Below are 259,968 nucleotides of genomic sequence, written 5' to 3' on the forward strand. Positions count from 1 at the left end.
AGCCTCAACAGCTGAGGTACCCTGGTCCAAGTTCATGGCTCTGCAGAGCTGACCACATAAAGCTGACCACAGAAAGGCAAAAAGCAGAAGCAAAGAAGAACGAAGGACTTTTCCAGTTCAGTATTCACAAGCATTTAGACCAAAGATGACATTTACATATTTTTAATTCAGAAAATATATTCTCTTCCCAAAGGAAAGAAATAGGGGGGTGCCTAGAGAAAAGAGGAGATGCCCTTTCACATTCTCTTTACAGAATTAGAATCTGAGCGCAGCGCAAGCAAATACAACCTCAAATAAGCCCCCTCGAAGTCCTTCCCAGGTGCAACAAGTTTGGAGAGCAAGCTGTCCAAAACCATCATCTTACACTTGCCTTAGAGTTGAAAATGTGGTCATTGAACTCCAATACCAAGTTAGGTGAAATATTTACACATCTGCAGTTTTTAACAACCATCCTGGCTTCAAATGTTCTGTGTAGTTGCTTCCACAAACAAATATTTACTCAGGTTGTAAATATGAATTTGGAAAATGCAGCCTGGTAAACATGGGTCCACTGTGTCTGCGGTGGAAGGGGGCCATCAGTCCTGGCTTGAACAGCTGGGCTTGAGAATGACTCTTGTGGAGACTCATAGTATGTCCTTCAGGTGCTAACAGGATGTGGGCATGAGCCAGTCACCTTTGAGGATGTTGCTTTCTTTGCGGACTCAAAGTTTAAGACTTTTTAAAAAAATACACACTTGGTTTATGGAGACACTGGCAGTTATTGGGTTCCTGTAAAAATTTTCCAGCAAAGGAATAAGCTTCTTGAAGCATTAGGGGGCAGTTTTCCTCTTGGTTTCGATTTTTTTTTTTTTTTTTTTTTTTTTTTTTTTTGAGACGGAGTCTCGCTCTATCGCCCAGGCTGGAGTGCAGTGGCCAGATCTCAGCTCACTGCAAGCTCCGCCTCCCGGGTTCACGCCATTCTCCTGCCTCAGCCTCCCGAGTAGCTGGGACTACAGGCGCCCGCCACCTCACCCGGCTAGTTTTTGTATTTTTTAGTAGAGACGGGGTTTCACTGTGTTAGCCAGGATGGTCTCGATCTCCTGACCTCGTGATCCGCCCGTCTCGGCCTCCCAAAGTGCTGGGATTACAGGCTTGAGCCACCGCGCCCGGCCTTTTTCCTCTTCTTGTTTTTTCAATTTCAACATGCAGCTTGCTGTGTCCTGTCATTGAGAATAAGGCCAGGGCGGTGAGGGTGTTTAGGAGCAAGTAGCAGCATGGAAACCCCTCCGCATGGCAAAATCAAAGTTTGAATGTTCAGATCCCAGCAGGGCTGACAGCCGTTCAGCCCCCACAGCATGGATAAGAGGAACTTGGACAAGGATATGCTGTTTGGGCATCTACTGACTAAAGATGCTCTTTTGCATGATTCCGTTATCTTCATGGACAACATTGTTACCCATTTCTTTAAGAAAATGTTCCTTTAGCAAAACTTCACATACAAGTGCAAATTAGTTTACCCAATTACCCTTCATCAAGAACTATTTACTTAAGTCTTCTGTTTGCACCTTCTGCATATATTATTTAGCTTTCGTTTGAAATACAATTTAGAATTTAAGTATTTGATGAGGATGGCGTCTTAAGGCATGTTTACCAGGAATAATTACAGAAGCAAAATAAAGTGAATGACAATCCTTTAAGTGGAGGCTAGAGCTTTGAATCCCCGGGCCAAGCGCTTTCACTTGTGAGGCACTTTAACCCTGCTGGCCAGCATGTGGTTGCTTAGTAACTGTCCTGATCAATGGTTCAGGTTTTCTTCTGATTGCCTTGTAAGAAGACAGCACCTTTGGTACCTCCTATCCCTTCCCTTAGAGATGTAATAAGAAATGATTTTGTAAAAGGTCACCCTCAAGAAATATACTTTCTAGCTGGGCGTGGTGGTGTGCACCTGTAGTCCCAACTACTAAGGAGGCTGAGGAGGTAAGATCACTTGAGCCCAGGAGTTCGAGGCTACAGTGAGATATGATCATCCCACAGCACTCCTGCCTGGGCAATAGAGCTAGACCCTGTCACTAAAAAATATATATACTTTCATGTATAAGCACAACATCTAACTAGCAAGCCAACAAAGTTAAAGCATTTATAATAATTAGTGTTGTATTTAGAACAGTGATTCTCAAACAATGGTATGCATCAGAATCTCCTGGAGAATTCATAAAATACAAAGGCGCAGGTCCTATCCCATTTCAAAGCTCCTGAGCACTATATTCTTTCCAACACGCCCATGTTGGAGAACCACTACTAGAGCCCACAAGCATTTGCTACAGAATATCCAGACCCCAGTAGCTCCAACATGTTCACCTGCTGAGACCAATCAAAATCAGATCCATGCCTGACCATTCATGAGTAGTCCTAAGGAGACGGCTGCAGTGCTCCATTGCAACTATGGACCCAGCCACCAAGAGGCTCCCAGAGAGGCTGAGTCAGCTCACTTATCTGTGTGTGTACACAGATGGGCTCTGGCAGTGATGTTTGGGTTGTCACTCCCAGAAGATAATTCTACGAGAAGATGAACATTAGAGAGAGCAACCCAGGCCCTGCAAAAGGGAAAACAGTCTGAAGATGTCCTTCCTCTCAAGCTAGGATTTCAGTTAGCTAATAAAACTGACTGCATTCACCGGGCTGTGAGACGCTGAAGTTCATTTCCATAAAAACTGTGGTGCCATTTTCTTCTCTGGAGGTCTTAGGAGTTCAGAAAGCCCTGTTTATGGAGTAAAGGGTGGGTCTGGCTGCACATGTGTGACTTGAATTCTGTAATGGAATGATTTAGAACTTTCCTCCACCCTGTCACACTGGGTCAAACAGGGACAATACCATTGAGATGCAATTTCTCTGGATACACACACAAAGAAATGGAAAACGTGGAGAAAGACAGCAGAGGCAGAAAATACTCTGCATCTTGACAGAATTTCTGCTCCCACATTCTTCTGCTCTCTGACATGAAAAGCAAGTTGACAAATATTTTGCTTTATTGCTTTTTTTTTTTTCTAAAAGAGTTTTACTAAACTATGAGCTTAAATAAAGTGCTTAGAAGATACAGCGTATTCTTCCTTCTGTTGGAAAGACTCATGGAGCAGACACTTGCCCCAAAGCTCACTGTCTCAGGTAGAAGCATCTCTCAGCCTCCTTGACATCTTCACAAACCACAGGAAACTGAGTTCTGCAGAATAGATGACAAAGAATGCTGGAGTTCCCATCAATTGTTTTCAGAGATCTACTCTAGACTTCATTTGCACACATTCAGAAGCTTCCTTGGCCACAGACTCACACTGAAATCAGAGCAAGAATCAGAACTCTGGAGGTTTAACTTTTGCACAACAAAAAAATAAAGCTTTACAACAAAGTCTAAATGTGGCCATCTTGTGCAAGTAAATGATAAACATTATCATTTGCTGTTTCACACCAGAACAGAAGGGAAGACTGACAAACAGGAGGATGCCCATCAATATGTAGAAGGAATGGACTTTGGTTTATACAGAGCTGAGTTTGAGATCTGGTTCCACCATTTGCCAGCCATGTGGCCTCAGGAAAAGTTGCTTAGCCTGTCCAGACCTTAGTTTCCTCATCTGTAAAATGAGAAGAGTAAACCTATCTCCTTTATCAGGTTACTGGGAGGATTAAATTTAATGAAGTGTTTCTTGTAGCACAGCACCGAACAAAGAAAGTACTCAGTCAGGCCAGTCATCATTTTCGATCTATCTAGAAACAAGAGCAATTTACATTTTAAGTCATTGGAAATTTGGTGACTATAATGAGGAAAATGGTGGTGTGGGTGGTAGTGAAGGTATCCTACCTGTTATCTTTTTTTAAAAATTGCATGGAGAACTGAATCAATTATTTATTGAGCATCTGAACTACATGCCCAGGACTGTCCTTGGCATGACCGGGGATATCAATATGGCCCCTGTCCTAGAAGAAACTGCAATCTAATTGTACAGACAAAGTATACAATTGTCTGACTATATAGACAAAGAAACATCAAGTATAAAACCAAATAATATATTCAGGGAAGAAAGCATGAGATAAGTGAGATCAGTACAAGCTTGAAAAAAGTTTTTTGAAAGAGGTGGGGCCAGGGACGGCCTTGAGTGATGGCAATTAAGATGCCTTGCATCTCTGCTTACATCAGTCGCTGTGGAAACCCAAGCTCCCAGCCCAGGCCAACCCCATCCTCCTTCCAGCTCTGTCTACCCTTATGCTGACCCAATCTCACCCTCCTCCTAATCTACCAAGCCCTTCCCCTGTGCCTCTGATCTCATGGTCTGAAACTGAAACCTAAACTCTGCTCTGTGAGTCCTAGTCACCTTCTCACTGTAGCTACACCTAGCTCGGCCCTAGGCGCCCTAGGATGGATTCTCCTCAGTCCTCTGAAGCAGTAGCCCTTTCTCCCACACATCTCCTAGTTGCCCCAGGGCCGGCCTCCTCCTTGTCTCCTCCAGTCTCCCTGCATAAACCTCCAGTGATTCTAACATGCATAGTGTCAGTCCAGAACTCCCCGTTGCAGTCTGGTGCATACATGTTGCCATGCCATAAGTCCTTGAAGATTTTAGCACTGAGATGATTGTTACACTCTTCAACATTACTTATGTGATAGACAGAAAAATGGCTCTCCAAAATGCCCACATCCTAATCTCTGGAATCTGTGAATATGTTATATGCTGCTATCGGCTGAATTGTGTCCCCCAAAACTTCATATGTTGGGGTCCTAAACCCCCAGTACCTCAAAACGGGAATGTATTTGGAGATAGGGCCCTTAAAGAGGTGATTACATTAAAATGGAGCTATGAATCCAATCTCACTGGAGTCTTTATGAGAAGAGGAAATTTGCACACAAGAGACACCAGGAATATGCACGTCCAGAGAAAGGCCTTGTGAAGACACAGCGAGAAGGTGACCATCTGCAAGCCAAGGAGAGAGGCCTCAGAAGAAATGAAAACCTGACAACACCTTGATCTTGAACTTCCACCCTCCAGAACAGTGGAAAATGAATTTCTGTGGTTTAAGTTAACCAGTCTGTGGCATTTTGTGATGACAGTCCTAGAAAACTCATACACATGGAAAGGAAAACGAAAGTTGTAGATGGAATTAATGTTGCTAAAGTCCTGGCTTGAAATAGGGAAAGGATCCTGGCTTATGCCAGTGAGCCTGATGTCATCACAAAGGTCCTCCAAAGTTGGGGGGAGAGGCAGAAAGTTCAGAGTGATACAAAGAGAGGGCTGAGAGGTGACACTGGCCTTGGAGAGGAAGGAAGGCACCACCAGCCAAGGGATGCAGGTGGCCTCTAACAGCTGGAAAAGGCAAGGAAACAGACTCTCCCCTAGAGTCTCCTAGGGCTTCCAGAAAGGAGCCCAACCCTGCCAATACCTAGATTTAACCCAGTGAGACCTGCGTTGGTCCTCTGTCCTACAGAAGAGAAAGATCATGTATTTGCATCGTTTAACCTGCTAAGTTTGTGATAATTTGTTAAAGCAGTCATAGGAAATGAATACCACTTTGTTCATAAACCCTGGAAATTTTAACATCCATGTAGAATTAACAATCCATCTAATATTTTCAATTCTTTCAGGTCCCTGAGTTTCTCTCCTCCCAGGCCCTGCCACACTTACCTCAGACCCCACTCCCAGGATCTAGTCACTGCCCCTAATTGTAACTTATCCATGGTCTCACTTGTGAGATCACACTCTCCAATCTCCACTTCTCTGATCTTTCCACCCACTCTCTTCACTCCAATATCCGGACTCCAAAAGTCCTTCAGCTATACCTTCCTCTTGTGTACCCTCTCCTCACTTGAGCTGTCACTGGTTAGAAATACAATTATCTCTTACATGTGTTCTCCTCAGCTTTGCTCCTCTCTCCTCCTCGCACTCACATGGAAAAACCAAATGCTGGAAAAGCCCACTTCCCCACCTACTCTGTACTCTGTACCTACACCCAAGCATCTGGCATGACTGGAGGAAAACACTCTGTCAGGCTCATCTGTCTCCATTTAAATTCACCAGTCAATCCTACCACATTCCCCTTCATTCATGCACTTCTTCTCCTGGATGAGTATTTCCCACTTGAACACTGAACCTGAGACATCACCTCTTACAGGAAACTTTCCTTGACCCCTTCCCTGATCACACCAAGGCTGGATGAAATGACTCCTCAGGGCTCTTAAAATATTCTGTGCATATTTTGCACTCACCATCTTGGATTGTAATTATCCACAGGCCTTATTACCATAAGATGGTAAGAGCTCAAAGAGACCAGGCGTCTGTCCATGTTTTGCAGTCAACTCGGTGCCCAGCACAGAGTAGGTACTCGGTAACTGCTTAATGAATGAATGAAGAAATGAGTGAATGAACCAACAAAGAAAGTGGAAGGAAAACACATCTAATAATCCAGATGACTTGTAACTTTATACAGTGGTTTTATTTTTTAACCTCTGATCCACTTTTTCCCAAAAGAAGAAACCAGGGTGGCTGACTATCTACCCCAGACCATGTAGTATCCTGGGGTAAACATCCTGAGACAGATAGATATATCCAATCTGAAAAACAAAAACAAACAAACCAACAAAAAACAGATTCCAGTGTAGATTTCCTTTGGAGATATCCTCAAATGTGGAATCACGAAATCTTAGAATCAGATGGGTCCTACAGAGTCATTTAATTTCACGCTCTGAGCTTGTCCAGCCCAACCTGAGGACTAACCGGGGCTTCAGAGCAATATTGTATGATATTTTGGTTGATTTGTCATTATAATTAGTTATTATAATTATTTTGAACCCAAATTGTTTAGAACATCAAAAAGACACAGGGAAAAAAAATATTCACCTTAAAAGAAGCCAATGAAAATATTCACTTTTTTGATTTAAAAAGCTAAGACAGAACCAGAGGGCATGTAGAAAGGTATGAACCGAAGTCAGGACACCAAGGCCTGCTGGGCTCCTGGGTGTGCTTGTGCAGAGAACTGACCCTTACTGAGTTTTTATCCCAGACAGTGGAGGTTATTATACCTCCCTTCCCCACTCCCAGCCCTGACTGCATTAGGTAATAACTGTAACTACACTGAGTTCCCCGGGGAGTGGGTATGAGTGGAAATTGTACTATTACAAATATTCCAACAACAGTGGGAAACCAACGATTTTCTGTAGTTTTTAAAAAAATCCTTAAACCACATGATTTGACTTGGCCAAGTTGAGACAAATGCCTCTCATGATTTGACCTGGTCAAGTTGTGAAAAATACAGCTGATCAACCTAATGCTTACGGGATAACAAAGGGAAACCTCCAAATTTTGACTGCTTCTTACTAGAACAAGAGTAAAATACAAAAATACAGAACACACAGCTTCTCTGAGCCATGTATTTGTGCTTTCCATGGTGAATGTTTGTTGGTTTAATAAACATTTACACCACACCTACTAAGTGCCAGGCACAGTGCAGTACTGGGCCAAGATAGATCAAGATAACAAGTGGTAGTATCTGCTCTAGAGACCCTCACAGTTTGATGAGGGTGGGGAGACAGACATATAAACAAATCACCGTAGCAAGCACAGCAAGCACTGCTAAAGAGGCACTATAGTAACATGAGTGCCATCTACCCATATACCCATATGCCAGTCCCTCTTCCAGACTGAGACAAGTCACCTTGGTCAATAAACATTACAGAAAATTATGGAGGCAGGAGCATTTAATTGCCAGTGTGAGATGCCACAGAGTCTTCATGTGATATCCTGGTGATTGTGGAAATATGAGTTAAAACTAAGGTGCAACACTGAGCCAACATGAGGATCAGCTGCTCTGGAGGGACCCTCAAACCCACAGCAAATTTTGCATCAACGACGAATACATACTTGTTGTTCTAAAACTGTAAGACTTAAGGCATGTTTGTTACCTAGCTACCCTGACTAATACAAGTATACGGGAAGAGCTTTGAGAATAAAGAGGAGGGAACTTGATGAAGTCAAATAAACATTCACAGTGGAGGTGATATTTGAGCTGAATGAAAGAGTGTGATGATGAGCAGTCTGGTGTGGCTGGAATGCATCTGTATACAATGTGAGTTTTAATATTTAAAAACATTGAGGCTGAAGAGCAATGGAGGCCATGCTAAAAAGTGTGGGCTGGTTCCTATGAACCAGAGTGGCTGAGGACCAGTGTGCATGTTAGGGGACTTTCGGTAGTTCTCCAATAGAGCAAACTAATGTCTAGTCATTTAGTGAAGAAAACATTATTTTCTTAAAATTTTTCTTTTAAAACTTGTAATTTCATCAAGAAGGAAGTTTCAGTGTGATGCTCTGTGATGGTTAATTTTTTCCGTCAACTTGACTGGGTTAAGGGATGCCCAGATAGCCAGTAAAACATTATTTATGGGTGTGTCTGTGAAGGTGTTTCTGGCAGAGATTAGCATCTGAATAAGAAGATTTTGCCCTATTAATGTGGGTCAGCCTCGTCCACTCTGTCAAAAGCCCAGAGAGAACAAAAAGCAGGAGGAAGGGCAATTTGCTCTCTCTTCCTAAGCTGGGACATCCACCTTCTCCATCCTTGGACATTGGTGCTCCTGGTTGCTGGGCCTTCAGACTCCAGGACTGACACCAGCAGTCCCCCGGCTCCCCAGTTCTCAGGACTTCCAACTTGACTGAGAATGACACCGTCTCCCCTGGTTCTCAGGCGTTCAGACTCAGACTGAATTACACGACTGGCTTTTCTGGTTTGCCAGCTTGCAAACAGAAGATTGTGAGACTTCTTGGTTTCCATAACCATGAGTACCAATTCTTATTTTTATATATATCCTATTTGTTCTGTTTCTCTGCAGAGCCCTAATACATACTCCTCAACTCACTTGGAATAACAACCCAAGTCCTTTCAATGATCTACAAAGCCTTGCAACAACTTGACTTCCAATGACATCTCTGAGCTCATTTTGTCTCCTTCCCTCATGCATTCTGCTAGAGCCATATTAGCCTCCTTCCTGGTCTTTGAACCCAACAAGCACATTCTTACCTAGGACCTTTGCACTTTCCATTCTCTCTGCCTGGAACGCCCTTCCCAGGACACCTGTGGTTCACACCTCTATTTTCTTCAAGTCTTGGTTCACATGTCATCTTCCCAGGGATGCCCTCCCTGACACCAGTTACATAAAATTGAACCCCCTTCATAACCCCATCCTTGACTTATTTTTTCAATAGCATTTATCATCAGTTAGTATACTAGATAATTTTCAATTTTATTTTGTTTAGTATCTGTCTACCCCTACCAGAATGTACGCTCATTAAGGACAGGAATTTTTAACATTTGTTCACACCTGAATAATTCCCAGCTATTAAAGTGAACAATGTTCAGCACACAGCAGATATTCAAAAGATATTTGCTGAATGAGTAAGTACCACGAAAAATGTGCTCATCTCCATTTTTAACAGACGGAGATTGACCTCAGGCTTAGAATTGTTGGAAAGCATCAGTATCTAGCTAGAGTTGAAAATTGTGTTTGTCAAAGGATAGATTTTAAAAGATACAATCATGAAATCATGACTTTCATACAAATATAAAATGAACATGTGTTAATGATTTTAACTTATTAATTAATGAGTGAACCAATAAGATGTTACAACCAGTTCAAAGGAGAATTCAAGTAACACATAAAAAGACAGATAAGGAATGCTGAGATGAATTTACCAACAAAGGCAAAACTGGTCAATATCAACAGGGCAGTAAGCAATTCCATTCCATGAGCTAAAACTCATTGGCTCTCCTATTGGTAAGATGTGTATTGTGTAAGTCTATTTATACACGAGTTTTCTATAACTTACAGTCTTATAAATTGCTCAAGGACAATTAAAAGAACAAATAACCCAGAAGGGTGTAATAAACGAGATACCCAGTAACCTTATTTTTTGCCCATTTTAATGTCTTTCATAATTTTTCCTGGCACGTTGTTTTATTTTTATTGTATTTACTTTTACAGATAATATGCTATTTATAGAAAATGGCACTGGCTTTCCATTTATATTAGTGATATAGTTGTCTTTAAAGATAGATTTGTTTGCATTTTTAGAAGAATGCCAATTAAAACATATATATATCTAGAAAGTGTAAGACAGTGTCCTTCAACCTTTAATATGCATACACATCATGTGGGTATCTTGTTCAAATGCAGATTCTGATAGTGGAGGTCAGGGGTGGAGCCTGAGACTCTGCATTTGTAGTAAGCTCCCAGGTGCTGCCCATGCAGGTGGTCCAAAGAGCACACTTTAAGTAGCAAGGGTATAAATGGCAATGGGATAAGGCAAAAAAAAAAAAATTTTTGACTAAAGTTTGAGGAAATTGCAATAGATTATTGAATAGGATTGTCTGAAAGGTTTAAGCAGAGGAGTGACAGCATCAAATTTGTTCTTCGGGATCATTTTTTTGCCCTCAGAGGGAGGGCTGCAAAGAAAGGTGGTTGAGGGACACCTCTTTTATCCTCTAGAACAGAAACTACGGGGCCAGAACCCAGACAGAAGTACCACCTCAGCAACTGGTGATGTCTTATTACTGCTACTGTTGTTATTGTTGTTCAAGAACCTACTAGTTTCTTCATAATCTTCCCAGAGCATGGACATTGAATTTTCTGTTGGATTCGTTTCTTCTGTAACAGTTGGTGGGAAACAGGTCTTCACACCCTGAATCAGAGTGCAAAGAACAGCCTTCTCTACTGTGTTAATAGATCCTATAAATGCAAAAGGCAATGACTCATTTCTTGGCAAATGTGAACCTAATAGCACTCTTTTCCATTAAAAAATATGAAAATTGAAGGGTTTAGTTGCTTACTTGAGCGATTTCTCCTCCAATTATCCAAATGTGTCTCTTAAGAAATCATCTTTTGTAGAACTCTGTGATATCTATATACGTCCTTTTCCTTCTGTAGTTCAGAACATTCCTAAGGGAAGCAACTGGAAGGCAACAACAAATAGACAAACACACTTGCAAATGTGTTCCTACATGACTACTAATCCAAAACGTCGTAAGTGCCTGACATGCCAAATATTGGAGGAAAAGCTATACCAGGCAGAATAAGATGGCTAGTTAAATGCAATACATTTTATAAGTGCTTTATTGAAGTGTAATTTAGATACCATAAAATTCACCTATTTCAGGTGTGAAGTTTGATTAATTTTAGTAAACTAAGCCATCTGTACAAGCATCACCCCTATCCAGGTTGAGCACATTTTCAACACCCCAGAAAATTTCCTCATACCTGTTTGCAGTTAATCCCCACACTCAACCTCAAGTTACAGGTTTGCCTTTTTTTTTTTTTTTTTTTTTTTTTTTCCTGAGACAGAGTCTCACTCTGTCACCCAGGCTACAGTGCATTGGTGCAATCTCAGCTCGTTGCAACCTCTGCCTCCCAGGTTCAAGCAATTCTCTTGCCTCAGCCTCCCAAGTAGCTGGGATTACAGGCACATGCCACCACACCTGGCTAATTTTTGCATTTTTAGTAGAGACAGAGTTTCACCATCTTGGCCAGGCTGGTCTTGAACTCCTAACCCCGTAATAAACCCACCAACTCCCAAAGTGCTGGGATTACAGGCATGAGCCACCACACCCAGCCAACAGGTTTGTCTTTTCTAGAAACTTCATGTAAATTGAATCATACAATGTGTAGTCATTTGTATCTGACTTATTTCACTTTGTAAAATGTTTTTGAGTTTTATCTATGTTTTTGCATGTTTTAATAGTTCATGCCTTTTCCTTGCTGAGTAGTATTCCACAGTATGAATAGACCACATTTTGTTTGTCATCAGTTGATACTTTGGGGTTATTATTGAATAAAGCTGCTATGAGCATTTATATACAAGTCTTTGTGCGGCTATGTATTTTCATGCCTTTTTACTAGATTCCTAAAAGTAGGATTGCCAGGTTGCACAGTAAATTTAAGTTTTTTAAAACTACAAAACTGCTTTCCAAAGAAACTACCATTTTTATATTCTTACCAACAATGTATGAGAGCTCCAGTGTCTCCATATTCTCTCCAACACTTGGCATTGTCCATCTTTTTGATTATAGATATTCTAGTGGATATGTACTGGTATCTCATTGTGGCTTTGTATGTATTTCCCTAATGATTAATGATAAGCATCTATTTGTGTGTTTTTGTTTTTCCATTCATGTATCTTCTTTGGTGAAATGTTTAAATTGTTTACACATTTTGCCCATTATTGACTTGTCATATTATTGAGTCATAAGCATGCTTTATGTATTCTAGATACAAGTCCTTTATCAAAGATAAATGATTTGCAAATCTTTTCTCCCAGTCTGTGGCCTGTCTTTCCATTCTCCTAACAATGTCATTCAAAAAGCAGAAGTTCATAATTTTGATAAAGGTTAACATCTATTTTTTCTTCCATGCAACTCACATCTTAGAAACTTTTGCCTAACTTAAGCTCACAAAGATTTTTCTACTGATTTTGTTTGGTAGTTTCATAGCTTTTGTTCTTACATGCAGATCTATGGTGTATTTTGAGTTATATTTTACATACAGTGTGAGGTAAAAATCTAAACTCTTTATTATTGTTGCTGTTGTTTGTTTGTGTATATAGACATCCAGTTGTTCCAGCACCATTTTTGAAAAGTCTCTTCTTTCCCCCATCATTGAAAAGGCTACCCTTTTGTTCTTTGCACCCTTTTCAAAATTCAATTAACGACAAATGCAAGAATTTATTTCTGGACTCTAGTCTCTACCATTGACCTATATGTCTACCCTTTTGCAAATACCACATGTGTCTGATTACCGTGGCGTTAAAACAACTTTTGAAATCAGATGGTGTAAGTCCTCCAACTTTGTTCTTTATCCAAAATTATTTGGCAATTTTAGGTACTTTGCATTTCCATATAAATTTTAGAGAGAACTTGTCCTCCTTCTTGTTTGAGCATTATAGTTTTATCTTATGAAAACAATTTTGTATTTCTTCCATTTTTGCTTTTCTGAGAGATCAGAATTTAATCGAATTTGAGGAAAGGTTGCAATAGTTTAAAGGGGCATAATAGGCACTAAAGAAATATTAGCTCTCCCCTCCTTCCACACCCCAGCCTACATTTTTACTAGAAGTTGGAAGTCGGAACACCATAGGTTTAAATTCTTCCTCTGTCACTTACCAATTGGGTGATCTTATGCAAATTGTGTAACCTCACTGAGCTTCATTTCTACGTCTGTAAAATAGAGATAATAATATTGACTCCATGGGGTTATAAAAACTAGTAGGTGTAATACAAATGTGTCAAGTACATAGAAAGGCTTAATAAATATTTTATGAATGAGTGAATAAATAAATAAAGAGTTAACAACTATTCCAGCTATATGGCAGAATGAACCAATGACACTCCATGGCTTGATGATTAAACAAGTATTTGGGAAAGAATAACCCATTTCCTAGTTTCCCATAGACATTCCTGATAAGAAACTAGCCTCCCAGACTCTACCTACTTCTGGTGATGGGTAGAAAGAAAATTCAACATTCCTCTCACAAGAGTCTTGGTGAGGATTTCCAGAAATCAGGGACCTGCCTTTCTGTTTTTTGTGTGCTAAATAATACACACAAAAGTGCATTATTTCTACCTCTCACCAGAAGTAGGTACAGTAGGTCAGGCATGGTGGCTCACACCTGTAATCCCAGCACTTTGGGAGGACAAGGTTGGCAGATCACCTGAGGTCAGGAGTTTGAGAGTGGAGGTTGCAGTGAACTGAGATCATGCCATTGCACTCCAGCCTGGGCAACAGAGTGAGACTATGTTTAAAAAAAAAAAAAAAAAAAAAAAAAAAGTAGGTAGATAGAGCCTGGAAGATTAGTTTCTTACCAGGAATGTAGGAATGTCTGTAGGAAAGTAGGAAACGGGCTCTTCTCTCCCAACTATTTCTTTAATCATCAAGCCACGATTAGTACTGTATTTGTTTTTGCTTTTTTCAGAAAGGGTGGTCTCCTTATGTCACCCAGGCTAGCTTCAAACTCCTGGGCTCAAGCGATGGTCTCACCCCAGCCTCCTGAGTAGCTGGGACTATTAGTGCTTTCTCTAGGTCTGGGCAAAAGAGAGTGTGCTTGTTGCTCCTAAGTTTGCCAGATTTAGCAAATAAACCACAGTTAATAATGCCCAGTGAATTCTTAATTTCAGGTAATGAACAATTTTTTAGTATAAGTATGTCCCACACATTATTTGGGATATACTTATATTTAAAAAGTTTCATTTATCTGAAATTCAAATTTAACTGCATATCCTGTACTTTATTTGTTCCATGCTTTAGAGGGTCTTACATAATATAAATGCACTTAAGACAAGAAAATAATAAATGTAGTAAAAAAAAAATACAGGGCACTCTGGTGTTTGTCATGCACATCTGGTGTTCATCAGTGGCACAACATAACTTGTAACCCTAAACATTCTCTTTTATAACTAAAACATTCTCATAGCTAACACTGTTCAGGCTCCACAGAATCACCTGTCCACCCCTCTTGCACTTTTGTCCTTGAAATAAAAGAGAACTTCTTCCAAATGTCATGACGGCTTATGGGTTGGGCCACTGCCAAGGTCCAAGGCAGATATTGCTTCAAAGTACTGGGAATTTTTCAGTGATCTTCATTTCAGATAGCATGGATGACATAGACTCTTACAAAGTTAAATACAGGTTCACAGTAGTGCTGAGTGACATATTTGTGCTCAAGTGCATGGTTCTGGAGGTAGAGTCAGTACCCAAGGATCCCACATTCATGAATTCAACTGACCATGGATAGAAAGTAGGAAAAAAAATAAAAATAACAACACAACAGTGCAAAATAATACCAATAGATAACAACTGTTTACATAGCATTTATATTGTATTAGGTATTACAAATAATCTAGAGATGATTGAAAGTACACGGGAGGAAGTACCTAGGTTAGAGGCAAATACTATATCATTTTATATCAAGAATTTGAGCATTCACTAATTTTAGTATCTATCATGGTACTGGGACCAATCGCCTGCAATTACTGAGGAATGAATGTACTTGTAAATTAGTGGAGCATTCGTGACATGATAACCGGAAAACATTTTGCAATATTAAACAAATTTGTATATTTATAAATGTATGTATGACTGCATAAAACATGACAGCGATTCTTTATGTTGGCAAGTAGATAGATGTTTAATGCTAGAAATACAGAGAGATTTATTTTTATGAAATATTTAATAGGATTTAAATATTTGCAAAACTAAATCATTTTAAATCATCAGCTGTATTTAGATAATTTTGATCTAAAAGTTTGGTATTCATTAACTATTGTCGGTAACTTGCCTTTTAACTTTAAAAGGTGATTTTGACTATTTTAGGAGAAAAATAAGTGGCTTAAAATGTATATAAAGTAATTCTAATTTTTCACATTTAAATTAATTCGCCTTTTAAATATATTTTAAATAAAAATGTATTTGTAAGTATTTTTAATCTTTTATATCCCTATTATGAAGTGAGCATAAATGATATGAAAATATTGATTAGAATAAAATAGTGACTGAGCTAAAATAAGTAAGAAAAATAAAATATATGTAGTAATTATATAAGAATCATTATTTAAGCCTGTATTTATTATTTATGCAAATATTGCCAGCTCATCAAAAGATGACCTAGACATGTACAATGATATTTAAATTCAGTAGTCTGTAATATTTTACCAATTATTAGTCAAGTAAAAACAACAGCTTAACACGTATTTTTAAATTGTGTTGCTATTTTGCACGCTAGGCAGACAGTACATTTTATTCACCAGTTTCTTAGTTCCATTAATAAGTTTTCCATGCTTAGACAAGAGAGCTATGCTGCTTCTCTGGACCTCTTGCTCTGGAGCAGTCTAGATTGCGCAGGTGAGGAAGGGAGCCGGCCCAATACTTTATCTTCCCTGAAGGGAGGAAAAAAAAGACATACCAGCAGGCTCTTGTACCTTGTCGTTGGGGAAGTCCAACTCTTGCTTCCTTATAAGACCAAAGACCCCTCTAGACTCTGTTGAAGAGGCAAGGTCAAGGTGGCGAGCGTGGGATTGGAAGGAAACACAGAAGGGCAGGGAGAGAGCCAGCTGAGTCGTGGGATGCTCAGAGAGGCAGCGCTTTCTTCACAGCGGCCTGGAATCTCTCCAAGGAATAGAGTTAGAGGGACATGTGTCTGGAGCACGCTGCAAATGAGGCTGATGAGGCCCCACACGGCCGAAATCCTGACTGAGGATGAGCCCCAGGCCGGGTGAGGAAATGTGATTGGAATAGCAAGTGGAAGACTGTGAGACATCACCTACACTTTGTCTAGGATGGCATTAAAAAGCACTTTGCAGTGAAAAGGTTCCAAATATCCCTTCCTTGGGTGGCGGCCTTTCACTTCTAGCAGCAGGCCCAAGTGCTTCACCCCACAGCCCTGCCCTGGACACCAGCCTCCCAGCTTCTCTGCCTGGGGTCCACTGAACCCTGCAACTACATTGAGTAGTGGGCAGGGGGTGCTGCCAGGGGTTCCCCACGCTGTTTCACAAGCACAGGCTCTTCCTTCTGCCCACACCCACTCCTTGACATCCACTTTCTGCTTCTGGTGGCCCTCCATGCACCTTCAAGACCTAGCACAGTGCCACCTCTCACCCACTGCCATCCCAGAGCAGGATGATGGCCTTCCCTGGGCTCCCCTGGGCTCACACAGAACGGATTCTACCCCAGTGGTCATCCTTTAATATGGAACACATCACACATTAAAGGTTCTGTCTCCAGGAAACTGCAAGTGTTTGAGGCTCAAGGACCCTTTCATTCCTTGTTCCCAGTATCTGTCATATATCCCTGGCATGTAATCGACAATAAATGTCTATTGCCTGCATTGATCATAATCTTCCTTGATCCTCATTATACCAAGTAGAAATTGGCATATTATAACATCATCTCATTTGTGTAGGTGAAAACGAAGAAGTTAAGTTCACTGACCAAGGATCTCAGTGTCTTCTGGCTTCTAAGGCCACACACAGGACTTTCTACTAAATTGTGGGTATTAAATTGTGCTTTTTTTTTTTTTTTTAAATTTAAGGAGACTCTGTTAGCTGTGAATTCTGTTTGAAGAACAAAGGGAACAAGTGGTTCTCACCTTTGAAGCTATGGAGCAATAGACATACACTTTAAAGCATTCCTTCACCAGTGAGAATTGGTTTTGAGCCTTCCTTTTGCCTAAGGTTGAGTTGGTATCATTAGTTGGGAAATAATTACACAGTCCGAAACATTCATCCCATGAGAGTCTTTGTTTTGTTTTTTTAATCAACCTTTTACAGGAAGTTGATTTTCACCCAGGTAACTGCTGCAAAATATTTATCCAGGTAAGAGAAACATTCCTCAGCCAATCAGAGACATTTCTTCTGTGTGACTTCACCCACCTCATTACCATTTACTACACAGGCCTTGTAATTACCTTCAGAAGGGAACACATCCTGTTTCTGCTTGCTCAAACTCTCTGACTGACATTTTCTCTGACTTTCCAGAACTGTGCTGAGAAGTCTCGGTCAGACAGGTAATGAGGAGGCCTGGCTCTTTCGGTCAAAACGCTGCCTCAAAACGTGGGGATAGAGGCAAATGTAAAGCCATCCCTGAAGAGTCAGATGTACCCCTCAGTTGGGAATGACCCTCAGTCCTTAGGGGAATAAACACAGGGATGGGCAAGGAGATGACCACCCGGGGAGGAGAGGCTCCAACCGGACATGGTAAATAATGCCCTGAGGGTTCACACATGTGCACCCTTCTCTCCTCAGCAGCAGACTTGAAAATCGGCCATGCTGCTGCAACATTTACATGGAGCCTCAGCTGGGATGGCCATTCAAATCTCTGATAAGCTGATTTCTATCTATTGGTACAATGTAAAAACTGAAAAATCGTTAGGAGTTCTAAAAGGCTAGCCTCTAATACCAGCTCTGCATCTTTGTAGCAGTGACCTTGGGCAAGTTACTCAACTCACCAAACATGTTTCACCGTCTGTAACATGGGAATGGCAGTATTTGTCTCATAGCTAGAGACAAATAACACAGGGTATGAAATGTGCAGAGCACAACTGTCTAGCCCTGGAGCTGGCTGCCACCAAATATTAGCGTTCTTTCCTCTTTTGACCTCTGTCCCTGGAGGAGGACATTATAGGGACTTACCTGCTCAGGGAATGCTATTAATAGTTAATTATCATGGAGGAACCGTGAGGACCAGCAGTCACAAAAAGCAGGAGCTGCAAATTTAGCTTCCTATGAGGGCCAGGAAGGGGGCCCAGGGTGTGTGCAGGAGGCTATGACAAGTAGGAGAGAACATGCTCTTTAAAGAGGCTTCTCAGGATTATGTTAAATCCATAGACATCTGGCCTGATGTTAGCTGAGCTTCGATTTTTTAACAGAAGCAAAACTTCAAGACATGTACTTGTGAGTTCCCAGTTTTTAAAAGTTGAATCAAATTAACATGAAAATGAATGTTTTGTACGCCAAATAAAACACATTCCCACAGGCTACCTGTTTGCAAGCTCTACACAAGGTAACAACGCAAATGGTACAATACATTACATAGGGGACTGAACTTGAAAACCAGTGCAAATCTTGTCATACTTGCATCATTTACTGTGATCTGCAATACCATACACAAATCAGATATGTGTTACATAGACAGCTGACATCTAATGAGCTCTTCCTGTGTATCCACATTACCTTATTTAATCCTAGCAGTCCTATAGGGTAGCTGTTGTTATGCTCACCATTTTACAGATGTGGTTTAGCGATAACTCTCCCAAGATCATCTATTTGTTAAGAGGTGGAGCTGAGATCAGCTATCTTGTATACTCCAAATCCCAGGTTCCTCAACACCACCCAATGCCTAATGCTTACATGACCTTGAAGAGTAAGGGAGCAAGGCCCAGGGAGAATCTCGGTCAACCAGTTATTACCACCATGCCTCCTTGGCATAAAATTTTAAAGTGAGATGTTGCTGCTATCTTGGAGCAGAACATTTTCTGCCAAGGGCTGTTGCCTGGAGGTGTTTTCTATACTGCATGCTCACCCAGAAGACTGGTTTTAAATATGCCCAACCAACAAACAGAGAGAAGCCTACACTTAAGAAAATGGGAGTCAATATTTGTTATGGTCCTGCAGTCCTGCAGACTAACAGGATGTGGGCACAGAAGCAGTCATCGGTCATGGAGTATGACAGAGCTCCCACACACACTGCCAGCACCCTGGCCCACCCACCACCCCTGTCTGCTTCAGACACTTCAAGTGAGGATACAGAGTGGATGCAACTCCTAAGAGGCTGAGACCTGTGGTGTGTGGGCACAGTCCACATTCCCACAAGCTTTAACACATGTCAAGAATAAAATATCACCAGTCAATGAAAACAACAGAGCTCCCATTTCCCACCCATCCAATTGACAAAATTTGAGAATACCAATTCTTGGTATTGTCAAACATGTGGAGGAAATGAGAATTCTTGCACATGGCTGATAGTATAAATTAGTTCAGAAAACATTTGGTATGTTGAAAATGCATGTGGCCTATCACCCAGCTATACCATTTCCAGCTACATATTTCTGGAGGAAATGTCCCATATGTGCACAAGGAGATGTGTGTAAGAAGGTTCACTGTAACATTCTATGTGATGTCCAAAGATAGAGAGATTATAGATTTTGTGGCCTATTCACACTGGGGAACACCATGCAGAAGTTGAAATGAATGAATTAGATTATTATAAATCCACACGGTTACATCCTGGGAACATAATGTTAACTGAAAAAAAGAAAGTCACAGGATGATAAATATAGCATTTCACCATCTCTGTGCGTGTTTTTAAAATACACTACTATGATATGTTATATGAGGAAAGAAAAAAGACATAAATTGAAAGATGCTCAATAAATTTGTGATACCAGTGACCTCTGGGGAAGGAAGAAATGGAATGGTACTGGGAAGGAGAACAAAGGGGACTTGGACTTTCTCTAAAGCAAATACAATGAAACATGCACATCTGCTCCTTCTGGCGAGGGGAATTTGTTACATTCTCTATTGTTTCTGTGCTTACATACTTGTCCAAAATAAAAAGGAGAATGGTATCTTGAAAAATCGCTGCTGTGGAAAGCAGTTTGCGCACCACCTTGGCTGCGCCATCTTAGCTCCTCCTAACTCTGGTGTAACATCGCCTGTCTTCTGGTAACGACCTGAGCAAGTATTGGGTCCAGTCCAATTCTGGGGTCAGTTACTCTGTGAAAGTCAAATGTAACTTAAGGTTTTAAAAGGAGGAAAGTCTAGCTAAGATGTAGAACATTGCCAGTTGTATTTTCTTTTTCTTTTTCTTTTTTTTCTTTTCTTTTTTTTTTTTTTGGAGACGGAGTCTCGCTCTGTCGCCCAGGCTGGAGTGCAGTGGCCGGATCTCAGCTCACTGCAAGCTCCGCCTCCCGGGTTCACGCCATTCTCCTGCCTCAGCCTCCCGAGTAGCTGGGACTACAGGCGCCCGCCACCTCGCCCGGCTAGTTTTTTGTATTTTTAGTAGAGACGGGGTTTCACCGTGTTAGCCAGGATGGTCTCGATCTCCTGACCTCGTGATCCGCCCGTCTCGGCCTCCCAAAGTGCTGGGATTACAGGCTTGAACCACCGCGCCCAGCCGCCAGTTGTATTTTAAATAAGTTTTCTAATCTTAAAATACAGTCAGAGAAAGAGTAAAACTTCCTGATAAGTCAATAGATAATAAATCCCAACACGGTGTGCTAAGGTTAGGAATCAGACAGACCTGAACTTAAATTCCAGGATCATTATTTCCTAGTTTTGAACCATTTGGCAGAGAAACATATTTGCATCTCAGGCTCCTTCACCATAAACTATGGAAAGGAATCTCTTCCTCATGGCTCTGTTGTGAGAACTTCACGAATGAATAAGGTCTGTCCTTATTCATTCCTCAGGCAAAATAGACACCTATAATCCTGACCATATTTCACTACTTCTAAGTCACACAGTTGCTTCCATTTAAGAATCTCTGAAACCAGGGCCTACTTATAATCTATAGTATCTTAAAATTATAATTGGTGGAATTTTTTCTTATTTCTTACCATGAACGACACAAAAATATGTCTTATAATTAGTGCGGTTTCAATTCTATTAAATATAGTAGTTTCTGACTTTCCTCTTTCATATAGTAGGTATGTGTAAATCTAGATTAATCAGTAATGTTATTAGGCTGTTGTCTAATCTGTATCGCCAACCCTGGGAAAAGCACTCATAAGAACTTACCTCATTTTAATCAGTCATACCAGCTTTCCTAGAGAAAAAAAATAAATGCGGTTCCCTCCACAGTGGAAGCTTTGGCCCTAGACAGGATGTATCCCTAAAATCAATCATCGTACCTTCAACATGTTTTATGGTTCTCCTGAAAGACTGAAGGTAGGCAAGATAGGCATATCTGAAGAAAGCATTAAGTACACAATAAAGCTGTAAACAAGCCCCAAGCTCATCTTCAGATCTAGTTTCTTAAAAAGCAAGAGAAGTATTAGCTAAGCCTTTTTGAGAAATGAGGAACAATTTGGATACCTTTTGAAACATAAAAAAATGTAACAGGAAAATAAGGTATAAGCCCCAGGAAATGTATACAATAAGAACACATTGTGCTTTATATTTTTTGAAGATTTTTCATCTATTTTATTTGATAGATTATCACAAAAATTCCATGACTTAAAAGAATAAATATTATTCTCCTTTTACACATCAGACAAATTAGGCATGGAAATAAATGGTTTGTTAAGATCACATAACTAATATAAATAGGAGTAGAACCCAGATGCTCAAATTCTCATTCTTTTTTGTTTGCTTGTTTGTTTAGTTTTGTTTTGTTTTGCTCTAACAGCAACCAAGGAAAAAAAAACACACACACAAAGATTTTATTTGTATCCTCTTATGGGCTTGCACGCCAAATATTTTATTTATCTTGCTTTTCTGATCACTCTTTCAACCTATCTCATAAGCAACAGCCCTGAATTTCTCTTTTTCTTTCCTTCCAATGTATGGACCCATAAAATCATTCCTTTCAAAAAATCTGACAATCTGCTGTGACAGTAAAAGCCAATGTATTCACTTTTGTCATATCTCAGCCTGGCAATTTGCCTGTGTCTTCTGGCATATTCTAATGAAATTACTGCTCAACTTACAGTGTACTTTCTTACAGCCCTGAGTGAATTCCCCTGCCCCATTAATCTGTATTTTCATCTATCCAAGATGCCAACTTGATATCTTATTTTCCATTCTGCCTAACGCGCTAGTAACACAATCTGTGAAAAAACACATCCAGTGGAAATTGCTCTGAGAAAATGTGGTCATAAACATGTGTCAGGTTTATCATGTGCTAAGGGTTTCTTTTAATACAGTTCAGATAGGATTAGGATATATGTAATCAAAAAACACATCTGTGTTTTTATTTTCAAGCCAAGAGAGATTCCCAGAACTCTTTAAAGTAGTGGTTTTTATCTTCAGCCAACTTGTTGTGGCCCATGGCTGGTCATTCATCCATTATTTTCTTGTGCAGAAATGACATGAGAGGATTAATTTGTATCCTGTGGAACCTCCAGCCAAAACAGTTGGCCAATAATAATTGCTACTTTTCACCGAATGCCTACTATGCACCAAGTGTTATGCATTACTTGAGGAGATTAAGTATTACTAAACTGGTTTTACAAGTGATGAAGTTGAGATTTAGAGAAGTCAAGTAAGTGTCAAAAGTCACCTAGCTAATAAGTATAAAGTCAGGATTTGAACTCAAAGCCTATGCCCTTAACTACTCCGATATGAGTTTAATTTGATCTGAACTTCTATCTTTAAAAAAGGGATTGAAGGCCGGGTGTGGTGGCTCACGCCTGTAATCCCAGCACTTTGGGAGGCTGAGGTGGCTGGATCACGAGGTCAGGAGATCGAGACCATCCTGGCTAGCACAGTGAAACCCTGTCTCTACTAAAAATAAAAAAATTAGACTGCACTCCAGCTTGGGCGATAGAGCAAGACTCCATCTCAAAAAATATAAAATAAAATAAAATAAAAAGGGATTGAAAATTTAGAAATCTGGAATTCTGACTGAATGTTGAGTAGCTCTTTAATCCTATTAATATTAGTGTGTTTTGGTTTTTACATATTCAGTCAACTGATACCATTTTTCTTTATTCTGCTTGGTCCTGGGGATAACATGGTGAGTAAAAGCAGATATGGTGTCCATCCTTATGGCGTTTACAGCCCAGAGGAGACACCAACACTAATCAAATCACACAGAAAAAGGTAAAATTACACTTTGGCCGGGAGCAGTGGCTCGCACCTATAATCCCAGCACTTTGGGGAGCTGAGGTGGGTGGATCACTTGAACCCAGGGGTTCAAGACCACCCTGGGCAACATAGTGAGACCCTATCTACAAAAAAATACAAAAATCAGTCAGTCATGGTGGTGTGGGCCAGTAGTCCCAGCTACTCAGGAGGCTGAGGTGAGAAGACCCCTTGATCCTGGGAGGTGGAGGTTGGAGTGCACTGAGATCATGCCACTGCACTCCAGCCTGTGTGACAGAGTAAGAACCTGTCAAAAAAAAAAAAAAAAAAAAAAAAAACATTTTAACATCCTATACTAAGTTTAATCCTATGAAGGAGACATCTGGTACCTGTTCAGGGACCCTGACTGAGACCTGGAGGTCAAGGCAAAGCTTTCAGAGTAGGAAATGTTGTGATCCACAATCCATGGAGCAAAGCCTTGGTTGCTGTTTCTAAAGCTGAGTAAACAACAAGAATAAGGATCTCCATCTGAGTCTGTGGTCAGTGCTTTTGAACTGAATCCAAAGTGTCCCCCACTGACTTGGTCTCATAGTAATTTTCTTATCCAAAAAGACACTGTCTCCATCCCTTTTGACTGAGCGTAAGTATGTTTGCAATAGCACACACCCCATTGATGGCTTGGACATGAAGGATGTCAGGGAGAATAGAGTCAAGGATAACTGTGATAATATAAACATGGGCAACTAAGAACTGAGGACCATCCCTCACTAGCAGTAGTAGAGCTGAGCAGCAGAAAAGGTTTGGGGGAAACTTGGATTGCAATAATATGATCCATTTTAGACACAGAGATTTAAATGATGGTAAAATACTAGTAGAAACACTTTGCAAGTGTGGGCAACACAGGGAGACCCTGTCTCTACACAAAGTAAAAAACAATTAGCTGGGCGTGGTAGCACATGCCTACAGTCTCAGCTACTACTAAGGAGGCAGAAGCAGGAGGATCACTTGAGCCCAGGAGTTCAAGGCTGTAATGAGCTGTGATTGCAGCAGTGCACCCCAGCCTGGGTAACAGAGCAAGACCCTAGAAAGAAAGAGGAGGGGAGGGGAGGGGAGGGGAGGGGAGGGAAGGGGAGGGGAAGGGAAGGGAAGGGGGAAGGGGAAGGGAGGGGAGGGAAGGGAAGGGAAGGGGAAGGGAGGGGAGGGGAGGGGAGGGGAGGGAAGGGAAGGGAAGGGAAGGGAAGGGAAGGGAAGGGAAGGGAAGGGAAGGGAAGGGAAGGGAAGGGAAGGGAAGGGAAGGGAAGGGAAGGGAAGAGGAGAAGGAAGGGGAAGAGAAGAAGAAAAGAAGAAAAGGACCTTGCAGATTGAGGGGAAAAAAATGATAGCAAAATATAAAAATGGGCATACAACTGGAATTTATCTACAGCCTGTAACAATAACCCTTTATAATTACATCATCATCATCATCATTTCACATGGTGCTTACTATAAGTCTACACACCTGTTAACTGTTGAAATCTCAGAACAAGCCTGAGAGGTGAGTATTGTTAACATCCCCATTGAATGGATCAGGAATCTGAGACCCAGAGTGTCTGTGGCACAGCCACAGCAATAATGCTGAGTCAGATCCAAACCCAGGCAAGCTGGTGCCCAAGGTCACATCCCTAACCACCCTAGTGCCTCCCTACATATCATGACAGAGTACAACTCACTTGGACATCTTATTCCACACTTCATCCTCACAGCAGCACCATGCAGGGAAAACTGTTAACTCATCTCTATAGATAGAACAAAAAGGCCTTCCTGAGTCACAGAGTTCCAGATCCCAAACCCATGATTTCCAGTTCCAAATTCGGCATTTTTTTCTCCTCTACTTCAGCTGCCCCTAAAAGCTGAAGAGGTCCTGCTTTAGATAACATGGAGGGAAAAGAAGCAATTTGCACAAGTGTTGAGGGAAAAGAGGTGACGGTTAAGAATGAAAAGTCAGAAGAAAAAAAAATCCCAGAGAGCTTAAAACAGATATTTTCCTTGCTAGTAACAATCTGGTCAAATGATAACTGACCACCTGCTGTGGGCAGAACTAACTTTGGTGTTTGATGTTTGCTGAAGGGCAGGTGCAAAGACAATGCTGATTAGACCTGATTCTTGCTCTAGATGAATTGATAATCTTATTGAGGCATAAGTTAGACCTTAAACAAAGATAAGCATTTTACAGGGCAATGCGTGGTCTCAGCCGGAGAACTCAAAGCGAGCAGCAGGATATCAGCAGAGGCAGAAGTCCCAGCTGAACTGTCAGAAGAGCCTTCGGGAGGGCAGGTGTGGCCTGAGTATTCTATTAAGAGAAGCATTTTGTGCTCTGGCTCTTCTGTTTATTTATACATAATATTTATAAGGCTCCTGAAGCCTTTTCTGACAATTCAGTCTGGGACTTCTGCCTCTGCACATTTAGCTTAATCCTTTCTAGACCAAGATGGGAGAAAACTAATTCAAATCCTTCCCTCCCTCCTACTTTTCACTCTCCAAAATATGAAAGATAATGACAAGGCCACGTGCTCACGCCTGTGATCCCAACACTTTGGGAGGCCGAGGCGGGAGGATCTCGTGAGCCCAGGAATTTGAGACCAGCCTGGGCAACACAGGGAGACCCTGTTTCTACAGAAAATTTAAAAATTAGCCAGGCGTGGTGGCGCACACCTGTAGTCCCAGCTACTCCAGAGGCTAAGGCGGGAGGATAGCTTGGGCCCAGGAAGTCAAGGCTTCAGTGAGCTATGATTCACTGAGATATGCACTTCAGCCTGGGTGACAGAACTAGAATGTCTCAAAAAAATAAAAAAGAGAGATAACAACAAATTATCTAACCACAACACTGAGACAGTTACTTGAGTGGCCTACCCCAGAGTTAGAAAGTCCTTTGAATGAGTCCAGGGGCCCACACTCCAACTGTTAAACAAAGTCACACAGTCCCTCAAGGAAATAACCTCCCTTTTAGGACTCAGCACGCCTTGGCTGCCGTTAAAGGAACATTAGCCCATCCATGTGATTCCTGGTTCCCAAGAAGAAACTAACCCAACACGGACGTTTGTTAAAGTGGTTTCCTTATCATGTTACAGGAATCACCAAAAGTTCATCTATAATCAGGAACCTTGGGTTTTATTTATTTTTATTTTTAAATTTTTGTCGTTGTGGTTTTTATTTTTTAGAGATGGTGTGGCTCTGTTACCCAGACCGGAGTGCAATGACTCAGTCATACTCACTGCAACCTTGACCACCTGGGCTCAAGTCATCCTCCCACCTCAGCCTCCCAGGTAGCTGGGATTACAGGTGCATACCACTGCACCCAGCTAATTTTTTATTTTTATTTGGTAAAGACAGGGTCTCACTATGTTCACCAGGCTGGTCTTGAACTCCTGGACTCAAGTGATCCTCCAACCTTGATCTTCCAAAGTTCTGGGATTACAGGCGAGAGTCATCATGCCCAGCCTGAACCTTGGGGTTTTAAAATCCTGCCTATAAGTTCAGCTGTGTCAAAATATATGCCTGAAGTAAAGGCCATAAGTTTTACCAGTTCTTTTCCCCTTGATGTGGAATCCTATTTCTGCTATTGAATGGGATTTGTATACATTGAGTTCATTAAAGGCAATGATGTAAGGGACCTAGGATAGGCAAATTCATAGAGACAGCAAGTAGAATAGCGGTTGCCAGGGATGGGAGCAGGGGAATATCGGGAGTTAGTGCTCATTGAGTATGGAGGTTCAATTTGGGATGATGGGAAAGTTCTGGAGATGAATGTTGGTGATGGTTGTATAACAATGTGAATGTACTTAATGCCACAGAGCTGTGTGCCTAAAACTGGTTAAAATAGTAAACTTTACATTGTACATATTCACACAATTTCTTTTAAAGAGTGGAATGAAGAGAATTTGTTTCTAAACCAGTTACTAAAATCATCTCCTAAGGTCCATAACAAGACACCTTTTTATGACAGACAAATTTTTAGTAAACTTTTAGAAAATTCCCATAAGGAAGGGAAGGAAGAAATGATGGCTTTGTGCATAACTTGAAAAAAGTCAAACTGTTTGCTAGGAGCCATAGTGGTGAATCATGGCTGTTTCCTGGATTACTTAGGGAAAAACTCAGTCCCCAGAATGGTCACTCAGCAGTCTAATAGAAGTGCCTTGAGGCTTCCAGCCAATTGCTATGAGTTTAAGAAACCCAAGTCTTCAAAACTATTAGGTTGGTGCAAACGTAATCACGGTTTTCGCCATTCCTTTTTTTTTTTTTTTTTTTTTTTTGAGACAGAGTTTCACTCTTGTTACCCAGACTGGAGTGCAATGGCCTGATCTCACTCACTGTCACTCACTGCAGCCTCGTCTCCCAGGTTCAAGCGATTCTCCTGCCTCAGTCTCTCAAGCAGCTGAGATTACAGGTGCTCGCCTTCACACCCAGCTAACCTTTTGTATTTTCAGTAGAGACGGGATTTCGCCATGTTGGCCAGGCTGGTCTCGAATTCCTGGCCTCAGGTGATCCACCGGCCTCCCAAAGTACTGGGATTACAGGTGTGAACCACCACGCCCAGCCTTTGCCATTACTTTTAATGGCAAAAACTGTGATTACTTTTGTATCAACCGAATACATTTCGTTATCTAGTACAGGCAACTTCATAGGGAAAGAAGTGGAATAGAGGTTACCAAGGGATGGGGGGATATTGTTTAATGGGTACAGAGTTTCCCTTTGGGATAATGAGAAAGTTCTGGAAATAGTGGTGATGGTTGCATAGTATTGTGAATGTACTTGATGTCACTGAATTGTACACTTTAAAATGGTTACATTTTATGTTACGTATATTTTACCACACCTTTTAAAAGAAGGTAGACCACTTCAGCTATTTGCAACAATAAAATAAAGATCCCTTCTGGAAAAAAGAAAAAGTGAAGCCTAAGGAAAAAGACCAATAAAGAATTGGCAGACGGCCAGGTGCTGTGGCTCAAGCCTGTAATCCCAGCACTTTGGGAGGCCGAGGCAGGTGGATCACGAGGTCAGGAATTCAAGACCAGCCTGACCAACATGGTGAAACCCCGTCTCTACTAAAAATACAAAAATTAGCCAGGTATGGTGGTGTATGCTTGTAATCCCAGCTACTCAGGAGGCTGAGGCAGGAGAATCACTTGAACCTGGGAGGTGGAGGTTGCAATGAGCCAAGATGGCACCATTGCACTCCAGCCTGGGTGACAGAGCGAGACACCGTCTCAAAAAAAAAAAAAAAAAAAGACTTGACAGACATTGGTGGGGCAGGGGAGGGAGGGTGTTATATTTCACAAAACAGGTTGTTATGGACAAGAGGCAGCATTTAGTCAGTCAGCTCTGCAGACATGTGTCCCAGGCAACCGACTGGCAAGGCCCTTGTCAGACAGAAGTTTTCCGAGTGGCCCAATCCCTCTCTCATTGCCCTCCTGTGCCCTTCCTTTTCCTCCTTCTGAACTCTTTAGAGTCCTAACTGATCATTTTCTGCCTTTTATATTGTCAACCACCCACGTTGAATAAACAAAACACACAGGATGGAGGGGGATGGTGAGGAGGAGGCACATTTCAGAGTTAAGAAAACAAATAGCCAGCGGAGCACAGAAGACCACAACTTGATTTAGACAGGTTTAGCTATGGAAATAAGTGTCAGGCGAGTTGATTGTTTCCAGACCTCAACAGGCCAGAGATGGAAAGAGCAAACCATACCATTTATCACAGCAAGTTCACACGGGGTGGAGTCGAGGTTAAGGAAATGGATGGGAAGAAACAAGAAGGGGAGTTAAGGTCCCTTTTCATTAAGTTGTCACTGAGAAAGCCAAGTGTGTAATAAAGCTCTGTTGGGTACTGATTAGACTCTGTGGGTTTGGGCAGGGAAGGAAAAGGGAAAACCCAGAGAGCCCAGAGAACAGGAGGAACTGCGAAAGGATGACGAAATACCAATCATGACATGATTCTCGATGGAGCAGAGCAGACAGGGTTGACCCAAACCAAACCCAGAGGCCACAGAGCCACACAGCCACTCACGGAGATGTTCCCATAGGCTGCCCAGATGGGAGCATCTCCGGAGGGATGAAGAGGCAAGAGAAAATGTGGACCTTGGGGAAGGTCAACAGGCTCTTCCTCTTTGGCCCTCTTGGCCATCAAGAGATAAAGAAAGACCCAGACGGACCTTTGCTTTCCATGAGCTCTTTACAGTGACATGAGCACAAAGACAACCAGAGCCTTAAAAAAAAAAAAAAAAAGCTGTGGCTGGCTGTATGTAGATGGAATTGATGAAGGCCTTGTTTTCCAAGTCGAATTATTATAACAGAGCTGCAGAATGAGCTACATGCATTGTAAGTCAAGTCTTCCCTTTTGAGGGCTATCCATACAAACATTAAGCTCTTTCTCATTGCAGCGGGTCAAAATGCTACATATGCATTCAGACAACACCACTGTTAATCTAGCACAACTCTGCCGATCAAAAGGCCACATGCCTGAGCATCCTGGCCTTTGAAGGGTCTGCTAAACACTGTGAAAGGTGCTGTAGGGGCCATGGCCAGAGAAAGAGAGGGCAGACCAAGCAAATACAAACCAAGCGAACATACTCATGGAGTGCCAATTAGGACAAAGGAATACAGCCCAAAAGGAACCCCAAATTGCTAAAGCAAAACAAAGTTTAAAGGGAATCAAAAATGGGAGCTTCCTGGAGAACCAGGTTTACAAGTAAAATTGTGAACGTTTGTTATTAAACCAGCAACACTAACATCATTAACCACCATCACGCTGAAAGAAACCTATTTTTGCCACTTCAGAGCAAAGGAACAAAATACCTTCAGCCGAACCAGTCATAGTTTTTTTCCCTCTAGACTTTGTTCCTTTAACTGCCAAATTCTGTACGATTTTTACTGGAGGATTATAATTAACTGTGTTAAAATGAAGACATTTTATTTTAACTTTTTGTGTCCTACATATTATCAAAATGATCGGGAAAGCAGCAGAAAATGAGTCCCCCTTCCTTACATATACACACACACGCACACACGCTCACACTTCTCAAGTTCATTGAGTACAGTTCTTGCATATGGAAATCATCACTCTCAGTTACCAAGCAACTGCCATGATTCGTTTTTCTATCTTCTGATGATTCCTTTGTGTGGCCTTTAATGGAGAATTGGACTGGTTAGTGTCCAAGGTCCTTTACAACTCTGAGGTGCCGTGAGTCTATGAAGGAGGTGGGGTCATACACTGCCAAATGGGGAGTTCTAACAAAGAGCAGAGGGGCCAGGCAACTCTCACCCTCACCCAATGCTAACACTGGTACGGCCCACAGGCAATCATGGTGCCAATACTGCAGTGACAGGAAGGGACCGGGCATAGTTGAGGTTTTCTTAATTTTATTTTTTTAAAAAAATGCTCTGCAAGCACAACTTCAAGACATACTCCAGCCACTGTCCACACTGCCCCACTTCTTAGCAGATTGCTGTCCCTAAGGTCCTCCTATATAGATACTCTGTAGCAGTCACGATCTGTGTGCTAGTTTCTCAGCAGTAAACTTGGAATAATAGTAACACCAACCTCTCTTTCCCAGTAGCAGTGGTGTGGGGATTGACTAATTAATCCCTGTGAAATGCCTTGAAAAGTAGACAATAGGACTATCTGCCTGTCAGAAAGAATTCACACTATTCCCCCAATGCCTGACCCGAGGGTGGCGGCTGTAGTTCATGTCACCCTTTGCCGATATTTTGTCACACTTGGACAAAGGGCTCTGGAGTCAAAGGGCAGCTTAAACCACACACCCCATATCATGCTTAGAAGAATTCCTGGGAACTGGTTTGGTGTTGACAATTGCCCGCTGCTCTGAATCACTTCCTTTCTTCCTGTAGATTGGCTCTTTTCCTGATTTTTACTCCCAGATGAACTGGGTGTGCATGTCTGTTGTGGGAGAGGGACCATCGCTCTGACCCCAGGCTTGTATTTCCAGATGACATGAGACCTTCAATGCTTCTTTTTACTGTGCACCAGGTAGAGATCCCTTCAGAGCTTCCTATTCCTGCCGCTCTCACCTATTTCCTAATCTCGGCTCTGGTTTTCATTGTGATATTGATCAACCTTAGGGAAATCCTTGACTAGCAAGCAGTTCCACCAAGATGAAGCTGGAGAAACCAGAGTGGCTCAGTGCTCACCACCTACATAATTACTCAGGAATGTTGTGTGAGTAATAAGTTGCTGTGGTCTTGGTGCAAACAGGTCCCTGAAAACATCTGGGCTTCCTGCAGATGGTTTACTAATCCACATACATCACTGACAATAAGCTCTTTACAAAACCGTCTTAAAGCATATTGGATGTGACAGGTTTCCAGAATTTTTAGAAGCAGGGATCCTAGGTTTAATGTGCTGATGTTCAGAAAGGCTGGTGGCACTCCGAGCATCTGCATAGCTTCTTCTGAGTAACCTGGTGATGAAGTTATTGCAAAGGAGTGGACTTTTCTTTAAATTTGATGTGACAGAGATTTAAAAAAAAACTATGATGAGGAATAAGTTAATGGAGTATATTAAACATGTATGTTCGTGTATTTAAAATGGTAATCTAACTTTTCATTTAGACCAAAGGAAAATAACATAGCCAATTAAATGAGGGCTTAAATTACCTATTTTAGATGGCTGTGTCACAGCTGGGAGTATGAACCTGCCTTGTGTATCTAACACAAGTTGACATGTTCTCTAAATGAATGAAACGCAAATTATATAAACCACTGAATAGATGTTTAGTGTAATCAATACCTGAATCCCCCTAATCCTTTCAGTCTTTACGTCATAATGCTAGCCTCTGGGGATACCATGATGAATACACATGGTGTAGGAAGAAGCTACCAGTGCAATGCCTATCTGTCCATTTTCTCTTCTGATTCCTATTGTGACTTACAGACTGTGGAAAGAAGTGACCTTGATAAGGATACGGCAAACGAATTGACTACTTAGTACACAAATTCATGACCTTGGCCTCATAAACGTAGCACTCAATCAAACTAGTAAAGTCCATAAATAGAAAGAAGTAATGCTACTTACTCAGAATTGCTTGTCCAATGTCACATAACTACATATATATATATATATATATATATATATATATATATAAAACTAGCCTGAACATACTCATAAACATTATGGAGGGAATATAAAGTGATAAACCTCTCAATTGGAGAAAGTGAGGACAATTTGGCAATGTCCGTCACTTCTATGCACATAACTTTTGACCCAGTGAATTACACTTCTAAGAAGTCCTCCAATAGACATACACATGTGTGTTTGCAAAAACACATATACAAGGCTATCTGTCGGTTTATAGCAGTGAAAAACTACAACAACCTAAATACTCATCCATAGGGAATTGGTTGAATCAATTACAGTATCACCACACAATGCAACACCATGCGGTCATTTTTAAAGAATGAAATAGATCTAAATGTAATGATATGGATCAATCTTTTTTGTTTTTTCTGAGACAGAGTCTTGCTCTGTCACCCAGGCTGGAGTGCAGTGGCGCGATCTCAGCTCACTGCAACCTCCACCTCCCAGGTTCAAGCAATTCTCCTGCCTCAGCCTCCCGGGTAGCTGGGACTACAGGTGCTCTCCACCATGCCCAGCTAATTTTTGCATTTTTAGTAGAGATGGGGTTTCACCACGTTGGACAGGCTGGTCTCGAACTCTTGACCTCGTGATCTGTCTGCCTTGGCCTCTCAGCATGAGCCATCGTGCCTGCCCTGGATCAATCTTTATGAAGTATTATTAACTGAAAAAAAAAAAAGGCAAAAATATGGTGCAGGTTGTAATGATACCATTGAGATTTTTAAAGGGATTAAAATAATTTTTTAAAAAATACACAAATGAGCTTTTAAAAAAATAAAAAGTTTTTAAAAATATATGATACACAAATAAACACATAATATATGCACATGTATCACAAATATATTATGCATGTGTGCTTGAATATACATAGACGCTTGCAGAAGTAGTAACAGAGGTTGCTTTGAATTTAGTGTCAGGGATAACGGGAATCTACTTTTCTCTATATCCCTTTGGTATGGTAATGCTTGAATTTCCTCCCTACCCCCCCAGAATTTTAGAATAATTAACAAGATAAAAATGACCTGAAAAGCTTTGTCCCCATGTCCTGTCTCCCACTTCAGTGGCTCCTGGTGCTCATCTGTGCCTACAGCACCCAGTATGTTTGAGTGCCTCAAATAGACTCCAAACAACTTGAGGGCAGGACTATGGCTCATTTGTTTGGACCTTCCTTGGGCAAGCTCTGTAACTTCTGTCAATCTGTTTTCTCATTGGTAAAATGGAAACGAGCCTAATAGTGGTCGCTGATATTTATTAAGTAACTAGCATGGGTCCAGGCTGTGTGCTTAGTGCTTTTAATGTGGATTATTTTATCCAGTCTCAAAACGACCCTGATTAGTTTTGCTATCATCCCCATTTTATAGATGAGAAAAGAGATTTTTTATTTTTATTTTTGGAGACAAAGTCTTGCTGTATTACCCAGGCTGGAGTGCCATGGTGCAATCATAGCTCGCTGTCGCTTGAAACTCCTAGATTCAAGTAATCCTCCCACCTCAGCCTCCCTCCCACCTCCCTCTTCCCAAGTAGCTGGGACTAGAGGCATATATCACCATGCCTGGCTAATTTTTTTAAATTTTGTATACAGACAGGGTCTCATTATGTTGTACAGGCTGTTCTCGAACTCTGGCCTCAAAGATCCTCCTGCTTCAGCCTCCCAAATCACTGGAGTTACAAGTGAGCCACCACACCTGGACAGGAAGAAAACTTTTATCATCAGACTAACAAGTGGAAGAGTCAGGAAGATGTGCCTGTTTCCAGGATGCATGTACATTTATAGGGCTGTGGTAAGAAGTGAGAAAGTACAGGAGAAGTGTCTGGCCCTCAGTAGGTGTTTAGGAAATGCTAGATATGATTACTGGTGTTATTCCTGCCCTACCAAGAAACTCTTCCAGTCATTAAAAACATGCACCTGATTGAACAGAAACAAAGTGGCTTTATCCTGAAATAACATGAAATGTTAGCAGGCACATGGCCACAGCTTGGGCTCAAACATGTGGAAGCATCTCTCTTCTCTTCAGTTGTGAGTGAATCGCCACGGGAGGTCATTAGGGAAAGTACTGTAGCAGGGTGTGTTTTTTTCCCTTCGGGATATAATGGTTTTACTGCTATTAATAACAGATGTGGCCAGGCAATTACAGACTTAAGATGGGTGATCACATCTTGCATTTTAAAACTTAATCTGATCACCTCCAGGGTCAAGGAATTACATAGCTATCATAATGCATAAAGTCTGTCTTGTGCCACCACTTGTGGACCAAAATTCAAGCCTTTGAGATCTGAAACATAGTTTATCTTTGTTCTGCAGTGTGTGTGTTTGGGGGTGGGGGGTGCGGGTGCAGGGGGTATGGGGTGAGGGAGAAAGAGAGAGAGAGAGAGAGAGAGAGAGAGAGACAGAGAGAGGAGATTTATTTTCTGTGCATGTGTAAGCTGAGAGAGAGAGAGAGAGAGATTTATTTCCTGTGCTTGTATAAGCTGCTCCAAAGCTCAGCCATGAGGGTGCCCTGTTACCCTGGCTCCCATTCAAGTTTAGCTAGTAAAGCTTCTTTTGGGAAAAATGAGAAGTCAGGAGGCCACAATTCTGCTTTTAGGTCTGCTACAATTCCCTTTGCAATTCTGAGGCTTTTACTCATTTGTGAAATTTGGACAATCTCACAACATTTACTTGTCCTGTCCACAAAACTTAGAGCTCTCTAAAGCAGAAACTCTTCTAGCGACCATTGAATTCTCAGCGTCTAAAATAGTGTCTGGTATATAGCAGACACTCAATAAACACTAAACAAATGAATAAATGACTCTCTGGGTTTCCTTCCAGTTACAACATAACGATTCCATAAAATCATAATCTAGTGCACTGAGTTGACTCCAATGCATGTGGCAGATAACATTTGCTGTCAGCTTTCTTGTTTTTCTCTGCCCACTATTGAGACATCTTCATGAACCTTTCCACCAGAATGTAAATAACATGTACAAAAGGAGATGATTTGAGATTTGCCAAATTTTCCTCTTCTCTAGTAGTACTGAAAATGGTTTGGAAAAAGAAGAAAGCATTCATTTGAAGCGTCGGTGATCTGCTGGTTTTATTTACACAGGGTGTGCCTGTCAACCACTCCCATCCATAATTGAGACCAGCCACCCACAGCACCTGTCACCAAGGCCTCTATACTCAGTTCCCCTTAGTGAGATAAGGTGAAGAGAGGCCACTAGCTAACAATGTGTGAAAGCTTCAAGTGACGTGACAGTCACTCCAGATCTGGAAGGGGAAATGACAAAGGAAGACATTCTGGTTTTTTGTTTGTTTTCATGTACATGAGTCAGAGTTCTTGGCTGTAAATAAGACAAACTCACTCTGGCTGATTGAAGTGGAAGAATTTATTGTAAGGATTTCAGGTACCATGGAATAAGAAGGATACCATCACTGGTTCCACCGTGACTGCTAGGTACTACCAGTCTCTAGAAACCCGACCACGAAGATGAAGTTTAACGTGTCTCTGTCTTTGCACCATTTGATCAAGATTCACAGTTCCCAAAAGGAGAATCTCATTGGCCAGATCACAAGCCACCCTAGCTGTGAGGGGTTGGGAGACCAAGTATCTGGCCCCCTTATGCTTCATGGTGGGAAAGAAGGTCCTAAGACTCTCACAGTGATGGAGTGCCCTAAACATAAAGAATGTTTGCATGCTGGTCAGCCACAGAAAAATGAGAGATGTCCAGTGCATCGCAGTTTAATAGTGTAGCATCATTTATAAAGATGGGTAAAACTCAGTCTGTACAGCCACACATCCAGTGACCTGAGTGGGGCACATTCATGATTAATGGGCATAGGCTTGTTAGGAATTCTTGCTCTAGAGGCTGAAAATTGGCTGGGCATGGTGGCTCACACTTGTAATCCCTGCATTTTGGGAGGCTTAGGTGGGCAGATCACTTGAGGACAGGAGTTTGAGACCACCCTGGCCAATATGGTGAACCCCCGTCTCTGCTAAAAATATAAAAATTAGCTGGGCATGGTGGTGCACGCCTGTAGTCCCAGTTACTCAGCAGGCTGAGGCAGGAGGATTGCTTGAACCCGGGAGGCAGAGGTTACAGTGAGCCAAGATTATACCACTGCACTCCAGCCTGGGCGACAAAGTGAGACTCTGTCTAAAACAAAAATAAAAAAATAAAGGCTGAAAATTTTACCAGCCAAAATTAAATTTTAACCAGTTAGCAGTTTCCTGGTACTTTGCCCATAACAATTTGAAAAGTTGTGGTTGAGCACTGCATGCTAGTGGCATGTCACAAAACTCCGTGCTGCCACCATAGATGAACTCAGAGGAACTTCTCCTTAACCAAGTTGCCATTTTCTCCTCCTGAGTCCTCGAAAGAGCAAGACGACTCCATGCTTTGCTCCTTCCTAGTCTAGTAGTGACTCAGGAACACAGCTTATAGACTTTAGCCCCAGCTCCCCACAGAAGGGTTTGGAGGCTGAGTATAGGAAGGGCCAGGATCCACGCTGGGAAACTGCTTGGTCCATGATGGTGACCCTCAAGGCAATAAACAGGACTGAGTCCTGCAGAGGAGCTGGCCTGACTGCAGAGGACAAAAGCAGGGGTGTGAGTAGGTAAAGTGGAGGTCACAGCACAAGGCTTCTTCATCCAACCAAGGACATAAAAAGTTGCAGCAATTTCACATCCAGGAATCTAATTCCAGTATCGCGATATAGGAGAAACCAAAGTGTTGTCTCCCACTCTCACACAGCCAGCACACTTTTAACACCAGATGTGTGGGGGATGTTTCCCCATACACCAAGCAATTCTGCAACGGATGCCAGTTGGGTGTCCTGTAATTCAATTCAGTTCTGGCACTATGTACCTGGAAATAGCAGGGGCTCAGGGTTTGATCCTATGAGACCGCCCCCCGTTTCAGATGCCCATCCCAGGTAGTAGGTTGTCTCCTGTACCTCTGACTGCCCAGCTATAAACTGGAATTCCCCCGACCCACTCCTTGTTTGGATTAATTTGCTAGAGTGGATCACAGACTCAGTGAAACACTTTACTTCTGTTTGCCCATTTATGGCCAAGGATATTACAAAGCATGTAGATGAACAGTGAGATGGAAGAGATGCACAGGGCAAGAAATGTGGGAAGGGCTGTGGTGCTTCCATATCCTCTCTGGGCACGCCACCCTCTAGGAACCTGATGTTCTGCTCTCCAGAACTCAACAAACCCTGTCCTCTGGGCTTTTATACAGGCTTCATGGCATATGTCTGATTGATTACATCACTGGTCATTGGTGTTCAACTTAACCTTCAGTTCCTCTCCTCTCTGTGGAGGTTTGGGGGGAGGTGGTGGGACTAAAAGTCCCAACCTTCTAATCCTGCCTTGATCTTTCTGGTGAGCAGCCCCCATCCTGAAGCTATTTAGGGGCTCCAAGTCACCAACCATCTTATTAGCATACAAAAGGTATTTTCATCACTCTGGAAATTCCAAGGAATTTAAGAGCTTTAGGTCAGGAAACAGGGACTACAATCAAATATATATTTCACAATAGCACACACAGATGTACCTGCACAAGTACATACTGATCTATGTACAGGAATATTCACTGAAGCATTGTTGGCAACCACACAAAAAAAACTGGAAATAATCATCCATGGTTATATCAGTTCAATATATTACTGTATAATCATACTATGAGATGTAACGCAACTACAAGAAAGATCATATATAAGTGATATGATAATGTTGATACATTAAATTAGAAGAGTATGTGGCAGAACAATTTGCATACTACTATTCCATTTTTTTTATAAGGGAATGTACAAATAGTCTTGTATGTGTATAGAAAGCACTGGAAGGGCAACCTAGGAACCGTGGGAACTTTTGGGGGAGGGTGGCAAGGAAAGAGAGACCTTTACTTTTCATTCTCTATCCGATTTCTGTTTGACTATTTGCTGTGTGTATGCAGTCTATTCATAATTAAAACAAACTAATTTAAAATGACGGAAAAGTGAACCATAGCAGGAAAAAGTAGTCAAGGGTAAAGAAAATTTTTCCCCAAAAGCTCAGTTAAGAACACTTCTTAACTGTACTCAGTGAATGTGAAGACCCAAAGAGAAAACAGTCTCTGTATCTTTTCCTTAATGTCGCTCAGAGCTAGGTCTCTACTTACCTGATGAGGACCCAGGTCGGTCTCCTGCCCTGGCATTTGGACGTGATCTGAGAGGAGTAAGTCAGGTAAAGGAACCTTCTGGACCACAGACAACAGCCAGGCTCAGCAGGGATCACTGAGGTAGGAATCCCCCCACCCAACCCACTAAAAAAGAGCCAGCAGTTATTAAAATCATGGGACTAGAGCGGGGCAGACTGGGTTTATGGGCCTGTTACTACGGTGGTGATGCTAACGGTTAAAAGGCCATGGAAGCTTGTTTCAAATTAATTGGCCTGCAGAGTAGGAAAAAAAAAATGACCCTACTAATGATGCTAGGTAATTCTGTCTTCTAGGTTACAGCAAGCAGCCCCCAGAACGACCTTTATTGAAGCCTGAGTGACAAGAAGCCTGTAGCGGGGTGAGGGGGACCTGCTTGGAGAAAGGCCCCAAAAGAGAGGAGCTCTCCCTAACTCTCCAATGACATGGGAAAATTTTACTCATACAAAATTCCCTGGAAATCCAGCCACCCACCTCTAGAGAAGGCCTAGAGATGCAGCGGCCAGAGCCAGCCTCAGGCCACAGCTCTTCTTCCCCATGCTGGGGGTGCTGCCGCTTGCCTTCACCCCGACCCTGTATCCCCACTTTCCACTGCCCCGGATCGCCCAGGCTGAATGTCTCCTCTTCTCCTCCACTATTCTGAGCTTCGAAGAGCTAACTCCAATGTGTTCAGCATATGGAAAAGTGAGGAACTGAACCCCTTCCACCCCTGCCTCCCTAGGCAACCTGAAGAGCTCTTGGGCCCTAATACCAGTGTCTGGGAGGCGCGTAAACGCTTCCATTTTTATCCTTCCACTGCAGAAAATGCCCGGTTTATTCTGGGAGACACTCAGACCCCTCGGGACAAGGGTAGCTAGAGAGAAGTCCAAGCTGCCCTGGGTGGGTGGGGAGTCAAGGCAGGCCAAAGCTTCAGATTTAGACAGTAACCACCAAATCCGACCTGGACTGCAGGTCCAAGGCCTTTTCCTCTTTCCTGCATGCTCCGCTCTGCCGCTGGCCCATCTTCCAATGTAACCCCTACAACCACCAAAGCAAAAAGACCTGTCCCAACTCCATCCTCACGGCGCCATCTCCAACCCTCTGAGGATCCCGCTTCATGTCTCCTCTATTTTACAAAGCAGCCCTCCTTGCAGCCCTCACGAAAAGTTCTGCAGTGAGGTCCCCCAGAGCGGGGCCCTTCCCCAGACCCTTAAAGAGAAAGTTCGTTTGGTGGGCCATACCCGGGCAGCGCGGGCCCTGCCCTGGCCTGGTTCTACTTGTGTCCTGAAGTCCCTGACCACCGCCTTGAGTCCAGCCCTCGTCCAGGGGGCGGCGGTGCAGGGGAGACCGCGCGGCCTGGCCTGAAGTGCGGCCGCTCCCATCCCTTCCCCGGGCCTGGGGTGGGTCCCCCGCCGACAAACTCAGGACGGGCTGCGCCCCTGTCCCCTACGCGCTCACAAACGCCTTGGTCGCCCGAACCTTCGGCCCCGCAGCGTTCGGCTGCAGGACCGCGATACTGCAGGGCCCCAGCTCTGCGCGCTGCGCTCCGGCCCGTCGGCGCGGGAGGACGCGCGGCCGCGCCTGCCTCGGTGGCCGCGCGGGGTAGGTAGTTGCGGGGACCGGAAGGATGGCGAGGAAGTCGGAGAGGGTTTCCTGAGATGAGAGATTACTTCCGTCCGGGCTGCGGCCTCTCTCTGGAGCCGGCTTGCCGGGACTCGGGGAGCGGGGTGCGCGTGGCTCCGGGCCGCGCCTTGCCACCTGCAGCGCCCGGGTGGGCCGCGGGGGCCTCGGCGGGACGCGCTCGGCCCTGTCGCAGGAGCTAACGTGGGGGATCCTTGTAGGTGGGAGCATTTCAGAGCGCCCAAGCCATGGTGGCCAAACAGCGGATCCGGATGGCTAACGAGAAGCACAGCAAAAACATCACCCAGAGGGGGAACGTAGCCAAAACCCTGGTAAGGCGGGGTCGGCGCCCGCCGGGCCGAGCCGGGCAGCCGGGCGGGGTGGGGGCGGGGCCGGGCGGGTAGCGGCGCAGGGTCCGGCCTCTCTGCTCCTGGCCCGCCCCTTCTGCGGGGTCCTGCAGAGTGTGGGCTGAGAGCTGGGATCAGGGCGGCGCGGTCCGCTTGGCGTCCTCGTGGGCGGAGAGGGCCCTGGTTGGTCGTGGCCCCTCTGGGAGTGGCCGCCTGGCTACCAGGGAGGTGCAGAGGAGCCCTCCTCCCCGCCAGGAGACAGCTGAGCCTTGTCCCAGGGAAAGATGGAAAGCTTCATCCTTAGGGGCCAGTTAAGTCAACTGCGTGACACAGAGCCTGGAACCTAGTATGTTCTCGACCGTTTGTTGAATGACTGAATGAATGAATCAATGGTTAAATGGAGGCCACTTTTCATCTCCTCCTCCCAGACTCCACTCCTGCTTTCCCTCCCCAACAGACTTGCACCAGGATCAGGTTTCTTTCCAGACCCTTTGTTAGGGTTTCCATGGAGATATTGAAAGGGCTCAAAATGGGGAGTGAGATTTGGACCCATATTCTCTCCAGCCTCCTTTTTCTCTTTTACCTCTCTTCCAGTGAAACCTCCCTCAGCCCCTAGGCTAAAGTCTAAGGGCAGCATTACTATTCCTTCCACTCGGTGAATTCAGACTCATTCTGATGGTATAACTTTAGAGACCAGTTTATTGTCAGGCGTTCGGTGTCCCTAGAACTGTAAATTGAAGGTTTGTAACTGGACTTTTAAGTAAAACCTGTGCGTTACACTCAGGAGTTTCTTTTAGCAAAGCAGATTATCTTCAACAGAAAATGCAAGGCCTGTGACTTTGGACATTCAGAGGCATGAGTCGCATGGGTAGTTTGGCGAAGTTGGTCTCCAGGTATATGAGCAAAGGCGCCTGGGATCTGTTACCCCATACAGTTAAGTGGAAATCCAGCTGAAGCTTGGAGTTTGGCTGGGAAAGCTTGCAGATTTGATGAATCAATTCCTTTTAGCCGACGAAACTATACTGGTTTGATTAACTAAGCAAAAAGCTAGATCTGTAATCACCACGCCAGAATTCTTGCAAAACCAAGCAGTATTATGGTAGAGAAACTCTAGGATCAAACTCAACTCTACTTAGAGCTTTATACACAACTCTAGACCTAAGTAATCCTTAAAATTCTCTCATTTAGGAATTAGATCACTTAGTTGTGATTAGGGCAGCAAATGTCAAGATGCCATCAAATTGGAACCATTTTGTTACATTGATTTATGTTTCCCCTATTTTTACTGAGGAAAAAAAATGGCTGCCCAGGTTGACATTGAGAAGCAACTTATAATTGATGTTAAGGCATGCAGGGTTTTATATCCCTAAAAGATCAATTCTTCCTTCTCAAGGGATCAGACCTGCTAACTGACACGGTGAAAAATAACTAGTCATGTGGCTCTTTTTCATGAACTAAAAAAAACAGAGTTCTGTTGTCAGATCTCAGTTGACAGCTTATCTGATTATAAAAATAAGAAGAAAACAAGAACTAATTTCTAAGGCTGTTTTATCCATTAGGTTCTATAGACTCAGTGTCTGCCACCTCAAGTTCTTCCAAAAGACTAGAAAACGTTTGGGACCCAAACAAAAATTATTGGCTCCAAAATAAAAGAAGAAAATGGAAAAATTGGGAAAACACTGTTTAAATACCTGGAAAAGGTACCAGTCACCTGCCATTCAACTCAATGTTCAGAGCTACATTTAAATTATATTTAATGTTCAGTGTGAGTTCATTTTAATATGCTCTAATATGTCATGGCATGGCTGCCAAGAAACTCTCATAGTGCCTTGCACCTATAAGAGTTTTTAAATGACCTGGCTAAATTTGTAATGAAAGGTTTCCAGACCAAGTCGCATCAATGTTTGCTTTGCATTGGTTGGGGGGATTTTGGTTAACTTTATTGTAAATAGATTATTATCCAATAGAAAAATGAAATTTTCTTTCAAAGAGAAACTTGACAAATCCTAAATCTCATTTTCTTAATTACAAGTCAAATATGATTATACTTTGTTAAAAGTAACTTGCAAAAGATCACTATTCAGGATGAAATTCATTAAACGGGAACATATGTATAGATTCCAACTGAAAATTCAGACTAATTATTCAGAAATAAACTTCTTTAATTGTATGCAGATGCTTCAGTATTTTATTATTAGCTAATAGCTTACGGATAAATTAATATTATTCTACCAGATAGCAGACTAATCCAAGAAACAAGGCCGGGCACGATGGCTCATGCTTGTAATCCCAGCACTTTGGGAGGCCGAGGCGGACAGATCACCTGAGGTCAGGAGTTTGAAACCAGCCTGGCCGACATGGTGCAACCCCATCCCTACTAAAAATACAAAAATTAGCCAGGCATGGTAGCAGGTGCCTGTAATCCCAGCTACTCGGGAGACTGAGGCATGAGAATCGCTTGAACCCGGGAGGCAGAGGTTGCAGTTAGCCGAGATCGTGCCACTGTACTCCAGCCTGGGTGACAGGGCAAGACTCCGTCAAAAAAAAAAAAAGAAAGAAAGAAAGAAAGAAACAGAGAATTGGAATAATCATTTTGTGATTATACAGTAGTAACTTCTCCAGAATGAATGGAGAATTTAAATTTCAGAGTTCTGAGTTACCCTACTGGTATCTTAATCACAGGGAAAGCCATTCCCTGACATTTTTGGAGCCTCAAGAAGTAGCAAACTCATGTTTAGAATAAACCATGTCATTTGCAGAACTGCTACTAGTTTTCCATACCTTTTCCAGCCATAGAGTCAGGTTTATGTGAATTGTCCCAATGGGATTGTGCTGGGTACCCCTTCTAAAAAGCGGTCACCCAAAGCCGTCAAAAAAAGATATATAGGTACTCTGATCAGCCAAAGTCCCCAAATAATGTTGATTCCCTGGAGAATGTCATCCAAAAGGTTTTTGTGTTATATGCTCCAAGCTATACATGCTAATCATCTGTTTTTTCTGCATATGAAAAATAAAGGACTCTGTTTGGTATCTGTCCCGGGCAAATAATTCATTACAGGCTCCTGAATTCACTTATTAGCTTTGCTGGAAATAGAGATAAAATGAATCTTTTTATATAGCATTAGTGGCACAACAGCAACAGAACAGGTTTCTGGACAACTGTGACAAGTTCCTAGGTAGGTGGTGGAAGAGGGTGGGAAGGGCGAATGTCACACTTTGTTCAGGTAGCTTTATGAATGTTGTTTACCGGATCTGATCTTGGCCTGGCCTTAAGGGCCAAAAAATGGCACAGTTACCTTACGCAATTATTTAAGACTGATTTTGTCCTCATCTGATTAAGAGCAGCCACCGATTCCTTTGCAGTGTGACTTGCCGGCATGTAAGTGGTGGTAGATACAGGCTTAGTCAAGAACAGAGAAGTGAATGTCTTAATCCTTAGTCACAGTCTACCTGCAGTTGACACTTTAATCCGTATTTCTTGTGTAGGAGAGATACAGGGATAATCCTACACCAATTAGGAAGTATTACTAAAAAGACAATATCCTTCCTAGAACCTGTGTTTACTCTGCCTAACCTAAGAAATCTTATTTAATGAAACTTGTATGTTTATTTGTTCTTCAATGAATGTTTATTATCTCCTATGTTTAACTTCTGTGCCAGGCATTTCTGTACATTACTACATGAACAAGACATAGTCCCTGCCCTTGTGGGGTCTACAGTCTCATAGAGAGACAGATATTAAACACACTATCACAGGAATAAATATAGACCTACAAACTGTGGCACATGTTATCAAGAAAAAGTATATGGCCATACAAGGGACAAGTAGACCCAAGTGAGGTAAAATAGAAGGGCTCTTTGGTAAGCTGAAAACTAAAGAACTGTTGCCTTTATCTATGATAAAATAAATTCCTTTTTTAGATGAGAAGCCAGTTTATATTTACATTAGCCTAGAACTTAATTTTATATCTAAATACAACACATCATAGATTTTGCAGTTTTAATATATGATAAATTTTCTAGGAAAGCAACTGCAATGAAAATCAGAGAAAGATTATCCTTTTTTAAAGAAGTTTTTGTTAGAAACATTACTAAAACTTGTTCAACATTTCAAAAACTTACATCCTTGATGATAGCACCACTCATTTTTTTTTTTTGAAACACTATTACATACCTTCAGTCTGAATGTCAAGCTGTCATATTTGTATGGATATGAACATACTTTTTAGCCCATATTTTACAATGTTGAATATAATGTTTAAATGTCAACAACATTTAATTGAAATCTGGAATTGGGTTTTATGATATCAACCACAAATCAATACTTGTGAACATTCCACTCTACCAACATGTTTTTCTTTGTGTGTTTTGCATGTGAATTCTTTAATGTGTATTGAATGCAGCCTATTTTTCAAGCTAATCAGAAAATAATTAGTGAGTTATTTGGGTTTTTTTTTTTTTTTTTCAGTCTCCTATTTGAGAAGTTTACTTCTTTTCTGATGCATCTGTCAGAAAATATTTGTTGTTCTGATTGATTTGGGTTTAAGGACCAAGCCCCACCTGCACATAGACCTGGAGGTGTTTTGTCTGTGCTTTTGGTTTGAAAAAAGCAGGAGGTCTGTAGGGCTTCATTCATGCAGTTTTGACAGTCACCTTCTGCTTCCCAGAGAATTCAGAGACCTATCCCAATTGCAAGCTTTATTAAGGCTTAGGAGTTTTATTACAAAATACTGCTTCACTCATAACCATTCACAATTGCTGTGGTGCTTCTATTGTTCCAAGGATTTCCACTGTACTGACTTCCTAATTTGGGGGTGTGTAAAAGGTTTTGAGAAAATGTCTGTGATCTCTGATCCTGCTTGGAATTCACAGATGCAGAAACTAAATATCGAATCTATTCATGGAAAACACCCAGGCTTTGTAATGAGGCAGACCTAAATTTGAATCCCAGCTCTCGCTCAAGTTAACAAACTTTGAACCTCAGTTTCTCAACTCCAGAATGGAAATAATAATACTTGCCAGAAATAATGAATGCAGACTGCCTGGTATAGTGCCTGGCACAGAGCATACCTTCAGCAGATGCAAAGTTATTATTAATATCATTTTGGTTCCTAAATCACCATATTGGTTTATATGTTCATACCATATCTGTCCCCAGTTACAGTTCACTGAGTTACAGGGAAATTAATAAGGTTATTGATGAATTTTTGCAAACCTATCTCCATCCTTTTAATGGACTTCATCCATCTATATCTGTCCACTGAGGGATTGAAATCAAGTCTGTCTCATTCACAGTAGAATCCCTAGCACCTAGCACAATGCCTAGTGATACTCAGATAAATGTTTCTTGAGTCAATGAACCTAATCTTACTTTTTCCCATTCCCTTTTAGAGGCCGCAAGAGGAGAAATATCCTGTGGGACCATGGCTGTTGGCACTGTTTGTGTTTGTTGTCTGTGGCTCAGGTATGGGAGTTTCACTGAACTTATATCCCATGTTCTCCGCTGGACTTTGAAAAACGTGTTTTCTTCACAAAGCAAATAGATGAAAAACATGTTGGTCTGGGATTCAAGTCTACCACTGCCTTAAACCTTAATCTTAATGGGTTTTGATTTAGTTTCCATTCCAAATACAGGTAGAGACAGAATTGATACACTATCAAATCCTAATCATAAAATGATTACACTGAGTAAAGTGGCTGTATACACTGTAGAGTTCAGTAAAGTCTTTTTGTGCAGACATAGCCTTAAAAGGGCATTGGAACAGAAGGTGAAACACCTGTCTGCCTGTGATAAATCCACATTCCAGAGAAAGGGAGAGGCCTTATGCCTTATGAGAAAGTTCTCCAGAACTCCTAGATACAACTGAGCCTTTGACCCAAGACTTCAGGTGTGGGTCACCTGATACTGTAAGGTGGCAAATTGAGAGCTTTACTTACACACATGCAGATACACACACACACACACACAAATGCAGGGAAGATGAGCAGAAGCATTGCACCATTGTTTCTAGTTACATGCTGAACTAGCCTTGACATGGTTCCTGATCCCCATATGTTGGGTCTCAGAAATCCTTGTGAGTGGAGGTCACTTCTTCTAACCACACAGCATATGCCTTTAGGGATTCCCACCCTCCATCAGCTCACTGTTACTGAGGGCAGGAAGGCAGGAGGTCCATATCTTCCTGCTCAGGCTTAGGCCTCCCAGCAAGACAGCCTCTGCCCCAGTGACAGGAGAAGCCCATGACTAAAGATGAATGATGCATTCAAACTTAAAATCATGAAAATTAAAAAAAAAATTTAAGATGGATCAGTTCCTTTTATCTTCAAGAGACCACTCTTCCAAAGAAGGAGAAACTCTTAGGAGGAAGGAAGGATCCAAAGTACTTAGCATTATTGTTGCTTGTGGCTCAAATATTTTAAAGATGATTTGTCATTCCAAGATGAGAAAATCTTCCAAATAAACACAGGTCTACTCTATTCCCAAAGAAGTATCCTTAAGGACGTCTTTTAAACAGCTGTTTATCCAATACCTGTTTGAATACTTCTGAGGATGGGGTGCCCACTTCTTCAAAAGCTCATTCCATTTCTGCACAGCTGGAATTCTATTAGAAGTGTCTCTCCTGTTTTAAATTATGCTATGCTGCTTCTCAGTTGTTCAGATTTGAATTCCTAGGATAACACAGAATACACTCGTTCTTCTCTAAGCACCTTGAATCATCAGATATGTTAAAGATGACTGCCTGGTGGCTCCTTCTGCAAACTAAGCTTCCCTAATTCTCTCAACCTTGCCTCATAAGATGTGGTTTCTAGACTCCTCTTCTGGATCTGCTCAATGACTTTCTTAAAGTATAGCATTTGGCAGCACATGCCTGTAATCCCAGCTACTCGGGAGGCAGAGTTGCCATGAGCCAGGGATCGCGCCACAGGCGCGGTGGCTCACACCTGTAATCCCAGCACTTTGGGAGGCCGAGGCGGGGAGAATCACAAGGTCTGGAGTTCGAGACCATCCTGGCCAACATGGTGAAACCCTGTCTCTATAAAAATACAAAAAAATGAGCTGAGCGTGGTGGCACGCACCTATAGTCGCAGCTACTCAGGAGGCTGAAGCAGGAGAATCGCTTGAACCACTGAGGCGGAGCTTGCAGTGAGCCGAGATGGCACCACTGCACTCCTTCCTGGGCGATTGAGCGAGACTTTGTCTCAATTAAAGAAAAAAAAAGTATAGCATGTACAGCTGCAGAAGGTGGTCTAGAAGCAGTGCGACCACCACAGAGGCAGTAGGATTGTCACTGCTCTTGATTTTGCTCACCACTCTGCCTCTATTAATGTGACCCAGCCTTGCAGTTACTTTTTAACAGTTGCAGCACATCCTTGACTCACTTCTAGCTGACGGCCAGCCAAGTGCCACCCAGCTCTTCCTTACATAAACTTCCTGCAACCCTGGAGACACGTCTACATACCCCTTTATCCCAAAGTCTCTTCTGTCTCCATTACGTATTATTTTATTTTACTTATGGCCCTCATTGGCAGTTGCAGTTATTTAGTTTACTTGCTTAGGTTCATTTCCCTCCAGTAGGATATAAGCTCAGGGGAGGCAGTGTTTATTTTTCATTTAATTTGTAGGTCCTAGTTTAGTATTTAGCATATAGCGCTCAGGATGGATGGATAGATGGATGGATAAAGCCAGATATTCCTCATACTGTAGATATCTAGTTGACCTTTTTTGAGACCTAATATAAAACTTTATTACTTTTTTTATTCTCAAAGAAGAACGATTACTTCTATTAAAATTTCATTGTTGGTTATCATTTATCTTTTAATGCCATGTCCATAAAGTTCAGAAACATAGATGAACATGTATAATAAATGAATTATTACATTATAATATATAATATGGTCAGTGACATTACATGAGATATTCATGTATTGTCCTTCATTAGTAATGCATAAGGCCAAGCACCGTGCAAAATTGCAGTGACTATGGTACATTAATGCAGTATTTTCATCAATACCTACATATTCATCTGTGATGCATTGCCTCAGATGATCTGTCTCTGGTATTCAACTAAGAACAAAATAAAAACAAAGCTATGCCTTTATCATACCACAGAAAAATCAAGATAATAAACCTGTACAAAAAAGTTAGCTATGTTTTCAGGCTGTATGACCAGTCTGTAGATTATCAGACCTTGAACTTTGAGCCTCTCATCTACTTACCCTTTTCTCCCAACGTTATGGTCTCTGAAAGTATATTATTCTTCCAAGTCACTGATAAAAGTCTAGACTTGGAGAAACACACAGAACACAATTAGAGATAACCTCTTTCAGGTTGACTTTGAGCCTCTAAGCAAAACTCATGCAAGCAATCATCATGGCTTGAGGGTCCCCTCTGTGCCTGGCACTGTGCTGGGCTTTGGAAATACAATCCCGTTTGGGTGCTTGCAGGCATTGGGAGAGGCAGATAAGGAAACTGTCAGTTGCAGCCCAGGGAAAGCACACTGCGATAGTGACAGCCGAGTTTACAGGGTGCTTGGCCAGCGTGGATAAGGAACTTCCAAATCGTACTCAGCAGAAGAGGAAGTTTCCAAGGGGAGGTGCTGTTTGAGCGGAGTCTTGAAGAACAGACAGCCAGACAAAGGGTGTAAGGAAGGTGACTCTGCATGGGAACACTATGTGGCGGTGGCATGGTGGCTTCAGAGAATGTGCTGGGCTCAAGACTATAAGGGGCTCAGAATGGCCGAAGCCTACTCTCAGGCATCCCTGAGCCCAGTGACCATGCCACCTGTGTTGTCAAGGGTCTAAGTAGATAAAGATGTATGTAGGCTTCAAGATACACTGTGGCCTTCCCCAGTCTGCCCCCTTAGGCAGCCTATAAGCGAGAAAGCCAGTCAAGTCATTGGCCTGGCTTATTCCTCTCAAACCCATGCCAGCTCTCAAAACCCATCTCTTCCTTTTTGAAGGGCTTAAAAAACTATTGTATGGCCTAAACTTTTGCCTGGCTTAGCAGCCCATACAGGAGGACCTGTATCTTTCCCTCTTGGGTAAATTGGGACATTTGCTAACAAGCATCTTTTGGAACTCTCCTGGTCTCCAGTGGTTTCCCAGGGATTAAGTATGTTAGCTCTGCCTCTCTGGAGGTATGTGCAGGGCCATGGGATGTGAGCCTGCAGGGCCTGGAGATTTGGATGAAAGAGCCCGAGAGGACCCACTCTTATTGCCATACCACAGCCCCTGCCCTTAGTGCCTAGGGCTCTTTTTGTTTTGTTTTGTTTTGTTTTGTTTGTTTTTTTGAGACAGAGTCTCGCTCTCACCAGGCTGGAGTGCAGTGGCGCAATCTTGGCCCACTGCCACCTCCACCTCCCAGGTTCAAGCGGTTCTCCTGCCTCAGCCTCCTGAGTAGCTGGAACTACAGGCGCCTGCCACCATGCCCAGCTAATTTTTTTTTTTTTTTTTTTTCAGTAGGGACGGGGTTTTACCATGTTGGCCAGGATGGTCTTGATCTCTTGAGCTCACGATCCGCCCGCCTAGGCCTCCCAGAGTGCTAGGATTACAGGCATGAGCCACTGCGCCCAGCCGCCCAGGGCTCTTTTAATGATGCTGATTTCAAGCTTTCTGGTTATAAAGCCATTTTGCTTTTATGGAGAGGTTAGACATGAAACGAGACTTGAGCCATCTTACTTTCTCTGTCTTCTGTTAACATGCTATCATGATCCCTAAGCAATGGGCCTCATGCCTTTTTTAATCATAACTAAAAATAATTACCACCACCGTTTTTTTTTTTTTTTTTCTTGCCAACTTTAGCAATTTTTTTGTAAGCCTCAGCTCAAGTCGGGCACAGTTCTCACAGAAATGTGTCACTCTTCTCAGCTTGTCCTTGGTACCATGCCCTTCCTTCTATCTTTGTACACGTCCTTTTCTAAACAGAACATGTCATGAGAAACACAATAGCTCCTTTAGATCCGTCCCTGTTGCCACTTCTCTGGGATTAGTCACGATTCATTTCGTCCTGCAGAGCCAACTATTCCCTCTTGAGTTTCTCCCATTTTAGGGTCACAGGCCGTAAGTGCCTACCCATCTTTTCTCTACATTTAAAAGAATGTGCGGTCCTCAAGTCCAGCCCATTTGTCAGCTGCTTTGTTTTAGGTAATGAGCTTTCTGGTAGGTGCTAGGATAGTTGAAGCCCTCATCAGTGGTCTGTCTCACCTCTGTTCCAGCTTTGTAATCTGAAATAGGAAAATTCCCTGCATCTCACATCTGCCTAGCTGTTTGCAGTATGCACACCTGCACCCGCACACCTGCCCTGGCCTGCAACAGTCAGGCCAAATGCATTGGAGTGTCTTGTAGGATCTCCACATCACTGCAGACAGATAGGCCCTTTTCCTATTCCTTTCTATTAGCTCTCCTTTGAACAAGATACACCCCTATGCCAGGCTCAAGTTCCATTTCACCAAGTTCCAGTGGGACCTTGGAGGTCATATGACCTTTCTTTGAGTTCATGTGGTTGGTTACTCTTATTTTGTGTGTTTTTATACAGATGCTAAGGAAAAAGGCGAAATCTTCTAATATTAATAAAGGCGTTGATCATTGATGTGAGTCTCTTGAAAGTCTCACTTGCTTTCATTACCTTACTCTATTAACCCACTTTTCTCATTGATGATTGGTTGGGCGAAGTGCTCTTTTTAGAAATAGTGCCAGTGTACCTAGGGTAAATAAATATTCAGGTCAGGCAGACAGTAACGAATGCACATTTTATCTGCTTTTCTGGCTGTCTTCTGGGAAAGAGTTAGGACTGGTAAGAAGCTGGCATTTAAGTATGTGCTCACTTATTGGTCAGCCTTTCTCTGTTTTATGTGGAAAAACAGCTTAACAAGCCTGTAAAAAGTCTACAGGACCCCTTTCTCATAGAGAGTCAGGGGTCACTGCGATCACTTGCCTCCTGCTTCTCAGCTTCTCTCCTGTGGCTTCCTCCTGCATGTGCTTTTCACGCCTGCCATGCTAGTAAGAGCAAGATAATGAAAAGGAAGGAACGAGGACTGGGAGAGTAGTGAGGGGACACAGTCCAGGCACCCAGAGACCCCTGGCATAAACACGCACTCAGGGAATGCCACCCCTCATTGCAAAGCCAGATGGGAGCAACAGACCTCCTGGGGCTGCCCCACGCCCCCACCCAGATCCGAGCACAGCACAGCCCTGTTCTGTCTTAGGCACTTGGTGGAAACCTCTAGTACATTGCCCTGGTGAGAGGGAGTTTGGGGAGGTTATCTAAATACACCCTCTTCAGAATAAGCAGATTTCTACTTTCCATGATTGCAAAAGTTCTCTTAGGCAAGGGACTGCTTTGAAAATTGACCAGTTGGCACTCATCGAATAGGCAGCCTCTGAAGGGAGGATAGTTTCAGGATCTGCCAGATGTCAGTTCCGAGCCTAGATTCACTTTTGTCAGCTGAATGACCTTGGACAAGGTATTTACTCTTGGTATTGATTCTCTTATCAAGAAAATGGGGATAATGAGCAGCCCTCCCAAGGTGTCCTGGCGTTGAGTGGCTCTGGGAATCTAAGTGCAGGCCCATAGCAAGCTCAAAGCCTGCAGCTACAGTCACCACCACCTCTGTCCTCGTAGCCCTCATGGGAAACAGTGGTACCACGGGACTATCGGTTGTGCTGTGGGGTGCTTCAACTCGCACACACCTGTCATCCTTCCAGGCTGTACATTCAGTTGCGGACTCGACCTCTCACATGGGTCTCAGTCTCTCAGCAAGCCATGGGCCCTGCCTCTTCACCCCACAGATGAGTGGGAGCAATGTGAGTGATAGCACTTTGGGTGCATGAGACTGTTTTCCCACATGATAAAGCGTCAAGTCTTCCCCACAGAGGGGGAAGGGACACCAACATGCAGATCACAATCAGTGAAAAGCAGTTTGTCCTTTAACTTGAATATCAGGAAAAAAAAAGTGAGTTTCATTTCCTTAAAGCAACCCCAATCCACCACTCTTTTGCTGTAAAAGTTATCTTTATGAGATACAAAAGCTTTGGGAATAGCATATTCTTCTGAGACATGGTATTATCCAATTAGAACATCTCAGGGCTATATCTCGTTTCATTTTGTTTAATTTGATAACCAGTTTTTTTTTTTTTTCTTTTTTGAGACAGTCTCACTGTTGCCCAGGTGGAGTGCATTGGCACCATCTTAGCTCACTGCAACCTCTGCCTCCTGGGTTCAAGTGATTCTCCTGTCTCAGTCTCCCAAGTAGCTGGGATTACAGGCATGCGCCACCATGCCCAGCTAATTTTTGTGTTTTTAGTAGAGACGGGGTTTCACCCTGTTGTTGAGGCTGGTCTCAAACTCCTGGCCTCAAGTGATCCACCCTCCTCGGCCTCCCAAAGTGCTGGGATTACAGGTGTGAGCCACCGTACCCAGACAGTTTTATTAATATATAGATTATGTAAGAAATCAAAAACCCATTTCTTAATCAATACCTGTTATGAGTCTGCTGAGATTATTAACCCAAACAGGTCATAAACTTCTTGTCAAACCTTAGCCTGGGATTTTGTTTTGCTTGAGTCTGTTTAACTGGCTGGATTTGTCTCTACTTGATCTACTAGGACCTGGATCAACATCGAAGGCCAAGGGATTTCAGTGCCCTCATAAGAGACTTTGCGCTTTTTTTCTCTCCCCCTTTACTAAAAGTATTATCTTCCATTTCTGCAGGCAGTGGGGCCTCTTTCCAGGTAAGCAGCTCATCCTGGCTCTGCCAGTCCCGGGTTTTGAAACCTGCCTCTTTGCAGAGCTGTTTGAGAGCTTCTGAAGAATGCTTGCTTTTATCTCAAGACTCAGAGGCAAGCATTAGCTGGAACATCTGTCTGAGACTGTTCCCCACAAAGATACTGTCACACAGATAGGTCAACTGCTATCTTCTCAAGGCACTTGCAGACTTGACACGCTTCCCCAGCCCATTCATGGACCTAGTCACTGCTGTTTGTGCTCAGAGCCCTCTCCTCTGGGTGTTTCCTTTCCCTTTTGTCCCCAGCTCTTGCATGAGCCTTACTGAGAAGGACTCTCAGGCTGTACCAATGCTTAGTGGGAAAGTGGGCTGCAGTTAATTGCTAATGTCTGTCCTGAACACGGTATGGCTGACAGCGCCACGTTCTCATCTTTGCTATCCTTAGCCTAAATTTTTTATAAGGTTATTGCCACAGTATTCACAAGATGACTGTCTTCGACATTTCCAACTTTCCTCTTGACCAGAATGCCTCCTGGACTTGGTGAAATGAGGTCTTTTCCTTAATATGCTACCTGTTTGGATAATTTTATTTAGAGTCAGCCTATACATGTTTCTTGTGGTCTTACAGTATTATTTACCCTTTCTGAGTTCTTGGGTGTGATACCCTATGTTGACAGGATGCAGTAATCTGAGATGGCACTCTCTGCAATGCGGTTGTAATTCTCTCTGTCCTGATGCCTCAGTGATAGTTTCAGGCAGCATCAATGGAGTCACCATCTAATTCCCATCATCCTTTGACTCTCAGAGAGAAACTCTTAAATACCAACCATGCCCCAGTTCCCTCCCTCAGACTGTTTCTTCCTCATGTATTCCTAATTTCAATTTTATTTCTCTTTCTCTGGCCAGCCCTGATATTCATTTCCTAATTAGAGATTATGAGAATTTTAATGGTGACTAAAGCCTGGCTATTCTTGAAACTGACAAATGTTTATTTCCCATCAAAGGGAAGCCTCTGGGGTAACAGGATTAACTAGTGACTGTTATTTTCTTCACTGTTTCCTATAGTTTCCAAATTTGTCAGTCAGCATATATTACATTTATAAGCAGAAAAAAAATGTGTTTAAAAAAATATCTAGACTAGTGGTTTTTGGTCTTTTTTTTTTTTTAAGCTGCAGAACTTTGTTCAAATCTCAGAGAGAAATAAATGAAAGAGCAGCTGTTCTGGTTGAAGTGAAGCCTGTGTATGTTTCTGTTTGCATTTGTGTGTGTGTTTGTATATGTGGGTTTTTTGTGTGTGTTTGTTTCCGTGTGTGTATTCGTGAATGTGTATGTGTTAGTGTGTTCATGAATGTGTTCATATGTATATGCATGCATATGCTTGCTTGCATGTGTGTGTGTGTGTATAGTATACCTCCCTATGTTGCTGGATATTATGACTTTCTCATCCCCAGAAGGGAGCACACATCTGGACTCTCTTTGCCCATCAAATAGGAAATTGTGCCTGGCTCCAGGGCTGGCCTCTGTTATTGCAGTTAATGCCTTTCAACAAAGAGCTTGCGAGGTTTATCAGGCACCATCCGTTGGGAGTCGCTCCGCCGTTTCTGGGCAGGGACATTCCTTTCATCTGTCAGTTAACAGGCGGCACTTTCCCCCTGTATTCTCCAGGGCCTCTGCCTGCTGTGTGGCGGGGGAGGGGAGAGAGAGCATGTCACAGACAGGTCCTTTTTCAGGACAGCCTTTTCAGAACAGATGTGAAGACGTGATTCTCTGAGATGTCCTTGGCAGGGCCTGAATCCTCCCGTTCTCCCATCCTTGTGTTTTGGATGGTCCAGGTCTCTCCCTGTATGAATGTGCTGGAGGCCTCTCCATTTCTGGAAGGACCACACCCGAACTTTCCCCAGGACTGGCTGTTCTGTTAAGGATGGTGTGGAAGAAGAAAAGTACAAGTCACAAACATGCCAGGGACCTATGAGAGGCCAGAGACATCTTTTCAGTGCTCTCTCTTCCCACTCCCTGTGTGGCCACCAGTTTTGTGGCAAACTGTCTTTGAGCCCAAAGGTTGAGGAGCCAGAATGGAGCCTTTGGCAACAACTAAGAAACATTTCTCTGTGAACTGTTAGCTGCTCTCTGAAATCTTTTGGGGACACAAAATTTGAGGAAGGTCTGTACTTTGTGGTGTACTGGGTGAAAGTCACCACCTTAGCATGTGCACATGCCATAGCGGGGAAGTTAACATGGTTGCTAAGAGCTACAGCTTCAGGGCCAGACTTTGTGGATTTGAAACTACCTACTAGCTATGTAGCCTTGTCTAAGATACTTACACCAAATCTAAGCCTCAGTTCTTCTCTTCTTAAAAGAGAATGGTCCTGGTTCCTAACTCCTGGGACCCTCAGGACTATTAATCCTGAGGATTAACTGAGGCAATGCATGTGGAATGTTTAGTGGAGTGAGAGTGTTGGCTTTATAAGTGTTTGCTGTTCTTGTAATTATGTTTATGGTCTGGCTCACACTGCCTTCCCACCTCTCCATCTCCCTGGGAAGGTCCTCACCAAAGCTCTGAATGCTTAAGAGGGAAGAAATAAAATTTTGCCTATTTTGATAGCTTTGCTTTTTGATGGTGAGAAAATTTGTAGTGGGTGAACATAGCACTGAGATATTGAGGAACCTCCATGAGCCAAGACCAGCGGCCCCCCTGGATAGGTAAAAGATAGGGTTTGTAAACCAGAGAGTCAGTGGTGTCACCTCTGCAGGGATAGCTAGAACTTCTCTAAGTCTAGAAAGAGTTATTTATAAACTAGCCCATGAGGGTGAGCAAGATCTGTTTGTATAACTGTTTTGGCTACCATTTATTGAGGACTGACTTCTTGTAATGCCAGGCCCTACACATACATCTTCTCCTCTGGTCACACAGTCCCTGCAAAGATGCCATTACACTCATTTTTCCAGATCATGAAACCGAGGCTCATAGAAGAAATTGGCCAATGTCCCATAGCTAAAAAGTGAGAGAGCTAGTCCCCAAATCTAGTTCTTTCAGACTCTAAAACCCATCTGTTTTCCATTACCCTGCATTCCCTCTCTCTTACGGTTTCCCTGAAAGTTCTATGAAGCAAAAGTTTTCCACCAATTTAGGCCTTTAGCATATGACTGTGTATTGAAAAAAGCTCCTGCTAAAACATCCCCTATTTTTCCTGCCAGAAAAAGTGTGTTTTCCAGAGGTTCCTGATGTGCAGCCATCCTGGTTCTTGCTCCCAGATGGAGAAAGACCTGACCCAGCCACAGGCTACCTCTTGGTTGGGCCACCGGTGTCCCCACTCACCCCCCGGACACTTGCTCCAGGACAGACTTGAATTCGCCATATTTGCAGGTCAACCACATAAATTGGCCTTTCCTGGAGACTGCCAGAACTTTCTCAAAACTGTAACATCCAGAGGAAGTCACCTCCACCCAGGACCGGCAAGTGGGATGTGAACGGGCCGGCCCTGGACAAAAGACTGAGGCCATTCATCTGCTCTGGAGTTCATCCTCGGGATCTGAGAGGCACAGCCTGGTGAAGACATCTCATCAGCCATCGGCTCCCTTAAGGTGACCTGCGGCCTCCTTTGTGCCCTGGGGGCATTTGGGCTTGTGTAGAGGCTCTCTCTCAGAAGCTCTTTCTGCTATTTTAATGCGGATAGAAAGCTTTACATTCTTTGCTAATAACATCTGGGTTTTAACAGTGTCTTGTTGCCCTCGCCTGTCTCTGGCATCTCTCTTTTTTCCCTCTTCTCCATCTCTAGAGAAGCCACCAGAAAATGGCGTCTTGCTTTTGACTTTCTTTGCGCTGATTATTTTAGAGAACTTAGTGATCTACTCTGCAATGTCTTGTCTCCTAACATTTCAGCTTGTTTCTTAGAGAGCCCATACTTTGCTTTCTACCAGCTCTTTCATCATTTTCATTTTCTTAAATGAAAAATAAGCAAAATGGTATGATTTCTACATTGTCTTGTTCTCCTAAAGGATATTCTTCTTCCGGCCTCTCTCAATCTTTTTTCTCAGCAACTCCCTTGATCTCCTTTATCATCAATTTATTGTCAATAAAAGTGGCTTTAGGAAGCCTCCTGTTATCTGGCAGGGTTCCAGCTTTCTGACACTTTCCTATGGGACCCACTTGTTATGTCATCCCTGTGTCCTTCTGGCACTCCCTCTTAGCTGGGGAGGGTCAGTCCCCAGGGTGAGAGTGGGTTGGGATGGCCCATTCTCAGACCTTTAGGGGTTTATGGTCTTGTACTTCCCCTTCGAAGACTGAGCTTTAGAGACATTTGGATCTAAAGGCAGCCATTTGATGCTGACTCTTTGGGTTTGCAGAGTAGTCATTTGAGGTTTTTAAAATGTATTTTCCTCTGTGCTTTTTGCAATCATCCACTTTTCAGTAATTCAATAATATTTACAGAGGACCTACTTTGTGCCATCCCTGGTCCCTGTTATCCTGGAGCTTGTAGTCTAATGGCAAAGAAAGATGAGTTAATCAAGTAATCACACCAAAACACTTTCAATTCAGCCATGAAACTGTGTAAAGGAGAGGCACATGGGGCTATGAAATCATATAATGCAAAGGACTGGTGTACTCTCAGGTAAGTGGTTCTCAAAGTGTGGTCCCTGGACCGGCATCTCAACGTCTGCTGTGAACTTGTTAGAAACACAGATTCTCAGTCCCTTAATTCCAGGGCTTGGGGAGAAGGTGTCCAGCATTTGCATTTTAACCTGCCCCCTAGAGACTGTGATGTGTGCTCAAGTCTGAGAACCTCTGCTCCAGGTGATCAAAGAAGGCTTCTCTGAAGACATTAACTTTGGGTTGATGAAGGAAAGTAGGGAATAGGGTAGGGTAGAAGTATTTCAGACAGAGAGAATGGCATGTGTAAAAGCCCTGTGGTCTCACTCCTGTAATCCCAGCACTTTGGGAGGCCGAGGCGGATGGATCACGAGATCAAGAGATCAACACCATCCTGGCCAACACAGTGAAACCCTGTCTCTACTAAAAATACAAAAAAATTAGCTAGATATGCTGGTGCACGCCTGTAGTCCCAGCTACTCAGGAGGCTGAGGCTGGAGAATCACTTGAACCCGGAAGGCAGAAGTTGCAGTGAGCCGAGATCGTGCTACTGCACTCTAGGCTGGTGACACAGCAAGACTCCATCTCAAAAAAAAAAACAAAACAAAACAAAAAAAAGCCCTGTGGTGAGAACAGGGAGCTTTTGAAAACATGAGGGAGTGCCCCAAGCAAGGAGAAGAGTGATACAAGGTGAGTCTGACAGGTCTGGACAGGGGCCAGGATGTGCAGGTCACAGAGGCCTCATCAGGGACTGGGCAGCGGGAAGCTTTTGATGTGCAGTAAACACGGTAGTGACAATATATTATTTGCTTTTATTGAAAGGATAATTCTAGCTACAGTATGGAGAAAGGATGGAAGAAGAACAAGAGTCGAGCACTGAGAGGGCCTCACTAGGGTCTTGGGGAGAATGATGGTAACTTGGACTAGGGTGGCTTCTGAGGAATGGAAAGAAGGGTGCATAATCACAAGATTCCCAGGTAAAATCCACAGGTCTTGGTTATCAATTGGAGGTGTCAGGAAGGACTGTGGTGTTTTGAGTCTACATGCAAGATGGAAGATAATGATGCCAGTTTTAGCAGTGGGAAGAGATCATGAGAAGGTCCTGTTGAGTCCGAGGTACCTCTGAGCCACCCAGGTGCAAATATCAACTAGATAGTGGAAGGTGTGCTGGAGCTCAGAGAAGTCAGGGCTGGAGATACACTAGGTGGCAATTCAAACTGTGGGCTGGGAGGCATTGCCTAAGGAGGAAGAATGTAATGAGAAGAAGGCTAGTAACATTCATTGCAGAATGTCAGCGCCCATGTTTGATGGTCAAGTGGATTGTTTCCTCTAAAATAAGCTTAGAGGAAAGAGCCAAGAGAAGGAGGAAAACTAGAACATAGAAGACCATGGTTTCACAGAGGCCGAGGGAAGAGAGTTTCCAACAGGAAGTGCCCAGCAGGGGTGAATAAGGCAAGAGAAGGTGGAAGAACGCCTGTTACACTCAGCGACCCAAAAGTCATTTGTGACTTTAGCAAAAGATGTTCAATGGAGGGAAGAGAGCAGAAGCTAAAATGAGGTGGATTGACACGAGAATAGCAGGTAAGAGACTGCAGAAAGTGAGCATAGACAGCTCTTTAGAAATGGTTGTGAAGAGGAAGAGAGGGCCCTGTGGATGGGGATGTGGAGTCAGGCACATAGCTCTGGTGTGTCTGATTTTGCAGTGGGAGTGCTCCTAGCATGTTAAAGCCTAAAGACTTCGTTGAAAGGGGGAGGTTGAAGAAAGAGAAATGGGATCATCTAAGGTTACCAAGGGCCAGGATCCTTGACACAGGTAGGAGGATGCAGAGGCTTCGTGGGTCTCGTAGCTCCTGCTCTCGCCTGGACTTTTCTGAACCTCTGGGACCTGCCCACGCCCTGATCGCCTGCCCTGGAATGCCTGCTGTCCCTCCCTTTCTTGGCATCTCTCCTCCCCGCTGTCTCGCCTGCCCACAGTTCCTCTCCTGCAGCCTGCTCTGCTGTTTTCTCAGCTTTGTTCACCCACTGTTAAGTTATTAACTTGTCAGGGTCTAGACTCCCCGCTTCCTTTCCCTCTTTTGAACTCACTGCTGGCTCCCTTCCCATTTGCCGCCTCAGAAAGTCAGCATTTGGAAGGCAGAGGTTACTCTGCAGGTCAGTATTGGCAGGTACACAGGATTACAGTTAATATAATTAGTATAAGATGTGTAAGTTTTCTTAAAGACCATGATACAACTGAAAAATAAACACAACTGTTATCTTGTGGAGGTAAATGGTGAACTTAAAAATAGACTTTATTCAAAGTCGTGTCTCCAAGAAGGTTCATCTGTGAACGTGTTAAGGATCGCTGGACTCTTACACGTTAATTCATGGATTCAATTATGATCAGGAATGATCCTCAGTTTTTAAAGCAAACTCAAAGAACTAGATAAGTTATTTTAATATCAGTATCGCTGTTCTGAGACATACAAACTTTATCTTAGTTTTTTTTTATTATTTTTATTTTATTTTTATTTTATTTATTTTTTTTGAGATAGTCGTGCTCTGTCGCCCAGGCTGGAGTGCAATGGCGCAATCTTGGCTCACTGCAACCTCCACCTCCCGGGTTCAAGCGATTCTCCTGCCTCCCACGTAGCTGGCACCACCACACCCAGCTAATTTTGTACTTTTAGTAGAGACGGGGTTTTACCGTGTTGGCCAGGATGGTCTCCATCTCTTGACCTCGTGATCTGCCCGCCTTGGCCTCCCAAAGTGCTGGAATTACAGGCATGAGCCACCGCACCTGCCCTGTCTTAGATTCTTTAGAGAGATTTGTAACAGTTCCTTAAAAAAGAATTGCACGGTTTCTTATTATTACCTAGAACTTTTGAAGTTATGAATTAACTTAATATGGGGGCTATATGGACTGAGACACCGATGGTTTCCTGTTTGTTGACTTACATCCTGCTGATAATTTTTTGTCTAAGGGCAAGAGTAAGTAAGAAGTAATATTTTTGAGCATCTAACTATGTCATCCTATTTATTCCTTGCCATCCTTTGAGGTACTTATTATCCACAGTTTTACAGGTAGAGAAAGCAGGCTCAGAACTGTGTAGTAATTTCCGAAAGTTCACAACTTTGCAGGGTGGCAGATGTGCTAAGCGCTGGTCTGCATACTGGGACACGGAGAAGCAGCAGTTGTTGAAGTCATGGTAACAGTGATGATAGCAGTAGCTACCAGGCACTGAGTCCTCCATGTGTGAGGACCCTTCCTATATGTCATGTGGTTTAATCCCTATGATAGCCCTGCAGGGGCCATGATCCTCATTTTACAGAACAGGAAGCAGCCTCGAAGAGGTTAATTATTTGTCCAGTCACACAGCTTTTCAGCAAAGAGCTGATATTCAACCCAACTCCATCTGATCCTAACTTTCTGCTCTAAAGTCAACTTGTTTGTCAGGATTAGCAATAGTTCCCTGATCACAAGAACAAAGTCTGAGGCATGGTAGATGTAATTTTTTTTTCTAATGTTGAATATACAGCTGCCTCCTGGCATTCCCATTGAGCCAAAATACAGAATGTTTATTTAATTTTTATTCCTTGTGAGCCTTGGTGGGGAGGAAAGGAACATCAGATATTTCTGCAAGCTTATAAATTGTTATAGGGTACTTTCTCTTCCATCTACCAACTGCCCTTGTTAAGACCCGCCCAAGAACCCAAACTTAGCTAAGAAAACATCTGAGCACATCCAGAATTAAGTATCACAAGTTGTTGAACCAACACCTTCACCATATCTACAGATGAATCCCTGACACTCACATGGAGCTGATTTACTCTGATTTGACTCATAATTCTAACGGTTTCTGTTTTCAGCTTAGTCTATACCAACAAAATAATAGTAGAGGGCCCACTGCAGATGGGTATAGTAATACCAGAGATGAGAAGAAAGAGACCCAAAAAATGATCAGAAGCAGAAATGAGAGCCCGGAAGTGCAGCTGACCAGAAGCATTTCAGTGTCAGATCAAATGCTGCCTCCTCTGTAGCCAGATCACAGCACATCTCATCAGTTACTGGTTTTCATCATGGTGACACTGAACATTCATGGAAAGTTGGCATTGAAATATGTTGGTATCTATAATTCAGGAAGGTAGTGATGATGGGTGCAGTGGTTTTAGGGGAAAAAAGCCAAAAAATGCATTCGTGTTTGTCTACCCTTAAAACCCAGCTGTCCAAGAACAATTCCCCAAGGTTCCGTGCATCGTTTCTCTTTGTATCCTCGAAGTGCAGTGTCTGATACATAGAATGTGCTCACTGATGCCGGATGATGAAACGTTGAATGACTTGTTTCCTAGGGTTCTGGATAACTCTGTTTTACCGTGGATCCTGGATGTATTCCAGGATGACTTTATGAAGGCGAGAAGGGGTAAGACCCCTGAGAGCTCAGTGTTTATTCTGTTTTTACACATAGTTAGATGCGATAATACCCACCCTCCTTAAAAAAAAAAAAAAAAAAAAAAAATTCAATTTTTTGTTTTGCCAACTTTCCATGAATGTTCAGTGTCACCATGATGAAAACCATGGTAGTTACTCTTATCATTACCGTCATCTTTGTCAGCACTGACCAAGGTTGCTCACTGGGGAAGATGTGAAAAAGAAGTTGGGATCTTCCTCTCCTGGGACACATTTGAAACCCAGTAGCTGGAAGCAGGCCGAAGCTGTGTAACCAGCTCTCATCCACATGGGCAAGGGTCCCAGGAGTTCTCTGTGGGCTTACGGGCTACCCAGCCCCTTGACAACCCCAGTTATTAAAGATTGAGCCCTGAATAAATCAGTGCGGCTCTCCATGAGAGACAGCTGCCTTTCAGAGAGTTCCGTGTAGCCGGAAGATAAGCACGCATGGAGCGTTCTGGGCAGCCAGAGGCTGGCCCGTGGGCTGCTCAGAGCACCTGGTCTGCCTTCCCAGCACAGGGCTGATTGTTTTACAGGTCACAGCCATTTTGAAAAGGCAGACTCACTGACCTGTTTAATGAGTGCAGTTTCTGCACGAAAGCCCATATCCCTCTCCCAGGCAGCCCCAGAACTTTGCTGGGGAAGGGGGCCAAATCTCCTCTCAATGCCTGAGGGATTTCTGGCCTTAACTGCTGGTGGAATTAGCGGGAGTTATCTATAAATCCCTGAGGCATCCATCAGCCGACTGAGCAAGGCTGCCTTTTTAAAGAAGTTCACTGACCTCTTGTTAACTTAACTCCTTGTTAGGAAATATCTAATCAGCTGTGAACTAACACGTCAGGGCCCAGGGGTCTGCAGAAGCCGGCTCACTGTGGGCCGGGTTTCCAGCTGTGTGCAGTCTGGTGTCTGAGCTGTTGTGTTTTCCTCTTTCAGCTATCTTTCAGATCATTCAGAGCATAAGGATGGGCATGTGAGAAGGCCAGGGATCTGACACCACCTCCCTCCCACTGGAGAGCGGAGGACCACGGAAGCGGTCAGCCAGTTTCTGCGGGAAGCAAGCAGGCCACACGGAATAGAAAAAATCGCTCCCCCACTTGTTCCCTGATCACTTCATCGTGGATGTCAGACCAAATTGCCTTCTCACAGGACATCTTGGTGCATCCGTGTTCTCAAGCGGAAAGGACATTTTGCTTTTCTGTTGGCAGGATTAGTGGCCACGCGGGTCGTCCGCAGCAGTGCTGTCTTTTTGGCTTTTCCCTTGGTTTCACTAATGCGTGCATGTGGCCCTCTGAACGATCACTGGTTTACTTTCTATGGATACAATCTCTCCCCCATTGAGAATTGGTTTTACAAATAAATGCCTTCGTTCAACCTTATACCATGTGTGGGTTATAGTGAGAAAACGAAAGTGCAGGAAATAGCGGAATAGCTCAAGGAAGGTTGGGAGGTGAAGGGACTTGGTTATGCAGTTGGAGGAGGGGCAGGGAATCTGTGGGAGGGGAACCAGCGCTAGATTTACTCAGCAGGTCCCTGGCCAGACCCTCAAGATCTTTGCCTGAATGAAGCCCTGGGCAGTTCTAATGACCTTGCATTTTCTACACATTTGATTCTTCTTTTTTTTTTTTTTCCCCAATATTTTTGTCTTATCTTGTTTGTTCTTCTCTTTTTCAGTTCAGAAAAGGCATGTGCAATGTATACGAAGGTCCGATTAGTCTTTATCTCCTCTGTAGTCTGCCTCAGAGCTTAGCACAGAGCAGACATCCCAGGCCTCTTGGTGAGAACCATCTAACCCCAGGGCCCAGCCTCAGCCACTCCAGAGCTCTGGGTAAATCAGGAGCCTTGCAGCCCTCTGGGGATCAGCTGGCAGAATAGGTGGGTGAGGCCCTCTCCCTGGCCAGCCTCCCCCACAGCTTCTCAAAGCATGGTGTTGCCAAAGGAAGTTACAGGGACAGCCACAGGATCACTGGTAGGATTAGAGGTGGTCACCCTGCAATATGAAGCATGCTTTTGTTTTTATAAATTTCCATCTTTGCATTAGCAATTTTTTTCATTCATTAACTTCATGAGAGCTTTAAAAAGGAAAGTGACAGACATGACCAGCGTCTCTCTAGACCACTTTACAGGTTTTGGTGTTAGTGGCACTGTTTGAATTAGGGGGCTTTTTGTTCATTGGAGTCTTTCACTTCAGACCCTTTAGTGATGTTCTTGAAGGCTTTCTTTTATCCCACCCTTTGAGCTCCCCTCCAAAAGCATCCCTTCCCCCTTCTTCCTTCTTTCTTTCCCACTAAGAAGAGAGAGTAGTCAGACTGCTCCAAAATCAGCAGCCCTGGGAACAGTCTACCACCCCGTGTTCCCTTGCCACTCCCACTCCCCAGCCCCCAACCCCTCGCAAAGTGGCAGAAGACATTTCCAGCCACTCAAGGGTGGCACACAATAGATGCCCTCCAAGCTTGTCCCCTCATCCTGTTGGCTCCGACTATCCTCTTCTAAGTCACCGAGTCAGACCAGTGTGTGGTAAGAGATCAGCCCTAAGGGATCCTGCTTGGGGCCCAGGAGCCCACACTGCTTGCAAGAGGAGGAAAAAGAAAGGCTCCTTGCCTTCAGGTGACTGGGTCTGTGCTCCCACATGTCTCTTTCCAACTCCCAGATTGCCTAGACTTGATTTGAGTGCAGACTTTCTCTTTCTCCCTTAATGCCCATAAAAGCACACCTCCCAAACCACCAATAGAGGCCATTACTGACCTGAGCTTTGTGGTTCATCCTTTATTGGACAGAATTTTTTCCCCTAATTTGGCCTTTCCCATAACAGCAATAGTCAAGAGGTGATTATCCCCATTTCAGGGAAAGGGAAACCGAATCCTGGCCAGAGTCCATTCCAGATAGATCCTGCTTGTCCCCAGGTGACAGGTGCAATGGGCTGGGTGTGGTGGGCTGTTGGCTGCCATCCATAAGACTGTCCAAGATTGATTTCTCTCCCCGGGCTCTGCAATCATCCACAAACTGGTTTTCTGTTAGTTTCCAGGTAGCCTCGCTGAAGTACTTGTATATGGCAGTCTACCCTCCCTGGTGACTTTTTCCGTCTGTCCTCTGCAAGCAGAGATGAGAGCTGTCTTAAGGAAGTTAGGGCCATTGTTGATTTATATTGTACTGCAGAGAGGACAGCAGTTTCCCTGTGAAACATAGTAAGAAATACACAGCAGCCCAATGCATAACGTACCCTTCAAAACAAGTTTTACAGAAAGAATTCCACTTATCCCTACCATACGTGATGCATTCTGATTTTTTTCTAGTCTATTTTTTGAATTAAAAATTAAAAATTTCTAGTCTATTTAATTTCTTGAATTAAAAATTCATTCAAAATGGTTGCATCCTCAACAATTGATTTTAGAACCCATGAACAGATTTCAACCACAGTTGAAAAAACACTGCTCTTCAGAAGGAAATCAAGCCCTTGGCTGAGGACAGATCAGCAGGGTTCAGAAGGCAGTGAAGTCGGAACCCCACTTTTTATCCTGGTGAGAACTTAAAGTCCCATCTCAGTCACAGCCAATCAAGAGCTCCAGCAGCACAGGATAAGCGACTTCTTGCGGGATTTAAGGCACAATGGCAGACTCTGCAGGGAAAGCTGGGGGGCCAGGTGAGCCTGTGGATCCAGCACCACCTTGAATCCATAGAAAGACTGTGAAATTAATGTTCATTTATTTCATAAATAAATGTCCATGCTGGCAGGTTCAATTTGTCAGCATTCACTTACTGGGAGTCACAATCACTTCGGACGGGCGTGGGGAGTTCTTAAAAGTCGGAATTCACCCCAAGGCTGCTGAAAATCCAACTCTCACAGGAAGACATGCATAAGTTTTACGTAAGTGTTTTTTAAAAGATGTAGACAATTCTGATGCCGCCCATCCACCAATGAACATTTGGGAACCAATTCACCACCAGACTTAGTTTAATTAAACCAAAGCAGGGACCCAGAGACAATGTCACACACCTAACCCGCGGCGTTCAACCTGATCTCTGAGAGCGTCTTTCTCCTTTGATGTTCAGAAGCATCTGGGGGCTCCTGGGGGCTCAGTGGTGATGATACACTATGTTTGGTTTTGCTTCAGTTCTTGTGTGTGTCTGTGGCCCCAGACTGGAGCACAGGGTGCTTACTACTTGACTTGACTTTTGAGGTTCTCTAGAGGAGAAGAATCGTGCCTTATGGGAAGGCTAAGGTCTTTTTCTAGGTCCGCTGCCCCCGGGACATCATCACAGGTCAAACACTGTTTCTGGGAAGACCAGTGCCCCTTGAAGGTGCTCCCTGCTTCGGAAGTGCCTAAACACAAGAAACATGCCCTTGGCCGGGCGCGGTGGCTCAAGCCTGTAATCCCAGCACTTTGGGAGGCCGAGACGGGCGGATCACGAGGTCAGGAGATCGAGACCATCCTGGCTAACATGGTGAAACCCCGTCTCTACTAAAAACAGAAAAAATTAGCCGGGCGCAGTGGCGGGCGCCTGTAGTCCCAGCTACTCGGGAGGCTGAGGCAGGAGAATGGCGTGATCCCGGGAGGCGGAGCTTGCAGTGAGCCGAGATTGCGCCACTGCACTCCAGCCTGGGTGACAGAGCAAGACTCCATCTCAAAAAAAAAAAAAAAAAAAAGAAACATGCCCTCAGACGTGGGGGCTGCACTTTGTGATAAGATAGTTCTCATCCTATCCAGACACAAGAATGTTCTAACAGAATATCCCTGCAGTTCTTCCACAATTGTTCCCCAGAGCTTTGGAGGCAAAATGTCATCTGGGTGATGTCCTTTATCCTACAGCCATCATCAGGCTTCAGCTGCAAGCTGTGAACATATATTAATCGCTCTTAGCAGCAGGTCCCTTTCTTTGAGAAATCTTCAGGTCCTGAGGCTTCCATCTGCCAGCCATGGGCCATGACTTTCTCCCCAGGGGTCAGCAAACTTTATCTGTAAAGGTCCAGTAAATATTTTAGGCTTTGCAGGCCATATGGTCTTGAGACTGTTCAATTCTGCTGTTGTAGCTTGAAAGCAGCCATTGACAATATGTAAATGAAGGAGCATGGCTGTTACCCAGTAAAACTCGATTTAAAATACAGGTGAGGCCAGGTGTGGTGGCTCAGGCCTGTAATCCCAGCACTTGGGGAGGCTGAGGCAGGTGGATCACCTGAGGTCAGGAGTTCGGGACTAGCCTGGCCAACATGGAGAAACACTATCTCTACTAAAAATACGAAAATTAAGCTGGGCACAGCTGTGGGCACCTGTAATCCCAGTACTTTAGAAGGCTGAGGTGGGTGGATCACCTGAGGTCAGGAGTGCGAGACCAGCCTGGCCAACATGGTGAGACCCCATCTCTAATAAAAATACAAAATTAGCTGGGCGTGGTGGCACATGCCAGTAATCCTAGCTACTCAGGAGGCAAGGCTGGAGAATCACTTGAACCCAGGAGGCAGAGGTTGCAGTGAGCTGAGATTGTACCATTGCACCCCAGCCTGGGCAACAAGAGTGAAACTCCATCTCAAAAAAAAACAAACAAAAAAATTAGCTGGGCTTGGTGGCACATGCCTGAAATCCCAGCTACTGGGGAGGCTGAAGTGGGAGGATCGCTTAAACCGGGGAGTTTGAGGTTGCAGTGAGCTATGGTAGTGCCACTGCACTCCAGCCTGGGTAACAGAGCAAGACTCTGTCTAAAAAAATAAAAATAAAAAATTAAAAAATTAAAAATAAATTTAAAAAAATCCCCAGGTATAATCCAGATCTAGTAAATCAGAAACTCTGGGGGTGGGGCCAATAGTGTGGGTTTTAGAAGCCTTCCAGGTGATTCTTCTGCAAGCTCAAATTGGAGAACCCTGCTCTCAGTCTGGTGCCAAACCTGTCTGCCCCAGAGTTTTTGGTGGTAAGCCATACCTCTGGACAGTCCTCTTCCCCTTCTTCCCTCACAAATTTCACTACAGCCTTAGTACTTAATTAACTCTTACGTATCTAGAGATCTGCTCTCTGCTTGCTTCATGTTTCTATATTTGTCTCCCAGTTAGATTGAAACCCCTTGAAGGTAGAGTCTGTGTGTGACTCCTTCCATCTCTACCCGGCTACTGATCCATTTTAAGCATTTAATAAAGGCAAGGAAGGCCTTCACCTTTATTAACTTTTTTGAAAAATCTGTGCTTAACTATTTTCAGAATTTTAAGCCCACAATTCACTTTCAAAAATATACATTAGGTGCCTACTCTGTGCCAGGCCCTGTTTTACGGCACAAGTCCTGGCCTTCATGGAACTTACATTCCAGTCAGGGAAACATAATAAGCACATAAATTATCAGTAAATACTATGAACAAAAATAAAGCAAGGTAATACAATGGTGACTGGCAGGGTGACAGATTTTAAACAGCCTGGTCAGAGCAAGGCCAAGAAAAGAGCACTGCATTTGCAGGACCTGACAGAGAATATGCAGGCCTTTTATGTTCTCCTCTTTATAGATCAAGCCTAGCAGTACTCGTTTCAGTATTAGGCAGGATGGAATGCCCTGTGCTGCAGGAACAACAACAAAAGCTCAGTGGTTTTGCACATAAACGTTCACTTCTGGCCAGGCGCGGTGGTTCAACCCTGTAATCCCAGCACTTTGGGAGGCCGAGATGGGCGGATCACAAGCTCAGGAGATTGAGACCATCCTGGCTAACACAGTGAAACCCCGTCTCTACAAAAAAAAAAAATACAAAAAAAATTAGCCGGGCAAGGTGGCGGGCGCCTGTAGTCCCAGCTACTCGGGAGGCTGAGGCAGGAGAATGGCATGAACCCGGGAGGCGGAGCTTGCAGTGAGCTGAGATCCAGCCACTGCACTCCAGCCTGGGCAACAGAGCGAGACTCTGTCTCAAAAAAAAAAAAAAAAAAAAAAAAACCTTCACTTCTCTTTCATACAAGTCGTGAGGGCTTCCCTCCTTGTGTTGGCTCAGTTGTCCAGGTTCTGCTGCCATCCCAACACTAGGTCGCCTGTGCACAGAGAAATGCCCGGGGATGACAGCTCCTCCTTTTAGTGATTCACTTTTTCATTCACAAGAAATCTGCAGGTGTGTTTTGCCTCAGCCAGTCCCAGGGTCCGGCAGGTGACACCTCCGACCCTCTCAGAAGCATACCCAGGGCAGAGGGAATGATGTTGGGAGAATAATAGAAATTTCTTCAGTCCCCAAATCTGTATTGCTTCCTTGTGGGAAAGCACTTATTTTTCCTTGTTTTCCATCTGGCTATTACCATTTTGATAGCCTATCTTCAGGCTAGATAAGCTGGGGGTGTCAGGGACAGATGAGAGAAGAAAAAAGGTACATTTCTGGTGACAAGGCACAAATAGGCTTGTCAGGGAGCGAGACGCACACACAGGATAAGGGCTGCCCGTGACGTGGAAGGAGCCTGTCTTTGGAGCTCAGTAAGGCAGAAAGCCAGATGGGCAGGAACTCCACCCTTTCCTGAGCTCCTAGGCTGAGGCTCCTAAGGCTTCAGGGGCACAGCGGCACCTTGTCGACCCGCACCACCCTGCCTGCTTGGCCCGGTCCCTTCATGCTGCCGCTTAGAGCACAATTGAATTTTCCTCCTGAGGAAGTTGGTGGCTGCTGGAACACACAACAATGTTCAATGTGATGATGAACAAAAAGTATCTGCAATTAGACATACCTCCGCAGCACTGGTGTTTGCTGTCTCTTAAAGGAGGTTATTTGGGAAAAAAAATGAAGAGGAGCTGATGACATTGTTCCAAGCTCTACATATGGGAACACCTGGACTTTTTACACAGTAGGAAAACATTTCATTTGTCCCCTGCATATACGGCCCAAGCTCCTGTCTGGGTGTTTCTTTCTATTTTTCAGCAAGTGCTGCAAATAGGCTAAGGATGGCAAAGGAACAGCAACCCTCCCCTGTGAATCGGGGCCATTCACGGTCAGAGTCACCAAACCTGTATTTCAGGGGACATCTTTCCAGCTCCCAATCTCCCAGCTTGGCCGGCTGCCCTGAAAAGGGACCGGGACTTGGCTCTTGGAAAGACGTGGATCCCTTTGAGGCCGAGTGAAACCCCTAAGAGTCTCCCCCGTTTTCTAATATCAGGGCTTGCTGCCTGAGCTCATTGTTTGTTAGTGTTGGAAAAGGTTCCTGCTGCTTTCCGACCTGGCCCATCTACCCCCGGGCTGAGAAGGGGAAAAGTCGCTGATGTCATAACCCAGCATGGTTTTGCTGCCAGTGGCAAGGGGGTGGGAGGAAGCCAGCGAGCAGCCTTCCCTGGGGCAGCTATGACGGCGGCGGGAGGCCAAGGCCGGCCAGCCGTGCAAAATAGGCTGCAAATCTTCATAACAAAAAAGCCACCCTTGACAGCATATCCCTAGGGTGCGGGGGGCGGGGGGGGGCCTCTTTACGCCTTTGTCTATCTGTACGTCTCTCTCTCTGTCTCTCCATTTCTCTGTGTATTTTTCTGCCTCCGTCTCTGTCTCTGTGTGTCTGTTCCTCTCTGTCTCTGTCTCTTGCTAAGGAACAGCTCCTGCCACTTTATAGCTAACACGACTACTTATTCTCTGTTTTGAAATGCAGAATATGTCAGGGATAGGGGTATCTAGCACCATCACCTCTTCAGACTCCATGCACTGCGCCCACAGGGTCCCTCCGCAGGCCTGTGCTGGGCTGGACGAGCCTTCCCTCTGTCCCTCCCCAGGAGTAGGCAGCCAGCGTGCCCTCCCTGCAGAAGCGGCCTCCCTTCCCCTCTCCCTGCACGCTCCCTACTGACCTCTTCCCGCAGCTGGGGAGCATCTGGGGCAAATGCAAACAGCTCTTTGGTCTGCTTATTTGCTTTTCTTAGTGCAAAGGTGGAGGAAGAGTGTGGTTAGTGCAGCCACCATGGCTGCAAGGGACAACGTCGGTTTTGGGGATGGGGAGCGCCAGATCCTGCCAGCCCAGCAGCCAGCCCTGCCAGAGGGCTCCCCAGCCAGGCTCCTGTCAGTCTCCATCTAGAAACCAGACAGAAAGCACTTTTGTAAATGTTAACCAAAAAGGTCCTCCTGTGATGTCTGTGCTGTAAATCAAAGTAGACAATGTGGGGTGAGGGCGGGGCACACAGCTTGTTTCTTTGGAGTCATCACAAAGCAGGGAGGGGGTGCTCCTTCAACTCTCAGGTGGGTGCTGGAGCTCCCCACTAGTCCACACTGGGGAAAGGTTTTTAGGGCCTGGAGTCACCCAGGACCCATCTCTGTCCAGGGGGTAAGATTCACCATTAATCCTACACATATGGGAAGCAGTGTTCCTGCTAAAGATAAGATAAAGCCCGAATGATTTGTGCTGGGGGCTGGCTTGGGGGCTAGGGGAGGCCAGGCCTGGAAGGCTGGGCATAGGAGCACCCTAACCAGCAAGCGGGGGACGCAGCCTCCGCCGCAGACTCCCACAGTCCGTCCGCGTTGCCAGGCAGATTCCCTAAGCATAGTGCACTGAGGTACAGCAGGGAATCCAGAAAATTATTTTGCTTTACACAATGGAGGCTGTGTTATTTAAGTTTAAAATACCATGGGGGAGGAAGGTAAGCATAATCAGCTTTATAAGAGAACAAGCAGGCAGGGGAGCTCTTCCCAGATTCCACCCGTTTGTTAAATCTCTGAGGTTTCCAGAATGTAGTTCTTCCTCCCTCCTGCAGCCTCCCACCTCCCTTCCTCACTCTCCCCTCTCCCTCTCTGCCTTTCTTTGTGTCTGTGCCTCTATAACAATAAAAACCATCAACATAGCCATTGCTGTGAGCAAGGTACTGTTCCAAGTGCTTTTCAGATCATGTCACCCCCAAAACTCTAGGAGGAAGGTTCTGCCTGCTTCTCTGCATTGCACTCTCTTTCTCTCCTGCTGCCTCTGCCTCTCTCATACACACACCCACCCCTCCCCCTGACACACACACACACCCTTTAGGCCTCTCTGTATCACCTCCACACACTCACATTCACACTCACACACATACCCACAGTCTTGTCCACACCAGTAAGAAGCAGTTCACCTCCACCAGGAGGGACAGCCTCAGAGCCTGAAGAACACCAGCCTTTGCACTCCTGGGCTTGGGAGTTCTCCTGAGCTACCTGGGGCTGCAGTGGCTCTGAAGGCCTCAGTACTCAGACCTCCCTGAACTTGGTTGAAGATTGTGAACAGCGAAGCAAGCTCTACCCCCGCCGACTCTACCTGCCAGGCTGCCCAGCCTAGCAGGGCCTAGGCTGGGTCTACTCTCTCTTCTGTCCTTGGCACCGCTCTGACATTTGAGGGGAGGGAGAGGCAGCCAGAGGAGAGAGGGAAAACAAAAGAAGACTCTTTTCCAGCAGCAGCACTGACTAGAGAACAGGGAAGCAGGGATTCTGGTCCCGGCCACGCCCCTCACTGCACCTGGACAGCGGGCAGGACATTTAGTCTCCGTGAGTTTTCATTTCTCTCACAGGAAAATGGATTATCCCCATTTTTAGTTTAGGGACAGAGTCTCCTTTCCAACAAAATCAGAGAAGCCCAATGTAAAAATACAAAGGAGGGGCAGGCTCTGTGCAGCCCAGCCTTCACCCTCCTCCTGGAGCAACCCTTTCCAGACACGCTCACTGAATAAATCCTACTGGGACACAGACTGTGCGCTATCCATGGCATCGGGGGTGCAGTGCCAAGCACCACTCCCTGTTCCCCAGGAACTTACAGTCAAGAGGAGGGAAACAGGTGACCCGATCAACACGGTCCCCCTAACAGTGACATAACTAACAGGGGCAGCGTGCAAAGCACAGTGGATCAACTCAAGGAAAAGGGAGCTAAAACTATCTACTTCTAGAAATGGCCCCAAAAGAACTGAAAGAGGGACTTGAAGAGATTCTTGTACAGCCATGCTCACAGCGGCATTATCCACTCTAGCCAAGGGGCAGAAGCAACCCGGGTGTCCACTGACCGTAGAGAATGAATGGGGAAACCAAACGAGGCCCATCCACACCATGGACTACTATTCATCATTGACAAGGAAGGACATTCTCACACGTGCCCCACATGGATGAACCTGGAGAACATTACACTTAAACGAAATAAGCCACTCACAAAAAGATAGATACTGTGTGATTCCACTTGTGTGAGGTACCGGAGTGGTCCTGACAGAGACAGAAAGGAAACAGTGGCTGCCAGCAGCTCAGGGGAGGAAGGAATGGGGAGTTGCTGTTTCATGGGTACAGAGTTCTGGTTTGGGATTATAAGAACATTCTGGAAATGGGTGATGATGACGGTTGCACAATAATAAATATATTTAATGCCGCCAAATTGTACATTTACACATGACTAAGATGTTAAATTGATGTGTATTTCACCACAATTAAAAATAATAATTTTAAAAATTGTTGAGTATGGGCCGGGCGCGGTGGCTCAAGCCTGTAATCCCAGCACTTTGGGAGGCCGAGACGGGCGGATCACGAGGTCAGGAGACTGAGACCATCCTGGCCAACCCGGTGAAACCCCATCTCTACTAAAAAGTACAAAAAACTAGCCGGGCGAGGTGGCGGACGCCTGTAGTCTCAGCTACTTGGGAGGCTGAGGCAGGAGAATGGCGTAAACCCGGGAGGCGGAGCTTGCAGTGAGCTGAGATCCGGCCACTGCACTCCAGCCTGGGCGACAGAGCGAGACTCTGTCTCAAAATAAATAAATAAATAAAAATTTAAAAATAAAAAAATAAAAAATTGTTGAGTATGTGTCCAAAGTGGCCAGGGTTTGGCATGGGTTGAGGGGGAGAAGGACAAAGGACGCTGCCCAGACCACTATGATAAGGCCCGAGGCCTGCCTCCACCCCCCAGCATGAGGCCAAAGGGCCTTTGCCCATGCTCTTCCTTTCACCTAATGCTTTTCCCCTCACTATTTCCATGACTCAAATTCACTCAGCTCTTTCTTCAAATGTCACTCCTCAAAAAGCCCTCACTGACACCACTAACTATAATAAAGCACATACGTGCATGTGCGTGCGCGCGCACACACACACACGCACATTCTGCCCACCACGTGCCGTAGCAGATTTCTGCACAGCACTAACCACCATCTCCTATGCCGGTATATGTATCTTTATTTATTTCTTTCTGTTTCCCCAACTAGAATATAAGCTTCAGGAGGACAGGGGCTCTGTTTTGTTCACTGTTCTCTCCCCATGCTTGAAAGATTGTAGGTGCTCGTATGAATTTGAAGGATGATGAGGAAACAAGGAAATGGGGGTGTCTGCCCAGCTTGCCAGGGCTCCCCTTCGAAATTTGAGCCCAATGCCCCCAGCTGGCCACAAGCCCACCTACTGAGGCTTACCTTTTTTGCATTTTTCTCTCTCAAGAACCTTGCAGGGAGGTGATGACAGGGTTTGGGAATTTGACTCAGAATCACAGCTACATAATATCTATGATCATCTTCTACCCTTTTAACTTGGCCTTACGGTTTAGATACCAGGAGAATGACAGGGAGTGAATTAAGAGGGGAGATTCCATTTTAGAGAACATATGTAACTCAGTTTTTAAAATAGAATCATACGATTTTTGAGGTGGGCAAGATCACAGACTTCGACTGAGTTTGAAGCACTGAGAGAACATCCAACTGCAAGTGGATTGCAGAGCCCTGGCGATGTGGACAGGCCTGTGTTGTGCATTCGGTCTAGCCCTGCCCATAACTAGGGCACTAAGAAATGTGTTTGCTAAAGAGAAGCTGCTGGTGCCAGCAAGGACACAGGGAAGCACTCCAGAAGCCTGAGGCAAGCTCACCTGATTAGCCTCCACTTCAGGCTCACCCTGAACCCTCACGGGCGTGTCTGTCTCTCAGGGCCTGTGGTTCCTAGATACTAATGCTTATGAACCTGATGCTTAAAATTGCTCATGGACATCGGCATGCATTACGAACTCCAGGGCCAGGTGTGGTGACTCATACCTGTAATCCCAGCACTTTGGGAAGTCGAGGCACGTGGATTACTTGAGACCAGGAGTTCGAGACCAGCCTGGTCAACATGGTGAAACTCAGTCTTTACTAAAAATGCAAAAATTAGCTGGGCATGGTGGCAGACATGTAATCCCAGCTACTAGGGAGACTGAGGCAGGAGAATCGCTTGAACCTGGGAGGTGGGGGTTGCAGTGAGCTGAGATCTTACCACTGCACTCCAGCCTGGGCGACAAAGCGAGATCCTGTCTAAAAAAAAGAACTCCAACCTCCCCACCTCCCCGCTCCCAAATTAGGTTTACCTAAAACAAAGCCAGCTTTGAGTAAGAGTTCTATGAAAAACTGAAGATAGAAGGGTGAGTTCCTTTCCTTTTTTTTTTTTTTTTTTTTTTAATGGAGTCTTGCTCTGTTGCCCAGGCTGGAGTGCAGTGGCACAATTTTGGTTCACTGCAACCTCCGCCTCCCAAGTTCAGGTGATTTCCTGCCTCAGCCTCCTGAATGGCTGGGACTACAGGCGCGTGCCACCACACTTGGCTAATTTTTTGTATTTTTGGCAATGATGGGGTTTTCCCATGTTGGCCAGGCTGGTCTTGAACTCCTGACCTCAAGTGATCCGCCCGTCTCGGCCTCTCAAAGTGCTGACACTACAGGCACGAGCCTGGCCTCCTTTGCTTTTTCAAGGCAATAAAGTCAACTCCCACTAAATGCATCGTCACTGCAACATGACTGCATCCTCATTCATTGCGCCTTCGAATTCTACTTCAGGAATCACAGATTCTCCAACCCAGAGGGAAAGCTAAACATCAGTAGTCTCATGCTTCCTAACCTAGGGGTTCCTATCGTTTCGCGGGCCATGAAATCAATGCAGTGGACCATAAGGAGAATTTCATTTGAAAATTAAAACAGAGCAGAATGAAATAGAAAAGATCACAGAGCATTGCACATACAAAGGTAAGCATTGCTTCATGAAATTTCTTGTTCAGTTATATATAATTGTGATGGGTTTACTGCGTTGCATTATGAAATGTTTCTTACTATAAGACCTGGTCAAAAAAATGTTGAAGGCTACTCCTCTGATCCATTTTCTATAGAGGTCTCAATACTCTCCTGTGTTTAATCATTCCATAATCCATGAGCTTATTCAGTGCCTGTGGTGTGGAAGGCACAGAGCTGGATCCTGGGGCAATGAAGATGAACAGGACACTGTGTGTCATAGTCCAGGCAGGAACCAGGGCGGTGGAGGGCACACCCCGATTGGGTCGTAGGAGGAGAGTTTAATAAAGGAGCTATTTATTCAGTGTGGGCAGAGTATAGGGAACCCTAAAGAGATAGTGCAGACTTCCAGGGCCATGAACAGCAGAACAAGGCGGGCAGGGCTGAGGGAAGGAAGCTGCTTCCAGAACCTGAAGCTATGTGGGGGAGACTTCCTGAGAGAGAGGCTGTCACCTTTAGTCAGGAGGCCACCAGCTCACAGGAACCCTGTAGGGAAGTTGCCAGAGAGACCGAGAGCAGCTCTCATCTCCCACTGATGATGAGCCGCATTGGCCAAATGCCCCCAGAAGCCAGAGGGCACAGGACCCCAGGCTGCCATCCACATGCGAGAGCAGTGGGTAGAGGGTGGAGGGTGGATATGGAGGGCAGACAGACAAAATCACTGCCTACTGGGAACTTGTATTGGATGGATGAGAAGGCACATCATCAGAAAAACCACAGTGGTGCCATAACTCATCCTGGAAGAGAGGTATTAATGAGGACTTCTGGAAGCACCCAGGAGGAAGCGCTTGACTCCTGGGGAAGGCCAGGGGAGGTTAGGGAAGGCTTGCAAGAAAGAAGTCCAGTGTTCTGTCTCCAAGCATCCTTTCGTTTGAAGAGCCGCCTTCCCTGCTTCCCTCCCTCCACATGGTCCTAGCAGGATCTCAGAACAGTGCCGTCCTTCGCTGGTACAGGGTAGCAAATCAGAGTATGCGCCTATTCCCTGGCCACAGGTTCTCAGAGTCTTCCCTGGGGATCTTCCACTAGTGACAAAAACTGTCTCTTGCCTCTGAATTCAGGAGACTGAAGGGCTGTACAGTTAGAACTGTCCTGCCATCTCCTCCCTATCCCAGTAAGCATACATATTCAACTTAGGAAAAATTGCATTGGGACAGAAATTTTACTGGGCCACGTTTTTCACTGAAGGTTACCTTCTATTAGGCGTATACTACTGTATGCTTGTTGATCATTTCTCTTTTTGAGTGTGAGTTTCTCTCCTTGCAGTCTTGAAGCTGAATTTCTGTCCTAGCACGCCCTGCAGGTGCAGAAGCATGGAAAGGAGAAGGCACTTAGCCTGGTGAGGAACCTGCTGGGCATATGACCTGACCAGAACCCAGGGTGCCTGTGACTGGGGACCTAGGAGGAGGCTGTCACTGTAAGTGTGGGTCAGATCATGAAAGGCTTGGATCAGATGGGGAATGCATGAGTATTTATTAAGGATTTTAACAGAGGGGACACACACAGAGGTGCATCTTAGAAAGCTCCCTCTGAGAGCTGTGTGGAAGATGGGTGGAGGTGAGCCAGCCCGGAGGAAGCTGCGGGAGACACAGCAGGCACCAGAACTCAGCTGAGAACACTGGGGAATGGAGAGTGGTGCCTGGATCCCGGAGGAACTGAGTAAAGTACAAGAGTCTACAATTAGTAGCAAGGTTCTGGTTTGGGTGGGAAGGTGGATGGTGGCATAAATGGAATCTTGCTTCCGTTTTTTCCCACATCTCATAACTTTGAGGGTCTTCTCCTTCCTGATCGCCTTCCCTGAAAGCATTCTGAGTTTATCCATGTCCTATAGAAGACACGGCCCACAACAGAACAATACTCCAATGGAGGAAGGCACCATCACACACTTTTATGAGCACAGTCCATGGGGCCTGAGGATCTTCCTCGAAGTCATCTCACTGTGATGGCTCGCATGGAAAACAGTCTTGTCTTAAAGCCCTAAGGTTTTTTTTTTTTCACATAGGCTCTGGATCATTTTTTTAATTGGCAAGCAAACATTTTTACAAGTGGTAATTTTTGTGTGAGTGGGTAATTTTTTGTTTTGTTTGTTTGTTTGTTTGTTTGGAGATGGAGTCTCACTCTGTTGCCCAGGCTGGAGTGTAGTGGCATGATCACGGATCACTGCAACCTCTGCCTCCAGGGTTCAAGCAATTCTCCTGCCTCTGCTTTCAGAGTAGCTGGGATTACAGGCAAACGCCACCACGCCCAACTAATTTTTTGTATTTTTAGGAGAGACAGGGCTTCACCATGTTGGCCAGGCTGGTCTCAAACTCCTGGCCTCAAGTGATCCACCCTCCTCAGCCTCCCAAAGTGCTGGGATTACAGGTGTGAGCCACTGCGCCTGGCCAATAATTCTTTTTAAACTACCTGAAATGATGACCTGTATCATTAAATAGCATGTCTTCCCTACACGTGAAAACTACACATCTCCAATCCTTTGAATCCAATTTAATTCAGCAAGTGAGTATGGTATGAAAATTCTGGAATCGTTACTATAGAAGATGCCTGAAAAGGACATGCTCTACTGTTTTGAAGCAGCTCTCTCCAATGTGGCAGAGTAATAGTGAGAGAGAGAGAGACAGAGACACAGAGAGAGAGAGAGAGAGAGAGGAGATGAAGATCTTTGGAGCACTGTCTAGTTGTGAAATGCCGTGTGGAGTGGTTGCTATGACTTTTCAAGGCTCTGGTGATATTTTACCTTGAGGTTTACCGTATATACCATTTTCCCAGCTCAACATGTCTGAAAAGTTTTTACCATGTGAACTTCTGATTTCCTGTTATCTGTCTACACTGTGGATAATTCATGACTAGTCACTGGCCCTTCACCTTTGTGATCTTTGTCTTAAAATGTGTCCCCTCACTCTACGGGTTTGTACTGCCCTCAGCTTTCTCTTTGCTTGGGCTGACCTTTTGTTTACTTCCAAAAACCTCATTAACTTTTACAGATGTACCTTACAGGCAGTGGTCATAGACAGCAGGCTTCCTAATACGCCCTTTGCACGTTTTGTGTAAACTACCTTAAAACTCACTGTTTCCCCCTTCTCCTTTCCCTCCCTGCTTTCAGTAAACTTCCACTTCAGGGCTCATCATTTCAAATTGTTTCTCCACCAGCCTCCTTCGTTCCTCTTAGATCACCATTTTTGCAATCCGAGCAGACAGGCCCTGGGCCAGGTGGTGTGTCCACCACGTCACGTGGCTCCGTCTTTCTGAAGATCCGGGGGGATCCTGACATGCAGATCTCAGGATGGGGAAAACTGTGTACTTTCAGCAGATCCACTCATTCTACCGACATTTCCCAAACACCTACTCTGTGTCAAGTACCCTGGGAGGGACACAGTCGTGACTATAGAGAAGACAGGCCCACATTTACAGGCAGGCAAAGGGAGCACACGAGGAAGCCTCCGGAGTGGAGCCGGCGACTGACCCAGGGCGGAGAAGAGTCACAGAGGAAAGGGTTGGTGAGCAGAGCTGGGAATGAAGAATGAGACAGCACGCACACAGCTGGCCCCAGAAATGGAGAAATTTGGTTTCTCCATGTTGTGGAACCGAAGAACTGGCAACAGGAGAGGAGCGTGTGAGACAGAATAAGGGGCTGGGATTTTATCTAAGAGCCACAGGAAGCCGTTGAAACATTCTAAGCCAGAAGCGATAGCATCAGCCTGATCATCTTTCCTTCTTTCTTTCATAGCTTGGAAACAGGAGCTGAATTTGCAGCCCACTGCTTGCAACTCTTGGGGGCCATCATTGTGCAGTTTGAAGATGCATTCACCCTGCCTTCATCTTCTGATAACCACTCTGTCCTCATTTATTAACTCTGCTGGTACTGCATGTATCTCCACAAGTCCCGTCAAATACTAATAAATAAACTATATTAGCACATTTACTCTCATAACAGCCCTTGAGTTAAACATTTATATCCCATCTTACACGGAAGGAAATTGAAGCCCAGAGAAATTCAGTGACTCGCCCATGGCCTTAGAATTTTTTCATTCATTTCTGGGACTTGTTCACTATCTCGCTTCCTCAACTGACTGGAAACACAAGGGTAGCGACTGTGTTTGCAGTGGTCATGGGAGTGTGCGCGCCTCCAGCACAGGAGCCCTCACGCTGGGTCCCAGGTTGGGCTGCTGACTGAGCGACCCACCGACCCTCCCTTCTGGTAACGCTGGGAACCAGCCAGGGTCAGAGTCAGTGTTGCCCTAGACTCCTAGACTTGAGCGCCCCCGACTCCACTGTCCCCTCCCGCCTGGCCTCTATATCCATGCTTTTAAAGAAGACCTGGCATTTAACTTCCAAGTATATCGGGTAACTAAAACCAGGTTCACATTTGGTTGCCCTTAAAGCTAGATCCTGCCAGGAGCGGTGGCTCACGCCTGTTATCCCAGCACTTTGGGAAGCCGAGGCACACTGATCGCCTGAGGTCAGGAGTTCGAGACCAGCCTGGCCAACATAGTCATATCTTGTCTCTACTAAAAAATACAAAAATTAGGCCGGCGTGGTGGCAGGCATCTGTAATCCCAGCTACTCTGGAGGCTGAGACAAGAGAATCGCTTGAGTCTGGGAGGTGGAGGTTGCAGTGAGCCGAGACCGTGCCATTGCATTCCAGCCTGGGCAACAGAGCAGGACTCCATCTCGAAGAAGAAGAAAAAATAGCTAGACCCAGAGCTGAAAGGAACCCAAGCAATGATTCTAATCCAACCGACTCATTTTACAGTGAATAAACTCAGACTCAGAGCGCACAGTGACTCCCCAATGTCACGCAGCTCCTTACCAGTGAGGCGTGGTCTCAGCAGGGTCCCCGGGTGCTTCCAAGTGTCCTGAACAGTGTTTACTGTATCGCTTTATTTATTCAGAAACATCATGAGTAAATGTTTAATTCAGATTGCTTGTAAAACTCAGTTTTTTATATGCTTAGCTATAGGTCTGGTGAGAATTTATTTTAAAGAGATTTTAAACCACGGCCCCTCTGCATCATACTCAAAATCAGAGTGAGAAAATATTCTTCCCCGCCGAGGCTCGTCGCTGTCCTGGGGCCTCTCCCCACTCACTCACAATTCTCTTCCTGGGCTGTCGAATCCACCTAAGGTTTCAGCCACCACTTACAACCTGTAGAGTCCCAAACGGTCATAACAATAGCTAACACGCACTGAGCATGGCTCATTCAATCCTCACCAACCACATGCATTCCACACTACAGAGGAGGACGCCAGGGCACAGAGAGAGGAAAGGAACTGCCCACAGTTATAGGCAGTTATAGGCAGTATCCCATCCACTGGGATGCGGCAGCACCCCTTCCCCAGGACAGTGTTATCCATGAAGCTCAGCAGCAGCCCAGGCTCCTCCCTATCCCCAGCTCTAAATCCCAACGACCAACTGCTGGTTTCCCCACAGGGCTGTCCCATAACCACCTCAAAACTGAACTCAGCTTCGTGACCCGGAACACGCAGGTTGCCCGCACAGTACCAGTCATTTTTGGCCCTCCCTTCCTTTCCCAACCCATCATATTCCATCCACCCTTTCATTCCTAAATATTTCTCAGACCCGCTCCCTCCTGCCAGTGCACACGGCTACAGCTGTCCAAGTGGCCTCTGTGCTGCAGTATCAGCTGTGGCCCCTGCCCAGGCCCTGGCCCCTAACCCACACTGCCTCACGAACATCAACATAGGATTCCTAAAGGGGAGTCTGGGCGCAGGCTCGCCTGCCTGCCTCAGCTCTCTTGGTGGCCCCGGAGCCTGCCGCCTGCCATGTTGCCAGCCTCTTCTACGGTGAGCAGCCTCGGCTTTGGCTGCAAGACCCAGTTCCCTGACAGGCTGTCCTGATTCACGTGGCTCTGCTTTTACCTCTTCCTTCCCTCCCCTTGGTATCCCCTCCCTCCCTTCATCTCCAGCAGAGCTAGTCACTTCCTCTTTAGCTCCAGCGGGCTGCCCCTTAAACTCACACTCACCCAGGACTTTCTCTGGATGATCATTGTTTACTTGCCTTTCTCTGCTCCCAGGCAGTGGGAACTATGTTATGGCATCCAGAGCTATACAGTATACAGAGTAGTTTCACAGAGATCTCATCACATACAGATGCATGGGTGGAGTGAAGGAAAGAACGAGAGGCGTTGTGATCCTTAATTTGACGCGTTAACTTGACTGGGCTAAGGGATGTCCAGATGGATGGTAAAGCATGATTTCCGGGAGTGTCTGTGAGGGTTTCTGGAAACGATCAGCATTTGAATTGGTGAGTTGAGTAAAGCAGGTGGCCCTCCCCAGTGTCAGTGGGCCTCACCCAGTCCACTGAGGGCCGGAGTAGAACAAAGACAGAGGAAGGAAGAGTTCGCTCTCTCTGCTTGAGCTGATGTATCCATCTTCTCCTGACTTTGGATGTCAGAGCGCCGGGTTTTCAAGCCTTCAGACTCGTGCTGAATTACACCACCAGCTTCTGGGGTCCTCCAGCTTGCAGACAGCAGATCGTGGGATTTCTCAGGCTCTATAATCACATAAGCCACACTCCTGTAATATGTCCCCTCTTATTTTCCCCTCTTACATATGTGTATGTGTATGTGTATGTGTATGTGTATGTGTATGTGTATGTGTATATATCCCATTGGTTCTGTTTCTCTGGAGAACCCTGACTAGCACAGGCATAAAACCCTACCCATCAGCGCCGCATACAATCGGGCCGGCTCGTTTCTGCAGGGCTCTCCGCCTGCCCTGCATGGGCTACTCATTGCTGCACCTGTGACAACCACTCCTGACCAACTCCTCCCTCATCAAAGCCCAGCTCCCTTCTGCCTCCAGCATCACCCGAGCGGGGCCTCCGCGGAGCCCAGGATCAGTCCCTCCTTCATCCTCCCCTGAAGGGCCTCCCTCGGCCACACTGGGAAGAATGGTTGGAATCTGCCTGTTGATGGTGAGGCAGAGGGGCCCAGTGGTCCTGGAGGGAGCCACAAATGATTTGCTCTGTCTGATGAAAATGACAGCTGGAGATTTGTGTAGTGAAGGCACAAAGGTACCCTAAATATTATTTACAACTGAGATGTGATCAGCCTCTGAAAGGAAAGGTTTGTAAGGCTGAAGCAGAGCATCAGGAATTTCAAACATGTAAAGTTAGCGAATTCCAGAAGGCTACAGTTTTAGCGAGATGAGCCTGTGTTCCCTGCCGGAGTCACCTGGGTCCTCCTGCTGCCACGCCTGCCTCCTCTAGGTGAGAAGGAGGAAGTGAGAGCTCTGGAGTGTGGAGGGGTCCAATGAGCCCAGTAGTCCTTAAGCCCCAGGAGACACTCACCACTCTCATGTCCACGTCTCAGTGCAGATGGCAGCCCAGAAGCCTTGCTTGCTTATAACAACAGTAAATGGGAGAGCTGGGCAGGACCTGCTTCACATCTTGCTGCCCTTATTTAGTGGCAGGAGGAGCCTCAAGAGGGGAGCCACCAGGTCAACTCCCGTCCAGACCTTTCCAAGTTATCTCATTGAGGATCAAGGATCCTGCCACTGCACTCTAGCCCGGGTGACAGAGGGAGAGTCTGTCTCAAAAGCAAACAACCCCACCACCCCCCGCCAAAACCAGGTTGTCTTATTGACTTCACACTGTTAGGAGACAGATGATAGATTTGAATTGAGCTCTAATTTTGTGAAGAAATGATTTTTTGGAGCAAATGCACTGGTCCTTCTTTCAGACACGAACTTAGCATTCATATTCTCAAAAATAAACACATTTAGCTGAGCTACATAATACATGCGCACTGCAAGAACTTTAGAAAACCTAGAAGAGCACATGGAGGAAATAATACTCATCAGGAGTCCCACCAGGCAAAGATGACCACTGTTAACATTTCGTGTAAGTGCTTCTAGCATTTTTGATGTATATTTGTTTTAGCTTTCCAAATTGCTGTTGTACTGTAATACTCTTTTGAATCTTGGCAGCATTTGGTTTTGCACTTTTTGTAATATGTTGCAAATGGTTTCTTCTTTTTTTCTTCTTTTGCTTGGATTGTTTGCGTTTTAATTATTCTATTTTTTTATTATTTAAAATACCAATAAAAATTTTGTATACATATCTTTATGAAAAATAATTGTTTTCTTAAGAAAACATTGTAGCAGCCGGATTACTAGACCGAAGTGTATGCACAGATTTAAGGTTTGGGGTATATGTTGCCAAACCGCCGTGAGGAACTGTGAAGCCAAATGAGGAAATGCTGTGTGTTTCCACACACTCTCAATCAACTCGAGGTTTTATTGGTCTTTTCTCCTCATCTCTAATTTGATACACAGCCCAGAAGACAAATAGGCAAACAAACAAAATGCTTCAACTGACTGCTGGTAACGCAAGGTATTTATCCAAGGGTTTCACTGAGCTCTTGTCTGCCAAGGAGAAAGGAGAAAATCCAGAGTTGAGGCCTGATAAAAGCCACCAAGCCAGGAGCCTATTCAACCCATTAGAGCTTCTGAGCCCAGTCATTTTTTTCTGGAGACAAATCCTGCATGGTCTTAAGCAAAGCAAACGACTTGTCTCTACCATTTCCTTCTGCAACCAAAGAACCAAAATTATTCTCAACTCCAGTAACTTGGTTTCCCCACCTGACCTTCCTGCAGTGGTTTCACTCACAGGCTCCGGAGGACCTGGTCTCAGGTACGCCTCTTCCTCAGCGACCATGGCCTTTGCAAGAATAGCAGGTAAGGGTGCTGAGGAAGTTCATAACCAGGGATGGAATTCAGTGGCTTCATAAATTTGGATGGGGGGAAAAAAAGGCATCTTTGTTGCACTAATCCTTAGTTGTCACTTAGATGATAAATGGAGCAGGCAACAGGCCATACTAGTGTTAGCAGTTTTGTGACTTTGTCAACAGAAGAAAATCATAGATATTTTTAGATCTATTACAGTTGTTGCAGAGATTTTTAAATGTCATTAAGCTCATCATGGCTTTGAAATTACAGTAATTAATGAGACCTGACAGATCTTGTTATTTAATGTGTTAATGAACAAGTATATCTATGCATTTCTTAAAATGTTCAGATAACTGTATTTTAATAGAAATGTTTTCTTTGTGATCCCATACATTCATCTTTTAACATTTAAAACTTCATTCTAAGGGGTTCTATAGGTTTTACCAGACACCAAAGGGGTTTGTGACACACAAAAAAATTAAGAACCTCAGAGAAAGAAGCTAAATGTTGGACCCTGTGGGTAAACCAAATCTTCTGTTTTATAATCTCAAAGTTACAAAAGATTTCCCTAATAGTGGAAGGATAGAGATATTTTTGCATATCTCTTGTCCATTAATTAATTCATTCATTCAACAGACACTTATTTAGCGTCAACCAAGTGCTAGGGCTGGGCAAAGTGGCTCATGTCTGTAATTTCAACACTTAAGCAGGAGGATCGCTTGAGCTCAGGAGTTCGGGACCACCCTGGGCAACATGGAGAGATCCTTGTCTCTACAAAAAAAAAAAAAAAAATTCAAAAAATTAGCCATACTTGGTGGTTCATGCCTGTATGCCCAGCTACTAAGCACTGATTGAGCCAGAAAGTCAAGGTTGCAGTGAGCCAAGATCGCACCACTGCACTCCAGCCTGGGCGACAGGGTGAGACTCTGCCTCGGGAAAAAAAAATTTTAAGTGCCAAACAAAGAGAAAAAACAATACCCACACGCCCTTCTGAGAGAATCACTGACTCTGGTAGGTTAGAGAATGAGGGCTGGGCCCACCAGCGGAGCCACAGCTCAAGGAAATGTAGATTTCGGCTGTTCATTGCTTTGAAACCCATGGACGCTCCCTCCCTAAGGAAGAAATTCCATCAGAATAATTAATAGTGTCCCCAGTAGAGAGCTCTTGCCACTCTGTGACTCCCAATCCTCTCTGTCCGTCAAAGGCCCCCGCGGCCCTCAAGACCCCACCTAGGATGCCCCTTCCCAGCTGGAGTGAATCATTCCTCCCTCAGCACGCTCCCTCCTAGATGTAAGCGCTGTCGCTTCTCATTTGCGTTATTTATGAGCCTGACTTGTCTGAGATCCAGAGCCCTCAGTGCTGTTGTGTGGTGGCGTGGGCCGCCCTGGTCCTGAAGCCCAGCAGGCCTGTTCCAAGCTCTGCCTCCCCCACTTCCAGGCTGAGTGACTTGGGTAGCTCACTCCCCTCTCCACTGGCCGATGGGCATCTGCCAGGTCCACCAGGGACAAAACCGTGCCACCTGCTGCACCCGGAGTTGTCTCCTACATTCCCCACCCAATCCAAACATGACGTCCAAGAAGCATTCATCTGCTCACCTGCTTAATGGAGGGCCACTTTCCTTCTCAAACTGCTCAGACACAATCCCCCTAGCCCACCCACCAGGCCTGGCATCCCCACTCTCTCTACTGAGATGGCCTCTTCCACTCAGTCCCCTGCATCTTTCCACACTCAGTTCAGGTGGCTTGTTTTTGTTTTTGAGACAGGGTCTCACTTTGTCGCCCAGGCTGGAGTGCAGTGGCACTATCTTGGCTCACAGCAACCTCCGTCTCCCAGGTTCAAGCAATCCTCACACCTCAGCCTCCCTAGTGGTTGGGACTGTAGGCATGCACCACCACACTCGGTTAATTTTTATAGTTTTAGTAGAGACGGGGTTTCACCATGTTTGCCAGGCTTGTCTCAAACCTCTGACCTTAAGTGATCCACCCACCTCGGCCTCCCAAAGTGCTGGGATTACAGGCGTGAGCCACGGTGCCTGGCCCAAGTGGCTTCTTTTTGGAAGCTTTTCCTGGTACTCATCTTCCAGCACCTCAGGCAGAAATGACCATTTCCTCCTTCACATCCCACACTGTGTGCTGCACACGTGACGTCCCCTCCCTGGCTAGAAGTTCCTTCAAGGCAGAAACCAAGTCATATTTATATTCATGTTTGCGGCCCCAGTGGCTAAAAGGCTGTCCTTACTTGCTGAATGAAGAAGTGGAGGAATGAATGGATGGATGAATGAATGAATGCCCCTCCTCTCTTCTTCCCCCTCTCATGGACTCTTTTCTCTTTCTCCTACAATCACTTGTGGTTCCAATGCTGGCTTGGTCATTAACTCTGTGGTATGGATAAGTGACTTTATGTCCCTGGGGTTCAGTGTCCCTGTAACAGAAGAGAGTGGGTAGAACTAGAGGCGGTTTAGAGACTGCTCTTTTGCTCCTATGTAATGTGATTCTGTTGTGTAATGGTGTGGGTGTCAGCATCTGCTGGGATGGAAGAGTCTCCCAAGGCCACACTTTCTGTCCCAGGTACCCACCCAAGACCAAGGTCCTAACACTCACATCTAGCTGGCCACTTAGTCTTACTAATAGCTTTCATGGTTTTAAGTTCCACCCCTGCCTGTCTTTAGACTATGGCTGGAATTCAGGCCCCCGTTCTCTCTCTGCAAACTACCTTGATCAGCAACTGCGTGATCTCTCATCTCATCCAAGTTCATCCTGCCTTCTGCACAGCCTAGACTGCCAGCCCTAGACCCTGGTCTCCAGGTTACTTTATCTGGGCGCAAAAGAGACTGCAAGGATTCTTCAAGGTCTGAATTTCCTGTTGGAATGAAAATTCCTTGACTTCAACACTGCTTTCCCCAAATCTTGGGTGTGATTCTAGCTTGATTGCTTTTCTCAAACTCCCTTGCAGCCCTTGCCATATGAACTTTCTGGGCAGATCCCCACTTCCCTGTTCACAGAGGACAGATTTGGTTGGGAGGAGGGATGTTAAGTTTCCCAACACCTGCACACTGACTTATCTTTGCACCGACCTTTGTTCTCTTGCCCTTTCTCTGAGAAGACCATGATTCTCCTCCTGTGTGTGACTCCAATTTCCTCTTGCCTCCTCGGGGACGGTCAGCCTTTAGCTCTGTGATTGATAGGCTTGTGTCAATGTCTCCTATCTTCCTATGTTTCTCCTTGATCCTCCATCTAGTTGTTTCTCAATTTCTTTGTCTTGTAGCTGAGTTCCTTCAAATGCCAATTTCCACTGACTCCCCCTCACCTCCTACCCATTGCTCAGGCCTCTAAAACTAGGTTCTGCTCCAGCCCATGGAAGCTCCTCACAACCCGCTACTCACTGACCTGCACGGACACTTTCCTGTTTCGAGTCTGCCTGGCATTTCTCCAGCGCGTGATGACGTGCACCTCCGCTTCCTCCTGGACCTCCCAGGCTTTCACGGCCCTCCTCCCTCGCCTCTGGCTAGTCTTCCCAGTTACTTCTGCTGGCTCAGCCTTCAGCGAGCCCTGCCTGGGCTTCCATCCTGGGCCCTCTGCTCCTGGGCTACACTTGTCCTGAGCAGCTCCACCACCCCTTGTGTGGAAACCGCTCTCCGTCACCCTCTGCAGCTGGGTCAGTCTAGGCCGGTGGACCACGGTCACCAGCCCTGAGTTTCTGTGGCTCAGCACATGTCAACTTTGTTTTTCACTCACTTCGGTGTTCATTATGAGTTGGAGGGAGTAAGGGGAGGAGGTGGCTCCCTCCAGAGTCACTAAGAGAGCCGGCTCCTTCAGTCCTGTGGCACTGTCCTCCCCCACATCCTCCAAGTGCTCCCAGGCAGCTGGTGGATGCAGAGAGTACGTGGGAAGTTTCCCCAGGGCCACGTCTGCAAGTAGCGCAGATCTGTTCTGCTCACATCCCGTGGGCAGACGTGGCTGTACAGAGCTGCCAGGGAGGTTGGAGACTGTAGTGTAACTGTGCTCTGGACGAAGAGAAAGACACAGAAGGGACGCTGGTCAGTGTCAGAGCCTCTGCCAACCTAACCCAGATCTCTCCTCTAGCCCAGGAGCCTTAGGAGACATCTCCACTTACGTATCTTACAGGCTCCTCACTCTACATAAGTCAGACTTATTGCTCCTTTATCTTCCTGTCCTGGCAGTGGTACTATCACCCACCCAATTACCTGAGCCAGAAGCCAGAGAAGGGCCCCATGCTCCTCCCCGGCCCCACCCTGACAAGCCTCTCTGTCCTAGTGAGTCTCTGGTTCACCCCTTCCTTGCCCTTGCCCTTACCCCACCGCTGGATTCAGGCCCTCGGTTAGCTGGCCTCTGATCTATTTCAATAGCTCAATGGCAGATTGCTCTGCAGACCGTCTCATCCTCTTCATTCTTCCTAAAACAGAGTCTGCTGTGGTCCCCCTACAACCTGGTGGCATGGTTGCAGGGCCGGCCAGCCCTAAGCCCTCCCTCTCCCCGCTCCTACCTCGCTGGCCCTCTCTTTCCAGCCTGTGGGCCCCAGCCACAGGAAACCAGCTGCATTTTCACTCCTTTCTGCATGTTCACAAGAAGCTAGATGTCTCCGACACTCCTCTCCTCTTCCTGTTGGCGGTCTGCATTTTATCATAGAAGGAGCCACTTAATTATCACTTGCTCAGGGATCCTTCTAGATTTCCCCTGATAGAGTTGACCACTACCTCCATGTAGATTCCTGTCAGTCATTCACAGAATGGTCTCAACCATGAGGACCAGGTAAATATGTCAGAGAACGTGTCCCTCATCTGTGGTATCAGAGGAATGATAATGAATTCAACCGGACACTCTGGAGGGCAGCTCTAGTTCTTTCTTCATCTCAGAACTGGATAATTATACGTATAATTTCTGTAAAACTATGGGAATTCAAAGTAGTATGCAACAATAATTATTCCTTCTAAAATCCAAAGCATGCAACCATAATGATTTCTGTGTAAAAAATAAACGGAATCCCAATTTGTTGACAAGTAAACAGAGAAAGGACCTGTATTCATTAGGGATCCTCTAGTTTGCAAGCCACAACAAACCTAACTTAAACCAGTTCAGAGAAAATAGCGGTGTGCCTGTAGACCCACAGCTCAGCCCAGCTTTCCTTCAGCTGCCTCTGTCTTCTGGATCATATAATGGCTCTTGCAGGGTCCTCAAGCTTTCTGCTCACAATTGCATCTGTTCCTTCCTTCCTTCTCCCTCCCTCTCTCCCTCCCTTCTTTCCTTCTTTCTCCCTCCCTCCCTCCCTTCCTTCCTCCTTCCCTCCCTCTCTTCCTTCCTTCTCCCTCCCTTCCTTCCTCTTTCCCTCCCTTCCTTCCTTCCTTCGTTCTCGCTCCCTCCCTTCCTTCCTTCTCCCTCCCTCCCTCCTTCCTTCCCTTCCTTCCTTCCTTCTCCCTCCCTTCCTTCCTTCCTTCTCCCTCCCTCCCTTCCTTCCTCCTTCCCTCCCTCCCTCCCTTCCTTCCTTCCTTCCTTCCTTCCTTCCTTCCTTCCTTCCTTCCTTCCTTCCTTCCTTCCTTCCTTCCTTCCTTCCTTCTCCCTCCCTCCCTTTCTTCCTCCTTCCCTCCCACCCTTTCTTCCTTCCTTCCTTTTTCTTTCTGATGGGGTCTCACTCTGTCACCCAGGCTGGAGTGTAGTGGCATGATGACAGCTCACTGCAGCCTCAACCTCTTGGGCTCAAGTGATTCTCCTGCCTCAGCCTCCCAAGTAGCTGGACTACAGGCATGTGCCAACACACTCAGCTCGTTTTTGTATTTTTTTGTAGAGATGGTGTTTCATCATGTTGCCCAGGCTGGTCTCTATCTCCTGGGCTCAAATTGTCTGCTGCCTCAGCCTCCCAAAGTACTGCGATTACAGGCATGAGACACCATACTCGACACTTTCAAGTGTTTGATTTTCAAATTGCCGATCCCGAGAAACAGAGAGAGAGAGAGAGAGAAACTGGGACAAGATTCGGAATAACACACGTAAAGTTCACTCTGACTGGACCGGTTCACTCTGACAGGGCTGTGACCAGGTGAGTGACATATGCCAGTCAGGGCCATCTCTGTAGCCACAAGGGGTTTCCCAAAGGAAGGAAGGAGAATTCATGCTGGGCAGCCAACAGCAGATGGTATTATAATACTCTTCCCAAAACAAGTTAGTAATGAGGCCAAAACTTCCTCTCTGAAGCTGTGTCTTTTCTTCCCTCAGTTACCCACTTCCCAGACAATTCAATCTTCCCCCTCTTTGTTCCCAGGATACTTCAATGTATAATGATATTGAGGGAGTGTCATGTAGTCTTATAATAATTCTTAATATATCTTTCTTGGCCTCTAGACTGAGGTATCTCAAAAGCAGAAGTAAAGTGTTTTCGTTTTGTACCCACAGCACCTAGGGGACTCCCTAAGCTTGGCACATTGTGGGTGCTTAATAACTATGGAGGGTTTTATGGATGAATAAATAGTAGCATTGTCTATAGAAACATTTAGTCCTCCAGCACTGGCTTTTCTGGGTCAAGTGGCCGTGCTATCAGCGTGGGAAACGTAGTTGTCTTATCTATGCTGTGGATCTGTCTGCAGCTGTGCTGGGCAGGGAGAGTGTTGTCAGCATGATTTGCCTTTGTGTGTGTATTCCCCTGGAGACTTCTGACTCCATCTGTACCTACTCTGCCCTTTGTAGTCTCTGGAAAGACACAGAATTCCATCGGATCCCACTGGCCAAGCAACTTGATAGACTGGAAGGATTTGGCAGGATCCAGTCTGCTGCTGTTTTCTGAGGGAGATGGGATTCACATCCCTCTTTGGGGCACACACTAAGGGGATGGGCTGAATGCTAGCTCTGGGGAAGCCACAGAGGCCAGACAGGCTCCACATGTCAGAAAGGAGCTGCCTGTCTTTGGGAAGCAGCTAAAATAGTGCTAAGAGCATGGACCTTGATGTTGGGCAAACCTGGTTTGCATCACACTTACCAGCTCTTTCAACTTGACTTGGCAAGTTACTTATTCTCTTTTCTGTCATATGGGTTAATAATATCTTCTTCACAGGGCTGGTGTGAAGAATAAATGAGACACTGTCTTCAAAGTTCATAACACACAGTAAATCCTCGATAACATGTGATGGTAGCAAATGGATTCCATTTTCCTTTCTCCAGAAGGGGATCACAGGTCTTCATGCATCTAGGAAGGATAACGCAGAACTGCTCATTTCCAACTGCTTGCGTCTATGAAGCAAAATAAAATCCAACAGATACTAGAACAAGATCTAGTTGTTGTCTTCTTTAAGAAATCATTTGAATTTTAAGAGTGGGATTAAAATGAATTAAGCTACAACATTTTTAAAACCAGATATTGTAGTCTGGCTTTGAAACACAACCTCAAATGCCTACCTGAGCCAAGTATGTAGCCAGATGAGTGGGGCATGTCAGCCACTGACAGCATGGGGCCACCATAGGTGTGGTGGGGCCACGGCAGCCGGAAGACCAAGCCGATTCTAAAGTGAGCAGCTTCTGTGACTCAGCACAGCTGATGACTCTCACACAGGAATATAGACTCAAAGCTGCTAGAACTGGGAACAATATCCCAGTTTCAGAAGAGGTATCACTAATTCACATTGTTTTTTAAAACACTGCATTAAAATCATGTCTGAGCAGCAGCTCTGGTTAGTGGGCCTTATGTGGTCTGAGACCCCAGATTGTGACCTCCAACCTCAGTTGACTCCTTGCCAGTGGTGTTTCTCAAAGTGAGTTACAAATTACAGGTTCAGCAGGCCAATGCTCACTGCATAGAAGAATGTTTCTAAACTCTTATATTCCTACCACATGGGAAGGTAATTGCTTTTTATAATTATGCCAAAAATTATTCTTCCCATGTGTTATTTTACAGCGCCTTCAAAGTCAGCCTCAACATTTACCTTTTTGACATATATTCTACTCATCTACTTACTGCCCCTTGGCTCTGACATGCTCAACTTGCATTATGTTAATCGGCAGTTGTATTTCTTTGTAATATTGTTTCAGGTTTTAGGCACGTATGTATACCAATGAAGGTAGTAAACTCAAAAATTATGTCTAAAACATAATAGGAATTTGTTCCTTTCTTTCTTATAACAGTCTTGAGCAGTTCCAGGTTGAGGGCATGGCTGAGAACTCTGGTCCACTCAGTCACTCAGGGGCCCAGGCTGATGAGGCTCTGCCATCTGCCAACACGTGGTTTTCAAAGTGGTTGTAGTCGTCTCCAATCAGTTGGCTGGAGGGGAAAGAGCATGGAGGATTGCCCATGGGAAGTTTTTATGAATCAGGCCTGGAAATGACAAAATGACATTTATGACCACATTTATTTTACTAGAACTTAATCACATGGGTTCACCTAGCTGCAAGAGAACCTGGGAAATGTGGTCTGTGTAACCAGGAAGACAGGGGGCTTTTTGGAAAACACCTACCAGTCTTTGCCAATAGATTCTAATGTATGTTTCACCTTCCTGCCCTCACAGAACACACTCACCCTCTCCAGGGGCAATAACCCGAAGTCCCATCGAGCTACTATATCCAGCTCAAAACTCCAAGATCTCTAGATGAGCGCAGGTCTGAATGTGGCTCCTTAAGGTCTGGTGATCTGTAACCTAAGACAAATTGTCTTCCCCTCCACTGACAATGCACAATGGTGGAATGCAGCATAATAATTGCAATAAACCTCCCATTGGAAGCATAGGAAACACACAGTAGGCTCCAGCCCTCAGCTATTAGGAAATCCTGCTGCGCGGGCATTGAGAGGATGCCTTTGCTCTGGCAATTCGGGAAGCTCTCCGATTAGACCCTGATTCTACTCTCTGGGAAGAAACCCTTGGTCCATTGTTCTCTAAAACTGTAGGCCTCTTATCTCTGGGAGGCTTTTCTTATCCAGTATCCCCCAGGGCCATGTATGAAATGGACATTGGACAGAATGCTCTTCCTGGGAGCTAGACAGCCAGTGTGGGGGAGGCCTGAGGGTTGTTTGAAAGTTTCAACAAAGTTTTCTTGCTGTTATTAAGTCTGGGTTGGCTTGTGTTTCACTTGGTAGCAAATGTTCCTCAAAAACTTAGTAGGCTTCTTCCTTCTCTGTTTCCAGTCATTTTAATGTATCAGTAGCAAGACCTAAAATATTTTTCTGCACCTGCCTGTACTTCTGCTCCCCTACCTCTATCCACTGGACAGTGACCATGCAGAAGTCATCTGAAACAAAAGGCATATGTGGGGAATTAATACCCTTTGTCCAAACTTTGCTGAAGGGATAAAGCACCTTAAATGAAAAGGCTTAATGGGCCCTACTGATTTGCAGCTCCTTGGGGTGTAGAAACAATAGGCTTTTCCAGTATTGAATAGCCCCAAATTTCTGCATTTCTTTTTCCCCTTCCTTTGCACTTACAAACTAATTATTTTGTGAGCTCATCTTTTCCTTGAAAAGCATACGAGGGTTAACACCGTGAAGAGTGACAGGTCCTAACATTCTAGTACCAGCTACTTGCTCACCAGGCACATGGCCAGCCTCCCAAGTTATTGCCAGCCACAGTTTTAGAAAACATTTTGTCACTTCACAATACGGGTCTTGATCTCTCTAGCCTCCAGTAGTTTCATCGCCATCCACCAGCCAACCATAGTCAATTCCCCATATTTAATGTTTTTTGACAACATCACTCCACTTCAGGTACTGATAACCATATTAGCAAAGGTTAGCCACTGAAGCAAATTTTAAAATGCCTAATGGCGGCAACACTCTTGCTCATTCAACTATGCTGCCTAGTTCCTGGGGCAGGGCGCTATACTTCGGTCATTCAGGGATCCATCTGACAAGGGCTCTGTCACTCCCAAGGTTGCTGGGTCTTCTCCATCCCATCAGTGGAAGGGGTAAGAGCCTGGCAGATCACTCAGAACGGTTTTCTCATGGGCCAAGTCTGGGAGGCTTCAGTCACCTCATCATCACTCATCCATTGACTAAACCCAAATCCCACGGTCACTCCAAACTCCAAGGGGGCGGGGAGATGTAATTCAGGCATGTGCCCAGGTGGAATAGAAAATGGCATGTCAAGCAACGAGTTTGTTGTTGTTTGCCTGGGACTTTCATAGACTTGGCACTGAAAGTCCCACTAACCAGAACACCCTTAGTCCTGGGAAAACCAGTCCAGTTCGTCAGCCTACAAGTCTCCATTGCATTCTCATTCTTTAAGTAGAGACACTAAGTCTTCTGTTTTCTTGGTCTCTGAGTCTACAGTGACGACAAAGCACTCATCATGGCATGAATTGGATGTACTTATGAGACAATAGGGCAGATTATTTTAACTGAAATATATGTTGTCCCTGGAAATTTGGGTCATGTGTTATATAACCTTGGTGATACACATCACCAAGTGATATGCACCGACCTTGGTGATAAACATGGTCTTTGTTCTTAAGTGAATCAGCTATAAAATGTAGTGGTAGGGGATATACCATATTGAAAAAATACTACTCATTTAACAAGAGTTCCTAGAATTCCCAGAAATATTTCTGCCAAAGGGTTCATTGGAGAAGGAACAACAAATGAATAATTTAGATTTTATATTGCATAAGGCAAATTTTGCCAGAAAACAAACTACCTCATTTATCTTAAAGGCAGCTTCTGTGAGCTGTCCTTGGGACAGGGACTGTGGCTCGTTTACTGTACTATCTCTGGCTTGAGGCAGGTACTCAGTGCATGTTCTCTGAGTAAGTTAACACATGGTTTTCAACACAAACTACCAGTTTACTGTGCACCATAGTCGCAGAAATAGCCTGTGCCCCCTTTCTCTCATCAAAAAGAAGAGATGTTCCTGATTTATTCTGAGCTGAAGGGTGAGCTGCCATTTAGGGCAGATTCTAGTTCTTGAGACGGGTAGAAGACAGAAGGCAGAGGGGGACACATGCGGCCTGTGGACCACACCAGCTTAGTAGGTGTGCTCTCTTATTTGGTCTGTGCAGTGTCCAAAAGTCAGGCATTTCCAGACGGAACCCTGGATTTGTGGAACTTGGAAGAAATCAGAAGATCGAGCAACACAGTGCTTGAATTTCCATATGGCAACTGGATGGAGCTACATAGCACTGTCCCTGTTAGCTGAGCACACTCCCCAAATGCCACAGTCACTACCACGTCCTACTGCTTACCTCACTCACTCAGGAAGCTTCTCCACCATATCCCACAGACACTGGGGTCCTGAACACCTGGTCTAAAGCACGGACCTCTGTTGTAATACTGCACATTTTTAAACGGCTACTGAACCTTCCAAGTAGCTGTTACCAGAACCTGATCCCCAAGCCGAGCGACTTCAGGCCTGTCTAGCATTCCACAGCACTGGTTTACATAGAACCTTTTTCTGTAATGAATTAATAATTTAAGATCTATCTACTCCACCTGTAATCGTTTACTTCCACTAATATTATTTTTGTAATATTGAAAATACTGGACACTGAAACGTGGACAATTCCCAACGAATCCCTTCTCTAATTCACAGAAAAGAAACGGCAGCCTTTTGCTATCATTTCTTTGATACAGAAAAAATGGTGTGTTTCTATCTGTATTCTAAAGGATATTATTCCCATGTGTGTTTTCACAGTAAAGTTTAAACAGTCACTACGATTACCAAATACTAAATCAAAAGCTACTAGAAAATAAAGCTGCCACACCTTTATCCCTATGAAAAATACAAAATTAAATACATAAACAAACATAAACAAGCAGATGAATGACTCAGAAATAATAGTAATGGTTAACATTCCTTGAACCCGCCTCACTCTGAACCCGTCTCTGTGCTGACAGCTTCCCAGCATTAGCCTCACAAAACCCCTATGGAGACAGCATGTCCCCACTGTAAGCATGAGGAAACAGAGAACGAGGAACTTGCCTGAGGTCACTTAGCTAGTAACTAGCAGAGGAGCTAGGATGAAAACCAAATTAATTTTAGTCATTAAGTTAAATGAACAAACAAAAACAGTGCGCGCGCGCGCACACACACACACACACACACACACACCCCCTCCCACCAAAAGTTAGAATAATAAAATAAAGTCATTATCAAATGCAGAGGACTGCAGCATCTGTGGCTAGACATGATCTTCGTGACCTGATCCAATCCTTATTTCACAGACCAGAACTCAGGTCTGAAGGATTGCTGTCCCTGGTCCAAAGGTCAAACAGCTGATGACTGCAGGGCCAGGCCTGGCAGCCAGAGGCCTGCCTCTCAGCTCAGGGTCCTCCCACACAGCAGTGCAGGAACCTAATGCACTGTCTGCTTCCAAGTTCTATCGGTGGGCACAGATCTCCACTTTCAGGCAATTTTAACTAAGAGGGAGAGGAAACTTGATTTTCTCTGCCTCCGTTTCTAATCGTAATGCCACAATTGCTGCCTGAATGGATTTGAGGTTGACATCTAAAAGCAGTCGTCAGGCCCTGGTAGTTTCAACTACTTATTTCATACAAAGCAAGAGCAGAGTAGTGTCTATATAGATTAATTTTCATTCCTAATTTTAGTTATAATTAACTTTTACACATTTCTTGTATAAATTTAAAGCTGTTCTGGCATTGCATATTTATCCCATGATGAAAAATAAATTTTCTCTTTTAAAGTATGCAAAAAATGCACACAATTACTGAAATATGAACACTGTTCATTTGAAACAGAAAGCAGACGTTCATTAAAATCCATGTAAAATTCCTTCTATTTCTCCTTCACTCAACGGCAGTTTCTCCTGCTGCAACTGATGTCATGAACATTCAGTGCTGGTACAGCACGCCATTCCCCTTAAAAATCTTTCCTTCTCCACAGAACATAAGTGCAACATAAGCAGTTATATAATAACCCACAGGCCAGTAAGACCCATACTCAGGTCTACAAGCAAGTAGCAAAATGCCTTTTTAAATTACCTTAAATACCTTAAATACGTAAATAAGTCAGTAACTTCAAGTATGTTTAGTAATCACTAAAATGAGGAACATGTATGGAAAGACATCTTTTAATAATTCATATTTCACAAACAACATTCAGCTACCACAATTTCATGAGTCTCACATTTTTAATAAAAAGGCCCAAAGTTCCATTAAATAATGGAGGAAAAAGTTCTCCACCATCTTAATAATACACTGACATAAGATTTTTCAAATTTTCCACGATTACCACCTATGGTATTTTAAGGATCTTCATTAAAAACATAAAAAATGAAATGGCTAGGGATTTCTATTCACTATGGTTTTTTCAAGGAAATGTAATTACTACGTAAGTATTCCTTTATTAAAGTTGAAGTTATATAACCAACAAGCCAATATGACAAAGATTTTTTTTCAAGTCCACTCCCAATTCCCCCAAAATATCTTTATGACAACTGCTATCAGCCTATGGCAGTGAGCCATCCATCATTTCAATAGGAGGCCCGTGTCACCACTTTATAATGCATGCACATTATCGAACAATTCTTTTCAGGGAGCTCGGATGTCTCAATCTCCCACCAGCTCTAGATTAGAGAAATGAAGGATTCAGAAAGTTGTCCTTGTCCTACAAGGACTTAGACAAGCCTTAGAGCTTGGGATTGGCACACTTCCCACTGGGCAGGGGGCCACTGCTGAGGTCCCAGGTTGATAGATTGCAGAGCTGGTAAACCCACCCATTCACTTGCTCGCTCACATTACTCCTACTGCAGAGGAGGATCCCTCAGGCTCGCTCCTCAGGTGCCAATCTGCTTCAGGATTCCTTTGTGGTTTTAATTGTGGTCTATTTTATAGTCATGCGGAATCAACTGCAAGGACATCCTTACTCATGCCGTCCTACCCCAAATCATCTTTTGCTTAGACAAAACCAATGATTATCCCAGGAGCTAGAAACTCATCCTACACTAGGAGAAACCTCCCAACCCAGGGTGATAGGGTTCTTGAAGTGGAAATCAGCTTCTCCAACTTCAGTCTTTTGATCCTAGGTCTGCTTATGGCAATTATACAAATAAGGCTCCTTCTTCCTCTGTCAGTTCAACAAAAAGTGGAAGATTAAGATTTTCATGGACTCCTAGAATTTTAAAGCCAAAGGGGAATGTAAGAGATTGTCTCTTTCAAACCCCCACATCCGTCCAGGAGTGAAGCAACCTGTCCAAGTCACACAGTAATTAGAATTGAGCCGGACTCCTCCACTGTCTCTTCCCTTACCAGCTGAACAATGCAGTGTCAATTTCCTTTTACTTGATGTAGTCAAATCATGCCCCGACTTTTCCAACCATTCCACTCCCCTTCAGGATTTTACTAGTCAAATTGTTAAACTTTACCTGGAAACAGTTGTGGAAATGACTGCCATTATATTAACAGGGTCAGATGAAAACACTTGTTTATCAACATTTTATATGCTTTATTGAAAGTTGACAAGTGCAACAGTTAAATACAGTGACACCTTACAACTGTGTAGAGAACATGCACAGAAACATATGCATATAACTACTATACAGGTGATATGCAGAAACCCCTACTGGGAAATCCATTTCATTAGCTAGAATTGAGCATTTTTCAAAGTATTCAACCAGCTCAATTGAAAGACTTCAGTGAACAGGGATTTACTTCAGGGTATTCAGCAGCTAGATTTCAGATTACACAAAGTGAGTAACTGTGCCAAATTCTTCAAATTTCTTTAGGTGTGGTTTTTGTCATGTAGCAGTTTTTATGTAGATCTATATATAAAAGTCCACACCTCCTCAGACAGCCAATGAAACATCTAAATTTCAATCTGTACAACCTAAGTAGTAGTTACAGTCCTCTATTGTACAAAATAGTTACACTACATACACAAATATACAATAAGCAAAACCACCTTCATGGCAAGATAGCCTAGGTCCCAGCTACCTGTCACCATTTTGTCACTCTCATAGTTTTGTGTCATCCACTGTTTGAGAAGAGGCACAGTACTATTGTTTTTTATGGATTTTGGTGACAGTCGTCAAATTTGTACAGTGAACTCTGTTCCCCCTCATTTTAGTCTTTTTACCCTCCTTTCAAGCTCCTCCTGGGGGGAGGAGAGAGGCGAGTCCAGTGAGGAGCTCCATCGCTTCACAACCCCATGTAGGACACTAAGCGCAAGCAGGACAGAGAACCCTTGGAAGTGAGGGGTAGGGAGCCGGAAGGGATGGAAAGGCACACAGCTCCTGAGCATGAATTAAACCATTTCTCAGATATCTGCCAAGCTGCATGAGGTCCCAGTACATCCATGCTAATTCTCGGATTAACCTTTAATTCACCCAACTAAGAAATTTCTCCAAGCCATAAGCATATGAGTGTTTAATACTGGAAAAGAGAGAATGGCATATGTCAGTCTCACGTCTCTTTCGCAGCGAGCAATGAAATGGGTGACTGTGGAGGCAGATTCTCCCTAGCACATCTTCTCCGTCTGTTCAGTTCACACGCAGCAGCCAGTTCTGCGGGGGCATAGGCAGCTATGCGGTTGGTCCTGAGCCCTGCGATGCTGGCTGGGCGGGGGGCTGTGTGGTGCCCTGTGGCTGGGTGGTGGCAGGTGGGGAGCCAGTCTGCAGCTGTGCCTGAAACTGGGCAAGCTGCTCAGGACTGGCCAGTGTCTTCAGCAGATTGTTCTCCTGCTCCAGCTGGGAATTTTTCTCTATTAGTTCTTTGATTTGCTCTTTGAGGACCTCCACTTCTTCTCTGACCGCATACATCAAATGGCTTTTCACTAGATCCTGCAAAGAAGAGAGAAAAGGTTTAACTCACTATTTGCTATTTTCTGGACTCTGAGTTTCTAAGACATTATTTTATATGGCTCTCCCTATTTACATATTCCGCCTTTAAAGTTCGTTCAATGACACTTGGGGAAATCTGAATACAGCCATGACTGTACAATACTTGAGTTTAACGTATAAATGATCAAGCTTTGTAAAAGTCTGTGCTTCTCTACAGACGTTGGCCAGAAACGCCCAAGTCCGGCTTCCTATCTGAGACTGGGCCAGAGCCGGGCGCTGGGTCCCCGACTGAGACCAGCAGCGGGGATGTTCAGGCCACAGCGCGCCCACCGCGTCCCCGCCCCCAGGCCCCGCCCCACGCTCGCCCGGAGCCGCCTCCTTCAGCACCGGCTGCAGCCAGTTCCTACCGAACATGTTGCCGCATTTTCTTCCCTCCACCCCGCCCCCCCTCGCTTTTCGTGATTAAGCTGACATCACAGAAACCTGGGTAGACGTCGCAGCCAATGGGAGCCCGAGTTATTTATAGCTCCGAATTAAAGGTTCAGAGTTTGCCTAGCAACAGTGGGCAGAGAATCCCGTGAGAAGAGCCACAGGCGCTGCTCCAATAACAAAGAACGGCCAAGGCGGAAATAAAAAATAGGAGAAATCCAGGCGCAGGCTAAGAAAACAAAACTTTTCTCCGATTCTTCTTCATTGTGCAGGAGCCCGCGCCACCGGGGACCCGTTTGTGCACCGTCTAGAAGGCCCTTACCCAGGATCCCGACTTCTGGGGCCCTCCCCACCTCCCGGCTCCCTAGTAAAATGTTAGGATTCCTAGTAAAGCCACATCGCTAAAGGTGTGCTCACGACCAGCCGAAGGAGACACTGGGCCAGCGCTTGCTTCCCTAATAAATCCCCAGCAAAAAGGGTCACCGTGAGAAAATCCCCTTGTGTGAAACCAGTCCCGGGAAGGAGACTATTTACTACCCGCAGGGCCCCTTTCTCCCTCCACGGCTGCCGTGTTAGGTGGCTCCACGCTGGCCGAATGGAGACAGCGCCGGCATTTCTACGCGCATCAAGAGCGATCAACATCATCTGAACTTAGGGATGCACTGGTTCCACAAAACATCTTATTTTTGTGCTGTGCCCACATTTACTATAAATGATTTTTCATCAGTACATACCATAGCTTGCTCGATTTTGTTGTCAATAGCTACCACACTTGCACCAGAGGAGCTGAAAAAGAGGGAAAAAGGTCATCGATAAATGGTATCTTAAGCGTCCAAGATAAAAAGGATTTTGCAATTTTGTGATATTGCTAGCATCATATTTTGAATATTCTTTAACACTATGTAATGTATCACCCTCCAGAAAATGCCAGCCCCTTTCTTACTAACGAATATCCAGGCATCTCCCTATTTTAGTAAGCCACAAAGGACTAAATTACATAATGTGGGGAAAGCCTGTTCTCTGGCCAGATTTGAAAAAATAAGGTTATTCTAAACATTTCGAAAAGCAACATCCATGTCACCATAATCTCTCAGCAATGGACAAAGGAATTCTCCTATCTTTCACCTGTATTATTGTAAGTATCCCACGAATAAATTTAAAGAAACTATCCTAGCCGACATTTACCTATTATCAAGTCTCACAGAAGCGTTTTCAGTCCCCAGCAAGGATGACAAGAAAGAAATTGAAAAATGTCTCAGTTGGTAAACTCCTAGATCCATCGCCACTGGTCTACACCATTGGGATTTCATGCAATTGCAGCCAAAAACACCCTCGTGGAAAAAAAGAGGGAACACCAGCAGCCTTGTATAAGCTAGATAAAAATCTTCTGGCTTTCCGCAGCCCAGGGAGAAACAGAAAACGGCAGCCCTAATTTAAAGAAACCCAGCTTCTTGGGCTTCGTGATCCCAGGAAGATGCAGATCCCAGTGCCGTGCAGAGCCGCTTCCCAGATCCGCAGCCGGGCTCCACTCAGCTCTAGACCAGGACTCCCGGTCTTAGTGCAAAATATATGCAGGAAAGAGCTGCACCGATTGGCCGGCACGCCACTGGGACCGCCCCTTTCTCCCTTCCCCTTCTCCCTTCCTGGTCCTCCCGCTTCCCTGCTTCCCCGCCTCCCCCCACCCCCACCTCCGCCCCCATTCTCCGGATCCCGCTCGTAGGGTGGGCTGGCCTGGCGAGGGCCGTGCTCAGAGGGAGTGGGGTGCTGGGCCCAGAGGTTTCCAGGGCGGCCTCAGAACACTGGGCCACTGCTTCGGCAGAAAATGTGAAGGGTCCCTGAAAAATACTATAGGGGCCCCCGCACGTGCTTACGTTTAAGGGAGTCAGACCCCGACCCCGGAGCTGTGTCCCGCGGCTGCTGAACGGCGAAAGCTTCCTATTTGCAACCAGAACCGTCTGAGCTACTGGGCATGCCCAGTCCCACCACTGTAAGACTTGCAAGAGCTCGAGTGTCTTGATTTCAATTATCTAGTTCTTACCCGCAGCGGTACTGGGAGGATTTTATAGACGGTTTTATTTTTAAGGATAATAATCATCCTGCGATCATACTACTTTTTTTAATTTTAGAGGGAAAAAAAATCACATTTACTCTTTGAGAGATACTACCTTTTGTTTTATAGAAACAAAACAAAAAACATTATATATTCTTTGCTAGGCATGAGAGAAAGACTCCAGATAAAATCCAGGATCTTCCCAAAAAGCCCCCAGAGCCACAAACGTTAAAATCATATCTCCCTATTAGCACCTTCTCCCCAGTAATTAAATATGCCTTCTTCTATTTAGACCTAGAAAAGTCAATCCACAGGTTGAATTCCACATAGATCTATTTTTAGTAAGTCCCGAAGGCACGTTTTTGGAAGCTGAGTAACAATTCCTCTAAGACTCAGTCCCTCAATCCTATGCGCCTTCTTACATCAGAGGGATTGAAATATGGTCAAGTATGTATTCAAAGCACACAAATCCTTGAAGTTAGTCTCTTTGCCCATTTGCGTATTCAGAACCAGAAAAAAGAGGATATAATCGTGGTTAAAAATAGTTAAGCAGCCAATAGATGCTGTAGGCTCACCTCTGTTTCACCCTCTTGGCCACACTGACCAAATAATTCTCTTCTCCAAACCAAAATCAAGAGATGTGGGAATAAAATAGCTTAACCCTTTCAAAATTTCCTATATTAATTTAAAATACTTTCAGGGATGCATCAATTAAGGCTACAACTTAATATACTAGAAATCTAAGCCCTGAAGTTTACTTAATTATAACATAAACAGTTTGCAAGTCAATACATGCGAGAAAGAAGACTTAACCTCTACAATACTGCCCTCTAATGGCATGATAATATAAAATCCAAAAACTCTACAAAGTACTTGGGGAGACCTCTAATCTGTAGATAAAATTGTCTCATCACAAGTAATTCCAACATAAAATCTGACCGTAGAACATATATATGTAACACACGCACATGCACAAACACACAGTCTTCTCTCCCAAATAAGCATCTTTCCTCAAGCAGCATCCTTTCCTAAAATTGCCATCAGAGCCATTTAGACAATTTTTAAGTTAACTCAATGCTGATAGTGGGGGTAGGTGGATTTGGTTTTCAGAAACTGTCCAAAGTAATTAGGAACCAGACCAGATCTGGTGAGCGCAGTAGATGATGAAGACCACAATTCTCTTTTGGGTTAAAAACCAAAGTGGGACTAACTATAAAGCGATGAGATTCCCTTTTTACTGAAAGGTTCATATTCTCCAAATTTTAAGGTTTGGCTTTTAAATAACAGTAATTGTTAGCATATTTATAATTTATAAAAATTAAACATATTAACTCATATGATGCTTATTTTTTTAAAAAAAGATATCCATTTCCAACAAAAAGAGACTAAGTATAAGCTTAGAAATCATAATTATTTGGGAAGCAGGCATGTGGCCCCTAAGTCTATGAATGCTAACCAGAATATTATTTACTGCATGATAGTTTCTATATTTTGAAAGTTAAAGCTATACCTAAAACTATTTGTATGCTAAATTCCATGTACATATTTTAACTGAATGCCAACTTCACGAAAAAACGGTATTAAAGCACCATTTAAGCTATAAAAAGAGCTTTAAAAAACAAAACTCTAAGGTCATATAAAAAATTTTTAAATTCCCTCTCGAGTTTTAAAAAATTACTAAATTAACTGAATTTATTCATGCTGTTCTTCAACATAAACAGAAAGCTGTTTTTATTTCAATCATTTTAACTGATCATCCATTGTATCAAGCAAGAGAAGCAAATATAAGCAACCATAGTCTAACCCATTTCCCTATTGAAGTACATTACAGTTATTGTTACTACTTGGATATTTTAAATAAAATTGCAAGAAACATCCTTCTACATACATCCTTGAACATGTATGTGTGTGCGCACACTTCTGGAGAATTTGTTGAGCCAAAGGATTTGCAACTAATAAAATGATTAGCAATCTAATCTTTTCATATATTTCACATAAATATGCTAGATTCCTTTAAAACTAGACTTTTGTATGAAAACTGAAAAGATAATTTGAAAAAGAAGGCAAAGGAAATGGAAAGCTACATGGAGGGAAAACCCTTGGATCAGAAATGTCTGTGGCACAAATGGCTAGAATTACGTTCAAAGGCTCTTCTAATTGCAAGACAAACGATCCATATGTCTGGTGCCTCGTCAGAGCTAAGACTTGCTGACAGGGCAGAGAAAAACACTACAAGGCTTCCAGGAGAGATCCTTAAAGTCCTGGACCATGTAAGTCCATTTCAGGCACTGAGCAAAGATCAGGAGGTACCACCCCAGTGGGAACTCATACACATTAAACAGCCTGGACAACTGAGATTGAGGTATTTTCTGTTGTTGTCTGCCTAAGAGCCTTTTTACATAGACTCCAATTCAACCGCCACTGCATGTTGGTAGCAAGCATGACAGGATAGGAAAAGAGGAACAGGCCTGAGTGTTTCTGGTTCCTATAACATGTGCTTTTCTTCCAAACTTGATCTGACTTGGCCAACACAGGTACAGTCAGAGATTCAGCACTCAAGTAGAGTAACCTCTTTCTCCCCCTGTCCAAACTTCTTGCAAATCTAAAACAACTGCCAGGAAAGAAGCGAAGGCACATTACCCTGTACCTGACCAAATCACTCCTGTCTAAGGACTCCCACGTCACCTCCATTTTTCTAGTTTACTCTCACTAGGCATGGGAATATACTTACCAGGTTTAACAAATGAAACTACAGGACTATCAGTTAAATGTGAATGGTAGATAAACCACAAATAATGCTTTAGTGTTGGGTCCCACCCACTGTCAAAACAAGAAGAAATGCCAAAGAAATGGCTGTTAAATTCAACCACATTTTACATTTCTTTATCTCCACAGAAAGGCTGGTTGGAAAAAGCTTCCAAAAAGAACAGTGGCCAGGCGCGAGCGCGGTGGCTCATGCCTGTAATCCCAGCACTTTGAGAGGGTGAGGTGTGCAGATCACTTGAGGTCAGGAGTTCAAGACCAGCCTTGCCAACATGGTAAACCCCTGTCTATACTTAAAAAAAAAAAAAAAAAAAAAAAAAAAAAACAAATAAATTAGCTGACGTGGTGGCACACGTCTATAATCCCAGCTACTGGGGAGGCTGACGAAGAATTGCTTGAACCCGGGAGGCAGAGGTTGCAGTGACCTGAGATTGCATCATTGCACTCCAGCCTGAGCAACAGGGCAAGGCTCTGTCTCAAAAACAAACAAACAAAGAATCGGAAGAGAAACTTAAGGGATAAATCTAGGAGGTCCAACATCAAAATAGGATGCATTTCTATTTTGGAGAGAGAACAGAAGGAAGAGAATTATCAAATAATTTAAGAATTGTTCCAGAACTGAAGGACACAAGTCTCCAGTTAAATGACATGACCAAATGCCCACCACAAGAAATGAAAAAGCCCTCCACCGAAGCACACCACCCTGAAACTTTAATCACTAGGCAGACAGAGAAAATCCTAAAAGCTTCCAAATGGAAGAAACAAGTTACAAACACAGGGAATAGCAACAGAACCACTTTGCTGGCAGCCAGAAAAAGATGAAGGAAATGTCTTTAAAATTCTGAGAGCAAAGAGTTTTTTATCCAGAATTCTTTATTTGGCCAAATAATCATTTGAGTGTAAAGGTAGAATTAAAACATTTTTAGATACTGCAGACGCCAAAATGGAGGAGCAAATCAAGAAAAAAGGCAGGCATGGGAAATAGGAACCAGGAACTCAGATACTGGAGGAAAGGAAGGGAATCATCAGGCTGAAGTCCAGGGAGATCTCAGGGGGACTGCTGCTGGACAAGCCCAGGCTGCAGCTGGTCTGTACCTGGTCTGCAATGGTAAGGGAAGGTGGAGAACTCCAGAAGGGAGAGCTTCCGTGCTAATGAACACACAGATTATCTAACACATCTAAGCATTTGCAGGGCACAGGGGAGCTACTGATAGGTATATGATAGATCTAATGGAACAATTAGATAAGCTCAAAGCAGTTTGAAAACAGAGCAAGGAAGAAAACATGGAATACTCATAAATAAAATCTACATGACCCATATTATTTTTTCTTTTTTTTATGGATTTACCTTTAAAAAGTTAACTTTATCGAGAAGGTAACAGGAAGAAAAATTGCATGGCAGGAATGGTTTAGAAGTGCTAAATCCTAATCTACTATGACTTGATTACCTAAAATCTAAAATGGAAAAAGCAAGAAATAGTGTAAGTATAAATATATTACATAGAAATGTGGAGGTAAAGACGAGAAAAAACAACTAAAATTTAAAAGTGGCTGCGTCTAAGGCACCGACTGGATGAGTGAAAAAAGGGAACTGCTATTTTTTTTCCTATTCATTCTATTTGCTCTTTGGGTATGTACATATATTTTGATTAAGACACACACACACATACACACACACACACACACACACTTTAAAAGGTTTATAGAGATCTGCAGCACTTTTCCTGCTTCCAGGCTTCAGCAGAGTCCTTACCACACCTGCATGTAGGAAACTACCAGAGGCTTGGGAGAAAACCACCAAAAAGAAGCAGGCAGAACAATTTTCAGAAATCACATAGGGCAGGCACAGTTGGTATTACCACCCACCAGCCTAAATGAAAAAACTCTGTAAACAGGGACATCAGATATTCAGAAGGATACTGCCTAAGTCTCTATTCAGAAGGAGACTAATTCCCTTCAGTCTAGGACTCATTTAAGGGAAAAATGAGTCCTAGACTGAAGGGTGTTTTGGTCCTACATAAAGCAGTTTAAAAGGAAGCCCTGAAAGGTCAAACTGTTTCCAAGTAACTTAATTTTCTCTCAAAACAAAGCTCAAGAATATTTAATAAAGTCTCTAGCATCCAATAATTCACAATGTCTGGCATCCAATAAAAAGTACCAGGCATATAAACAAGCAGGGAAATATGACTCATGAGGAGAAAAATTAATCAAAATGACCCAGATATGACAAAGATGATTTACAGACAGGAACATTAAAAACAGTTATAACTATATTTCATATGTTCAAGAAAGTAGACGAAAACATTAGCATATTAAGGACAGGTGTGAGAAATGTAAGAAAACCTAAATTACATTATCAAGGTGAAAAATACAATATTTGAGAAGAAAAATACACTAGATGAGATTAACAGTAGATTCGATAGGGCAGAAGAAGTATTAGTGATATATGAGCAATAGAAATTATCCAAAATAGAACACAGAAGAAACATTGAATCAAAAGAACAAATCGGCCAGGTGTGGTGGCTCACGCCTGTAATCCCAGCACTTTGGGAGGCCAAGGCAGGTGGATCTCTTTAGGTCAGGAGTTCGAGACAAGCCCGGCCAATATGGTGAAACCCCGTCTCTACTAAAAATATAAAATAGTCAGGTGTGGTGGCATGCACCTGTAATCCCAGCTACTCGGGAGGCTGAGGCTGGAGAATTGCTTGAACCCAGGAGGCGGAGGTTGGAGTGAGCTGAGATTGCACCACTGCACTCCAGCCTGGGCCACAGGGCTAGACTCAAAAAACAAACAAACAAAAGAAAAACAAATCAAAAAAAGAACAAAGTGTCAATAAGCTGTGGGACAGTTTCAAGCAACCAAATATATCTGTAGCGAAGTCCCTAAAAAAAAAAAAGAAAAAAGAAAATAGAAAGGAGAGAAAACATTTTAAGAAATAATGGTAATTTTCCTCGCATTTTATTAAAACAATAACCTACAGATCCAAGAAGCTAAACCCCAAATAAGAACTGTGAAGAAGTCTACAAGGTGTATCATAATCAAATTGCTTACTATCAGTGATAAAATCTCAGAAGCAGCCAGAGGAAAAAAACTAGGTTATGTACAGAGCAACAAAGATAAGAATGATAGCTGACTTCTGGTTGGAAACAATGCTAGACAGAAGACAGTGCAGCAACATCTTTAACTGAAAGAAAAAAAAAAAAAAAAAAAACCCTGTCAATCTGTAATTCTATGCCCAGTGAAAACATCTTTCAGAAATTTAAGGTGAAATTAAGACTTTTCAGACACACAAAGCTGGAAGGATTCATCACTGTAACTCCTTCAGACAGAAGGAAAATGATACCAGATTGAAAAACTAGATCTATGCAAGAGAATGAAGAGCACCAGAAATGATAACTAATGGTTAAATACAAAACCTTCTCCCCCTTACTATTTAAATCTAAGATAACTGACTGTTGCCAGGTGTAGTGCCACATACCTGTAGTCCCAGCTTCTCAAGAGGCTGAGGTGGGAGAACCACTTGAGCTTAGCTAGGAGTTTGAGGCCATCCTGGGCAACATACTGAGGCTATCTATAATAATCACTGACTGTTTAAAACCAAAAATAACAATGTATGGGAGTGTACTACAATATGTAGATGTAAATGTATGACAAAGATAGAACAAGGGCTAAGAAGGGGGAGGGAAGTATACTGCTGAGTACATTATGGTAAGTTAAAGATGTATGCTATAAACTGTAAATCTAATAAGCTAACACAGGAGGATAAAATGGAATCATAAAAAATGTATAATCTAAAAGAAAGCAGAATAAGAGGAAAAGGGGAATCAATAATAGAATAAAAAATGAATACCACGATAGCAGATTTAAACCAACTGTATCAATAATCACATTAGGCTGGGCGTGGTGGCTCACACCTGTAATCCCAGCACTTTGGGAAGCCCAGGTGGGTGGGTCACTTAAGTTCAAGACCAGCCTGGCCAACATGGTAAAAACCCATCTCTACTAAAAATACAAAAATTAGCCGTGCATGGTGGCGCATGCCTGTAATCCCAGCTACTTGGGAGGGCTGAGGTAGGAGAATTGCTTGAACCTGGGAGGCAGAGGTTGCAGTGAGTCGAGATTGCACCACTGCACTCCAGCTTGGGGAATAGAGCAAGACTTTGTCTCAAAAAAAAAAAAAAAAAAAAAAAAAAAAAAAAAAAAAAAGAAGAAGAAGAAAAAGAAAAAGAAAAGAAAACAATAATCACATTAAATATAAATGGTCTCAATTAAGCACCTCAATTAAAAGGCAGATATTGCCAGTTTGGATGAAAAACCAAGACACAACTATATGCTGCCTATAAGAAATATACTTTAAATATCAAAACACAAATAGGTACAATAAGAATATAGAAGAAGATATGCCATGTTAACAATAAAAGAAAGCTGAGGTGGCTATATAACTCGAAGTAGACTGCAGTGCAAATAATATTATAAAGAATAAAGGTCATTACATAATGATAAAAGGTCGATTTTATCATTATGTTCTCTGACTACAATATAATTAAATTAGAAATAACATGAGCTTATCTGAAAAATTTCCAAATACTTGGGGAAAAAATACACACATCTAAGTAACCCATCGGTCAAATAAGCAATCAAAAGGAAAATTAGGAAGTATTTTGAACTGAATGAAAATAAAAACAAGGCATATCGAAATTTATTTCAATAAATTTAACAATTTAAACAAAAATGGACAAATTCTTATAAAGACACAAACTACCAAAACTCACATGAGAAGAAACAGATAACTTGAATAGTCCTGTATGTATTTACAAAATTGAATTTATAGTTTTAACTCTTTCTATAAAGAGAACCTCAAGCTCAAATGGTTTCACTGGTAAATTCCACTAAATATTTAAAGAAAGAAAGAACACCAATTCTATACAACCTCTTCCACAAGACTAAAGAGAGAGAAAAATTTAAAAAACCACTTTACAACTCATTCTATGAGGCCAGCACTCCCTTAACACTAAAGCCAGATAAAGACATTATAAAAAAGAAAAACTACAGACTAATAGCTCTGATAAACATAGATGCAAAAGTTCTTAACAAAATTTTAGCAAATCAAATCCAACTATATTTAAAAGAGTAATATATTATTAACAAATGGCATTTATCCTGGGAATGCAAAGTAAACATTCAAAAATCATGTAATTCACCCTATCAACAGACTAAAAAGAAAAAAGTATAATCTCATTATATGTAAAAAAAAAAAAAGCATTTGACAAAATCACCATCCATTCATGATTTTTAAAAAAGGAAAAAAGAAAAACTTTAAGCAAAATAGGAATCAAAGGAAACTTCCTCAACCTGATAAGGGGCATCTACAAAAAACATTCAGCAGACATCATACGTAACAGTAAAAGAATGAATGCTTTCCCCCTAAGACTGGAAACAAGGCAAGAGTCTACTCTCAGCATTCCTATTCAACATCATACTGAAGGTAACAGCCAGGCAATAAGGCAAGAAAAAGAATAAAAGTCATCCAGACTAGAAAGAAAAAAAAAAAAAAATCTATTGACAGATAACATGACTATCTATGTGGACACTCCCCCAAAAATCTGCAAATAAATTATTAGAACTAACAAGATACAAGTTTCTCGAGGTCATGAGCTAGAATTTCAATGTACAAATATCAAATATATTTCTATATACCAGCAATGAACACAAAGTGAAATTTTAAAACAAAAATACATGAAATAGGTATAAATCTAAGAAAATATGTAGAAGAGCTCTATGCTGAAAACTATAAAACATTGCTGAAAGAAATCAAAGAGCACCTGACAAATGACAAGATACTCCATCTGTGGATTAGAAGATAATATCATTAAGCTATCAATTCCACACTTCCGAGCTACCGTATAGATTCAGTATAATCCCTATCAAAATTCTAAGACATTTTATTGAAAATGACAAAGTGATTCTAAAATTTATGTATAAAAGCTAAGAAACTAGAATAATTGAAACAATTTTTGAAAAAGAACAAAGCTGAAGAACTCCCATTACCAGATCTCAAGATTTTCTGTAAAGCTGCTTGCATCACCATAGTGTGGTGCTAGTAAAAGGACAGACACAGAGTAATGGAACAAAACAGATTAGTCAAAGATAAAGATACACACACACACACACACACACACACACACACACACACACACGCAGCAAATCGATTTTCCACAAATATGTAAAGCAATTCAGAAAAATCTTCAGCAAATGGTACTGGAACAACTGCAAAAAACAAATACAACTGATCCATTCTTTACACCATATGAAATATTAACTTAAAATGATCATAGACTTAACTGTAAAATCCCAACCTATAAAACTTCTATAAGAAAACAAAAGAGAAATCTTTTGAACCTGAACCAGTAAAGATTTCTTAGGTAAGACACCAAAAGCACAATCCATGGAAGAAAAAAAATGGATAAAATGGACTTTTACCATAATGAAAAACTTGTTTTTTGAAAGATAATGTTACAAGAATGAAAAAACAAACTATAGACCAGAATTAAGTACTGCAAGTCACATATCTGATAAAGGACTTATATCCAGAATATATAAAGAACTCAAAACTCAATAGCAAGAAAGCAAACAACCCAATAAAAGAAAAGGGCAAAAGACATGAACAGTCACTTCATCAAAGATATATGGATGGTAAATAAGTACCTGGAAAAAATGCTGAACACCATTAATTGTTAGAGAAATGCAAATTAAAACCATGATATGCCACTACACACCTATCAGAATAGCTAAAATATAGTTTAAAATTTTAAACCTGAAAATACAAAATGCTGAAAAGAAGGCAGAAAAATTGGAACACATATTGATGATGGGAATGCAAAATGGTACAACCACTTTGCAGAAGAGTTTTACACTTATTTATAAAGTTAGACACAGAGTTTCCATAAAAACCAGTAATCACAATTCAAGTTATTTATCCAAGAGAAATGAAAACATGTTACCACAAAAATTTGGACATGAATGCTTAGAGTGACTTTATTTTTAATCATCCCAAACTAGAAACAAACCAAATGTCACTCAACTGGAGAATGGATAACAAACTATGGTACATCTAGACAAAGGAATAATACTCAGCAATACAAAGAAACAAACTACTGATACACATAACAACCTGAATGAATCTCAAATATAGTATGGTAAGAGAAAGAAACCGCAAAGATTGCAAATCATATGATTCCATTTATGAGACATTCTGGAGAAGGTAAAACTATAGAGAGAAAAACCAGATCAGAAGTTCCCAGAAACTTGGGGTAGGGGACGGGGATTGTTGTGAGTGATGGAACTGTCTCATATCTAAATTGTAGTGGTGATATGCCCACTGTTTTTCCAAACATGTAGAACTCAAAGATGGGAACAGTAAACACTGGAGACTCCAGAAGTGGGGAGGGAGGGGAGCCAGGGCTGAAAGGCTACCTATCAGGTACCATGTTCACCACTTGGGTAACGGGATTATTAGAACCTCAAAACTCAGCATCACATAACATACCCATATTACAAACCTGTGCGTGTATGCCCTGAATCAAAACAAACAACACTATTGCTGTATACTAAAAAGGGAAACTTTACTATATGTAATTTACATCTTAAAAAATGAAAAGATGACTGCCCCTAAGTAGCAGACTGGGATGAAAAAAAAAGAAGAAGAAACTGATAATTTTTTAAATTCTATCTAATCTTTATATTTTCATGTATCATTTTTTATTGTAGTAAAAAACACATAACAAAATTTACCACATTAACCATTTAAAAATGTATAGCTCAGTAGTGTTAAGCATATTGTTACTACTGTGAAATAGATCTTCAGAACTTTTTCATCTGCAGATCTGAAACTATCTATTAAATAACTTCCCATTTCCCCTTTCTCCTGCCCCTGGTAACTGCCACTCTAATTTCTATTTCTATGAATTTGGCTGCTTTAGATACCTATCCTTTCTTTTTTTTTTTTTTTTTTTTTTAATAGAGATGGTGTCTCACTATGTTGCCCAGGCTGATCTTGAACTCCTGGGCTCAGGCAGTCCTCCCACCTTGGCCTTCCAAAGTGTTGAGATTATAGGCGTGAGCCATCATGCCCAGCCTACATGTAGTATTTTGATTTAAAACATTTTAAACTAAAAGAAAAAAAAGGGAACAAAAGCTATTTTAAAAAATATAATACAAGGACTTCAATATAGTCATCGAAGAGACCTAAAAATGCCTATTTTATAACTAATTGTTCTATCATTATATAAAATGCATTACTAGGCTTGAATTTTTTTAACTATAATTTTGCTTTGTTCTTAGAACTGTTGAGTTTGTTGGTGATTAATCATTCCTAAATCCCATATTAGCGTTAAAAGATTTGTAAAAATTAAATACTTGCTTTAAGTGTGAGAATTTTAAAAGTCCTAACAAAATGCTAACAGATTTAAATATAATCTTTTATTTACATATAGCACATGTATTTACCCTCTGTAAATACATTTTTTTCTGTATTTTTCTCTCTCTAAACATTTACAATTACTTTTAAATTGTTACAATTCTAGACACAATTTTTAGTTTTCCCATGGCTGTCTTCACCTTATTTAACATAACTACTAGTTCCAAAAGAATATCTATAATGCTAAGAAGATCCAATGCTTTTTTGTTTTGTTTTTTTTAAGATGGTAAGGGAGACTTTAAGAGGAACTACTGCAGTGGGAGAGAAATGGGTCTCAACTCCCCTCAATGCCCTTCAGCAACAGGACTCAAATGGTTAACATTCTTATTTTACTTTTTATCTTCATGAAAATAATAAGCATTTCAAACCCAAATTTCTTCATAAATTACCACTTCTGCTTAATAGTGGTAGATTATGAAAATCTGGAGCCACAGACAAAAAAGGAATCACAGATTTAGAAGCCAAATGATATTCTATATAAAACATCTGAAGAAGTGAAAAGTTGTCCTGATTATGATTTTCTATTTCGAGAACCTCATGCAAGTGAGGTTGCTGCATGAAGTGAAAAATGAATATTATTTCTCTTTTACTTTTGCACAGCTATGAAAAATAGATGCTTTGAGCGCTTTTTAAAAATAACTAGTTACTTTAAGCTAATTTTCCTGCTAAATTCCAGAAGAAAACAACAACGATAAGCAGTCCTAAAAGAGCTGGTAGGAACTAGACTAACCGACTAACCATTTTTCTATGCATACAGAGCCACTTAGGGCCATTAGAGGCAGTCTCTTGGTGACCCTAAAACAATCAGATGAAGCTCAATTACACAGTTGTATTTACAAAGGTAAAGATAAATTTAAGGATATTACCCAGCTCCAGAATGTCTAATGTAGTACAGGCCTAGGTAAGCATTAACACATTGGCAAAGTTGACTCTCTGTGCTGGGGACACAGTGTGTGTATAATAAATACCACTGCTTCGATCAAGGGACACATTTCTGTATTATGGCCTCCATGGGCAGCAGCTCTGTGACATAAATGGGGTCTGAGGGTTTCTTTAACCCTCTGATCTATTCAGAATTTTAAAGCAAAATGGACCTTGGAGATATTTAATTTCCTTATTCTGTAGGTTTAGAAGTGGAGGCCCAAAGGCATTAGGTGCTTTGTCCAGGGTTTACCTAATCAACTGTTGGATGGAGCATAGAACCAAATGCTGATTCGATATTAGTGTGCCCTAGAAGTGCACACCAGAAATTCGAGATCTGTGTGTGTGTGTGCACGCGCGTAAGATGTTAGAGCTGGAAGAGCAAAGGGATCATAAAGGGAAACGCCCTTCTGCTGATCTCAACGGAGCCACAGTAGTCATCGAAAGCCACCCATTTTACAGATGAAGAAACAAGCTGGGAGGCTGTGTGGAAACCAAAGCCAGAGTCCCACGCTGCTTATGAGTCAGGCAGCCTGGCTGCAGGGTCTCTGGGCCTAGTCTAGAGTGGAGATGGTGAGCTCTTGGTGAGACCTAGCCCTCCACAGCTTCCTTTCTGAGGGTGGGCAGGCTGGCAGGGCCACTCAGATCAGTCCCAGTACCAGTGAGGTCTACAGTTTGAGAAGGTACTCTCCAGGCACTGGGACAAGGTCCCGGCAGAGAAGGGGGCTCACCACAGACACAGAGCCACACCTGCTGACAGACACATTATTTAGTGAATGTGCGTAAAGATGATTTTCAAATTGTGCTTTCATTAGTCCTGCCAGTTCCTTGCAAAGCCCTCAAGAGCTCTGAGACGACGAGTTAGAGGAAGTCCAAGTGGATCAAAGAAAATGAAGCTCACTTGTAAAGAAGGCAGGCAGGCTGTGTCCCCCAGGCTCGTGGCCAGGAATAGGAGACATGGCTTTAGCAGCACATCACTGAGAACTTCTGTGGTGTCCCAATATACCCCAAGGATTTTTACTCTAGGTGGTCATCACCTTGGATCTCCTTCCATATCATCTGAGTGTGATTCGGACATTGCCACATTCTCCTTCATCCACGATTAAACAAGGGTAAGAAGACAATATGATGAAAATAATCAAGTGTTGAGTGGGGCCAATGAAGTGGGAAATAAAAATTTACAATGAGAATGAGGGTCACTTTTTAGCATTTAAATCTGCTGCCAACTACTGTAAAAGAAATGGTCAACATAATACATCTTAGCCGGAAAGATAGAAACTAGAATTTAAAAACTTTCTATACATTAGCTCTTCAGTCATTTCTTTATTGATTTACCCGCATTTATTTAACAACGAGCACCCATGAAAGGCCAGGAACTTCAGGCTTGGCACCACAGTTATCAAGATGAGTAAGATACAATCCTTGCTTTTAGTGACTTGGGGGCAGTTGCAGGGAACAAGGGGAGAAAGACATACGATATTTCGTATAATGTGAGTGTATATAAAAAATGATGGTTAGCAGAAAGCAGCCTGGGAGTGCTTCTGAGAGCAGAAGACTTACCCTCTGGGTGTTGAAAAACAAATAGGAGTTATCCAGTTAGACTACAAGGTACGAAGAGAATGAGAACACTCCATGAAAAAAGAAGGGCCAGGCAAAAGCCAGGGTCATGAAGCAGCAAGCTGAGTTTGGACACCTCGCAGTAGTTGAGTGTGGCTAGGGAATAGGAGGTTGGGGTTTAGCAGTGGGAGATGAAGAGAAAGGCAGTAAAAGGAAAAAAGGTTAAGACAGGCTGGGGCCTCACAGGCCATGTGATGGGAGACTGGACTTAAGTCTGAGGGCAATGAAGGTTCACACAATAGGGTTTAAAGCAGGCAAATGATGCAACGGGATTTGTGTTTTGGCAAGGTCACTCTGACCACAATGTACAAGACTACAAGAGATGGAACTGGGGGTAAAAGGAAGGAAATAATGAGGGCCAAAACCAAGAAGCAAAGGGGAGACAGAGAGAAAAGTGGGATGGATTCAAAGACATTGGGACATAGAACTGACAGAACTGGCTGGTGTGAGGTAAGGGAGGCAGGATGGCTCACAGGTTTCTGGATTATGTGAACAGGTGGAAAGTGATGCCATTAGCCAGAATAACGCTGTAGGCTAAGGGGAGTAAACCGGTGCTGGGGTATAACACTGACAGGACTTACTAGGCAGTGGGAAATATGGTTTTGGAACTCAGGAGGGGTCGAGCATAAAAAAATATTGGCATAAGAAAAGTTGTTAGGTAGCAGTAAGTCTCCTTGGGAGTGGATGAGATAACCTCAGAAATCCATATAGGAAAGAGATGGAAGAGCTTGGCGGTCGCACACATTGGAGCAGCCATTTGGCATAGCAAAGACACCTGAGTTTCCTGCGGGTCTAGTGGACACTACAGAAGGCGGCCAGGCTTGAGGCATCTGCGAGAACCTCGAATGGGAGAGTAGCCTCTACCTAACGAGGAGACCAAGACAATGAAAGTGATTTAACTGTGGAGGGAGCGAGGAAATGAAGACATCAGGTCAGCTCTCCAATGCCAGGTACCCTACGAAGCCAGCAAATATGTCCTTCGAGAAAGCCCATGTGGGATGGCAGCCTCACAGAATGAGCCAACGGACAGTCCGTTTGACAGAGGGAGACAGACGGCAGCTGCAACCGTGACAGAAGCGGGACACTGCAACAGTCGACACAGAGACTCTGCCCCTCGGTTCTTCCTTCCCACCTCCATGCGAGTGCACTGCTACTGCCAAGACAGCGGGATGCATGTGAGAGCCAAAAACAGCCTCCACTCCAGGAGTGGAGTTCTTTCTCTCCTTTTCAGGGAAAGAGTGGGCAGAGAAGAGAGCTTTGATTCTGACATGAGAGTCAAATTTCAAAATGCAAAGAACTGAGTGTTTAAAAAATGGTAAGTAACTGTTTAAATGACCAAAATTAGCTGGAAAGTGACAGAAATGGGTTGACATGCTAGTAAGGAAGCCTGCTACCAGAGTGAAAGGGTGATTCAACTGAGCACAATTAATAGCAGTTATTAGGAGAAAGAAAGACAAACCATGACATGCATATTTCTCACCAATGAATTGAGACTTTAAGCAAATGGCTCTGGAGGGGATCCAGAAGAATGCGACATGAAGCCACCAGCTGAGGGCCAACTGTGACATGAGGCCATATCGTGGAAGGGGCTGAGGAGACCCCAGTGAGATATAGGGGGCACAGCCCCTTACCTGTGAGGCCTGTTGGGGCCACTGCGCGCCCATATCTATCCCACCGATCACAAATATGACATCCGCCATGGCTGACCGAGGAGAGGACTGCAAGCTCACCAAGGGCTGCCTGGCAAGGACACCTCTGTGCTTTCCCACTTTTGCACTCCCGGCCCCACATCAGGGACTTGTTCAGTCAGGAAAGCGGACAGGGGACAGACTTAGATGGAAACAGTCCAGGTCCTGTCATGTCGATTCCAAACTGCTGGAGACACAAGCTTAGTCTGACCTGACAGAAGAGGAGAACTTTGAACAAAACAAGATATAAAGCTATCAAATAACATAACTAAGTCTGAAGTACCCCAATGAGGTTAAGTAACCAGAAGTAACTAACAAGTCATGGAACTAAAGTGAGATGTTGTAAGGCAACCCCGATGTACAGCAGAAAAGAGGGACAGAGTTGGTGGGAACTACTCGAAAAAGGAAACTGTTGCACACGCATACCCCAATTAATCTTTACTACTCTGAGGCAGTAGGTACCATTCTTTTCTTCATTTTAAAGTCAAAACGTCTGCTTGAAGTTGACGGCCTCCTCTGTGCCCAGTCCCCTGCCTAATGTGTGGGTGACACGCTACAGTGGGCACCAGAGTGAGGGCACACTGTGCCCCCAGAGCCCGAGCACAGGGAGCCTGGGCCTCTGCACCTCACAGGGCGCCATGCCACCACTGTCCTCATGGCCTGGCTGGGCTACTCATGGGGAGGGGTAAGTATGTCTTACAAAGCAACTTGACTGCACTCTAGGAGCATCTGCTTGCCTTCTGACAGCCTGGCGATGCCCGCACAGTACTGCCAGCTGCTGAGTGACTATGGGCCACCATCCGCAGGCTACACCCAGGGAGCTGGGATCAGCCAGGAGCCCCACTGAAGAGTTGGGAAGAGATCAAACCTGCCTACGTGGAGTAAGAACAGAATAAAGAGACTAAATCGAGGCATTATTCACTCTAGAAAGTTAGTAAGTGCTTGGCTGAAACCGAACAGAGTGCTGTATCTTTGCTGCTTTTGGCTTTAAAGGTTTTCCATCTTTTTACAAGATGAGAAGTTACGGTTCACCTCCCCTGTTCTGATGAAACTCTTGGTTTCAAAATGCTAACAGGTTGGTTTTTCCTCTCATGTTTCACCAGGCTCTGAACTACAGTCTCACAGATTGAAAAAGGATTTTGCAGTTAATTAGAATTCACATTTTCAGTAGTTAGGAACTATCCAGGTTATTTTTTTAAGCCTTGATTTAAAAGGTGCATGTAAAGTTATCTTAGCAAACTGTAGTTTGCCTCCAAGATACCAGTGTCTCCCTTTAACCTTCTCTTTTGAGTATGTTTCTGTGACCCAAACTGTTCTCTGTTAAGCTAATACAACTATAAGGATTTTAATGCATACTGACAGCGCACTTAGTAGCCAGTCCTCGTTTCTGCTTAATATAACTTCTTTTTTGCATAAACATATGCATAACTATTAGTGCACTGAAGTCAATTTTTAAAATGCACAAGTTATAAATACAGCAGAGCAACCGTGTTCCTAACACGGAATACCCAAAATGTTCAAACTAAGACTACCAGTAGATTTCAGCGAAGCATACTTTATGTTGATCAAAACTGGAAGAAAATAACTGTTTATATCTTTATATGTATTTATTACTTGATGCAATAAAGTTATTTTCATTAACATAAATAAAGAAATCTGAGAGTGGTCAGACAACTTACCTAAGGAGACATATGTTTAATAAATGGCAGAGCCGAGATCCAAACTCAAGTCAGTCGGCTTTGGTACAGGGCATGACTCAATAATCTAGCAGAACCAAAAAGTGGGCTATTTCTAGACACCCCAGAAATAGGCAGTTCAATTAATTTCGTTAAAAACTGACACCTGTCCTTAAAATAGTAAATGTTACTTCTAGTCATCATGGCTAGACACCTTCAGACAATTTATATCTAAAATATACAGATTTATCAGAATATTACACGTGTGTTTCTAATAAGAAATGCTCTTAATTGAAGATGCTTCACTTTTACTTAATGATTTTGCATTGGTTTGAAGGTAAAGTTAAAACATAAATGATTAATTTAGTCTGGTGTAGAGGGAATGAATTCCTTTGTTCCATTACTCAAATTAAATACTACATATATTTAAAAATTCAGCTGCATTATTTTGAATAAAACAAGATGTTTTGCAAAGGCTATTAAAATGATATTGGTGACAAAGCATAAGTTCCATCACCTATTACTTAACCCAAGTTAGGGTAATTCTGCACTAACACATAAAACTGAATACCTCAAATACATATTGTGAGTAAAAACGGAGATAATTATAAAAAAACTTTGTCTTTAATAAATTACACTAGGGGAGGGGGACAGCAGGGGAAGACCAGTTACGTTATATGAAGAGATTTTCTTTAAAACCAAGCTTCTTACCTAATCAGGATAACTAAATTACATGAGAGATTAACCTGTTTTAACACTGAAGTATGCTTGGAACAGAAAGCATTTTTAATGAAGTATTTAAATTATGTAAACATATATAACAACATATATGTAAGTTAGGAAGCATAATGGTAGAACAAACACCCACAACCCCCCTCCCCCGCCCCCCAAACTAAGTTATCAACACCATTGAAACCCTTATGCTCCTCCTCATCCTCTACTCCCACACCAGGAGCAATTCTTCTCCAGCCTGAAATCATTCCCATTTACTTAGTATATTTACTATGTTACTATGTTTAGTTACTATGTTACTGGCTTCCTTCCGCCACTAAAACATACTAGACAAAGGCAGAAGTTTTGTTTTTCCATTTTATCTACCAATGTGTCCCATGCAGAAAGTATCCAACAATTATTGTAATAACAGAAAATACTTGATTAGACTTATTACTTGTCAGTCCCTATTGTACACGTTATGTATATTAGCTCATTTAATCCTTTCAATAACCACCCCATCTATGTACTATTATTATTCCCATTTACATAGAGGAGGAAATCAAGGCGCAAAGGAGTCACGTGACTTGATAAGGTCATACTCATCAACACTATGAAAAGCAAAAAATATTTCTGCACTCTTATCATAACAGATGCTGGCATTTTTAGTAATCCTCAGTCCCTTGAAAGACTGGTTATCACTGGAAATAGTTTTTTTTTAATGATGAAAATTCAACAAATATATATTGAGCACCCATTTTGTGTCAGGCACTGTTCTAGGCACGGGATTCAGTATGAACAGAACGGACCAAGTCTCTGTCTTCCTGAAACTCACATTCAAATGGGGTTGAAAAGGTAAAAAAGATAAATAAGTACATATATAGTACGTGAGATAAGGACAAGTACCCAGGAGACAAATTAAAGAACAGAAGCAGGGATATAGAAGATCAGAGAGGATGACGTTTTAGCTAGCCTTCAAGGAAGGACTCCCTGAGAAAGTGAGTTTTGAGTAAAGACCTGAAAGAGATGATGGGATTAGTCATGGAAGAACTCTTCCAGCAGGGAGAACAGCAAGGGGAAATGCTGTATTCCAGAGTCCCAACCAAGTCAAGACAGCATGATGCATCATAGGACCGCGCAGTAACCAGATACAAGAGATCTCTCTCACTTTCGCTCTCTTGGTTTTCTGAAAGACTCCTCTGTTCTTTAAAGAAGCATGCTTACTGAGACCATCATTATGGTACACAGCGCATTCAAGAAACACTGTTCTGCACTTCATAGCGATAGGTATTACATGCCACTTTATATTCGAAACTAGTTTCTTCAAGGGTTATTTTGGGATGCTTTTCACCTTCCAATAAAAACTTTTCCTGTCTGGAAGTACAAGTAAGTCAGGTCCTCCTGTAGAATCATCTGCCTACAAAATTTCATCACCAGATATGCAATGATAGCTCTGAGTCTTGCTTTGGATAGTTTCAAGAAGCCATGAGAATTAATCTTATGGAGAATTTATTACAGAGCTGTTTAAAGCTACTTCTGACTAAATATGGTGGACTGAACACACTCGTTTATCTGTATTTCCACCTACACACCACTAAAGAGATGAGAACCCAGTTTTAAACACATAAAGATACAGTAAATATAAGAGAGGTCAATTTCAATAGTTTTTCAAAGCTGGAAAAAAGATGGCAATTCATCAGGTTGAAACCTCAGCAAGCGGTAAAGAAAGTCCAGAGACCATTGATATGCAGTGAAGAACTCAATACTCAAAAAGTGCAAGGTGCAGGCAACATAAGAGTCCGCATAAAACAGACCCAGTCTTACTCAACTGAATGAGCAACGTCTAACAATTCTCTAGTATAGCCAACACTCAGTCAAAAGGAACCTGGAGGAAACAGAGACAGTGTAGGGAATTGAGGAAACTTGTAAAACCCTAAAGGATTACATGGATAAAATAAGAGGAGGACAACATTCAGAATACCAGAAAGAGCTCTCGGAAACTGAAAAATTGGTATGAGAGCATAAGTGAAAATGTGCTAGAATAGTAAGTAAAGTTGAAGAACTGTCCCGGGAACTAGAACAAAATACCCAAAAAAAGGTTAATAGAGGAAAGAAAATAAATAATAGCTATTAATATTTAGAAGGGCTAACACCTTAACGGAATAAGTTTCAGAAATGTAACAATATGAACAGGAGAAAAGTGTCATAAAATAATTCAAGAAAACTTCCTAGAACTACAGATCAAGCTTTTTAAAATTAACAGAGCCTATCAAGTACAATCTGTTCTGTTATAAAACTTGTTTGGAAAACACCAATTTGTTCCAACACAATTTATATGTTAGAGAACAATTAGAGCATAATGCACATTTCACATTTGCTTATGTGTGATTTTGTTTGTGAGAAACATCAGGTAAACGCAGGAAACTGTACCCAGCTGAACCAAAACTGCACCTAGCAAAACGCAAACAGCACATATCTCAAACATGTAACAGCTACCTCAGTTCAGCACGTTTGTTATTCTGCAAAATCACGTTTTGTTATTATTTTGCAAAGGATAACTTTTCTATATAAAAACACTCATTCAACATCTCAAATATGTCTAATCACACTGGTTCAAACACAAGCAGCATGCACAAAACAAAAGCTTTTAAATATTGAGGAGAAGCCAAAAACAAGGCATTTTGAAAGAAATGAGAGAATACGTGATGAGAACATGTGGTATCTCCCAAGCAACAGAAATAAAATTCATGTTGTGGGCCTTCACAAAAAATGCATGGAAATAAAAGAAACGCTTATTGCTAAAGCAATTTTAAGTGCTACAAAGTCAAAAAGAGCAACCCCTAAAGAAACAGAAGAAAAAGAAAGCTTGTTGAATATATGTACTGAAAAGCAAATAGCAAAAAAAAAAAAAAAAAAAAAAAGAGAAAGCACTATTTATATAAAACGGAAATAGCTAAATCCTGCAGAATTTGCTCCTTTTGTGCCAGTAGTAGCTGGTTTAGTAGCTTCAAAAATCCCTAACATTTCCAAAGCCTTCAGTTGTAGGGTGAAGCAGAGAGCTCAGCTAAGAAAACTGCAAAAATAATTTCCAGCAATGATACAGAAGCTAATTGAAGGTGGTGGCTATATATTGGATCAAACTTTCAATTCTGATGAAATAGTTATCTATTACATATACATCAGATCTGTCAACTGACACTATTTCATATTCTTGGACAGAATTAGAAAACTGAGTTTCCAAGGATTTCAAAGTCTGCTCATATAAAAGTAGAGCAACTTCTAGGATCTACTTTCACTCTCGAAACAGATCGGTGAAGTCTTTGAAGCCTTTCCAATCACTATATTCTATCAAATCTCATCCTCCTAATTTCTCACTGTGATTCTATCAGCAAAAATTCTTAATGTTCTCTTAATAGTATGATCCCTTTCCTTTTTAATTACAACTAAAGTATCATTTCCAAACAACCTTTGAAAGCATCTATGATGTTGTTTTAGCCATTTAAGTCCATAAATGCAATTATAAAACATCTTCATCAGTACTGATTTTAGTGCAGCTTTTTAAAGAGTCAGATTTTGAGCACTGGAGTTAGATCCTAATTCAAACTTCCAAAAATCACTTCTTTATAGTAAAATGGGAGTGAATAATACATATTTCATAATGATGGTAACAGTAGCCCATCTAGAGCAGCCACTGCAAAGACGCTGGCTGCAGTTGGGGAGGCACAGCGGGCGTTGCAGGCTCCAGAGAGCCAGCAAGGGCCAGGAACAGGCGGGAGCCCCACCCCTTACCAAGTTGGCAGGGCAGAAGCCTGCACTCTCAGGCACAGCAGCAGCAGCCCAGCCGCACCTCCGGACCTGGGCATCTGTGTGCTCTCAGCGGCCCAGGAAGCCCCACTTCCCCCACAGGCTTGGGAGGGCCTGCTCCTGCTCTCTCCCCACTCCCAGTGCCCGCTCTGATTTTGCAGGAAAGTTATGGCCAAGCCTGGGTGCTGTCCAGCCAGGTGTGTGCATGCGCTCGGGGCAGCAGCTGACATGCCAGCCACCCCTACTCTGCCTCGGACCCTCTGGACTTTGGGCACCGACAAGTGCAGGAAGGAAGCCAGGGTGGGGCTGAGGGCAGCTCCGTGCAAGCCTGCAGGCACCCCCCAGTACAAACAGCCTGGGCACTGTGAATGGCATGTTGATGGCGGGAGGCAGACAGGTTCTTGGAGGGAATGGGGAGGATCCCCGGTGAAACCCCACCTTCAAGCAGTGGATGGCCTAAAGCCTGGGGGCTGGGCTACCAGTTCTGGGTGGAGTCCGTGGGACAGGAGTGAGAACTTAACGGTGCTTTTTCCAGGCCCACTCATGGTCATCCATGGACCAATCAGCACATACTTCCTCCCTTTTAAGTCCACAAAACACCCCCAGACTCAGCCAGACTTGCACAGATGTGGAGACTACCAGCTGCAGGAAGGAGCTACCCACTTAGGGTCTGCTCGACTTGTGGGGAATGACCTGCCTATGGAAAGGAGCCAACCACTTCGGGTCTCCTGAGAGCTGTTCTGTCACTCAATGAAGCTCCTCTCTGCCTTGCTCACCCTCCAGTTGTCCATGTACCTCATTCTTCCTGGACACGAGACAAGAAGCCAGGACCTGCCGAGTGGTGGGACTGAAAGAGTTGTAACAGAAACAGGGCTTGCCACATTGCAGGTGACGAGAAAGAGAGAAGAGCTGCAGTCCTTCAGGGAGTCCAGAACTAGGGAGTGCCCAACCCAGGGCTGTGACACCCTCTTAGGGGCTCTGCGGTTCCTGGCATCTCCAAGCTTCCAGGCACCACTGCATTCCCCGGTGCCCACAGTAGAAGCCACTTACAGTATGCCTGGTCCAGCCACAGCCTTGCACAGAGCCAGCGCCTAGAGCTGCCAACCCCGCTGCAGCCAGCATACCTGGCTGTGCGCAGTGGTGAGACCCCACGTTCGTTTCACACACCCCTTGCCACTGACCCCTGGCAGGCATGGGATCCAGGATGGTAGCACAAGCGGAGAGCAGCCAGCCAGACCAAGTGGGCGGAATTAGCCCACAGGGCCTGAGCAAAACACCGGCAAAGGCACCACCAGCCACAGAGGTTTCTGGCTGGAAAAGCGACACCAAGGATCCCGTGACAGTAATACTGTTATGACATTTAAAAGAGATAACACAAGAACCTGGCACTTTCCACAGTAATTAAGGTGACCAATTAAGATGAAGACCTTGTGTTCTCAACTACTTGGTTTTAGCCATAATTGGGGTTAATCAAAAGAGATCCTCACATTTCTCAAATTACTCCTTAAAATAGAAAGTTGCTTGAAAATGGCCTAATATAAAAAGTATTATTATAGATTACTTCCAAGAGAATTTTTTTTCCAATATGAAAACCACCTTTATACAACTTGATGCCCTTTTCCCTGACACAGAATAATTATCTGGAGAAGCAATGTGTAAGTGACTTCATTGCTTTTGGTAAAAGGGCAACTCAAATTTTGCCTTAATCCCTATGACATGATGAATGAGTTCAGAGGGTGATTCCTAATATTTTTACTTTACGTCTTGAAAGAGAACCAGCTCTTACTTCTTCACCCATTTATTTGATGTCCTAAACTGTGTTAGAGTCCTTGCAGCCCCTTTCACAGAGGCCATCTGTGTCCTCTTAGACTGTCCTCTAGGAAAAGCTATGGAGGGAGGCCCCGACCGCTTCTAGTCTTCTCTTCCCTTGATTTTGGCATATTTGTTGGTCCAGCAGGAAATCAAATGACCTTCTCCCCAGAACAAGGAAGGGGAGATAATCTTTCCCACCACAGCTCCTTTCCACAAACACTTAATTCACAAACATCTTGTGCCTGGCATTATACTAGTTACTGGGCTTCTTTTGAAGAGTGAAGCAGCCCTCCTTCTAAAAAGCTTTCAAACCAAAAAATGCTAGTAGAAATGTGTAAACAATGGTTTTTCTTAGCAGTAGGAATGATATAATTTATCATCTAGTTTTATCACAGACCAGTAGAACAGAGATGTTTTCAGATAAAAACAGCTTTCTTGGTATAAATTAAAGTTCAAAGAGAAAAGGAAAGGCAAAACAATAATTTTAAAGCAAATTTAACTAGGAGAGTGGAATGTTTATTGAACAGCTAAATCCTAGGTAATATAAGCATGGTACACATTATCTAGCTTAATATTCAATTCACGTCTATTATCATTGCATATACAAATTAGTAGTTAACTGAGACTACGCAAAATTAATTTGTTCACTCTCATACTGCTAGTAAGTATAATAGCTGACCTGGAATATGAACTCAGGTTTTTCTGACTCAAAAATCTAACTTCTTCCCATACACTTAAATATTTATTTAGTGCCTACCTGTGGTAAGCATTGTGATTGGCCCATAGTCCAGAAGAAGTGGTAGATTTATAAGCAATAATTATAGGGCAAAGTAATAAGTGTGATATCTTAGGTATGGCAGGTACCAGGAAGGCATAAGAGGAGGGAACCGGGTAAAGTACTAGGTGGTAAGGAGTCAGTAAAGGTTTCACCAAGGAATTTTCTCCTGAATTAAATCTTCAAGAATAATCTTAAAATCATTAATTAGACCAGAGAATGACCATATTAAGGAAAAAGCAGAAAATGTCCAAAACAGAGGCAGAAAGTGAAAGCATCGTTATGGAAGGTGCCCAAACAGTAGGATCCTCTGAAATAATTACAGAATGGTGGGAAATTAAGGCAGATAAATATTCATTCAGAGATCTTCTAATCCCCCCCCCAAACACTGAAAACACTGCTAAGGAATCCGAAATTCACCCCACAGCACATGAGCCCCAGCCAATCAGAACAGATACCGGTTGTAAATGACCGGTAACTAACCAGTGCAAACCAGCGAAATATCAACCCTGCCTCTAGGAAACGCGAGCAGCCAGTGGCGTGTTTACTGCAGGGGAGTAGCCTGACCAGCTCTGTATTTTAGGAAGGCAATTCCTAAATATATAGCATGAAGATATAATATGAAGTATGAACAGAAGGAAGACAAAAGCAGAGACCAGGAATAAATTCTGTTAAAGGGTTTCTGCTGGAGGGAGAGGGGAGATAAATGATTTTAAAAGAAGCCAGGTAATCAAAATGTAATCATCATTTCAAATGAGTCTATTACAATAACAAATAGGATTATGTATTACACAGAAACCATTATACAATAAGAATAATTCAGACTGGTGACTCTGCGATTACCCCCACAAATAGATATGAATGTTATTTCAGCAGAGTAACAAGAAAAATTACTATCATTTAACTAAGCACCTTGTTTTGTTCAAGTTACATAACATCAAACATCTATTTTACAAACATTTTCGGAAAGGTGCTGGGCCACAGAAAATATGGGTCTATAAACTACATCACAATGGCCTCATTTAATCTATTTTATGGAAAAAGAAAGCAGATTTGTTCAACAAAAGAAATAAGTAATGATATATTTCTAATAAGCCTCTGAGTCCTACTCTGTGATCATTTTATTATAGCAAATATTCAAGCTATATATTCTAGCCCACACTACTATGGATCACTACTCCAGTAAATCAGTTACAAGCCTACAAATGGCAATGTGTACAATTACAGCACAAAAATCTAAATAAAAACAAATCTTACACAATATCAAGACGTGTAAATAGAATTTAAAAGTCCGTATTATGAGGTACAAGATATTAGAGGTTCCTCTACTTACAGTATTTGTCTGGGTGCTTTAAGTACTTGATATAGGCTCTATTTCCAAATCAATAAGAGAATATAAAAAATTCAGAAAGACCCTCAAGAGAACACAAAATAAGTCACAAAACTAGAGTACAAGAGAATAAGGAACAGAAGGAATCAAGCATGGTATGTCTCAGATCCATTAGGATGATTAACGTGTTTGGGAATTTTTAAAAACTGTTTACTTATTTGTGAAAAGTAAACAGTTACAAGCTAATATATAATTACAAACTATAAATTATAAAGATTTAAGATGCATACTGCACTTACAAAGAGTTTGAGGAACTTAAACAGTTTAAATCCTGCCAGTCATCAGTGAAAGAGATCACTTAATATTTTCTTTCTTTCCCCTACTAATCCTAGTTCTAAAATAAAAACCAAACCTGATCATACAAGAAAATATTGCCTATGAGTTTCTCATGTGTTTGATCAAAGGGATCAGTTTTACTTGACAAAGTAACAAAAACAGACGTCACCACTCTGTATAAGCATAGAGAAAAAAAGTAATAAATAGATTTAAAAGCCACATAGTATTTTCTAAAATTATGAATTTTCAGCAAACAGTCCATGGAAATTTCTTTTAAGTGTGGTAATGACCTAACATTCATACATCAAATTCAACTTATTTGACAAATCCACAAGCTTCTCACGTATCTATATTACTCTTCAGTCCATCCAGAATTATAGACTAAATGGCTAAACTGCAGTTTAGTTACAGGTTGACTTTGAATTAGAAGTTAAGGTGGCTAAACAGCCCATATGTTAAACACAAAACACTTAAACTCAGAGGTGGGTCAATGCAAATAAAATCAGATTCACTGCTGAATTTCATTAGGAGGTTAGCACAGAGAATAGTTCTTTCAAAATGGCCGTTTTAAACAAATAGCTAACTCCTTAAATGTGTGGCATTTGATTAAAGGGTTTCATGAAAAAAATTATATTTGCAAATTAATAGCCATTTGCTCTTAAGATATAATAAAGAAGAAAAGGTTTTACAGAATCCTTACCTATAATCCAATCATGGCAACTGTCAAAGAATGCCAGAATAGATGAAATCATAAGAGAAAAATTAGTCATTTCCCATACTGTTTACTGTAACTGTTGTTGAGTTACCTTACATGTATGTACCTAGCTTACATTTTCATATTCAAGCATGAAACCCTCATGCAGGCCAGTGGAGAGTTCCACAGTGCTAAGAATTGAGGTGCTTCCTGCCAACAGCCAGCATCAGCTTGCCAGCCATGTGAGTGAGCTCTCTTAGGATGGATCTTCTGGCCCCAGTGTCAAGTCTTGGGATGATGGAAGCCCTAGCTGACAACTTGACTGTAACCTCGTAAGAGACCCTGAGCCAGAACCACCTAGCTAAACCACTTCCAAATTCCTGGCCCTCAGAAACTAAGATGATCCTCATTGTTTTAAGCCACTGAATTTTAGGGTAACTTGTAATGTAGCAATAGAGACCTAATAAAAGGACATGAAAAAATAATAATAGTATTTCAGTGTGACTGTAATAGAAGAGGACTGGGAGTAATTTCTTCTACTTCTTAAACTTTCTTTAAGGTTATGTCACTGTCATTGTTCCATATGTAATGTTCATATTACTCTCACCATTTTCTTTGGAGAAGCTTTACCTAAGTCATTCACTCATTGAACAAATAAAAGCCTGTGAGGATGACAAGTCAGAACAATCACCATCACTGACCTTACGGAGTTTATAGGAGACTTTAATCAAATTTATCTAGGATTACAGATAGTGATATAATGATACAGTCTTTTTTTCCCCCTATGTTTCTGGAAGGCAAATTAATTCCTTATAGAAGGCAAATCAATTAAGCGATTAGTAAATGGGAAAATGATGTTAGCACAACATAAAAGTCGTATTGGTTCACAGGGTTTTTTCCTTCACAAGAGCACTCAGTACAGCCAGTGAATTACAGCCTTTATCAAGAATGGAAAGAGCTCTCAGCTCTGCTGTATAGCAGCAGGAAGAATCTTTTCATTTGTATTTAACAAGACCTAAAAGCAAGCACTTCTACCAGGAGCCCCTACCAGTTTTGTGCTGCTTTCAGCTTATGCCAGGTTACCCTGCCTCTTGCACCCAACCTTACTGCAGCTCCCCTGGTTTGGAGCTCTACTTCCTTCTGTGTTATATCAGCACCTGCCACCTCTGCTCTAATTAAAAATGTTGCTAGCATTTCACTCTTCTTCTTTGTGTATTTTTAATACCTACCATTAGAGCTTGCTGTTTTACTAAACTGGTACCAACTTTTTGTTTTCTCACTGCTCTGGTTACAATGTTGCACAAGTTGTGAGTGGTTGGCCCCCACCGTGTTTTCTCCATAAGCTGTCTTATTTTTAGCACATAATGCTGCAGAACCAGGTATTTAGGAACATACATGTTGTGGCATAGAAGAAATGTCTGAAGGAAACTTTCACAGTACTAGGACGATATATAACACAGGACCTTGACCTAATATGGAAATAGCATGTGTGAAGGTTTAAAGCACAGAGGGAATACAAGGAGAATCTCCCAGGAAGAAAATGCAGGCTTAAACTTTGTCTTTACCCCCAAAGACTTTGCCAGGCTAAGAAAGCCATATTCACGTCATATGGCTGAAGCATTCCTTCTTCTAATAGGACGCTATGGGGGGAGAGGTGCATGACAATGGTGAGACTAATTCAGTGGTTCTCAACCTTGGATGAACTTCAGAATCAATGTAGGAAGCTTTTAAAAAAATACAGGTGTTCAGGCTCATACCTCAGAGATTCAGACTGCACTCATCTTGTGTGAGTCAGTTCCCCTAGGTGATGTCAATGTGAAGCCAGGGCTACAAACCACTAGACCAGAGGGGGCACTGGCAGCAATCAAAGCATTGGAGAATAGCTCTTAGGAAGAAATTTTCTTAACAACAACAAAGCCCACGACTGATACTAATTATGTATTTAAAAGTTTGCAATTTGGGCCAGGCACAGTGGCTCATGCCTGTAATCCTAGCACTTTAGGAGGCCAATGTGGGTGGATCACCTGAAGTCAAGAGTTCGAGACCAGCCTGGCCAACATGGCGAAACCCTGTCTCTACTAAAATGACAAAAATTAGCCAGGCGTGGTGGTGGGCACCTGTAACCCCAGCTACTCAGGAGGCTGAAGCAGGAGAATCACTTGAACCCAGGAGGTGGAGGTTGCAGTGAGCCAAGATCGCGCCATTGCACTCCAGCCTGGGCAACAAGAGCGAAACTCTGTCTCAAGAAAAAAAAGAAAACAAAAAACTTTGCAATTTTTAATTAGTAAATAAGACTGTATGTTCATTTTTCCCAACAAAATTTACAAGGATATTCCTAGGACACAAGGAGGGCTGGAAATGAGCAGAGCTGCAGTGTGAGGGCCAAGCCGCCAGGAGCACTCATCTAGGCTTCTCAAGAAGGCAGCACATAGGGCTGGCACCCAAGGGCTAGGATTTATGATCCTCAAGAAGCTAGGGAAGGGGTGTGGGGAGAGGGTAGAAGCTTAGAACTGGTACCAGAGGGATATGGGTAAGCTATTCAGTGCGACTTAGCACATTCAAATAATAGCATGTACCATTTTAAAACATGGCCATCTTTGGAATGTCAAAATAAAAGATAAAAATGTATAAAGTGGTTTAAATACAGTCCTATTACATGGAGGTAGATAAGTGGGTGGCAACAGAAGTTTTCAAACTTGGTAATCAGAATCACAAGAGGGAATATTTTAAAAATACAGATTCCTTGGCCAGGCACAGTGGCTCATGCCTGTAATCCCAGCACTCTGGGAGGCCGTGACAGGCAAATCACTTGAGCTCAGAAGTTCAAGACCAGCCTGGAGAACACAGTAAAACCCTGTTTCTACTAAAAATACCAAAAAATTAGCCTGGTTTGGTGACGCACACCTGTAGCCCCAGCTACTTGGGAGGCTGAGGTAGGAGGATCACCTGAGCCCAGGAGGTCAAGGCCGCAATGAGTTGAGATCATACCACTGCACTCCAGCCTGGGTAACAGAATAAGACCGTGTCTCCAAAAAAAAAAAAAAAAAGAAAAGAAAAAGAAAAGAAAAGAAAAAAGAAAAAAATATACAGATTCCTGAGCCCAATGTCGAACCTTATGAATTCGAATCTCCAGAGATATAAAATAATAAATTAGCAACAATAACTGCTATGGCCGGGCATGGTGGCTCATGCCTGTAATCCCAGCACTTTGGGAGGCTGAGGTGGGCAGACCACTTGAGGTCAGGAGTTTGAGACCAGCCTGGCGAACAAGGCGAAACCCCATCTCTACTAAAAATACAAAAATTAGCTGGGCGTGGTGGTGCATGCCTGTAGTCCCAGCTACTCGGGAGACTGAGGCAGGAGAATTGCTTGAACACGGGAGGCAGAGGTTGCAGTTAGCTAAGATTGCGCCACTCTACTCCCGCCTGGGCAACAGAGTGAGACTCCTTCTCAAAACAAACAAACAAACAAACAAACAAAAACAATAGCTGCTATGAAGAATGAAACTGGATCCCTCCTTCTCACCATATATAAAAATTAACATGAGATAGATTAAGGACGTGGATCTCTGACCTGAAATCATAAATATTCTAGAAGAAAATCCAGGACACACTTTCTGGACACTGGCCTTAGCAAATAATTTATTACTAAGATCCCAAAAGCAAGTGTAACAAAAACAAAAATAAATAAATGGGACTTAATTAAACTAAAAGCTTCTGCACAAGAAATAACAGAGTAAACAGACAACCTACAGAATGGGAGAAAATATTTGCAAACTATACACCTGACAGAGGACTAATCTCCATAATCTACAAGGAACTCAAACAAATCAGCAAGAAAAAAACAAACAAATAACTCCATTAAAAAGTGGACAAAGGATATGAATAGATATTTCTCAAAAGATGATATACAAATGCCCAAGAAACATATGAAAAAATGCTCAACATCACTAGTCATCAGGGAAATGCAAATCAAAACCACAATGAGATACCACCTTACCCCAGGCAGAATGGCCATTGTTTAAAGTCAAAAAACAATGGACGTTGGTGCAGATACAGTGAAAAGGGAACTGTTGGTGGGAAATTGGTACAACCTCTGTAGAAAACAGTATGGGGATTTCTCAGGGAACTAAAAGAAGATCTATCATTCAATCCAGCAGTCCCACTACTGGGTATTTACCAAAAGGAAAAGAGTCATTATATAAAAAAGACACTAGCACTCATATGTTATCACAGCATAATTCACAATTGCAAAGATATGGGATCAACCTACATATACACACACACGCACGCACATACCATGGAATAAAAACAACACCCATATAAGAACAAAATAATGTCTTTCGCAGCAACTTGGACAGAACTGGAGGCCATCATTCAAAGCAAACTCAACTCAGGAATGGAAAACCAAATACCAAATGTTTTCACCTACAAACATGAGCTAAGCCATGGGTATACAGAGGCATACAGAGCTGTATAAGGGACACTGGAGACTCACAAGCAGGGTGGGTAGAAAGGGGATGAGGGATAGAAAATCACCTATTGGGTACAATGTACACTGTTCGGGTGATGGGTACACTAAAAGCCCAGACTTTACCACTGTACGATTCATCTATGTAACCAAAAACCAGTTGTACCCATAAAACTATTGAATTTTTTTTTAAAGCTGCTACCATTTATTCAGCATTTACAATATGCCAGGCAATTTTCTAAGCACTTTGTATGTATCATCTTATTTAGTTCCTCTAACAACCCTAACAGTCACCTGGGATGCAGAGAAATAGCTTGCCCATGGTAGACAGATCCAGGTTTCAAAACAGTCTGTGCTCCTAACCATGACATTCTGCATTATTTAAGATACTTTCCACCCGCAACAAACCAAGTAATTTTTTGAGGCAGCCGGTATTTATCCAGTATTTGGGAACCACTACACTATGGGAGCTTTCAGGTCGCTTTAGCCATTTCACTCTTTGAAATCAGACACAAAATCAATAGTATTTCCCATTATTGGTCTTTATATCAAGAAGTATTATTACCTTTATTATGAAGAATTTACAATATGCTAAATGCACAGAAATAGTTTTCCTGTAGAAGATGGGCTTATGTCTAAGTTTGCTGTTTCTAACAAAAATAGAAATTTTATATAACGTAGTTTTTTCTTAACCTCACTTAGCAAGTTGCCATATTTTATCAATTCTGCCCTAATAATATCTTAAAGGCTTTTAAATTTTCTGTATTGCTACCAACATCACACTAATTCAGATTTATATCATAAATCTTCCAGATTATTGATTGCCATATCATCTCAACTGGTCAATCTGACTCCAATCTCTCTCCAGCTGGACCCAAGCAAATCCACCCCGTGCTTTCAGGCTAATTCTCTTAAAACATTTCCTGCCTGTCACCCATGCAATTACAAGTCTGTTAATGACTACAGGGTACCTACAGGATAAGCCCCCAATCTTTATAAGCTGGGCATTCAAGATCTATAGCTACCCACCGCCTACCCATCTCTGGCTTCCCTTTTCTAAATTCAAATACAATGCCTTTTTAATCCAAAATTCCTTCATAAAAACAAATATATCTCAAGCTACATTGAAAATGAGAAAAGTATTTAAATTGTGGGCTAATTCTTTAAATTCGGTTTAATAAAATTCTAGCTATCTTGGAGTTAAACGTTCAAATCTCATACTGCTTCAAACGAGCTGCTTTTACTAATAGCTCTTAAACTTTTGGCAGAATATGTAGGAGGATGTTCTTAACACAAATTAAGCTCTTGCATCTGATCTTTTTGGTAATCTTGAGGTTCAGAGTTAGTTTTAGATGTCCAATTACACAAAAACTCTGCCCCAAAGCAACAGGGAGGGTTTAGACTGTGTTTTAAAGCATGAATCTTGTATAATTCACTGAGCCAGTTTGTCAGTCTTGAATCGTATTATTTTTACTTGAAAACACATAGTACCATGCCAAGAGGAAAATGTATCCAATCCTAGAAGTACAAGCTAGTGAAATTTATCTATATATTTAAGTCATGAAAGTTCCACTTACTCGTCTACTATGAAGTTAAAAAAAAAAAAAAAAGTCCTACTACCAAGCAGAACTGAGAAGAGTCAAATGACCATGCCCTAATATCCATTTCAGGTGGCACTAATTTATCAGTTATTTCCTGTGGCTTCTCTGGAGCTCTTATAAAAGTTCTCCATTACCGCCTGAGGACTGAATGTAAGATGAGGGGGAAAAAACCCTCTGTAATTTGATGATTTATGTAGCCATCATGCAAAATCCATATGAGTAAGAAAGTGGCAGACAGGTAGATAAACATTTTAGTGAGCCAGAGAAAGGACTGCTGTTGGAAACCATGCCCTCTCCTCTCCCCTTAAGGTAAGGCTCAACTGTTGCTTTCTTAGTGCTTATGTGAGGTTAAATTGATTCATATTTTAAAAGATTAGAAAAATATGCAAATAATTAATGAAGGGAACAAATGCAAAAGAAAACTTCACCATAGTCCAATCTTTTATAACAGATTCGCAGAACAACTCCAGACCTGGAAGCCTGTGGAAACGGAAAGAAAGGTTCTGGAAAAAGCAGTATCCACAAATGAGCAAACCAAGAAGTCCAAAGGATGAAGATTTTACCCACTGCTTGTTCGCCAATAAAGGCACAAACTGCCTTGAAACAGCTCTCCAATTACCAGAGCAGGTAATTGGATTCGAAAGGAAAACAGATTCGTGTCTGGCCACATCCTTTATAATGAATATTATCTCATTCATACAAATGATGCACAACTCAGAGTCTAAAATTTTTTATAGGAAAGAGTCTTTAAAATTGCTCCATGAGCAGTTAGATTTGTTTTTAATATTCCTCATAACTACAGAACTCATTCCTCATGGTCTGGTGCTACCTTTACCATACTGGTGTCTGAAGAAGAAAGTTTAAGGCCTCATAGTTTATTTTCCTTCCCCAAATACCCTGTGTCACAAAAGCTGCTGGGAGAAGGCAGTGTCTGCCTTCATATGCTATTGAATTTTACAGAAAGTAGCCATGTTGTACCACACCAGAGCCTGGCACTTGACATGATTCACTTCACCTCCAACAGGAAAAAAATGTAGATAAAGCAAAAAGCAAGTTGACATCAGACCCAGCTGTTAAGAGTCAATGTCCAGAGTCTCTGCTGGGACCAGTCCTTATTCCCTCCACACTACTGTTACTGACTACTCCATCTTAATCACATCCAATAACACATTCAAATGGCTCACTGACAACGGTTGTTATATTCTACTGCTTAAGAAATCAGGAAAGTGAGAAATATAGTTTAGTTTTCTGTCAAAAAAGTTAAAATTTAAAAGTTCTGGCATATAAAATGCGTAATAGCTAACCACCTGGAAAATTAGATTTTAGATAACCAAGGGTTTATCAAAGCAAAAAGGAATCTACAAAATACAATCCTGCCACCTTGTGGTACCTATTCAAAAGTACTTCACACTTGACAATAAATTTTCTAATTTAAAAAAAATGTGCTCATTTGAAAAAATATTAATCAAGATAACAAAGTTATTTTAAAATATTAAATATTCATGCTGACATTAGCTAAAATGCACTAAAATTTGTTTGAAATGAAATTATTTCTCAGATCAAAACTAAATTCTCTCTTCCAACGTAAGATGTGGAAATGCAATTGGGTAGCACTTGGATGTCTCTTGATAAACTCTTACCATCACACTTTCCTTTCTGATAGTTAAATAGCCAGAATGTTAAATAAATAGAACTGCACAACTTTTACTAGATAGCATTGCTTGATCAATTTTTAACCATAAGTAGAGATCAAATATGGTAAATTTCTGTATCTTTACTAAACATATAATTTTTAGATTGTTCAGAGTCTTCAATGAACCTAAATAGACTTAAGTTTCTTAACATCATATTGACATATAAGAGAATAGTTCTAAAATAGTGAATTAAAATACAGAACCACTGGCAGTTTCACAGCATCATCCACAATAATTACTTTTAGAAAACTGTTAAGTGATGACTAAGTCTCCTTTGACAAATAAAATATTGAAAGCTTATCCTGTGAAAATATAAACTACCAATTACAGGAGTCCTCCCTTATCTGTGGTTTCATTTTCCATGATTTCAGTTACCCATACTCCAAAAATATTAAGTGGAAAATTCCAGAAATAAGTCATAAATGTTAAATTACGTGCTGAAATCCTCCCTTTGTCCAGCAGATCCACATTGTATACACTACTTGCCCATTCGTCACCCAGTAACTGTCTCAGTTATCAGATCCACTGTCAGCATGTCAAAGTGGTTGGAGGGTTCAAGTAACTCTTATCTTACTTCATAGCCCAAAGTGCAAGAGTAGTAATGCTAGCATATTGTTATAATTGTTCTATTTTATTACTGTTGTTGTTAATCTCTTACTGTGCCTAATTTATAAATTAAGCTTTACCACAGGTATGTATGTATAGGGAAAAAACATAGTGAATATTGGTTTTGATCCTATCCTCAGTTTCAGGCATCCATGGGGAGTCTTAGAATGTGACCCCTGGAATAAAGAAGGGCCACAAATGCAAAGAGAAACTGTGGCATTTTTCTGTTACACAGCATCCTTTGAATTAATTCTTCTATTTAACAAGTACTGGTCATCTCTTTTATCTCATAACTTGAGAATTTTTCCTTCTCTTTTTTCACATAAGCCAGCATGTTTTACCTTGCACACTGGTATCGACTCTTCAGACACTCATAACCACTGACATATGTGATTTCTGTCTCCCCTCTCACCCACTCATTCACACAACACACATATATGTGTACCAGGTCCTTAGAACAGAAACATGAAAAAGCACAGTCCTCGACTGTAACCCCAGTACTTCAGGAGGCTGAGGTGGGCGGATCACTTGAGTCTAAGAATCTGAGACCACCCTGGACAACATGGTGAAACCCAGCTCTACAAACAGTTATTCAGTTGTGGTGGCATGTGCCTATAGATCCAGCTACCCTGGAGGTTGAGATGCGAGGACTGCCTTTGCCTGAGCCTGGGAGGTCAAGGCTGCAGTGAGCCATGACCTAATCTTGAAGAAAAGGCAATTTTTTTTGTTTTCAGGTGTATATTTTTGAACATACCTTCTATCCCTCAAACTGTTCTCGAAATAAGCTCCACATCTAATTGTATAATTGCTTTAGTCCATTTTCATGCTGCAGATAAAGACCTGAGATTGGGCCATTTGAAAAAGAGGTTTACTTGGACTCACAGTTCCACATGGCCGGAGAAGCCCAATTATGACAAAAGTCAAGGAAGAGCAAGTCACGTCTTACATAGACGGCAGCAGGCAAAGAGAGAGAGCTTGTGCAGGGGAACTCCTCTTTTTAAAACCATTAGATCTCATGAGACTTATTCACTATCATGAGAACAGCAGGGGAAAGACCTGCCCCCATGATTCAATTACCTCCCACCAGGTCCCTCTCACACAAGTGGGAATTCAAGATGAGATCTGGGTGGTGACACGGTCAAACCGTATCAGCAACTTTGCTAAGTATTTATTTTTATAGCGTAAGTCTTGCTACAAAGACTCAGGATTGGCATTAACAGAAAAAAGTATAAAACAAAAAGGTTTATCAGGGATAATGATTATGCAAATGATTTTTTAATAATCTTTTATCTTTCCTGTCCATAAGTTAGAATGTCCAAATAATCCACTAAATGGCTACAGGAGATACAAGGATATCAGTATTATCTATAAATCCTTAAGTAAACTCAGAAAAATATAAGATTAAAGAAAATTCAAGATGCTTTCAGAATGTGGTTTAAAACAAGAAATTAAAAAATAAAATTCAAGAAACAAGATTTGCAAGTTGATTTGCTTTAAATTTCATTGTTTTAATTAAGCATCATATGTGAAAGCTCTATCACAGTCCCTTCTAAAGTTACTCCATTCTCCCTTTCGGCTTTCTTAATAAAATAAATGGCTTTTCTTAGGTTTCTTCTTAAATGTCCCTGCAATTAGATAAAATTTCCTCTAGAAAAGTGTCTCTCAGGTAGGGGTATGCTATCAGATTTAAAATATTCACTAAAGTATAATTTTAGTTAAAAACACACACATTTACATATATACATGTCCATACATTATATACTATATGTTTTAAATATACACAGATATAAAACTATATCTATATATTACAGTCACGTGCATCTGATATATAATTTCTTTATCCTTCATCCAGTGCCTTTGGTACACAGATTTGTTAGGCATTTCTCTTTTAATTTCTCATATCTTCCAAAGTTTTCATTAAATAAATTCCTAATTAAATCTTTAAGGTGGGAGGATCACCTGAGCCTAGGAGGTGGAGGTTGCAGTGAGCTGAGATCATGCCACCGCACTCCAGCCTGGGCAACAGAGCGAGACCCTGTCCCAAAAAAAAAAAAAAAAAAAAAGTGTTTTTTTTTTTGAAAATCATCACAGTCAGTTCTAAAAATTATTTTTATTTTTATTGTTTTTAAGACTAGTCAAGTGCAGTAGTGAGAAGTGGGAAAGAGTAAAACAAGGAGTTTAATCTGTAACTGACTGTGAACAATCAGTTGAGATAACTCACTCCCTTCAGACCAGCCAAAAATTACTCTTAACTCCCGGTTGTCTGTTAAGATCAACAACTAAAATCTAAGTTATTTCAATGTTCTTTTAAAAAAACAATCTTTCCATTTACATCTATATGGTGATAAAAACAAACATCATTTGACTATTAGTAATCAAATGCTATTTTTAGTTCCTTTCTTGCTCTAAAATTTCATGATTATTTTACTAGAAAGTTTACAAATACTTCAGAAACCCATAAATCAAAAAGAAATTTGAATTTTTAAATAATGGACTAATTAGTTTATCACTAAAAGAATTAGAAAATTTTGCCATCATATGCAAGGGTTAATTTAGGTAAAAAGCTTATTTCTCTCTTTTTTTTTTTTTTGGAGACAGTGTCTCACTTTGTCACCCAGGTTGGAGTGCAGTGGCTTGATATCAGCTCACCACAGGCTCGACCTCCTAGGCTCAACTGATCCTCCCACTTCAGCCTCCCAAGTAGCTGGGACTCCAGGTCACACCACCACACACAGCTAATTTTCATATTTTTCGTAGAGACAGGTTTTCGCCACGTTGCCCAGGTGGGTCTTGAACTCCTAACCTCAAGTGATCCTCCTGCCTAGGCCTCCCAAAGTGCTGGAATTACAGGTGTGAGCCACCATGCCCAGCCTTATTTCTCCTTTAAGATTCAAGAATTTTTATTTAAGCATAAAATTTCTCAATTGGAATTTCAGACCCAATGTATATCTTTTATTCAAACTGATTAATGCATTTTTAGATTTATTTAAAATATTAAATTTATTAAATAATATTAAATTTGCCAATCATTCAAGTATTTTACATTCATTTAAAACTATACAACTGGAGGCCAGGCGCAATGGCTCACGCCTGTAATCCCAGCATGCTGGGAGGCCAAGTCAGGTGGATCACTTGAGGTCAGGAGTTTGAGACCAGCCTGAGCAACATGGTGAAAACCCATCTCTACAAAAAATACAAAAATTAGCCGGGCATGGTGGCACACACCTGTAGTCCCAGCTACTTGGAAGGCTGAGGCAGGAGGACTGCTTGAGTCCAGGAGGTCGAGGTTGCAGTGAGCCAAGATCACGCCACTGCACTCCCAGCCTGGGTGACAGAGCAAGACCTCTGACTCTAAAAATAAAAAATAAATAAAAATAAAACTGTACAACTGGATGAGTAATTTTGTCAGCATGCAAATCAGTTTAAGTTACAGAAACAGTAGAAGCAGTATATATGTATGTGTGTCTATGGGTATATATTTAGCATAGATGTATATATTTTTAAACCATTAAGCTAGAGTCAGGTCAGCTTTATTAAGCATTCAGAAAAATCCACATTTCAAAAGAACCACGCAACTGATGGTTTACATATAATTTAAGGACCTCTATTCCTAAGACAAATTAAAGTACAGCTAACATCATCTTTAATTATAGACTAATTAAGCTAATGTTTTCTGATAGAAAGGCTCAATATAATACTCAGTCTTTTACAATTTTAAGTCAATTCGTAATGGCTTCAACTGAGGAATCGAACAAATTAAAAAGCTGTTATGCAACTAAATGTTTAAAGATCTTAAGCTAAAAAAGGACTATATAATTCAACTCAGTTAACCAGTAAAGGAAAAAATTTCTATCATGATCTCCAAATAATCCTCCAAGGGATTTTTAAAATAGCTTTAAAATTTTTCTAGCTAGGAAAAACAAAGCAAAAAACTAAAATGGCTGAACTGAACCTAATTTCACTCTCCAAAATGGGTATTGAGAAACCAACTGCCTTTCAAGGTACTAGGCAGGCCTTAGGACAACTGAGAGACAATTCCTTCCACAATTATTTGAATGACAGTGAAGTACTCACAGCAGGATTATCACTAGACTATAGGAAAAGCTTCATGCTACAGACAATGGTGGCTTTCTTGGGCCTCTCTTCTCACCCAGGCCCAACTGACACTCCTGGTGGACCAACAAGTGCTTCAGGAAGTAGCCCCAAAGTTCCATCAGTCCCCTAAGGCAGTTTCTACTTAAAGGGGCAGTGGTCCAATTTATTTATGATGACTCATCACTTCAAAGAGAACAAAAATACTATGAATATAGTGAGTTGTTATGTTTTAAGCATTTTAAAAGGCATGGGTGATTTTCTTTAGGTTTTCTTAGAGTGCGGCAAGTTAATGACATATGACCTCTACAGATCATTTTGTCTTGATCCCAAAATCAGGAACATCTAGTGAGGGTTTTCCCAACTTTTGAAACACTTATGTCGGGGTGAAAAAACAATAAGGACGCAAGAATGGAAGGAAGGAGAGGAGGAAAAGAAAGGATGAAGGAAGGGATAAAAATAGAAATGGAGGGAAGAAGAAGGAAGGAGGGAGAGGAGATGAAGAAAGGGAGGTAGGGGAAGGAGGACGGGAGGAGAGTGAAAGGAGGGAGGGAGAGGAAAGGGAAGAAAAACTAACCAGACAAGCAAACAAAAACCCAGGCAAGCAGGTATCAAGAAGTCTCAGAAATGAAGAAATGAGATGTCTGACAACTTTTTCATTCCCAGTACAATAAGGCCTCATTGTACTTCCTGCAATTTATATCTTAGATATTTTACTCTAGCCCTAGAAATATACTATCTTATTGGAGCAGAGGTGGGGAAGGGGTGGGAAACAAAAAGAAATCTACAGTTCTTTGTTTTTCCATTATTTAAACAGTCTGCAACGTTGTTCCAGAAGGTAGACAAGAGAATGATAAAATCAACCAAAAAAACAAGTGAAAGGAATTAAATAAAAGCAGAATGGTATAAATCATGAGATGGAAAATGTGTATAATTAGTAAGAAAATACACAAGTTGGATCTTTTTAAAAAAATAAACTTTAGAAAATCAAAAGAAATTTTGTAATAGAAAAAGATAATCCAAAGGGTGCAACATCACAAAAGTAGTTTTTTTTTTTAATTAGAAGAATGAAATGAACAATGATAAATGTAGTATATATCAAAACTGTAGGATGTATCTAAAGTTGCACTTACGAGAAATGTATAGTCTTGAACATTAGAATAAAGGCTAAAGATTATTGGGATAAGGATTTCAAAGAAACTGGTAGGGTGGGCTGGTCAGGGGAGGGAGGTGAAACAAATAAAATAAAAGCAAAAAAAAAAAAAAAATTCAAGAAAGGCGATAAAGACAACAGCAAAAACTACTGAAATAGAAAACAAGCATATATTAGAAGATCAACAAAGCCAAAACGTGGCTGTATGAAAAAGATCATAAACCGGCAAGCCTCCAGTATAATTTAATCAGGAAAAAAGAGAAGGCAGAAATAAGCAATATCAGGAATGAAAAAAATATATATAACCGTAATTTAAGACATATAGATTAAATGGTCAGATAGAAAAAATACAACTTACTGAAACAAAGAGATATAAAATCTGAATAGTCCTATATTGCCATCATATAAAATTAAATCAATATAATAGTGAAAAATCTTTCCTCAAATAAAACTCCCAGACTAGACAGCGCCACCAAAAAGTCCTAAAAAGCACTAAGTGATCCAACTCAGCCAGTCCCTCTAAGGAAAGATCAACAACAAAGCCCAACAAAAGTGGCAGTCTCCAGGGAACATGACATGTGCACTGTTAGCACATGGCCAGAAGAAAAAAATTAAAATTAATGCCACGTGGTTGACACCCAGACATCTGCATGAACCCATATGATATACTCTAGGGACTCCTAAAACTATTTGGAGGAGGCACTGGTATCCCACATTAGGTGGGGGCTACATTAATTATAATTAATAAAAACTAATATTCTAATGAAAACTGTTGACATCTTAAGGGATATAGAGTTTTCAAGTATTAGCTGAAATGTGATTATTGACATAATACATAAATTATTACTCCCAGTCTATCCAACTTTCTACTTTAATAGTTATATAAGCTATATACAAACTGTAGGGAAACTTGTGCTGTATCCAGGAATTTAAATATAAAAAATATGTTATGTTTATTACAAAACAGAATCATTAGTACTGTATCAGCCAACAATTATATAAGTTATTTGTAACGTGAAATAAACAGAATAACTAATGAAGTGATTTTTTCTTTTTGTTGATTATCATCTAATAAAAAGTATCAATATACAAAAGCAAGGATGATATGCTCTATTTTAAAAAAAGAAAGTTATCAAGAGTATTCATAAACTGCACGATCTGACCCTTGAATTATGAAAAATAAATCTTATGCTTGAAGTCAAACTTTAATTTAAAAATCATAGTCAATTATGAGTCAAAGGGAAATTTTATGACGGCTGTTTTCTATAGTTAGTAATTACAATCTACATTAAAAATCAAATTTCTTTTTATATTTTCTTTTTCTTTTAAAGACAGGGTCTTGCTCTGTCACTCAGGCTGGAGTACAGTGGCATGATCATGGCTCACTGCAGCCTCAACCTCCTGGGCTCATGTGATCCTCCTGCCTCAGCAGTCCACGTAGCTAGGACTACTGGTGCATGCTACCAATTTTTTTATTTTTTGTACAGATGGGGTCTTGATATGCTGCCCAGGCTGGTCTCAAAACTCCTGGTCTCAAGCAATCCTCCTGCTTCAGCCTCCCAAAGTGCTGGGATTATAGGCACGAGTTGCCATGCCTGGCTTGTACATTTTTTTTTTTTTTTAATTTGAGCAGAGTTTTGCTCTGTTGCCCAGGCTGGAGTACAGTGGCACGATCTTGGCTAACTGCAATCTCCACCTCCCAGGTTCAAGCGATTCTCGTGCCTCAGCCTGCCAAGTAGCTGGCTAATTTTTGTATTTTTAGTAGAGACAGGGTTTCACCATGTTGGCCAGGCTGGTCTCCAACTCCTGGCCTCAAGTGATCCACCTGCCTTGGCCTCCCAAAGTGCTGGGATTACAGGCGTGAGCCACCGTGCCTGGCCAACCCGGCCTATATTTTCTTAAACACAAAGATTTTACTAAGACTATATCAGACTATCCTAGTCACTGATTGATTTTAAAAATTTAAAGATTGCTGCAGATGGAATACATTTAACAATAAAATACAATCACTGCAAAAATAAGAATCCATTATTCTTCCTGAAACAATGGATATTATTTATATATAATAATGGCACCTTCCATCTCTGGGCACTTAAAGGTCTAATTCTGCATGAAAGGCATGTCCTTCCATGTCACACCTTTTCTAGTTAATAACTCTGATCACTCTTTGGATCTTAGGAAGTTCCTTCCTGAAGTGAGCCTTGCATGAACCCTTAGACCATGTGAGGTTTCCCTATCAAATGTGCTCATAGATTTTTGTGTGTGTGTGTGATGGAGTCTTGCTCTGTTGCCCAAGCTGGAGTGCAGTGGTGTGATCTCAGCTCACTGCAACTTCCGTCTCCTGGGCTCAAGTGATTCTCCTGGCTCAGCCTCCTGAGTAGCTGGGATCACAGGCGCATGCCACCACGCCTGGCTAACTTTTGTATTTTTAGTAGAGACAGGGTTTTGCCTTGTTGGCCAGGCTGGTCTCAAACTCCTGACCTAGTGATCCGCCCACCTCGGCCTCCCAAAATGCTGTGATTACAGGCGTGAGCCACCACGCCCGGCCTGCTAATAGATTTAAATATTACTCCTTAAGGAGACAAAAGAAGAGACCATGAAGAATACAGAAATATTAACACTATTTTAAAGTAAATTCCTTATATAAAAAGTAAATAGTAAAATAATAAGTATAATAATAATAATAAAGTAAAATAATTTCTACAGATTCCTTGGGAAAACTAGGAGAAAATTTAAAACCAGAACTATTTTTAAATTACTTAAACAGTTAAAACACAACATTCTCTTAGAGATGCCAGAAAATTCTGCAAGCCTTAAGTTACAAGAAATACTAAAATTTACTCACATTTAAAATTTACTTACATTTCTGTATGTTTTATACAGAAAAAATAATGCATGTAGAATAATATTACCAATTAGTAATTGATAATTAGTATGTGAACTCCACACACTAAGTACTTAAGTACTTTATACGTATATTACCTCATGTAATCCTCATAACTCTAACTCTGTTTTACCATTTTATAGGCAGAAAAACTGAGACACAGAAAGACTAAATATGCCCAAGTTCGTAGGCATAAGTTAATAATTTTTTGTCAGGCTTGGAACCTGGGAGTCTGATGCCAGAGTGTATATGCTTTATTGTTTCTACAAAGAATAAAATAAATAAGAAGCTCAAAATTTGGGGCGGGGGAAGGTAAAATAACGGGGTATTTGAATTTTTTCACATTTTTCATGTATAGCAATTCTTTACATAATTAAAATGAGCCAATGATAGTAAATTTACACCACATTCCAAAACATAAGCCAACATCGAACTATTTATAGAAAACTCATGATTAGTTTCCCACACTCTACCACGGTATCTGGTTTTCCTACTATGGACTCCACCCATCAAGAGAGCCCAGTATGCACACATGGACACTAACTGTCTTTATAAACAGCAACAGGTAAGGATTTCTGGCAGTAAACCAAAAGAAACAAGATTAATGAATTTTTGCTATGTCTGTATATAAACAAACACATAGGTACTGTCAGGTTCTCTATCCTCCATCATCAAAGATTATGGGTCTCTGAATATTACTGAGTGAAAAAATATTAAGCCCTCTTACTTGGTCCTGGATGGCTCTATGCGCAGATCCAATGAAATAAACTACACAAGAGTGACTGATTCTAAAAAACACCAGAACTAGGCTAACTATGAATGGGAAATGCATCTGTGTATCTAGATTCAGCAACCCTAACCTTTAGTACGCAGTCTAGAAACTCGAAGAATGAAAACCAACCTCTACGCCAAGCTCGCCCAACCCACAGGCATGGCCCAGGACAGCTTTGAATGTGGCCCAACACAAATTCGTGAACTTTCTTAAAACACTATGAGATTTTTCTGTGATTATTTATTTATTTATTTATTTAGAGCTCACCAGTCATCATTAGTGTTAGTGTATTTTATGTGTGGCCCAAGACAATTCTTCTTCCAGTGTGACCCAGGGAAACCAAAAGATTGGACATCCCTGCTCTAAACAGTTCAAAAAGCTCTCATAAAGCCACTGTACCAAAGCAATATACTCTGCTTTTAAGATCATGTTAGAAAATTATTGACTTGTATATCGTATAATCCTTAAAACTTAATTATCTGGCTTCCTGGATTTCAGGAAAGTGAAAGTGACTAAACAAAAATGGCAAGCTGTTACCAGCCACATACACCAGCATTCTTAAGAAGAGATAGCTTTCAACCTAATAAGACAAAAAATAAGTACTGGCCACCAACTGAGACAACTCATCAGTCATATGCTAAATCTGAGTCATTAAGGACACACAGTCTTCTCAGAAGGTTAAAACAAGATTAGATAAAAGTTTAAGCTTCAATTTCTCTGTATCAAATACTCAAACCAATGAAAAATCAGGTAAATAGGTTGTTACTATTCACAATCTACAGCACGCCATCCTCTTATTTATTTAGGACTAAAATGGAAAAAGTCTATGATTCTAGGCTGGCCATATCAAGGACTGCTGTATAAAGTGAAAATTTTATTTCAAAAATAGCAAATGGAAAACACAACTCTGTATTTAACAAACATGAAACTATTAAGCCACCATTTGAGAGCATTCAATAAATAAATACTGAGAAACATTAAATTTGAAAAATAGGGTTCATAACAAGACCGATAAGAAGTTTGGATCTTTTTTTAAACTGAATATACAAGATGTGTACAAGTTCCAAAATGTATCAACAGTACCTAAAAAAAACTTTCCTTTACATTGAACAACTGTAAAAGACAAAGATCTTAAAAGTATTTCCTTTTAATACAGCATTAATTTAACATTCATTAACATTAACAAATTAAGATTGGAAAATCAATTGTTTTATGGTTTGGGCATTTTTTTTAAGACAACAGGGTAATGCTATTAATTCCTTGGGAATTATTGATTGCTAATAAATTCATTTTTACATATAAAATATTAGTTGAACACAACACTATAAAAGTTGTAGGTGCCTGGGACATAAAGATTCTAATGAAAGAAATAGACATGAATCAAATAATTATAATATAGGAAATTCTCTCACAGATGAGCGATTAAGGCAGCAGCCGTCCCAGGACCAGCTGTTGAGAATAAAGTAGAATTTAGGATGACACAGGGTTTGGGCTTAAGTAGAGTACATGTTGGTACTAGTAACTGTGAGAGAATACAGGAGGGGTGGATTATATGAAAACAAGAATAAATAAGAGGCTGTTTGGAGGAGACATCCAAGTAGATACGTTTGCAGGGAAATTGAAGACACTCCGGGCAGCTCCAGAATTTCTACAAAGGAGTCCAGGGACAGGGGTTAGAAGACACTGCTTGAGGCCAAGTTTCCATACTAACCACACTCCTTTTACATAAATGTTTGTTTTTTGGTTGTTTGTTTTACATAGATTGTATGCTTCCTCAGTGAAGCTTTCATGCGTAACAGGTGATAGAGATTATGGGGGGCTGCCGCCTACAACCTCTTCCCCTTGTGTTATCAGTGGCTGAATTGGGTTCCACAGATAAATCTCAAGTGGAGGCACCCAATTATCAGGACAAGGGTAGGGTCGCTGGAGTACAAAGAAAACCTACAGTAAAAAGAAGGAAGGCCAAGCAACAGAACCTAGGGAAACATCAATGTTCAAGAGAGTAGGGGAGAGAATCCAAACAAATAGTAAATGAGACTGAAAAGGAGAAGGCCAAGCAATAGAAGGAGAACCAGGAGAGACTGGTACACTGGAGCCAACAGAGGAGCACTTCAGGAAGTAACAGGCAGCAATGCCAAAGATACAGAGAGATCAAATGAGACAAGAAGGATGGAAATGGGCTCCTCGGGACTTGAAACTTTGCAGTTGGGAAGTCATTGGTGACATCTGCAGAAAAAGCTTGGTGTGGGAGGCAGTAAGGAAAAAGGAACAGCCACGCCACAGCAGTGTAGATGAATGCGTAATGAGGAAGACAGGTAACTGGCGAGGGGTGGGTGGTTCTGGTTCACTTAGGTTGTTGTTAAAGTGGAAAAGGTTAAACAAGAGATGATATATCCTGATGAAGCAAAGTCCCAGAGAACTCAGGAAGGAATGAGCTATTCACCATTTGACATAGAAATTTAAAGTAGTGTGTGATGAGAACACTAGCCTCAGTCAGTGGAATAACCGTGATGCAGACACTTTCATTTGTTCATTCAAATATTTACAAGCATCGACGATGCTCAGGAACAGTACTTGGTGCTGATCATCCACCAACACAGCCCACCTAACTCCACCCACCCTGAAGGTTGGATAGATCTACAGCTGTGGTCCATGATGCTGGTAGATAACATGAAATCAACAAATTTATCAGATGTTACTCCAAGTACCTTAGAAAGATAACAGTTATATTTCTAATAATCCACAAGTAGATTTCATCCTCTTTATGTCCTCCTAGAATGTGCAATAGGCCACACTACCGAAAAAATTATAGCAATAATAACAGAGTCGGCGGGGGACGTGGAATTGGGTCCAGTGTAGAAAGCATTCCTCCTTTGAATTAAAAAAAAAAATTCTGTATACTGAGCAATCATATAGAAATATTACTGACTGAACCATTATTCCCAGTCAAAAAAAAAATCTTCACGTTTATATTCTATCCTCAATTATACTTCTTAAGATGTCACAATTCCTTTGCTTCTTCTCAAACTCCATCAGCCCTTTAAATGTAAAGGGTGCCTAATATCTTTTAATTTTAGTATAAGTAATAGAAAGCAAAATTATAGAAACACGTGCGTGTTAGTGAATTTGCAGTATGTTATGAAATAATTGACGTTTATGCTGTTACTCTACTAAGTGCCAAGAATGACTCTATACATACATCATATAATTTAACCCTCAAAACAACTCATTTTCAGGCAAAGAGCTGAGCTTTAGAGAGGTTAGCCAGGCGCAGTGGCTCACGCCTGTAATCCAGACACTTCGGGAGGTTGAGGCAAGTGGATCACCTGAGGCCAGGAGTTCGAGACCAGTCTGGCCAACATGGCAAAACCCCATCTCTACCAAAAATACAAAAAAAAAAATTAGCCAGGCATGGTGGCACACGCCTGTAATCCCAGTTCCTCAGAAGGCTGAGGCCGGAGGATCGCTTGAACCTCCGAGGCAGGGGCTGCAGTGAGCCAAGATCACGCCACTGCACTCCAGCCTGGGCAACAGAGTGAGACTCCATCTCAAAACAAAACAACAACAAAAAACCCAGTAGGGAGGTTAAATAATTAACCTCAAGTTACACTGCTAGAAACTGACAGAGCTGAGACTGAAGACTCAACTTTGTTGTTTCTGCTCTACCATACTACCCTTTACTCTAAAATGATATGCAGAAACAAACAGTAAACATTTTGAACATTTATATTCTTAAGCTACAGATTTTATGTCAAATATTATAGGTTTCATTACCAAAAAAGTTATTAGTCACTAAGTTAAAAATATAGTTGCTGAAACATTATGTTCACTTTAGATATGTAAACATTGATTGAAATATTAATGATATCAACTAACATTTATTGAGAGCTTACTAACATGTCAGATGTTACTCCAAGTGCCTTAGAAAGATAACAGTTATACTTCACAAGTATCCCAAGATCATAAATGCAACAAGTGCTAAAGCCAGTATTTAAACTCAAGAGAGTCTAACTTTAAAGCTTATATTCCTAATCAGTACATTATATAAAACTATTTTTGTAATATTATTTCCATTAAGAAATTAAAAAAAGAAAAAAGAAAAAACCTGTATCTATTATTTAGATATAGGTTTTCCCCTAAATTACCAATACACTCAATAGTGTATGATGCAGAGTTAGACATTCAATGAATTAACAAGCAACATATTGAGATATAGCTTTCTCTAGACAGTCTTTCAGCTACCAATTCGATGTTCAATTTTAATCTCTCAGTCTTTATAACAATCATCAATTAGCAAATTTTAAAACAAGGATGCTTTGTAAAAAGCTAGCACAATCAGCTAGCTTTATTTCAAAATCATGAACTACCAAGAAAATTGTAGGAAATTTGCCATTGCTACTTTAACAAGAATTATGGGCCGGGCGTGGTGGCTCAAGCCTGTAATCCCAGCACGTTGGGAGGCTCAGGCGGGTGGATCATGAGGTCAGGAGGAGATAGAGACCATCCTGGCTAACACAGTGAAACCCCGTCTCTACTAAAAATACCAAAAAAAAAAAAAAAAAAGAAAAGAAAAAGAAAAAGAAAAAGAAAATTATCCGGGCGTGGTGGCAGGCTCCTGTAGTCCCAGCTACAGGCTGAGGCAGGAGAATGACGTGAACCCGGGAGGCGGAGCTTGCAGTGAGCCGAGATCGTGCCACTGCACTCCAGCCTGGTCGACACAGTCAGACTTCGTCTCAAAAAAAAAATTAATTATGAAATAAGATCTACAAAAATTGGCCGACCCTGAACATAGACAGGATATTATTTGAATAGCCCGAAACGCCCACATTCTACAGACTGGTCAACTAAGTTAAAGGACCTGCAGAAAGATGCCAGACTTGGAATATGCCACTCACTGGAAAAAATCCAAATGTACACCAGGAAGTAATTAGTCTGACCTAACAGTAGATGGCGCTAACACAACGTATCCTTTTTATTAAAAAAATGGTCCATTTATCCTTCTAGGATATTTTTACGAATGCAACCAGGGCTCTTAAGTACAATTTTATTCATATAATATTCCATATAATTTCATTTCTAACCTAATTTTTCTTAAGCTGAACACACAGGTATACACGAATCTTGGCCCTTTTTAAAAGCATTAAACAGAATAAAAAGCTACAAAATTTGCTAACAAATAAAACAGACATACATAGTATCACAAAGTTTGAAATTGAAAAGAGTAGGAACAGGTTTTTAAAAAACCCTCAAAACAAAAAGTATCTGAATGTTTTGAGGTTTGAGTAGCCTAAGAGTTTGAAATTATGTCTACAGTTCAACTATGGGAATGCTAAAAAAAAAACCCTCGAAAATCTCTAGTCTCTAGATTTCCATTTCTTACTGTAAAACCCTTTAAGGCTATGAAGAATATACTAATTTCTTGTTGACAAGCAAGGGAACACAGTCCTTCCTCCCTTCCCATACTAGCCCATCCTATAAACTTTATAAATAATGGTGCTTCCCAATTCAGAGGTAAATAATGTCTTTGAATGTGAGCACATAAATACACGTTACTTTACTTAGTCTGGAAGAGGAAAAATGCATAGCTGTGTATTATTATCATGTTACTCTAGAATGGGAGATACGGTTGGAAAAGGCAGGAAATGATGGAAATTATTAAAGGTACAACTAATATTCATGATAAACATATTTAACAATTTATGGCCCAACTCAAACCCTGGAAGTAAATCTAATTATAGGCCACACCACGGAATAATAGTACATATGCAGCACCACAGAATAATAGTACAGCAGTATCATTAGTTGACGGGCTGTTTCCCACATCGAACCTCAAGTCACACAGGTGAGTATCCCATCTGCCTACTGGGCTGCATATAAATGACTGATTACTAGAAGATATTTTAACTTATAACACTGGAACTGTAGAAAATACATGAGCATCTGTGTTTTGACTCCTAGTCCCAACACTAGTACACTTGTGTAACTCAGGAGGTCACTTAACTTTCAAACTCAATTTCCTCATTTACAAAATGAAAGTAAGGTGGGATCATATGTAGTGAGAACTAAAAAAAAAAAGATATGTACAGTATGTAAGATGAGTGACACACAAAGAGTCAATGAATACTGAAGTCCATCCTCTTTCTTTTACCATATTATAGAAGCAATAAGGAGCAGGCAGCAATAATAGTACATATCCACTTAAGCTGACTCCAATCAAGGCAATAGTTAGAAAAGAGTTTTAAAGAATAGAATGCATACTGCCCTCCATCACCAAGAACTAACAAAACTCAAGTTTTCTGAAAAATGAGTGCTTAGTATAAGTAAATGAAACTCAAAGCCACAAACAATAGGCCCTATAAATAGTGACTTCAGCTCCAAACCTAAAAGCAATCATCATATGTGTATGGAAAGTTTTTAGTCATATTTCAGTCTTTAAATGTACAGCAGTTCTTTCAGTGTAACACAAACTTTGTACAAGGTTATTAAAAGCGTTTTCAGTAAGATTTTTAAATTAATCCCATACATAACAAATATTAGACCTCTAGATTACCTTTCTCATTAAAAAGACATTTCAAAAATGTCCTACTAGTTCAGAGAGAACAGATGACTAGAATAACCTGGAAATGGGTACCCAGATATTTCTAGAACTAGAATGAAATAAAGGCATTTTTCAGATAAACATAAAAGTTTACCACCATTTGACATTCACTAAAGGAACTCCCAAAAAATATTCTTTAGGAAGAAGAAAAATACTCCATTAGAAAGGTCTGAGTTACAAGAAAGAATAGTATGCAAAGAAACTGGTAAACGTATGGGCCAATCTAAACAAACATTAACTATATAAAATAATGTCAAATTTGTAGAATTATTTAAAATAAAGTTAAAATTATGGATAAGAATATCATATAAATTGTAGGTAGCGGGTAAGGTTAGGGTAATTAGTGTTAAACTGCTGTAAGGCTTCTGTGTTTTTTCAAGGTGGATAGGTTTTAAGATCTGGATTAATTTTAGATTTTGTTAGACGGATTAGACAACAGTATAAACTAAGGGAACATTAATAAAATACATAGCTCCCCAACCAGAAAAGGTGAAAAAGAAAATGTAAATAAACCAAAACAAAAATCTTAATCTAAAAAAATAAGGCAAGAATGGAGGGCAAAGCATAGAAAAAGCAGGACAAACAGGAAGCACAGGGATAGAATAAAGAAATTCAGATCCATAATCAAAATAAATATAAACAGACAAGACTCACCAAATATTTTAAATGTCACCCCCACAAAAAAATAATCCACTATATGATATTTACAAGAAATACACTAAAATATAAGGGCATGCAAATGCTAAACAATGGAAAGTGGAAGTAGAAAAAAAGATACCATTGGCAACATTAACCAAAGAAAGATGTAATAACCTTGTTATGTAAGACAAAATACATCTAAGCAAAATGCATCATTAGGGTTAAAGACAATCATGACATAACAGCTTCAATGCACCAAGAAGATATAAGAATTCTAAACTTATATGCACTGAATACATATAAATAGACAAAGCAAAATTTGATAGAACTCTAAGTATCAAATAATCTCTGTATTATTGTTAGGTCTAGCAGACAAAATCAGTTAAGATACTAAAGATCTAATTAAAGCAATTTAAAAGCTTGACTGAATGGACACACAGAGAATCCTCAGCCTCAGAATTAAAGAATTATAGGCATACATGGACAATCTATATAAATTATTCATGTGCTAAACCATACAGCAAGACCAAATACATTTAAAAGAATCAGTTCATACAACTATGTTTGCCGAACACTATGCAGTTAATTAATGTGTAATTCACTAACAAAATGACAAAGCATAAAACACCTACACTGGATAATTTCAAAGCACTTTAAATATGTCGATCAAAAAATAAATCTTAATAGAAATTTAAGACACTTAGAATGAAAAAGAAATGCAGATTTCTAAAATACGCTATGAATGTAGTCAGAAGGAATTGTATAGCTTAAATGCTTACATTATTGTAAATGCTTACAATAAGGTAGAGTATTATAAACTTAGGAAATATTAAAAAAAAAAAATACTTGTAAGGTTTTAAATGCAAAGTTTCTACCATCTACCAAACTGCCAAGTAACGGAAGATGAAACTCTTGTATAAAAACTTTTCTAGAGATTTTACATATATATAAAATTATTTACTCACCAGCTTATTTTAAGAGGCTAGTAAAACCTTTAAACCAAAATCAGAAAAGCATAATTAAAAAAAGAAATTACTGGCCAGGTGCGGTGGCTCACACCTGTAATCCTGGCACTTTGGGAGGCCAAGGCAGGTGGAACACCAGAGGTCAGGAGTTCAAGACCAGCCTGTCCAACATGGCAAAATCCCATCTCTACTAAAAATACAAAAATTAGCTGGGCGTGGTGATGCATGCCTGTAATTCCAGCTACTCAGGAGGCTGAGGCAGGAGAATCACTTGAACCTGGGAGGCGGAGGATGCAGTGAGCTGAAATCATGCCATTGCACTCCAGCCTGGGCAACAGAGCAAGACTCCATCTCAAAAAAAAGAAAGAAAAGAAAAGAAAAAAGAAAAAGAAAGTACCAGTCATTCCTTCTATGAACAATGCAAAAATTCTTAAAAACAAAATTGAAACAAATCTAATAGTGAATAAAGAGATATCAGGACCAAGTTGACTTTATCCCAGCAATCCAAGAGTAGCTTACCATTAGAAAATCAAGAAAGATCACTTCAAGAGGTTAAAAAAATTGATAAATAAATTTCTTGTTAAGAAGAAAACATAGTACACTAAACGTATAAAAACACTTCTTGGCCAGGCGTGGTAGCTCACACTTGTAATCCCAGTACTCTGGGAAGCCAAGGCAGGCGGATCACACTTCAGGCCAGGAGTTCGAGACCAGCCTGGCCAACAGGGCAAAACCCCCTCTCTACTAAAAATACAAAAGTTAGCTGGGCGTAGTGGTGCACACCTGTAATCCCAGTTATTTGGGAGGCTTGAGAGTTGCTTGAGCCTGGGAGATGGAGGTTGCAGTGAGTTGAGATCACGCCACTGCACTCCAGCCTGGGCGACAGATTAAGACTCTGTCTCGAAAGAAAAAAAAGAAACTTCTTTAATAACATAAAAGATATCTACTAAAATCTACAGAACACATCCTTTTTAATGGTCAAATGGCAGAAGTATTTGCTTCAAAATGAGTAACAAGTATGTGCAGTATCAGCACTCTACTGGAAACTGAAGTCCTGCATTGTCTAATACAATAGCGACTAGCCATACACACATAGCTATGAGCCCTGGAAATACAGCTAGTAAAAAACTGAGATGTGCTGTAAGTGCAAAATACACACCAGCTTTTTAAGATTTAGTACCCCCCAAAAGTAAAATATCTCATTAATTTTGATTACCTATTGAAATGACAATGTTGAGTTAAATAAAATAAAGCAAATTATTAAAACTAACTTCACCTTTTTTTTTTTTTTTTTTTTACTGTGACTACCAGCCATTTTTAAATTACACATAAGGCTAACATTATATTTCCATTGGATAGTTCTATCCTAATCAGTTCAGTAAAACAAGAAAAAAGAACAGAAAGAACCAATATTGGAAAAGAAGAAAAAAAGCTGTCATTATTCTCAGATGCTATGGTTATCTACACAGAAAAACAATATATAAAGAATCTGTTAGAATCAATAAGAAGGTTTAACAAAATGACTAATTGAATTCTGCATGTATCAACACTTAGAAAATATAATTTTCAAAAAGATGCCATTTACAAAAGAAACAAAAATATAAAACACCTAGAACTTAACAAAGGATACATAGAATTTTATTGAACTATATTAAAGAGACTGAAATAAACACAGAAATTCAATATCAAAAATCCCCAAATTCATCTGTAGATTCAGCAGTATTCTTAAATCCAATGGTAGTCACCAAAATCCCAAAATGGCTTTATGAGGAACCATAAAATTTATATGGAAGACCCTACAATAGCCACAGCATCTTAAAGAAGAAAGTGAAGAGACCTTCCCACATATCAAAACTTTTCAGCAAAGCAATATTCCATTAAAAGAACAGAATGCAGAAATGAAATTAACCCTAAATATATGGATTTATGATAAAAACAGCACTGCAAAAAAAAAAAAAAAGTCTTTTCAAATATTGGTGCTGAGTCAATTACGTATCCACATGGGGGAAAAATTACTTTTGAGCCTTACCTCATTTCATGGAAAAAAAAAAAAAAAATCAGAAGAATTATAGCTCTAACTGTGAAAGGTAAAACTGTTTCTAGAAGATAAGTAGGAGAATACTTTGGGAATAGGCAAAGATTTTTTAAACAGGATACAAAAACATTAACTATAAAGGAAAAACTGAACAAAGTGAACTACATCAAAATTAGGAATTTATGATTATTAAAAGACATCAATAAGAGAAAATTTAATTCACATGGGGAGAAGAGATATTTGTTAAACATCAAAGAGCTCATTTTATAAATATTAAAACAAGTCTTAAAATCAATAATAAAAAAAAAGACAAATAAACCACTAGAAAAATAGGCAAGGCTGAGTACACTGGCTCATGCCTATAATTCCAGCACTTTGGGACACCAAGGTGGGAGGATTGTTGCAGGCCAGGAATTCCAGACCAGCCTGGGCAACATAGCAAGACTTCATCTCTATAAAAATTTTTTAAAAATAAAAATAAATTGGCCGGGCGCGGTGGCTCAAGCCTGTAATCCCAGCACTTTGGGAGACCGAGACGGGCGGATCACAAGGTCAGGAGATCGAGACCATCCTGGCTAACAAGGTGAAACCCCATCTCTACTAAAAAAAATACAAAAAACTAGCTGGGCGAGGTGGTGGGCGCCTGTAGTCCCAGCTACTCGGGAGGCTGAGGCAGGAGAATGGCGTGAACCCGGGAGGCGGAGCTTGCAGTGAGCTGAGATCCGGCCACTGCACTCCAGCCTGGGCGACAGAGCGAGACTTCGTCTCAAAAAAATAAATAAATAAATAAATAAAAATAAAAAATAAATTTAAAAAAAATAAATTACATAAATAAAATAAAAAAGAAAAATAGGCCAGAGATTTTAACAGGCATTTTATAAAATAATACATTGATCAATAGCCTGTCTGCCTATTGATCAATCTATGCTCATCTCAATAGCAATAAGGGAAATGCAATTTAAAACCACAATAAGGTATCACTACACACCACCAAGATGGCCAAAACTGGAAAAGACTGACAAGTGGGTTAAACCTAAGAGATGGATGGAATGTGGAACAGCTGGAACATTCACATACACAGCTAGTAGGAGTGAAAACAGGTACAACCACTTTGGAAATGTGGCAGTATCTACTCAAGACGAACATACACAAACCTATCAGCAGTTCCGCTCCTACGAATATTCCCAACAGAGATGCAACATGCGTACTAATAGACATGTAAGAGTGGTGATAGCTGCACTACTCATAGTAGCCCCCAAATGGAAACAATCCAAATATCTATCAACAGAATAGAGAAAAATATGGCTTACTTGTACAAACAAATAGTATATATCCATGAAAATGAACAAACTTCTATTAAGCTCAACATGAATCTCACATAGTATTGAGCAAGGAAGAAACAAAGCAATATACAGTATATAATTTCATTTATATAAATTTCAAAACGGCCAAAACTAACTGATAGTGTTAGAGGTCTGTAGAGGAGGTATCACTAGGGAGAAGAATAGTACTTAGCAGGTGGTTTGAGAGACTGCTAAGTTGTTTGTTTTTTTTTTCCATGTGGATGGAGGTTCCATACCCATTACTTTGTAATAATTCATCAAGTGATATGATTTGTACATTTTCCTTTCTGTACGCTATACTTCAATTTTTAAAATTCTGGATAATTAAAGATATAAATGTTCAACAAAAAAATCAATATTTTAGAAGAAATTATAGGAAACTTTCTTGATGACACTGAGGTAATAAAAGATGACACTGAGGTAATAAAAGATTCTTAAACCTAAGAATCGCTAACTATAAAGAATATACTCGTAGGCTGGGCACAGTGGCTCATGCCTGTAATCCCGGCACTTTGGGAGGCTGAGGCGGGTGGATCACCTGAGGTCGGGAGTTTGAGACCAGCCTGACCAACATGGAGGAAACCTGTCTCTACTAAAAATACAAAATTAGCCAGGTATGGTGGTGCATGCCTGTAATTCCAGCTACTCAGGAGGCTGAGGCAGGAGAATCACTTGAACCAAGATCACGCCATTGCACTCCAGCCTGGGCAACAAGAGTGAAACTCTGTCTCATTAAAAAAAAAAAAAAAAAAGAATATATTCATAAATTTGACTACATTAAAGTTAAGAACTTCTGTTCAAAGGGCATCACAATTAGCCAGGCCTGGTGGCACATGCCTGTGGTCCCAGCCACTTGGGAGGCTGAGGCAGGAAGAATCATTTGAACCCAGGAGGCAGAGGTTGCAGTGAGCTGAGATGGTGCCACTGCACTCCAGCCTGGGCGACAGACCAAGACTCTGTCTCAAAAAAACAAAACAAACAAAGGACATCATAAAGAATGTGAAAAGGCATATCACAAATGAGGCAATAATATCGACAATATATGTAGCCAAAAGATTAGTATCCAGAATACATAAAGAGCTTCCACAAATAAGTACAATCCAAAAAAATCCAGTAGAAAATTAAGAAAATGAATTTTACGGAAAAGAAAATATGAACGGTTAAACACAGATATAACATGCTTAGCTTGAAATTAAAACCACAATGAACTAATATTTACAAGCATTATATCAGCAAAATTGAAGCAGCCTGACAATATCAAATGTTGGAAAAACAACAATCAGTGGGGTTTTTTATGTGTTGCTGGTAGGAAAGCAAAGTGGAACAATCATTGTAGAAAGCCATGTGATATCATCTTGTAAAGCTGAACATGTATGTCTTCCATGATGCAATCATTTCATTTCAGTGGAAGCACTATACATATCTTCGAAGCACACACATAAAAATATTCATACTATCATTGTTCATCTTCACAAAACATAAAAACTGGAAACAACCCTAAATGCCCATCAAGTAGAGAACAGATTAAATTGTGGTACATTCATGTCTTAAGTTTCATTCATTCATGAAATGAACAACATACAGATGCTCCTTAACCTACAATGGGGTTACGTTCTTATAAACCCATCATATGTTGAAAAATACTGTCAGTCTAAAATATATTTAATTACCTAACTTAACACCATAGCTTAGCCTAGCCTACCTTAAATGTGCTCAGAACATTGACATTAGCCTACAGTTGGGCAAAATCATCTAACACAAAAACTATTTTATAACAAAGTGTTGAATATCTCATGTAATTTACTGAATACTCAAAGTAAAAGAACAGAATGGCTGTATGGTTTTTACTGAATGTGTATCGCTTTTGCACCACTGTAAAGTTGGAAAATCTTGAGTTGAACCATGGTAAGTCAGAGACCATCTGTAGAGCTATACACAACATGGATACTCTTAGATCAATACTGAGTGAAAAATGTAAAACAGACAAGACTGTACAGGATTCCATATAAAGCATAAAACAAAACTAAGCAACACATTGTCTAGGGATATGTACATATCTAGGTAAGCTGCCTTGGAGTCTGCTTTGTTTTAAAACACAGAAATATAAGCTCCCTCACCCCCCCAAAAAAATCACTGTAGTACTTATCTCTGGAGGAATGGTGGAGGATGGGGCTGGGAGGAATACAATATCGTTTCAAAGTTACTATGATGTGTTAGCTTTAAGTTTGGTATTAGATTCATAGGGTTTTTTTTTCCTGATAATTTACTTAAAAGTTATGTATTATTTTTACACGAATCCTATAACAAATGACAAAAAAAAAAAAAAACTTCTTAAAACACATAAATATGAATTCTAATATTTCCCTTGAAAACTGCTCAAGAGATATACCTCCCTTGTAACTCTTGGCATCTACTTCTCTCTCTAACTCAGAAACTCTTCTATCAAATTTATTCTTCAAAACAATCACCCATAGGAGTGATGTCAGCAAAGACAGCAGAGTACCAACGGCTCTTTCCTCCAGAAAAACACACAAACAAAAAAATGAGAAGAAACTATCCGAATCAACTTCATTTGAATGCTGGAAAACAGTCAAAGGTTTACAGCAACTAAGTGAATACTGACTCAAGAAAAGAGGAAACATGAAATCTTGGTGGCATTTTTACTTGCCCTTGCCCCAGTGCCCTCCCTGATTTAGTGGCCATCTTGACAATGGCAGCCCACATTTCCAGTGTGGGACTCCAGTTCTGCAGAAGGCACAGCAGATCTTATTTTCAAAGAACTGTGTTTGTCTGTTTTGACCTATCTGGGAACAACCTTCAGGCCTGACAAGACACTTGCCTTTCTTTCACCTAACCCAAGACTCTCTCAAGGCAGAAAAGTGGCTACATAGAGGGCATTCTTTGAAAACACTGAAACGCAAATGAACAACCCACTGTCACCCGAAGCAAAAGATTACTGTTAAGGCACACAAAAGATATGCTGCAGCCTGGGAAGAAAGAGTCTTTGGAGATTTAGTGCATTGAAAAGCTGCCATGTGTTACTGGGGAATTTCGAAAGCCACATGCATGCCCGTGGTAGGATGCATATTCAGAAAAGACCTGAGAAGACCCTAAACTTTCACATCTTGCTGATCTTTCGGCTCAGTTCAAGCAGGCCATGAGAGGACTGTAAATAGCCTGTCTAAGCTTTGAAAAAGTGCCCCAGTGCAGAGCCAATCAGCAAAGATTAGAAGAATCCGTTGTGTTGTTTATTTATTTATTTTTATTTTGGAAGTGGTGGTGAGGTGGGTGGTGAGGCTCCAGGTATTCAAGGCCATCTGTCAAAACAATTGCTAACCACAAAGCTAATGGAACAGACACTTCAGACATCATACGTGACAAAGGTACCGTCTTTACAAAAATAGCTTAAGAAAGTTGGCTGGGTGCAGTGGCTCAGGCCTGTAATCCCAGCACTTTGGGAGGATGAGGAGGGAAGACTGCTTACGTCCAGGAGTTCAAGACCAGCCTGGGCAACACAGCACAACATCATCTCTACAAACAATTTAAAAATTAGCCAAGCATGGTCAGGCATGGTAGCCAAGCATGGTCAAGCATGGTCAGGCATGGTCAGGCATGGTGGGAGAAAATATTTGTGAATTGTAAGTTATAAGGGACTTGTATCTAGAATACATAAAGAACTCTTACAACTCAACAAAAATGCAACTCAATTAAAAAATGTGCAAAGAATTTGAAAAGACCTTTTGGGTATACACCTGGGAGTGGAATTAAGAAGATATACAAATGGCTGACAAGCACATGAAAGATGCTCATCACTAGACATTAGGGAAATGGAAATCAAAGCCACAAGAGGCCAGTGTAGTGGCTCATGCCCATAATCCCAGCACTTTGGGAGGCTACTGCTTAGGCCAGGAGTTTGAGACTAGCCTGGGCAACATAGGGAGACCCTGTCTCTACAAAATTAAAAAAAAAAATTAGTGAGGTGGCCGGGCGTGGTGGCTCATGCCTGTAATCCCAGCACTTTGGGAGGCCAAGGCGGGTGGGTCACCTGAAGGCAGGAGTTTGAGACAGCCTGGCCAACATTGCAAAACCCCGTCTCTACTAAAAATACAAAAAAATTAGCCAGGCATGGTGGCAAGTGCCTGTAGGCCCAGCTACTCAGGAGGCTGAGACAGGAGAATCACTGGAACCCAAGAGGTAGAGGTTGCAGTGAGCCAAGATCACGCCGCCATTGCATTCCTGCCTGGGCAACAAGAGCGAGACTCTGTCTAAAAAAAAAATAGTAATAATAATAATAACAAAATAATTAGTGGGGCGTAGTGGTATACACCTGCAGTCTCAGTTATTCAGGAGGCAGAGGTAGGGGGATTGCTTGAGCCCAGGAGTTTGAGGCTACCACTGTGCTCCAGCCTGGACAACAAAGTGAGACTCTGTCTCAAAAAACAAAGCCACAAGATACCACTTCACACCCACTAGGATAGCTACAATCAAAAATATGGAAAATAACAAGTGTTGGTGAGAATGAGAAGAAACTGGACCCCTCATACAATGGTGGGAGTGTAAAGTGGTATAGCCGCTGTGCAAAACAGTTTAGTGGTTTCTCAAAAAATTAAACAAGGAATTATAAGTCACTCTTCCACTCTTAGATATTACCAAAACATTTGAAAATGGGTAGTCAGATGCTACCCATTCTAACGTTCACAGCTTTCACAATAGCCAAAAGGTGAAAACACCTCAAATGTCTATCAGCACATAAACAAATAAAATGTGGTAAATACATACATGAAATACTATTCAGCCATATAAAGAAAGTACTGATTCATATTATAATATGGATGACCCTCAAAATCGTGCTAAGTGAAAGAGGTCAGATACAAGGTCACATAGTATATGATGTCATTCATATGAAATATTCAGGGCCGGGCGCGGTGGCTCAAGCCTGTAATCCCAGTACTTTGGGAGGCCGAGGCGGGTGGATCACGAGGTCAGGCGATCGAGACCATCCTGGCTAACATGGTGAAACCCCGTCTCTACTAAAAATACAAAAAACTAGCCGGGCGTGGTGGTGGGCGCCTATAGTCCCAGCTACTCGGGAGGCTGAGGCAGGAGAATGGCGTGAACCCTGGAGGCGGAGCTTGCAGTGAACCGAGATCACGCCACTGAACTCCAACCTGGGCGACAGAGCGAGACTCCGTCTCAAAAAAAAAGAAATATTCAGAATAGGTTAATTCATAGAAACAGAAAGCATATTGGTGGATGCCAAGGGCTGGGGGCAGGAGTGAACTGGGAATTGCCAATTTCTTTTGGGGTGATGAAAATGTTTTGAGACTTGATAAAGGTGACAGTTATACAACACTGTGAATGCACCAAATACTACTGAATTATATAGTTTAAATGACTAATCTTATGTTGTTTATAAATTAAATGTCACCTCAATTTAAAAAGGAAACAAGAACAACAGCAAAACACCTGTGGCCTTAATCAGAAAGCCACAAATTATCTTCAGTTTCTTTTTTCCATCATCACTTACATCCCACCTGTCACTGAGCTAAGGCAGATTCTACTTCCACTTTAGAAGGTGATTCTCCCCCTTTTTCCTTTGCAACTGTCCCTGCCTTCATTCAGAACCATCACTTCTCATCCACTAATTACAACAGTTTCATAGATTGTTTAGTTGTCAACAGCACTGTTCCCACATTTAATCCCTTCTGAAGTTGCTGCCAGATTCACCTTTCTAAAAATGCAAATCTCATCATACAGGTTTCCTACTCAAAATCTTTCCTTGTTCCCTGATAGCTTTCAGGATAATATGAAGCTCTTTATCCTAGCACAAAAGGCCATTCCTATTCTAGCCCCTTCCTATCCCTCTGGGCTCACTTCCTGTCACTCCTCCCTTTCCTCCACTATACAGAGGATGTAGTCTTCCCACTTCCAAGATCTATGCTCAGCCTGGGCAACATGACAAACCCCCGCCCCCCCCAAAAAAAGTCTACAAAAAAAATACAAAATTAGCTGGGCAAGGTGGCGTGCACCTGTGGTCTCAGCTACTCTGGAGGCTGAGGTGGGAAGATCACCTGAGGACTGGGAGGTTGAGGCTACAATGAGCTGTGATGGTGCCACTGCCCTTCAGCCTGGGCAACAAAGTGAGATTCTGTCTCAAAAACAAACAAAACCAAAACCAAAAAACCAAAAACCATGCTGTTTGATTAAGTTCTCTACTTCTGCCTGGGATACTCTTTCCCAAGTGAGCAACTTCCCTAAAAATTCAACTAAACGTCTCATTCAGTTTCCAATTCTCTATTTTCACAGCATACCAACCATTCCACAGCATACCCACCATTTGTACCATGCTTGGATAATAGTTGGTATATAGTCACGCCACACTGTAGTATAACTGCCTTATTTTCTAATAAACTAGATAATCCCCGAGTAGACTCTCAGAGCAGGGGCTATGACTTTATCATATACTTCTATCTCAAGAACCTAGTTCAGCAAATGTCCAACCATTCAGTCATTGAGTCAAGCATAAAATAATTCAGAGATCTGCTCATCCTTCACTACTTGATCCTTAGTAGTCAGGATCACTATTTGTCATTCCCCATTCACCGTTGCCCTCACCCTTCATGGCTAGCCAGTATCTGAGAATAATTAGTAACTTGATTGTGTAATGTTTCTGTTTAGTACTCCATCCTCAAACTAATTAAGACAAGAGTTTTTGACATGACTAACACATTTAAAACATGAAAGAATACTTTCTAATCCTTCTTATTAAAAAACTGAAAACTAGTCTAAATCAATCTAAGGAAATGTAAAAAAAACAAAAACAAAAACAAAAACGCAAAGTTTCATTAAATACGACTGCAGTCAAGGTAAATTTTGAAATTAAAAAAAAATCCTAAATACAAAAATTTAATTAACTGTTCTCTCCCTCACTGGAAATACAATTCAATTTCAGTCTTACAGTTTGACATAGTTATACTCACTCCTGTACCACTATCTACCAATACCCTAAGGCATACTGCCAAGTTCTCAGGCTTGCCAAATCATTTGGTTGGCATTAGATAATATGCTGGAAACTAGATTCTTTCAGAATATTTTTCAAAGAAAGTATTCTCTACTCTTTCCTTTTGTTTGTGCTGACACACTCGATACCTGAGAATGTTTTGACAATCTGAATGTACCCAGGTGAGTCCAAGAAAAGCCAGAATATATCTCAGGATTTCCTTGATGACTAGAGATAAATTAGTATTTTGAAATGTCTAAAATATATAAATATTTCCTATAAAATTACGTTTGTGTGACACATTACAGTTAAGTGTTTTGTTAATGACGTCAGTTTTACTCTAGTTGTTCGAATCCAATCTAATTCTGCCTACTTTACAACATCTATAGATTTCAAACCCTGGAAAACATGAAGCACAACTATAAACTTTCTTATCATCAAGGCTGATTCTTCCCAGGGCTATTTCTGCTGGACCCAAAGCATTTCCCCCAAGTTAATATTTGATAAATTCCCAGAAAAGACCTCAGGGAAACATTTCCTCAATGCCAGCAATTCTCGTGCTTTGCCTAAGTAATTCATTTGTTTTATATCTTACAGGCTTGGGATCACTTGATTATTATTTCCATCTTTGCAACTGACTACTAAAAAGCTCACAGCTAGCCGGGTGCAGTGGCTCACATGTGTAATCATAGCACTTTGGGAGACTTAGGCAGGCAGGTCACCTGAAGTCAGGAGTTTGAGACCGGCCTAGTCAACATGGTGAAACCCTGTCTCTACTAAAAATACAAAAATTAGCCAGGCATGGTGGCAGGTGGCTGTAATCCCAGCTACTTGGGAGGCTGAGGCAGCAGAATCGCTTGAACCCGGGAGTGTAGGTTGCAGTGCGCTGAGATGGTGCCCACTGCACTCCAGCCTGGGTGACAAGAGTGAAAGTCCATCTCAAAAAAGAAAAAGAAAAAGAAAAAAGCTCATGGCTAATTTATGGCCCATTTCTAAACTTCCTCACATGTAATCTGGTTATTATCCTCATTCTGAGCTCCATCTTATTAAACTTTTTTCTCCTTTGCCATTATATATATTTAATTTTGTCATGCTGGATATATTTTTGTAAACTGCCTTTAATCCCTTCTGGAAGAAATCCTTTAATAAAATCTCATATACACACTTGGCTAATTATTAGCCAGTCTGTTTCTAGGCCTCCAAATGTTACAGGAGCCAGACATAAAATTATTTCACAGCTGTTCAACAATCCTTGTGTTCATTCTTAGTTGACTATGTATCCATTCCCCTATATAAACCATTATAGGGCTTTTTCATTCTCTTTGAGCCATCACAATTTATCTCACTGTCGATAATGTCTCTGCCTACATTTCAGAGATGATAGAACCAATCAGTTAAGCTCCCTCACTTTCCTCACCACATCCCATCTTAACATTTCTAAATTATAATCTCCACCAAAAGAAAGGCCTTCATCTAACATTATTCAGTTTCTTTCTATGGACATACTTCATTTTTGATTAGAGACAGGATCTCGCTCTGCCACCCAGGCTGAAGTGCAGTGGTGCAATCATAGCTCACTGCAGCCTCAAATTCCTGGGCTCAAGCAATCCTCCTACCTCAATCTCCTGAGTAGCTGGGACTACAGATGCACGCCACCATGCCTGGTTAATTTTTTTATTTTTTGTTAAGATGAGCATCTCACTGTATTGCCCAGGCTAGTTTCAAATCCTGGCCTCCAGCAATCCTCCTGCCTCAGCCTCCCAAAGTGCTGGGATTACAGGCATGAGCCACCATGCGTGGTCCAACTGGTATATTTAATGGCACTGATTCTGCCGGCTCCTTCACGTGCCAGAGAAGTTTTATAAAGAACACTACATTCTCTGCTGTTGTCATTTTCCAGGTAGTACCAGAGGTTCCTGCCATGGACCTAAAAGAATAATGATTTGGGACTAGAAACTGCGAGGTGGTAAACCAACAGCAAGCAGTGAGGGACAATTTAGAAGGTACAATAGAAAACAGATAAAACCCTGACAGGCAATAGTGAATAATTAGGCAAGTGGTTGGTTTGAGGGAAGTTCAGCATGCATTAACAGATATCCCAATGATAGGAAATTGCAAATGTCACACATCAGAGAGACCCCTCTCCAAAGGTGTAGGGTTATCAAACCAAGGACTCTTCAAAGAGAAATGTAAGTAGCCCAGGTACCTGAATTGGAGTGCAAGGTGGGGAACCAATCACTGGAATAAGGTAGCATACCAATTACAAATATTGAATAAAGCATCGAACTAGCAACAACTACCCTTACTGCTGAATCCCCTGGCTTTGAAATGGAACTCTAAATCCTTCCTAAGGGCACACTTGGTCCCAGAGGCTAGGCTGGGTGGAGGGGGTAGCATATTAGTGGGAATCAAGTGGAACCGATGAAAGAAAATGATCACGGCAGTGACATGCAGAACAAACTGCCAGGAAGAGGAACCCTAAAAGTAGGATAATGAGCTAAGAGTCTACTGTAATAAACACATGAAAAACTAAACTTCTTAAGAAGCATATTACCTGTATCAAAGCCTCATAAATTTACTAATATCTTATTGAAACTAATGTATGTATGTCAGAGAGAGAAAACATGAGTGCTAACACATGTGCTGTGGGCTGATTGTCCATTAAAATGGCTCTTTTCCAAAGTCGCCAAACGATCTTTATACTTAACAGCCAGTTCTTCACACTTAACCTACATAAAATCGTACTCATATGGCACTGAAGACCAAGTGAAATAATGTGTCTTTATACATAGCAACAAAAGGTGTATCAGTTTACACAGCTTATCCTATATGGTTAATTTCCATTTGCCATCTCTTTCTTATTAGAAGTTTTTATGGCTTACTCTTATGTGTACTCTCTCTCCTATCGTTTCAATATATTTGCAAATTTTGATGATTCTGATACAGATAATATGCTTATTAAGAATCTTTTTTCTATGTGTGAGCCTCCTTCCAAATGCTGGATGCTTTTCTGATTGGTGAGTACATTGTTGATTTTCCCAGTCCCATTTGGTCCCAGAGACACAAAGTAATTGCATATTTGCTTAAGATGAAAAACATTTTCATATAACCCTTGATTTCTCTCAGCCTGAAAACGCTCACCTCTGATTAATTAAACTGTCTTCATTTTTTTGGAGTCCAACAATACTAGTTTTAACACTTCCAGGCCTCGTTTTCTGTTATTTATTATATGTTAACTCATTTAATCCTTAACTAAGATTCCTTCATTGGAACCACCGCACACAGAAAATGATCTGAGTGCCTGTTTTGTCAAATCTCCCAAGGATGGTTGATGACCAGTGCTATTCCAGAACCACAAAATCTGTTGTATTCATTCATACAACGAATGCTTAGTTCATTAGGGCTTAATTTTCTCAGGAAACACCAGTAAAGGAAGGCCACAAGTCACAACTATACAGTAGGTAGGTTATATTATCACCACCATTTGACAGATGAGAAAACTGTTGACAGATGAGGAAACTGTGGCAGAGGCTGAGTTGCTTGACTAAGCTTACATAGCTAGTCAGTGGTGGATCAAAGATTCAAATCCAGGCTAGCTTCAAAATCTAACCATGTTATTCTGAGTCAACTTAGCTCTTCTTCCATGTACAGACTACACCTTATGACCTAATCTTTAATGATCTGCTCTTTTAAAATCTGTATATTTCACATGCATACATTTGTATACACAATAAAACTGCAAACTATTTAAAGTAAGAACCACAATAAACTTCCCCTGTATTTCCACAGTGCGAGACTCACAAAAGGTATTCAAAATTTGTTTGATTGTTGCCAACTAATAATAGCCAGAAGAAATCAAGAAACTAAGAAAAGTGAATTCAAATAGGTGTGACTAGCTTACATGACATAAGCCTCTCGAGCCAAACTATAGTCATCAGTTGTTAGAGACATGCTAATATGTGCATATTAAACATTCTGAAATTTGAAGATAAAAATACTAACAAGGTTTCCATAATATAAACATATCACCAATAATTTTCAAGTTATCATAATACTAATATGAAGGTTGCTATTTCAGCAATTTTACTTCCTAGTTCCTTCCGATAGTTTCTTATGTTCCCACACAGATATCCTAAAGTACACAGAAAATAAAAAAGCAGAGAAGAGAGAGACAACATAGTTAAAGATGAAAGTCTCCAGAAATCTGTTGGGATACTATTTTGGAATCTACACATTGAGACTAAAGTTGACATGGCAGAAGTGAAAGGAAAAAAAAATGATTTCCACCCAAACTGCAGGATGCCATACATAAATACCTTCAAATTTTCATATTGTTGCCATTGCTAATAGATTTCTAAATCATCCAGTTGTCCCAATAGTTTTCTTCAATTTGGGTTGGGGCTGGGGGGAAAAGATATAATCTAGAAAATAAAAGTCTTTCTATACTCTATACTATTTCCAACTCTAAAGCAGAGAAAACAGAAGTTTACAAAATAAACTTCTTAAAAGGTTGTAAAGACAAATGAAACAGAAACAGGTTAGACCTGGCAAGTTGATGAGTAGGTCATTTTACATTTGATGAATATTTCATCATGACTACTTGATAGCTTTCCTCCTTTTTTACTTGAATACCGATCAATTACAAAACCTAATTTTATAACTTCTTGAATATATCTACATTTTTATTGCAACTAGAAATACTTAAAATACTTTAATATTAAAAAATATTTGAAATAAACTCATAACAAAATAAGAATACAGTAAATAAACCTTAGAGCATATTAACATTAAAAGATAAAAATTACATTCTTAACTCTGAAATATGCAAGATTATATAGCTGGACTCTATTTTAAGTCATGATTACTTAATGGGAATTTGAGCTATGTGTTAATTGCCATAAGAGAAACCCCAAAACATTGCAAGTGGTTCTTTGTCAGACCCATCAAAGCCCCTGTAAAATCTACAGATAAAAAAAAAAAAAAACTACTTTATTTGACATTATCAAATGATTATATCTTAGGGTATTTAGTTAGATTTTGGCTTACTGGTGAAAATTCGATTTTTACCCTCCTGAAGCCAGAAGAAGTAAGCCTGTATTTAATGAATATTTCTTCCTTTTTCCCCCACCCCTGCAAACCAAATATCACTCTACATTTCACCTGTAGTCTAGTTTTAGAGCATTCTTAAGTCTCTCTTAAAAGTCTCAAGTGACTCTCTTAAAAGTCACTGGGTGGGCCCAGTAGCTCATGCCTGTAATCCCAGCACTCTGAGAGGCCAAGGTAAGAGAATCACAGTTCAGGAACAGCCTGAGAAATATGATGAAACCCTGTCTCTACAAAAAATATAAAAATTAGGTGGACATGGTGGCTCTCAGCTGTGTTCCCAGCTACTTGAGAGGCTCAGGTGGGAGGATCACCTGAGCCTGGGAGGTGGAGGTTGCAGTGAGCAGTGATCACACCACTGCACTCCAGCCTGGATGACAGAGGGAGACTGTCTCAAAAAAAAAAAAACAGTTTCAAGCAAATTGACAGAAGTAATTTGAATGAAATGTGTACCCCAATGATAATGTTTTTCATTTCTTTAAAATCATAAAACCAACACCCTAAACAATGTCAAAAAAGTTGAAACACCCGATTACCACAATCTACAATGCATTAAAGTTCAACATATCAAGATCAACAGCAAATTTTAATCCTGGACATCTCTTAATTCTAAGAGGTACTAAAAAGCTCTATTAAATATATCTCAAAGGCAAAATGCATACATAAGCTAAAATCCCACAATCGTGCTTAAAACTAGTGTTCTTGAAAGAAAATTAAACATCATGACTGGATCGACTCTGGGATCTTTCTACTCCGGGATGCTTTCATTTAGAAGGTTATCTCCATTGCAGGCAAATTTTTGCCCAATGTGAATCGTAGTGTTCTTTTCCTTTCCTTTAATGCCAAAGCCTGTGTCTCATATGTTGGTACTCACAGGTTTGCCATTTCAACATCCTTGTATGATTTGGTCAAAATATATATTTTTGGGTCAAGCACAGTGGCTCATGCCTGCAATCCCAGAACTTTGGGAGGCCAAGGCAGGAGGATCACTTGAAGCCAGGAGCTTGAGTGAGCCTGAGCAACAAAACAAGACCTCATCTCCAAAAAAAATTTAAAATAAGGGTGGGTACAGCAGCTCCTGCCTGTAACCTCAGGAGGCTGAGACAGGCAGATCACTTGAGCTCAGGAGCTCGAGACTGGCCTGAGCAATATAGCAAGACCCTGTCTCCACAAAAACACAAAAAATTAGCCAGGTGTGGTGGTGCGTGCCTATGATCCCAGCTACTTGGGAGGCTGAGGTGGGAGGATTGCTTGATCCCTGGAGGTTGAGGCTGCAGTAAGCCAAGACTGCACCACAGCACTCCAGCCTGGGGCAGAATGAGACCCTGTCTCAAAAAATAAAATAAATACAATAAATATATTTAAACTATTTAGTTTTTAAAAATCCAAATCATGCAATTAAACAAGGAAACAACATATTCTGCTATTAAATTATCCCAGAAAAACTCTGTGATTTCACTTTAGGATCAAAACCAAAAATCATTGTTATTGAACTACTAGACTTTTCAATAAATTTACATTTCATTAAGTACTTACTTACTGAATGCTTACTATGTATAAGGCACCATGCTAGATTCTGTGAGGGCATCCAAAGAAGACTAAGACATTTCTTACCCTAAAGGGGCTTATGGAACAGAAGAAATCTTTTTTAACATGTAATGATAACAGCAGAAATCTCTCCAGTAGTGGGCAGTGTTTTCAGTATTGTAAACATACATTAACTCATTTTATTCCTCCTAACAGCCCTGTGAAATAGGTAGGAAAATGAGACTCAGAGAGGTTAAGTAACCAGAGCAAGGTGGGGAATAATAAGAGGTGAATTGGGATGTGAATGCAGGCAGTGTGGCTCCAGAGTCCATGCTTCTAACCACTCTGCCCTGCTGACTCTCAAGCACTGATGAAGGTATAATGAAATAATGACGATGGCAGTTTCTTAAAACTACAAAAAAAAAAAAAAGTACGGAGTTTCCAAAATTAGATTACATTCCATCAAGTAGAAATTTAAATATGGTCCCAGAAGGGTAGGTGAGTTTCAGGGGAACAGTTGAGTAGGAATTCTGGGAAAGGGAGATGCATAAGAAAAAGCAAGAAGGTGTGTAAAAGCAGTCTACCTTTGCAGGGTCATGGATAGAGCCAGAAGCCATTATCCTCAGCAAACTAACACAGGAACAGGAAACCAAATGCCACATGTTCTCGCTTACAAGTGGGAGTTGAACGATGACATCATACGAACACTTCAGGGGTTGTAACACACACTGGGACCTGTTGCGGGGGTGGGGAGGGAGAGCATCAGCAAGAATAGCTAATGGATGCTGGGCTTAATACCTAGGGTTGATCTGTGCAGCAAATCACCATGGCACACGTTTACGTATGTAACAAAACTACACATCCTGCACATGTATCCCAGAACTTAAAAAGTGGATGGGAAAAAAAATAAAAAGTACATGTAAGAAGACAGCTAGAAGGGAACCGGGAGAAGTATTCTACCACTAAAGATTTCTGAGCTGGGTATTGAGAGAGTATGGAAAGGACGGAAGTGGGTTTGGACACTGGGTGACCAGTAAGATGTCTCCACAGATCATTTAAAGAAGTCATACAGCCTGGACTATGGTGGTGATAAGGGGGATAGAGAGGAGAAGAACAAAAAGGCAAGACACTACAGAATCTGAGATTTCACAACAGGAAGAATGTGTACACAGTGCCTGCTGCGTTATCTGGGGACTCAGGAACAAGCATGTCAGAGGCATGAGAAAATGGGAGTCAAAGGTTCTAGGCTTTTAGCCTAGAGTACTGGAATATTGGAACAATCATCAATAGAAGCTACAAGCTGAGGAGATGGAGCACATATAAATATGAGGCAGCTATCTCAGGACAGGGCAATGGGAAAGAGGCCCAGGTGGAAGATAAAGATTTGGAGTCAATTGCAGAGTTTAGATTTTAAGAACTACAGCAAATGCTTCAGGAGTAAGTAGACAGAAAGGAACACAACTAAGGAGATAATCTTTTATACTTAGAGGTACCTCATGGGAGGAAGGGTTAACAGCCAAGTAAGGAGATAAAAGCAGCAGAGGTAAGAATAACGCTACAGTAGCGCAAGGGTCAAAATGAGGAAGGCTCAAAAAGGAGCTAAAGGCCAAGCTTAAGGAGGTCTAAGAAGGCATCAGAGTAATACATTATACTGAAGGACTAAGAAAGCTGAAATGTTTTCACAGTTTTGCAAAGCATATATCTTACTTTTTTTTTTAATGTGCAAAGACTAGTATGTATGTATTGATGCTAGCCCTATAGCTAACACAGGAGATGGACTTAAAGTACACAAAATACTATAGAATTGAAACCCCTCAGACTGAAGAAGATACTGAAAATAGATGAAGCTGCAATATAAACAAAATTTACAGCTTGCTGTAATGTCAATTTTATTCATTAGGTAAAGTATTTCACATGAAAACAAAACCGCATTAAGAAGTAGAAGATTCACAAGACTTCAAAGAATTTTCACTCTTGCCTCAAGTCCCTTCAGTTTTGCTTCCCCAACTCCCCATGTTTGCATTCATTCTCCCGAATCTTTGGCTCTGTCCTCAGAGTGCCATATAATTCAGCGTGATAAATGCCTACCACAGGGGAAGATACAAGGCACTACGACAGCACACAGAGGGACCCTTCCTGAACCCTGGGAAATCACAGGCAGCTTCCTAGAGGAATTATACAAATTCTAACTTGGCACAGCAGTTATGTGTGGGAATAATTTAACTGGTATCCTAAGAATAATATATCCCAGAACTCTCAAGTCTCATCTATACAGTGACGTTATAATAGATTTGGAGGGAATTAAACTTAAAGCATGTTGTTGATAAAATGGTGCTTGCAGCTAGGAGAAACTGACAAGTGTTTTGCTTTTTATTTCAGTACTATAAATGACCAGAATTCTTATTCTTCATACGTAAAATAGCAATATTAGTATCTTCTGAATTCAATCATTTATAATTAAAGTTCAGTTAACTTCACAGGGATGTTCAAAGACAGCTGAGAGTAAATGTTTGAGATTCACATACATAGAAACTATATTTAGCCAGGGGTTGCTTAGCTTGGTTAAAGTATAATACTAATGAACCCATGGTTCCAATGTTTATATGTTCTATAAGCTTAACTTGTCCATGGAGTAAACTTGGCCAGTTATCTTCAGTTGTGCTGCAGATGGTCACAATATGAATTTTGTTTTTTTTTTAAAAAGGAAACGAATCAGTTTAACACTGCCACCTGGATAACATAAATCATGTCCCAACACACCTCCCAGCTTCCACTCTTATTCCTCTATAATCCGTTTCTCCATCCAACAGCCAGGATGATTTTTTTAAAGGCACATGAGACTATGTTTACTGCCACCCAGTTCCAGTTAAAAATCTTTCAATAGAGCTCTATTCACAGCACAATAGGAAACTAACTCTTACAGGGCCCTACAGCATCTGGCCCCTGCTTACCTCTGCAGCTTCATCTCACACCACTGTCCCCTTGCTCCCCATGCTCCGGCCACCCAAGCCTCCCTGCTGTTCCTCGAGCAAATCAAGGCTCCTTCCCACAGCAGACAGAGCCTTTGTAACTCCTGCGTCCTCAGCCAATACACACAGTCAGACACAGGCCCAAGCTCATCGGTAAGAACTGAGGAGGGAAATGTCCAAGCAAAAACAACAAACTATGTAAAAAGCACGAGGCCCCATGTGATAAGCATGAAGTGGCAGATAAGCAACAATCTTGACAGGACAAAATAACAACTTTAGGGAAAATTAAAATTAATGCTAATAAGCCATACTCATTGAATGAAGAACTCAAACAACCCAAGACCCAATATAAAGTGAAAATCTCAGCTTTACGCAGTGTGCTTCCACACTCAGACGGCCCAATAAAATTATTAGAAACAAAACAGTACCCCCCAAAAATGGTGCACTAACACTAACAATACTACAGGCAACAGCAGTGAATTCTGAAGCCAAGATTATTATGCTGGAGGAGTAATCAAAATGATGAAGGTAGGACGGTGGTGACGGCTGCACAACAATGTGAATACACTTAATGCCACTGAACTGCACACTTAAGAAGTGTATAAGGCAGGGTGTGGTGTCTCACACCTGTAATCCTAGCACTTTGGGAGGCCAAGGCGGACAGATCACTTGAGGTCAGGAGTTCGAGACCAGCCTGGCCAACATGGTGAAACCCTGTCTCTACTAAAAATACAAAAAATGAGCCAGGCGTGGTGGCAGGTGCCTGTAGTCCCAGCTACGTGGGAGGGTGAAGCAGGAGAATCGCTTGAACCCAGGAGGTGGACGTTGCAGTGAGCCAACATCGTGCCACTGTACTCCAGCCTGGGCGACAGAGCAAGACTCCAACTCAAAAAAAATAAAAAATAAAAATTTAAAAAAGAAGTGTATAAATGGTTTTATACATTTAAAAATGGTTAAGATGGTGAATTTTATCTTATTCATATTTTACCCGGTGTTTTTTCAAGGAATAGGAAAATTTCAACACATCTGTAAGACAAGAAAAATTGTAAGATAATTTTTCACCATGAAAAACCATAAAAGCTAAGAAAGATACCTTCTAAATCTATTAAATCATTAAAGATACAGTAAGAATATGTAATTGCTCACTAAAAGAAAAAAGACAGTTGAAAGAAATATATTTTTAACATGTTTAGCTTCACTAATAAACTCACATTATTAAAACGAGATATTATTTTCACCTGTTAAACTAGAAAATAAGCAAAAAAAAAAAAAAAAAGGTTAAAAAAAATTACCTGGGCAAGGACAATGAGTTCTCATGTACGTTGTTAGTGAAGCTATAGACAAGGCCCTTTGGAAAACGAACTTGCCAGCATATATTAGGAGTCTTAAAAATGTTTACACTCGGCTGGGCACACTGGCTCACATCTGTAATCCCAGCACTTTGGGAGGCTGAGGCAGGTGGATCACCTGAGATCGGGAGTTCGAGACCAGCCTGACAAACACGGAGAAACTCTGTCTACTGGAAAAAAAAAAAAAATTAGCCAGGCGTGGTGGCACATGTCTGTAATCCCAGCTACTCAGGAGGCTGAGGCAGGTGAATCACTTGAACCCGGGAGGCGGGGGTTGCAATGAGCCGAGATCACACCATTGCACTCCAGCCTGAGCAACAAGAGCGAAACTCCGTCTCAAAAAAAAAAAAAAAAAAGTTTATACTCTTTGACCCTACAATTTCACTTCTGTGAATTAACTCTAACGAAATAACCCTAAGTGTCTAAAAAGATTAATGCACAAATATGAATGTTCATCATAGCACTATTTATAAATATCTTAGAAAATGAAATGAACATCAAGCAATAAGAATAAAGCTCTGGTACAGCCATATGTTTTGTTTTGTTTTGAGACAGGGTCTCTCTGTTGCCCAGGCTGAAGTGAAGTGACATGATTTCGGCTCAGTACAACCTCCATCTCCCAGGTTCAAGGGATTCTCCTGCCTCAGCCTCCCAAGTAGCTGGGACTACAGGAACGCGCCACCACACCCAGCTAATTCTTGTATTTTTTTTTTGGTACAGACAGGGTTTCCCCATGTTGGCCAAGCTGGTCTCAAACTCCTGACCTCACGTGATCCGCCCACCTTGGCCTCCCAAGTGCTGGAATTACAGGCACGGGCCACTGTGTCCAGCCCAGCCATATGTTGTTATAGGCAAATGAAAATGTTTCTGAAGAATTTGTGGTAATTTGTGAAAAAGTTATGCCAAATTGTAAATACCAAGTAGAATTTCAAACATTTTCAGGCCGATCTTGGTTCACTGCAACCTCCCTCTCCTGCGTTGGTGGTGCACACCTGTAGTCCCAGCACTTTGGGAGGCAGAGGTGGGAGGATGGCTTGAGCCCAGGAGTTGGAGACCAGCCTGGGCAACATGGCAAAACCCCATCTCTACAAAAAAATACAAAATATTAGCTGGGCATGGTGGTGCGCACCTATAATCCCAGCTACTCAGGAGGCTGAGAGGCTGGAGGATCAGTTGAGCCCGGGAGGTTGCAGCTGCAGTGAGCCATGACTGCACTACTGCACTTCAGACTGGGCAACAGAGCAAGAATCTGTTTCGAAAAAACAAAACAAAACAAAAAAACATTTTCAAACAACATAAACAAAAACCTTTGCCTGTAATTCTGCTTTTCTATAGCTGAGCTCATATCATAGTAATAGTGGGAAAGGAAGAAGGTTAATTTAACAATAATTCTAACTTATATGTGGGAAAAGCAAGCTATGAATGTCATAAAACATCCACCCAGCTGTCTATCATTCCAATTAAGTTGTTGATACTCTAAGATCAGGAGCTAAGTTTTATTTATTGCTAACATCTAGCATGTAACTAATTGACATATAGTAGTAATTGTTCAATATGACAATCTGAAGACACCTATCCATCTAAATGTCAGCTTTCTGAATAAAAAGAAATCTACACACACACACACATTCTTTTTGTTGTTAAACAATCAGGAATCAGACAACCAAGTCAAAAAACCTGTGAATCTCTGAAGTAGTATTTATGATTTTTTTTTAAATGCTGCCACCAATTAATGCGTTTTGAAAAAATCTTTAGAGATAGTAGTAGAAATGGATTCATGAAGTGTTAACTCAAGACACTGAAGGAGGGCCTGATCATATTTGGTTAGGTGAAGAGGCTGGAGAGCAATTTAGATAAACTGGAACTACCCAAGCAAAGGGCAGAATTAGGATCTTCCATCCCCCTTAAATGCCCATGCTCCCAAAAGTTGTACCTTCAACCTTCTGCTCTTCTCATTCTACACACATTTCCAGGGCAATCGCATCTATTCTCACAGCTTTAATAATCACTTAACATGACAGCTCCCACCATCAACATCTTCATTTCAGAATGGTATCCCAATCTTCAAACTCATATTTGAATGCCCACGGCCATCTCTACCTGGATACTTATTTCAAACTCAACATACCTTAAACTTACTTAGTGTTACTTCTGTAAACCACTTTCTCCTATATTCCCTATGACTGTGAAACATAACCACTTCCCATATAGAAAATCAGATTACCTTTAATTTATCCCTTTCTCTACACCTACATCCATAAATTAACAAGTCTTCGGAATTTCTTAGTAAAAGCAATCTCTTTTTTTTGTTGTTTTATTTTAGACAGAGTCTTGCTCTGTACCCAGGTGGGAGTGCAGTGGTGCAATCTCGGCTCACTGCAACCTCTGCCTCCCAGGTTCAAGCGATTCTCTTGCCTCAGCCTCCCAAGTAGCTGGGACTACCAACGTGCACCAACACGCCGGCTAATTTTTTTTTTGAGACGGAGTCTCGCTCTGTCGCCCAGGCTGGAGGGGTGCAGTGGCGCGATCTTGGCTCACTGCAAGCTCTGCCTCCCGGGTTCACGCCATTCTCCTGCCTCAGCCTCCCAAGTAGCTGGGACTACAGGCGCCCGCCACCACGCCCAGCTAATGTTTGTATTTTTTTTAGTAGAGACAGGGTTTCACTGTGTTAGCCAGAATGGTCTCGATCTCCTGACCTCGTGATCCGCCCGCCTCGGCCTCCCAAAGTGCTGGATTACAGTGCTGAGCCACCTTGCCTGGCCTCTTCATTCTTATCTCTAAAGCCTGTGTTCTAATTCAGGATCAGGTTAGCTCCTTCCTAAATCCTGAAGTGGCTGCCTAGTTGACTTTCTCACCTCCAGTCCGAACTTTCACCAATTCTCTTCAGAAATCAGCTTAAATGTCGCCTCCTCAGGCAGGTCTTGCCCACTCTCCAGGCCAGGTTAGATGTAACTGTGATTGATCACATAGTACTCCTCTACTTCCCCTAACACTTAAAAATGTCCTTGTGATGGTTGTCTTTATCCTATTAAGTCACCTTCTGCATGACAGAAGGGATTGTCTCTGAGACCACTTTGCTTTACTGCATCTAGGAGTTAATTAAAATCACTTATTTAGAATCTAACATGTGACTAATAATTGCCTCATGCTTTATATCTCAAACATGAACACACTTTTCCAAACATACATACATGTTTTTGGTGATCAATACTATACCAATTTAAATCTCACTGCTAGAAATGATAGGTTTTTGTCACGTATTTTCAAAAGTCACAATACACAAAACATACAACCTGTGACTTTTTTTGATAACAGAAATAGGTCTTCACACTTGAAAATGTGGAGATAACTAGATTGGGAAGAAAATGGCCTAACAAAATGGAGTGAAATACTGAGCAATAGAAAACACTCCAGAAATAAAGTGAATTGACTAGCGCAGAGATCCACTTATAAATTCTGGCTATGTTTTTTCATTCAGATTCAGAGGTTGTGTAAACCACTGGAAACCCTTATAACAGGAGACATATCCAACTACAGTCACCATGGGAAGTATCAACCAGGGCAATGCTGAACCACAATAGAGAACCTTCTCTCTCCTACCTTCTTTTAACTTTGTTCTCGGCTAATTAAGGCCTTTGGGAAAAGAGAATTCAGATGACAAGTTACTTCAGTACGCACAAATAGCCTCAGACACCAATTAAAAACAGTTTTGATAAACCTTGAGGATAACCCACACCAAACTCTAACAATGTAGTAGAAAAGTTGTGAAAAGTTCCTTTCAACTTGCAGGTATAGGCAACTAAAGTTTTGTCAACTCAACAAGGAAACTGAGAATAGAAAATGTTACCTTTTCTATTACTCATTTATTTTATCACCCTTATATGCAAATTTGAAGGACATTCCAATTAAAACTCATTCTGAATATGATCTGATGATCTGGAGAAAATATAAATTATTCATTAAGTGTTATTAGAAAAACTAGAAGCCATCTGCAAAAAAAAAATACAATTGAATCCACTCTGCATCAAAATCAATTTCAAAGGAGTTGAAGATTTATGTAGAAAAAAAAGAAATCAATAAAGTAAATGTAAAATAATTCCTTTATTGCATTGAAGTAAACACGGTCTTCCCTACTCAAAATTCTAGTCATAAAAGGAAACTTTGATGAATTTGATTGACTACATTAAAAAAAAAAAAACCTATGCATGCCCCTGACACTACCAAAAAAAAAAAAAAATCCACCATGAACAAAATCAAAAGATAAATGTCAAACTGGGAAAAACATTTGCTACTCATATCACTGACAAAGGGCTAATCCAAAACACACACATACACACACATACACGATGATACAAATTGGCAGTACATGGAAACACAAATATTTATAAAAAGAGGTTTAGGCCAGGCACCGTGACTCACACCTCTAATCCCAACACTTTCGGAGGCCAAAGGGGGCAGATCACTTGAGGTCAGGAGTTCAAGACCAGCCTGGCCAACATGGCGAAACCCTGCCTCTACAAAAAATACAAAAATTAGCTGGGCATGGTGGTATGTACCTGTAATTCCAACTACTCAGGAGGCTGAGGCAGGAGAATCGCTTGAACCCAGGAGGCAGAGGTTGCAGTGAACTGAGATCACACCACTGCACTCCAGCCTGGGTAACAGAACAAGATCCTGTCTCAAAGGAAAAAAAAAAAAAAAAAAAGAAGTTCATTCATTAAAAACATGCAAATTAAAATTACTCTGAGATACAGTATTCACCTAATAGATAAGCAAAAATCCAGACGTTTAATAGCCTACTCTAAAGACAAGGCAGCAGGAAAAGAGGCATTCTCGTCCATTGCTAGTAGGAAGGTAATCTGGTACAAATCCTAGAGAAGGCAATTTGACAACAGTCATCAAAATTATAAAATCATACCCTTTGTCCCAGCAATTCTGCCTCTGGGAATTTAACTTATGAACATATATATGCAGATAGACAGGAATGACACCTGTACAAGGTTACTCACTACAGTATTATATTTAGTAGCAAAAGATAAAAAACCACCTAAAATAAGCATTGATTAGAGACCGGTAAAGTAAAATGTGGTACATCCATGAGATGCAATCCTCTACAACTATTCTTTTAAAAAAAGAAGAATAAGGTAGTCATCTATTTACTGTATGGAAAGATAGCCAAAAAATATTAAGTGAAAAAAAAGCAAAGAGCAGAACAGTATGTATAGTGTACAAGCTTTTGCATAAATTTTTAAGTGAAAATTTAAGTGAAAAAAAATTTTTTTTTTTTTTTTTTTTTTTGGAGATAGAGTTCTTTCTTTCACCCAGGCTGGAATGCAGTGGTGCAATCTTGGCTCTCTGCAGCCTCCACCTCCCGGGTTCCAGTGATTCTCCTGCCTCAGACTCCCGAGTAGCTGGACATGTGCCACCACACTCGGCTAATTTTTGTATTTTTAATAGAGACGGGGTTTCGCCATGTTGGCCAAGCTGGCCTTGAACTCCTGGCCTCAAGTGATCCACCTGCCTTGGCCTCCCAAAGTGCTGGGATTGCAGGTGTGAGCTACCACTCCCAGCCTAAGTGAAAAAATTCTTAATTGCATGAATATGTATATATCTGAAAGAACATATAAAAAACTTAACAATGGCTGCCTAGGGCTAGGAAGGTGAGAAGTATTTGGTGAATTTAAAACAGGTAAGAGCAAAACTTTGCAATATGTGCCATTTTAAACCTACTAAAATTTTTCAAAAGAAAGATCACCTCATTTCAAATAAGCAGTAAAACTTCGCAGAGGGAGAAATAAGGATATTAATATGAACAAAATCCATACTTCTAGTATACTATTTTCAAAAGTAGGTAAACTTTTCATGTTTTCTAATACTTTTTGAAATGAACAGCTGAAACAGAAAGTGGGGTTGATTTTAATAAAAACATATCCAATTCGCAAAAAGTGGTTTCAAGTGTTTTAGCTATTAGCAGTATGCAATAGCCCTGAAATAATACATTACTTCATCTGCAGAACGTTAGCCTCTATGCTACTAAAAAAAAAAAAGTTCTCTTGTTGAACATCATTAGTTTACTTGAGACTTTGGGGGCACTAGAAATTGATGCTGAATGGTGAAAAAGCACCTCCCCTTACCAGCTCCCCTCTACCACAGGTGACCTCCCGCTAATTCTGATGACCCTGCTTTTTAAAAACAAATTCTCTTAATAGTCTTTTCCAAATCTCTTAATAAATAAAAGTTCCTGAAGACTTAAATCAGGCTCTCATAGGGGACCTTAGTATAAAGGCTTATGGAAACTAGCCACTAGTCTGATGGTAGCCATCAGACAGAAAAGAAACCCAGGACACTCCAACACATCAAAGACACCCAGGCCATTTTCAAAGCACACCAGTGACTGCATTATATCAGTAAAGAAATATCCTTTTTATGGTGGGGGGGGGGGGGGGAACTAATATTACAAGTGAATACCCACTTGATTTACCTTTGTTAAAATTAGCAAAATGTATAAAGACACGTTTTTTAAAGCACTCCATCAAAAATCCATTAAGCAGATGAGGCTGAGGCACTTACAGTTTTCTTCCCTCAAAGGCAGGATTTTTAAAAGTTAAATTTTCCCTCTATAATTCCCTTCATTTCTCCTCCTATTTCTGGAAACAGCAACACTAACAACAGAAGCTTATCAAAGCAGAAAACATTTCAGCAAAAGCAGATCAATTACCTATAAGATGGAGGAAGAAAGGGATAGCAGTCTCTTTCTAAGTCCTGCCCAGTTATCACCCCGTCTTCTTCCTGCCACCTGCTGATCTCAGCTCTGCACCATGGCAACAATTCTAAAAAAGCAACCTGGAATTACAGCTGCCTGATCCATCATGTTCCCCTTCTGGTCTGAGATCAATGAAAGGTTTACACAGGGATATATACATGTGTATGTTTGTGTGTATACACATGTATACTTGTCTATAAAAATTTGATCTAGATTGTATGTGTGTATATGCATTTTAAAGGAAATAACTGAAATGCACCTATTTTTCAAACCTATTTATCCTATACTACAACCTATTTTACAAACTAATATTTATTATTTTTGTACACAATTTGCTCTTATGCATGACCATTACTTCTAAGACAACAGGGAGCAATGATAACCATCGTTACCATAAAAACAAAATGCGCACACACACACGCGAGCACACACACACACGTACTCCCTCTTCACAAAAGTTGGGTAAAGATTAGAAAAAAGTAACAGTAAGCATAAATTACAAAATTTCCCACAAGAAATTATCCCCTACAATTGGCAAGACGTATCAATAACAACAGAATGTAACTGTTAAATTTTCAAACTGAAAATGTGCAGGATTACTACCCATTGATCAATCAAAACCTGAGCATTTTGAAGTATTTTCCAGGCCGGGTGCGGTGGCTTGTGCCTATAATCCCAGCACTTTGGGAGACTGAGGTGGGTGGACCACTTGAGGTCAGGAGTTCAAGACCAGGCTGGACAACATGGTGAAACCCTGTTTCTATCAAAAAAATTAAAAAAAAAAAAAAAAAAAGTTTAAGTATTTTCCAGCTTAATATTTTTAAAAAATAAAATAAAACAAAAATAAAGCAAGGTCTCACTGAGCCCAGGCTGAGTGTACTGGCAGGATCACAGCTCACTACAGACACGGACCTCCCAGGCTCAAGTGATCTTCTCACCTTAGCCTCGAGAGTAGCTGGGGCTATAGGCATGCACCGCCATGCCCAGCTAACTTTTTATTTTTTGTAGACAGGGCTCTATGTTGTTCAAGCTGGTCTCAAACTCCTGGACTCAAGTGATCCTCCAGCGTCAGCCTCCCAAAGTGTTGGGATTACAGGAGTGAGCCACTGCCCCAGCCCCTTATTTTCTTTAAATGTCTAGGAATTAAATCTCAAAGATATGTCAGCACGCTCAAAATAATTTTGATGAAAAAAGAAGTTAAAAATCTCAGAAGTGCTATGCCGCAAAGTAAACAAAAGGTATTTCTAATTAGGCAAATTGTGTCATCCCTCAAAAAAAGGAAAAATTAAAAACAGGTTGTTTATTTTATTCAGTTCTAATTATAGTACCTAGCTAGCAAAGTGTTATGAATGTAGTATTATTTTCATCAAATTTTGCTTTAATATTTATCTGAGATTGTACAATTATTTTATTCAGAAAAAGTTCAAAGATGCTGGAAATGAAAAAAATGTGGAAATCAAGGTGGTGGATAACCCTATTAAGGCTGAAATTTATTTTAATTAACATGCATATTGTTTTAATTTTAAAGGCCTATGAGAGAAAAAAATTTTAAACCATACTCTAAGCCAGTAACCCCCAACACAGGTGTGAAAAACACTCTCCTTGATGCGGAATGAAAATATTATCCAAATTACTGGTTTTTTATCTTAAAAGGAAAGACTTTGTGCTTTGATTGTATTTAACAGCTAAACTGACACTGGTACACTTACTTAGTCCATCCCTTAGTCAGATGGTCTCCCATCAACTCCCAGTGTTCAAGTTGAGGTTTTTAAAAATTCAGGCTATCACTAAATAGCCCTTCCCAGAGATGATCAGAAGTCAAAATCATCTGAGAGTTCTGAAAGTAGTCAAACCTTCTATACTTATATCCAAATTAATTAAAACTATCTTGAAACTTTATTTTCAATGTTAGAAACACATGTAATTTTTCAGTTTTGAAAGGTCTGAAATAGTGGGGTTTTTTTTTTTGAGATGGAGTCTTGCTGTCGCCCAGGCTGGAGTGCAGTGGCGGGATCACCGCTCATTGCAAGCTCCGCCTTCCAGGTTCACACCATTCTCCTGGCTCAGCCTCCCGAGTACCTGGGACTACAGGCACCCACCACCACACCCGGCTAATTTTTTTTTTTTTTTTTTTTGTATTTTTTAGTAGAGACAGTTTCATCATGTTAGCCAGGATGGTCTCGATCTCCTGATCTCGTGATCCGCCTGTCTCGGTCTTCTAAAGTGCTGGGATTACAGGTGTGAGCCACTGCGCCTGGCCTGAAATAGTGGAATTATTAACTGCCAATTATTTTCTTAACGTGTCAGAATCTAGAATCAGTCTAAATTTTTTTCTTCAATAGCATTTACTTTACCATTACAGAAAAGCAAGGAGCTGGGAGAGGATGTTATAGTTCAAGTTAGTTAAGCCTTTACAGAAAATTATTTCAACAATATAATTGTGATCTTATCTTTCACCGATTCAAAGCAATATGTTTTACATCTCTCACATTAGGTTTCTCCTTTCACTGATTACTTTCCTTCCCTTTTTTTCATAGTAAATGAAAAATAAGGGTGACATCTTAAAATTCAATGAATGAAGTGGTATAAGCCAATTAGCTCTGCTAATAAGCAATGGCAAATGGTAAGCAAAAGTAAACAGGATCCTGGTCTCTCACAGAATTTTAGCTAGAGGGAGAAATGGCACGCAAAAATGTAAAACCAGGAGTATACGAAATGGAGTATACATGACACAATGACAGCAAACAAAATGACCTCACCTATTCAAGAGCATCACAGGAGACATCCCTGAAGTAAGTAAATGGGCAAGAGAAACAGCCAAAAAGTGGTCAAAGGTGAGACTGGCAAGATAAATGGCAACTCTCAGGTTTTCACAAATTACAGTAATAATTTTTGTCTCTACCCTACCCATGAATCCTAAAATTAATAGGAAGCCAATATTATGTTTTAATTAAAGGAATAACATCACTCCAGTCAAACTGTGGAGAATGAATTTGATTAGCACAGGGGTATATACAAGGAGAACTCTTGTGTCCAAGTTAGGAAATCATGGATTGAGACAAGGTAATGACAACAGGATACACAGCTGAGCTATTTCAGCCCCCCACCCCGTAAAAAAAATCAACAGGACTAGATGATGGATTATAGTGTAAGGACTACAGATATATTGAAATATGACGCCCAGGTTTCCAGCATACATAACTGAACACATGCGGGTGACAGTCACTAAAATAAGGAATCCCAAAAGAAACCCAGATTTGAAGGTGAAGATCATAAATTCATAAAGCATACTTGAAGAGCTCCTGGGACACCCAAAAAGAGATGTCAAATAGGTAGATCTATGAAGTTGGTCAGTGTTATAAACGCGAATCATCTGTGTGAAGGTATTCAATCTGTGGTATTGGTAGAAATGCCCAGAGAATTGATACACGATAACCAAGGACTATGCCTAAGAAACTCCCATATATAAAGTCCAAGTAGAGTGAGAATGAATCTGTGAATGAGACTAATAACTGGCCAAAAAGACAGAAGGAAATCAGAGAACTAAAGATTGATAGCATCTGAAGTGTGAAAAGAGAATGTAGTCTATTGTTTCAAATGCTGCTGAGAGTACACATATGACTAGATACAAAACTGGCCACTCGATTTAGTGATCAAGCTACTAATAACCTCAATAGTATTATTTCAGTGAGGTTATCAGAGGTGGAAGCAAGATTCAAGTGGGCTGATTGAGTAGGGGAGGAATGGAGAGATTATAGTTTTTAAGTTTGGGTACACAGAGGAAGGGTGGGGAAGTAGCTAGATATAAATCAATGAAAGTTTTAGAGAGACTTTAACATGCTTCTATGCATAGGAGAATGATCTAGTTGAAAGGAAAAAGTTAAATATGAGAAGTAATTTTTTAAAAATCATAAGATCTCAGATAGCAAAGGTGATGAGATATAGAGCATAGCTGAAGCTGAAAGAATGGGTGTTGAACATGTCAGATTTATGTCTGGTAGCAGAATGACGGATATCCCATCTGATGGTTTCTAATTTCTCTGTAAAGTTGAAATGAAGTATCCATTGAAAAAGCTGCATATTACTCAATGTAAGTGTACTAGAATGTAATAAAATTTTGGCTAAATGAGAAGCCCTTTATGCAGTAACAGAGACTACTTTCACATCTATTGCAGTGTCTGGCACATAATAAATGCTTTACATATATTAGCCAATTTATTCCTCAAAACCACCCCAGGAAGTATGTTTATCACCCCCTTTGCAGATGAGGAAACTGAGACATGCAGTTTAAATGACTTGCCCAAGGTGAGGGGCAGTGCTGGATACTCAAATCCAAACACTGACCCTAGAGAGCAAAAGCTTAGTGTGCTAAAAGACCTCTTATTGTGCTTAAGTTTGCCCCTAGAGCACTCATATTGTCAATACAGATTGATGGTTTCTTAGGACAACTGAGAACCTAAAACTGGGACTTCTAGAACACTAACCCCACATTATCAAATAATAAAAAATACAAACTTACTTTTAGCTAAGAAACCTAGGCAATAAGACTTCATAAACTGACAGCTATAAAGTTCACATACTTGAGGAAGAATCCAAAAGATTTTTCTTTACCTTTCATGGCTTGTTTTCCAAAACTACAACTCTCTAACAGCACTAAAATGGCACTATAATTTACCTTCTTACATATGGGTCTTCCTCACTAAATCTGGGCATCTCAAAGGCTGCCTATGTCTTCTTCATTAAAATATTTGTTTGGTGCCTACTGTGTAGCAGCTGCTAAAAAACAACAGCAAACAAGACAGCCATAATCTCTGGTCTCAGGAAGTCAGATAATAAATAGACCAACAATACATGCTTTTAAATTCGGCAAAATAGTAGGAAAGAATCGATGTAATGTTAGAGAGTAAAAGTCAAGGAATAGAACTAAACGTTTAGATATAATGACTAGAGAAGGCATCCCTGAAGAGGAAACATTTAAGCTGAGACTTAACAGGGGCATTCCAGTCATTAGGAATCCCCTAAGGTAGGAGAAAGTAACACATTCAGAGACTAAATGAGCCAAAGGTGGCTGGAGAGCAAGAATGAGGGTAAAGTTGGAGGAAAAGGTAGGGCCTGATCATTTAGGGTCTTACAGGCCATGATAAAGAATTTGGATGTTGTTGTTTGCATAAAGGAAAGCAATTAGATATTAAACAGAAAAGGCATTTTATTTATGCCTTAAAAATCACAAATCATATTCTGTGAATAAAACATAGATCAAGAGATAAAACAAGACCAGTAAGAACTATTGCAATAATTAGGCAAGAGAGGATGGTGGCTTGAAGAGATTGAAAATGGAGATGGTGAGAAGTGGACAGGTTTGACAAAGATTTAAGAGGTAAATCTGATCTTGGCAAAAGTGCAAAGACAATTCAGTGGAGAAGGAAGAGTCTTCTCAATAAATGGTGCTGGACATCCATATGCAAAAGGAAAAAGAATCTATCCAACACTGACCTTATATCTTTCACAAAAGTTAACTCAAAATGTATCACAGGCCTATACGTACAATTCAAAACTGTAAAACTTGTAGATAATGTGGAAGAAAATCTTGTTTGGCAATAAATTTGTAAACACAGCACCAAAATTATGACCCATAAAGAAAACACTGATAAGGCAGACTTCATTAAGATTGAAAATTTTTCTTCTCTGTAAAACACTGTTAAAAAAAAATGAAAAGACAAGCCACAGACTAGGAGAAAATATTTGTCAAACACATTATCTGATAAAGAACTGGTATGTAAAATATACTAAGAACTCTTAACACACAATAAAAAACCCAAATCTTAAAAAAGGGCAAAAAATCTGAGCAGACATATCACCAAAGATAACAGAGGGGAAAAAAAAAAAAAATGAAGTGGAACTCAACACCCTATATCCCTAGAGAAATGCTAATTAAAACAACGGATACTACAAACACCCTTATTAGACAGGCTACAATCACTGACAATACCAAATGCTGCTAAGAATGTGGAGCAAACGAATTCACATTCATTGCTCGTGGAAACGCAAAAACAGTACAGTCGCGTTGAGACAGTTTGCAGTCTCTTACAGAGCTAAGCATAGGCTTACTACATGACTCAGCAATTGCACACGTAGGTATTTTCCCAAATGAGTTGAAAACAAGTCCACATAAAAACCTGCACGGAATGTTTGCAGCAGCTTTATTCAGAACTGCCAAAAACAGCAAGCAACCAAGCTGTCCTTCATTAGGTGATGGATAAACTGTGGTAGATATATACAATAATAAGAAATGAGCTTCCAAGTCACAAAAAGACAAGAAAAAAACTTTCATATTGCTAAGTGAAAGCCAGTCTGAAAAGGCTACACACTGCATGACTCCAACACTATGACATTCCAGGAAAGGCAAAACTAGAGATAGTAAGATCTGTGGCTGCCAGAACCCGGGGTGGGGAGGTAAGAGTATGTAGCACACAGAAAAGGATTTTGCAACAGGGAGGACCTTGATGACAGAGTATTCACAGTCGTATCAGAAGCAACAGCCAGAATGGAATAGATTGAAAAGTAAATTAAATTTGAGAAATTATAACAATATAAGTAGACAACTCTTGATAATGAAAGTGAACAGAGATTGCAGAAGTTAGGGGGTGTGGAAAAGCTCAAGATGGTTTCCTTTTCTTAAGATGATGTATGAAAGCACAGACACTCATGAAAATGAGCTAGTAGAGAAAAAAATTTGCTAATAGAAGGAAAGAGAAAATACCAAAAGCAACAAATCTTTAACAAAATACAAGAGATAGACCCATCCTCTAGAGAACAATGAGAAAAAGCCTTTGAAAAAAGAAGTATGGGGATAGAAGCATCTTAATATTTCCAGTGCATGAAATACTATATATTATAAAAGATGCATGAAACTTAGTAGATCCTCAATAGAGATTAAATGAATTGAATTATTTAAATAACTATAATGGTTTAGAAAGCTCATAGAAAAACATACTTTTAAGTGGTGGGACTCAAACTAAATTGAAGGCAAATTCAGACATTGAAAAATTCATACTACTTCCAGTTTCGAGTTCAACTAGTGAAGTTGTCACTCCTGTTGACAAAATAGAAAAAAAACAAAAACAAAAAAACCTGAACTGGAATCAATAGCTTCTCTTAGATCCATCAGAGAACTGAGATCACAGGACAATCTGCTGCCTCCTCCAAAACTAAAGAAACAAGCAAATACAGAAAATCACAGCTTACCAGAAGCAGCAACTATTGCGGAAGCCAACAACTGGAAGAAAAACTTAAAAGGATAACAGATCAATTAAGAGAATCTAAATATGGACTAGTTTGACAGATGGAAACTCCTAGCAAACCAGCCTTAAGGGGCTCCCCACACTTGCATGATTTTTTGTTTGTTTGTTTGAGATGGAGTTTCGCTCTTGTCACCCAGGCTGGAGTATAGTGGCACGATCTCGGCTTACTGTAACCTCCGCTTTCCAGATTCAAGCAATTCTCCTGCCTCGGCCTCCTGAGTATTAATAGCACCCGCCATAACGCCCAGCTGATTTTTGTATTTTTTTAGTAGATATGAGGTTTCGCCATGTTGGCTAGGCTGGTCTCGAATCCCTGACGTCAAGTGATCCACCTGCCTAGGCCTCCCAAAGTGCTGGGATTACAGACATGAGCCACCGTGCCCAGCTACTTCCATGATTTTTAATTCCAAAAGCCCCATCAGGTTAAAGAAAAGAGAAAAAAAAATCCCTGTGCTTCTGGAAGGAGAAAGAAAAACAGGAAAAAGTAACCATATTCAAATATTCCCAGAACATTCTGCGTCCTTAACAAAGGACTGACCTTAAGGAAAATTATTTTACCAGAGGCTAACCAACAACAGGTATATCAAAGCCTGACCAAGTGGAGTAGGGAAAATATCCAACTAAGGTTCTTTCTCTAGCTTTCTTGTTTCACCTAAAGTGGGTTAAAAAGGTGAGAAGCATTTGTGAAGGTGAAAGCCCAGGGGCACTGTCCCACAAAAAACCTGAGGCCTAATCACAGGACTACAGGCTACTCTCCCCACCCCACAACACATATCTTACTACAATCAACAGATCTCCTGTAAAATAGGAAATCACAACTGAAAGAATGGTAAGGCTCAGGCTCTATTTAAAAAGGAGTCTCATGCCTGTAATCATAGCACTTTGGGAGACCAAGGCAGGAGGATCACTTGAGCCCAGAATTCAAGACCAGCCTGGCAACACAGTGAGACCACACCTCTATAAAAATAAAAAGATAAATTAGCCAAGCATGGAGGCGCCTGCCTGTAGTCCCATCTTCTCAAGAGCCTGAGGCAGGAGGATCAGTTGAGCCCAGGAGTTGAAGGCTGCAGTAAGCCATGATTGTGCCACTGCACTGCAGCCTGGGTAACACAGCAAGACCCTGTCTCTCAAAAAGTAAAAATAAAAGGGAGTCTGTAGGGAAACCCAAATACCACAGAGTAGACAAAATCAAGGACACTATAGGAAATTTTAGCCTCTGACATCAACAGCAAATAAACACAGATTAACCCCTAGCCAGATCAACATGAAACTTCATGCTCAAGGCCTACTGATCTTAGTTCCTTTTACCCAATACATCATATCTAGCTTTCAACAACAAAACAAAACAAAACATAGCCAGGCTCAGTGGCTCACACCTGTAATCCCAGCATTTTGGCAGGCTAAGGTGAGCAGACCGCCTTGAACTCAGGAGTTCGAACCCAAACTGGACAACATGGCAAAAACCCATCTCTACAAAAATACAAAAATTAGCCAGGTGTTGGTGGCTTGCGCCTGCAGTCCCAGCTCCTTAGGAGGCTGAGGCTGGAGAATCACTTGAGACCGGGAAGTGGAGGTTGCAGTGAGCTGAGACTGCACCACTGCACTCCAGCCTGGATAACAGAGTGAAACCCTGCCTCAAAAACAAACAAATGAACAAACAAAAAACACCATTAGACATGCTAAAAGGTTAGGAAAAATAAAAGTCTGAGGATCCAAAGCAAGTGTCAGAATCAGATTCAGATATGGCCGATATTTTGCAATTATAAGGCCAACAATTGCAAATAACTTACTAACATGCTAAGGGCTCTAGTGGAAAAAGTAGACAACACGTTAAGAACAGATGGGTAATATAAGCAGAGAGATGAAAATTCTGAGAATCAAAAGGAAATGCTAGAAATAAAAAACACAGCAACAGAAAAAAGAATGCATGTTACCAGATCATCTGCACATGGCCTAAGAATCAGTGAGCTCAAAGATATGTCAATAAAAACTTCCAAAACTGAAAAGCAAAGGAAAAAAAAAAAAGGAATAAAATATCCTAAGACTGTAGGACAATTTTAAAAGGTAAAATGTATGCATAATAGGAATCCAAGACAGAAAAGAGAGAAGGAAACAGAATACAGATGCTCCTCCACTTAAGTCCCAATAAGTCCATCCTGAGTGAAAATACTGTCAGTCAAAAAGGCAACGGACTGGAAGCTGAGGCTTGCTGCTGCCCAGCATAGCAAGAGAAGTATTGTTTCTACTGAATGCATATTGCTTTTGCACCATCGTAAAGCTGAAAAATCATTAAAATCGTAATCGAAGAAATAATGGCTGAAAATTTTCCAACATTTATGACAGACACCAAATCACAGATGCAGAAAGTGTGGAGAACATGAAGTAAGATAAATACCAAAAATCTACACTTAGGCATGTCATATTCAATCTGCAGGAAATCAAAGACAACGAAAAAATACTTAAGCCACAGATGGTAGTTAAGAGAAACCTTACCTATTGAGGAACAAGGATAAGAATTACATCAGATATTTCTTCAGAAACCATGAAAGCAAGAAGATTGAAGTGAAATATTTAGTGTTGAAAGAAAAAACTATCAACCTACAATTCTGCATGCAGAAAAATTCTTAAAAATTTTAAGAGAAAAAAATACTTTCTCAGATAAAAATAAAGAATTTGTCACTACTAGACTTGTCTTGAAAAAAATGTTAAAAGTTCTTCTGAAAGAAGGACAATATAGGTTACAAATCTACACAAAGAAAGGAAAAGCATTAAAGAATAAAAGATAAAAACAAAACATTTATTTTAAAAATTCCTAACTGATCTAACACGTTTGTTCAATATAATGACAGCAACAATATATTGAATAATTATAGTTTATGGAAAACTAAAATAAAAAACAGCAGTTTATAAGAAATGGGAAAAATAATTGGGAATACTATGTTATAAGGTACCAGTACTGCCCATAAAACAGTTTTAATGTTAACTGAAGGTGGATTAGTCATAAATGTACACTGCCAACTCTAGGGCAATAACTAAAACAAAAATTTTTAAAGTATAATTGATATGCTAAGAGCAGACAGAAAATGGAATTATTTAAAATGTTCAATTAGTAACAGAGAAGGCAGAAAAAGAGTGGAAAGCAAAATAAAGTTTTTTAAAAAGAACAAGAGCAATGAACGGAAAAGCTGCAAACCTAGACCAGATAATTAATCCAACTAAATCAATAATCATTTTAAATGTGACAGCTTAAATATACCAATTAAGACAGAGACTTTCAAAGTGGATTTAAAAAAACAAGACCCAACTGTACACTATATGTTGTCTACAAGAAACTCACTTTAAATATAAAAACACATAGAGGTTAAAAGTAAAAGGATAGGGACAGATATGCTATGCTAACACTAATCAAAACAGTTGGAATAGCTGCATTAATTTTAAAGCAGATCTCAGAACAAGGAAAATTATCAAAGATAAAGAAAGGGCATTTCATCATGATAAAGGGGCCAATACTCCAAGAAGATATAACCATTCTTAATATGTATGTGCCTAGCAATAGAGCATCAAAATATGAGGCAAAAACTGAAAGAAATGTAACGAGGACCAGTCAAATCCACTATCATAGTTAAAGACTTAAACAACCCTCAATCAGGAATTGACAGATCCAGAAGGCAGAAAATCGGTAAGGACATAATTGAATTAAACGGCACCATCAATTAACAGGAGCTAACTGGCATCTATAGGCTACTTCATCCAACAACAAACAAAATACACATTCTTCTCAAGCTCACATAAACGTTCACCAAAACAGACCACATTCTGGGCAATAAAAACATAACAAATGTAAAAGAATATAAAACTAAAAATCAATAACATATCAAATATTTACAGATAGTTGCAAACCCACAAAATACTTAGAAATTTAAAAACACACTTCTAAATATAACATGGGTCAAAGAAGCCTCAAATTGTTTTTGTTTCAAACTAAATGAAAATAAAAATAGTTTATCATAATTTTTGGAATGCAGCAGAAACCGTGCTAGAGGGAAATTTATAACACTTAATGCATATAAAAGAAGACTAAAAACCAATAATCTAGGAAAACTGACACAGAAGAGCAATATAAATCTAAAGCAAACAGAAAAAAAAATTAGATCAGAAATCAATGAAACTGAAAACATGGTAATGCAGAAAAATCAACAAAATCAAAATCTAGTTCTTTAATAAATAAAACTGATAAACTTAGGGCCAGGCTAGCCAATAAAAGACACCAAAAAATACTACCACAAATCAAAGAGGGGCCATGACTTCTGATCCCATGGGCATTAAAAGAATAATAAGTGTTATGAGCAGTTCTGTCTCCACAACTCTGGTAAGTTAGATGAAACGGGCAAATTCCTTGAATAATACAATCTATCAAAAGTCACGGGAAGAAACAGATAAACTGAATAGGCCCATATCTATTAAAGAAATTGAATCAATCATTAATAACTTTCCCATGTAGAGTTCTACCAGGTATCTGATGATATGATACCAATTCTCTATAATCTCTTTAGAAAGCAGAGACAGTAAACAATTCCTAGCTCATTCTGTGAGGCCTTTGTAACAGAACTAGACAAAGATAATACTAGAAAGGAAAATTACAGACCAACCTCTCATTAACATTGATGCAACAATCCTTGACAAAATACAAATCAAATTCAACAGTGTATTAAAAAAATTCTACACCATGACCAAGTGAGATTTTTCCACATATACAAGGCTGGTTTGACATTCAAAAGTCAATTTATAAAATCTACTACATCAGTAGGCTAAAGAAAAATCATGTGATCCTATCAATGAATGCAGAAAAAGCATATGACAAAAATCCAACATCCATTCACAAAAACTCTGAGCAAACTCGGAAGAGAGGGAAACTCCCTCAACCTGATAAGAGTATCAACAACAAAAAAAAACCTACAGTGAACATCTCACTTACTGTTGAGAAACGTCTTTCTTGTTGGTGAAAAAGGATGCTTTCCCCTAATATTGGGAATAAGACAAGGATGTCTCCTCTCACCACCCCAATTCAACATTATACTGGGAAGTCCTAGCTAGTGCAATAAGCAAACAGAATGAAAGGTATGCAGACTAAAAAGGAACAAATAAAACTTGTTTGCAGATGATATGATTGTGTATGTTGAAAACCCCTAGGAATCAAGGAAGATTCCTGCAACTAACAACTACAGCAAGGTTGAAGAATATAAGGTTAATATACAAGTCAATTGCTTTCCCATACACCAGCAATGAACAATTGGAATTTGAAATTAAAATGCCATTTACATTAACACCAAGAAATTAAACACTTTGGTATAAATCTAACAAAACAGGATCTCATATAAGGTCTATATAAGGAAAAAGCTAAAAAATGCTAATCAAAAATCAAAGATCTGAAAAAATGGAGAGATGTTCCATGTTTATAGATAGGAATACTCAATAATGCTAAGATGTCAATTATTCCCAACTTGATCTTTAGATTAAGTGCAATCCCAGTCAAAATCCTGGCACGGTGGACACAGGCAAACTGATTTGAAAGTCTACATGGAAAAGCAAAAGGTCCAGAATGGCCAACACTATTAATACTCAAGAACCAAGTCAGAGGATTTACACTTTCCAGACTTCAAGACTTACTAAAAAGCTTCAGTATTCAACACATCATGATATTGGCAAAAGAAAAGATCAGTGGAATGGAATAAAGAGTACAGATTTAGAACCACATATAGTCAACTGATCTTTGAAAAGAGAGCAAAGGCAATTCATGGAGAAAGAACAGTCTTCAACGAATGGTGCTGGAACAACTGGACATCACATGTCCCTCATCCCCTCAAAAATCAATGTAAACACAAACCTTACTCCTTTCACAAAACCTGAGAACAAGTCATAGATCTAAATGTAAACCACAAAACTTAAAAAAAAAAAAAAAATCTGTAGAATATAAAACAGGGGAAAGTCTAGGTGGCCTTAAACTTTTAGATACACCACCAAAATCCTGCCCCAGTAAAGGCAGACTTTATTAACATTTCTACTCTGCAAAAGACAGTATTAAGAGAATGAGAAGACAAGCCACAGATTGGGAGAAAACATTTACCAAACACCTGATAAAGGGCTGGTATCCAAAATACATCAAGAACTCTTAAAACTCAAAAAAAGAAAACAACTTATTTTTAAAATGAGTAAATAACGTAAGCAGACACTCAGCAGATTGAGTTGAAAGTGTATGAGAAGATGTCCAACATCATATATCATTAGGGAATTGCAAAATAAAACAATGAGCTACCACTACACACCTATTAGAGTAGCTACAATCACATGATAGTATCATACGCTGGTGAGAATGTGGAGCAACAGAAATCACATTCATTGCTGATGGGAATGCAAAATGGAAAAGCCACTTTGGAAGACAGTTTGGCAGTCTCTGTATTGCAAAGCTAAGCATTAACTTACCATATGATCCAGCGATCACACAAATAAGGGAGCAAAGGACATTTCTAGGTCAAACTATTCTGTATGATACTAATGGTGAATACATGACATGTATTTGACAGAACCCATAGAACTGCATGACAGAAAGCATGAACCCCAATGTAAACTATGGACTTTAATTAATAATTGATCAATAATGGTTCATCAATTATAACAACTGTAACACACTAACACAAGATGGTAACAGGGGAAACTGTGAGAGGGAGGAGGAGGTAAATGTGAACTCTCTACACTTACTGGTCAATTATTCCATAAATGTAAAACTGCCCTTTTTAAAAAAAGTCTATTAAAAAAAAACTAAAATAACCCTTTAATTCACACCCTGAGGTTCTATATGAAATCATCCTGAGAATATGCAAATGCACGATCAATGGTGTAATAGATCAACAGATCTGCCTTTGAATGCCATCTTCACTGCTTATTGATTATTATGTCCTTGGCCAGGTCTTGTAACCTCTGAGCTTCAACATTTTTATGTGTAAAATGAAAAAATTATCACCTTTCTCACAGGTTAACTAAATTCAATTAGGTAAATATACGTGAAGCACCTAGCAAAGGTACACTGAGTAGGTATGTAAATGTTTGTTCTTTTCTTATTTTCCCCCAAATTCTTTCTAACTGAGGCAAGACAGGATATATCCTAACTCAATCAGTGTTTCTCAAATCGGGGTACCTATACCCTTAGATATACATGCAACCATTAAATAAATAAAACACCTCATGTCTTCCAGGAGTTCAAGATTTGAGGGATGAAAGATAAATATTTTAAATGGTAATTAAAAGCACTACTAAAATAATGTTGCTATAGCAGAATGTTTACACTGTATTTCAATATGCAATACAAGACTGTGCCTCAATTAGAACTTAGGCCATATTCTCAAACTTCCAGGACTACTTCTTTACCATCTTCTGCCATATGATATATTTCCCACACTTTTCCACTAATTTTAATTATGTTACTAAACTCAAGTTTATTTTCTTCTCAATACCAGTCATATGACAAGTGTCTCCAATAAGCCTGGTTATCTTTAAATTAGTAAATACAACCTGAAAAATAACATTTTATACTTACACAACTTAATATACAATTTAAAGTCAGAATTAAGAAAGTAAACCGAAAATAACTTGAATTGAGACTGTACTTTTCCATGATTTCCCAGAGTCAATTCCTTTGATAAGCTGTGCAAAATACACATACTTTGCATATACAGACTACTAGCCTAATTTTTAGAAACAAAATACTTTTTCATATCACTATAATTTCTCTGCCTAGGAGAATCTCAACATGCATAAAATCAAGCACTTTACTGGATAAATATTTAAGGAGAAAGTGGTATGAGTATTCCAGGCCAAAGGTAACACAAGGTCATGTGTTATAATTGCCCAGACAGAGCACATCTGTAATGTGCTGGTTTGGTGTCACACACTTACAGAAACTGCAGTACGCTCACAGATCTACAAAATTTTTTTTGTTTGTTTGTTTTTGAGACGGAGTCTTGCTCCGTCGCCCAGGCTAGAGTACAGTGGCACGATTTCAGCTGACTGCAAGCTCCGCCTACCAGGTTCTCATCATTCTCCTGCCTCTGCCTCCCTAGTATCTGGGACTACAGGCGGCCACCACTACGCCCAGCTGGGTTTTTTTTATTTTTAGCAGAGACGGGGTTTCACCGTGTTAGCCAGGATGGTCTTGATCTCCTGACCTGTGATCTGCCTGCCTCAGCCTCCCAAAGCGCTAGGATTGCAGGTGCGAGCCACTGTACCCAGCCCATCTACAAAATCTTTAAGGATCTCAAAAGCATGCTACATGAATAAGAGGTAAGAATATGGGGATACTTAGTATGTAGAAGACTTGGGCTTGGAATTGATGGAAAAGTAATAGCTATCTTGAAGGCTGTCACATTTGAAAGGGATCAGACTTGCTCTGTCGTCCCAAACTAGGATTAACAAGCAGCAGCAAGTAGTAAAGTGGTACATCTGGTAGTGAAGAGACTTGAGTACTACAATTTGTTTAAAAATAGTATATTAGAAATGTATGTGGTATTTCTGGATACTAATTATCTTGTATGTAAAATAAAGGTGCTAAGCTAGATAATTCTAAAGTAATTTTCAAGTAAAAATGGTATGGGAGGGGGGGCTAGGTGTGGTGGTTCACTTGAGGGCATGATTAGCCAGGCATGATGGCTGATGCCTATAATCCCAGTACTTTGGGAGGCTGAGGCAGATAGATCACTTGAGGTCAGGAGTTGGAGACCAGCCTGGCCAACATGGTGAAACCTCATCTCTACTAAAAGTACAAAAAATTAGCTGGGTGTGGTGGTCCATGCCTGTAATCCCAGCTACTCATGAGGCTGAGGCAAGAGAACCACTTGAAGCCAGGAGGCAGATGTTGCAGTGAGTCGAGATCATGCCACTGCACTCCAGCTTAGGCGAGAGTAAGACTCCGTATCAAATTTAAAAAAAAAAAAAGGGGGGGGGGGGGCATGGAAGCAAATTCTGATTCAATTTCTTAGCAAAGAGTGTCCCTTCCCAGCACTTTGGGAGGCCGAGGTGGGTGGATCACCTGAGGTCAGGAGTTCAAGATCAGCCTGGCCACCTTGGTGAAACCCGGTCTCTACAAAAATAGAAAAATCAGCCGAGCATGATGGCAGGTGCCTGTAATCCCAGGTACTCAGGAGGCTGAGGTGGGAGAATCACTTGAACCCAGGAGGCGGTGGTTGCAGCGAGCTGAGATTGCGCCACTGCACTCCCGCCTGGGCAACAGAGCAAGACTGTCTCCAAAAAAACAAACAAACAAAAACAGTATCCTGAATGTACATGGAATCAGCTATGAAATGCTAAGTTCTATCACAAAGAACTTAGCAAAGATAATGGTGGCATGTTGATTCACATTATCACTTTTTCTACATCAAAGGTAAGGTGGAATAAATAGCAAATTATTTTAATAAAGGCCAGGCCAGGAGCAGTAGCCCATGCCTGTAATCTCAACATTTTAGGAGACTGAGGAGGGAGGATCACTTCTCAGCCTGGGCAACATAAACTCCAACTCTGCAAAAAGATACCAAAAATAGCTGGGTACAGTGGTGCATACCTATAGTCCCAGCTTGAGAGGCTGAGGTAGGAGGATCACCAGAACCTGGGGAGGTTGAGGCTGCAGTGAGCCATGACTGAGCCACTACACTCCAGCCTGGGCAACAGAATAAGACCCCGTTTCAAGGGGGGGGGAAAAAAAAAGGCAGACATGGCAGTGCATGCCTATAGCAGAGAAGGCTGAGGAAACAGGATCACTTGAGGCTAAGAGTTCCAGGCTCCAGTGAACTACAATGGTGCTACTGCACTCCAACCTAGGTGACACTGTGAGACCTTGTCTCAACTAACAAAAAAAAAAAAAAAAAAAAAAAAAAAAGGCCAAAAATGTCCACTAGCAGTTGTTTTTAAAGAACTCAAAAACATGATGAAGGATTATTGCATTTTTCGATGTTATCCTCTATTGAGTAAATTACACTAGTAATTTAATTGTAGCGGGAAAAGTCCTATTTTTCCTATCTTGTCCATATTCAATATTGCATTTTGCTTCGTTTCTAGATATACTGATTATTCTAACATAACCTTTTGAACCTACTTATTCCCTAGAGAACAATAGTATATCACTTTCTCCTGTCAATTATTTTATATACCAGGCAACAATGTTATTTCTTGATCCTCAGGACAAGATTTCTGAGTTACAGTGTTGAGTAAACGTTTACAGAATGCCTTCATTTCTCAAACCAAAATAAAAGTTACTAAGTTGAGCAATTGTTTTCTAAGTTCTAGGTATTATTTAATAGAAACAGGCAAAATGAGACTGTACTTTCCTTTTGCTTTGCCAAAACCTGCAAAACTTGTGCCAAAAATATTCCAGGCAATAATCTCATGAAATATGTACTCAACTTACCAAAGTACAATATTTTTATAGTGCTCAAGCTTGAGAAATTAAATATGAGTCATAAATACTAAGAGAGCAGGGGTAAGAAATGCCTTGGAATACTGGAGGCTACATATACAAAGAGTACAATGTCTATGGACATGTTTCTAAATGCACTCCAAAAACATACAAAAACAAATTTGTGGTTTATCAATTTCTCTTCTCTGAGAGTTTTAAGAAAAATTATTTTCCTAATTCTACATCTGTCTGAAAACCCATGGATACCTGTTGTAGTTTACATTATAATTCAAATATTAAACATATTTTGAATATTTTTCTACCTATGCCATACCTTACCTCTTGAGCAAAGATCCCTTTGATCATAATTCCTGAAAACTCCGGTGAATACTTCAAAGTTCACTAACATTTTTACTGCAGTAATCTAATTACCTTAGATGTATATATTAGTGGAAAAATCACTCCAGAATACCTAAGTGCTTAATTTTGAAACAATCTTTCACATTTCAGGACTAAATTACTATGAAATATTATTGTTAAAGGGAAACAAAAATACCTGGATAAAAATAAAGTAAAAAATTGCTTAGGACATCTAAGCACTGACATTTGTCAGACTACTTCGACATGGCAAAGAAAATAAGATCTGTGTACGTATTTACAATAACCTATAAAGTCAGGATTTTGCAGTCACACCGCTTGTCATGTTTACTTTTTTTTAACAGAAGCTACAAAAAAAACCTTTGTTTCCTTACTAAAGAACAATCAAAACAGATTTTTATACTAATCTAGTCAGTGATGGTTAAACCATAAGCCTATGTTCCTACACCTCGAAAATACAATGGTAAGTCAAATTCAACATTCTGTAATATTTTTATTTTGAAGGTTACTGATGATGTAGAGAAGAGTCTATGTTTTAAAAATTACTTTTTAAAAACGCATGTCACCATTATCTTTGCAATATTTTTCAGGTTTCTAATACAGGGTGTATTTTAACTTCCATGCCTACCTACCCTTTCATACACATATAGGAAAAGCTTATAGATTTCTTTTATATTCAAATAAAATACAGCCTTTCATTGGCATATACTGTGTCTGTAAACCTTTTAAAAGCTTTAATTCTGAAAACAAAATTTTGTCCACAGAATCTTTACATTTTTTTCCAAACTTACCAGGTTAATAAAGCCAAGAATGTTAGCTTCCTTTCTTTCCCCCACCCCCAATACAACAGCTATTCTAAATCATAACTGCCTTTTAGAAATTTGATTTTTTTCAGAGTATAATTTCTTTTGGGAGCCAAATTATTACATTTTAATCCACCAACTGTCACTAATTCAATCTTTATTTCTTGCCTAGGACCCCATCTTAATGTTATTTTTAATTTTGGGGGTCTACTTCTTCAGTAACTTTTCTTCAACTCTGAAAGGAAATCCTCTAGCTTCTAAGCAAATGCTGCATAGAAAAGGTAAATTGTTCCTGTGGCTTCAATTAAGTAAAATTATGTAGCTATAAAAACAAGAATCAATAAAACTAAATATTACCATTTCCATGCTGTCTTGATAAGATTTAAAAACAAGAGACTATGGGGTCAAGATTTCTCCTTCTACAATTATTTGTGCAAGTAGAACACTAAAATACAAAACATTTTTCACTTCAACAGTTCTTATGAATTGCATAGTCCCTTCCCTAATCAGCCATTATTTTCAAATGTTCTTCTGGGTAAAGGAACTGTTTTTGGATGCTATTCTGTAAGAGTTATATTTTGATCAATCTAGCATTAAAAGACTTGGCCAAATTACTCTTGATATTTACAGTATCAACTCAAGAGAGTTTTAATGGTTTGCAAAATTGATGTACAAAAATTGCATCTAAAAAAATCCAATTCTGGAAACAAAGGTAAGATGATGCTAATCAGGAAAATGCAAAAACATACAAAACAGATCACCTATTTCATACATTCACTGGTGACCCTCACAAAGAATCACTTTAACAGTTCAAAAAAAGTTTTTTCTGGGGGAAAAAAAAAATGTAACATACAGAAAGGTAGAATATATATTCAGAAATATTTAGAGAAAGACACTTAAAGTTAAAATACATTTAAAAATACTGTTGCAGTTTTCAGTTTCTACTCCTGAAACAGAAATAAGCCATTATCAGTAAGTGCATTTTTTTCATGGAGAAAATATTTATTAGATTTCAAATTATCACATAATACAGATATTACACAATTAGTCATTCTAGAAAAAAGTTTATATTAATATTCATAAAGTAAACACTGAAAAATATAGGACTGCATTTTGTGACATTTAAATATAAAAAAATTCAAAGGTAAATTCACCAAAATAAAAGTTTAAATAAACAAATTAGTTCACAATAATATACAAAAAGTTTCACTTTTAAATAAATAGCTTGTAGTGGCATGAGGTGCCTAGAAATGCACTTACATTTCTTTTTGCATATTTTAAGGAACAGAGCTAAAATTCAATCAAAGCATGAGATTAAGAGATTAAATAACTTTTCATCTTCAAAGCTGAAACAAGAAGCTTATAATCTCACAGGCCACACAAAGTGGTTTGTACTTTGGTTCAAAGAATTCAACTAACTTAATTTCCAAGCAAATCTCATTTTTAGTTCCTTCAGTTCTTCCTAAAACGATTAACAGTTGTTTTTTAATTTATATGTGTTTGTAAACCAATTGTCTTATTAACATTTACTAAAAACAAGTCAGGAGTAAAAAGCTGTAATCATTTATGGCAATTCAAAGCTCTCTGGGGAAATTTCAGTTCAAATTGATCCTTTAAACTTACTTTTAAGTACTATACTTACAAAAATTTATTTATAATGATAAAAAAATACAGAGAGCCAAGAAAGACTAAGTGCAGGTTATGCTTTAGCAAACGTGGCTTCTAAAACTTTTGAGATTTCCTAAAACATTTTAGCTGCTTCCGTATTAATAACTCTAGAATATCTGTTCTTAAAATGTATAACAAATTTAACAAACTGGCAGCATTATGTGACTTTAAAAATTTTCTTTAATAGCTTTTGACTGACCAGTTAATAGATACCAAAGAGAGAGAAAAACAGAAACATTTTGATAACTACTTCAATCAATTAATTGATGGCTTGGATAAATAACTATTTTGCAACACTTATTCCTTCACACCTACAGGCTTATTCTAATACTAAGTGTCTCTGCTCTGTAAACTACTGTTTTGTGTATTATTCAAACTTTAGTATGCCTTCAGTGTGAAAAAAAAAACCTCAAGTTTAACAGGTAGCTATTACTTTAGAGGACAGACCAAGCTACTGCCATCTCAAGAGATATTTCTTCTACTTCTCTGTTAGAAACGTTGATTTGACAATTATAATAAGGCTCAAGACCACCAAAGATGAGCTAAGAGAGTATATCCTAATATTAAAAGCAGTTTTCAAATAATTAAGAAGTTCACCCTTTATTCACTAGTTACTTTCAGTGTCAAGCAACAAAAAAAAAACCATTTCCTTAAGTTTTCTGGACTTCTACTGCTTAAAAAAACGTTTGCCTACTTCATTAAGGTGATTTTCAATCCCACAAATCTTTTAAATGAAACAGATACAGAGAGCTGCTTTTAAAAGAAAGGAGTCTCTCAAGCTTCCTCTATTTCAGTCTTCTGAATAGAAAGAAATATTTTCATGGCCATGTAAAATTCCAATCTGAAAAGATTATTTCATTATTTGAGCCTTTCCATTTTCAGACCAAAAGTAAACCAGAGTAATTCTTAAAAGTTTATAAATGACAAGATCAGGTGGCTGGCTCATCCTTGTGTCTTCTAGACATATTGCATGGATCCATTCACCACTGCCTTCCAAACTGCAGGTGCTGGCATGTGTGACAGATATCATCCATGAAGGCTCTGCTAGAAGAATTCCTTTTGCTGAAGAAGTATGATGTTTTACCAGTTGAAAGAAATCTGGGCAATTAGAGAACAAATAAACCAGTCTCCCATTATCAAGATACCTGGAGTCACAGAAGGAATCCACCAAGGAAAAATGAAAACTTGCCAAAAGGTAACAAGTTCACATTCTACCCATTGTAGGTGATAAGAACTTCCTGGAATCAAATCCTACCCTTGGCATCAAAGAAACTAAGAGAAAACCATCTTAATGCCATGGGTGAAATCTAGGAAAGGGTTCTTTTACCACAAATATTTATTCCTAGGGACTAGAAAATGACTTTTGAGTATATTAAACATAGCTTTCAGGGATATTGTATCCTGAAACTTACATTCATTCATACTTTTATTAAAGAATGAAGCCTAGAATTGACAGTAAAACCGTAATAGTACTATCATTCCATCTTTTAAAAGATCTAATATGAAGTCCTAACATTTGAGGTAGGAAGAAGACCAAAAGGTTCTCACTAACAGGGTAGGATAACACCTGGACATCTGACTGTATAAATTAGACTTCAAATGTCCAGTTTGCCCAAAGATGAAATACAGAACCTTTTAAATTACTGGAATATAAAGAGCACTTAGAAGTCCACTAATACCATAAAGGCCAAAATGGGTAGATATTCCCTTTTTAAAATTCCTGTGGACTACATAGGCATTCGTCAAATCATGTGCCCCAAATCATCCACTGCTTTAATTATCTGGAGAGAAAATTAAATTTTAGGTCTCATTTTTGAATGAGTACTAGTTAGCATTCTTAGAAAAACAAACAGATTGCAGTCCCACCTGGTTCTTAAATGAACCCAAGGAGTTTACCATAGAATTAAATGGGCAATGGAAGGACACTCCAATCTATAAATTAACCCAAGTAAATAATGGAAAGCACCCACTTGTTTATTATCCTTTCCCACTCTCTCCAGAAGCTGGATATTCTGTCTCCAAGGGTTCAGTGGAGAAAGTGGACCCCTGACGTCAAAAGCTCTCCGTGGTCTTGGCTGTATCTGTGGTTCTAGGATCACTCCTTGCACCTCTGGTAGGAGAGAAGCACTGAAATAGAGAGCTGAATATAGATTTAAGAAAAAATTCTTATTAAGAAATTACATTCTCTGGTCATTTGAGTTTGTAATGGCTTATCCTCTGGATAAAAAGAGCTACCTTTGGGCATACTTTCTTTAGTGCCTTCTTCATTTGAATTTTAGAAATCTGTCACCACAAGTGATTAATTCCTCAGTAACTATTAAGAAGGGACCTGTATTGGTCTAAGCCATAACACACTCTGTGATAAACCACTCAACTTTGAGTGGAAGACCAAATCAAAAATGATAAATTATGACTGGAAACAAGATCACAGTTGTCTTTAAGGGACAGGGAAAAGGCACGCAACCTCAGATATATCAAAGGAGGAGTCCCAGTTAATTCTTCTGTCAAAGAAAAGAAGATGGACTGAAAAGTAGAAACAGAAAAAAATCAAGCATATTAACAGGAATACTACTAAACTTTGGGAAAGTCTAAGAAGCTGAATTTCTTCTCTGAGTTCAAGTCTTCATTAACTTAAAGAATTAATCACACTATAGGCCCATATTACAGCAATACAAAGCTAAGCCTGTATTTTATCAAAGCTTATGACTACTGTCACTGAAAAGATTTATTCTTCAAGCACTCAGCTTTAAAACTGGGAAGGCAGAATAGTGAATATAGGTAATATAGACTCAAAATCTTTTTTAAAATGCATAATCATTTTCTTTTGGGTCAAGAAGAACCAGGAATAATCATTAATGGCTATAACATAGAAATTAAAGCAGTAAGATATACCCAAATTATAGATGATGGCAAAGATACTAGAAAATAGTTAGCTTTATTATAGGAATAAGGTAAATAAGAGAAGGAAGTTCAAAGCACATAGCATCTGATCAAGGAAAAGCTGAAAGGAGAACAAGATAGGCAGATACATATTTAAAGTTACAGGGACTGCAGGATAAATTTTAACAGTGTTGCCTTTGGAAAACAGATCAATTATGCTTTGTGGTACAGAGTAATACATCCCTATTAAATTTCAGATCTTATTCTAAATATAATGGTGCTGCATATCCTTGTTCTATGAAATACAGTCAGTTACAGTATCCTATTTCTGGGACATGTTATATTTTGGGATAAAGTTTTTATAAAATACTATCAAGTAATCTCCCTCTCATACCAACTGTTTATCACAAGGGTTCCTTACCTGTTAGTGGAACGAGGATTGTGTTCTCTTGTTCTCTATCAATCAACCAACAAAGGTTATAGTCTCAGCACTAAGAACATAGCAACCAACCAAAGTTAGTGTTTTTAATGCCTTCACTTCCTCCTGGCTCTGCCAGCCAGTTTGGAAATGTATCAAAAGCTGAAAAGGAATGGTTATTCCATTACCTAACAACATTCAGACTAAGTATTTTTAAAAGCTTAAAGATGAAAAGAATGAGCTAACCCTTCTGCACAGGAACATACCCAATTCTGTACAAATGAGAAATGAAGACAGTTTGACCTAAGTAAAGAAAACCTATTAATTTAACCATCAAATCTGCAATTACCAAATATTAAAGAAAAGAAAAAAGAAATTGGAAAGAAGGTGAAACTGCCACCTAACAAGAGGTATCAAATAATTATGAAAGTACTTTATGCACCTAAGTGGCAGCTACTGTTTCAATTTAAGTTTCCAATAGATTTTAAGTCCAAAAGTCTTTTAGTATTTAAAAGAGTGTATTCTTTAGATCAGCAGGCTTTAAAAAGTATTTTACAGTATAATCACAATGAGGAGGTATATGACGGATGGTAAGAAGAAAGGAATACAAATTAAAAAAGGATCTGAATACTGAATCTTAATAAATGCAATCTAATTAAGTGGTTTCAAGAGCCTAAAAAACCCCGAGTAGATTAACAAAGCATTCCACAGCTGGAGTTGTTAAGGAGTGGCTCTTTAACAGATGAAAAAGGCTTAAAATCAGTACACTGGAGCTATCTACATACATTTTCACTGTACCTATATGGTGCAAATAGGTGCTACAAAAGTGCTTTAAACAGTCATCTTCTAGTCTTTTCTAATCAATTTCCTTGACAAATTATTCTTTTTCATATAGTAATAGCTCAGTATTAACAGTGAAAAGTATCTAAGATTTCTAAATTAATGAAATCTAAGTAAAACCTAACTACTTTAAAAGAGTTTAAAACCTATTCAGAGATTATAATTAAGATATGATTTTCCAAATTTCCTTTAGTTTCCAATAGTTAACTTTTCAATAGTTTTCCTTTGGTTCTTGAATACTAATCAATAATAACATATAAGTGAGTGAAAATACAGGCAAAAAGAAAGAGGTACATTTTGAAATAGGAAATATACCTGGTAACTTTCATTTTTAAGTTTACAGGCCTACTTCACTTTGAAAATGAAAAACAACTCCCAAAAAACCAGATCTTGCTCAGATTAATATTAGTCTAAATTTAGAATTTCTCCTACAGCAGGAACTTTACGTTAAATGCATCCAAATCTTTATTTATCACACACCACAGTATAATATAGATTAAAAGTACAACAAACTTAGATTTTAAAAAACCAAATATCCTTAGGTTAGGTTACACAGCAAGTTAAATATGAGAGCTCGCCGGAGAAAATGAATCTTTATAAACTTCCCCTAGGTCAGAACACTTTCAGAATATAACTTATTTATTTTGCCTGAAGTACCAAAACATCCTAATTCAACACTCATACTCAGAAATGAATAAACAGATTTCTCTAAGTAGAAATTATTTTGAAATCACTGAGGTGAGGCGGTATCTCTCCTGCTTTAAGAGTTAATAATTTACGAAGACTCTGAATTTGATAATGTATCATTTATATAAAAAACGTAAAGATGCTTTCAAAATGACGTCATTATTTGAACAAGAAAGAGCAGCCTTTGTGAGATTATTATTGATGGAAACTCCTAAAAATGATACAGGAAGCCCTTACCTAATTCTATGTTAGTGGACAACATTCTTCTATGTGATTATTTTAAGAGGGGGAAATATTTTTTCCACTGCAAGACTTACATTTCAACCACTAGAGAAAAAATTTCAAACCAAAGCTAACAAAATGAGCAATGCTGAGCTGCTACCTCAAATGGCTGTCATAGATCTATTAATCTACCAGTACATCAATGAAATCATTTTAACATTTTCTGTAAATAATGAAATTTTTAAAGATTCTTACTGAAAATCCATGTATATTCAAATCAGAAACAGTATTTTATATATAAATACCACTGAGAAAATGTTATGAGAAGTACATCAAATTAGGCTGTTTGCAATATTTGTTCTCAATATTAAATTATTAAATGAGTATACACAGCTTATTAGTTTTAAGCATTTCTAATATCTAAGCATAAGGGAAGGCTATACCTATTTAAGCTACGAAATAGAAGGTACTATGTTTCTACAAAGACCAATTTCTACTCAAACGTGCTACAACTGACCGATCTAAAGTTGAACTTAATGGTTTATAAATTTACTGATTATTCATTAACCTGGACATTCTACATACATTGGAAGCATCTTTTTATTCTTTACCTATTATTACCCATTCATACTGGTTCTAAGGCACTTCTACAAAGAAAACAAATTTTTCACAAATTCCTCTAAGTATCCAAAACAGTCCTAGCTGGCAGTAAGAAGAAAAGGAAAGAACATGCTTAACAGAAGCAGTGTGTCTTTTATCTCCAGCCCCTAGAAAAGTGCTTGGCACATGGAATAGGTAACTCAGTAAATGCTTTACAAATAAGTTACTGATCAAAAAACAAAGAAGAATTTTGTCAAGTGGTTGATATCTAAAGTAGACACTGAAAAGTTCAACTTTCTAATCCTACAGAAAACAAAAAATTTATCAAAAGTACAAACTTTCGGCCAGGCACCATGGCTCACACTCGTAATCCCAGCAATTTGTGAAGCTGAGGCGGGCCAATCATCTGAGGTCAGGAGTTCGAGACCAGACTGGCCCACATGGTGAAACCTGTCTCTACTAAAAATACAAAAAATTAGCTGGACATGATGGCGCTCGCCTGTAGTCCCGCTACTCGGGAGGCTGAAGCAGGAGAACCGCTTGAGCCTGGGAGGCGGAGGTTGCAGTGGGCTGAGATCGAGACACTGCACTCCAGCCTGGGCGACAGAGCAAGACTCCGCCATCTCAAAAAATTAAAAATTAAAAAAAAAATAACTTTCATGGATCCATCTCTTTTTGGGGTTGTCAACTTCTAAGGATTAATTTTTTAGTATAGTTAGCAGAATTTCAAAGATATTATCCTGAGATGACACAAATGTTACCCAAATTGCAACAATGATTACAGATTTCTGATATTATTTTTCAGAGATTTAATAGTAGTATGAAAACCAGATACTGCCAGAATATCCAGTTTCAAAAAGGAAGAGATCTTACCCCATAACAAAACAAAATGGTGGGGGGGAAAAAAAAAAAAAAACCTAACCAAGTTCTTTGGAATTAGTTAACTACGGTATTGTATTGGAGGTAAAGATTATTTCTTAACCATAAAGCTTGTGTGTATTATCAAATGGAATATACATTTAAAAAAAAAACAGGGAAGACTCTGAGCAAAGTTGTGTGTTAAAAATAATTTTTTTAATAAAAAAAAAAAAATAGGAAGGAAGTCTGAACTTAAGGGTCTGAATACCATCATGAGGATATGTGCCTAATCAAGGACATCAATTTCCTAAAAGAGAAGAAAGCTGTAATGAAAATAGAAAAACCTAACTATTAAAGCATTTTCAGAGCTCAACATCTCGCCAAATTCCATTATCAGTATATTTTCTCTTCATCCTTTTGGAAAATATACCATCCAAAAATGTTACTGGTATTCAAGTTAGTCCACTAGATATAAATATCAAGTATTTGTGAAAAGACAAGCAACAGATAACCCAAATGTGTTCATGCTCCACTAAGGTAGAAGATGAAGTAAAATAGATGAAAAAGAAACGATCTACAATATATATATTTTAGAGTAGTTAATCCACTACAGAACAAAAGATAAAAGGCAATCATAGAAACACAGTTGCATAAACCACATTGACTATAAAAAAGGATAAGGCAACCTAAGGGTCAAGAAAACTAAATATAAAAATGGTTAAATTTGGCCGGGCACAGTGGCTCACACCTGAAATCTCAGCACTTTGGGAGGCCAAGGCAGGCGGATCACCTGAAGTCAGGAGTTCAAGACCAGCCTGGCCAACATGGTGAAACCCATCTCTAATAAAAAATACAAAAATTAGCCAGGTGTGATGGCACGCGCCTGTAGTCCCAGCTACTTGAGAGGCTGAGGCAAGAGAATCGCTTGAACCGGGGAGGCAGAGGTTGCAATGAGCCGCGATCATACCACTGCACTCCAGCCTGGGCAACGAGGGATATTCCATCTCAAAAAAAATAAATAAATAAAGCTTAAATTTGCCACTGACTCCTTTAAATGAAAAAGGCTAGTATATGTCATTAAAAAAAACCGCTGGGCGCGGTGGCTCACGCCTGTAATCCCAGCACTTTGGGAGGCCGAGGCTGGCGGATCACAAGGTCAGGAAATCAAGACCACGGTGAAACCCCATCTCTACTAAAAATACAAAAAATTAGCCGGGCGCGGTGGCGGGCGCCTGTAGTCCCAGCTACTCAGGAGGCTGAGGCAGGAGAATGGCGTGAACCCAGGAGGCGGAGCTTGCAGTGAGCCGAGATCGCGCCACTGCACTCCAACCTGGGGGACAGAGCAAGACTCTGTCTCAAAAAAAAAAAAAAAAAAACCCTTAGTAAAAGTAATTTTAACAACAATCTCTAAGTTACTCTAACAAATACTTTTATCATAACTAACCTATCCATTACTTTTACCTCTCTAGTGTTTTCTTCATTTTGCTAGCATGAAACATTTAGCTTGATCCTTAAGATGAAAGAAATTTGAAAGACCTATAAGGTATTGGGGGAAAAAAAAAAAAAGGATAATCTTCCTACAACATTTTTTCATTCTAGGATCTTGGGTTGTGTTACATTCTTAAGAGTGAACTCAGAAAAAGATAAACATGAAAGGCCAGGCCAGGCGTGGTGGTTCATGCCTGTAATCTCAGCATTTCGAGAGGCCAAGGCAGGCGGATCACTTGAGGCCAGGAGTTCAAGACCAGCCTGGCCAACATGGTGAAATTCTGTCTCTACTAAAATATAAAAATTAGCCGGTGTGATGGTATGTACCTGTAATCCCAGCTACTTGGGAGGCTGAAGCACAAGAATCACTTGAACCCAGGAGGCAAAGGTTGCAGTGAGCCAAGATCATGCCACTGCACTCCAGCCTGGGTGATAGTGCGAGACTCCGTCTCAAAAAAAAAAAAAAAAACAAAAAACAAATAAAAATAAAAATAAAAATAAATAGAAAAGAAAGACCATAGCAACAAAAACACGTTTTGCGAGTTAGGTTGCCTTTACATTAATTCCTTTGGGGTCTTTATCCATTGATGACAAGGAAAATAATGTATCAGTCAACAATGAAACAAAAAAAGATGTTAAATAATTAAATGTAAAAGATTATCAAGCAAGAATCATCAATGGATGTTAAAATTAATGGAAGTATGAGACACAAGATTATTTACATAGTCTCAAAATATTCCCCCCAAGACACTTGTTAATTACAAAGTGAAAAAATAGTAACTTCATAGTTTAGAAACCTGGCAGGCACCTCCTTAATCAAATGATCAAGATGATATCACCAATAATGGGATGGATCATAATCATGTACCTCCTTATCTACTGATAAGAATACACCATCACTTCTGTCATATCCTTGCCAAAAATGCACAAACACAGATTGAGGACCAATCATACCAACTAGTATTCTTCAAAAGTGTCAAAGTCATGAAAGAAAGAAGAGCAGGCCTAGATTGAAGGAGATTAAGGAGATATGACAACCAAGTCCAATATGAATTCCTAAACTGGATCCTAGACCAGAAAAAGATCATTTAATAGACAACGTCAAAATTCAAAAATGTTTAGAGTAGTTGGTATTAATTTCCTGACTTCTGTACTATGGTTATACATGATACGAACATTAAGGAAAGCTGGGTGACAGGTATATGGGAATTCTGTGTGAAATACATATGTATAGATGTGTGTGTATGTATGTGTATGTATGTGTGTGTGTATATATATGTAGGTACGTATGTATATATTTAGATAGGGTGTGGCTCTGTCGCCCAGGCTGGAATACACTGGCACAACTGTGGCTCACTGCAACCTCCACCTCCCTGACTCGAGCGAACTTCTCACCTCAGCCTCACTAATAGCTGGGACTACAGGGACACACCACCATGCTTGGCTAATTTTTGTAAAGACAGAGTTTCATCATGTTGCCCAGGCTGGTCTTGAACTCCTGGGCTCAAGTAATCTGCCTGCCTCAGTCTCCCAAAATGGTGAGATTACAGGCATGAGCCACCACACCAAGCCTGTGTACTAAATTTTTGCAACTTTTGGTAAGTCTAAAATTACTTCCAAAAAGAAAGTTGAAAATAAAAAATAGAACAAAACATCCTGAATACGGTTCCATACTCAACACTCCTATGGAATATCCACTGAGAAACTAAGAAACATAAATCTCCAATTTTTCATTCAGATGAAAAATTTAGTCCAATCTTTCTTTAAAAGCTAATCCTAATGGAAATGATGGCATTATGTCATGTTCTGTACTAATAGCAGAAAAGTAACCAGATGTTAATAGGCTTTTTCTTTCCCTTTGATAAACAGTTCTTTAGATAGAGAACTTTAATTCAGAAGACAATATTCGAGAGATCAAAAGAGAAAAATCTCTCCTACAAGGAGAAAAACAATGTTTACATTAAATAGCAAGTGTGGAAATTAACTCCAGACTACAGCAAGCATATCATAGACCAGATGAATAAAAAAGCAAAAGTTCTTTCCAATTTACATGATCATGTATGTTTATTCCTGCATTATTAAAATTGAAGACTTTCTGTTCATTTCTTTCTTCAAAAATTTTCACAGGAAATAGAGTTTAGTGCCATAAATACCCTTCTTCCTTTTTTAAAATTAAAATTCAAGAGATAAACTCCCAAATAATTTATTAATACCTTCACTTACAAAGTTGGTTACAGGTAAATATTCATAACTTTTGTTTTAATTTTTAATTCACTGAGAGCTTAGTATATGGCAGGTAGTGTATTATGCTTTTTAAAAAAGAGAGACAAGGTCTTCCTATGATGCCCAGGCTGGAATGTAGTGGCTATTTATAGGTACAATCATGGCACACTACAGCCTCAAACTCCTGGGCTCAAGCAATCCTCCTGTTTCAGCTACCCAAGTAGCCGGAACTACAGGAACTCACCACTGCGTGCAGTATTATTATGCATTGTACTATGCATTTTATATATACTGCCTCAATCATTAGAATAACCCTATAATATATGAAATATTATCATCACAACTTTACTTGATAAGGAAACTGAGGCACAAAGTGGTGAACTAACTCACCTAAGATCACATGCCTAGTGAAGAACAGGAAATTCAACATCAGTTTGACTTTAGGGCTCTGAGGTTTAATTTACATTTTTCCAAATCATATTATTGTGATCAACAACTCAGTACTTCTTTTTAAATACTTAGTATATGGACTGGGGCTGGGCACAGTGGCACATGTCTGTAATCCCAGCACTTTGGGAGGCCGAGGCGGGCAGATCACTTGAGGTCAGGAGTTCGAGACCAGCCTGGCCAACATGGCGAAGCTCCGTCTCTACTAAAAATACAAAAATTAGCCGGAGTGGTGGCACAGGTCTGTAGTCCCAGCTACTCGGGAGGCTGAAGCAGGAGAATTGCTTGAACCCGGGAGGCAGAGGTTGCAATGACTCAAGATCATATCACTGCACTCCAGCCTGGGTGACAGAGTGAGACTCTGTCTCAAATAAATAAATACTTAGTATAGGATAAAAGCTAGAATAAATATACTATTTTAAGTAGAATTCTGAAACAACTTCAAATTCATTTAAACATACATCAATTGACAGTTAAGCAAGCTAAGCTTAAGTCACGCAAGTTAACTTGTTTTGCCATTTCTATCAACCTATGAAATACGGAATTTTACAAGACAGTAAAACTATATAAAACTATGGAGTTTTACAAGACAGTAAAATTTGAAATAAAGTATAGCATAATTTAACAACTGAATATCAGCAAGATAATCTAGGAAAAGATGTTTCTATTGAAACTAAAAAGCCCATATCTAAACATGTTAAAATGATAATCAGAAATTCCTTTCACCTTTTAAGAATCTGCAAAAACAAGACACAAAAAGGATTTTTTCTAACTAGAATTTCTAGTTTACCTGATCCATATCTATCGATTTGCATAATATGTAAGACAGACTTTTAAATGTGTAAGAACTTCGTAATTTAATGAGTTTTATTATCCTAACATAATATAAACATTATAGCAACAGTTTAAGTCACCATTTCTGTTATAAGCATGATTAAAATGATAATCTGAAAATAATAAATTGGATTCAGAGCTCAATTCTGTCTAAAGACCCAGAGAAACAGTCTAGTTTATTACAAAATAGATAATAATCTGTATGAATGCTGTAGCTGACCTGAATTTTAATATATTTTAAGCATTACCTATGATAGCTTACAATGTATCTATTCAAGTTCCTCCATATATAAGACGAAAGGTCATTACCTTATCTCAATTTGAATTTAATAAAAAATAAATATGATATTAGACATCTGCAGAAGCAATCAACATTTTAGTTAAAACAGGGCGCTTTCCAATTCTTTACCAATAAAGTGGGGTAGGTTTTGTAAAAGACAGAACACATCTACTTACAAATAAATCCTTTAATCTACTCTATCGTATTATAACTTACAAAGCAATTGAGCCTAAAGTGACAAGGAAATATCAGTAGCTTCCACCAATCTCAGAAGGCATCCTCGACCTTAGGGCCCATGTCAGCAAACTGTCAGAAATTAAGAAAGCCTGAGCTGGGCACAGCGGATCAGGCTTGTAATCCCAGCACATTGGGAGGCTGCGGAGACAGGATCTCTTGAGCTCAGGAGTTCAAGACCAGCCTAAGCAACATGGTGAAATCCTATCTCTACAAAAAATTAGCCAGGCGTGGTTGCACACACGTGTAGTCCTAGCTACTTGGGGAGGCTGAGGTGGGAGGATGGCTCGAGCCCAAAGAGGCAGAGGTTGCAGTGAGCCGAGATCACACCATTGCACTCCAGCCTGGGGAACAGGGCCAGATCCTGTCTCAAAAAAAAAAAAAAAGGCAAAAAAAGCAAACAAGCAACCAAGCTAGCTGTGTTTGTTAACTACTCATCAGGTAGTTGATTTCTATACAGTAATGAGGCTACAAACCAGAAAAATTGTAAATGTCCAACATGATATTCTAAATTTAAATCCTGGAAAAAATAATTTGAATCCTGCTACCTTACTGACTATTCACAGTTTCCACAGTTATTTCCACTTTCCAAACATTTTAGTAATAAAATTTTGATAGTGACTAATCCACATCTGGAAAGTAAAATGTTGCCAAAAAGAAAATGAAACGGTATTAAGAAAGAGGAATACCACCCCACCATCAAATTAACAATTTTAAAAATATGCTTTAAGTATGTGGAGTCTAGTTCACATTGTAATAACTATCAGTAAAACTTCGCAAAAGCCACAAAGGATCTTAGTTTATGTCTTTGAAAGTGCTAATATTACTAGAACTCAAGTTCTTTATTTGGCAAGCTCCATTAAGAAATAAAGCAGCCAGGCACGGTGCCTCACGCCTGTAATCCCAGCACTTTGGGAGGCCAGGGTGGGTGGATCACCTGAGGTCAGGAGTTCGAGACCAGCCTGACATAGTGAGACCCCATCTGTACTAAAAACACAAAAATTAGCCAGGCATGGTAGTGCATGCCTGTAATCTCAGCTACTTGGGGGGCTGAGGAAGGAGAATTGCCTGAACCTGGGAGACAGAAGTTGCGGTGAGTCGAGATTGCGCCATTACACTGCAGCCTGGGCAACAAGAATGAAATTCTGTCTCGGGGGGAAAAAAAAAAAAGAAGTAAAGCTAGTGTACATTCCTTCAGTTTTTAATAAGCCACTTCTTAAAATATTATTCAGAATACCAGATTATAGTATTTCTAAATAGAAGAAAAGTTTATTTCCATATTTCCTTCAAAACCAATCAGCCCAGCCTGGGCAACATAGTGAGACTCCATCTCTACAAAAATTTAATATTAGCCAAGTGTGGTGGCACGCATCTGTAGTCCCAGCTACTTGGGAGGCTAAGGTAGGAGAATCACTTGAGCCCTGGAGGTTGAGGATGCAATGAGCTATGACTGCCACTGTACTCCAGCCTGGGTGACAAAGTGAGATCCAGTCTCAAAAAAATAAATAAATAAACTGGGCAAGGTGGCACCCGCCTGTTATCTCAGCTACTCAAGATGCTGAGGTGGAAGGATCACCTGAGCTTGGGGAAAGTTGAGGCTGCAGTGAGCTGTGATTGCACCACTGCACTCCAGCATGGGCAACAGAATGGAATCCCATCTCAAAAAACAAAAACAAGAATTAGGCATGGTGGCATGTACCTACAGTCCTGGCTACTCAGGGAAACTGAAGTGGAAGAATTGCTTGAGCCTGGCGGCAGAAGTGACAGTGATCCGAGATCTCGCCATTACACTCCAGCCTGGGTGACAGAGCAAGACCCTGTCTCAAACACTAAAACAAAAACTCAAAACCCCAATCAGCTAGTACTGTGTGTTTTTTTTTTGTTTGTTTGTTTTTGTCTGAGACTGAGTCTCACTCTGTTGCCCAGGCTGGAGTGCAGCCCAGGCTGGAGTACAGTGGCACATTCTTAGCTCATTGCAAACTCTGCCTCCTAGATTGAAACAATTCTCGTGCCTCAGCCTCCCAAGTAGCTGGGATTACAGAAGTGTGCCACCACGCCTGGCTAATTTTTGTGCTTTTAGTAGAGACGAGGTTTCACCATTTTGGGCAGACTGGTCTTGAACTTCTAGGCTCAAGCAATCCACCTGCTTCAGCCTCTCAAAGTGGTGGAATTACAGGTGTGAGCCATTGTGCCTGGCCCCCATCAGCTAGTACTTTACAGATTTTGACACAGGCTGGGTACAGTGGTTCAGACCTGTAATCCCAACACTTTGGGAGGCTGAATCGGGAGGACTGCTTGAGGTCAGGAGTTCGAGGTTGCAGTGAGCTATGATAGCGCCACTATACTCTAGCCTGGGCAACAGGGCAAGGCCCTGTGTCTAAAAATTAAAAGGAAAAAAAAAAAAAAGGACCAAGACTTTCAATCACTCTTATTTGGCACAGTAGTAAGAGCAGACACCATTTACAGAACAACCAAGAACTTCACTAGGTGCATTATACACCTCTCTCCTTTACAAGGGTAGCTGTTACCCCCACATGAAGTGTATGCTGACCATCTTAAAGGCATTCCCAAAAGAGCCATGAATTCATTCCCTAATTTACCTGTGTATCTTCAGAAACATCTCCCAATAACCATCTTTTAGCCCCAAATCTTTTAGCAAATCTTAATCCCAAAATGACTTCAAGATTTCTCCAGTTTTTGACAACCCTTTTTGTACTTCTTTCATATTTCATTTTTCTGATAAGCGTAACCTAGGAAATGGATAAATAATAGACAAGAATGTTCAACAGCTGCTTTACTGAGCTAACACCATCAAGGTTTAACTCTCCAACATGAGGAACAGAGAACATAAAGCTATTAAAATACCCCATACTGATGGCAATTGAAGAATGTAACAAACTGATAGTTTCCCTACATTTATGAAGTTAACTAGTTCTTTCTAACTTATGTACAAGATTTCCATCAGGAATATACTACCACATAGAAAGTCTATTCCCTTGCTAAGGTCTGCAAACCATTTACAAAGACAGGGCCAAATAAAAGAGCCTGCAAATATGTCAGTGCTGCACTTCTCAAAATGTGTTCTTTAACATCTGCTAGATGTCTACTTGTTACACTCTCACATGACAACAATTATACTTTTATTTCTAATATGAATTGAATACTAATAGAAAATAAGGTGGTAAACAGAAAGGGAACTGTCAGAGCAGAATAATAAATGTAGAGATGGGCTCCAGTTGAGGCCTGCCATCACTTGGATACACACGACCAATGACATTTCTCATATATAAAATGAAGCAAACTAACATTTCTCAATCTGTGTTTCAAAGAGCGTTCTCCAGGTCAGTAACAGGTATTACATGATGAAAGAGTTGGATTTCAATAAAATCGTCTTTTTTCTTCAGAATGTATCGGTCTTCAATAAACGAAAATGCAATGTCAGTTTCCAAAATATATATAACAAAAAGCATTCCCTCAAATTCCTGGGCTCTAATACTAATTTTTTTTTTTTACTTTTAGAATCAGTATTACAAAAAAAACTAGTTTTGAAACTTTACAGATTTCAAAATCCAGTTCAATGAATGTTTGAAACTTAAAAAACCAGATACTGACTTACAATCTTACTTAAAACAAACAGATTAATCCCATTCATTCTAAGGAGATAGTTTTCAGGCCCATATGGGACTGAGCATGGAACAGATGGTCTTCAGGGCATAATGCCCATCTAAAACAATCTTTCAGAATGAAAAAGTTTGCGAATCACTTAATTAGGGTAATGGTTCTATTTTAGAGTATTAACTAACTGCTACATGACGCTGTATTTCTTCCAAGTATTCCCCCATTTAAAAAAAAGGAAAGGGTGCTTTTACAACAACTTATGTTTTTGTGAATTTAGGAATTTCAAAGCACTTCTCAATAATCACATCTAGTACTGAACTGGTAGCATGAGAGTCAGCAAATGAATAAATCCCTGATGCCTCCACTGTATGTAATGAAATCACTATTCTCTTATATATTTAGAATGACAGTGCTAGATAAATGCCATTCTTAGAACTAAGAAAGTAGGCACTCTTTTTCCCATAGGGATTGTCTTATGGACCCCAGGTGAGAAAGACTGCACCACAACCGTCACAAAGGTACAGAACTGCTGCTTTAGAAAATTATGTATAAAGTCTCTGAACAAGTAAACAAGCATTCCATTTTAACTTACAGCGCTTAAGAAAGGAATCACTCTTACTTAGCACAGTAATAAGAACAGCCACCAATTTACAGAACTATCAGGAACTGAGCCAGGTGCATTATATGCCTATCTCCTTTTATCCTCACAACAGCACAGGTAGCTATTACCTGCACATAACAAGTATGGAAATTGGGCTTTAAAAAGTTAACTCATTTGCAAAGGTCATACAATGAAGAGGTAGCAGAAACAAGATTAGATGCCATGGCTGATGCCAAGACTAATGTTCATTAAACTCTACCTCATGATGCTCATTCTTTGATAGTCCAGATGCATCAATTCATTTGAATAGAAATCCTGTCATATATACCATATACAGAATAACAACTGAGCACAATATAAACTTATTTGGATAATTAAGAAGATAAGCCAAGATCTTACGATGCTTCTTCAGTGTACTAGACGAAACTGCTGAAGACCAAAACCATGTCTTTTTTTTTCTTCATACCCTTAGTATCTTTGCTCAGTGCTAGGTACATAACAAGCATTCAATAAATATTGAATGAGTATTTCTGAAGTAAATAAATCATCCCAATACCAGGGGAAAAAAAAAGAGGTACTATTAAAAACCTTCTAGGCTAAAAGACAATTGCTTAAACTAGCTTAGGTAATTTTTCTAAAATAATTTTTATATAGATAAATTCCCTGACGTAGGCAATGAGGACACAGTGCCCCCTGACTTCAAACTGCACCAAATGTTTACCAAATTATCAATTATCACCAAATCCCCTCTTTCTCTTCCACTCCTTCTAAGGGTCTTCAATTCCATATTTCTCTTGTCTCCTCTCCCCTTCTCATGTGTTAGGCCTAATTCAGATTACTGAATGAATGGTACTAATGGCATTTATAAACTCAAATATAGTATAACTTGGTTTTTGTTACGCCAATGTGTCCACCTGGTAAAGCTTTTGTTTCTACATATTGAATTAATTTCCCAATAAGCTACTTGTAGATCCTTAAGAGCTAAGAATATGAGTACAACTGGAAAGATAACTAGACCTCTAAATTAAAAAAAAAAAATCCAAAGTTGATCTTAGCCTGCCCATTTTATAAAAGGTAACCCCACTTTTTAAACATTATCTCTTAAGAAGATTCAACAATCACAAGTGTCTTGCAAAAATGCCTGAATGCTATTCTTAGGCCCTTGTGAATTTTTTTTTCCCAGAAAACTCAAGCAAACAACAAAAGACTTAATAAGAAATACGTAGGCCGGGCATGGTGGGTCATGCCTGTAATCCCAGCACTTTGGGAGGCCAAGGAGGACCAATCGCCTGAGCTCAGGAGTTTGAGACCAGCCTGGCCAACAATGAACTCAGTCTCTACTAAAAAACACAAAAATTAGCCGGGCGTCGTGGTGTAATCCCAGCTCCTCAGAAGGCTGAGGCAGGAGAACGACTTGAACCCACAAGGTGGAGGTTGCAGTGAGCCAAGACTGTGCCACTGCACTCCAGCGTGGGCGACAGCAAAAGACTCCATCTCCAAAAAAAAAAAAAAAAAAAAAAAATACATACAGCCATCCTTGTCTTCAGGCACTCTGAGAATATTTTAGCCAGTGATGTTTACATGTGGCATCAGCCCATGCAAGATAGGTTTCTGTATTTATACATCAAAATTTTTTTTTAAAAGTATGAAATGCCTTCAAAAATGTTCAAAGCTTGAGAGAAAAGCTTTTTTCATTAGTCAAGGTGTTTTGATATGGTATTAATATCTAACAAAAGGAAAAAAATTCTCTCTTCCCCATGAATGCCGACATGGATTGGGGAGAATGGCAATTTTAGGCTGTCAAGAGCATACCAAATAAGTAAAATATCTAGAAATGAAAATCGACTCATACAGGATGTGAAAATTACTGGCTTTCAGTCACTTTTGGCTATTTCATACTAGCAGAAAGTAAAAATTATGGAACATGCAAGTAAGGCTTATATTACATTACTATTAAATGATAAATCAAGCTACTATATCTTTTAAGATAGATCTTTACTACTGTTAACTACAATTCAAAAAAATTCCAATTGCTTCGGTAGCTCCAACATTTATAAGTGAATCAGAAAATAAATAACGAAAATGAAAAAAAAAAAGTTCTACTGTTAATAAAAACAAAACAAAAAACCACCACCACCACCACCTCTGGGGGCCGGGCACAGTGACTCAACGCCTGTAATCCCCGCACTTTGGGAGGCCAAGGCAGATGGATCACAAGGTCAGGAGTTCAAGACCAGCCTGACCAACATGGTAAAACCCTGTCTCTTAAAAAAATACAAAAATTAGCTGGGCGCAGTGGTGCATGCCTGTAGTTCCAGCTAGTAGGGACGCTGAGGCAGGAGAATCACTTGAACCCAGGAAGCGGAGGTGGCAGTGAGCCAAGATCATGTAAGTGCACTCCACTCGGGGCAAGAGTGAGACTCCATCTCAAAAAAAAAAAAAAAAAAAAAAAAATCTCTGAATACTTTTAAAAACTTTTGTGGCCAGGTGCAGTGGCTCATGCCTGTAATCCCAGCATTTTGGAAGGCTGAGGCGAGCAGATTACTTGGGGTCAGGAGTTCAAGACCAGCCTAGCCAACATGGCAAAACGCCGTCTCTACTAAAAATACAAAAACTAATTGGACATAATCCCAGCTACTTAGGAGGCTGAGGGAGGAGAATCCCTTAAACCCATGAGGCGGAGGTTGCAGTGAGCCAAGATCATGCAACTGCACTCCAGTCTAGGCAACAAAGCAAGACTCTATCTCAAAAAAACAAAAAAAAATTTTGTTACATGGGGGAAAAAAACCTTTGAAGACCTAATTCAGATGCCTAAGATTCAAGGCCGGGCATGGTGGCTCACGCCTGTTATCCCAGCACTTTGGGAGGCCGAGGCAGGTGGATCACCTGAGGTCAGGAGTTCGAGACCAGTCTGGCCAACATGGAGAAACCCCACCTCCACTAAAAATACAAAAATAGCCAGGCATGGTGGTGTATGCCTGTAATCCCAGCTACTCGGGAGGCTGAGGCAAGAGAATCGCTTGAACCCGGGAATCAGAGGTTGCAGTGGGCCGAGATCGCGCCATTGTACTCCAGCCTAGGCAACAAGGTAGAAACTCCATCTCAAAGGAAAAAAATAATAATAATAAAAAAATTTTTTTAAAGTGGACAGGCACGGTGGAGAACACCTATAATCCCAGCACTTTGGGAGGCCAAGGTGGATGGATCACGAGGTCAAGAGATTGAGACCATCCTGGCCAATGTGGTGAAACCCCGTCTCTACTAAAAATACAAAAATTAGCTGGGCGTGGTGGTGCATGCCTGTAATCCCTGCTACTTGGGAGGCTGAGGCAGGAAAATCACTTGAACCCAGGAGGTGGAGGTTGCAGTAAGCTGAGATCACACCACTGCACTCTAGCCAGGCGACAGAGCGAGATTCCATCTCAAAAAAAGAAAAGTTAATTCTACCTTCTAGAATAAGCAAAAGAACAAGCTAAATCCTATTTTTCAAATAAATATTAAAGCATTCATATAAACTATCATTTTTTATAGTTCCCCAAGTGAGTTCACAGGAAAATTATCACTTTCTCTTGTTTCAATAATAAATGTGATGTGAAGATAAGCTGTAACCACTCAAAACCAAAAATCTGAATCATAAAATGTGCTATTATTATTCAACTGATTAAAATTAGGTTTCTACTTTAAAAGCATTTTAATAAAATTTTAATTTGATTGCATTAAGCTTATAAAAAATGTCCTAAGTATCAACAGCGTATAGAATCTCACTGAGACCACTAGAAGGCTAGTAATCTAATTTATTGAAATATTTATGTCATGCAACTGGGTGTCTCCATATTCACCTACTTTTCTGAAATTGCAATTTACTTAAGCAAATTTTCCAAATTTAAAGTTTACTTTTTAGCAATAAATTTGGAGAATTTAACCACTGAGGTAGAAACTATACTTTTTAAATGTACTAAGAGAAAATAAAATTAAGATTGAAGGAATTATTAGGAAGACTCATTAATGGACAACTCCATAAAATAGTGACTGAAAGAACCAGGAAAGTCTATAGTGTCAAATGCCTCTACACTGAATAGGCTAAGGACTCCTTTTTATAGTTGTCAGCTGTCACCTTTTGTCGCTTCTCAATGCACGTAAGAAACCTCCAGAACGTGGCTGAGTGCAAGTTTTGGAATGAAATCACCTAATGGAATATTGACTAGCTCCATCACCTTAATAGTTATGTGACCCAGGCCCTTAACTTCACAATATTTTATCTGTAGTAACATATCAGTCAATAACATTTTAGAATCATTTCCCTGTCATATAATCCTCAGGTCTCCTATGAATTTATTATCCATCTTATACAAGTTCACAAAAAAGAGGAGCTACACAGTTGCCAATTTAAATGTTATGTACCTTCAGGCAGTGCATGGTGGCTCATGCCTGTAATCCCAGCACTTTGGGATGCTGATGCGGGGGGACAGCCTGAGCTCAGAAGTTCGAGACAAGCCTGGCCAACATGACGAAACCCCATCTTTACCAAAAATACAAAAATCAGCCGGGTGTGGTGCCACATGCCTGTAATCCTAGCTACTCAGGAGGCTGAGGCAGGAGAATCACCTGAACCCAGGAGGCAGAGGCTGCAGTGAGCCAAGATCGTGCCACTGCACTCCAGTCTAGGCAACAGAGCAAGACTCTATCTCAAAAAATAAATAAATAAAATAAAATAAACGTTATGTACCTTCAACAAGCATTAAATATACTTGTTCCTACAAGGATTAGGATATGATATCATGATCATTATTATGGGATTCAGAGATGGAGGTAGGAAACCACTAAGGTTACCTAGGGTGAAATTCTCCTTTCTATCTCCTCTTTCTGTATCCACCCTTCCTGCCTGGAACCTCAAAATAGGTAAAATTCCTAATAATAAAACATAACCAACTGTACAAATGTATAAATCCTGCTATCCATCATTTCAGAGAATAACTGATGAATGTTTGGTGGATCCCCATAGAGGAAAATAACACATTGAAAACGAAGAACAGTTTAAAACTCTTATTCCAAAATTCTACAGTAAAATGAACCATCAACCAAAGACAACACTTGGCTCCATGTTTGACTCTCAAAGAGAAGTTTAGGTGAACTACAGCAACAAAAACCTTTTAAAAGAGGAAGAAAAGCAAAGACTCAGGTATCTGAGCACCTAAGCAGTAGACAGCACTACAGCCCAAACCACGGATTTTCTCAATTCACACCTCACACCACCTTGTACTCAAAGGAACAACCCTGAAGAACCAAAAATAAAGCAAAAGACGCAACTTACAAAGTAGCATTTTTTCCTAAATTAAATTCACGAAGACAAATTTCACTAAATACCACCTTTTTTAAAAACTAATTTTTAAAGCATGGGAGTATATTCCCTCAACAGCAAGATGTACTGGTCACTGTCAAAAGTACCACAACAAATCTGTTTAGAGGATACAACCAAGAAAAAAAATTAACTTTTTTTTTTCTTGGGACAGGGTCTCACTTGGTCACCCAGTCTAGAGTACAGTGGTGTCATCATAGCTCACTGCAGCCTCGAACTCCTGGGCTCAAGCAATTGTTCAGCCTCCCTAAGTGCTGGGATTACTGGTGTGAGCCACTGTGCCCAGCCCAAAAATGTATTCTTTTCTTATTTTTTTGAGACAAGAGTCTCATTCTATTGCCCAGGCTGGAGTACAGTGGTGTGATCTCAGTTCACTGCAACCTCTGCCTTCTAAGTTCAAGCAATTCTCATACCTCAGCCTCTCCAAGAATCTGGGACTGCAGGTGTGTGCCACCATGACTGGCTCATTTTTGTATTTTTAGTAGAGATGAGGTTTCACCATGTTGGCCAGGCTGGTCTTGAACTCCTGACCTCAAGTGATCCACCCACCTTGGCTTCCCACAGTGCTGGGATTACAGGTGTGAGCCACCATGCCTGGCCTCTAAAAATTAATTTAATATTAAGCACAAACAAAAGCTTCCTTATGAAAGAAACCAAGTTGGCTTGGTTGTCAATTTCTAGAAAAGGAAATAAAAACATATACAACAAGAAAAGTCAGTTTTCCTTGGTACAGTATTTGACTTACTGTGGTAATTAGGCTGGGCACACTGGCTCACGCCTGTAATCCCAGCACTTTGAGAGGCCAAGGTAGGAAGATCACTTGAGCTCAGGAGTTTGAGACCAACCTAGGCAACACAGTGAAACTCGTCTCTTTTTTAAAAAATTAAAAAGGTAATTAATAAAAATATTTCAAAGAAAAACTGGGGGGGATCTTCATTATACCTAAACATCTAAATCATTAAATATCTACAAAATACCTTATGCAGACTTAGTACCTAATATGTCATTCACTGATTTAACTAAAAATAAAAATTATCACTACCAATTACTTACATCTCAGCATCTATTAGGATCTTTTAATTTTACTTCTGAATGTTACTACAAATATTCTTCATAATTTCTCTATGCAGAGGTCTAGCTTTTATTTTTGTATAACATATTTGTAACATATGTTAAGAATGTCTTAGAGAATAACCTTGCTGCCCTAAAAGGTAAAAAGTATGAAGCATCTTGTCCTATTTTAGAATGGCAAAAAAGCAATATAGAGGAGTAAAATGATTTGCCCATGCTTAAATGATACAGTGGAGGCAATACAACTAAAACATGGTTTCTTTATACTTGTCCATAGCTCAGTAATTAACATCATTTGGAATTTATTCTTATATCCATGATTCCTTAAAACAATATACCAAACATAATCTAACTTTCAACTAGCAAATATTCAATACCCTATCACAGTTCTTTGGGGTTTTCTTAAAATTTCTAACTCCTACCTTCATGTCAGGCTATAAATTGCTAACTTTCCTGATGTCAACTTACATGCCTCAGAATCCCATTGCTTCCCCCCCTATTCTCATCTGCTTTAAGATAATAAAGTTAGTAAACATAAGACTTATTAAAAGTCCAAAAAAAGGATCAGAAATGCTATGCGAAAATGCCCCCCAGGGGGCAGGGGACCAGGGAGAGGAGGGGACATGGCTTTGATAGCAATTTCAAGCAGTTTTGGGGCTCCTTACATTCCAGAGCTGGTTTAACCTCTGGATTAAGTGGAGTGTTACCACATGTGGACTGGGTCCTCCTTACTTTTCCTAATGAGGCCAAAGGGACTGATTCAAACCATTATCTCAGATCACAATGCCACAGAATATGCCTCCATTTCCACCACTGAGGAAAAAGGAATTACTGAGTTTCTCATACTCAATTAAGGAAGGAAGCAACTAGACATCCCAAGTAAAGCCAGCACCCTCCTAAAAGATCAGGCCACTGCATGGTACAAAAACAAAAAAGAGCCCTCTATTCCATGTCCAATTAAATCCAGACTTCTCAATCTTACATTTAAGGCTTTTCAAAGTTAGCCTTATGTATACAAAGCCCATCTGATACCAACTTGGACTATGTCTTATATTCTTTTCTATAAACATCTGTGTACTTTGAACCTCTTTGCTTAATGTTTTCTTTACTAAAATGACTAAGCCCAGCAGCTATCAAACTCCACCTCAAGCATGTGATCTTAACTTCTCTGACTCCCAATACTCCTTTATTAGTACCTCTCCTAAACATCGTTTTCTACCCTGTCATACTTTTCCCAAATGCAATTAGATTTCCATCCCAAGCCATCCCTTGAAATATTTAAAGCAGCTTACAAAGACAGAAATGTTTTGAGATAAAATAAATTTAAAATAGGTGAAAAAAAGTTGAAGGACCAAAAATTGCAGGAGAGTAATAGAAGGAACCTTTTGTTATTTTTCTTAAATACAAACACACATTTATTCTTGAATTCAACTAGTGGCTCTCCTTAAGAAAAGAGATAGAGCTATACATATACTTATTAAATAAATTACATTCTTTCAGATACCTAAGAGATTTTTTTTTATTATTATTATACTTTATGTTCTAGGGTACATGTGCACAACGTGCAGGTTTGTTATGCTGCTTTTTTGGAATGTAGTTTTGTTCTTGTTGCCCAGGCTAGAGTACAGTGGCACAATCTTGGCTCATTGCAACCTCCGCCTCCCAGATTCAAGCGATTCTCCTGCCTCAGCCTCCCAAGTAACTGGGATTACAGGAATGTACCACCATGCCCAGCTAATTTTTTGTATTTAGTAGAGATGGGGTTTCACCATGTTGGTCAGGCTGGTCTGAAACTCCTGACCTCAGGTGGTCCACCCACCTGGGCCCCCAAAGTGCTGGGATTACAGGCGTAAGTCACCACGCCCAGCTATATATTTTCAAGACAGGGTCTCACTCTGTCACTCAGGCTGGAGTGCAGTGGCGCCATCTCAGCTCACTGCAACCTCCACCTCCCAGGTTCAATCATTCCTTCCACCTCAACCTCCCATGCAGCTAGGACAACAGGTGTGCACGCCACCATGCCCAGCTAATGTCTGTATTTTTTTTGTAGAGACAGGGTTTTACCATGTTGCCCAGACTGGTCTCGAAATCCTGGACTCCAGCAATCAACCTGCCTCAGCCTCCCAAAGTACTGGGACTACAGGCGCGAGCCATTAAGCCCAGACCAAAAAATTGTATTTGTTTATATGTGTATCTACATACATGTGTATATATATATCTCCTTATACTTTGAAAATGGCAACGTGAAAAGGCGCGCCAACAAAGAACCGAATAAACATTAGTACTGTGGCTCTTTAAACATCAAAATGCTCAAAATAATCAAAATGCTCACATTTAGTATCAACGGTAGCACGAATGTTTTTCACATTTTAAATAATTTAAGATGTACACCACTTCCTTTTTGGTAGAGACCCAGGAGTCCCCAGTAGACAGAAAAAAAGAATTCCTCCGCTCTACTGCCTGAAAGAGACTGACAATGGAAATCTATTTAGTACGAAAAGGAAGCCAGCAAAGGTCTCTACAATCACTAATATAAGGAACCAGTTCTAAATATTCGTATTAGTTCACATTTACCTGGATTTTTCACTACTAAATATATTTGGGACAGCCCAGGTGGGTGGACCACCTGAGGTCAGGAGTTCGAGACCAGCCTGACCAACATGGTGAAACCCCATCTCTACTAAATACAAAAAATTAGCTGGGCATGGTGGTACATTCCTGTAATCCCAGTTACTTGGGAGGCTGAGGCAGGAGAATCGCTTGAATCTGGGAGGCGGAGGTTGCAATGAGCCAAGATTGTGCCACTGCACTCTAGCCTGGGCAACAAGAACAAAACTACATCCAAAAAAAAAAAAAAAAAAATTAAATTGCAGAAAACCCTGTCTTAAGGTTATAACCACTTACCCTTCAAATCTTTAAAATGGAGGCTGGGTCATCAATTTTTTGGGAAAATGGGTTTTGGGGATTTTTTTTCCCCTTTTTCAAAATGAGAAGAGTAACATATTGCTTTGAGAGAGAAGACAGGAAAGTGATACAGTGTTTTGTTAAATTGTGGACTCTGCTAAGCAAAGAAACCCTGTACTGAATCATTTTGCAATGAAATTCACTATCCCCCTCATTTATTTCCTTCATTCATTAACAAATTATATAAATGTATCACGTCCAACATGGTTCTTCCTGCTTCCCACTTCAATCCAAACTACAGATTCCCTTTACACTAATCTTCCCGGAACACCATTTAGTCAACAAGTATTGAGGGCCAATCATTCCGCAATTCAACCTTCAGTCACTTCCTATCACTTCCTGGACAGTGACGAGACTTATTAACTCTAGTAGATCCAACTGTTGCCTTACTGCTGCCCAGGTGTTTTTCTTATTTCCCCCCATTTTTATTAATATTCTCCCCCTTGAAACATTTTCCTTCACCCTAAAACTTGTGAAAAGTCACTTTAAATAACACTGCTTTTCTGACCTACCAAAGGTCAAATCCATACCATCTGTGAACTTTGCTTATGTCTTTTGAAAACCCATGTTCCAGGTACAGTCTAAGAAACAATTTGTAAAACTGTCTCGGCCGGGCACGGTGGCTCACACCTGTAATCCCAGCACTTTGGGAAGCTGAGACGGGCAGATCACGAGGTCAGGAGATTGAGACCATCCTGGCTAACACGGTGAAACCCCATCTCTACTAAAAATACAAAAAAAATTAGCCGGGCGTAGTGGTGGGCGCCTGTAGTCCCAGCTATTCGGGAGGCTGAGGCAGGAGAATGGCGTGAACCCAGGAGGCCGAGCGTGCGGTGAGCCGAGATCGCACCACTGCACTCCAGCCTGGGCGACTGAGCGAGACTCTGTCTCAAATAAATAAATAAATAAATAAATAAATAAATAAATAATAAAAAATGTCTCAGCGAATTCACCTAATCAAAACTTGTTCCTTCATGGGTTGAATGAGATCAAGATTTCCAACTCTTAAGTTTCTGATTCTTTGATTTAATATTTCATGTTGCTTAAAACTATTACTTTGTCCTTATATTGCCAAATAACTGCCACATGCATATATATCTTATTATACTATTATACACTCCCTGAGAACAAGGACCATATTTGATTATACCTAAGCATTGGTTTTTTTGGCTCACACACACAGCAAAAAGTAAATCAGTTAATTCTCTCTTAAAGGAGAAAACAGTTTTATCATCTGATCATAAAGAACTTTATCTTTCTGTTTTTAGAAATGTAAGTTCTCCTTGGTTTTTCTTATGCCAGTATTAACAGTATATTTTCTTGATTAAGCAGATTTTATCTAATAGGCACTGAAATAGGCTTTGAATACATGGAGCACATCAAACATCCCCATTTCTATTCATGAAGCTTAAAATAATCAGATAATCATGAAAACAAAATCTAAATACAAACTGTAATAAGCATTATAAAAGAAAAGAACAAGGTGCTATTAAAGTTATTAACAAAGAACCTAAGTTTAGATAGGTATGTCAGAGGCAGCCTCTCAAAAAGTGAGTTCAGCTTTAAAGTTGAATGAAAGTGAGATGGCATAGGGGATATTCAGGCTAAAATAACAGCATGTGCAAAGGCCTAGAAGAATGGATGAAAACTGAAAAACTTTCTGAAAGGTTAAGTACAACTGGAATGAAGAAAGTTGGGGGAAAGAAGCATGATGAAGCCAGCAGTAAGCAAAGACAGAAAGAAATAACCTTAAAATGAATGGAAAGGCTTAAAAGGGGTTCTGGGCAAGTGAGTTACCTGAGCAGACTTCCATTTTAAGAATAAGATACAATATCAGAAAAAGACAAGACATATGCAGGAGGCTCTGTGAGGAAGCTACTACATGCAGTGCATTAAATGAGAGCTGATGTTATCTTAGAGCAATGGCAGTAAGGATCGAAAAAAAAGATGAAGATATATTTTAAAGAAATGATCAAGATGTAGAGAGCGAGGAAAAGAAACTATCAGGAATGACTCTCAAGTTTCTAAAGTGAAGAACTGCATTAAGAAATGATATTTATCAAAATAAAGACAACTAAAAGAGGAAATTGGAGGGGCTAGGTAATCAAGAGTTACGTTTATGACCTGTTGAGACTGATAAGCCTATGAGAATGCAAGCAGAGATGTTATGAAGGCAGATAACTTTACCAGCGCAAGGCTAAGAAGAGAAGTCTGGACTAGTGATATGCATTCAGGAGCCAATAGCATACAAACTGTCTTTACAGCCATGGGGGACAAGTGACTACCTAGGGAAAAGGCACTAAGTATAAAGAAGACTCAGAAAAACCTAGGAAACAGAGTCTGACAGAAGAGAGAAATCTGAAAGAGAGACTGAAAAGCAATGGCCAGAAGAGTGGGAAGAAAATGGAAGATTATCACAAAAAGCAACATAGAGTGTTTCGAGGAGGGCAAACAAAGGCCAAGTAGGCCTAATTGTGCTGAAAGGTCAAGATTTCCTGGTCAAATTGACTGGTAAAGAAGAAACGGGGTGGTGGAGGGCAGCTTTTGAATATATGTGAGCTAGGAAAAAAGTTAACCTAGAATCTAAAAAGTTGTTATAATTTTTTAAAAATCAGTATAAAGATACTCTAAAATTTTTCAACCCGTGTAGTTTTTCTTAATGAACCAGTAAAACATGTTCTTACCATGACATATTCAACTTTAACAACAGTGAGAAGGCAAAAACCACCAAAGTTCTAATACTGCAGCACTAGAACAGGTCATGCTTAACAGCTTCATATTTTTAATTAAACTTTCTCTTTTATCTAATTTTTTAAATCGAGATGGGGACTATGTTGCCTAGGTTGGTCTTGAACTCCTGAGTTCAAGTGATCCTCCTATCTTGGCCTCCCAAAGTGCTGGGATTACAGGTGTGAAATTGAACTTTCTAAACAAGAAATAGAATTTACGTGTTTTGTAATTCTGAAGCCGATGTTGCAAAGGCTGAATCTAAATTATTAAAAAATTAAAATGGTTTTCCTAAAATTTCCACATAAGTTTCAAAAGAAAAAAAAAAAACACATGTCCACCTTAACATTTAACATTTGAATATCTAATGCATTCCAGGCACACCACTGTTATGACTTTATCCACTTTTTTCTCACCAAGGACTTGCAAGGAAATGTTACGTTCTATGGCAATTCCATCAGTTACACAAATGCACAAAGCAATGAAGCAACGAAGCCTGCCTTTTTTTTTAGGTTTTCAGACACTCTTAAGAATTCCTTATGGGCATTAGCCTTACCTCTTATTAGCTTTGTAAGAAGTAAAACGGCACTAGATTTTGAAATGAAAAAACAGCCTTGAATCCTAGCTCTGCTTTACGGTTATGCATGTAACCTTAGACAACTCACCCTCTCTAAACACTGAGCAAGTTTCAGTTTATTCACCAATAAAATAGAAAAAAATTAATTCACAAGTTTAGAGTGGTTAAATATGGTAGATATTAACTGAATCTAATACTAACACTTTTCATCACTTCTATGAACTGAAATTCTGAATTACATACTATTCTTACTTCTAATGAATATAAACCAAGTAATTCCACTCTTAAAATTTATGTATTCATTAGAGAACTAACTTGGAGCAATGACTTTATTAAAATTAGCATCATTCTTTACACTTAATAGTATTCTACCATCGAAACAGATGTGTAATAATACTAAACACACACATCTATTTTTTCACTCCTTTCCTAAAACCCCACTAAAATGACAGAAAAGCAATTTGTTAAGATATAAAGACATGAGCCCACAAAAACTGAGGCAGATGAAAAGATAATAGCAAAAAACATTTGAAAGCTGGAAAGCAGACAGTTGAGTGACAAATGACTTAGCAAACACTAGAAAATTAAATCTTTAGCAAACAATGGAGAATGCCAAGAACAAACCCAATTTAAACTGCAAAATCCCCAAAAGACTCAGGAATTGGCAGTACCATATCTATGTAAGTGGGATGTGGGGGGAAAGGGTGCTAAAATTAAAAAGATTGTTTAGAAGTCAGTTTAAGAAGCAGCCAGTCCTACAGATTCCCAACTGTCCCTCCCTAATCCCAAGAAAAAAAAAAGTATATTGTCTGAAGAAGGTAAAACATAAGATCGCAGGACTAAGGAAATCAGGCACAGCAAAATGCGGAACATACTGAAAACAGGGTTGAGTGAAGAAACGTATCTGGGGATCCCCCGAAAACCTTTCATTCCACATCCCCCTCACTGCTCACCCCACAGAATGCTTGTTGAAAGGCCTTCAATTCCAAGCAAGAAATCAGGAGAGCCTTCTTATAGGGACCTAACCAGCTAGGAGGATATAGAAGAAGAAACCAACACTGGAAGTCCTCCAACCAAACAGCCCAGCCAGGTTACCATATAGGAAAGCTAACAATTGACAAGCAACATTCAGAATTTCTAATTAGTGTTTTAATTCCTTACCCTTACACATGACTACCAACTATCTTAGGAACAGCTATAAGATGAAAGAAAAAGACCAAAGCAAACAAAAAGTAAGAAAATAAAAACCGGAGGAAACAGACCACACAGAAAGAAAAAAAAAAAAAAACTTTAAAAAAAAGCTAACATTTTATATATTCAGATAGCTACGAAAAAAAATACTATCATTACTAAAATAGAATAGTATACTATTAACAAGGAGAAAAAAAAAAAGCACTTGGAAATTAAATATGTGATAAGGGAAATGGAAACTCAATAGAGCAAAAAGAAAAACAGGTGAAAAATAGTTGAGAAAACAAAAGGAAATTAGAAGACCAGTCAAGAAGGTCCATTATCCAAAAAAGAGGAGTTTGAGAAAGAGAGAAAAAATGGAAAGACATAATCAATGATCTGACTCAAGAAAAAGTCCCAGAATGAAAAGATGTTTCCACACTGAAAGGGTTCACCAAGTACTCAGCACAGTGGATGAAAAACGACCCACACAAAGATCCATCATGGCAAAACTTCAGAACACTGGAAACATAAAATCTTATAATGCTTTTAGATGTTTTAAAAATGAGGGGAGGAAAAGGAAGGAGAAAGAAAAGGAAGGGAAGGAAAAACAAAATACACAGGTCACATACAATGTATGAGAAATCAGAATGGCTTCAGATTTCTCAAAAGCAATATGGATGTTAGAAAGTAATGGCACAAAATATAGGAGAACATAACTTCCCCTCCCTTGGTTTTCTTCACCTAAGAAAGTGTCAGAGTAAACTAAAGCCATTTTAAAACAAGTAAACTAAGAATAAAGACACTAGTCTCTGGAAAATGGAGATCCAACACAAGAGAAAGTGAAAGGAATCCCAGAATAATGGTTGTGTACCAAGCCAAGAAAGCAACCAGTCAAGAATGGAGGTCAGGGGGTATGAAACTTCCTAAGATAAAATTGTTAACAGTATCTGATATTGGAACATCTTAAAAGGCATCTGATGAAAAGTGGAATTAGTGATAAATATTGAGAAAACTAGGCAAAGAGGTAAAAAAAAAAGACAATGAACTCCAGCCAGATTACTATGTAGTAAAGAGTCAACAAGTCACATGGAAAAAGAATTAAAAAAAAAAATATATATATACACACATACACATATATATATAGTAGAGACAGGATCTTGCTATATTGCCCAAACTAATCTCAAACTCCTGGCCTCAAGCAATCCTCTCACCTTGGTCTCCCAGTGCTAGAATTATAGGCATGAGCCACCATAGTCAGCCCCACACCGCAAATTTCTAATCAGCTCTTTAGTCCTTTAACACTTATTTGCAAGCAGACAATCAAGACTTACCACACATCTAAGGAAAGGTTCTACAGGAAAGGTAGAGCCCAAAACATACAAAAATGGGAAGAGGGTGGGGAAAGGAGGGGCAACTTGGAGAAAACAGACAATGCTGACAGATAAAACTTGGCAGTGGAGGAAAACCCATTTCTATTATAGACAGGTGGAGACAGAACAGGGAAGCAGCCACAAAACACTGTACAGGATAGGAAAAATAGTATTTGACAAGAATACTGAATAATCAATAGCGATAACTACTGGGAGGAAGGGTACCGGGAAAAAAGGAGACCAGGTAGGTAGATGGTAACAACAAAATTAAATCTTCATTTTCTATCCAGGAAGTTAATAAAGACAAAAACAAATGAAAGGTGTATTTTATTTAACAAATATTTACATAGGGCATGCGAGTTAGACAAGAGTTCTAGGGAATTTCCAAATTAATTCAATTCTTATATCAATCCTATGAGGTAACTACTATTGTCATCATTTTTTTAATGAGAAAATTGAGGCATAAAGAGGAAAAATAGCCCAATGTTACTTAAAACTAGTAAATGACAAGAAAATTCAAACCTAGGCAATCTAACGCCACAGTCCATGCTCCTAACCAGCAGGCTATGTTACAAATCTAGTAGTAAGACAAGCAAGTTATTTAGCGACTGGGAGGTAAATACCACAATAACCATCTAAAAGAGATGAAAGTGATTATTTCTAGGAAAGGAAAACTGGAAAGTAAGGCTGCAGGAAGCTCTTCCATGTATTTCTTGGACAACCATTTAAACTATCTTTAAACTGTGCATGCATATCTTGAAAAAAAACTTTAAAAATTATAATTTGGTATTTTAAAGTATTTTAACTGATAACTACTGCCATCCTCAGAAGTAGGCAAAATGAGTATTACTCCTATTTTATAAGTAACACGCATGCCTCTTAAATATTTGAGGACCTACTATAAAACAGGCACTGTACTTAGAAGACAGACATCAATTCACTTAAAAATGTTGAAGAGAGGTACAAAAAAAGCAAGTCTTTTTATCCATTTCCTTTCCATTTGTTGCATAAATTCTATGATCCTGCATCTCTCACAGTTGTGCTTAAGATGAGGGACAATATAAACTTCAAATCATGACAAAAAAAACAAAATCAGAGAAATGTCTGCTAATTAATTCAAAAAAACACTTCGTCCCTGCCCTTGAGGAACTTGTAGTCTTGTGGGAAAGATTGGTAAACATAATTATAATTGAATGTATACAGTGCTTAAATAGAGGAATATTAAAAAGTGCTAAGGAAACAACATCCTCTGAGTGAAAACAATGCTTTGAAGAGAACATCTGAGCTAAGTCTTGAAGGATGTATGGAAGTTTGACCCATTTCACATTAAGAGGCTGAGGTAATAATAATGGTCACAAAACATAAAAGATGAAATATCTGTATTTTCCCGTTCTTGTAAAGGAGAATTCATGGTTCATGTTATAGTCTAAGACATTAAGACTTTTTTTTTTTTTTTTTTTGGAGACAGAGTCCTGCTCTACCACCCAGGCTGGGGTACAGTGGCGTGACCCCAGCTCACTGAAGCCTTGACCTCCAGGGCTCCAGTGATCCTACCACCTCAGCCTTCCAGGTAGCTGGGAACTACACACATGCGCCACCACACCTGGCTAATTTTTGTTATGTTTTTTGTAGAGACAGGGTTTTGCCATGTTGCCCAGGCTGGTCTCAAATTTCTGGGCACAAGCAATTCACCCACCTCAGCCTCCCGAAGTGCTAGGATTACAGGTGTGAGCCACCGCACATGACCTGACATTAAGACCTTTTAAATAAGAATGATTTTTTTCAAAACAAGATACATAATCTTAACACCCTGATCCATGTTTATAGTCTCTCCCAGTGATCAACTGAAGGCACTTTCCACATGTCTAAACATTTTATAATCTAAAGTGTTAGAGTATTATTTCAAAAGATGATTAAAAGATAACCATCCTCATTTGTCCTACTACCCAAGTTATATTGTTAACACATTTCCTGATTCACAATATTAAAATTATATATGTAGTCTCTCTCTCCTGAGACAAATGGTGACCAAGCCCACAAGATGCAAGTGACACAGAGGCTACCATGGGAAGAAAGGTTTTAAAAGTTTTTAAATCATACCACTGTTTTCTCTTGTAGTTATTCTTAATTTATCTTCCAAGGGCAAATTTAAATGAAATTAATTTCTTTTTCCAAACTGTAGTGATAAAAGAAATAATCTTCAGTAAAACACAATGAAGAATATAATATATATATTTTCTGATCTTACGAGGTGTTTTAGGGCTACATTCTGATTTTACAGAATTTAAGATATGGCTAAAACAAAAATTTTCTGGTTTTTAATCACAAAACTTTGATGTTAACTAACCAAGGCCCAAATAGGTAGTAAATTCAAAACAGTCCCTGCTCATGAGGAACTCCTGGTCTTGTGGGAGAGACTGGTAAACATAATTATAATTGAATGTGTACAGTGTCTGAAGACAACTTGTTATATTAGATGAGTATTTCCTTATTTCTCATGTCTTTTTGTTCCTTTTTAGAATTCCATAATTTCCATAATTTGCTTATTAATCCTTTTCTCAATTATCTGGAAAAATTAATTTTATATTAATATCTTAAACTGGGACCCTATTCCTATAATTAAAAATCTAGTTGAAAGTAGCATCATCTGACTTTGTCTGGAACAGCAAGCTGTGGAAAATCCTATCATGTCCTACCAATAGGAGGAAAAAGAGGGGAAAGACAAGCCAGGGGACCACAAATGATAATTACAAAATCAAGGCAAGTTTGAATTCAAAATGAGTGTTTTCGTTTGTGTATTTTACCCATCTTTTATTTCTCTAAACTTAGCATCTACATAATATAGCTGCTTTTATAAAGGCTTCACTCAAATCATAAATTTGACTTAAAAAACATTAATAATTGTGGTAAATAATTCTTTTAAAATTACAGGTGAGTATTAGCATGAGAAAATTAAAGGTTTAACAATAATAATGGAACAATTAAGGAAAGTACCTCCTAAAAGTTTATCTTTTAGACTACAGTTTTGTACAAATAATACAGAATACATTTGGTTAGGTAACAAGGTTTTAATTACATGACTATTAGAAAAATAATAAAAATCCTGAAAGACAAGATTTTATCAATTTAACCATGTCTTTACCGTATCTTTTAAACAACTAAATAACAAAAACCTCACTGAAACATTTGACCTTTGTTTTCTTTTTCTAAAATTACAATTATTTTGCAATATGCTCAATTTTTCCAAAGCAAAACCCACATACATATGAAATATAAATGCTTATATTGGCTTGATGAAAGTTTACTCACAAAACCCTCCAATACTAAAATAATTAAATATCTTGCATGCTTAACTCCAAATTCCACAGTGAAAACGATGTCTTTTCATAATTCCTATAATAGTATTTTAATCAAGGTTAGTAACAGACTGGCAAATTTGTGAAAGAACATTACTTTAAAAATCAAGTAGGGTTTAAAATGATGTAGAAACATGAAAGATTTCACAACTTTCCTAGCCAGTCAGCTTCAAAGACACAATTTGATTCAATAAGAGTTACTGGCATATTATTTTCAGTCTAAGTGAAAAAACGCTTGGTTTAATAATGTACTTTAGGCTTTCTGTATCTTTTTGGTAAGGAAAAAAAAGGAACAGGTGGAGATTAGCCGGAGACCAAGCTCTTATTTTCATGCCTCTATAAATTCAATCCTCCAAGACTTACTTTCTTCTATTCTTTAAAATGGCTACCACCTTGATCTACCATGCAAAAGAAAAAATGTACAGCATACTATCAAGATAAATCTGGTTATTTTGATAGTTTATGTCCTCCTTTCCCGCAAAATACTTTAAGATTCCCATTCCTTTACTGTTCAGATAAAATGACCATTAAATAAGCACGCAAAAGTTGGTCAGTTGCGGTATGAGGGCAACCTATATAACCCAGATTAAGTCATCTTTCATACCGTATCTGACTAGGAAAAGCAGGCAACAATATCTTTCACAGACTAAGATCAAACACAGTAGAAATGAAAAAAGGATGTCTAGTAAAGGAGAACAAACGTGGGAACCACAACCCCCCAAGAGATTATTTTAGCAGCTCAAAATAGATGAACTATTATGTGGGCTAGCAAAAATTAAGCTTTCCATAATTAATATTTCTAAAAAACATTTTATAGATAATAAAACCACTTGGTGCCCCCAAACCTATTTTTAATGTGAACACATGCTTAACAACTATTCTGAAAATATTGTTTAAATATTACTATTTCCTACCCACTCTGAAACCATTCCATAACTCTTGCTCTAAAAAACTTCCCATAAAAATGCATTTTTCACATACAAAAATGAAAATATACAATGCTTTGAACTAATTTTGTGCATACATGTAGCTACTAAATAGATAACTTCAAATCTGTTGAATGTCTCCAGAAATATGACATGATCTTACCTCTCATCCTCGCCATCCACCAGGGGTGTCGTCAGCGGTAGCACCTTCAACGGGAAAAGAGAAGCAGAGGCTGCTAGGCTGCTGCTACTCCCATCTGAAACTGCTGACATTCCCCCACTGTCACCACTGATAGTCTGAGGTAAGCCAACTAAGGAGGGCTCCGCTGGGCGCCTGGCATCTTCAATTTGGCTTCCAATTGCCTGAGCTAATGATTGTGCAGAGAACTGGGTAGAACTTAGTGGTATCTGTTGTGCCAAAGGCAAATTTATATTAGTTGCTATCAAGGGAGATTGACTAACACTTTGAACCAAATTACCATTTTGGGTAGCAGGGGTTTGTGCTATATTTTGTGGTGGAACCAAGTTTGCTGGGGCAGAAGGCATTCCAGAAGGACCAGTTGAACTAACCTGACTTGTAACAGAAATACTGCTAGCAGAGGGCAAAGGACTAACTGCAGGCAACTGCTGTGAAACAACTCCTTGAGCTACTGGTTCTACTCCTTGTGGCTGGGGAGGCACAGTTAACAAGGTACTTTGGGATGCAATAACCAATTGTTGAGGAAGGCTTGCAGCGCTAGTTTGAACTCCCTGATGAATAATCCCAGTTTGAGCAGGTGGAACCACTTGCGAAGATGGAGGAGCACCTTGCTGAATAACTGAAGGTGGAACCTGGGTAGAGGGCTGCTGCACTGCAGTAGGTATGTTTGCTTGCTGACCAATATTTGCAATCTGACTGCCAGTAGGTACAGCAGACACTGCTGCCTGAGCCTGGCCAACAGGCTGGACAGATGCCCCTGCAGGTTGTGCTGGGACTGCTGTGGGCTGCACTGGCAGCTGGATACCCTGTGGCTGAGCCACAGGAATCACTGTTGTTCCTGCTCCCACTCCTGCAGAACTGGGCTGTCCAGACGACATTGCTGTTTGAAGAATTGGCTGTTGCTGTACATACTCTGAAGCAGGATTTTGAGTCACTGATTTGACATGGCCTGGGGCCATTTGTGTAGAAACCATTGGTTGCTGTTGTCCATACTGTAACTGTTGGGGTGGTGGTGCCCCTGGAAGGGGAGTTTGCACTGGAGGAGCCGCCTGAGAATATGGGAGCTGGGGTTGAGCCAAACTGGAAATGGAAGGCTGCTGACCTAAAGCTGAAGTTACACCAACCACATTTACAGGCGATGGCTGGATACCAGTTGCAGCACTCATAGTGGCTTGCAGAGGTACTGGCTGAAGACTTGGCTTTTGCTGATAGCTCAGTTCTTGAGACTGCAACTGTACTTGTGAGATCTGTGACTGAGAAATACTCTGTGGTATACTAACTGCTGGAATACTCTGTGGACCAGTGCTACCAAAATCCATCTGTTGGAGGGTCACACCTTGGAGAGCCGGTTGTTGCTGCTGCTGCACCACCACAGTAGGAGCTCCCATCTCTCCACTTCCCACACTCTCTGTATAGTGACTCAGTGTGCTGACACTACTGCTCACTGAACTCCCACTAGTGCTCTCCCTTTCAGAAGTCACTTCTATCGGATTTTGCTTTACAGTCTCCACCACTTTATTTATCAGCACACCTTCTGTAGCAGGTACAGCATTTTCTTTTTCATAGAACTCAGTGCAAGTCCATCTACCTTTTTTAAAGGGCTCAGAACTAGAATCTAACTTCACAACTCTGAACCTCGAAGTGTTAACTGTTGGTTGTTGCTGCTGACTTGAAACCGATCCCCCAGTCATCCCTGCAGCTGCATTAGGGACACTGCTAACGGCAGCGGAGGAAGAAATAGTACCATTGCCCATGCCACTCAAGATATTCACATTAACACCACTGGTAACTCCAGGCCCAACACTCACACTCACACTAGCAGCACTAGGAATATTGCTTGTACTTATATTAGCATTACCAAGCATGCTGCTTGTCACATTAGGATTCAAACTACCCACAGCAGTAATATTAACATTATTTACTGTACTAGTGCCAGTAACAGAACTTATACCTATTCCACCTGTAGTACTTGGAGCACGTATATTAGTCATTACAGATGCAGGTGAACCACTGGATGATACAGCAGAAGTTGGTGCAACTGGTGTGATACTGTCAGAGCTTCCAGCTGTAGAGAGTTTTCTAGATACTGGGCTTGAGGGTGGCCCACCAGGAATGGATGCACTGGCCACAGCAACATGAGATGGATGGTGGTGCCCATGTTGGAGGTGGTGCCCATGATGAATGTGATGGTGGTGATGGAGGTGGTGTGGATGAGCATTCCCATTGATCACAACATTCTGTTGTGGAAGGTGAGGCAAATGAGGCTGAGGAAGGTGGGGCTGGTTGGGAGAGACTGCCCCAGGTGTCTCGGCTTCCTGGAAGTTATTTAGGGTCTCTTCTGAGGAGCTGCGTTCGGGCTCCCCTAAGTCAGTAGCCCTGGAAAGTGACACATCAAGGATCTCCGAAGAAGAGAGATCTTCTGTATGAGATTCATCCAAATCATCATAGCTCTCAGTGTCCTCTGCTATACTGTTGTTAGAGCTGATACTAGCGGAGATCTGAGCAGGAGTAACGCTAGTTATCTGGAAGCCACTTTTCTTTTTCATTTGAGTTCCGCCTGGCGCAAGAGGCTGTGCCTGCAGCTGAGCCTGCGAAAGGAGGTTCAGGCTTTGTGGAGGCGGAGGCTGTGGTCCCGACGTAGAAGATGCTGCAGGGGGCGGCGGCTGAAGCAGCGACGGAGGCGGAAAATCCTCGGAAGATGTGGCACTACTACCGACGCTGGTACCTGCTGCATTGAGAGCAGAGGCGCTGCCACTACCGCTGCCCCTTCGAGGGAACACTGCCGGGTGCGCCATCTTCCTAGCGCTAATGTCTGCAGCGGCGGCGGCCGCGGCGGCGGACTCAGGCGGCTGGTGCATTGTGTTGGGTACCGGGGGGGGGGGGGGGGCCGAGGAGGCGAGTGCAATTTCCTTCTGCACCGTAATCTTTGTATTCGAGACGCCGGAGAGGAAAACGGGACCTGACGCTCCGCCTGGCGCGATTCCTCCTTCTCCTCCTCCTCAGCCGAAGGCGCCGGTCGCTCCTGCCTTCGAGAGCGAGCTTCGGAAAGGAGGATGAACGAGGGTGAACAGGGCGGCCGGGGACCCAAAGGGGGGACCCCTTCAGTCCTTCGCCATTCACTTTCCCCTCTAGCCTCACACCCCCCTTTATATTCCGTTTCACGTGGGGTGCGGGGCAGGAGGGAGGGGGAGAGCGCAGGAGGGGGAGGAAAAGCGAGAAATGCCCACCTTCTCCGGCCAACTCCGAAGCCGCCTCAGCCCCCTCCTCCCGCCGCGGCGGCGGCCGCTGCAAAGCCCTCCCAGCCGCTCTGCACGGAGGCAGCGCCGAGCAAGTGTCGCCTTCCCCTCGCCACCCGCGGGGCCGCCGCCGCAGGCGAGCCCCGAGCTCAGTGTCGCTCAAACCTCCCCTCTCGGCCCCGCTCGGCCCTCCCCCCGCGCCCCGCAGACCCTTTCAAACCCCCTGGGCTCGCAGCGGCTGCTCGGTGAGGAAACGCTGGCCGCGGCTGGGGCCGGGGCGACGCGGCTGCGAGCGGGGCGGCGGCGGGGCGCCCGGTACGGTGAGCCCAGCAACGAGGCGCAGGCGGGCGCGCAGAGACGCCGGGTCCTCGCGGAGCACGGCCGGGGCGCGGCGGCGGCGGTGGCAGCGGGAGCCCAGGGACCGCTCCATCACTGGCAGCCATGGAGCCCGAGCATTTTCCTCCCTCAGGGCAGGCGCCTAGGCTCGGCACACGTCCTCGGGGAGGAAGGGGCCGGCGCCCGAGCCTCCCCGGAGGGCGGCGGGACGTGCGCTAGGGCGGAGGGTGCGACCCTCTCTTGTCCTCTTCCTCCGCAGCCGGCTCTTCCTCACCCCGCTGCTCCCGCGACCGAGCGGGAGGGGGCCGCAGGCGGCAGCGGCTCCTTTCTCGGCGGCGTTGGTGGCCAGACGGGCTGGTGCAGCGACTGCAGCCGACGCCGTTCAAAGGAACGAGAGGTGGGGTTGGTCGGTGTCGGCAAACGGGGCGGGGGAGTGGGTGGGTGCCGAGGGAGGGTGTCGGGCGGGGAGGGGGCTATGGTGGTTGTTACTAGTGCTCTTCTTCGGCTCCCCCGGCTCTACCGTATCCCCCAGTCTCTCGCGGCATCGGGAGGGGAGGGACCAGCGCGGAGCGCAGGAGGAGGAGGGGCGACCGCCGGCGAGAGGAGGCGGTGGTGGAGGGGGAGGGGGCAGGCGGAGGAGGAGGAGGGAAGATGGCGTCTGCGCATGCGCCTCGGCGCCGCAGACATAAAGCCGGGTCTGGCGGGGCAGGAGGCGGCGGGTCTTCGGGCCTGGGCGAGCGCCGGGTCTCCCGACGGAAATTGCCGAAGGCTGGCGGAGGCGCCGAAGCCGGGAGTGGTGGAGCCGGAGGGGATAGTGGGGGTGGGGAATTTCGGCCGAAGGAGCGAATCCGGGTCGGACTGCCTGATTCGTCCCGGTGGGGGTGGGCAGGGTGCGCGCCTGCCGCGCGCGCAGGCTAGGTGTGTCCGCTCTTTTCACACTCGCGGCCGGCGCGCGCGGGCACGCGGCAGAGGAGGGGGCGCGGCGCGGAAGGGCCGGCGGAGGCGGCGGGAGCGGCGGCGCTTGGTGTGCGCGCCCTGGGTGGTGTCCCCCGCCTGCGGAATGGGTAATGAGGCTTTTCTCCGCAGCAACAGCATCACGAGTTTCAGTTCCCAGGAGCCCGCCGCCGCCGCCGCCGCTGCCACGACATGAGTCAGGGTTTCTTCCCCGGCGCGTGGCGGAAACCTCCTCCCCCTCGCCGCACCTGGGCTCGCCCCCGGCCCGCGCCTCCTTGGGGGTTGCCCCAGCGCCGGGCGCTGCGGGATCTACGGAAGGCCGGTGGCTCCCAGTGATAGGTGTTGTCTTTTGTGCAGTGCAGTTGCTGCCATGCGGTCTCCTCGCCCTTGCACGGGCAGGGGCGAGGCAACCGGACAGATGTTGCAGCTGTTTCCAGTTAACTGCCTTAGCTCCTCTGGGGTAGGCTCTTCTCTAACAAGGAGTGGTTGCAATGCGTCCTTAACTGGAGGACAGAGGCAGGCCGGCCCTGTAAACGACTGATCTCAACAGGTGTCTCCAAGCAGCAACGCCTTTTTCGTTCATTGTCCTGGCTATATCCCCATTGGTTTGACTCAAGAGGCAAGGTGGCCCGGACATGTGAGCAACACAAATGATAAGCATGCCTTTTAGGGCTAGAAAAGAAAAAGCCATCCGAAATTCCAGTTTTAAAACACACACCCACACATATTACATTTCATGGGTCCGACTATAGTTCTACAGAAGCAATGTTAGGTTTGATTGGGGGCAATTTACTGGCAGTTACTTTATTGGCATTTCATGTCAAAACCTAGTTCTAAGCATTTCTTACCAATAATCGAGAATGTCCGTCTCTCCCAGGAATTTAAAAATGATAAAGCAAGCCAAAAAGCTGTAGGGAGGAATTTTCATTTTGTTAAATTTAGGTTAGGGGAATCGGCGCTTATGGTTAGACCTCTGATTCAGGAAATCTCACGGATTTACATTCCTATTTCAGAAGACTGTTAAAGCAAAAACGATTGTCATTTGCAGTTTTGATACACCTCTAGTTGTCAATTCAACTTTTTACCTTTAGTTTTCGCTGAACTCTTCCCCTTGCTCCAAGGGGAAGCCTTCAAAAGGTGAATTATATCACCTTTTGCGTGTTATTGAATAGAAGTGCACCCTCAACATCCCGTCTATCCGGTATCAAAGCTATGATACATTGTTGCTTTATCTGGGGTCTCCCACACTGAAAAGAAAAACTGGGGCTTAATATATATATATTTTTACTTTATATTGCTAATGTAAACCTCTGCTAGAAGTAAATAGGCTCTCACAAATATTCAAAGTGATACAGTAATAAAAATCAAATATGTTTGAGAAGACTGTACTTGTTCTCTGATATTAATTGATTAATATGTGAATGGTTGTGTTTTTATAGAACCATGGCTATTTGTGTTTTCACAAAAATAATTATTTCTTTTTTCTCCAACAGTTTTTGTTGCAAGTGATATGCCTGGTTAATCGCTGCCATCCATTGTTGAAATGCAAATCTGACATTCTTTTTCAATAGTTTTTGAATGGAAAATGGAAACTACCCTAACCGATTGAAACTGCAATGGATGTAGATGGGTGGAATGTCCTTCCTTTGGACTGCAGTATGAAAGAAAATGCTCTTGATCTCTCAAACTGCAGCCTTAAGTCAAAGGTTTCTTGTTTTGTTTTGTTTTTTTAAGTCAAAGTTTACTCCTTTTAAAAGAAAGGTTTAAAAAACAAAATCCAGAATTAACATAAGATATAAGAAAATAAGATCTTTTGAAGCGTATTAATTTTTGCCTGCTTAGGCTGCATCAAGTCCCACTAAGATATAAAGAGCAACTGGGCCGGGTGCGGTGGCTCACGCCTGTAATCCCAGCACTTCGGGAGGCTGAGGCGGGCGGATCAGGAGGTCAGGAGATCAGGAGATTGAGACCATCCTGGCTAACGCGGTGAAACCTTGTCTCTACTAAAAATGCAAAAAAATTAGCTGGGCGTGGTGGCGGGCGCCTGTAGTCCCAGCTACGCGGGAGGCTGAGGCAGGAGAATGGCGTGAACCTGGGAGGCGGAGCTTGCAGTGAGCCGAGATAGGGCCACTGCCCTCCAGCCTGAGTGATAGAGCCAGACTCCGTCTCAAAAAAAAAAAAAAGGATATAAAAGGGCAACTCTATAGTTAGGGAAATCCTAGTTTCAAAAATCTGGGTCTCTCTTTCCCCTTACAAAATTCTTACGACCAGCAATTTATGAACACAAATACATTTTAAAAAGGAGAAGGCACCTGAAGACCCAGATTTTGTTATGCTATCATCTTTTAATTAAAAAGGTCTGGATTTTTATTGCATAAACATTAAATGCCTACTGCTATGTATAATAAAGTCATTAAATCCTTTTAACCAAGTACTTAGAGCTATCCTTTGCCTTTTGAAAGGCTGAATTTTAGCTGTTTTCATTCTGAGGCTATACGTCTGAATTACTTTTCTGTTGTTTTTTGAGACAGTCTTTCTCTGTCGCCCGAGCTGTAGTACAATGACACAATCTCAACTCTCTGCAACCTCTGCCTCCCGGGTTCAAGCGATTCCCCTGCCTCAGCCTCTCGAGTAGCTGGGATTACAGGCATGTGCCACCACTCCCGGCTAATTTTTGTCTTTTTAGTAGAGACGGGGTTTTACCATGTTGGCCAGGCTGGTCTCAAACTCCTGACCTCAGGTGATCCGTGCACCTCAGCCTCCCAAAGTGCTGGGATTACAGGCATGAGCCACCGCGCCCAGCCTCTGAATTACTTTTCTGCTGACTCAAAGATTAGCCTTTATTGTGGTGATCACTTAAATCTAGTTGCAACATTATAAACCAACCTTATATATTTTGACATGTTTAGTGTTTACTGTACCGTAAAAATAGAAAATTTGGGCTGGGTGCGGTGGCACATGCCTGTAACCCCAGCACTTTGGGAGGCCTAGGCAGGCGGATCACCTGAGGTCAGGAGTTCAAGACCAGCCTGGCCAACATGGTGAAACGCCCTCTCCACTAAAAATACAAGGATTAGCCGGACAACGTGGTGCACACCTATAATCCCAGCTACTTGGGAGGCTGAGGCAGGTGACTCGCTTGAACCTGGGAGGCGGAGGTTGCCGTGAGCTGAGATCGCAGTACTGCACTCCAGCCTGAGTGACAGAGTGAGACTCAAACTCAAAAAAAAAAAAGACAATTTGCGGCTGGGCGCAGTGGCTCACGCCTATAATCCCAACACCTTGGGAAGCCGAGGTGGGTGGATCCCGAGGTCAGGAGATCGAGACCATCCTGGCTAACACGGTGAAACCCCGTCTCTAGTAAAAATGCAAAAAATTAGCCGGGCGTGATGGTGGGCACCTGTAGTCCCAGCTACTCCGGAGGCTGAGGCGGGAGAATGGCGTGAACCTGGGCGGCAGAGCTTACAGTGAACCGAGATCGTGCCATTGCACTCCAGCCTGGGCACAGAGCGAGACTCGGTCTCAAAAAATAAAAAAAGAAAATTTGCTGAACATTGTAACACAATTTATCTATTTGTGAGTACTGCGAAATAGATCAATTAAAATCAAGTAATTCTCTAAAAGCAATGCCCTTGAAGAGCAGGAAGGGAATACCTATACTCTAAATGGCTGAGCTACAAAAATAGATACTATTAAAGAGAAATGTGTACAGAAAATATGCCACTGTTCCACTCTAGTAATTATTCTGGCTAACCAGTGCTTTAGTCATGTAATATTATTAATACTTATTTATAGCTTTTAGATGTCATCTGGGAAAAAAAAGTCAGATGTTTATGACATAAACTCAAAAAATCACACATTTTTGCATATGAAGAACCTAATGCAAAGGGATATTGCAGTATGTTTATTAATCAATTTGCTCTCTGACAAATTTTAATGAGACCAGGAGTGTGCCATCACTATCGATATCACAAAATGCATATTTCAAAACTTTAATTCCAATTTTAATGAGTACAGTTTAACTTATAACTGATTAATTTCGGCAGCATTTGTTAAGTTTTTCAATAGTATATTTCAGTTCAGCTAAACAATTTTATATCCTCAAAGGAGATAATGCTTATAAAACAGAAAAGTATAGTCATTTGAATGTATGTTTCAGAAGGTACACTGATACACATTAGCTCATTTAATTCTACCCTTTGAGGGAGAAGACATTATCATTCTCATTTTAGAAGTGAGTAATCACAGGGAAGTTAAATAACTTTTCCAAGATTCATGCCTAAATCTGGATACTCATGTCCTCTTAATATCAGATTCTATGCCTCTGTATTTAAGGATTTTTCTGAAAAAGTCTGAGCATTAGAGACAAGCATTTTTCAAAAATCTCTTGAAATTAATAAATGTTCCTTCAGTGCTTTTGAGTGCCAAAGAAGATATGCCATTAATTTGAAACAGCATTTCTTCTGTATGAAGAGGATAAAAGACTTTTTCCCTCTTTGAACCAATGTAAATGTTATAGATTCTTCTACACTCTTCTGATTTATGAATGTGTTAATTTGGAGAATGTTCTCACAACCTAATGTCTGCTATAGTACTGTGAAGTGACATTGAAAAAAGAATTTATTAATTTATATTTTTAAAGGCTATAATCAAATAGCCCTCCAGATCTCTCCAGTGTTAGCTAATTTTATTTAATGCCTACTATATACTGCACATTGGTTTTCAATGCTGTAAGTGTTCTATCCCACTCAGTTCTCACAGTTACACAAAGAGCTGAAATTGCCCCAGGTTGCAGGTGAGGAAAGTGAGGTGCCAGTAGGTTTCAGTCTTACAACTCGACTAGAGTGGTAGAGCTAAAATGAAAATCCTGGCGGTCTAACCACCCCTTCACAGCTGCTTCCAAGGCATATTGTTAATTCAGGCTACTGCCAACTCATGCTCCCAAGTTAAGTTTCTACAGAATACTCATGTTTTAATTTTTCTAATTAGGCATCTCCAAAAAATCTATAAGCACCATTTTCTCCTATGCAGAGATATTCTAAGAATGTACATTTTAGAGACTACTGTGGCCATGTAGGTGTTAGACATAAAGGAACAGAACAATGATTTCAGTAGGATTCTTCACTGATTGAAACAGATGCCAAATGCTTGAAAAAAGGCATCAATCACATGTAATTGAGAAATGCTATCTATATAGGACAAGATAAATGTTTTCCTGTTTTAGCAATTAGTCTTTATTGAACCTAAGAGCCTGTAGAATAGAGAGAGTAATAAGAGAGTAATAACCTAAACTTTTCAACGTGTTCTAAGGGCCCATTTGTATTTATATATTTTTTGAATATGTAAAATTATAGAAATAAACACATTTGTCACATTTGTTTATATCATGATTCTAATAAGACCTTTGTCCATCCACTGTCAACAAAAATAAGGTCAAGTTATACAAACAAACAAAAGCAGCTGGATGCAGTGGTTCACACCTGTAATCCCAGCGCTTTGGGAGGCTGAGGCAGACAGATTGCTTGAGCCCAGGAGTTTGAGACCAGACTGGGCCACATGGCAAGACCCCATCTCTACAAAAGATACAAAAATTAGCTGGGTGTGGTGGTGTGCGCCTGTGGTCCCAGCTACTTGGGAGGCTGAGGTGGGAAGATTGATTGAGCCCTGGAGGTCAAGGCTGCAGTGAACCCAGTAAGCATCATGCCTAGGCAGCCTAGAGAAAGACCTTGCCTCAAAAGAAATTAAATGAAATTTTAAAATGAAAGCAACCGATATTCCTTTGTATTTAAAGATTACATTCACAAACATTTAGGTATATCTCAAATTTTCAAGCTCAAAGAAAAAAGAATTTACTGGGGGTCATTCCTTAGTCTGGAAATTTCCTTTGATCATTTATTTTCTCCCTCTGCTCTAACTTATCTTTTAAGGTAAGAACATTAATAAAATAGTTTTAAAATAATTTTTAGTAACACATTCAAATTGACATTTCCAGTTATTTTCATTGTAGAAAACGGGAAATCGGTAGTCTTAAAGGCCAACATCTTTTTTTTTTTTTTTTTTTTTTGAGACGGAGTCTTGCTCTGTCACCCGGGCTGGAGTGCAGTGGCCGAATGTCAGCTCACTGCAAGCTCCGCCTCCCGGGTTTACGCCATTCTCTTGCCTCAGCCTCCCGAGTAGCTGGGACTACAGGTGCCCGCCACCTCGCCCGGCTAGTTTTTTGTATTTTTAGTAGAGACGGGGTTTCACCGTGTTAGCCAGGATGGTCTCGATCTCCTGACCTTGTGATCCGCCCATCTCGGCCTCCCAAAGTGCTGGGATTACAGGCTTGAGCCACCGCGCCCGGCCAAAGGCCAACATCTTTTCTGATTTTAATACCATGAATAAAAGAAGAAAAGAAAATCCTAAATGTATACACTCTAAATTGGAGTCAGAGACACAAAATCCCAAAAATATTATGACCACAAAAATTTAAATGCAACAGCACAATTTACATACGGTAGATGTTTACAAACCCCTTCTATATGAATGATAAATTAGAATGACTAAAGAGGAAATTAATAGAGTTTTTAGACAAAATCGTGAGATGGGATTTAGGAGAAAAAGCCCAGCAAAATGATTTGTTTTATATGCAATATATACACACTTATCACACTCAAGAAAATTTAAAATATGACTGATTCAGCCCCTTCACTGAGTTAAACATAAAGTTAATTGCAAAGATACCAACAAAGTTTTCCATCAGAAACTAGAAAGGTCCAGGTACTTTCTTGCCACAATTATTTATAGACAGGAATGATAATGCCAACTTAGTGGTTTACTTTCAGTGTTTCAAAAGAATGTCTTTTTTCAGGAGACATACTGACATAACTGACATACAAAATGGTTAGTAGATGTACAACTATATTACAACTCAAGGTATATTTCGAGTAAAATGGGAGTAATACTCTGTTTTACCCCAATGTTGATTCCAAATTATTTGATAATAAAAACAAGAGCTTTGAAAGAAACACTTCCAATTAAACGCATCTTGAGAAAGGTGCTAAGTTTTCTTTGTTCTTTCAAGTATATAGCAGAAACTTAAAAGTTCTTATAAAAAATTTTCTAAATCCTATACTATGTAGTAACATTGTCAACATAATTGATCACTTGAACTTTACTACTGAACTTTTCACAAGGTGTTTCTGAAGAACATAAAGTTCAGACATTACGGCGTTAAAAAACAAGCTCATTATTAAAATTTTGGTCAAGGGCATCCAACGGTATTAAATTTCCCTCTCTGTTCTTTTACTTGATCTCTGTAAAATTCTCCTTGCCCAAGCTAAGCCAACAACAACTTGCTGACTACTCTTTTTCATTAAGCATCATGCCCAAAGCATTTTCTTTTTTTCTTTTTGTAAGAAGCGAAGTTCAGTGAAAATGGTAAGAAGATATGAGTTGAATCTGTATCTCCTTTTCTGATAGCTTTGCATTTGTGTAGGGACAATGCGTTATGTCAAATACTGACTACAAGTACAATCCTTAGCTTTTGTGTTTTATTCTGGAAATGAATTGCTTATATCCTTGCCTAAAAATAGGGGAGATTCATGAGCATCTTCTAGTCAAATGAGCTCCAGAACTATTTTCTAAGAAACTTAGTTGGTAATTTTTGGCATAACAAGTCACAGAAATCATATAAAACCTATGATAATTTCAGATGCAATGATCCATTTTTACAATTTCGACTTAGTCAATGTATCTAAAACATTTACTAAGTGTTTATTGGTCAAAACTTCCATTTTAGGTAAAGCACGGTGGTTGATGCCTATAATCCCAGTACTTTTGGGAGGCCAAGGCAGGAGGATTGTTTGAGGCCAGGAGTTTGAGACCAGAGGGGGCAATATAGTAAGATCTCTCTACAAGCAATTTAAAAATTAGCTAGTCATGGTGACATGCACTCATAGTCCTAGCTACTCAGGAGGCTGAGGCAGGAAGATTGCTTGAGCCCAGGAGGTAAAGTTATAGTGAGCTGTGATCGCACCACTGCATTGCAGCCTAAAGGACAAAGAAAGACCCTGTCTCTAAAAAAATTAAAAATTAGAAAAGGCTTTCCTTTTGAAGTGTTCATATTAAATGAAGGTTCTGCTATTATTTTGCATTTCTCCCGACATGAAACATATTTTCTTTCATTTATGATTGTCAGTACAATAAAAACCACATTCTGTTATATAACTAAGGTTAGAATAAACCACCTTGCTGATTATGATGGATATGTTTTTAAAATTAAGTACATAATGAGTACAGTATACAAATGTTTCATAAATTATTTTTAATGATAATTATTCTGTAGCTGAAATATATTCCCAGTGAATACATATTAATTGACTGAAAGCAGGACCTCTTTGTGCCACCCTTTTCTTTGGAAGAACAGGGAGATTTTGGCCCTAGAGCCTCTCAGATCTGTAGGATCTTCAGAGGAGGCAAATCATTTCCACCCAGCTCTACATTAACTTTTTTTTTTTTTTTTGAGATGGAGTCTCACACTGTCACCCAGGCTGGAGTGCAATGGCCCTGTCTCGGCTCACTGCAACCTCTGCCTCCCAGGTTCTAGCAATTCTCCTGCCTCAGCCTCCTGAGTAGCTGGGACTACAGGCGTGCACCACCACACCCAGCTAATTTTTGTATTTTTAGTAGAGATGGGGTTTCACCATGTTGGCCAGGCTGGTCTGAAACTCCTGACCTTGTGATCTGCCTGTCTCAGCCTCCCAAAGTGCTGGGATTACAGGTGTGAGCCACTGCACCCGGCCAGCTCTACATTATAAAAATGTCCAAGGAGGATAGCCTTTGGCAGTGTGTTCAATAATTCTCTTCTAATAAAACATTAATTTAACATTCATCTTATTACTAGTTGTGCCAGATGAGTCACTTGTTTAAGACTCAGGTGTTAACATATAATCAAAATGGCTTTGATATACAAGTCAAGTTTTTTGAATGCCAAATACATTGTATACTGGACCCCAGTCCCCAACCCTTCTTCCCTTCCCTTCCCATTCACTGCTCCACTGTGCTTTTCCCTCCGCTCCCATTTTCCTTACCATAACTCAGAAATTGAAATTACAGCCATTTTCATGTTGATGAAACCCCCAAATAGTAATATTTTATTTTCTTCTTTGTGATAATTGTGCAGCAGCAGTCAACTAATAACACCATTCATCATTCTGCTCATCCTAAGTACATAATGAGTGTATTTCATGAATAGTACTGCTACAGAAACTGGATAAAAATAAGTAAAGGGGGCCAGGTGCAATGGCTAAGGCCTGTAATCCCAACACTTTGGGAGGCCGAGGTGGGCGGATCACCTGAGATCAGGAGTTCAAGATCAGCCTGGCCAACATGGTGAAAGCACATCTCTACTAAAAATACAAAAATTAGCTGGACATAGTGGTGTGCACCTGTAATCGCAGCTACTTGGGAGGCTGAGGCAAGAGGATTGCTTGAACCTGGGAGGCAGAGGTTGCAGTAATTGGGAGATTAGGCCACTGCGCTCCAGCCTGGGCAACAGAGTGAAACTGTGTCTCAGGAAAAAAGTATATGATAATTTATGGGCTGCTACATTGTTAAGGACTAGAAGATGGGAAATACAGGATTTTGTCTCCTTAGAAAAACAAGGAACAGGGACCAGGTGCAGTGGTTCACACCTGTAAACCCAGCACTTTAGGAGGCAAAGAGGGGAAGATGGCTTGAGCCCAGGAGTTCACAACAAGCCTAGGCAACTTAGTGGGACCCCGTCACTATTGTGAAACGAAAACATCTGAGACAGGTCTCAGTCAATTTAGAAAGGTTATTTGGCCAAGGTTAGGGATGCACCTGTGACACAGCCTCGGGAGGTCCTGATGACATGTGCTCACGGTTGTTGGGGTGCAGCTTGCTTTTGTACATTTTAAGGAGACATAATACATCAATCAATACATGTAAGGTTTACATTGGTTTGATCTGGACGGGCAGAGGGAGGGGTGTGGCTTCCAGATCATAGGTAGATTTAAAAATTTCCTGATTGGCAATTGATTAAAAGAGTTATTATCAGTAGAAAGGAATGTCTGGGTTATGATAAGGGTTTGCAGATAAGGGGTTGCAGAGACCTACATTTCATCATGCAGATGAAGTCTCCCATTAACAGGCTTTGCAGAGAATAGACTACTATATAAAGGTCTGTGTTGATGTTAATTCTAGAGAGGTATAATGAGGCATGTCCAACCCCTTCTTCTTTCATGGCCTGAACTAGATTTTCAGATGACTCTGGCATGTCCTTGACTGAGAGGAGGGGTCCATTCAGATGGTTGGGGTCCTTTAAATTTTATTTTTGGTTTAGACTGTTAATTTTTTTCTTTTTTTTTTTTTTTTCTGAGACAAGGTCTCGCACTGCTGACCAGGCTGGAGTGCAGTGGCATGATCTTGGCTCACTGCAGCCTCCGCCTCCTGGGTTCAAGTGATTCTTGTGCCTCAGCTTCCCAAGTAGCTGGGATTACAGGCGTGTGCCACCATGCCTGGCTAATTTTTGTATTTTTTGTAGAGGGGAGGTTTTACCACATTGGCCAGGTTGGTCTTGAACCTCTGGCCTCAAGTGATGCACCTCAGCCTCCCAAAGTGCTGGGATTACAGGTGTAAGCCACTGCACACGGCCTACGCTATTAATTTTATATATATGTATGTATATATTTCTGTATATAATAAAAAGAAAAACTACAAACATATAAGGTTGGTCCAACTTTGGTGTCATTAATTAAATATCTACTTCCTGTTCTTTAGGAGACAAAAATGCCATGCAGTGGTGTTTTTACATATCAATGAGGGCACAAACTGAGACAACTTCCCCAAACCTCATCCCCAGCTCAGAGGTGTATTTACATAATCTTATTCTAAACAAAGGACAAATGGGAAGTAGGCAAACAATTTGGTTCATGTTTCACCAAAGATATATTTTCTTCAGGTTAAAGGCAATCAGAGACTTCCAAATCATTGTGAGACAGCCAAGTATAAAGGGGTCCCAGGAGAAACTCCAACTGGCCTGCACACCGGGAGAATGGGGTGAGCCGTGGAAGTTCGCACCCTTTGCATGGGAGAGGAGTCTGGGATTCCAGCCTGGCCTCTCCTGTTCTGGGGTGGAACCTGGGATTCAATCTGTGATGGCAGAAACCAGCTAGCAAGCGAGAGGCCCCCATTTCCCTTTTTTTCCTTTTCACCCAATAAATTCCATTTTTCTTACCTTTCAAAGTGTCTGTGAGCCTAATTTCTCATGGCCATGTGACAAGAACCTGGCTTTTAACTGAACTAAGAAGCCCTACAACAATTGTAAATACCTATTAATCCACCAATTATATATAGGCACAATATGGATCTTTGGAAATTAGATAAGAATGATTTTAATGTGAAATAATGACAGCAAAATAATTTAGAAACCATGATGGCGAGGCCTCACTGATGCATACATCTGCTGGGGACCGAGCATATGGTTAGTTCCTGGTACATATGTAAAAACTGCAATTACGGCTTCTTAGTAAGATAATTGATTCTGAGTAAATGTTTGAGTTTTCCTGGTTGTCTTAATTTTTTGTGTGTGTAATGAGCTTTTGCTGTTTGTTTGGCTGGTTGGTTGGTTGGTTGGTTTTTCATGACAGACATTTAGGAAGAGAAAAGCCTACCAAAAAACAAAAACAAAAGCCTACAAAAGATTGTGTTTGCAATATAACTAAATATAGTAATATTACTAGTAAGACCAGGAAAATACACAAAACTTAACGGAAAACAGGGACAATAACAACACACTTAAAGGACTATTTGAGGCTACTCGTTCCCTGATAAATGTGATGATAGCAAATGAGCATGCATATTAGAATAAAATTGTGTTTCTATCTTATATATTTAGCATTCAATAATTTTATTCCATCACAGGCCATTGTCTACATAGTGACAGATAGGATATTCCATGAAGAGAAGGACTAGAAAGTGGGTTTTATTTTTTTGATAATTATAATAAATTATCAACTTTAAAGCACTGAACCGAAGATTTAAAATGTAAGTTTAAATTCCATTCTCAAGAAGGAATATGGGGATCATTTTAAAAGCTTGTCCTATGCAGGAAAGGCCTCAGAAGAACAGAGACTGAAGTCTCTACACAGATTGAATAGCATTTTGATCGCTATTTCAGGTACAACCACCACTTCATTATCTGCATGTGAATTTCCCATGGGCCGTTTCCATTCCCAGACCACCTTGAACCTCTCACCCATCACCAATCAGGTCTCCCATGGCCACACCACAATATGTGCACAGGGGATGTGAAATCATTTAAAATTCAGACCAAAAGAGTTTAGCCAGTCAAATCCATTGAGTGGGAAGAAATCCATTAAATTTAATTCAAAGTATATTATAGTTTATCCACTGTTTTGGGAGAATTCTGTTATTGCTTGCTTCTAATAGCAAAGTTAATGAATTGATTGCTGTTTCAATGAGATCTCTCTGCACACAAACATTTACTAAGAACTCACCTAAATTGCAGCTCATTTTTAATGTGGAACAGAAAACTCGGCTTGTGGCTACGTATCTCATAACAGGTCATTCTAGAATGATTCTAACAATACATTTCAGTAAACTGTATTATACTTAGACTACCAGCAGAAATCTGGGATAATTGGGTCGTTGAAGAATAAACACTAAAGGCAGGACAAGGGGTCAATCATGGAGCAAGAACTTCATTCAGGAAACTGGGGTAATGTCCAGATTTCTTCAAAGGCTGCATTTGGGGAGACTGTTTAACATTAACACAGAATTCTCCAGCTGGCTGGAGAGCAGCTGGGAGAGGTCTCTGTAAGAGTAAGAAGCCTGCTTTCTATTTATTTATTTTTGGGGGCAGGCATGCCTTCTTCAAACAGAAAGAAAGCCTAGGCATACAGAACCTGGATCTCATACAGACAGGGTCTCATTCTGTTGCCCAGGTTGGAGTGCAGTGGTGCGATCACGGCTCACTGCAGCCTGGACCTCTGGGCTCAATGGATCCTCCCACCTCAGCCTCCTGAGTAGTTGGGACTACAGGTGCCAGCCACCAAGCCCGGCAAAATGATAGAGACAGGATTTCGCCATGTTGGCCAGGCTGATCTCTAACTCCCGGACTCAGGTGATCCACCAGCCTCCCAAAGTGCTGGAATTACAGGCTTGAGCCACTATGCCTGGCCTGAATATCATTTTACATTGTTTATTATTATTATTACTATTATTATTGAGACAGAGTCTCGCTCTGTTGCCCAGGTTGGAGTTCAGTGGTGTGATCTCAGCTCACTGCAACCTCCACCTCCCGGTTTCAAGTGATTCTCCTGCCTCAGCCTCCTGAATAGCTGGGATTACAGGTGCATGCCACCATGTCAAACTAATTTTTGTATTTTTGGTTGAGATGGGAGTTTCTCCATGTTGGCCAGACTGGTCTCCAACTCCTGGCCTCAAGTGTTCTGCCCGCCTTGGCCTCCCAAAGTGCTGAGATTACAGGCATGAGGCACCGCAACCCGGCCCTATTTTGTTATTATACTGTTAATGGCAGCAGTGGGCCATCTGGTATGCCGCTGCCATCACGCTAGCCACTGCAGGGAGGGTACAGGGAGGATGCAGACAGCCCCCACCCCTCTACCCCCCATTCCTCCACCCCTCCACCCCACCGCAAACCCCCCACCCCCAGCCTGCCACCCTGGGGGCCGCCACAGTGGGGCCTGCCCAAGTCGCCCACCTGGCAAGGGGGAGCTCCAGGCCAACCCTGAGTGCCAGGACCACAGCGGGAGCTTTCAACAATATCACCCCTACATCACCCCATATCACCCCTACACCAGATGCCGGTCCAGGCCCAGTGAGGACCTGAGGTCCAGGCCCAGTGAGGACCCAGTGAGGCCCAGTGAGGAACTGCAGCCCATGCCCCAGGCTTCGAGGGGGCGCTGCCGGTTGTTGCCGGTTGTTGCCGGTTGTTGCCGGTGAGAGGCGCTGGGAGCCAGGGACAAGCGGGAATTCTGCCCCTTACAAGTTGGTGGGGCGGGACCTCCCCAGGTACAACTGCAGCTACCTAGACTACAGCTGCAACTTCAGCATCTCTGTGCTCTTGGGAGCCGGGCGTAGGCAGGAGCTCTGCCTTCCTGGGCGGGGCTACAGCGGCCCAATCTTGGCTGTGGATCAGGGCCTCCAGCTCCATGCAACAGGCAGGAGCCCCACCCCACCCCACTGAAAACTGGGGCTGCAGCGAGAGGTATCCTGCAGGCTTGGAAGTCCTGGAAAGGACCCCCCATGCCTTTGCAGACTCAGAGGTGTCTGCTCCCACTGCCTAGCATCTCCCCACTCCCAGGGCCTGCTCTGATCTTAGAGGCACACAAGCCAGGCCAGGTGTGCGTAGGCTTGGGCCAGTGCTGACATGCCATCCCTCTGCCACCTCGGCCCCCTCTGGATTTTGGGAGCTGAGGAGCCCAGGAGGGGAAACTGAGGGTGGCTGGGTGGTGGCCTGCAGGTGCCCTTTGGTGCCAGCACCCTGCCATGGATGGCTGAGGGAGGCAGACAGGCTCCTGGACAGAAGGGGGCTGATTCCCAGTAAGGCCCAACTTCAGGCCAGGGAGGGCCTAAAGGCTGAGCACTGGGCTACCAGTTCACGAACTGGAGTGGGGACTTGTGGTGCCTCCTTTGGGCTGCCCATGGCCACCCATGGACCAATTGGCTGGCACTTCCTCCCCTCTGAGGTCCATAAAAGCCTCGGGCTCAGCCAGAGCAGGGCAGAGGGCAGAAGATGGAGAGACAACAGGAGGACCAGCTGCAAAGAGGAGCTACCCTCTCTGCTGAGCGCTTCAGAGGCCTGCAGAGATGTGTGCACGGGCCTGTGGAGAGGAGCCACCCTTTCCAGGGCCTTCTCTCTGCTGAGAGCTGAATATTCAATGGGAGGACTTGCCTGCAGAAAGAAGTTATCCACTGCGGGTCTCCTCTGAACTGTTCTAACACTAAATAAAACTCCTCTTCGTCTTCTTCACCCTTCACTTGTCTGCGTACCTCATTCTTCCTGGATGCAGGACAAGAACTCAGGCAAAAGTGCCACCAGCCACAGAGTTTTCCAGGAAGAAAACTGACACCCCAGAGATCCTGTAACATTGCTATTTTCTTCCACTATGGTCTAAGCTGATTTTCAGTGACAATGATCCTGATATACTGTTGAGTGGTTTGAATGGCAGATGTAATCAGAACTATGCTATGAAGATTTTGCCATCAAATGTGCATGAGGTACTTATTTGCTATCACATTAGACATATATTTTGTATAAAATTCATGCTACCTGAATGATCCAAGTAAAGTGAGTAATGCAAATATTATTGGCACAACATTGTCATTTAAGCAACAAAAATTTACTATCAAGTACTACATATTGCATATATCAAATATCCCATATATCTTAGCCTGAGTTCCTCAAAATAAGAGACAAAGCTCACATGCAGAGTGTGTTTGAAAAAATGGAGCCAGTGGGCATGAATGTCAGCAGGGCCAGTGAAAGAGGGAAGGAAGGAAGACAGTAAGGTGAGTACTGACTTGCTGTCACTGAGGAGCCTTTACAAATGTTTTCCAGGGCCAGCACGGTGGGTCACGCCTGGAATCCCAGCACTCTGGAAGGCCGAGACAGGCGACTCACCTGAG

General features: G+C 41.0%; 2 protein-coding genes across 11 annotated transcripts; one reads left to right on the top strand and one right to left on the bottom strand.

Moving 5' to 3' along the window:
- Positions 1-35,767: 35,767 nt before the first annotated feature.
- On the top strand, positions 35,768-63,650 carry SERP2 (stress associated endoplasmic reticulum protein family member 2). 5 transcript variants are annotated; one of them, XM_007960310.3, is made up of 4 exons: positions 35,768-40,173; positions 40,413-40,523; positions 45,930-46,002; positions 56,456-56,617. In XM_007960310.3, exons 2-4 carry the CDS (start codon positions 40,440-40,442, stop codon positions 56,605-56,607), a joined length of 309 nt encoding a protein of 102 aa, XP_007958501.1. In that variant the 5' UTR covers positions 35,768-40,173; positions 40,413-40,439; the 3' UTR covers positions 56,608-56,617. The 5 variants fall into 5 exon arrangements, 4 of the variants coding, with proteins under 4 accessions (XP_007958501.1, XP_037842660.1, XP_072869987.1 ...); XM_037986732.2 differs by lacking the exon at positions 56,456-56,617 and adding an exon at positions 63,208-63,650 and having other exon boundaries at positions 35,778-40,173; XR_012092090.1 differs by lacking the exons at positions 35,768-40,173; positions 56,456-56,617 and adding exons at positions 56,625-56,842; positions 63,208-63,650 and having other exon boundaries at positions 40,181-40,523.
- A 35,577-nt stretch (positions 63,651-99,227) lies between these two features.
- On the bottom strand, positions 99,228-243,452 carry TSC22D1 (TSC22 domain family member 1). 6 transcript variants are annotated; one of them, XM_007960311.3, is made up of 3 exons: positions 239,732-243,219; positions 101,748-101,799; positions 99,228-100,584 (listed from the first exon to the last, which is right to left on the bottom strand). In XM_007960311.3, the coding sequence occupies exons 1-3, from the start codon at positions 242,623-242,625 to the stop codon at positions 100,327-100,329; spliced, it is 3,204 nt and encodes a 1,067-aa protein (XP_007958502.1). In that variant the 5' UTR covers positions 242,626-243,219; the 3' UTR covers positions 99,228-100,326. The 6 variants fall into 6 exon arrangements, 5 of the variants coding, with proteins under 5 accessions (XP_007958502.1, XP_007958507.1, XP_007958506.1 ...); XM_007960316.3 differs by lacking the exon at positions 239,732-243,219 and adding an exon at positions 102,885-102,956; XM_007960315.3 differs by lacking the exon at positions 239,732-243,219 and adding an exon at positions 102,199-102,898.
- Positions 243,453-259,968: the final 16,516 nt, after the last annotated feature.

The sequence above is a fragment of the Chlorocebus sabaeus genome, chromosome 3, assembly GCF_047675955.1.
Source record: "Chlorocebus sabaeus isolate Y175 chromosome 3, mChlSab1.0.hap1, whole genome shotgun sequence".
In the NCBI taxonomy this organism is placed as follows: Eukaryota; Metazoa; Chordata; class Mammalia; order Primates; family Cercopithecidae; genus Chlorocebus; species Chlorocebus sabaeus.

What these genes read in the sequence shown, in the direction of transcription:
- SERP2 (XM_007960310.3), top strand. Translation starts at nt 40,440, where the DNA reads ATGGTGGCCAAACAGCGGATCCGGATGGCTAACGAGAAGCACAGCAAA. An exon ending in GGAACGTAGCCAAAACCCTG is followed by an intron (nt 40,524 to 45,929) that starts GTAAGGCGGGGT and finishes ATTCCCTTTTAG; the next exon opens with AGGCCGCAAGAGGAGAAATA. An exon ending in GTTTGTTGTCTGTGGCTCAG is followed by an intron (nt 46,003 to 56,455) that starts GTATGGGAGTTT and finishes TTTTCCTGCCAG; the next exon opens with AAAAAGTGTGTTTTCCAGAG.
- TSC22D1 (XM_007960311.3), bottom strand. Translation starts at nt 242,625, where the DNA reads ATGCACCAGCCGCCTGAGTCCGCCGCCGCGGCCGCCGCCGCTGCAGAC. An exon ending in GTGGATGGCGAGGATGAGAG is followed by an intron (nt 101,800 to 239,731) that starts GTAAGATCATGT and finishes CCTCTTTTTCAG; the next exon opens with CTCCTCTGGTGCAAGTGTGG. An exon ending in ACAAAATCGAGCAAGCTATG is followed by an intron (nt 100,585 to 101,747) that starts GTATGTACTGAT and finishes TCTTCTTTGCAG; the next exon opens with GATCTAGTGAAAAGCCATTT.